The sequence below is a fragment of the Camelus bactrianus genome, chromosome 9 (assembly GCF_048773025.1).
Source record: "Camelus bactrianus isolate YW-2024 breed Bactrian camel chromosome 9, ASM4877302v1, whole genome shotgun sequence".
Classification (NCBI taxonomy): Eukaryota; Metazoa; Chordata; class Mammalia; order Artiodactyla; family Camelidae; genus Camelus; species Camelus bactrianus.
In genome coordinates this window covers 15,879,081-16,167,438 of record NC_133547.1, presented here as the reverse complement: position 1 = coordinate 16,167,438, position 288,358 = coordinate 15,879,081, and the positions used below count along the sequence as shown (strand labels likewise).

Genomic DNA, 288,358 nt, shown 5'->3' with positions numbered 1-288,358 from the left:
TTCCTTTTATTTTCAGTCCTTTTTCACTTATCACTAACCTGAATGTTGAGAGTTGGCAGAATGTGCATATATAAATAAGTGAAACAAAAATATTTTGGTTAGTTTTATGCAGCCTTTCCACTGCTGTAAGAACAAAATACACATGCATGGACAAGCTATGATATATGAATTGTATAATTTTGGCAATTCCACATTAAATGTTAATATATTTGTATTTAAAACTAGCATTGCATGATATAAAGATGAACAGTAAAAGGAATGTTAATAATTTCAGTTTTTAATTTTCTTTACTAATATGAAATTAAATATCTAACAAAAAAACTCCATGACAAGTCAAGAGAGACCATGAAAGGACAAAGCATTATATTTTAGTACCTTTAATGGTACTTTTATCCTGCTTTTTTTTTTTCAGTTTTCAGTTTTATTAGGTAGAATTGCTATGATTTGACTGCACATATACAATATATTGCATGTAAATACATATATACAATATATTGTACATTTTTTTAGTTCACATATATGTACTGTTCATTATTTCTAAGAACAGTTTAGAGCTTTAGCTTAAACTTACACAGTTATCAAAGGAATAAAGCCAACCACAAAATAAGAATCAACAGAATATCCTGCTTTCTTTGAACACAGATCTCCATATTTTCATTTTGTACTGGGCCCTATAAATCATATGGCCAATCCTGGCTGTCACAGCCTATAAAGTACCCTTAATACTTCCAGTAACTATTGCATCAATAAAAATATCTGTATCAAAATTTTAAATTATCAAAAATAAGGACACCAAAAATATTATTTTTTGCAATTCATAAGTTTATATTGTCACTCATGCACCACTATAACCCCTATTGGGTTCGGTAAGTAATCAAAATTTTTTTAAAGGAAAAAACTAAGTTTTGCTACCTTCAGTGGCACTTTTTTCCTGCCTTTAGAGTAAGGCCCCATGTCTTCATTTTGTACTGGGCCCCAGAAATTATGTAGCTGGACTTGTTTACAGATCAAACGCTCGACTGAGCAGTCCCTCTAACTCATACCTCTACACTACCCTTATTGGCCACCATTTCAGGGCACAGAAAAATGGACAGCATGGGAAATATCCAGACCTCACTCTGCAGTTCCCAAAGGAAAACAGATTGCCCAGATACTGTAGAAAGTCTGTCGAGAAGTCACCCCATTGAGTCAACTCACTGAGCAGAGAAGCGGGCCTACACACAGAGCCACCCAAGCAGGAGCAGGTTCAAAGGAAACGCATGCAATATGCAAACACCTCCCAGGAGCTTAGCACACAAAAGTAACCCTGAAGAAAATTAACTCAAAGAACACAGGAACACTTCCCCACAACTGCTTCTCATGATAGCAAGTCAAAAAGAACACGAATTCAATAAAGCTTAAGGCAAGATGGGAACAACAAAATGGCATGAAAAGGAAGAGTGCAGACTTAATGAAACTGAGGACCAAGATATCACACAACAAATCAATACATTAGAAATGGTACAAAACAGACTCCACCACAGCTGATGAATAAATTAAAGCCAGATGAGAAAAAAGGGTTTACAGAAGTGGCAGTGAACAACGATTCAAAAGTCAAAATAAATTAAAGCAATTAGAGGAAACTTATAGCTATGGCAGTCAGGTGAACATGATCCTGTATTAGGATGACTGGTGTCTTGCAGTAAAAAACCCAACAAATGGAACAGAAAGTTTCCAAGATGAAACACAAGATGATTTCTCGGAATTAGATTTAAAAAAAAATAAAGTCTGGACGTTAAAAGGGCATATTATTGTCAAAAATATGAAAAAAAAGGTACAACCTAAAAGTTGAGAATTATGTTTTATTCAGGGATACTACTGAGGACTACCCAGGAATCAGCCTCTCAGACAGCTCTGAGGAACTGTTTCAAAGAGGTTAAGGGAGGAGCCAGGATATATACAAGTTTATGCTGAAAAAAAAAATCCTTAAAAAACTAAAAATAGAGTTACCATGTGATCTTGCAATCCCACTCCTGGGCATAAATCTGGAAAAGATGAAAAATCTAAGTGGAAAAGATACATGCACCCCAATGTTTATAGCAGCATTATTTACAATAGCCAAGACATGGAAGTAACCAAAATGTCCATCAGCATTGACTGGAAAAAGAAAATGTGATATATAACACAATGGAATACTACTCAGCCATAAAAAAAGAATGAAATAATGCTATATGCAGCAACACGGATGGACCTAGAGATTATCATACTAAGTGAAGTAATCAGATAAAGACAAATATATGATATCACTTATATGTGGAATCTAAAAAAATGATACAAATTAACTTATTTACAAACCAGAAATAGATTCACAGACAGTGAAAACAAATTTATGGTTACCAAAGGGGAAAGGCGAGAGGGAGAAATTAGGAGTTTAGGATTAACAGATACACACTATTATATATACAATAGATAACTAATAAAGACCTACTATATAGCCCAGGGAACTATATTCAATATCTTGCAATAACCTATAATGGAAAAGAATCTAAAAATAATAGCTGTGTGTATGTATGTGTGTGTGTGTCTGCGTGTGTATCTGAATCACTTTGCTGTCCACCTGAAACTAATACAGCATTATAAACCAACTATATTTCAACCAAAAAAAAGTTAAATAATAATTAAACAAAAAAATCATGTAGTCAGAACATCAAAAGATTACTGCTAATCACAAAAAAAAAAAAAAAACAGATATCTCAAGTTAATGATTTGAGTGCTTTTCTGTACTTGGGAAGCTGCAAGAGTGTGGGCTCACTGAAATTATTCCTTTGACATGCCCTTTAACTATCTAGAGCCAGTATCCTGTTTTTCCTCCCTCCTGAATTCCCCTGAAGATGTACCATCAGGGCTGCTACAGCAGCTGGCAGTGGGCAACATTTGTTGCTTACTGGAATGGCAGGCAACAATTTCTGGTCCACACCACATACAAGAAATTTGATACAAAGAGCTCAACTTTCCACCGAAGCCACTGAACTTCAAACATAAGGACTTGTTCAGGTACCAGGCAGAAGAATCTAGATGGCTTCAGACTTCCCCATAGCAATATTCAAAGCCAGAAGACCACACAGAAACGTGTGCTGAAGCAAATAAGGAGTGCACATGTGTGTGTGTGTCTGCTATGATGCTCATTTAATGTTAATGATGGTTGTTTCTGGGTGGTGGGATTTAAGGAGGGTTATGTATTTTTTTTACATTTTATCATTGCAGTTTTCTGCATTATTTGAACTCTTTAGAATGAACAAATATCACTGTTATCAAACTAAAAGGGTTCTAGGTCCCAATTTCCATAGTGGTACAGGGCGTTTTGGGGGAAGGTTCCTCACAGCAACAATTCTCAGGACACCAGCAAAGTGTCCTGCAAATCAACTCAATTCTGACACTCTCTACCTACAGATAGCACAAGATCCACAGGTTACACGTTCAATCCTATAAGACTTTGTCTCCCTGCCCCCACTTCAGACACCAGCCACAAGGCCAGATTATCACCTGGGCTTCTGACCAACCCACCATAAACTGGAGGTTTCAATGACCCCTACCTTGGGTTGGATAAATGTGATAGAACAGCTCACAGAACTTAGAGAAACATTTTACTTACTAGATTACCAGTCTATTGTAAAAAGATATAACTCAGGGATAGTCAGACAGAAGAGATGCACAGAGCAAGGTCTGAGGAAAGGGCACAGAGTTTCCATGCCCTCTCCAGGTGCACCACTCTCCCAAATCTACACAGGTTCACCAATCTGGAAGCTCTCCAAACCCCATCCTTTTGGATTCTTATGGAGGATCAACCACCTAGGCATGATTGATTAACTTCTTGGCCATTAGCTATTGATTCAACCTCCAGCCTCTCTCCCCTCCCAGGACGTCTGAGGGTGGGACTGAAAGTTCCAACCTGCTATCACACTTGGTCCTCCTAGCAACCAAACCCTATCCATAGGTGCATTCCAAAAGTCACTTTACTAACGTAAGAAATACCTTTAAGTTCTCATCACTTCCAAGGGTTTGGGAAGCTATGAGACAGGAACCTTGGATGAAGACCAAATATATGAGAAATCTATATATGATCATCTGTATGACAAAATATATATTTCTTCTAAATCATAACATTACAAAACTGATAGTGATATTTCTTTTAAAAAATATTAACAGCAAATATGCAAAGATGTTAGCAGTGGCTGGTCTAAAGTGGTAAGAATGTGGATGATTTTGTTTTCTTTTTTGACTGCTGTGCATTTTCAATTTCCAAAAGTTAACAAATAAGAGCAGTAAAGTAAATAAATAAGAGCAGAGGGAAGAAGGTTCCTGGCAAAAGAAACAGCATGTACACAGAACCTACAGGGAGAAGGCGATTGCTATCACCCAGGAACTAAGACAAACAGCGTGGAAAAGAAAGTCACACAAGGTGAGGCAGAGGGGTGGGAAAACCACTTCCAGAGCTTCCAGGCCACACTGGAAACCTGGAATGTCATATAAAAGCTTGCCCCCGATCAAAGTTTAATCCACCCCAAATACCTTACTTGCCACCTTCAGCCTATAACTAAAATATTTTTTCAACACTTAAAAATTGACAATGTTCAGAGTTGCCTGCACACCTCCATGGCCAAAGCGATGCACTTCACAGACAACTCTATATCAATCCACTAGAGTACCTTTCCGTCCTCAACTAGCCTTTCTATTTTCTAGAATATTTTCCAGAAAAAGCCTTTCTGTGTTCTAGATAGTTTGAGTAAAAAGGTTATACTACAGATATCAAACATGTCACGGAATCAAAATAATGTTAAACCAACTCCAATAAGCTGCAAATGAAAAATCAGTTTGGTTCTATGTGTAAAGCTCTGTTTAGCATTTCAGAATTTCTCCAGAAACTTCATCTCAAATGTCAGCAAAGACAGCAATCAAACATAACAAAACTAAAAAAAAAAAAAAAATCAAAAAAAAAAAAAAACCAAAAAAAAAAAAAATACAAAACTAAATGGCAGCACCTGCCTGCCTAAAAAGGCCACAAATAGAAGTCACACTGCTGTCATCTTTCAAGCATCAAAAATAATCAGGAATCAAAAGAGAAAGTTCTACAAGTCAAATAAACAGTTTCATTTTGTTTATAAATTCCAAAGAGTGTAAACATTCATACACACTTTTTTTTTTTACTATTCAGTTTGCCTAAGTTAAGTATCAGTTTGTGAGCTCTTAACAGCTATACTTGTTTAGATATGAGAGAAGGAAAAGATCCACAAAGTCAAAAGGATTTTTTTTTAAAAAACCATTAGTGACCCCATAAGGACGCAGGACAGGATACAGAGACTTAATGAAGAATTGGTGGTTTCTCTGCTCCCACCTTGGAAGTCCCCCTAGCCTGACCTCTGTTTTCCTGCAGCCAAGCAGGCAGCCACCTTCTCAGGAGCAGACACCCAGTGCTCCCCTGAGAACACCAGTGGTCCAGAAGCTCAGATGGCCCAGGTCTCTGCTTCGCAGCCCCACAAAAGGCTTCATCCACAATCATCATCACCGCATGAAATCCAACCAGTCAACTGAGAAATAGAATAACATCATATTTTTATCACTCTTTTTAGTTACCAAGCATTTCTTTTCATATGTGTCATCTCATTTAATTTTCACAACACTGTAAGGTAATTATCAATATCTTCATTTTAGGAATGAGCTACTGAAGTTCAGAGATATTGAGCGTCTTACCTGAGATAAAACTGGCAGAGCTGGATAGAGTCCAGGTCTTGTCAGCTCTAAATTCAGGGGCTCCTCACTTCACAACATTGGGCAAAAGCAGTTGACCACCCTAACTCGAAAGTAGACTCACAGCCACTCTCTCTACTCTACCCCACCCAGTTACTATCCAATCACCCCATTATTTCCTTCCAAAATTATTTTATACGTTGTCTATCTCCTTCTTCCTCCCTCAATACCCAACAAAATGAACATGTGTTCATTAGATGGACAAAGTCCATCTTGTCCACTGCTGAACCACCAACACCTGCAGCAGAGTCTGAAACATAGCAGGCATGTAATGAAAATGAAGTGAATGAATCAATGAATCAATGAAGGATTTCTGGGCAAAAGAATTGTCCAAAGGTCTTAAAACCTATAGCATGCCTAGGACTTACAGTCATGTGGGGCATTATAACGCAATATACTCTTGAGACTCCCAGTTGGATCAAGAATTCAACGCAAAGTTACTGTCTTCCAGTAAGACTGGTCTTCCGGAGGACATGGAATCCTCAGTTCTATGTGTCATCACGTCTGACTCTAGGAAAATCCAGTTCTCATTTTCTTATCTGGTTTTGCAAGATATCCTTCATGCTTTCTGGCATATAGTTTTACTTATCTTCATTTTTATTGTTAGCACACACACCCTTATTAAGGGTCTATTACTTGTGAATCACTGCCTTGACATAATGAAACAGAAAAAGTAACTTGATTTTTTTTTAAATAGTTATTTGATAGCAGGGACTTTGGTTTAAGGAGTTCACAAATTGGTTGGAGGAAAAAAAACAATTAAGAAGTAAGCAAAGAGAAAAAGATATAAATAATAACAAAATATCATGATACAGTGGCAAAAGATTAGTCACCAAATTAAATATGAACAAATTACTTGCTATAGAAATTCACAGGAAGGATACCTGAAGCTGGACTGCAAAGAAAAAACTTCAAGAAAGACAGAAAATGAATTTGAGTTAGCCCTTGAAGAACAAGTAGGATTTATAAAAGCACAAAGAATGAAAAAGTCGTGAAAGCTCAAGTAAACTCCCTTTGCTAAAGAAGAGAGTATGATTTAGTGGGTAGTCACAAAGAAGGCTCACGATAGAATGAAGCCAATTCAAGTAAAGACCGTTAACACCAGGATGAGAAGTCTGAAATTTATTTACAGGCAGTGAGAGCTACTTAAAGGTTTAATGTAGGGCTGTCCCATAGTCAATGTGGTCTTTTAAGAAGATTATTCTGGCATAGGATGAGACTGAAGGATGAGAGGGAGTTGTCAGTTATCTGGTCTGCCTCCTTGTAGGGAGCTTTCCTTTTTTTTTTTTTTTTTTTTTTAATTCTTTTTTAACACAAGCTTTGAAAATAGAGTTATTCTCTAACAACAGTTTCTGGATGAACACTTCCAGGACGTTCACTGCTACACATACCTTGTTTAATTGGAAGAGACCACAGACAACCAAATCACAGGCTGACACCTTCAAGCTCTGTTTCACGATGAGGCTAAAGAAGACAAGTCTTCACCTAGCCTGTATCCAGTGGGCAAGCAGGCTCTGCTCTCTCCTCCCCAATATCCAGACAACACGCCAGCATCTCTAGGCTACCACATTTTGTTCCAGCCAGGTCCATTTGTTAATTTTTTAATGAGACCTGGGAGTATAATGTGAAGATCTTGATGCTGTTCCTTACCCCCTCCTTGTACCAGATGTCAGTGCTCACGCTACTAGGTCCTAAGACTCTGGGGCCTCAGATCCTTTTGCTCTGCCTTTCTTTGACTGTAACAGCAATGGTTATCTCTTTATAGCTGAGACTGTAACCGAGCAGGACCTTATTGTCATCGGTGACCATCTGGTATCTGTAATGATGCTTGTAACTGCTTAACTGTATAATGGCTTAGGATTCTTCTCATGCTCTTGCTGACCAGGGTTAGGCTGGAAAGGAGGGGGCTTGGGTGATCCACTCATCCCCCTTGTGGTGCTGCGTGCAGGGATCATGCTCAGTGCCCTGCTTTTGCCCCCAGTGCCCTCACCTTGACCCCAACATCTCAGGAGCAGCATTTGGGTTTTGTGCATCTTGTTGTTCATAACTCAGGAACACATGTCTGCAGTTGTTTTTGGTCCCTTGTGGTTTCTTTGTATCCTGTTGTTTGAGGTGCAGGCCTTAGCCTGCTTAAAAGGCTAAAAGCATTTATCACCCTAACTTTAAACTGCACAAGTTTTTCTCTAGAGCTCTTTTCCAGGGATCCCTTTCCTATACACCCTTTGTTCTAAGTACAAGAATATTAGAAAAGTCCCAAAGCTGGAGATGAACTTCATACCCAGCAAAGGGAAAGGGGTCACTACATCTGCAAAAACAAGAATGACTTTGCAACAATTTGTTCTCCTGGATGCAGTCTCTATGGAAACTAGCTCCACACCTTGAACTCTTGAACTTTTACTATAAAACCCTCTGCCTTCTCTCCCCAGCAGGCTCACAGTCTTAAAAGCATTAGCCCACTGTGACCTCCTTTGCCTGGCAAAGAAATAAAGCTGCCTTTCCTACTTCATCCAAAACATCTGAAGTCTCAGTTTGGTAAGTGGGGTATGGAGGCCGTGTTTAGGCAACAAGACAAAGACCAGTTATTTGCATCTTGGTCTCTCCTCGCTAACCTTTTAGGGCCTCATCCTCTGGGGCAAATGATACAGGAAGAAGAATGCTGAAAGGCTATTGCTATGTAATGACAATAAGTTGTTTCTACTCTTCAAAGCATTGTAATAATGGGAGTGAGTCTGTGCATTTTGCAAAACAGCATCTTGGGAAAGAAGCTTAAAATGCACCCACTTCCATTCTGTGCTTGGCATAAAAAACACACCGACCAGCAGAAAACTAGGAGATTGCAATTCTAATACTTCAGTCTCAGAGTTACCTTTATTTTATTAAACATTTTAAAGGATATAATAATTAATGATATATTTTCCTGCTCAAATATTATCAATATCTCCTACATTCCCCAAATAAAATCCTTTGGAAGAAACTAATATTTGGGGGAGTGTCTTAGGTATCAGGTCCTCTTCTAAGCAGTTTTCATATATTATTTATACAATCTCCAAACAATCCTTTTAGGTGAGTACTACCCCATTTTACAGATGAGGAAACTAAGGTTGAGGAATGTAAAGCAGCTTGGCCAAGGTAACACAATGTAAGTAGTGGACGTGAGATTCAACCTAGCCCCATCTTCATCGTACTACCCAGCCCATGCTGCCTTCATATGGCATTCAGGCTCTGAACAGTGTAGCCCCCAACTGCCTCTCCAATCTAATACAAAATTTTTACATCTTTTATTTTGTTATGTGTACAGTCAGTCCTCAATCCATGGGTTCCACATCCACAGATTAAACCAACTGTGGACTGAAAATATTCAGAAACAAACAAACAAAAAATCACAGAAAGTTTCAAAAAGCAAAACTTGAATTTGCTACATGCTGGTGCTACTTACATAGTATTTACATTATGTTTATAACTATTTACATAGCATTTATACTCTATTAGGTATTTTAAGTAAGCTAGAGATGATCTAAAGTACACAGGAGGATGTACATAGGCTATATGCAAATACTACACCATTTTATATAAGGGACTTGAGCATCCACAGATTTGGGTATCAGCAGGGGGTCCTGGAACCAATCCCCAGGGATACAGAGGGAAGATTATAAATCAAAGTTGTTTCTCCACTCTAATTTCATTATTTCAAAAAAATCATAGAAAATCAACAAGCAGTAGTTGCTAAAACTGAATATACACATACTTCACAACTGTGAAAATTAATAAAGGGAAACTCATTTAAAATGAAGCCAGGAGCCCTGAAGGGGGAGCTCTCACGCACTATCTTTCCTTGCTGTCTGCACATCCCAAACTGGTAGAGAGGTAACTTGGATCTCCAACAGGAAGAAGGTTACTCACTTTACTTCTCCAAAAGAGAAAGAAAGGAAGGTTTTCTCCTTGCACAGCAGTAACCTCAGGCTGAGAACCTACCACCACTCCCCCAAAGAAACCAGCCATCCCCACCCTGAACTCTCCCTTTCCTCCAGTGGACTTTCTTTCAAAGCTGTCCCTCCCAATTTCCTCCTTTTTCTCTCTGTAAGGTAACATTCCTCTCCTTTGTTTGCTAGACTTGCCTATGGTTTTGCCTTAGCTTGTATGTCCTGAAAATTCCCAGATAAACCCATTTTGCTCGTAAAGTAACTGGCTGTTTTATTTTAAAGGTTAACACAACCTAGAAATTCTACTCCTAGGTAAATGCCAGTAGAAACACGTATACATGTTCATCAAAAGACAGGTGTAATACTTATAACAGCACTACTTATAAGAGCCAAAAAAAAAGGGGGGGGGGTCATAACCCAAATGTCTATCTACCACAGAAGGGATAAACAGTTATACAAGGAAGATATAAAATTGCAATGAGAATGAACAAACTGCAACAACACACACACAAACACACACACACACACATGAATCTCACAAACAATGTTCAGTGAAAGAAGCTGGATACAAAAAAGTACAGATTTGGTGATTGCATTTATATGAAGTTCAAAAATAGGTACAACGTATCTATCATATTACAAGTTAGGATAGGGGTTATCTGCCCCCAGGTAAGGGGGGAGCAGATGTGACTGGCAGGATGTTGATGCCTTAGCACAAATCAAGGCAGTGGCATCAAACTATTAGAGTCATTGTATTCTTCACAGCCAGGTCCTCACACTGGGGGAAGAAAAAGCCAGCTTCACTGAAGAATGTTCTTGATGAACAGTAAATATCATTAACTTTATTCGATCTTGCCCTTGAAGATACATCTTTTTAATATTTTAATAAAAATATGTAATATGTGATGAACTGGGCAGTGTGCATAAAGCACTTGTTACATACTGAAGTACAATGGTGGTCTTGAGGAAAGGCACTTGCATGAAAATTTGAGTTATAAAACCAGTGGAGCCACTCTTTTGACAGAATGTCATTTCTATTTAAAAGAATGATTGACAAACTGAGTTATTCAGTCTTGGGTATTGGGCACACATTTTCTCAGAAATGAACTAAGTGACCCTATCACTTCAAGGAAAACAACTGACAGTATTTGTTGGCAGTGAAAAAACTCAAGTTTTTGGCAAAAGTTATTTTGAAAAAATTACACCTGACACAAAGAGTTTGACAGCTTCCCACCCACACTCACCTCAACAGGGGTGCCCTTCCTGCCTACCAGGATTCTAATCCTAAACCTGTGATTTAATCATAAAATTGTGATTAAGTCACAACAAAACCCACTGATCCTGATACAAGAAGAAAGGGACTATACCTCAACGGAGCTATAACACCCATGCACTATGTACCAGCAAAGACTAGGAGAGCAAAAGTGAGGCCGGATTTCAGAGCTCTTGATCCAGAGAACTGGAACATAAGTTGACAAAGGGAGAGTTTATCCATCTGCAAGCACTTTCCCAGGATACAGTTAGCAAAAGACACATGAATGCCAGAGAGCACATGAAAAAGTTCTCAACATCACAAATCATCAGCAAAATGCAAATTAACTTCAATGAGATACCTCTCTACCCCCATTAGAATACTTAAAACGAAAAAGACCGACAACATCAAGCATTGGTAAAGATGAGAAACAACTGGAACTCTTATATTTTGCTGGTAGAGTGTAAAATGGTACAAACACTGAAAAACTGCTAGGCAGTTTCTTAGCTTAAACTCAGCAGTCCCACTCTTAGGTATTTTATCCAAGAGAAATAAAAATGTATGTTCACAAAAAGCCTTATACAAGAATATTCATAGGAGTTTTCTCTATATTAGTGCCAAATTGAAAAAAGCCCAGGTGTCCACAGGTGAAGAGATAAACTGGGGTATAGTTATATAAGAGAAAACTACTCAGGGAATAAAATGGAATGAATGAGTTGATACACATACCAACATTGATTAATCTCAACAACGTTAGGCTGAGTAAGAAACGCCACACAGAATAGTATATAGCACATATTTCCATTCAGAAAATCTAACACAAGCAAAACTAATCTGTGGTGATAGAAACCAGTAATGGTTGCTTCTGGAGGGGGGAAATGACTGCAAAGGCGCATAAGAGACCTCTCTGAGAGTTACAGAAATGCTCTCTATCTTGATCAGGCTGTGAGTTACATGGGTATATGCATTTGTCAAAACTGATCGAACCGTACACTTAAGATCTATGTGTTTCACTGCATGTGAATTATACCCTGATTAAGTTAAAGAATCAAACTCATCATTCTTCTTTCCAAACATTTTCCTCCTACTTTTTATCTGTTAACACATCACCATCTATTTCGTATTCTTCAAGCCTAACTCATTTCTCTTTCCCTCTTCCTGCCACCTTCAGTCACTCTGTCACCAAATCCTTTAGAGTCCATTCCCCTAAACAACTCTCATATCTGCCCCCTCATACCCGTTATTAATGACCCAAGCTTAGTTCTTATCCCTAGACTAATGAAATAGACCTACGACTGGACTTTGCCTTTCCTAATTAACTCTCTACAATGCCAACAAATTGATCTTCCTAAAATCCTTAATTTGTTATATCAAAACTTCTTCAACGATTTACACTACCTGTAAAAAGAATATCTAAACTCCTGGGAGAACAACTAGCCAAGAGCTTCCGGGTTGAGTCTATGAATATTTCCAAGGCAATTGATGCCTGAAGTCATCTCATTCCCAATTAGAGACTTGGTAGTCCTCATTTTCCATCTGGTAAACTATGTGTTTATGTTTCAGGTTCACTTGTGATAACCTGGATTTAATAATCATCTCAGTCCAATTAACAAATGCTCATCTTCCTCCGTACCTGCATCAGTGAAAGAAGTCTCCATCTCCAGCCACCAGGAGTCAAAGCCTAGAGAAACCACTCTTCCCACTCGCCTCCTCTCTCACCCCCAGGCACAAAAATCCTGCCCATTCAGCCTCAACAGCATCCATTGTGGCTGAATGACTGCCTTCTTCTAATGTCAGGACCATGTCACCTCTCTTTAAGATTATGGCTATTGGAAAGGGAGGGTGTAGCTCAAGTGGTAGAGTGCATGCTTAGCATGCTTGGGGTCCTGGGTTCAATTCCCAGTAACTCCTCTAAAAATAAGTAAACCTAATTATCTTCCTCCTCCCACCAAGAAAAAAAATTTTTAAAAATTACAGCTGTTGCTTTTTAACAGTTTTCTCCACTTTAAATCAACTAAGAGGATTTACATCCAAGAACTCTGCATGCTTCAGATTTTCAGCATCCCAAAGAGTCCCACCATCCCTGGGTATCACCAAATCGGAGTTTTGGATTTTAAACTTCAGAAAGATTAGCTAAAAAATGAGGACTCTTAGTGATCAACTGTCCATTTTTGTTTCCTTCTATCTCAAAGTTGACATCAGAGGCTGATCTAACACCAAACTCAAGGCTTACTTTTACCTCATTGAAAATGTTCAAGCAAAAATTGAAACACTTTTGTTGGTGATGTTATTTATAAAAGAAATGTCCAGAGCATGGCAGGTTAGAAGATATTACCTTTGAGATGCCTTCTTACTAAGATATTTTTCTAATATTCTATATGGCAGATTCAAGATGGTCATAAATTGACATTCCTCCCATTAAAGGTGCGGTCTATGTCATGTCCCCTTAAATTTGGGTAGGTTCTATAACAGCTTTGACCAATAGAAGAGTCAGCAAGAAAGATGCCATGCCAGTTTCTGGGCCCCGCCCTTAAGAGACAAGCAGCTTCCATTTGCTGTGTCTCAAAAGAGTAGCTCTTAGAGCCCTCAGCCGCCGTGTAAGAATTCCAACTATCCTAAGGCCACCATGCTGGAGACACTTGCAGAAATGGTATGAAACCACATGAGTAGACAGAGATGCCCAATCAGCTCCAAGCTGAGGTCTCAGACATCATGGATTATAAATGAGTATATAAATGAGTATAAATGAACCTTTCTCACCGTGTTCTGTCTGAATCCCTGTCCCACAAAACTGCGAGGGAAATAATTACAAAATGATTGTTAACTCACTAAGTTGTGGGGTAGTTTGTTATCCAGAAATTGATAGCCGGTACAATAAAAAACCTGATAGAATTAGAAGTTTTAAACAGAATTCTCCATTCTACAGAAATATATTGCTAATAAAAAGAATTTGATTATACTTTGCAGATATATTTATGAAATTATAAAGTAAATCTATTAGACATGAAACAAAGATAGGAGTGGAAAGTTTGTATGTGGTTTTCAAAAAGAGAATTAATTAGAGGTTAATACTGGAATACTAATATATTTTGCTCTTCCGGGAGAACATGCCAAATTCTGCTTCTGGATGGGTCCTAATTTCACACTTTTTCCAAACAAAGCATTTCATTCATTTATTTATCCAATGACTATTTATTGGATACCTACTATGTGTCAGGTTCCATTCTGAATGCTAGAAATAAAGTGATGAACAAAACTGACAGTTCCTGTCCTCTGGGAGCTTACAATGAGTGATAAAATATAAACAGAGAAAATCAATAAGCCACAGTTGGGCTCAAGAATAAAGAAAGCATCTCAGCAGACAGGGTACAGATATACGTACACAGTAATGGCAGGAGGGCAGCCCCAGGCCTACTGGGGCCTAGGGATGGAGCCCAGCACTAGCAGCCGGGCACTCAATTCCTTTGGGGGAAAGAAGTCATGCTCTCTGCAAGACTATAGTCCCAAGCCAAGCTCGAGGCTTGAGGCTCTTCCTCTTAAAAAGAAGCTGAAAAAGACAGCTGCCACCTGGGACTAGGTGTCCTGACTTCACATGTAGCTGTGGGCCTGGGGAGGTGAGGGACAGAGAATCCGAGCCAAGCTGGATCTGAGATTCTCAAATATGATCACAGAACAAAAGCAGCAAAATGTCATAAGAAAATCTGGTTCTGGGCTGGGGGCAGGTGGGGTGAGAGCAGATGACAACATGTGATGGCAATTATAAATCCATAAAATCACCAAGCAGGCAGGAAAGAGAAAACACATCCATAAAAATGTGTTATCTATTCCTGACAACATACAAAACATATACCACTGAAACTGAACATATCCAGTACCTCAAAAGTTCACCTAAAATGCTTTGCCTACATAGAAAAAAAAGCGGTAGTGTGCTGTTTTGTAAGAGAAGTTTATGCTTTGGTTTGTCACCCATTAAGAGTTTTTTTTTTTTCTTGTTCCTAAAGTGTTCAACAAGTACTACAGTGGAGTAAAAAAATTTAGCAGCCTGCCAAGCATCAAGATGGTCATGGCTACTTATGAGTCTATTCAGCAAGCTAGCAGCCACAGTGCAGCCCTGGAGAGGACTGTGGGGCCATCCTGAAGTGAAGATGGATCCCCTTTTTAAGGGGAGCTGCTGTAACTTTAACGAATGGACAAAAATAACCATAAAATCTCAAGTATTCTCACATATGTATTTGACTACTTTAAGACAAAAAAATGAAACGAGGATTGTTTTGAGTCATGAGTAAGTTTTTCATAACTTTATTGCAAGTAAAATAACAATTTCCTAATCCATGTCTTTTACATTCAAGTATGAATGCAACACATCAGGTTACCCTGGTAACTTTTGCCTCATCTACTAGTGAAGCAAATTAGTACCCAGGATCCAGTCATTTTATTCTCTTTTTTTTTTTTTTAAACAATTGAAGTAAATATCTAACCACAGTTTGACAGGAACAAGCCTGGAGGCAATAGTGAATAGTCAAGGGCACAAGCTCTGAAGCCAGACTGTTGAGATTTCGACCTTGAGTGACTCGGCCACTAATAGGTGTAAAACCTATGGGGGCAACTTTGCTTCTCTGTGCCTCAGTTTCCTCATGTACTCACATACTACATTGGCGCGGGAAGGAACAACTGTGTTTAAACCGAAAACTCCCCACCAGGGAGGAGGCAAACCATGCAAGCGCTAGGTCTGTTTTGCAGCAGTGCCTGAAGCCGGAGCCAGGACGCGGAGAGCACCTCCTGGAGAGTTGTCCCACTCTAGGCGAGACTCTGGGGCCCAGTCCTAAGTGAGCAGAAGGAACCGAGGAAGAGCATCCCACTCAGCACCAGCAACGCCCCCCTTTCCCATTAGCAAACCAGCTGGTGCAAGCAACCCGGAGCGTCCATTGCCGCCCTGCCTAACTCACCTGCGGGCAGATTGCCTCCTAAAGCCCTGCAGCTGCGCCTCCCGCCGCGGCACAGACCAAGAGGCGGGGCGAGGGGTGTGGCCTCGGCCGAGGCGGGGCGAGGGATCAGGCCACGCCTACTGAACACCCCGGGACTGGATCCCCCTTCCCCAATCCCCCGTTTACCTCACTGCGCCTGCGCCCGGAGGCGCGGGGCAGTCTGGGAGGTAACCGTGGTTTGGTGTTTGGTCGTGAGCCTGGTTCCCTGTTGTGCAGTCAGGGCATTTGCCGCGGCTTCTGGGTGTCGCTTTTGCCGCCCTCCTGGTCCCAGCTCTCTGAGCCTCCCAGCCTTACCCGCCCCCAATCCAGGACATTCCTGTCGCGGCCCTCCGCCGGATCCCAGCAACCAGCCAAGATCTAACGCTATTAACGCCTCCTCTTGTTTACCTGGCACTACGCTAGTTGCATCTATTGTGTCATTTTAATACCTTTTGCACCTGAGACAGTGAAAGAGAGAAGTTAAAGAACTTGGGTAAAGTCGCAGATCCAAAATGCACTAGAGCTTGAAGTTGATTGCAACCTGCCTGTCACCCTTCCACTGTGAATGGCGCCCCAACAGAATGCCTAGCCAAGTGCCATATGCTTTACATAAATTCTCACTGTCTCCTAAGCCCTACGAGGGCGGTATTATCTCTACAGCTGAGGATTCTAAGCAGCTTGCCCAAGCACACCGGCCCAACTTTGGTGGCAAAACCTGGGTCATTTACAACACTACACGTGGACTCTGCTTCTCCACACTTTAAAAAAAAAAAAACAAAAAAAAACCTTTATTCAGGTGACTTTTAAAATCTGCACATATCTGAAGGGTACAGTTTGATTTTTACGTATGTATATATACACCCCTGAAACCATCACCACAATCTAGACAGTGAACATATACATCATCCCCAAAAGTTTCCTTCTGTCCACTTGTAATCCCTACTCCCAGTAACAACCTACCATATCTATTTCTCAGAGAACCATAGATCTGCTTTTGGTCACTATAGATCAGTTTGCATTTTATAGAATTGTATATAAATGGACTCATATGCTATGTACTTTTAGGGGTGTTGGGGGAAGTCAGTCCTAATTATTTTCAGATTTATCCATGTTGCTGAGTGTATTAATAGTTCATTCCTTTTTATTACTGAGTAGTAGTCTATTATGTGGATATTTATGATGTTTTCAGTTTCTAGCTATCACAAACAAAGTTGTCAACATTGATGTACAAGTCTTTGTATGGAAGTATGCTTTTATTTGGATTAAAAACTAGGAGTGTTGGGAGTTCAAGATTTGCAGATATTAATATATGTAAAATAGATACACAAGCTCATACTGTATAGCACAGGGAACTATATTCAATCTTATAGTAACTTATGATGAGGAGGAATATGACCACGAATATATGTATGTTCATGTATGACTGAAGCATTGTGCTGTACACTAGAAATTGACACAACATTGTAAACTAACTATACTTCAATAAAAATATAGAGAGACAGAAAAAAAAAAACCTAGGAGTGAAATGGCTATCATATGGTAGGTGTGTGTTTGACCTTTTAAGAAACTGCCAAACTATTTTTCAAAGTGGGTGTTCATTTTACATTTCCACCAGCAGTGAATGAGTACTAGATTTTCCATATTTTCACTAACACTTGTTAGACATTCTAATACTTGTGTAGTGATACCTCATCATAGGTTTGATTTGCATTTATCTAATGACTAGTGATGCTGCACATCACCTTTCATGAGCTTATTTTTCATTCATATGTCTCTTTTAATGAAATGTTAATTAAACCTTTTGCCCATTTTTAAAAATTAGGTTCTTCATTCTCTTATTATTCAGTTTTGAAAGTACATCATCTGGATATGTCTTTTCAGATAATGATTTGTGAATGTTTTCTCCCAGTCTTGTGGCTTGTCCTTTCATTCTCTTAAAAGTATGTTTCAGAAGCAGACATTTTTAACTTTGATAAAGTTTAACTTATCAATTTTTATTTATAGATTTTTTTTTTTTGGTGTCTAAGAAGTCTTTGCCTAACTCAGGGCCCCCAAAATTTTGTCTGTTTTTTCTCTAGAAGTTTTATGGTTCTAAGTGTTAAGTGTTAAGTTTATGACCATGCTGTATTATATGCTATGCAATACTATATATATATATATATATGTTATATATTATATGACCTGCTATGCTATATTAATTTTTATGTACAAGATATGGGTTGAAGTTAATTTTTTTTTGCATATAGCAATGCAGTTGTTTAACCATTTGTTCTAATTGTTTAACCATTTGTTGAAAAAATTATCTTTTCTCTACTGAATTGTCTTTGCCTCTTAGTTAAAAATCAATTGATTGTATAAATGTGGGTTTATTTATGGAATCTATTCTGTTCATTGATTTATTTTTCTGTCTTGACATTGATACCACATGGTCGTGATTATCATAGCTTTATAATAAATGTTAAATCATGTCGTTTAAATGTTACAACTTTGTTCTTTGGTCTCAAAGTTGTCTTGACTATTCTACATCTTTTGCAATCCCAAATGAATCAGTTTGTCAATTTCAATAACCAAAAAAAGAACCTGCTGGGATTTTGATTAGGATTTCAATGAATCTGTAGATCAATCTATGGCAAATTGACACCTTAAAAATATTGAATCTTCTAATCTATGAATATGGTATATATCTCCATTCATTTAGCTATTCTATAATTTCTCTCAAAATTGTTTTGTAGTTTTCAGTGTACAGACCTTGCACATCTTTTGTCAGATTTATGCCCAAGTATTTCATACTTTTTATGCTATTGTAAATAGTATTGTTTCTAAATTTTTAATAGTTTATTGCTAATATATAGAAATACAACTGATTTTTTTGTATATACATCTTACATCCTAAAAATTTGCTAAACTCAATAGTTTGATTAGCTTTTTATAAATTCTGTAAATTTCCTATAGAGACAACCCTATTATCAGTAACCAGTAAATAGAGACCAATTTCTTCTTCCTTTTTAATCTGAATGACTTTTATTTCTTTTTCTTACCTATTGCACTAACTTAGAACCTCTAGTACAATTCAGTGAGGAATGAATGGTATTTTCAATAAATGAGGCTAGGCCAATTGGATATTCATTTAAGAAAACATGAACCTTGACCTCTACCTCCCACCATATACAAAAATCAATTTGAGAAGTATTATAGACATAAATGTGAAAGGCAAGACAATAATACAATTAAATCATAGGAGGCTATGTTATTTTAAGGGTAGGGAAAGATTTCTTAAATGGGACACAAATAGCAGTAACCATAGAAGATTAGTAAATTAATCCAATTTTTAAGTTATATATTAATTTTATTAATGAAACTTCCATTCATCACGATGCCATGAAGAAAGACAAAAGGTAAGCGACAAGCCAGGAAAAGATATTTTTAAAACATATCTGACAGAGGACTCCTATAAATTGATAAGAAAACATCTGAATCAACTTTAGGGGAGTGGAGGGACAAAATATTTACACAAAAGAGGAGATCCAAACAGCCAAAAAGCATATGAAAAAGCATTCAACATCATTAGTCATACAAGAAAATGCAAATTAAAACAACAATTGAGATATCACTATAAACCAACATCCCAACCCCCACCATGGTATAACTACTTCGGAAAACCAGCAGTATCTACAAAAGCTAAGCATACATACTCATCCTGTGACCCAGCAATTCCATTTCTGGGTATACCCAACATAAATGACGCTTATGTCCACCAAAAAACATGGACAAGAATGTTCCTAGCAGTTTTATTTGTAATGACCAAAATCTGGAAACAACCCAAGTGTCCATCAGCAATAAGATGGATAACTGTATGATGTTATATTTATATCACGAAATGCTATTGTATGGAATGGAATACTACAATAATGAAAAAGAACAAATTACTGCCACATGCAAGCACATGGATGAATATCATAAATACAATGTTGCCCAAAATAAGCCAGGCACAAAAGATTACATCTGTATGATTCTATCCATATGAAGCTTGTAAACAGGCAAAAATAACCCATGATTACTTTTGGTGGAGGGAGTAATGACTGGGGGAGAGTACCAGCAAAGCTATTGGGGTACCAGAAATGATCTATATCTTGATCTGAGTGTTGGCTAAGCTGATACATACACATGTAAAAATTCACTCTTCTCTACTTGTAAGATGTATGTATTTTATATATGTAAGTTATATGAACATAAAAGAAAACTAAAGTGACTCTGAACATAATTATTCAAGTTCTACTGATACATATGCCTATATCTGAGCCAAAATTGAACTCTTTTGATCACTATAATTTTATAATAGGTTTGCTTTCTACAAAATAAGTCCATCTCTTTTCTTTCAAATTTTTTCCATATGTCTGTTTCCAGGTGAATGTTAGGATCAATTTTTCAAATTCCTTAGAAAAATTCTATTGTGATTTTTTATTGGGACTATGCCATATTTTTAGTTTATTCGTAAAGCAATTATGTCACTACAATATTGACTCTTTCCAACCAATTAACCTGGTTCACTTATTCAGGAATTTTCACTCAAATTTTACCTATTCTTTATGTAGAGCTTGAACATTTTGGGTATATTATAAATAAATATTACATAATTATGGTTTCTGTTGCTATTATAAAGGAAATATTTATCCCACTACATTCCCTAATCATTGCTAGTATATAAAAAGGCTTTTTTCTTTTTTAAATATCTAGCCACCTTACTGAACTCCTTCATTCATTTTAGTAGTTTTTCATTTGATTCTTTTCATTTCTAGGTTGTGGGTAAAGTGTTAAAACTTTTTCTCCTTTGTGTGAGAATCTGACTTTGGGTTAATTTTCTGTTTTCCTGGAAACAGATAAAGATGGTTTGTGTCAACTATGTTACTAGGCAACATTGTTTATAATAACAGAGACTCCTGGCTTGTAACTTTTATCTGGACTGGGAGTCACCATAGCCTTGGGTTCCTTTTCTAAACTGCAAGTCCCTCTGGGGACCTTGGAAGCCATGCCTGTGGAGATATTGCTTGCTTGGGGGCATAAGGGGTTTGCTTGGGGGCTTGAAGGGTGCACCAGCCCATTGTAGACCTTGTCTTCTTGCTGCAAAGAGCCCCACTGCTAGGAATATCTGACACTGCTTTGCTGGCATGTGTGTGTGGTTCCTGTCCTATGTCTGAATAGTCCGGTGTCATGTGTGGCCTGTGATAGTCTTGTGAATCTGAATATATAGTCAAATATAAGTCCCCGCCCAACCCCACCTCCAAGGACACTGCAGAGTGGTGGCAGCGGTAGGCTAGACTTTCGGACCCCTGATTCAGTTTGACCAATGGACTATGAGATAAGGAAGAAGGAAGGACAGGCTGACAAGGCACAGAATGCTGGGGTGGGAGAAGCAATCTACCCATTCTCTGATGCTGAAAGCTCTGCAGTATACGACGGGATAAATCATCCCCTGGGAAGAGGCAGATGTGGTTGAAGCAAAACCAAATTCACACTGAGAGGAGAAACTGCTCACTGCCCTTGAAAGGGACCCACTGCAGCTGGGCCACAGGAACAGATTAATAGACATCGGCTGGGTGGATGTTGTGGGGACAAAGACAAGAGAATGAACCAGAAGATGCCATGTTGTGGTGGGACTCTACCTGATAAAGCAGGTGGAACTGCCAAGTAGACCCTGACTCCATACAAATTTTGATCTACATGGAAAGCACCCAAGACAGTAGAGGGCAAAAGCAGACAGCAGGCAGTGTGGTGGCCATCAGGTCCAAGCAGGGCTACATGACAACCGTGTAATAGTTTTCGGGGTCACCAATAAAAGGTTAAAGAAAGTGCTCCATGCTCGATAAGGGATAAGCCCAGGCCAACCTAAACAGCATCCATGAGTATGATAAAAGCTATGGACTGAGAATGCTGAAGTTATCTAAGACTACACTGGAGCCTGACTAGTGTCCTCTGCTGCCATCTAGTGAAAATTGACGGGGATGCAAACACTTTCCAAAGTGACAAATTTTTAAAAAGCAAGAATGGTTATTTTTAAACGCCTAAACTGTACTCTCAGACTGGAAAAAAACCTTGATTTACCAATGGCACATAGATGGAAGAGATTCTTTTCCAAAAAAAGTTAATAAATATCAATGCAGTATGTTCTGTTTGCTAAAAATTATCATATACTATTGTAAGATGTAAAACACCTGGAATTCCAAGAATAAAAGCAAGTATTGTAGGCACTATAAAGAAGACTGTTCCAGTGTCATAGGCTATGGACGGGCCATCCTTACCTCACTGAATAATGCAAATCCTGGTGATGGCAAAATGTGCTAATTGGTCCTTGTGCTAAAAGTTAGCCAAAGCCTCGGGGATGGACTATAGGCAAAGATGCAGCAAAACACTTCTGCCTGTGAATCTGACCTTGGGTTTATTTCCCTGAAAGTATGTCAAGTATGTTGCTAGGCAACACAGCTTATAATAAAAACAATCATTGATAACTTGCCTCTGAACTGATAGACCTGGAACTACCCGATGGGGAAACAATTGTTGGGCTTCCAGAGTGTGGAACTATTATAAGAAGGCACATTCCTTGCAGAAACCATGGAAACTATGCCTACAGAATTGAGAGACTGTCTCTTGTGAGGCATCAACTTTTAAATCAAAACAGCTCTCATTAAGGCCCAATGTGGACCTAGCATCTTTGCACCTACAGAGTGAACTGTGGCAAGGACAATCACTGCAGCCACAAAGAGCATCTGAAGCAACCCTGCCCTATCTCCTTCTAAACAGACTGAGTGTGGCCTGTGGTCATCTTGTGACTCTAAATAAGCCTAAGAAGATCGCTAGTGGGCTTTGTATAGGTAATTATATCAGCTGCCAAAAATGACCTTTTTTTCCTTTTCTTTTCCATAACTATACCCATTTCTGTTTCATTTGTTATTCGCTATAATTTGTTGAATTACAGTGAGTGTATTGGGAAAGGGAGAGAGAGGGGTACTGTGGTGAAGAAGGGAAAGGGAATGGCTTACCCCCACATTTTATTGTTTCAGTTTTTATTATGAAATAATTTAGAACATACAGAAAAGTTGCAAAAAGAATATAAAGAACTCCTAGAAAGATTTCACAGACATTGACCAATTGTTGACATTTTGCCACATTTGCTTTGTCATTTTTTCCTCTCTCTACATCTATATGTATTTTTATTATCATTGTTATTATTTGAGAGTAAATTGCAGCCATCATATCCCTTTATCCCTAAATAGTTTATTGTGTATTTCCTAAAAACATCTACTTACACAATCACAGTATAATTCTCAGATTGGGAATTAACATCAATAAAATGCTATTAATAGACCTATGAAAATTTCACTACTGTTCTTTATCATACGGTTTCCTGGTCCCACGTCCAATCTTTTAGTCTTGCTTTTTGTTGAAATGTTTCTTTAGTTTCCTTTAATTGGGAATAGTTCCTTAGCCCTTTTATGTCTTTTATAATGTGGGCATTTTGAAGAATACAGGCCTACCATTTTGGCAGGATTTGTATTTGTCTGCTGTTTCCTCATGATCAAATTCAGGTTTGGGCTCCCCGCACCCCACAGCACAGGGTGGAAGTTAGGGAACTACACTCTGGCCCTCCTGTAACTGCATCTCTGGAGCCAAGGAGGCTCCACTGGAGCCTGGCCACTCCCCCTTCTAGACCAAAAGTTGGCAAACCCTCTCTTTAAAGGGCCAGAGAGTAAATATTTTAGGCTTTGCAGGCCATATAATCTTTGTCACAGCTACTTAACCCTGCCATTGTAGCAAGAAAGCAGCCAGAGATAATACATAAATGAATAATCATAGCTATATTCCAATATAACTGTATTTATAAAAACAGGCAGAGAGCCCAGATTTAGCCTAGGACCCGTCGTTTGCTGACCCCTAATCTAATTGATGCCCCAGTGGCCAAGGACTCCAGATTTCCATGCCCAAACAGCCTCGAGCCCATTTCCAGGCGGGCCTCTTGTGGGCTTCTCTTCCCATGTCCACCATCCTGAGGCATGGCACATTGCCACATAGGGTGTGCGCTTCCCGAGGCTTGAGTATGACCTAGAGGTGGCTGTTTTGAGGAACGTGGACAAATGTGAACACATCAGTGGGGCCTGCGCAATGTCAGAAAGAGCCAAGATGGGACCAGGCTGTAGCTGGGGTTGGTTCTCCCCCTTCACCACGTTCTGGTGTGACCCTCCAAGGAGTCTGAGAAGTCTCCATGTGACCTGGCCTTCCTGGTTGGTTTGAAGGCACAGTTTATCCAGAGAAAAAGGAAATAACACATTTTATTTAACTACTTATTGCTTGAATTATAGTTTTTCAACATTTAGACATACAGTTCATGGTCTCCGTTTGTAATTTGCCCCTACTGCATAATTCAAGGGAAAGCCTGTGTAAAAGCACAAAAACCTCTCAGAGCAGCCTCAGTCAGGGTGAACTGGGCTCTACAGGTATTCATTCACCTGCTGAAGGGAATCTGCAAGCTGGCTCCCATCACCTCATCGCCCCTGGGAGAACCAGGAGCAATCTGCGGCAATGCCTCCCAGCCTCCCTTGCCTACTGCCACTCAGCTTGGCAACAAGCCCAAGGCTAGTGTTCAGACTTTCAACAATATAGGGCAGATCCCTAACTGGCTAGTGCCAGATTCTTCCCACCCTCTGCCTCTGGAATGTCTTTTCTTTCTAGTTCATCTGGCTGATTTCTTTGAACCTCTTGATATTTGAACAACAAAATTCCCAGTAATAGACTTAAGACCTCTGGAGGTATCTTTGTCTCCTTCTCATTCATTTAACACACAACCTCCACTGCCACCCCACCACCATGAATACCACCATCCACATTGCCACCATTGCCTCTGGTCAACACAGGGCCTTAAGGCACATTCCCTTACTCTGAACACTCCAAAGCCAGGAGATATTGTAAGGAGTTGCCATCTTACCCACACTAGTGTATACTCATATCCAAGACACTTTGAAATTCCAGCTAACTAAGTAACACCAATATGGTATGGTGACCAGATCTTAGAAGCAGTGAGGTGTATCTGGAAAGATTGTTGCTGAAACTCAGCCTCTGTACCTCATTTACCAAAATGAGACTCCAGGAAAGAGTTTTGGATGAAGTAGAAAAGGCAGCTTTCTTTGCCAGGCAAAGGAGGTCATAGTGGGCTAATGCCTCCAAGAGTATGAGACCCCTGGGGAAAGTAGGAAGAGAGTTTTATAGTAAAAGTTTAAGAGTTCAAGGGGTGGAGCTAGTTTCCACAGAGATTGCATATAGGGTAACAAGTTGTTGCAGAATTATTCTTGTTTTTGCAGATGTAGTGACGCCTTTCCCTCTGCTGGGTATGAAGTTCAGTTCCGGCTTTGGGACTCTTCTAATACTCTTGTACCTAGAACAAAGGGTGTATAGGAAAGGGGTCCCTGGAAAAGAGCTCTAGAGAAAAACTTGTGTGGTTTAAAGTCAGGTTAATAAATGCTTTTTAGCAGGCTGAGGCCTGCACCTCGAACAACAGAATACAAGGAAACCACAACGGGCCAAACACAACTGCAGACATGAGCAGTTGGGGTGAGTTATGAACAACAAGATGCACAAAACACCCAACTGAGTTATTGAGATCAAGAGGAGGGTACTGGGGTCAAGAGGAGGGCACTAGGGTCGAGAAGAAGGCACTGAGCATGATGACCCCATGCAACACCACAAGGGGATTGGACAGACCACTCAAGCCTCCTTTCTCTCCAACCTAACCTTGGTCAGTAAGAGCATGAGAAAAAACCCTTTAAACAATTCACAGTTAAGCAGTTACAAACAGCATTACAAATACCAGATGGTCACTGATGATGACAATAGGGTCCTTCTCAGTTATAAGATGAGCAATTCTTTAAAATATTACCTATGAAGTATCTCTAACTTTTAATACTCTTAGATGTAAGTGATGGGTATTAGCCTAAAAATCACTTTCAATAATGGAAAACTCTTGGTAAGGCATCTGATACCATCCAAATTTAAGAATCACTGCTACATGATTTATGTAATTACTATAATATAGCAGCATATAATTTACTGTTCTTTTCATTATTTTGCTCAATTTTTATACTTTTGTCCTAAAATTGTTTTCTATAAACTCTAAAAGTTGTTCCATTGTAATTTGTTTCTTTTTATAATGCTTTGAATTTCTAGAAAAAGGCAATTTTTATGAAAGTGTTTTGCAATAACACATTGATTAGTTACCCTATCATTTTTATTTGCTAGTGAGTATGCCTATGACTCATCATAATTTACTTGTCTATATCTTCAATGACTTAGGTCAGCTATCAGAACACAAAATTAGTCAAGATATTTGGTAGGGCAAAAATGGGAATTTTTGCACACAGAGAAGTAGAGCTGAATCAGTTATTGAGCAGACTGCTTTCTCTTCTAGCTGGCTGTTGTACTAGAAAGAGCTGAGGTTTGGGCTGAAAAGAGTTGAGTGAAATCCTGGCTAAACCATTGTCTGCCTGAGGTCAGAACCATCACCTTCTCTGGCCCTTGGTTTTCCCAGTATAAAGAGAGGAACATGACAATACTGAGTCTCTGCTCTACTATTCATGAAGATCAAATCATAAAATGCTTTATTAACAATACATTAATGTGCTGTTTGTTATCATCCCACAGCTTGAAAAGTGTGTTCACTGGATTCTGATTCCTAATGCTGCAGTGGTGTGGCTATGTGCCAGAGCACCTCTCTCTCTATTGGAATTGTACATTGAGAATGAGTATCTCCTTAAATTTTGCACCCCAGATGCCTACCTTTCCTCACCCTAGCCCCAGACCTGATACCTTGGAAGAAAAGGCTTACAAAGCCTACAAATGCAGGAATAAACCATTGTTCTTTTTTCCTGGTCTGTTGTGCTCTGGTTACTGAACTTCCATAGAGGGACAGACCCTCTGCATTCCTTAGCATTAGACTGACAGTTGGCCTCGAAGTCATTGGATTTTAACTTCGTGTCCCATCTTGTGGCTGCCCACTGAGACAAAGTCTCTGCTCTTTGCAAACTTTACATCTACACATTCACTTCAGAAAAAAAGTACAAGGGCTATTATTGTACTTTTGTATCGAGTCACTATTTTTTTTTAATTTTTATTTTGTATTGAAGTGTAGTAGATTTACAATGTATGTTTCAGGGATACAGCAAAGTGTTTCAGTTATACAGATACGTATATATACATGTTTTCTTTTCATATTCCTTTCCATTGTGTGTTACTACAAGAAATGAGTATAGTTCCCTGTGCTATACAGTAGGTCCTTCTTGTTGCTGTAGATTTTCTTTTGATTCTTGGACCTGTGGGTTCATGTATCTCACCAAATTTGGGGACTTCTGGACCACTGGTCTTTGATATTTTTTTCCACCCTATTCTTTTCCCCCTTCTCCTTTTGACGGACTCCAAATACACGTATATTAGACAACTTGATCATCTTTTTCAATCATTTTAAATAATTTGAATAATTTCTACTGACCTGTCTTCAGGTTGACTCTCCTGTGTTCTGCATTTCCAGTCTGCTATTAAGTTGATCTCATGAATGTTTTTGATAACCCTTAATCCTGGGCTTACTTGTAAGACATGGCCTTTTGGGGTTTCAGTAGAAAGTTTTAGGAATTCAACAACCCCCTCCTATTTGTCAGGACTTGAACTTCAAACTAGTATAGAAATTTCTGCCTACAATTTTAGCTAAAACTTTCAACTGGGGTCCTTGAGGTCTTGCCCCTGTGCATGTTCCTGTTAAAAGTCAACCAGGGATTTGAGAGGAATTTATATGCAGATTTTGTAGTTTCTCCCTCTAACTCCCTCCTTTTTGGGATGTCCCCCATCAATTTCCAGCCGTTTTGGCAGCCCTAAAATCTAACTTCAGTCTCTCCAGTTAGTAAGACCTCCCCTTTCTTTTTCAGTTCTAGTCCACTATGTGTCATGTGTTGCTGAAAAAATGGAAGTGCCCTCAGAGGAAAAGCCTGATAAATTGGAACTAACCCAGTTTCCCTCTCTACTTATGAGAGTCATGTTCCCTTCAATTCCTGCCTGCTTTAGACTGCTTGCCAGTGCCTTCAAGCATAGCATTTAAAAGAATTTTTTGGTCTAGGGTTAATAATTGTTACCAAGACTTAAGTCAACTCAATACAAGATACTGTCATTTCCAAAATTAAAACCCCACTTCTACAGCATTTTAAAGGAGCTGCTTTTCCTTAGACACTTAATTGTAGTAAAATCATATACCATGGAGATAAACCCTTTCTTTTAAAAATTTGTATCATGGTAAAACATACACAACACAAAATTTATACCATTTTCACCATTTTTAAGTGGAATTAAGTATACTCACACTGCTGTACAACCATCACTACCATCCATCTCCAGCACATTTTCGCTTTCCAAACTGAAACTCCATACTCATGAAACAACAAAACTTCCAACTAACCCCTGCCTGCCCTCCACCCCTAGTAACCACTATTCTACTTTCTATCTCTATGAATTTGGTTATTCTAGGTACCTCATTTAAATGGAATAATACGATATTTGTCCTTTTGTTAGAACATTCCCTTTTCAAAATGAATGAACTCCTGGTTAAAGATGGCTGTTTAATTGCACACTCTAGTCCCCATGCCCTCCCAATACCCTACAAAAATAACAGTAAAGGAGGTAAAGGATGCAAATCCACAACAAGAGATGAGAAACCACCAAGAGATAAGAAATTTCAACAGACTTATTGAAGTTATAAAATAGAGGGTGGACACTGAGAACAAACACTATGTGATTCCACGCATGTGAGATATTTATAGTCAAAATCACAGAGATAGAAAGTAGAATGACAACTGCCAGGGGCTGTGGGGAGTGGGGAATAAGGAGTTATTGCTTAATAGGTACAGAGTTTCAGTTTGAGTAGATGGAAAAGTTCTGCAGGTAGACAGTAGTGATGGCTGCACAACACTGTGAGTGTGGTTAATGCCACTGAACTGTACCCTTGAAAATGGTGGAAATGGTACATTTTATGTTTACCACATATACACAAAAATAGAGCATGGAGGTAACTGAGGAAGCCAAGTACAGGAGGCCAAGGACTAAATGCACGTGGTAGAGAGTCAGAAGGAGAATAGCAGCCAAGCAGGGAGTAAATCTTCCCTTGGACCCCCAAGAGGTTTGTGTGTTGTGCCCAGAACAGCAAAGGGTAAGAGTAAGACACAGGGCTGAATCCTACTCCCCTCCCCGCCGCTCTCACCTTGCAGCCATGTGGTGGCCTGACATGCACCCCCTAGAAAAACTGCAGGAGTTCTTCTCTAAAAAGGAATTAATGCCTCAAAACCTCCACAGTCTGTCATTTAGAGGCGCACCAGTTAAACATCTAGAGAGTGGCTTTCCATCTGATCACCCTAAGTGAAGTGCTTCAACCAGAGGGTGGTTGAAGGCCCCATCACAGAGATGATTTATGGTCTCATTCTTATATATGCTCCAGTGGTCTCCAGACTTTGATGAAAGCCTGCAACATGACTCACTCTAAGACAAGCAAACAAAATTATAGCCAAGAGGCAAGGGGCATCTTCACACTATGAAACTGTTAGTGCAGCAAAGTACACAGTCAGAATGAGCACTACCTGGACATAACGGGTCCATCTTACAACGCATACGGCCTGGATCTTTGTCCTGCACGGAAGAAATAAAAGCAACTCAGGAGTGGAAAAGAACTTTAAAATGCCTCTAAGTACTTGCTCTGTGAGATAAATCTTTATTTGTCATAGCTGGAAAGTAATAAATAATGTCTACAATGGATGAATCAAGAACTGATGATATAAGCATATTACTCAGAGACTAAAATAATCACCAGGTTGCAGCCACTATGAAGGACAGTATGGAGGCTCCTTAAAAACCTAAAAATAGATGTACCACATGATCCAGCAATCCCACTCCTGAGCATACAATCAGAGAAAACCATTTGAAATTTGAAAAGACATATGCACCCCAATGTTCATAGCAGCACTATTTAAAATAGCCAAGACATTGAAACAACAAAATGCCCATCAATAGATGAGTGGATAAAGAAGATATGGGATATATAAACAACGTACTATTACTAAACCATAGAAAAAGAATGAAATAATGCCATTTGCCACAACATGGATGGACCTAGAGATTATCATATTAAGTGAAATAACTCAGAGAAAGACAAGTATCACATGATATCACTCATATGTGGAATCTAAAAAAAAAAAAAATTTATTTACAAACCAGAAATAGATTCACAGACACAGAAAACAAACTGTAGTCACCAAGAGGGAAAGGGGAGGGAGGGATAGATTAGGATTTGGGGATTAATAGATACACATTATTATATACAAAACAGATAAACAGCAACAATCTACTGTATAGCACAGGGAACTATATACAATTTTTTGTGATGAGCTGTAATTGAAAGACTCTGGAAATATGTGTGTATAGGTAGAACTGAATTGCTTTGCTGTACACTTGAAACTAACATTGTAAATCAACTACACGTCAATAAAACATAAGAATAAAAAAAAAAACCACCAGGAGAAACAGCTGAAAGGGTTAAAAGTGGCTGCCTTCATAGGTCCGTGGCTGGGGAGAGGTAGGGTGGGAATAATTGCCATGCATCATAAGCCCTTCTGCATGTTTTGGCGGTTTAACCTTATGCAAGTATTAGTGGTTCTTTGATTTGAAACAATTTTTTTTCAAAGAAAATGACTGGGAGGTTTTTTTCTCATGTAGCATTGTTTCATTCTGGAATTTTCCAATTAAGCTTTTGGCTAAACACATACATATGATAATGATAATTATTCAGGAAATCCGGAGATTTGTAAAAACATTGCGTGCCATTAGAGTAATCAAGCTCAGCTCTAACACATCTCGGCTTTTCAGGATAATTAGACCACACTGGAGGCCCAGATGGGGTGAATGAGAAAGCCATGGGTGTCTGCCATATAGAACTACTCAACTGGCAATTGAAATTTGCATGTTAACTTAGTACACAACAAGAAATGAATAAAAATGCTTGGATTTGGGGCAAAACATTTTACTCTAAAAAAAAAAAATAAAACCAAACATAGAACACAGGTGCAATAATTGATGTCCTAAACAACTCATTTTAAGCCTTTATATATTAAAATCTGTAAAACTAGAAGTAATCCCTTCTATATTTTGTATTTAAAAAAAACAAAAGTCACCCCTTCCCTTACTGTGATATATTTGCTGTAAATTCACAAAACAAAAAAATTATAATTTATCTATTAATTCATCTGACAGAGATGTTTTGCATGTCTACTCTGTGCAAGGCCCTGAGTTGGCGCTAAGAATGCAGTAGTGGAAAGGCTCATAGCACAACTTAGAGATTACTGTATGATATGCATAAATTGGTAATTTCACCACTAGTGATTAGCACAATGGCTTTAGTACAGGCTGGATAAGATGTGGGAGTGATCAACCATCTCAGAAGGCTCCTGGACTGAAGTGATATCTAGGTTGAGAGCTGCAGTGGGAAGGCTCAAGGGGAAGCATCTGATAGAAGTTTAATATGGCTTCTGGAATGGAGGACAAAGGCTGGGAGTGGAAAGAACAGGGGACAGTGAGATGGGAGAGTTAAGAAGGAGCCGATTCACACAGGGTTTTGTAGACAACATACTCAAGGCTATTCTAAGAATATTAAGCAAAGAGAAGTCATTGAAGGTTTGGTTTTGGGGGGGGGGGCTTGTGGGCCAGGTCTGACATCATCAGATTTGCATTTTAGAAGGATTTTCCTAAGATAAATTCATTATAGATTAATTTCCATTATTTTGCTTACTTTGCAATCGGACTCACTTCTTACCCATTTCTATTGTTTGTCATTAAGGTCATTGGAAAAGTTTCTAAGTAATGATAATAAAAACATAACTAACTATAGAGTGCTATTTTTAATTTTTAAAAATTTTTTTCTGGGAGTAATTTGGTATTTATTTATTTATTCATTCATTCATTCATACATTCAGGGGTACTGGGGATTGAACCCAGGACCTTGTGCATGCTAAGCATGCACTCTACCATTAAGCTATATCCTCCCCACTTAGAGTGCTGTTAAGTCTACAAAGTGCTTTACCACAGGTACTCTCACTGCATACACTTAGGAGGCAAATGGTTATAGACAGAGATTTGGACCCGATTTCACCATTCTTCCACCCTGTGTCCATGGAAGATACAAAACTCAGAGGGTTACTGTTAATTAAACAATGCAATTATGTCATCTGTGCTTTTAACTATGTAAATTCAACAACCATGCTCTGAAAAGAGAGAAAGACAGAAATCAGTAACAATTCCACTCAATATGTATGCACCCAGAGCAAATATGGGACAGAAGACATCCTCTGTAGCACCATTAATTAGTCTTAGTTTCAGTGCATTGCTCATAGAATAAGCATCTCACTGCACCGAGTGGTTCTGGTGTTTGAACGGATTTTTTCCAAAAAACACAGCCCTTAAATGAAAGCCAAAAATGTCACATGTTATTTAACTGAAAGACTAACAGTCTATCACAACTCTGGAGGAAGAACTGGCTGTGAGGGTATAATGGGCATATTCCTAGTGGATATAAATATGGCCCCTAAATCTTCCAAATTCCACTTGCAGTTGGGCTGTAAAAGTCACAACAGACCACCACTTCTGCTATAAAGACAGGGGAAAAAAATGGATAAAGTACAAGATGATATTTATTATAACAGAATCAGAAGTTAGTCTAAAAGAATTAAACTTTAAAGAAAGAAGACAAGATTTCATAGGTAAGAAGAGATTGGTGGCTACGAGGGGCATTTGCCAAGTCTGGGAATGGGCAGGCAGATGATGGGAACTGCCACAGTCTCTGCCTGGCTAAGAAAAAACTACCGATAGATTAAACATCTCTATGGGCTAGAGCAACAGATGAGAATATATATAAGAACTCAAAACACAGAGCTAGTCCTCCTCTATAGTTAAAAGGGTAGCAGTACAGGAGGCTGGTCCTGGACTGAAAGAGACAGATCTCCATCAGCTCCCAATGCTTGGGTCTAAGCCCCACTAGAAGGAGGAGCCTGAGAGATACACAGATCACATCTTGCCCTTAAGACACTTGAAGCCCAAGTAAACTGAAACTAATTAAAGCTGCAATCCAGCCCTAATTCAGCTCAACTCTTGATTGAGTCTGAATGATCAGCCCTTCATCCCAGTAGACTGACAGAGGAAAAGGCTTGTCCTCTCTGGGGAAAAAAAATGTTTTTGCACCAGTCACTTTGGTTCTTTTAAATACAATGTCCAAACTTGTATGTTATACATAATGTAAAAAATTATGAGATGCAAGTTGGGGAGGGTATAGCTCAACTGGTAGAGTGCATGCTTAGCATGCAGAGGTCCTGGGTTCAATCCCCAGTACCTCCACTAAGAATAAATAAATAAATAAACCTAACTATCCTCCTCAAAAAATTATGAGATGCAAAGACTCAGAGCCCATAGTCAAGAAGCAGAGTGATCCATAGTCAAGAGAAAAAATAATCAATACATGCAGATCCCAATATGACCCAGATGCTAAAATTAGCAGAAAAGAATTTTAAAATAATTATTACCATTATGTTAAAGACTTCAGAGCATAAGATGAACAGAGTGGATAAGGACAATAAAATGCAAGTTTTCAATAGTAAGATAGACTTTCTTGAGAAGATACAAATGGACACTCAAGAACTGAAAAAGACAACACTGGATGGGATGAATAATTTGATTGCAACCAGCAGAAGAAAGGATCTGTGAACTGAGAAAGCCAAAATTACCCAAAATGAAGCAAAGAGGAAAGAAAAAGAAAAAGAAAATAGAACAGAGTGTGAGAGACATGCAGAACAATATTAAAAGGTCTAACATATGTATAATTAGAAACTCACAAAAAAAAAAAAAAAAGACAGAATGGGGCAAAAGAAATATAACAAAAAGTGTTAGTTATTGGAAATTTTCCAAAATTGATGAAAGATCTAATAAATGCAGCAAACCTCAAGCTAGCAAGAAAAACATAAGGAATACCACACATAAAGACATCACAGGCAAACTTCTGAAAACCATAAAAAGAAAATCTTAATCCATCCATAGAAAAAGACTCATCACATTCAGGGAATAACAGAAAAACTGGCTAGTCACTGAAATGATAACTATGTGGATAAACATAAAAGGCTATTTTAAAAATTATATTTAGAAATATATTGACTCTTTAAATCAAAAGCAATAATGTTTTGTGGGAGCTTATATGTAGAAGTAAAACATATGACAATAATAACACAAAGAGAGAATGTAAATAGAATCAAATTGTTTTAAGGCCCTTCATTGTTTATAAAGCAGTAAAAAGCTAATTCAGTCTAGACTACAATGAGTTATAGATGTAATTTATAATCTTTAGGGCAGTCACTAATATAAATGCAAAAAGATAGAGCTAAATTTCCAATAGAGGAGGAAAAAAATGGACTAATAAAAATTTTTTGATTAATACAAAAGAAAGCAGAAAATAAAAACCAAATAAAAAGTAGAACTACAACAAATTGCCAAATGGTAAACTTAAATCTAAACATATCAGTAATTATATTAAATATAAATGAACTAAATGCTCCAGGTAAAAGCTAGAACTTGTCAAACTGAATATAAATACCACATTTAGTTATACACATTATAAAAAAAGGGATAGGTGAAAATAAAAGGATAAAAGAGATATACCAAGCAACACTAGTCATGAGAAAGCAGTTATAGCTCTATTAGTATCATGTAAAGGACCTGACAAAAAGCTGTTTCATAATGATAAAAGTGTTGATTCACTAGGAGAGAGTAACAATCCAAACTACGTGCACCTAGCACTATTTACAATAGCCAAGACATGGAAACAATCTAAATGCCCATCAATAGATGAATGAATAAAGAAGATGTGGTGTGTATGTACATGTATGTGTGTGTGTGTGTGTGTGTGCGTGTCTGTGTGTGTGCGTAATGGAATATTACTCAGCCATAAAAAAGAATGAAATAATGCCATTTACAACAACATGGATGGACTTAGAGATTATCATAAGTGAAGCAAGTCAGACAGAAGACAAATATTGTATGATATTGCTCTTATGTGGAATCTAAAAAAATGATACAAATGAACTTATTTACAAAACAGAAACAGTCTCACAGACATAGAAAACAAACTTATGGTTACCAGAATAGAAAGATGGGTGGATAAATTGGGAGTTTAGAATTGACATATGTAAAATAGATAACCAACAAGGACCTACTGTACAGCACAGGGAACTGTATTCAGTATCTTGTAATAACCATAATGGAAAAGAATCTGAAAAAGAATAGATTTATATATGTATATATGTGTAACTTTGCTATATATCAGAAACATTGTAAATCAACCATACTTCAATTAAAAAAGAAAAGATGGTTGAAAACAAATTACATGCGTCTAATAACATATGAAGCAAAATTGATATATATATATATAAAAAGAAAAATAGATGAATCTACCATCATAGAGATTTTTAACATATCTCTCCAGTAACTATTAGAACAGACCAAAAAAATCAGAAGATTTGAAGAACATGATCAACCAATTTGACTCAACATTTACAGAATAATACACCCAATAACTGCAGAATGCACATTCTTTTTAAGTGCATATGGAACATTCATCAATTCATCAGTCTATAAAACAAGTCTCAATAATTTCAAAGGATTTCATGCAGAGCATACTCTCTGACCATGATGGATATATATATAAGGAATTATTAACAAAAGACAAGTAGAAAATTCTCCAAAATCTGGAAATTATGCCACACTGTTTGAAATAATTTATGGGTCAAAGAAGAAATCACAGTAGGAAATTAGAAAATGTTTCTAGCTGAATAATAATAAAAAAAATACATATTAAATTATGTGGGATGCAGCTAAAGTATTGTTAGAAGGAAATTTACAGGTTTAAATGCTTATATTAGAAAAGAAGAATGGTTTAACATCTACAATTTAAGCTTCTACCTTAAAGAAGCTAAAAAAAAGAAGAGCAAATTAAACCCAAAATAAGTAGAAGGAAGGAAATAATGAAGATAATAGCAGAAGTCAATGAAATGGAAAACAAACAATAGATAAAAGTAACAAAACCAAATCGAGTTCCTTGAATAGATGAATAAAAGTGATAAACCCCTAGCAAGACATAAGGGGCAGGGGTTGGGGGGAAGAAGACCCTAATTATAGGGGAAACATCACTACAGAGCCTACAGGTGTTAAAAGGACACTAACAGGGACAGTTGCTTGGGGCAACAGTTGAGCTGTCTCGGAAGACATGCATCTGTAAGAAGGCACAAAAACGAACCAAAGGTGACCCAGACATCCCATACTAAACAAGTTAGTTCATATTCCGGACTACCTGCCCGGGTTGAGGTATTGAGCGAGCAAGTTTCCTCGCTCTTATTTTGTTGGGACATCTAGTCCACTTACCTAGGTAGACAAGAGTTGAGGGCTCCAAAAATCCCTGTCCTGTCCGAAAGTTGCATTTGACAATTTAGATTGGGGTCATGATGGAAAGATGGGGATAACTTGGCCCCCGGTTGCCCCAGGGAGTATCCATTCCAACTGGAGTCGCCAAGCAAGTTCCTTCTGTAGGTTTCAGTCAACACCTGTCAGTCATCTTGGTAATATCCGGTTGGATGCCTAAAGCTGCGGGGAGAAAGAACAGTAGAACTTTCAGCAAGAAACCATATCAGATATGGCAGAAGTGAAGTCAATGTTCTGGGAAGTTCTTCCAAAACAAGGGCAGTTGTCTGTGGAAGATATAACCAAGTGGTGCTGTGTAAACCCCAACTTTTATCCTTAAAATCTGACTGGAAAAACTGGAGAAAATGCAACAAGCAGCACAGGATACAATTCCCTAACAAGAAATGGCCAAAAAAGAACAATAGCAAATAACTCACTGAATAATAACGTAGCACTTCTACAGAACACCCTACCTTACTTTTTTTTTCTTACTTTTAATAATAGCTAGAAAATAATCTGCATCTGTATGCTGAGAGCAATATGTGTTAATAAAACAGACAATATTCATATAAAGAATACAAAAATACCCAAGACTAATAAAACTTGTGCCATGAATTTGAACACTCTGGTTTGCACTGAACATAAGCAATTTTAAAATTTTGAACCCAGAAAAAAAAAAGGATATTAACAGGATATTATGAATAAGTTTATAACAATACATTTCACAACTTAGATCAAATTCTTTAAAAAAATTAATGAAACAGATAAGAAAAAAATAGAAAAATCTCAAAAGTTCTACTCTATGAATATAAAGTTTTATAGAAGAGAAACTTATTAAATTGGACATCTAATTCATTAACTCTTGCTAAAGTAAGATGCAATCACAGGAAAAGACTTAGGGAACTGTTGACTACCTAATTTTTACTTGCTTCAAGAAAGGACTTGTGCGAGGAGGGTATAGCTCCGTGGTAGAGTGCTTGCCTAGCATGCAAGAGGTCCTGGAACCAATCCCCAGTACTTCCATTAAACAAACAAACCTAATTTACTCCTCCAAAAAAAAGGAAAACAAACAAATGAACAAAGAAAGAAATTAAAAACAACAAAATATTTTTTAAAAAGAAAAAGAAAATTTAGAAAGAGAAAGAAAGAAAGAGAAAGAAAAAAGAAAGGAAGGAAAGAAGGAAGAAAGAAATAATGAAAGGAACTGTGATGCTGTTACCAAGGAATGCAGTTAGCAGAGAGCTTTCAATCCAAGTCCATGTTCTTCCTGGGCAGCCCCAGCCAATAACAGAGAACAGCAGGGGTACTAGGCCTCATAATTTCTGCATGATGTGGGTCTATTCTAAAGAGTAATCTTTGCTCCAGGAGCCCTGTTAGGTTGGCTGAGATTTTCTCAGATCTGCAAACTCTCCCTGCTCAATCCTGCTTCCTCTCCCTTTTACTTTTCACAGTCATTACTTCCAATAAACCTCTCACTCCTGTCTCAGTAGCTACTTCTGAGAAGAACCAACTGACACACATACTGAGTTCAGAATTCAACCCTGTGTAAGATGTGGTTCCTCCTCCAGTCAGTAAAATGACTGACCCAATCATTTGTCTTCCTTTTTGCAACACTTGGGAAATGTATTTGACTGCTATTTAAGAAAGACTCAAAAAAAAAAAAAAAAAAAAGAAAGAAGGAAAGAAAAGAAAACAGAAAGACTCAAAATAACACTAGCACAAATAAGAAAGCTGACAGTCCAAGCTGGTAAGGTGGTTTCACAGTGTCATAAGAGTCCCAGCCTTCTAGCTGTTCCTGCCAGTCATGTTAATGAAGACATCTAGGACCTTCTAGACCAGGCAAGTGGCCACCAAATGACCACAGATGGTGCTATTTTAAAACAGAATTACTTAGTCATGCCCTGCTCTAAAAACTGTGAGATGTAATAAAATGGTAATTGTTTTAAATTATTGAATTTTACAGTGGTTTGTTATACAGCAATAGATAACCAGAACACATCTCCTTACTAATACAGAGAGAAAATTTACCACAAAACATTATATCTAATACCTTGACACAATAGCATTTACTTTACTGCTTTATTTTCATATGCTGTCTTTTTTCAAAATAAGTCTTTATACTCATATAATTTTGTATCCAGGTTTTTTATTTAAATATTATAAGCATGTGCCCATGTTGCTATGAAACCTTAGTTTAATAGAGTCATAATATGAAGAGGCATATTTTTATTGTGATACAATTCACATATTATAAAATTCACTTTTTAAAGTGTATAATTTAGTGGGTATTGAGAATATTAATAATATAGTTTAACAATCACCACTGTCTAATTCCAGACATTTTCATCACCCCAGAGAGAAACCTCCATCCATTAGCAGTCACTCCCCAGCCCTGGCAACCACTAATCCACTAATCTATTTTATGTATCTATGGATTTTCCTATTCTGGACACTTCATACCAATGGAATCATATAATATATGACATTTCATGTCTGATTTCTTTCACTTAGCATACTTTTAAGATTCATCCATGTTGGAGCATGTATCAGTACTTCATTTGTTTTTATGGCTAAATAATATCTCATCATATGGACGTGCCATATTTTATTTATCCATTCACCAGTTGATGGATATTTGGGTTGTTTCCACTCTATTATGAATAATGCTGCTATGAACATCTGTGTACAAGGTTTTTGCAGGCACATATGTTTTTAGCTATCATGGGTACATAAGAACGGAACAGTTGTGTAATATGGTAACTCTATGTTCAACTTTTTGAGAAACTGCCCAACTGTTTTCCGAACAGGCTGCACTATTTTATGTTCCCATCAGCAATGTATAAGGGCTCCAATTTCTCTACATCCTCAATAACACTTGTTATTGTCTATCTTTTTAAACACAATCATCCTGCTAGGTATGAAGTGATATCTCATTGTGGTTTTGATTTGCATTTCCCTAATGATTAACGATGTTAAGCATCTTTTTCTGTGCTTATTTGGCCACTTGTATATTTCTTTGGAGGGATGTCTATACAAATCCTTTACACATTTTTTAAATGGGCAATTTAATTTGTGTTTTTATTGTTGGTTTTAAGAGTTCTTTATATATTCTGGACAACAAGTCTCATTTGATCTACAATTTGCAAATATTTTCTCCCATTCTGCGGGTTTTCTCTTCACTTTCCTGATAATGTCCTTTGAAATGCAAAAGTTTTTAATTTTTATGAAATTCAACTTACGTATTTTTTCTTTGGTTGTTTGAGCTTTTTGTGGTACATCTAAGAAACCATTGTGTAATCCAGGTCAAGAAGATTTACCATAATGTTTTCTTCTAAGAGCTTTATAGTTTTAGCTCTTACATTTAGGTCTTTGATCTATTCTGAGGTAATTTTTATCTATACTGTGAGGGTGACTTTGAATCTTGCCTACCAAGTGGAGATGGGATAGAGAGCCTTTCATATCAAACAGGAGACGAAGGAATGATTAGAGGAAGGAGAGTGATACATACGTTTTGAGAAGTACATGAATTTAGTGTGGCCAGAGCCTAAGGCACACAGAATGTTGGGAGTTACAATGAATAACCGTGGCCACACCAAAGACAGTGAGAGGCAGAAGCCTTGTTTCCCCCTTATTCTCCATCAGCCACTCCTCAGCCTTACCAAGAAAACACAAATGTAAGTTAAAAACAGTATTCTAGCTAGAAACATTGCTTTGGACCTATCTTCCTCATTTCCTCTTCCAACACAATTGCTTTTCCATTCCAGAGCTTCTGTTGCTGAAAACATTCAGCGGAGAGGGGGTTTTTTTGGTTTGGTTGGGTTTGGTTTTTGTAGGCTACCAGAAGTCATCAATGGTCCTTAAGCAGGGGAGTAACATGGAATTTGAATCCTCAGAAGCTGTGGTGGTGAAATGCGTCACAGTTCTCAAACTTTTACTAGCATATATATGTTAGAGATTTACATGTATAATAAATATACTATGGCAACCACACTAATCAGCTGCACTGATCAACTGCATTTATGCATAGTTCCTGGTGCCCCAGGGTGCAGGAAGCCATGAATTGCAAAACATAAAGTAGAATCAGCAAGACTGGTTATGTGCTGCCTAAGCGAGCACAGAATCCGCAAGATTGGTGACTGATTGGGTATACCCAGGTAAGGACTCTGGCTTCAAGACTGGACACCTTAGTGAGTCCTGGGGCCAGTGATAGGACAGGGAGCGTGAATAAAAGCCAGGTTTATTTTGGGGAAGGGAACAGATTCAGATAATTTTGAACATTCTGAGCTGGAAGTACCCATGGGACACCTAAAGAACTGCATCTAGTAAGTACATAGCTAGTGTGACCCTGGAAGTCAGGAGAGCTGGAATGAAGAAGTAAATCTGGGAATCGTTAGCTTATATATGGAAGAGGATGAGCTCACTCAGGAAGCATGAGAAGACAAGCTGTGTTGTAGGCCTGGAAGGGAGAGGAAAGAACAGAAATAAGAGTTCAACTCCCTGGCAGGAACCTTGTACTGAAGAAGGTATTTCATAGCCTTCCTTGGAAGCCATTATGCACCAGACTCAACATAGCCTCTAGTCTTTGTTCCTGCTTCCCCATCTGCATGTTGCCAGGCTTCTTACCATTTGTTCACTCAGCTCACCAGACATCCTGCCTGTGCTCTGCTTTCATCCAACTTCATCCAATTTACTGAAGAGCTGCTCTGTTTCATACACTCTACTAAGTACCTAATCATACAGCAGTGACCAAAAAAAAGTCCGTCTCAAAACATTTACATTTTAGTGAAGGAGACAGACGCACACAAATAACTAAATAGACATACTGGAGAGAGATTAAATGCTCTGAAGAAAAAGCAAGGAGAGTAAGGGTCTGTAGAATGATGCAAGTGGTATTATTTTAAACAGAACAGTAAGGAGGTGACTCCGGAGGTGACTTTGAGTAGAGATCTGAATGAAGTGCAAAAGTTCTGGGTGAAAGAGGTGGCTAGAACAGAACAGTATAGTGAGGTAACAAGGTGCTAAATCACTTATGTCTTCATAAGCCAAAGTAAGGAGTCTGGCTTTCACTCTGTGTGACATAAAATCACTGGGGAGAGAAGTAATACGATCTGACTTAGATTTTAACAAGGTCTTTCGGGTTACTAGGTTGAGAATAAACTACTGGGGACAAATGCAGAGGTAGAGGGACCTACCCCCAACTGTGTGCCCTGAGGGGATTCAGGATGGCGAAAAACAGTTTACTAGCTCTAGTTAAGGTGCATCTCAACAGGGTGGCTTGTTATAGGGTGGGGGCGGAGACGGTGAGAAGTGACCAGATTCAGGATATATTCTATAGGTGAAAAGGACAGGATTTTGCAGTCAGAACAGATGTGGGGGCGAGAAAGGAGTCCCATCGTTAAGTATGAACTGTTGAGTAAGTTGTACCTCAATGGTGAACAGTGGGAAAAGATTAGGTTTAGAGGAGAAATCAGGAGCATGGCGGATTAAACGTTCACCTGGAGATGCTGAGGAGGTGGTAATGAAGAATGCTGCCTGCCATGTAAGCAAACAAAGGATTCTGCAGCCATCAAGCTATCAACCACTGTAGCCACCCTCAACTGTGCGCCCTGAGGGGATTCAGGATGGAGAAAAACAGTTTACTAGCTCTAGTTAAGGTGCATATCAAAGGAATGATTTCAGTGAGCCCAGACTCTTGCATCTTCCCATACATAGAAAAGTGCTAAATTCATTAACTTGAGATGTCTGGTTTTTCTTTAATTAAGAGTAATCTTTTGATGTTAGACTACCTAGGGTTTTGTTTGTTTTGTTTTTGGAAGAACTCCTATATATCCTGGCTCCTCCCTTACCTCCCACGGTCCCTCGGAGACCTGAGGGAGCTTAAGTTTTCATCAAGTCTGCAAAATAAAATATAATTCTTAACCATTAGATTGTAGGTGGGTTTTTTTTTTTTCAGTTGACAAGGTTACGCTTTATGTGAATCCAGAGTTCACAGAATTGATCAAAACTGCAAACACTTGAGATTGGCCTGTGTGCAATGGCACTGAATGTCATGAGCCTGGATGAGACCATTGGAAAGTGGACAGAATCCCTCCTCCAAGAGCAGGGAAGGGAAGGAGTGGGAGTGGGTGGGGGTGGGGCGGGCTTGTTGGGTGACAGGTAATGTAATGGGTCCTCAGAGCTCCTGGAGGGGTGCAGCTGCCTCAAAGGGGAAGTAACCAGGTCCTAAAGGGGCTCACCAGGAGCTTGGAGGCAGGTGGGCAACTTTCCAGGCAGACGGATCCGTATTTGCAAAGACACAGGACTTAGGACAAGATACAATGGGTCTGGAAATGGCGGAGGCCGCAGCTTAAGTCCAGAGAACCCCTCGCGCCTCCACTCCAGCCCGCAGTGTCCTGGCGTCTGGAGGCACCTCGCCACTCCCAGAATCTCCTCTCAGGCCCCTCGGGCACAGAGGACCTAAATTAGGCTAAGGTGCGCGGCTGCGACTACGGAGGTCGCGGAGGAGTTCGGAGCCACTGGCAGCCAGCGGCGTCTCGCGATAGAGCGGCCTCCACGGCCCAGCATGCCCCGCGCCGCCGCCGCTGCCGCCGCCGCCGCCGCCGCGCCGCGGCTTGAGGGCGGGAGGCTGGGGGAGGGTAGCGGAGCCGGCGCCACCGCCATGTTGAGTCTGAGGCGGCTGCTGTAGGCGCCGACGGAGCAGGCGGGCGTGCGGAGCGGCCACAGCGGCGTGGGATCTGCCTCTCTGCGAGCGGCCCAGAGAGGCGGCGGCGGCAGCGCCATGAGCGGGGGCACCCCTTACATCGGCAGCAAGATCAGCCTTATCTCTAAGGCGGAGATCCGCTACGAGGGCATCCTCTACACTATCGACACCGAGAACTCTACCGTAGCTCTCGCCAAAGGTACGCTGGGGCGGGCCTCGGGGTGGGGTGCCGGACCGGGCGCTTGGGGCTGCGCCTGCCTCTCGACCCACAACCCACCCCACCTCCCCCCGCCGCTCCCTCCCTGCTCCCTCCGTCGTCCTCGGGGAGGCCGCTCCCTTCCCTCCCTCCGGGCCCCGGCGTCGCGGGCCGAGCCGGGCCGCGGCCTCCCCCGGGCTCCCAGGCTTCCGCCCGAAGGTCGGCGCCTTCAATCCGGGAACTACAGGGCTGAGAGCCGGCCGGGCGGGGCGGTCCTGAAGTCCGAGAACAGGCTGGAGAACACGGAGATACGTGTCTTCCAACTCCGAAATTCGGTGGTTCTGTTGTTTTACCACCAAACAAAGCCTGAGCATTCAAAGAATTTTTCCGCCTAGCCTGAGTTTAAAGTGCTGATTTGTTGATTCTCCAGCACCCATTTTCTCACGTTCTTACTTTCAATTCGTTGCATATTCCTCAGGTGAACTGTTAAGTAATGTGCCCAAACTTTGGGTTTCCTCTGCGACGCAGACGGTCCCGAAATGCCTTTGGCACCATCGAGCAGATCACATCCCACTTGTCTCGTGTGTGGTATTTACCTGTTAAACCGGAATCCTTCTCAAAGCCTGTTGTGCAACCGTCTCTTTAAAAATGTTTACTGCTTTCGCTTCGGCCTTGTTTCCGGAATCCCGGGGGCGAGGGGGGGGGAAGGGTTCAACTTGATGCAGGACCCTTGTTGAGAAAGCAGATCTCAGTGGTCAGTGGGCGCTGACCTACCCCGGTGGAGGCTTCCTCGGGCAGGGAGTTCTGGGTGTCAGAAGGAAATTGTCCTCCTCGAAATATTTAGCATCGCCACAGTTGGAGTGGGTTTTGTTTCTGTTCACACGTGCTGGGCCTTTGCTCGGCCAGGAAACCAAGAAAAAAATAAACTTTAGCTCCTGATCATAAAAGAAACTTCACAGGTCTTTGGAACACTGGGGAGAGGGAAGCAAGATAACTAAGGTAATTTTCCCAGCACATCTTGAAGGGTTATAGAGTGAATAGCATTGTTAGGGACAGTTGCAAGGATAGGAAGACAATTTTCTAAATCTGTAAAAGAAAAAAAATTAACCTTTGATTGATAGGAGAGTCATTTCTCGGTATCAGGCAAATATTTAATGACATTTTGGGGGGATGCTGTGGTAGATCCTTTTTAATAGCACTCGTGTTGGGACAAATTTTATATCTAGGTAGAGAGTCTTAAATTATTTTATCTTAATTTCCTTTCCTCTCCTCCTCCCCAGCTGGATATTTAGCTTTGTAGTGTTTTAATTTTTTTGACTTTATGAAATTATGAAAAAGGCTCTCAAGTTCTTGGTGAGAGCCACATACAAGTTGAAAACAATTTTTCTCATTAAAGAGGTTTAATAGCTTTTTGAAAAGCGTTGTTTTACCTAATCTGAATTTTAAGGTGTCTTACAAGTTTAGTGCTTTACCGATGAGTTGGCTGTGGTATCATTACTCCTCACAAGGGAAAAGTTTTTAAGATTTCTAATGTATTTATTTCAGTCTTTTTAAAAAAATCTATGAATACACTCTTTTGCAAGAACCTGAAAAAGTCTGTATTTTAATAAAGATCCACATTTTTTAAAATTGTCTTTTCAACAGCTTCTAGAGTCAGTAAACATTTTATTAATCTGTAATAGTTAAATTCATATGCCAAACATAATTTGTCCTGTTTATCATGATTTGATGTGTTATATGACTACAGCAATGAAAAGGGGTTTTTTTTAATCATTGATTTTATGTCTGTACTTAATGGCTTTGGTATTTAATCCCACATATATAAAAATTCTTTTTTCTTAAGCAGTATAGGTTATTTAATGTGTAACAGAGGTTTGGGAATCTAATTGTGTTTGCAAAAAGGAGTCATCGAATCTTGATATTCTATGTAGCAGTGTCTAATCTGAAACTACTCTATATTTTTCCAGTCAACAACTGGGCACTTCAAATTTCAAAATTAGAAGTGGAATGTTTGGTCGTAAAATTTTAGAATTTACATGACTTGTTGAAAATTTATTTGAAATTACACCTTTTTCAAAATTTGTACAAAGAATGGCAGTCTAACAGATTAAAGCCAAAAGTTTATTCATCGATTTTAGAATACAGTATGTTTTGCACACCGCACTTATTTGGATTTAGAGATCCCTGTTAACTCTTTATAAATGTGGATTGAGTTAATCTCTTTGACATTCTTAGAATTCTTTTTAGAATGTTAGTATTTTCCCCCTCTGGGGAGAATTTTCTTTTTCTTATTGTGAAATATAACCAGACATGTTGAAAAGATACACAGATAAAAATAAAATATTTTTAAACAAAGATCCTTGTATCTATCACCCAGGGCAAGACAGACATTGCCAACATCTCAGAAGCCTCCCACCCGCTACATCCACCCATCAACAACTACTGCCCTCCTAAGCTAGTTACAAACGTTATTCTGACATTCTGTCACTCGGGCTTACATCTCTAAACAATAGAATTTAGTTTTGTCTCTTTGAACATTATATAAATGGAATCATCTTGTATATATTTTATTTTGGCTTTTGTTGTGGCATAGTATTCCGTCATGCATGTAACATGTTTTAACTATTTCTGCAGTCTTGTTTTGGGGGGTTTGGGGAGGTTTTGGTCCTCCTGCAGTTTTGGATATTCTGCAGTTGTTTAAATTGTTTACTAAGTATCAGTTATTTTAGTTCTATCCAGTCTGGTAGATATGTAGTTGTACCTGGTTTTAATCTCCCTGATTACTAAAGAGGTGAGCACTTTTTCATATCGTGGTCATTTGGATTTCATCTTTCATGAAGTGCCTTTGAAATCTTTTGCTCATTTTCCTGTATGTCTTTTTCTAGAGTTTGGTGTTCAGAATATGAATCCTTTGCTGGATGTATCTTCTGCAAGTATCTTTTCCCATTTAACGGTTTCTTTTGATGAACAGAAGTTCTTTGTTTTAATGTAGACATATTTATCACTCTTTTCCTTTATGGCTAGTGTTTCTTTTCTTTTCCTTTCTTTCTTTCTTTTTTTTTAAGAGATTTTTCCCTACCACAAAATAATGGAGCTGCTTTGATTACCTTTTCAAAACTTTTCATTGTACCTTTTTGCATTTAAGTCTAATGTGCCTGAAATTGATTTTGTGTATAGTGTGAGGTATTTAAATCTTTACGTTTTGGTAAGGGAGTCACTTGGTTTATATGATCTAAATTATAATTTAGTTTCTTTACTTGGGTTTTACTTACAATTTAAATCCATCTGGAACTATAAAATACTCTTGAAAACTTGGAATAGTTCTGTTTGATGTAATTTGTAATCAGGGTGGCCATATGGTGGCCCTGGTGGAAAGTCCTTGTTTGTGCCTGTTATTCTGGCTCAATTATTAAAACATCCCTTTTCTCTCTTGAAAATGTTCCAGTTTGGATAGTAAATTGTATGACCACACTATACATAATCAAAAGCCCAGTCAATCCCAAAGGTACTGCCGAGTGGGTGATATCCTTTATTTTCTGCCAGAGATTTCACAGACTGCCTCTAGTTCCGTAAAAGTGAAATTGAGGTAAGTTTGATGAACTTTGATGTTTGGAATCTTCTAAATCAATGTCAAGAAGATTTAAAGGCAACTTTAGTGGCAGTCTGAGTATGTTAATAGATAATCTGGCTTGTAGTTTGTTTCTTCTTTCTTTTTTTTTTTTAATGGAGGTATGGGGAATTGAACCCAGGACTTCGTGCACGTACCCACCCCCTCCCACCAAATTTGTTTCTTGTAGTCTTTGTCACAGCTCTGAGTTACTTTCTTCCTAGTACTGATCATGACCTATCCATAGTCTTTTTTGCTTATTTGCATGTGTTTTGTTATCTCTCTTCACTTTCCCTCCCCACATAGAGCCTGAGCTCCTGGGGCAGATGAATGTTTATTAAGTGAATGAGTAAATGGAAATGATTTAGCATTTTAGTTTATTAATTTTGTAGAAATCTCTTGAGGTTATCTCCAAATAATGCTTTTCCACAATTGTATCTTTCTTTAAAATTAAAACACGTAAGATATGTTGCTCCTCCCCAACAGTAAAAAGTTGCAGAGAATAGGGATACAAGAGTATAAAATCTTATGACATTATTTAAATGACATTGTTGGGGAGGGAGAGTTTTACCTTATGACTCAAGCTCAATTATAATTTTCATTTAAAATTTAAGAGAAGACTCAATTCAGGACATTTGAGGGAGTTGTAAAATGGTGACATGCAAGTTTGTGGAATACTTCCAGTTGTATATGCACCTGTATCTGTGACTATGACGCCCAAAGCACATACTAGATCCTGATTACCAAGAGATTCTCCACAAATTGGAAGGTCTGTGAAGGTGGGGTTTTGTCTCAGTCATTGCTCTATCCTCAGTACCTGGAACAGTGCCTGGCACATAGCAGGCTCTTGGCAAATATTTGAAAGGACACTTGTAGTTATTGCAGGTTTGTAATTACTGGAATCTCAAAGTTGGAGGAAGTTCACATTTCCTATAAGCATTATATACATAGATTTTAACACTAAATAAGATAGGCTAAAATGAGTAAAATCCTTATCTAGCGTATATTTAGTTAGCTGTACCTGGAAAATATACCCCTCAAATGAAAATCAGGTTGCCATTGCATTAGGAAAAGAGACTTTGTGAAAAAGAATGATTATATAAGCCAGCTGCTTTTAAAATTATTTGTCCTTAAAATCAAGTGATTGGTGGAGGAATATGAAAGCAGGTAAATTAGTAATGGGTTATTTCCTTAATAATCTGTTAAGTCTTGTCCATTGGCATAGCTTACCCATGTCTTGATTGTTAATTAGCCACATAATCATAAACTCCAGTGAGAGGAAGAGCTTTGTATGATGGATGAAATGCCTATGAAGTGCTTTATTGATTTTTTGCATTCTCACATGAGCTGGGGATCTGAATCTAGCAATTCACAAAATCACTACCTAGAACGCAAATATCTGATAAAACTTAATGCTGCAGTTTCTTTCGGTTGCCCTATTTAGTGAGGTTGCCAGAACTTGGAGCCTTGGAAACAGTTTGTTGTTGCTGCTGCGTAGTCTGCAGAAATTCTTGGTAAGTCTGGGAGTCTCAAGTCAGGTGCCAAAAACTGCATTTTCCAGTAAGATAGGCCATGACGTTCTGAATCAGAAGTAAAGAAAACAGCATAAAACCTGAAGGAAATAATAGTAGAAGGAATGAAATAGTAAGAGTGAAGAAATCTTATCTGTGCATGACACATAGCAAGAGTTTTGTGTTTAGCTGAATGCCAAAGTAGTAAGAGTAGTAACTGTAGATGGTTTAACTTTAATTTATTAGTTTGTGATAGAAGGTCCTCTCTGTAGGAACAGTTTACCTTTTATTTTCTATGTGTTGCTTTGAAATAAGTTTTTAAATGGATAAAGTGTTTTAGTCTGTAAAATATTTCATTCACAAGAATTTTATTCTGGTTTTATGGGGTGTTTATTTCTGTAAGAAAATGTGACCCAAAAGGCCAGTTGGAATACTTAGTAGGTCTTTGACCTGAGACAAGTTATTTAATCTTAGCTTTAACTTCTTCATCTTTTAAGTAAGGATAATAATGCCCATCTTTCAGAATAATTCTGAGAATGAAATGAGATAATACTAAAAGTAATTAGTTTATTGTAGATACTTAATAGATAGTAGCTCTGTCATTGTTATTTCCAGCTATCCAGCATCTGGATTATTTCTAGCATCTTTGTGTAGGTGTTCAATCTGTAGTACCCCAACTCCATCAGTCATTCATATCTTTTGTAGTCTAGAGTCTGTTGATCTTACTATCTTTCACTGTCCCACACTCATAAATTTACTTCCTGATTTAATTCCACTAGCAGTTGTTACCATCAGTACAGAGCATATAGTGTTGAACCCCCTTCCCCTCCTGCTTTCTTGGCGCAAGCTTGGAGAAACCACAGCCTTGTTTATATCAACACAGACACGCTGACCAGTTTCACTGTAAATTTATATTCACTAAGCCCAGCAGTCATGGTTACTTCCCATGTATTATCTGTGCTATATTCCCATGGTCCTTTCATTCCATTTTTCTGCCTCTTCCATTCTTTGTTTTCCTCAGAACTCGAACACCTCCTCGCCCATCTTCACTTTTAGTCTGTGAACCCTGCTTCTTACTTAGTTGAGATTAATTCTTCCCACCTGTAACCTGTTACTTACATCTGTGCCCCAAATCTCTGCTTTTCTCTGATCAATATAGATAAACTGTTCTCTCTAAAGCTACCCTTCCACTTGTACAGTAGATGTCATCCCGTCTTGATGACTCAAGGACATTGCTCCAGCAATTCTCTATTCTTTCTCTCCTGTGTATTCAGTTTTTTCTTCTCTACCAGATCCTCCCTGTCTGCTCACAGATAATGTTATTATTTCACCTATCTGAAAAACAGCAACAACCAAAAAAAAAAAAAAAACCACTTTTATTCTTAACTGCAGTTCCTCTTTTCTATGTACTATCCCATTTCTAGCCTTCTGTTTACACCAAAACTCCTTGAAGGAGTTGTCTACATCAAGGTTACCAAAAACTTGCATGTTGCTAAATCTAGTGGTTGGTTTTTATCTTCAGTGTACTCTACTGATCAGCAGTATTTGGCACAATTGATCTGTTCTTCTTATAATACTTTCTTCACCTGATGTTATGCTGGTTTTCTCTCATACCTCACTGCTTGCATCTTAGTTTTTGTTGATTCTTCAACTCCTAAACCTTTAAATGTTGGAGAGCTCCAGGGCTCATATCTTCTCTTTCTTGTTCTCTCTCTCCCCTCTTTTTTTCTTTGCTATTTTTTACAAATTATTTCCTTATTTATTTTATCATCTGTACTCTTTTGATAATTTCATCCAGTTCATGGCTTCAAATGCTATCTATAGATTACTGACTCTTATCTCCAATCTGAACTTCTCTTCTGAACTCCTTACTTGTATATCCATCTGCCTCCTTCGCCTCTCCACCTGGAGTGATGTCTGGTAGGCATCTGTCATTCAGCATGTCCCAAACTTGTTTCTCCATCTAGCCTTCTCCATCTAATTGAATGACAACTTATTCTTTTAGTTGGTAAGACAAAAACCTTTGAGTCATCCTTAATTTTTCTTACTACTCATATGTATTTCTGATCCTGTCAGCTCTACTTTAATAATAAATCCAGAATTTGACTTCTTACCACTTCTACCTGCTGCTATTCCATTATCTCTCACCAGTTTATTCAGAGACACATAGAGCTTCTTGTTTCTTGTTAACAATGTTGACCTTTTAGTTGATTCTCTGTTTCCCTCCGCAATATTGCTTCACTGCATCCTTGTCATTTAAAAACAAAACAAAGCGAAAACATGGGATGTGTGGGTGGCAGATTTTCTTAGTGAACTTGTGTTTTTCTTGATGACTTGATTAGCTAGCTATTTTATTACAAATTCAGAATCTTTTTTTCTATGGAACTTTGAAGTTACTGAATTGTTGTCTTCTAACATTCTTGTGTTGCTGATGCCAATCTGATTCCAGTTACTTTTCTTTCTGGAAGCTTTATTCTTGGTGTTCAGAAATGTTGCCACACTGGTATGTTTTTTTTTTTTTTTCCTCAGTGGTTCTCTGTGGATCTTGTAAATCTGAAGACTTCAAGTCTCTTTAATAAATTTACTCTCTCTCTCTCTATGACCCTTATATTAGTTTGTGTTCCTCTCCTGTTTTCTTTTGTTTTTTCTTCCAATTGGATGAATTTATTTTAAATTAAGCAATGAATTTGCTCTTATAGTTTGGGAGATTAAAATATAAGACCACAAGGAAGAATGCTCAACAGAAAGCAGCTTAGAGTCAGGATTATATTTAGACTACAGATTGCACTTTTACTTTTTCTTCCTGTTGATTAATTCTAAAGCTACGTGAGAAGGACTTTTTTTTTAAGGCATAAACCCATAAAAGGACAAAGATTTGGAAAGGAGACAACAGCAACAAATTTTTGGAGGCTAAAAAACAAATGGATTAGGTTAAATGACTTCTTAGCAGAATTTAGAAAGCTGCAAACTAAGTAGACATTGGGTAAAGCCAAGAAGTAAACCTGATTTGCATCCAAACTCCTAAGAGACTCAGGAATTTGGCATCATCATGTGTAACAGAAAGAAGGACTATAAAGTAATCGGGTGAAGATGGGGGTAAAAACTGGATGATTAACTTGCAATTTATTCCAACAGTGGCTAGATTTCTAAATACCCCTTTTGCATTTCACATTACTCCTCTCCAACCCTGGTACTCTCTGTTGAGGGTAAATTAGAGGTTCTGGAGAAACGTAGGCACATTTGGGAGCAGAGGTACCTACCACAATAAAGACTTCATGGAGCAAATGGGGCATAGGCGAAGCTTATATCTGCCTGGAGCTTTTTATATCCATTCAGGAGAATTACTGAGTGCCTACTATGACTAAGTGCTAGACACTGTGCTAGGTGCTAGGAAACAAAAGGGAGCAACAGAGACAAGGTTATCGAGGACCTAACATCTAAGCTAGGGCCTGACAGGTAGTCACAATTAGCCATATGAAGAGGACATCTGGGAGGAAATGTCCAGACTACAGGAAGTTTGTAGTCTTGTCAGGGAAGTGAACGCACAGACAACTAACAAAGTCCAAGACTCTTACACTGATCCGCAACACCTTGCAACTCACTTAAGGTAGGTCAACACTAGTTGCCATTTAGGTCTTCAGATCGGTCAGGTTCCTTCAGACCTGGGGCCTTTTCACAAGATTCCCTTGAAGTAGAATGCCTTTCACTTACTCCTTTCATGGTTGTTGTGGAAGAAATGGACAATGCAACAGATTGAGAACGAAGTCACAAAGGAAAGAAAAGAACTAACAGCTCTGGAAGACTCAAGCACCCCCACCCTCTTTATTTTGCTTCCACTGCTAAATTTATCTTAATTTATTCAGTTTGTCATTTGAATGGCATGTTAACAAGTCTGAGTTTTCTTGATGGATTGTAGAGGACCACTGAAAGTTTTTAGCCAATAAAGTCATATGTCAGAGTCCAGCTTTAGGAAGTTTATGCTGACAGCAGTGTGCAAAAATTGGGGTTGAGGGAAGAAGTTGACAATATTGAGGTCAGTTGGAATATTTTAAGAGTTTGGGAAAGAAGAAATGTAGGCCTAAACTAGTTAAAGTGGAGGTTTGTGGAGACAGGCTTTGGTATGATTCAAAGAGCAGGCCTGTGGAATCTTATTTTTTAAAATTCCCTGCCCAAGTGAAAGAGCCTACTTACTACCATCCTGTCATCAAGGTCTGTGCAAGGGTACCAAATTGTAGAAGACTGGTAAATGATAAACAGAGATCTTTTAATATTTAAGTAATTAAGACATATTAAACCCATATTATATAGCAGCTTATTCTAAATATGTAGTATCTCAGATAGTTTCAGCAAGAGTTTGTATATGATACTGGATATGCTACAAGAGCTTAAAGATAAATATCAGAAGAAGAAAAATACCAAGTGCAGCTTTTCACCATTTTTTCTTTTCCTGGTTTGATGCTTGTGCATATATACTGTTTTGTTTTGTTTTGTTTTTTAATTCTGCGTGTTATTTTTTCTGTCTTCCCATCCTATTGATGTCCAGCTGCTAATTCTTTTTGCTGTAAGTAGTCATTTTCCCATTTTATTCTAAGTAGGTTTATTGGATAATTTAATTCAATTCCCTTGATACTAAACAGTACTTAGTAATTTTGGAAATAGCTTACTTAATAGCTTTTTCCACTGTGGAATTTATTTATTCAAGAAATACTCAAATGTCAGCAATATGTAGGGCACTATATTAGATACTGTGGGATTACAGATCTTTCTTCTGAAGATCTTTCAACTCTAGAAAGGGTAGGTATAGACAGTGATAGAATGCTGTGTGATTTTTAGAGGAAGAATGTATTACTTCCACCTGGAAATATTACTGATGGAGTTGTGTGATGGCTAGTGTTGTGTCAGTTTAGCTGGGCCACCGTACCCAGATATTTGGTGAGATACTCTGGATGTTTCAGATGTTTTTTAAATGAGATTAATATTTAAATCAGTGGACTTTGAGTAAAACAGTTTACCCTCCATGATGTGGGATGTGGGTGGGCCTCATCCAGTCAGTTGAAGGCTTTAATAGAGCAAAGATAGACCTCTTCTGAACAAGAAGGAATTCTGCCAGCAAACCACCTTTGGACTCAAATTGTAACTTATCTCAAGCCTTCTGGCCTACTCTTAATATATCTGTGTGTGTGTGTGTGTGTGTGTGTGTGTAAAAAACAATTTATCTATTCATCTGTTGATGGGCATATGTGTTGTTTCCAACTTTTGGCTGTTAATGAATAATACTACTTGAAACATTTCATGTGTAAGTTTCTGTGCGGACATAGGTTTTCACACATGTGAGTGAAATTGCTGAGTCATGTGGTTATTATATGTTTAATTTTTTGAAGAACCAGTAAGCTATTTTTCACAGCAGCCGCACCATTTTACTTTCCACCAGCAATGTGCAAGGATTCCTATTTCTCCACATCCTCATCAATATCTGTTATTTTCTGATTTTATTATCATTTCTCTAAAGTCGTGGCCATTTGTTAAAACATGGAGGAGCTTGAGCACAGTGATTTTATTATTAAAACCGTATTAGTAATTATGAAGTGATATTTCAAGATGGTTTTTATTTCATTTCCATAATAACCAATGATATTAAACATTTTTCCATAAACTTGTTGGCTATTTGTATATCTCTTTTTGAGAAGTATCTCCAGGTTTTTGCTCATTTTTAATTGGATTGTTTGTCTTTTTGTTAAGAATTCTTTATATATTCTACATATTAAACACTTAAATAAGACTTGCAGATATCACCCTTATTCCATAGTTTGTCTTCTGATATTCTCCATATTCTCTGATGCACAGAAGGGTTTGATTTCTACGGAGTCCGATTTATCTATTTTTTCTTTGTTGCTTGGACTTTTAGTGTCAAATCTAAGAATCCATTGTCAAATTCAGGGTCCTAAAGATTTTCTCCTGTGTTCTCTTTTAATAGTTTCATACTTTTGGCTCTTGTAGTTAGGTCATTGACCCACTAAAAGTAAAACTGTGTTTCTCCTCTACTCTGGCCACCAAATGTATGGGGGATTTTCCGCATATCAGTCAGTTCTCCAATTCCCTGGACGTGAAGTGGTGTCCTGCAATTTAATTCAATTCTGACACTGTCTATCTGAAGTTAGTGTCAGATCCCACAGGTTAAGGGCTCAATCGCACAAGATTCTCCTCCACTCCACACATTGGTCTCAGGTCCCAGGTTGTGACCTCTGTTTTCAACCAACTGACTGTAAATTGGGGATTCCCACAACCCCCTCTTTGGTTTGCTATTTTCTACAACAGCTCACAAAACTCAATAAAACAGTTTACTTATTAGACTCAGTACAGCCAGATAGAAGAGATGCATAGGGCAAAATATGTGGGAAGACCTACAGAGCTTTACAGGCACATCACCCTCCCAGCACCTTTACATGTTTACCAACCAGGAAGCTCTCCAAACCCCATAGCTGATGCATTTTTATGGAGGCTTCATCACATAGACATGTTCAACTATTAACTCAATCTCAGGCCGCTCTCCCCTCCTCAGAAGTTGGGAGGTCAGACTGATAGTTCCAAGCTTCTAATCATAGCTTGGTCTTTCGGATGACCAGCCCTTTTCCTGAAGCTATCCAGGAGCCCACCAAGAGTCTTCTCATTAGAACAAAAGATGCTTTGATAATCATCCAGAAAATTCTAAGAGATTTAGGAGCTCTATGTCAGAAACCAGGGTTCAGAGATGAAATGTTAGAATAAAAGATGCTCTTTATACCTTTATCTCTTAGGAAATTACAAAAGTTTTAGGAGTTCTGGCCAAGAGCTAGAGATAAAGACATACATACATGTATGTGTGTGTGTATATATAAAATGTTATATTTCAATATCACATTCTCTTTGAGTTAATTTTTATGTATAGAATAAGGTGTGATTTCAACCTCATTTCGTATGTGGTTATCCAGTTGTTCCAGAACCATTTTTGGAAGAGGCTACTCAGTTATCCCTATTGAATTATATTGGATCCTTGTCTAAAATCAATTAGCCACAGATGTTTGGGTTTATTTCTGGATTCTGTATTCCATTCCATAAATCTATATGTCTACCATTATGGAAGTACCACACTATTTTGACTACTGTAGCTTTGTAGTAGGTTTTGAAATCAGAAAGTATGAATCCTCCAATGTTTTCAAAATTCTTTTGTCTATTTGGGCTCCCTTGAAGTTGCATATGAATTTGAGAGTTAGCTTTTCCATTTCTGAAGGGGGAAAAGCCATTGTAATTTTGATAGAGATTGCACTGAATCTTAGATCACTCTGGGGACCATTGTGATCTTAAGTCTTCCATCCCATGAACATGGGATGGCTTTCCATTTATTTAGGTCTTCTTTAATTTCTTTCAGCAAGAGTTGGTAGTTGTTGTTTTACCTCCTTGGTTAAGTTTATTCTTAGATCTTTTATTCTTTTGGATGCTATTGTAAGTGGGATTGTTTTCTTAGTTTCCTTTTTGGATTTATTATTGTTGGTAGGTAGAAACACAGCTGATTTCTGTGTTGATGTTGTACCTATAATTTTGCTGAATTCATTTATTAGCTCTGGTAGGTTTTTAAACATAGATTTTATGGGCTCTTCTATATGTGGAATCATCTCATCTACAAAAAGTTTTATTTCTTTCCTACTTGTATGCCTCTTATTTCCTTTTCTTGCCTAATCGTGCTGGCTAGGACTTCTAGTACATTGTTTAATAGCAGTGGTGAAAGTAAACATCCTTGTCTTGTTTCCATTCTTAGGGAAATGGTTGTCTTTCACCATTGAATATGATGTTAGCTGTGGGTTTTTCATATATGCCTTTACCGTGTTAAGTAAGTTCCCTTTGATTCCTAGTTTGCTAAGTGTTTTTATCATTAAAGGGTATTAAATTTTGTCAGATTTTTTTCTGCATCTATTGCAATATGCTCAGGGTTTCTTACCCGCCTTGGTCTATTAATGTGGTATATTATAACATTGAATTTTTTTTCATGTTAAACCACTTTTGCATTCTTAGAATAAAATCCCAATTGGTCATGGTGTATAATCCTTTTAATGTACTTTGGGATTCAGTTTGTCAGTATTTTGTTGAAGGGTTTTACATCTCCATTCATAAGAGATGTTGACCCAGCTTTCTTATAGTATCTTTGTTTGACCTTGGTGTCAGGGTAATGCTGGGCTCATAAAATATGTTAAGAAGTGTTCCCCTTTGTTCTGTTTTTTTGGAGGAGTTTGAGTAGGATTGATGTTGGTTCTTAAAATGTTTTGGTAAAATTCACCAGTGAAATCATCTGGTCCTGGTTCTTTGGAGATTTTTGATGACTGGTCCAATCTCTACTTGTTATAGCTCTGTTGAGATTGTCTATTTCTTCTTGAGTTAGTTTTGGTAATTTGTAGTTTCTGGAAATTTTTCTTTTCCATCTAGATTATCTAGTTTGTTGGCATACAATTGTTTGTAGTATTCTCTTAGAAGCCTTTAAATTTCTATAAGGTTGGTAGTAATGTCCTTGCTTTCACCAGGTTTTAGTTTTTTACATTTTTCTGACCTTTTTCTTTGGAAAGTCTATTTAGTCTTGCTAAAGTTTTGTCTAAAATAGTTGATCTTTTCAAAGAATCAATTTTTTGTTTTGTTGATTCTGTTTTTGTGTTCTTTATGTTGTTTATCTCTGCTCTATTATTATTTCCTTCCTTCTGGATTTGGGCTTAGTTTGCTCTTTTTCTAGTTTTTTAATAAAGTTGATGTGAGTTTTTTTTTTTAATATAGCATTTACAATTATAAATTTCCCTCTTGAGTACGGCATTCTCCACATCCCATAATTTTGGCATGTGGGTTGTTTTGTTTGTTTGTTTGTTTTTGTCTTCAAGTGTTTTCTTAATTTTCCTAGTGATTTCTTCTTTTACTTATTGATTATTTAAGAGTGAGTTGTTTCCACATACTTGTGAATTTCCCACATGTGAATTTTCCAGTTTCCCTTCTATTATTAATTTCTAGCTTCAAAGTGGTCAGAGAAGATAACTTTGTAAAATTTCCATCTTCAGTTTATTGAGCATTAGTTTTGGCCTAACATTTGGTTTGTCCTGAAAAATGTTCCATGTACGTGTGCAATTTATAATAACATACATTACGCTTTTGTTGAAGGAAAAAAGGTTATTCTAGCTCTTTTTAATGCCTTCACCAACACTACGAGGGAAGCTACCTTTTCACACTTGAGGATTGAAACAATGGCCATCCTTCAGTGAATTTCTAGGCAGATCATATCATACAACCCCAATTTTTTGGAGGACAGAATCTGTGTTGCCCACCTGGCACCAGCAAGCAGCACAGGGAATACAGGCCACTGTCCCCATAGCTGCCTTTTACAGAGATGGGAGATGATGAATGGTAATAGCCAGCCACTGTAAAATGACAAAAATCACTGAAAGTCACCAGCCTCTTTCTTCACTAGGAGCTCCTTTGAATGCTACAAGCATTTGACTAGACTCTGTAGTTCCAAAAAGGTCTATTCAGACTGTGTTTGCCAGCCCGATAGTTGTTTGGGTGTAGAAACCAATTCCTGGATCTTCCTACTCTGCCATCTTCCATGATGTCCCTCCCATCTTTGTTTTTATTTTAGATAGTTTTAATCTTTTGAAAATAACGGTTTTATAATCTGCTTCAGTCATAACATGTTTAATGTTATTGTATATTTACCTAATTTTTAGATATAACAAATAATATAGCAGTCTATTTTGGAAAAAAAAATGGCCAGAGTTATAGAATTCTAAGTAAGAAACTGCATTTGATAAATCAAGTTATTTTGACCTCTTTAATATCTTTTCACTATCACTTGCCCAGGAACTTCCAAACTGGTCCTCTGCTTTCTTTTTCATTTTATTTTCTAAGTTGTAGAAGGACAAATAATGGAGAATGGTGGTTTCCAGGGCCTAGGGGTAGGGGGAAATGATGAGTTGCAATTCAGCCGGCATAAAGTTTTGGTTAAGCAAGGTGATAAAATTGTAGAGCTCTGCTGTAACATTTTGCTGCCTCCTTTCTTTCTATTCTCAGTGTCCAGGTTTCAACCTTCAGCACCTCTCATTTGTTCTGTTATCATTCAGACATGAGTACCCTTCCGATCTCTCTTCTTATTAACTTATTCTTTATAATGCTATAAGAACTGTCAAAAACTTTAAATCTGGTCAGCCAGTCTCCATCGTTAGACTTGTTTCTCAGACTTTTTTTTAATTGAAGTATAGTCAGTTTACAGTGTGTCATTTTCTGGTGTACAGCATAATGTTTCAGTCATATATCTACATACATATATTTGTTCTCATATTCTTTTTCATTACAGGTACAAGATATTGAATATAATTCCCTGTGCTACATAGAAGAAACTTATTTATCTATTTTATATATACTAGTTAATATTTGCAAATCTCAAGCTCCCACTTTATCCCTTCCCACCCCCTTCCCCCCGCCCCAGGAACCATAAGTTTGTTTACTATGTCTGTGAGTCTGTCTCTGTTTTATAGATAAGTTCATTAGTGTCTTCTTTTTTTTCTTTTTTTAGACTCCACATATAAGTGATATCATACGATATTTTTCTTTCTCTTTCTGGCTTACTTCACTTAGAATGACAATCTCTAGGTCCATCCATGTTGCTGCAAATGGCATTATTTTATTCTTTTTTATGGCTGAGTAGTATTCCATTGTATAGACATACCACAGCGTCTTTATCCAGCCATCTGTTGATGGACATTTTAAAAAGCTTGCTTCCAGAGAAGCAAGGTGGCAGAATAGAAGGACACTTGTAGCTCACCCTCTCCCACAAATACACCAAAACTCACATCTATGGACCCACTCAGCCAACCAGAGCACCTGCCAAACTCCGACTCTCTTTGAAAGACAAAGACGCCAAAAATCTGGTAGGAGAAAAGGGAAAAAGAAAGAAGAAAAAGCAAAACAGTGCGGACAAATCCCGTGGAGAGGGAGCGACAAAGGAGGAATAGCACTCGTTGGCTGGGTCTCCCCTCTCCAACAGAGAGGCCAACAGGACGGAGGGGGAGCCTCTGAGGCTCAGATCTGCCCCAAGCACCCCTTGACCAACAGAACTAAGTTAAACGGGTACAGAGGGTCCCTGCGACACCCAGCCCAAGACATGAGCCGGCAGCTGGAGGCCGGGACTGGCCGCCTGAGCTGGGCGGAGGACCGGGGAGGCTGCACTGACAGAGCCCTGGGAGACTGCAGGGTGCTGCACGCTGTGGCTGGGAGGGGAAACAGAGCAGAACAACCTCAGTCCCCCATAAATTGCGAAAAAAGCAAAGCAACAGGGCTGGTGTGCCTTGGAGGGAGGGGCGTAGCCTTTGTCTCTCAGACCCGCGCCGCCATTACTGGCACTTCTCACCAGAAGAGAGGTGGGGTGCAGCCACAGCTGCCATCTCCTGTGCACAGCGCTTGGGCAGGGGTGGGGCCGAGACCTGAATCCGCCCGGGGACTCCACAGCCTCCTGGGCAGGACTGAGACTTGTTTACAGCCCAAGGCATATAGGATCTTTCTGCCCTGGTCCCTCAGAGAACTCACGCCAAGACAAACAAGGAGCTGAGATTTGGGACAGAGCAGGGGTCGGGCTGTTCCCGCGGTCTTCCTCAAGCCTGCCTATGGAGCAGGCAGCTGCACAGAGCAGCAGCGACCAGTGCTGGGAGAGGGCAGGCAGCAACCCATGTTCTTGGCAGGCGGCATCAGGGGTAGTGACACGCCCACTCACTGGTTTTATTCCTGCATAGGCTTTAGATAGATAAATACATAAACTCCTTAAGGACCACAGTAGATAACTGATACTCCTTAAGCCACAGTGCCAGAGAGATATGAGCAATATGAAACAGCAGAGGAACCACTCCCAATTAAAAGATCAAGAGAAATCCCCTGAAAGCACGATCAAGGAAATAGACACTGATAGCCTACTAGATTAAGATTTCAAAAAAGGAGTGATCAAAGTACTGAAGGAACTAAAAGTAATAGTGTTTAGAGATATAAAATGTCAAAAATGAAATAGAAGCTATAAAGAAGAACCAAGTAGAATTAGTAAACTCATTTGCTGAGATGAGATCTGACCTAAAGGCTGTACAAAGCAGGCTAGATAACGCAGAGGAACGAATAAGTGACCTAGAAGACAGGACAACAGAGAGCACCCAATCAGAACAGCTGAGAGAAAAACAAATAAAAACCAATGAAAACAATATAAGGGACCTATGGGATAATATAAAGCATGCCAATCTACGCATGATTGGGGCTCCAGAAGGGGAAGAAAGAACAAAGGGGATTGAAAAGGTATTTGAAGAAATCATGACTGAAAACTTCCCAAACCTAAAGGAATCAGATATCCAAGTACAGGAGGCTCAGCGGGTCCCAAACAAGAAGAACCCAAACCAAGACATATAATCAAGATGGCCAAAGTCAAGGATAAAGAAATGATCCTAAAGGCAGCAAGAGAAAAACAAAGAGTGAATTACAAGGGAACCCCCGTAAGACTTTCAGCTGATTTCTCTACACAAACACTACAGGCCAGAAGGGAGTGGCAAGATATATTCAAAGGCCTGAATGAAAAAACAATGCAGCCTAGGACACTCTATCCAGCAAGGCTATCCTTTAGAATAGACGGAGAGATAAAGAAATTCACAGACGAGCAAAAACTACAAGAGTTTAGCAACACTAAACCCATGCTAAAAGAGATAGTGACAGTTCTACTCTAAATAGAAAAGAAGCAGGATGCTACAAAAATGAGAAGCTCTGAACTGGAAAGGTGATAACTGCCATGAATTACAAAAAGAATAAACACAAAATTGTGAAAGAAGACATCTAAATCATTAAGAGTGGGAGAGGGAAGCAAGGAAAGCCACTGTGGAAAACAGTATGGAAATTCCTCAAAAGACTAGGAATAGACTTACCATATGACCCAGGAATCCTGCTCCTGGGCATATATCCAGAAGGAACCCTACTTCAAAATGATACCTGCACCCCAATGTTCATAGCAGCACTATTTATAATAGCCAAGACACAGAAGCAGCCTAGATGTCCATCAACAGATGGCTGGATAAAGACACTGTAGTATGTTTATACAATGGAATACTACTCAGCCATAAAAAAGAATAAAATAATGCCATTTGCAGCAACATGGATGTTCCTGGAGAATGTCATTCTAAGTGAAGTAAACCAGAAAGAGAAAGAAAAATACCATATGAGATCACTCATATGTGGAATCTAAAAAAAAAACCATAAATACAAAACAGAAACAGACTCATAGACATAGAATACAAACTTGTGATTGCCAAGGGGGTGGGGGTTGGGAAGGGACAGACTGGGATTTTAAAATGTAGTATAGATAAACAAGATTATACTGTATAGCATAGGGAAGTATGTACAAGATCTTGTGGTAGCTTACAGTGAAAAAAGTGGCAATGAATATATGTATGTTCATGTATAACTGAAAAATTGTGCTCTACACTGGAATTTGACACAACATTGTAAAATGACTATTACTCAATTAAAAAAATGTTAAAAATAAATAAATAAAATAAAAAGGTTGCTTCCATATCTTGGTTGGCTATTGTAAATAGGGATTAATCAATTTATTGTATGTAGTGGTGCTGTGAACATTGGAGTGCATGCATCTTTTCAAATTAGAGTTCCCTCTAGATATATGTCGAGCAGTGGGGTTGCTGTATCATATGATAAGACTATTTTCAGTTTTTTGAGAAATCTCCATACTGTTTTCCATAATGGCTGCACCAAACTGTGTTCCCACCAATAGTACGTTTCTCAAACTCTTAGTGTGTGTAAATCATTCTTCATGATCTCTGTTTTCATGCTTTTTCATTTTGCCTCTTTTGCTGTATGGTAGAGGTTTTCTACACAGAATATTTTGGAAAATATGCCTTTAGTTTTGAACTCTATTGTTGATTATCTTTAGGACCACAAACAACAGATTTTTAAGCCTAGTTGTATTAATTTACCAACTTCCCCCAAATTTTATCGTGACTCCTTACTGTAAAAGATGAGAGTATTAGTTTATTTCCTTTTGTGTTTCCTTCTGCTCATTTTCATCTCCCAGTTTTTGTTAGAGTACTGTGTGAAGTGATTACCATCCTGACATGTGTAACACTTTGTAACTTTATAGCCTTTTACAGAACTATTAAATTTACATTCTATTCTAGGGCCTTAGTAAATTGGCACATACATTTATGTGGTTAAATGAATTTATTGTCCATTTAGTGTTATTTTGATACAGCAAAGGATGAGTCTCTGTATTGCTTATAGTGCACTAAATTTTCTTCCAGAAATGCAGTAAAACCTTGATCAAATTTAGGTCTTCATGTCAGGAAATTTCTGTTACGTCTTTAGTTTTATTTTCTCTTACATTTTCTGTTATCTTCTCTGAGACTGTTCTGCTTGTTGTTTATGTATTTATTAGTTCTGCTGTTATATTTGTCTTATCTAGTTTTCCTCTCTTCTCAACTCAGTGCTACCTTTTCTTTTCAGTGTCATTTTGATTACAGGATTTTAATTTTTCTCGAGAATTGAAGCACTTATTTCTGAGTTTTCTTCTATTTCCTGTGGTAAATACTAACCCTGAGTGGATTTTTTTCATGTATCTTTTGACTATGTGGTGTAGTTTGAATGGTTTCAAGAACTTAATGGAGTTTATCTTTTTATAGATGCAGGGCTTTTAACCCCATCCCACTTGCCTCCAGCTGCAGGATGAGCTAATCTGTTACTTCGGAGGTCTGGGACTTTATAAAACATTGTAGGGCAGTGGTTGTGCTAAGGTTAGAAGTGAGATTGTTTTATTTGTAATTTTCTTAGTCTTGCTTTTTTTTTTTTTTTTTAAACTCTTTTTACCCTTCCTTTTGGATAAAGCACAAGATGCAGGACTTTGTCACTTACTCTTGCCCTGACAAAGTATTTTTTAGCCATCAGAGAAAGGGAGCTTCAACTAGGGCATTCTGCATCTTTTCGCTTACCACATGTGTATCCCCATCCCCATCCACCAAGTTGAAGGGTCCCTGGGAAAGTTTCTCAGCATGCTAAATATAGACTCTGATATTGGTCTTCCAGTTTGGACTAACTCATTCAATATCTGAATGATATTTTTTGATAAAACTTTATGTATGTGTTCTAGGTATTTTCCCAGTTTAAGGATATTTTAACTTTCTTACATTTGTGAGTTTTAGGGAGGAATGTTTTTCTGCAAACCTATACATAGCTATGCCATCATTCTTCCTAGAAATCTCATAATTACTAGAAAGAGTTTTTAAGATTTAGGAAAAAGCATTATTTAAACTGAAATTTTACCTTCAGTCTAGCTCTGGATCAATTCTGCAGAAAAATGCATATATTCAAAACTGCACAATGTTACGGGGTTTACTTCCTCTAGAACACTCTTTAAATGGATAATATTTGATCTTTCAAACTTTCTTATTTGGAACTTCTATAGGGATTTCAACATTTTCAGAGGTCTCCTAAGATAGTGAACCTGAAACTGTAGTATTCATAAGAAACTCTTGAGGAATTGGTTTAAAATGCAGATTTCTGGACCCTTTTCCTAGAAAGTCTGAAACAGTGAATTTTAACAGGATCCCAGAAGTCTTTTTAGCTAGCTTATTACCATGATGCAGGTAGTCTACAGTTCAACTTTGAGTAATGCTAAGTGTTAAAATAATCAGACTTAATTATGAGATAAGATATTTTAGGTAACTGGGGCATTTTATGCTATCCCATAGGGCTGAATAGCTGACAACTGCTTTCCTTGGCTTCTAGAAGACATACTACTCACCAGGATAGATGTTCTTTCCATTGTCTTGTCTTAAACCTGAAGCTGAGTTTCCCAAACTTTGGAGATTTTTGTGTCCTGGGAAAATCTTCACTTACTCCCCACCCCTCCAACACACACCCAGAATATCACACAGGTTGCCAGTTCTTTATTTTGCTGAATGAGGATATTAAAAATAAATCAACAATGAAAGGACATTTTTGACACCTCCTCTCACCACAATCACCAAAGACATAAGTAAATAAAAATATAGAAAGAACAAAACTTCGTATTACAGATAGTCTTTTAAACTGAACACATTTAGCTCTATGCAAAACCTCCTGTGTTTTTCCTCTTTTAAAAAAAAGTATTTATCTACAGATTAATGAATACTTTCCCTTGGATGACATTTAAGAACTGCTTAGTTTTTGAAACAGTTCACTTAAAAGAGGCACTACCTGAATATAGTGAGTAGACATGTATCTCACTCATATCCTGTTTTCTCACCAGTTCGGTCCTTTGGTACAGAAGACAGACCAACAGATCGTCCAATACCACCTCGAGATGAAGTCTTTGAATACATTATATTCCGTGGGAGTGATATTAAAGACCTCACTGTTTGTGAGCCACCAAAACCACAATGTTCTTTGCCTCAGGACCCAGCTATTGTTCAGGTAACATAGTAAATTTGTCTTGGAGTACAAATAAACTTCAGGCACATAGCTAGCCTTGGCTTTTGTCTCACCTGGTTTTTGTTTTTTAAGTTTTCTCAATCAAATTTTCATGTAGCTGATAACCATTTTCTAGTTACCTAAAATAACTGGATAACGTTCTTTGCCAGGTTTTTCTCTTTAGATCATAAGTTGGAACTAAATGAGTAAGAAATAGCTGAGGAATTAATTTTTATCATAAGATATTTTCTAATTTAAACAACAGTTAAAATAGCTCACATTTATTGAGGTCTAACTTTATAAGAAACACTGTTCAAAGCACTACACATATAATAAGACAATCCTCACAACACCCTTTGGTACTGTAGTTATTCTCATTTTTACAAGTGAGGAAATTGAGGTAGGGCCATAATTTGAACAGACTGAGGCAGTCTCTCTCCAGAATCCAGGATCCCTGCCACTATATTATTTGCATGTGGTTCTTATGACAAACTAGGGTGGTGATGACTATGAGGTAAGATTACTAGGTTTAATGAAAAAAATGCTAAATCACATTATATATTATATGTATGTTATGCAGTATATGTACTATGTTATATTAGCACAAACAAAAGAATTTTAACGTACTTGTGTATTTTATTAAAAACAGAAACACATGCTGTCTAAAAGATTGTAGATTATGGATTGAAGAGGATGTTCATTATAATACCTGTTTACATGTTGATTGGAAGCATATAGAAACTCTGAATTTCTACTGTAACAGCAGAGGAAGAAGATTAACAAGAATATTTTTAACTTGAGGGCTTAGCTGATTAAAAGCTTTATGGCCCCTGTGGTTTTCCTCCTGAATCCATTTTCTTCTCAGTCTTTTTTCTTGTCAGGAGTCTTTGGTCATTTTCTGAAATATGCTTCTTGTTTATTTTTAACTTTCCCTTTTTTATGCTGTGGGTGATAAAAATCTTAGTTTTTCACAAAACTGATAGTTAAAATATACATTACCTTGCATAGAATTTGCCTTACTTCCAGCCATTAAAAGAAAATACCTAATGACTCTTCTAAAGAAAATATTAAGTGGTATATAAAATTTAAGTGGAAAAAAGAGAAAGGACCTTTTAACATTTATTTACTGTTTTTTCTGGAATAAGATCAACTTTTTAATAAGAAATGGTAAATTTGGTTCTTGCAACATAAACTGGAAAAATTCTCTATTCATCTATCCCCTTCTTTGGGGTTTTTTTGTTTTTGTTTTTGTTTCTTGTGTTTCATTATTTATGTAAATAATTTACTGAGGTGAAATTCACAATTTAGAAATTAACCATTTTAAAATGAACAATTCAGTGACATTTAGTGCATTCACAATGTTGTGCAAACTCTGCTTCTATCCAGTTCCAAAACACTTGCATCACCCAAAATAAAACCTCTTACACATTAAGCACTTTCCCTCTGTTGGCACCCTCCTCCCAGCTTCTGGTAACCACCAGTGTGCATTCTCTCTTTGGATTTATCTAGTCTGGATATTTTTTTAAATTTACATATATTTACTGTTCATTGTTTCTAAGAACAATTTAGAGCTTTAGCTTTTTAAACTTACATAGTTATCAAAGGAATAAAGCCAACCACAAAATAAGAATCAATGGAATGCAGTAATCCAGTCATAAAGGATAGTCAAATGTGCTTACACATATTCAAGAAATCAGTCATCTAAGTTATAAATAATAATTAGTTCATTAGTGTCCTTTTTTTTCAAGATTCCACGGATAAACGATTATCCCCTGCTTTTTAAGTCTTACTTTTAAGGAATTAAGTCTGAAAAGAATCCTGAGAAAATGTGAACTTCTTAAATGGAGGGAGAAGAGACACATTCTAGTAGAAATAGCTGCCTACACCAAGGAGTGATATTACCTGACTCATATATATTTTGATAACTCCAGGGAACAAGCAGTCATGGAATGAGGAAAGCCAAGAGAGCACAATTTAAAATGATGTTAAAATACTTCCAATCACCATAAGTTTTTGCTTTTGATCTTTTTTTTTTAATGGAGGTACTGGGGGTTGAACCCAGGATCTCACCCATGCGAAGCACGCACTCTACCACTGGGCTATATCCACTCCCCACCACTTTTGATCTTTTGACTCATTCGTTAAATAGTCTTTATCAAGTACTTGCCATGTGCCTGACATTAGCAGCAAGCATACAGACAGGATCCTGCCATCAGTGAGCTTATAACCTAGTGGCTGTTAGTATACTTCATATTGATATTATGAAACATTTTATGTTAAATTAATGTATAAAGTGTACATGTATACATATTAAAATATATTTTAGGTTTAATAAATTAAGGTTTTTATAAAGTACCCTTTAACATGATAACAACTATGTTTTAAAATGTAAATGGTTTTGTATAGGGTAATTTGTTTCTGTCTGTTTTTCCTATAAATTTAATAGTATTCTTCAGGTAATCAAAAATAAGAGTAAAATCAAAAGTGAGATGTCATATTTGTGTCAGCATGAGACTGAAACTTAGTACTGTAACCAAATGTGATTTTTCTCATGTTTTTTATTTAAGCAAAATTACTTTACTTATTCAGGAACTTTTTTTCAGTTCTTTTCCTAAATCTTTTATAAAACTCTGAACTCAAAGGATAAGTTCATTGTAGAAAAAAGCATTTATAAATCACATTGAGTATAACTGGCACACATGTACAAATGTTGAAATTAGAAAGTTATTCAGCTGTTTTAATATTAAATGCATGTTGCAAGTTATAATTGCTTTTGTGTTGAGAAGTTATAATTTAATAGTTTTCTTAAAAATGTAATATCTGACTTTCTTTTTGTTGTGTACATGTTGTTTAGAACCTGGAAAAATAACTCATGACCTTTCTTCAGTCTTCACTAGGCTCATCTACTTCTTCATTCCAGTCAGTGGGCTCCTATGGACCTTTTGGCAGGATGCCCACATACAGTCAGTTCAGTGCAAGTTCATTAGTGGGGCAGCAGTTTGGTGCTGTTGGTGTTGGTATGTTATGCTTTTTTTCTTTTTTCTTTTTTTCTTTTTTGTAATTTCCTTGTCTGTACCACAAAGATATATAAAACTTATCATAAATTTTTAGACTAATTGTTTGGTGTTGCTTTTATAATCTATTATTTTAAAGACTTTATTTTAATGTCCTTAATGATTAGTGGTTCAATAAATGCCATCTCTTAGAATAGTAACTTTTTTTTAAATCTAGGTATATCCAATTACCAAATTTTATTGAATGTTATTTTTAATCTATGTAAGATGTATCCATTTAAAATAAGCATTTTTCCAAACAGGATGGATCTTTAAAAAGGGAAATTGAGATAATGCCATTATTAGGAAATAATGCCATTAAGGAATATTTATGTGGAATGTGGATAATTTAACACCACCTAGGAGAGATACTCAAATATAGTATGTTTGAGGGTGTTTATTGTAATAATGGTTTAGAAACACGGCACTATAAGGAGAAAGTGTAGGAGGGCTAGGCTATTTATAGTCCTTCTTATGATTGGAGGACAAAGGCTGTTGTGTGCAAAAGCTGGATACGATCAGATCAGATTTTTGTTTGTTTTTATAGCTATGCTTTTTAGCTCTTAAGTACACCTTTATTGAAATTCCTGCAGTAAAGAATAACTTTTTAAATGTCAAACTTTTAACCCTCAACCTTTTTCCCCGTTGATTTAATCACTTATCAGCTTTATTTCACTGAATCACAAATCCAGTTTCAAATGTTTTGAAACTCATTAGTATGTTAATTAATTATATTAAAATTAATTCCTTTCTATGAATATTTTTAATACAGTTGTGACTTTTTGGATATGTAATGTTTTACTTATTCACAAAAAACAATGGGAAAAAAAGTAAGCCCTAAAATTGAATGAATACAAACAGAAACAGCTGGTGTTAAGTATATATCAGATAACATAACCATACAGAAATAAGAATTCAAGTAACTTTTACACTCTTAGTAGGATATATTGTAAGAACAGATACAACTTTAAAAAAAAAACTTGATTTAGGGTTTATAATTGGTAGTGGTATTGGTGTTGCTAATTTTGAAACTATTTTGTATGTATTATGGGATAGGACAAATGAATAACATATTGATGTTGTTGAGAAATGGTATTCTTACCTTGGAGAAGGGAGATACAAATAGGGAAGGGGGAAAGGTAAGGAAGAACCCTATGGATTTGAATATGAATTGGAAGTATGAGTGTGAATTCATTTTTTTAAGTAGATTTACAATGTTATGTTGGTTTCAGGTGTACAGCAAAATGATTCAGTTTACAATATATAAATCTATTCTTTCTCAGATTCTTTTCCATTATAGGTTATTACAAGATAATTGAATATAGTTCCTTTGTGCTGTATAGTAGTTCTTTGTTGGTTATCTATTTTATATATAGTAGTGCATATATGTTACTCCCAAGCTCCTAATTTATATCTCCTCCCCACTTTTACCCTTTGATGACCATAAGTTTGTTTTCTATGTCTGTGAGTCAGTTTATGTTCTGTAAATAAGTTCATTTGTATCATCTTTTTAGATTCCACATATAAGTGATATCATATGATATTTGTCTTTCTCTGACTTACTTCCCTTAGTGTGATCATCTGGGTCCATTCCTGTTGCTGCAAATGGCATCATTTCGTTCTTTTTTATGGCTGAGTAATATTCTATCATGTGTACACTGTGTGTGTGTGTGTGTGTATTGCTTGTATCCTCAAAACTAGATTTTATGTATATATGACCTCTTTATCCATTCATCTATTGATGGACATTTGGGTTGCTCCCATGTCTTGGCTATTGTACATAGTGCTACTGTGAACCCTGAGGTGCATAAATCTTTTTGAACTAATAGTTTTCTCTGGATATATGCCCAGGAGTTGGATTGATGGATCATATGATAACTCTATTTTTAGTTTTTTAAGGAACCTCTGTACTGTTCATATTGGCTGCACCGATTTTCATTCCCACCAACAGTACAGGAGGCTTCCTTTTTCTTCGTATCCTCTCCAGCATTTATTATTTGTAGACTGTTTGATGATGGCCATTCTGACCAGTGTGGGGTGATATTTCATTGTATTTTTGATTTGCATTTTTCTAATAATTAGTGATGAGCATCTTTTCATGTGCCTGCTGGTCATCTGGATGTCTTCTTTGGAGAAATGTCTATTTAGATCTGCCTTTTTTTTTTTTTTTAATCTTCTGCCCATTTTTTAATTGGGTTGTTTGTTTTTTGATATTGAGCTGTATGAGCTCTTTGTATATTTTGGAAATTAATCCCTTGTCAGTCGCATCACTTGCAAATATTTTCTCCCATTGTCTTTTCATTTTGCCAGTGGTTTCCTTTGCTGTGCAGAAGCTCTAAAGTTTAATTAAGTCCCATTTGTTTATTTTTGTTTTTATTTCCATTACTCTAGGAAACAGATCCAAAAAATATTGCTGCAATTTATGTGAAAGAGTTGAATTCATTTTTTAAAGACTGGTTATTTCCTGTCTCTCTTCATAGTAGGGGCCTAGAAGCAATGATACCCAGTAGCAAAGAACACATATAGACCTAATTCTTGCTTTTTAAATGTCTTTTCCCACTAAAAGGAATCTAGGCCACTTTTTAAAAGAAGAGGAAACAAAGCTTTTTTTTTAAACAGAAAAATGCTAGCTAATAAATAGAAGGAATGGTGGATATAGGAAATCACCATTTTGGAATCTCCAGTGAAACAGCAAGAATTATCAGTGGATGCTAAAATCATTGGGTAAATGATGTTGAAACAGGATATTAAAATGGTCTTAAAGTATCATCTCACAGTTTACTTATTAATTACAAAGGGAGAAAATGTGCCTTTATAATGGAGAGATCTGATGGTTACCATCTTAAGTTGTCAAGTTTGAGTTTGCCATAGTTAATGATTATATGTCTCCTTATATATTGCTGTAGCAGAAGGGGAGTAGACAGCTGTGGTATTCTTGTTGAAATGCAGATTCTAATCATGAGGAAATGAACATATATATTCAGAAGGCCAAACTCTTCAAAGGATTCAGTGCTGTGAAGAACAGAGAGGCAGCAGGACTGTTTTAGACTTTAGGAGACTGAAGAGATATACTATATCCAAATAAAATATGTGATTGGATCCCAAGTTTTAGGAAAAGTTGGTAAAGAATGTTTTAGGAACTACAGAGGAACTTTGAGTAAGGATGATGTTATTGTTGATTTTCTTAGATGTGGTGGTGATGTGTGGTTAACCAAATAGGAGGATGTCTTTGTTTTGGGGAGATGATTTTGAAGTATTTAAGGGTGAAGAGTCAAATTGATTGTAGCCTATGCAGGCAAAAGAGAAGTGTGTGTACCACAATATGAAGAAATGAAGAAACAGAATAGGCATGGGCGAGATGTTAGTTGGTGAGCCAGATGAGGAATATATTGTAATTCAGTGTACTTCTTTTAATTTTGACACTGGTTTGACATTTTTCAAAAAAAATTTTTTAGTTCTTTTTATCTGGGGACCAGTAACCCAGACATTCATCCCTAATCAAAATTTAATTAATTTAATTCCTTTTAGATTTATTCTTGGATAGGAGGAATCAGGTAGTTTTGGTCCATGTACCTTATAATCCTATTCCAGTGGTATGGTCAATGTTACTTACACATGTTAAATCAAGATATACCCTCTGTTAGTTTTAGGTGGTAGAATCCTATTCTGATGGTTCAAATTAAGGACTGTTGTGAATAATTTTATCCTTTTGCAACTCCTTTCACTAAATTGAGTAGTTTGCTAACATTGGGACTATTGTGTGCTTTACCTCCTACGTTACTGTGAAGTTTGCATGACTTAATGCGTATAAAGCTTTTAAACAGGGTCTAGCATACAGTGTCTACACAGTAAATGCTGCTTCTGCTAGTCTTCACAGCCTGCTCCTCTAATCAGAGTATTTTGTGGTGATAATGTTTATATTCCTTATAAATGCTTTTATCTAATTTTAATATTGGGGGTTGCTGGTTTAGTGTTCTTTGGGTGTCAGAAAGGTGGGAAGTTTTACTTGTGTTTTCAATGCCAGTAGACTAATTTTTGCAGTGGCAGACTATTTTTGATTTTGATTTCCATATTGATAGAATATTGTGGAGTGGCTAATTAGGGAACTATATATAGTATTTAGAAGCTGTTAAATGAGGAGGAGGAAAACATTAAGGTGGCAGATGTTTTTTAGAAAAGGAATTAACTCAGACATAGTTTGTGTTGGCACAAATTAAAGAAGACTTTTAAGTGTCTTGTTTTCATTTTCTGTCCGTAATATCCTGATGTTTACAACAGGAATGTTTTAGTAAATCAGGTTATACTATTGTTATTTGATTGGGGGAAATCTTTTCCATTTTAGTTTTTATATATTATTATAGTCTTTTATAGTTTTATTTGCAGTTTATATCATGAAGGTCTTGTATCTATAGAATTTCTGAAAATAAAGATCTATAACTCAACAGAAAAAATTGTAAGGGTTAGGAACTAACTTTGTCTTTTTCAGAAAAAAAGAAATACAAATGGCCCTTAAACATGGAAAGATGCTTAAATTTTGCTTATAATAAGAAATATACAAATTAAATCAGCACCAAGACACCATTTCTCACTATCAATTTGACAAAACCTAAAAGTTTGAGTGTATACTGTTTTGGCAAGATTGTGAGGAAACATATTCTCGTACATAGAAAGGAATGGTGCACCGTAGTATTAAAGCACTTTGGTTGATGTTGTATTTTTAAGCTGATGCTAAAATAATTGTTATGTGCAAAGTTTAGGTTATTAATGACTTTAATTTATGGACCCTTAGAAAAAACTAATTATCTCACAATAAATTGAAGCAGCAAAATAGCCATGGCATGCTAAGTCTCATAATACTGTTGTGGTCAAGATGGAAGAATATTGGCTGAACAGACAGACGGACAAATGGGTACATTTTAGCTAGTTAAACATAGCCAAACCATATTGGTCAGTGATTCTCTCAGGTCTCCAGTGTTTTGTACAGATCAATTTTTAATCATTGAATTTAATGAACACTTAACATGCTTACGAACTTTAAAGTTAGCATAAACCAAATGAGTGTTTCATGCATTAAGTGTGACAGACTAAAGATTTTAAAGATCTACTTTGGTGAAGTATAAAGGAATTAAACATTCCAGTTAAAAGGCAGAGATCATACAAGAGATGAATTAAAAGGCAAAAAGTAAAAAAATAGGAAAGGGCATGACATACAATACAAACACTAATAACAAGAAAACAATGTTAGGAAAATTAACATTAGACAAAAAAGCAACTTAAAAATCAGAAATACTGCTAGAGATAAAGCAGAATTCTTTATAATGGTACAGAGGGCAGTTCATCAGAAAGCTATAACAATCCTAAATGTGTATGTAACTTTTGTAAAATAGTACACCCAACACTTGCAGAATGTAGATTCTTTTAAAGTAAACATGGATCACTCAATGGGATAAATCAAATTCTGGGCTATAATACAAGTTATATTAAATTCAGAAGGATTGAAATAATATCTGCTCAACCACAAAGAAATTAAATTTGGAATTAAAAATAACTTGAAAAATATTCAAATAATTGGAATTTGAGCAAACTTGTAAAATCACTAGTAAATTAAAGAGGAAATCATAAGGGAAATTAGAATATATTTTTAAATTTAATGATCATAAAATGCAACATATCAAAATTTGTGAGTGGAGTTTTAAGCATTACTTAGGAGAAATTTCATACCTTTAAATACACATATAAGAAAATAAGAATTTTTTAAAATCAGTTCTCTAAGCTGCCACTTAAGAAACTTAAAAAAAAAAGAAAGAAAATTAGCCCAAAAGTACTAGAAGGAAGAGAAATTTTAGATCAACAAAATAAAAACAAGCCAAATTGTATATAATGTCAACAAAGCCAGGAGGAGTTGGTTCTTTGAAACATTTCATAAAATTAGTAAGTCCCTAACAAGAGTGAACAAGGAACAAAAGAAGACTCAAATCATCACTATCAAGAATGAAAGGGTAGACATCACTGTAGATCCTAAAAGGATGTTATGAAGATATTGTGAACAACTTTATGTCAACAAATTCAACATTTTAGATGAAACATAAATTCCTTGAAAATAAAACTTCCTAAACTAACACAAGAGGAAATAGAATCTCCCTATCATTCTATTTGTTAAAGAAGTTGAAACTGTAATTTAAAATCTCCCATAAAGACAATTCTAGACTATTTACTGATAAATTCTACCATTTAGGGAAGAAATAATTTTACCAATCTTTTATTTATATATATATAGTTTTTTGAGGGGAGGGGTAATTAGGTTTATTTATTTATTTTAGAGGCAGTACTGGGGATTAAATCTAGGACTTTCTACCACTTGAGCTATAGCCTCCCCCGTAATTTTACAATCTTACACAAACTCTTTGAAAATAAAGGAAGAAGACTCTTCCTAATCAGATAATCAAGGCAAGCTAACTGAGATACCAAAATCTAATGAAGTCATTCGACGAGAATAAAATTAAAGCTAATTTCCATGAACATATATGTAAAAATCCTGAACACAGTACAAGCAGTGGATGCCAGCAATCCATAAAAAGAATAGTACTTAATGACAAAGTAAGGTTTATCTCAAGAGTGCAAGGATATTTTAACATTTGAAAATCATTAGTAATTTACCACATTAACAGAATAAAGGAGAAGAACTGCAGTCCCAATAGATACAGAACAGGCATTTGATAAAATTCAACATCAGCGTATCAACAACTAAGGAATAGGAGGGAATTTCCTAATTTGGATCAATGAATGCTTTTCCCTTGATGCAAAGAATAAAGCAAAAGCCAAATCTCTTACCATTTCATGTAGTGTTGTTCTTGAGGCCCTAGTCATTTCATTACGGCAAGAAAGAAAGAAGGAAGGAAAGAAAAGAAAAGAAAGAATGATTGATTTAAATATTGGGAAGGCAGAACTAAAAATATCTTTATTTGAAGGTGACATGATTGTGTACCTAGAAAACACGAAAGAATATTCAAACCACTAGAATGAAAAAGTACATTTAGCATAGTAAGGGGATACATGGTAAATATACAAAACTCAACTGTATTTTTGTATTGTAGAACAGACAGGTCGGCAAACTATGTCCTGTGGACCAAATCCCACCAGCCTCCTGTTTTTTGCAAATAGTTTTATTGGAATGCAGCCGTACCCATTTATTTACATGTTGTCTGTGGCTGCTTTTACACTGTAAGGGCAGAGTTGTATAGTTATAACAGAGATCATCCAGCCACTTACAGTTAAAGTTTGCTCACCTAGAACAGATTATTGGTAAATTAAATATAAAATGCAACACAACTTGCAGTAGCATCAGTAACATCAGATACCCAAGAATGAATATAACAAAAGATATTTTAAAACTTTTATAACTGAGTGGTTCTCAGTGGCAAAGGGAATCATTTTTACCTCCCCCCCCCTTCCCTCAGGGAACATTTGGTAATGTCTGGTGACATTTTTGGTTGTCACAACTGGAAGATACTACTAGTAACTAGTGGGTGGAGGCCAGAGATGCTACTTAACATTCTACAATGCAGAGGATAACCCCTCCCAACAAACAATTATCTGGCCCAAAATGTCAGTACCGTTTGGGAAACTCTGCTGTACAATAAAAAACACAAAACATTGCTGAGAGAAATTAAAGATCTAAATAAGAGTGTTAATCCATGCTTATGGGTTAAAAGATTCAGTGTTATTTTTATGATGACACTGTCCCCAAAACTGATTTACAGATTGACCATAATCCTGATCAAAATCCTATCAGACACTTTAAAAATAGAAACTGACATGCTGATTCAAATATTCGTATGGAATACAAAACCTAGAATAGTCAAAACAATCTTGAAGGAGGAAATTTGAGATTTACATCCAGTTTCAAGACTTACTATAAAGTTACAGTAATCAGAACAAGAAATTATTGATGTAAGAATAGACAAATACACCTGGGTATAAAGAACAGAGAGTGCAGAAATAGACCTTCTTAAATACTGATTTAAAACAGAGATGCCAGTGCAGTTCAGTGGAGAGGGGAAAATCTTTTTTTAACAAGTGATGTTGCAGAGGGGAAGGTATAGATCAGTAGTAGAGTGCTTGCTTAGCATGCACAAAGTCCTGGGGTCAATCCCCAGTACCTCCATTAAATAAATAAATCAATGAACCTAATTACCTGCCCCTACTAAAAAAAGAACATTGGGGGAAAAAGATCTTTTAAAAAAGGTGATGCTTCAGCAGCTGGATATCTATTTGGAAAAAATTAACCTTGATCCCTGCCTCACACTACACATAAAAAATGATTTGAGATAAATCAATAGCAGAATCGGGGTGAAGGAGGTGAGTAGTATGACCAGGAACTCAGAAAAGAGATGGAGGACATAGAAGAGTTTGCTAACCACGGGGACAAGCAGTGGGAGGTTGACTAAGAAAACACAGCAGCATGGAGGTTGAATACGTATCATCAGAGTGGTTTATGTCTTGGTCATTGCCCAGAAATACTAGGGATAATGGGGTAGAATCAGCATTCCACAGAATTATTGAAAGCACTAGTCCCAACATTTTGGGGGTTTTGGGAAGTTACGTTAGGGGTCTTCTGAGCTGGCTGGGACTGCAGCCTGACTGGATGGCACCTCTAAAGGAGTCCCATTGATTCTTATTGTCTCAGGTACTGTACTGGGTTCTGATGCCTCATGTTAAGAGGGATATGAACAACTAGAATTTATTAAATTAGGAGAAGTCAAAAGCAGGAAGGCTTAAAGAACATGTAAAGGTGAGTAATGGTTGAAGGAACTGGAGTTGCTTAGCTTGGATATGAGAAGATTGCAAGGAGCATGATCGTAACCTTCAAATACTTTAAAAGCAGATGGGTAGACTTCTTTTGTGAAGTAGACTGGTGAAAGTAAGGAAACTAATGAGAGAAGAAATAGGCAGATAAGGGGAGGGACTTATAAACTGAGATAAATAGTTTGAACTTTTTATTACAGGCAGTGGAAAGTCAGAGGGTACTGGGCTCTGTAGTAATGTGATTATGTTTCTGTTTTGTAAAAGATTATTCTGATTCCATTTTTAGATTGGATTTAGAGGTGGGGTGAAGAAAAGCTATTGAAACAGTTCCTGCTAGAGGAATCCTACATAGATTAAATATTAAGTAAGAAGAGAACACAGCATATGGAAAGTGAATGATCCGTAAACAGTGAAGAAATGTAGAGAAGATTGACATAACCTAGTATAGCAAAGAATTGGGTCTTTTCTAGGGTTTTGTTACTCATATTACCAGAACTTTTTGTGGTTGCTTTAGGCAGAAGGCAGCCGTACAATAACTGTCCTGATGGAAAGCATTAAAATAGACTCTCCATTGTCCATTGCCTTGACGAGTCTGCTGATTTGACTATTTGTACAGATGGTGTAAAATGTACTATTTCTGCTACTTCTCTATCTGATGTGTGTCCTTGCTGTCCCATCTGCATAACTGCCTAGGACAGCATATTACAGAAAATTGTTGCATCCAAGGGTGCTGGTCAAAGATTGCTCTATGTTTAATTCAGTTTCATTAATTTCCGTTACTAAGTTGCACAAGTGTTACAAGGGGGTGACAGTTAACCATTATTTAAAAAGTATATTACTTTGTATAACTGAAAGGTTTAAAATTTAAAACCTTTTTTTTTTCTGTCATTAAAAAAAATTCTTAAAGCTGGAAGCTCTTTGACATCCTTTGGAACAGAAGCACCAAACAGCGGTACCCTATCCCAAAGTAGTGCAGTTGGTTCTGCCTTTACACAGGACACAAGATCTCTAAAAACACAGTTATCTCAAGGTAAGCTGTTTTTTTCCTTCAAATATTTCTGTTCTAAATTTCTATAGTGGTTTTTATCTTTCTCTGAATGTAACAGCTTTTGCAGCTTGTAAATCTCATGGATAATTTCTGTTTAGTTCTGTTCTAATTTTTCTAATTGTCATTAGCAGTAAGTACATTATTGAATGACTTCCACTATTTAGACTTTTTATAATTCTTAGATCATAAAACTGAAACAGTGAACATTGACTTATTTTTTACAGACTTATTTTTTACAGAGCAATGTTATTATATTGTATGTAATATTTGTATATAATACTTACATATTACAAGTCAATCCCAGGCTCACCACTGAGGATGAATTATCTTTGATGATTTTGATGAGGAAACAAACTATTCATTATGCTGTTGCTTTCCTAGCATCCTCATAGAATCTAGAGCAGTGACTCTCAGTGTAGACCACCCAGAACCAAACCATCTGATCTGGAGTGTTCCTTAAAACTATAGATCCTGAGAATTGCTACATCAGAATCCCTGAAACTTGGGGATTGGCATTTTAATAAGCTTCTTAAAGGATCCTGTTTGTTTTTTCTTTTTTTTTTTTTTTTTTAAATTCTGGGTTTTTTTACCAGCCAGTCACATAACCTTCAGTGGTCCCGAGATTCCTGATCTATTTTTATCTGCTGCTAAAGTGAATATTACTGGCTCATTGCTTTATATGGATGTTTACTTTTAAATAAAACAGCATGAAGTCATTTTAGAAAGATACCATAATCACAGGACAATATTTTTTAAAGCTTTTGAAGGTAAAATCAAGCCAATGCTAAACATAATCCTGTGTATCTCACTTTAGATATTTTGAAATAATTGTAGTTACTTTTATTCATACTGATTTGGAATAACTTAATTTTTAATTTTGTAACATTCTAAAGATTTGTTGTAGGTGAATTGGAAGTACACAAAGCATAAGAAAAAAGTAAAAATACCCGTAATCTCACTATCCAGAATATACTTAACATCCAGCCTTTTCTCTAAGTTAACATAAGTGTATACTTGTGTATATGTGTATTGTTTTGTTTTTTTCAATAAGAATTCATTCTTTAAAAAAAAAATTCTTAGAGAAAAAATCTTTTTAAGCATTCATTTTCTAAACTATAAAGTGGAGCTTTAGTTTAAATGGGACTTTACTGATAAACTAACAAACTTATTGTTGGAGTTAAATTTTTTTAAATGCATGCAGTGCCTGTAGCACAGTGCATGACACAGAACCTGCTAGGTAGATGTTAGCTATATTAATTAATAACCACCATTAACCTTAATATTGAAGCACAAGGAGAATTCTTATTAAAATAATAAAGATGCTCCTCAGTATTGTTCTGGAATTTTTAGCTATATCAGGAATATGTGAAAAAGAAGTAAGAGGTATAAATATTAAAATTAACATTATTATTTTTTTAATTAGTATTATTTGCTAGTGATGACTTTCTACTTGCAATTGAGAATTCACTGAAAAACCCAGACTAAATTGGGACTTAAATTAGAGGTAAAATGTAGAGAATATGAATAAAAATTGATAGTTGTCCTAAGACCTAACCCACTGATTATTAATGGGGATAAAGGAGATATTCACAATGATGAGAAATTCAAATTATGTATAAAATACATAACAAGAAATATGACCAACCTCTCTGATGAAAGATACAAAATGTAATAGAGGGACATAAAAGAAGTCACGTATCACTGGAGAAACGTATCTTATTCCTCGTTACAAAGATTTAGTATTAGGAAGACTTTACTTCTCATAATAATTGAATTTACTATACTTCCATTAAATTCAAATGGAATAGTAAGAACCTGGTAAAACAGATTACATAGACTGTCTTAAAAGTAAGCATGGAAGTATAGCTAGACATATTTTAAAAATAAAGTAATGAGGTAGGGCTTATCTCCTTAATAAAGTATACATAAAATAAAGCAATACAAGAATTAATTTAGAGATGAATGGAACAAAAGTCAGAAACAGATCCAAGTATAAAGAAGTAATTAGTATATGATAAAGATATCTTTAAACTAGTAGAGAAAGACTAGCTATTGAATAAATGCTGTTGGGACAGACAACTGCCTGATCATTTGGAAAAATAACTATAGAATCTTTCCCTGGTACTTAGGTCTAAAATAAGTTTTAAATAGTTTTAAATGTTTTTTTAAATTACATATTTATTAGAAGAAGAGGTGTGGTTATATAAAGCAGTGGGAGAGAAGACCTGGGATCTGTGTTTTAATTTTACCAACTAAAATTTCTAAATTTTACAAAATTTAAACACCTAGAGTTTTCTTGATTTTCTTGTAACTGTGATGATAAAAATGTGAAGCCAGCTTGAGGGAGTATTTTTATTATGCTAAAAGAGTTTCTGAGTTTATGTATGTATAGTATGTCCAGTATCAGCTATATTTCACTATTTACAACAAAATTGACATCATGATGTAATACTAGACTTTTTTTTTATAGTACTAGACTTTAATTATGAAAGTTTTCAAGTTATGCAACAAATGAGTTATTACCTGCTGTGATTGCCCTATCACTTGCAGTTCTGTAATACTTTGAGTCACAGGCTTAAAGAAAAGCCTTAATGAAGTAAAGTTTTATAAATTTATAAAGTCATTTAATATACTATTGTAAAATTACTTAAACAATACGCTTTTCAAAACCTTAATGTTTGTTTTATAAATAAATCCTTTCACAAGATGATAAACGATTACAAAATGTTTTCTCATAGGCCAAAACTTAAACTACCATGATTTCCCATTATAATCAATAGGAAAATTACAGTGTTTCTATTACTGGCAGAGTAAACTTTGGCATTACTGGCTGGAAATGGTGACACATATTTGTAATTGCATACTTTAGATAACCATGTCCTTGGGGAGTATTACTAATAAACAGTCCATGAAGCACCTGTTGCACACCCAGTGTGCTGTCATTACTCACCAGTTTACCAGTTTGGAGCCTGTGCAGATATGCACAGGTGGGTAGTAAGTTTGCAGCATATTTGGGATTTTTTTTAACATAAAATGAGCATTAAAAACCTATTTTGGTGCAATATCATGGGTTGTGAGAGCACCTTGAGCAGAGCTTTACAGCAAGCATTAGGGACAAAAAGCATGATGGGAGCACCCAATGTTAAAAATTTTCTGTTTGTACTGTGACCAGACTCTGACCTCATAAAAGGAAAAATAGAATTTGTAAGTACAAAACCCATATTAAGCAAAAATTTGCCGAGAGATCATTCCGATAGCAAAGAATGAGAATGACTACTGTGTGTTTATCTGAAAGGTTTATTGCTGGCCTTTTAATATTGATGTTTAATTACCCAAGCCCCTAAGGTATTGAAGAACTTCACCTGACTTTCTAGTTCTTTACTTCCTTTATAATGGAAATTTAATGAAGATAATACTTACAGGTATAAAGGTATCGCTTTAGACATATCTTTGGAAAATACTAAAAAAGTTAAAGCCTCTGGAAATAATGGTTAAAATGCCAGTATGATCTTGTGGTTGTGGTTATTGGGGAAAGCCTGCATCTGACCTACCATCTTTATAATATTCCTGGGGAATCTTTTATCAGCAGCAGTTTTTGAAAAACTTTTTTAAACCTTATTCCACTAGGTAGAAATACAGATAAAGTTCCAGAATTTTTTTGTTTGGTGGGTGTGGGGGTGGTTAAAAAAAATTTTTTTTAACCAATCTTGTGACCAGCCTGCTAAAGATAAACAGTTTTAAGCTCTGATCTAATGAGTAGATGAACTCAGATTTGTGCTGAGGATTTGATTGGTAGAAATAAAACTCTACACCTTTTTTTTAGGGTCTAGATTATTTTGAAATCCCCAAAGGATAGGGTAGTTTCTTATCTTTTGGTTACGTTTTAGGTCGTTCAAGCCCTCAGTTAGACCCTTTGAGAAAAAGCCCAACCATGGAACAAGCAGTACAGACCGCCTCGGCCCACTTACCTGCTCCGGCACCTGTTGGGAGGAGGAGCCCTGTATCAACCAGGCCTTTACCATCTACCAGCCAAAAAGCAATAGAGAATCAAGAGCACAGGCGAGGTAGAACTTTAGCTGTTTACTGTTTCTTAATTGACTGGTTGACATCTTCCAACCTTATTTTCATTTAAAAAAAAAAAGTTTTATTTTATGTGAATGAGCCTAGAAAGTTTAAACTGAACTTGATAGAATGTTCAGTCTTTCAAATTTGACTCAAAGTAGTGATGGTGGTGGGGGTATAGATTTTTGATTTTGTGTTTGATTTGTTTGTTTTTCCATTTAAACTTAACAAAAAGTTTATTATGTGTCCTGAGTTGATTGTCACTTTTTATGTGTTCTATAGCTGAAGTACACAAAGTTTCAAGACCAGAAAATGAGCAACTCAGAAATGATAGCAAGAGACAAATAGGTAAGTTGTTACTTGTATCTGAAAGCCATATCCTATGCTTCTCAATAGAGAGAACATTTGAACATATGATACATAATTACTATTAAAAAAATGAATGGCAAGAGTTGACGATATAAAGGATAAGCACAAGGGCGTTTCATTGTGGTAACCAAATAGTTGTTTATCTTGATTTTGCTGGTAGTTGTGTGGATCTGTATATGTAGCAAAAGGTCATAGAACTATACATAAAGACGTATCCCAAAATGAGTACATGCAAAACTTGAAATCTGAATGAGCTCTATAATGTAGTTTATTATATTATGCCAGCGTCCTGGTTTTTTCCTGATTTTTGATAATAAATAATAGTTAAATAAGATGTTACTATTGGAGGGGAAACTGGATAATGGGCGCACAGGACCATTCGTTTGTTTTGCAGTGGGGGAGTGGTTTGGTTTTGGTTTTGGTCTGATTATTTTTAAATGAAAGGTTTTTTTTTAATTATCATTACATGTCTGGAATAAACCCTATTTGATGGTAGGCAATTGCCTTTTAACATATTCTTGAATGTAATATGCTAGTAGGATCCGTGCACGTACATGTACATTGTTGTGTGGCTTTCTCTTTTATGCTACCTTTTGTATTTTTTTGTTGTTTTGTCATTTCATGTTAACGTTATAAAATTGTTTTCATGGTTTTCTATGCTTTTAAGAACGGAATTAGCTGTACCATAAAAGTTTGAAAAGTTTTACTAAAATTAAGCCTTGAGCCCCTTTTTTGGAAGTAATTGTTCAAGTACTTTAGCTTTCTTTCATAGTTACTGATTTAATATGGTTGAGTACTTTCTTTTGTAATCTATAACATTTATCCTAAATCCATCCATTTTATTATTTTTAAATTTATTAGCAGAGAATAAATTATAATTTAAAACTCTTCCAAATTAAAAACTAAAGGTGTGTAATCACCTCAATTATGTAATAATTGGAAGATGATCTTTTACTCAATTTTAGAAAACTAGATATATTTTTAAATGTGTATAAACACTGCTTCTTCTGTACATTTTTATGTGTGTTTTTGTATGTACCGTAGAACATAGAGTTTCTGGTTTGTTTACTATATTTCACTTTTTTTAATTTGGAAAAAGAAAGAACTCCTCCCTCAAGATAAAACAATTGCCATGCTTTCATCATTCAGAAATCATGTGAAGTAGTAAATAAAAGTACCTTTTCACTGCCCTTCAAAATTTAAGACAGAAGTATCATGCTGTACTTTATGGCTTGTGGCCAAGACATTTTCAGTAGTAAAGTTAAATATTTAAACATCCTGCTTGTCTAGATTTAAGTGTCTGGATATACTGCTGTAGGTTTTTGTGATTTGTTTTCTCAAACTTGGATAATTTGCCAAATGTTCAGTGAACAGTGAGCCCAAACCTGTCTATTAGTCTATAGTCACTTCTCATCTTTATCGGTATGTGTTAAACACTTCGCATAATTATAATCTTTAAGTTCATGCTGCTTTGTGCTCTGTGTTTTTCTGTTAACTCACATCAAATACCATTCCATATTTCTCTTTTATTTTTTTCCACTTAACTATTCCTCTTGTGTTGGATATTTGGGTTCTCGAGTGTTCACTGTAATTTATGCTATTTTGGTATTGCTTCATCATACCTCATAAGTCTTATGGTTGTATTAAATTGTAAAGAAAGACTTGACTAATATAGAGCCATTTAGAGGGAGACAGTGAAAGTGAAGCAGGAAGTGGTTGGAGTGGTTGAGCCTGGTGCTTCTTGTCTTTTGTGCTACCTGTGAGGTGGAAATAACACCTCCTGTCTTGCAGTTTGTGCTGATAAGTGTTCATTTATTTTTCTTACCTTAAATTTTGGTTTCTATGATCCTTTCCATAAAAAGCTTCCTAAATTTTGAGAACCCTTCAGATGTTTGACACTCTGTAGGTATTAGGGATTATAAGCAGAACAAAACCCCTGCCCTCAAGGAGTACACAGTAATTTAGTACAGAAGTCTCCCAAATTGTTTGGTTGTACACTCGTCAGCATTTATGAGTATAGACCCCATAGATATAAAGTTCATGTGTGCCATTTATAAATTTCAAGTTTATAAATATGTGTGCTGTTCCCAGTCTGTTATGTATTAAATGTTTGTGAAACTTTCTTTTTTATTTAAAAAAATACAAATATAGTAATGTATATAGAGACTTGTAAGCATTTCTGTTGTTGACTCTTTAATATAAAGATCACAATAATAGCTTCTGCTCTAATCCAGCTAATTCTTTATTTGCTTATTAATATAGTTCCAGGTGCTCCTTCAGCTCCAAGGAGAGGGCGTGGGGGTCATCGAGGTGGCAGGGGAAGATTTGGTATTCGACGAGATGGTCCGATGAAATTTGAGAAAGACTTTGACTTTGAAAGTGCAAATGCACAATTTAACAAGGAGGAAATTGACAGAGAGTTTCATAATAAACTTAAATTGAAAGGTATGTTTTCATTTTTCTATTCAGAAAATACTCTTATTTGACTTGTGAATTATGGGTGTTTGGTACAAGCCTTGACTTTTATTGTATGTACTTATTTTTCAATAGAAGATAAACTTGAGAAACAGGAGAAGCCTGTAAATGGTGAAGATAAAGGAGACTCAGGAGTTGATACCCAAAACAGTGAAGGAAATGCAGATGAAGAAGATCCACTTGGACCTAATTGCTATTATGACAAAACTAAATCCTTCTTTGATAATATTTCTTGTGATGATAATAGGTACAGTTTTTAAGTTGCTCTTAAGATGTTGAAGTGTGAAATGATTTCTTATAAATTCACAAAGTTTACTGAATACTTAAAAATATGCAATGACTGCAGTTTTTCAGTGTTTTTGCTAAAAGAAAATAATTTATAAAAAATTTTATATAATGCTATTCTTTTTTTACTTTTTTTTTACATTTTTTATAGAGTTGTAGTCATTTTACAATGTTGTGTCAAATGCCAGTGTAGAGCACAATTTTTCAGTTATACATGAACTTATATATTCATTGTCACATTTTTTTTCGCTGTGAGTTACCATAAGATCTTATATATATTTCCCTGTGCTATACAGTATAATATATGATACTGCTCTTTGAAAAGAAAAAATAATATACTTTGGTTTGGGGATGCATTGACAGTTGAAAATTAGTAATTAAAATAGAAACATTCAGCTAACATCTAAACACTTTACCCCTTTACGAAGTAGTTCAGATGAAGTTTACTAATATAGTAAACCTCTGCCATATTGTAGTAAATACAGATCCAGAAAATTGGTTAATGAAAGGACCCAGTATAACAAACTAAAAGTTCAAGAGTTTCTGCTCCCTATCCAAATTGTCGTTCTCCTAGTTGCAGTTTAGTGCCACCTGGTGGCAGTCGTCTACTAAAATTTCAGCAAGGATGGGGATGATTCTGAGTCCTGTCTGGACTTTACGGCGGCGGCAGCAACAATTCAGACACTTGCTTGAGGCATCAGGTCCAGAGATTTGGCCAGGAGCATACTAGGAGATCTGCCTTCCTTCTCATCACTTCCTGAGACAGGGTTTCCTTTCCTGTCTTTGCCCTTTCTTCCTTTGGGGCTGATTGGAGGGAGTAGTCAATTGCCAGTCCTATTACATATGAGTTCCCACTACATCAGGGCTGCTGTCAGTTTCTTTGTATTATCAACTACATTTACGAGAAACTTAATACCAGTCATATTATAGCACCAACCAACCAACATGAAGTTGAACAGAATATTATAGGGACATATTGCCATGGACAGTCTGTGATGATTTAGATAAGGTGCTTATTTTTATTTGATCTTTAGGAATTACTTAGCTTTAATTTGGGAATTAGTGCTACATAGTTTGGCTGGAAAATGTTCTTTAAAACTTGATACACTAAAGATTATTTGTTCTCATAATAGAGAACGGAGACCAACCTGGGCTGAAGAAAGAAGATTAAATGCAGAAACATTTGGAATACCACTTCGTCCAAACCGTGGCCGTGGAGGGTACAGAGGCAGAGGAGGTCTTGGTTTCCGTGGTGGCCGAGGGCGTGGTGGTGGCCGAGGTGGTACGTTCACCACCCCTCGAGGATTTCGTGGTGGATTCAGAGGAGGTCGTGGGGGCAGGGAGTTTGCAGATTTTGAATATAGGGTAAGTATTGTATGCTTTGGGGTTGGCTTGCAGTTCTGTGAAACTCAAAATGTTTTTAATTTTTATCTATTTTGAGTAAATATTTTTAGGGCATTTATATAACTTCCATTTTGATTTTTCAGAGGAGGGTGTACCTGCAGAATACTTATGTAATTTTAAGGAGCAATAACTTCTTGGCTAATGAATCCAATTTTTTTTTAACTATTTCCTTTTCAGTGGGAGGAAGTAAGAAATAGAAATATGATACCCTATTTTGTCTTTTTATTATAGAACCATGGTTTCAGATTTCATGGACTGTTACAAAAATTTCTTCCAAAAAAACTATTAGACTGACCTGGGGTTCTTTCTTTTTTTAATTTCTTCTCCTTCGAAAACTTTTGTTGTTGGAAGCACAGGGAATCACTAAAGACATTATACAGTATAAAAAGGACCATATTATGTCACCTTTATTTCACATTATAGAGTATGCCTTAGCATCAAAAGAATCTAGGAAGAACATACTCCCAAATGGGAAGCAAACCTGTACACTTAATAGCAGCTAACATTTATATAGTGTTTCATGTGTACAAATGAGGAAATAGGTACAGAGATACTAAAATACTTGCCCAAGATCAACTAGTAAGTGATGATGCTGAGTCAACTTTTTATCATGTACGTGTTTTTATTGAAGTCTAGTCAGTTTACAATGTTGTGTCAGTTTCTGGTGTACAGCATAATGCTTCAGTCACACATGAACATACACAGGCTGAGTCTTGAACCTAGTGATTTTGTTCCTGAGTCAGTGCTCTTAATTTAGTTTTGCGGAAACCTCAACTACATTTTCCCTGGGTTTTTTTGGGTTTTTTGCTTTTTTTTTTTTTTTTTTTTTTTTTTAACTGTTGTCTTGAAAATATATTGGCATTTGGGAACTGCTGCTAAAAAAACTAGCTCTGAATAGTAAGTTTATATATAAAATTTATTTAAAAGGATCTGTCAATTAAGTCAATGTTACTGTGCTAGTTTATTGATTTTAGGGATAGTGTGGAGGAAGGTATATAATCAAAGAAAGAATGAAAATCACTTCGTAAAGAGATCTACTAGGAATTGCAAAGAACAGCGAGAAACAGAAAGACCTGCTAGCAGGAATTTCATTATTCAATATTTAAAACTGACCATTGTTGAGATCCCTCTTAAAGGATCAGTGTTAGTGGCTTTTGGGTCTGTTCTGTTAATTTTGATGCCTTTGGTATTGTGTCATCATAGCCAGGACTGCTGAAAATAAGCCTCAGGTCATTAGCTCAGGCTATCCAGCCATGGTGGATGCAACCTGATGGAGCTGCAGGATTTCTAACTTGCAAAATGGCCATTCCAGCTCAGAAACTATGTCTTGGGAACTACAAAACACCTCTTACTTGCCACTATTCCTCCTCTTGAAGTTGCCAGTGACCTATTGCTTATAGAATTCAGTAGCCTTTTCACAAATATTTGCCCTTAACTCCTCTGCAATGGCATTGATATACACCTACCCAACTTGGGGTCTTCCTGATTTTTTAAACACTTTTGATATTATTTTCTTTATAAAAATAACACATGTTCTATTAACTACTATGTATAAAATAGATAAACACAAGTTTCTTCACAGGGAACTGTATTCGGTATCTTAGAGTAACCTATAATGAAAAAGAATATGAAAACAAATACATGTATGACTGAAACATGCTGTACACCAGAAATTGACACCTTGTAAACTAACTATACTTCAATTAAAAAAAAAAAAATGTTCCTCAACACAGCGTATAAGGGCACGTCATGATCTGGCTGCTCTCCAGGTCAGAAGTCTAGGGCTTGCTCTAGGCCTTGTTGCCAGTGGGACTGCCCTGTTCTTCATTCCTTCTGCTACAGACCTGCGGGCCTTCTAGCTCTTGTTTAGTGCCAAGCTTATTCCTATCTCAGGACCTTTTTACCTATTCCTTCTGCCTGTAGTGTTCAGTTTGCTCCATCTTTCGAGTGTTCATGTTCACGTTTGCACTCTTGTGTATACTTGAGCTTTCTCTCTCTCTCTCCCTCCCTCACCTGCCAGTTTCCCCTTCCCTGTTCTGAGCTTATCTATTCTTAGCTTTTAATCAATTTTTCAGCTTAGATCTTGTATGCTTTCATCTGCATTTCTCTGTGTTTGTTTGCATTGTGTCCTGTGATCAACTTAAACTTAACCTTCTTCAGAATGACCTCATCATCTTCCTGCCTTTGCATCATCTCAGTCTGACATTCTTTTTGTATCCTGGGCAGTGGCGGTATCCGTGATCATGGCCCATTATCAGGTCCCACATCCATTCCTTCGAGATGTTTCTCAGCTGCCATACTAACCCACTGATTGGTCTTCAGACCTTCAGTCTCTCTTTACCTCACTTCAGGCATGTCAGCTACCTGCTAAAGAGCCAATGGCAACTCCTTGTTGAAGACCACATTGAGTCAGCTTGGTTTGAGAAAAAGTATGTTTAAATTAGACTTGAAACTTATTGGAATTTTAATAATTATTGCTAGCGTGCCCTCTGTTGAGTTGTTAAACCTTTCAGGCCATCAGTTTTGATATTTGTGGATAGAGAGTTGCACAGTTTTATCTCAAATGCACCTTATTTTAAAGTTCATTGAAGTCTCAGAGTTGGAAAACATCTGAGATGTATAACCTCCTGGCCAAACTAACCTCTTCCCTTGGTATCTCTTATAGCGGTTGGGAGCTTACTCCTCCTGAGAGCATCCATTCCCACCCCATGGATGCTCTAATTATTAGGAATTCACAGACATACACATAATTTGAATGAAAACCCTTCCCCTTCTATTTTCAACCTAATCGTTTAACTACCTTTCCAACAAACAGAATATACTCTTCTTCATGTTTTTCAGATAATTTGGAAAAAACAGCTGTCATATTCTCTGTGTAAGACCAGACCATTACTCCCCTTTATCTGAACAGTCATCAGTAAACCTTTGCAGAACCACTGTGTACATAGTACATGCACTTATTAATGCCATGTCTCACTGTCCAGCCATTTTAAGCCTTTAGTTAAAACTCCTATCATATATACTGCAGAATTAGAATGCATTATAGAGGTTGTCTACATGAATCTTTATCTGCACTGCTGTTTCCCTGGCAGATAGATCAACATCTACTTCGATATTTTAAGGAGTGATAGATTCACTGGACCTCAGGCATTACCCTGATGGTTTGAAGGTTCTAATGTGATATTGCACTGCCTGCTCTTTTCACTCTGTGAGGGTCCCACTATGATACATTCTGCCCCATTTCTTATTACCCTTTAGCCTATTTGATTCAAGCAGGTTGGCTCATGGTCATCTCTTATACATACTGCTTGATTCCAGCTTTAACCTCATTTATTGACCAAGTATATCAGATGCATCACACATGCCAGGCTCTGTGCTGGACATTTGTGGTAACAAAGCATGCAGCCCCAGGCTTCTTGGTGTTTATAGTCTAGTGGGGAGACAGGAGCAGTAAAAGTCAGGACCTCCTTTCAGTCTTGCCCAAGATTTGCTCTATCCTTAGAAACTTCTCTTCCTTCCTCCACTGATTTCTTCCTTTTCTGACCTCCTGTGGTATCTGCTTTCATCAGTACATATTTTAAATATATTCCCTATTTCATGTGTTTTACTTTGTTCTGCATCGCCAACTAGATGGGAGCCTCTTGGCATTAGTGAATATGTATTTTACTTTTCTTTCCACCAGAACACCTATCTCAGCACGGAGCCATAATGGGCTTGAAGTAAGTACTGGGCATGTTGATTAAAAATACGTTTCTTCCACATTCAGTGAGGCTGAAGTTCCATCAGTGTGGCTAGCCGTTGATTGTCCATTCCATAGCTGAATGATCCTTCTGTCTGCCGCTAGATCCCTGACATTCTCAACAGCCTATGCCTTCTAAATCATATCATCTGCTGCCTTTACATACGAAAATAGTGAGTGACCACTGTTACATAAAGGAGATTTCTCTCAGGGATTAAACTCGTTTCTGAAATATCTTCTTAGAGATGGAGTGCAATGGCATTTGCAGCAGGCTTCATGTAACGGGTTAGCTTTGTTCTTTATGCTCCCTTGGCATGAACTTACAGGTTTATCTGGTTATTTAATGAAACGTGGGTAAAGAAGGGATTGTGGATTTTTTTTTTTAACTCCTTAGAGATAACAGCCTAGAACCTCTCTCCCACCGTACTCCCAATAGTTAGGAAACCAAGGACTCAGAGAAATTAACTCTCTTGATCTAAGTACAAGCTAATAAAGCCAAAACTCATACTCTTTGACTTCCAGCCCAGTTTTGCTTAAGAATAGTGTTAGAAACATAAACTTGTGGTGAGTATGGTCCTGTAGTGTTTTTCTTTTCTCTCTTTCTTTGGGGGGTGGGAGATCAGGCTGGGGATAATAAGAATGTATAGCCCACTCCTATTTTAAATGCTGCTAAGGAGGTTAAGCCACTATGATGAGTGAGACAGATCGCTTTCCATTTGAATCTGTGTTCCTTCAGAGAGGGTCCAGGGACAGTGAGGTATTTGAAATGACTCAGCATGGTACTGTCTCTCTCTTTCCCCCTTTTATTTTCTCTTCTTCCTGCTACCTCTGTCTCCCCCTTCTCCTGCCTTCACTCTACTTCTTTTCTTCTTTGTTTTGCTTTCTTTTTTTTTAACCTTTCAGAAAACCACAGCTTTTGGACCCTAAAAGGTCTGGATTGACCATACAGCTTTCTGAAAGGTTAAAAAAAAAAAAAAAAAACGGGGCATGTGAAGGTTGGCATAGGTGGGGGACAGTGGGATTATCCTCAGCTTATTTCTCTCTGTACCAGTTTACACCATGCCATATATATTCTAACTTAATAACATTGTACAAATGATTTTGTGTTGTATACACAGATACAGTTAAGTCTTTAACATAGGAACTGTGTATTTCTAACCAACTAAGAATCAGCAGTAAAAATCCGGTATATGGTAGCAACTAATCTTGTGGAAAATAGAAGCCCTTGACTATGATGGCTGAGTACAAGCCTTTAGTTTAGAGTTAATCTCACTGGAGAACTAGAGACCCCTTGAGATTTTTATTGCTTTTTCCCTGGTTACTTTTATAAAAATTTCCCAGTCAACAGTCTGATATTTAGAACTTACTTTAGATTTAAGTTGTCTTTTTAAAATGAATTTCCAAATCACTGCTTTCTCCTGGCATGAAACTTTGGAGAGGAATGTTGTTTTACTCTCTGGATATTTTGTTGCTTAGTAAAACCATCAAAGACTTGGGGATTTTATTAGTCTCACAGTATGTTGTCAGTTGTATCTGATGAGTTTGACCTACTATGTTCAAGGCTTGATTAAGTTCTATCATTATTTTAAAAAATTATTAGGACAGCAACCAAAGTGGAGTATGCCTTTATCTTAGCGAGGGTGGGGGAAGCCGCCTTGCTAGGACAAGCCCACACCACCACTGCTGTAACCTCTGCTAACTGGAAAATACAGTTAACAAATTATGAGCTACTGCTGGGTGTGTAAGTGACGAAAGGTGTGTCCTGGAAATCAGTAAAATGGATTTATACATGAAAGCAAGAGGAGGGTATATTTAAAGGAAATATACTTACACAAATTAAAAATACTTACTAATAAACCAATACTTTGAAACTTGAGCTAATTTCTTTTTCCTTTTTAGAAAGACAACAAAGTTGCTGCATAGTCTACAAACAAGTCTTTGAAAGTAGTTGGATTTCTAGCTCTTCATGTTCCTGAGAATTGGTTTCAATCTATGCGAAGAATGAAGAAGTGATTTTGCTGTATATTTGTCACCAGCACTGGGTTTTTGTTTGTTTTCCTGCTTAATTTCAAAGATACAATGCAGTTACTTTTCGGGGGGGTGGGGGGACGCTCATCTTAAAAAATGAGCATTAAATATATTTGGAATAGCAGAAGGCTAAGTAATTTCTTATGTATAGTTAAACTAAAGCAGTACTCCAGTGGGACTTAATAAGTATTTTTTCATCACTGAAAGGGTTTTTCTTATCACTAAATTGTATTTGGCAATTATTGCAAGTTTCCTGCAGATAGGGCCGTGATACTGTGTTTTGAGCCAGAGGAGGATGTGTGTGTGGGTGTGAGTGTGTGTGTGTGTGTGTGTTTATTTCTTTCTTTTTGGAAATCCTGTAATATCCCTTTTGAGGTAGCTTATTTTGTCAATTAATTAGGGTGCTGGATGGTAGAGAATTTTGTCAGTAAACGATGTATACACAGTAAATACTGTTTCTTAGGCAAAGGTAACTTTTTTATATAGTTGTAAAATTCCATTATATTCCATTGCCAAAGAAACATTAAGAACTTTGTATAGCTGTATAAAAAGCAACTAATTTTTTAAAGAATAAACATTTTAAAGTCAGCAAACATACTGTGTTCTTTCAGAAGTTGATGTGCTGAGGAAGAGCTATGGGTGGGTCTTTTCTTCATAGCTTTCCAGGCTTAACGATTTTTGATTTTTTTTTTTTTAATGTTTGGAACATAAATGAAGATTTGATACATTCTTCCATTATCTAAAAAGGATAAATTACTCACGCTCATTGTAAGAACTTTATTTTGTAGCAAATGGCATATCACAGGATTTATCCAAATAACAGATATTTTCAGTATACAAATGTAAATAATCATAGATAAGAATGTACTTAACTGTATTTTCAAATAAGTACCTCCCCTCCTTTTTTAAGACAATAAAACTGAGTGTCAACTAACCTGTTCTTCCTGATATGCCTGGAAGTTTGTTGTGATACCCTGACTTACTCCATTATATTTCAGGATTCAGAGCATTAGAAATTATTTTGGCAACCTACAGGATAATGTAACACTGGTCCTTCGGCCTCTGACCCACAAATGACTCAGTATAGAGTTCATTGCTAATTATAAATTACCGGTAAATCTTTTTGTCATTTTAGGCTATAGTGGGAAAAATCTGGCCATTTTTGTGTTTTTCTGAAGGCCATGGAATAAAAGAATCCAAAGATTTAAATATTTTTATCTATTTTGATTTTTGTTAACTTTCTCCTTAAAATATTCAGTAGTGATAAAGATAAGAAAAACTGCATTGTAGGAGGATTGGAATATTTAACGGTGGTTGATATTTTTAATTTTAATTTTATGTCTTTTGTATAGCTCTACAAGAAGATGTTTTGTAGTTTGGTTTCATTATTAAGGTTCAATACTTGGCAGCCATAGTTTAGATAATTTGTTTAACACTGTTTGCTTGCATGTTAAGAACAAAGTCTTTTGGAGGACCCACAAGTCATGATACTGAACACATTTCTGAGGCATTCTGAATATCAAAGCAAGTGCTATGGCAATACCTGTGTAGACTGTTTGAGATGTCCCAGGCTGATTTGAAGAAGGAAAACTGTAAATACCAGTTCTGCCTACTTTGAAAGTATGAATTCATGCATTTCCCAAGCCTTCTGGGTCACTGATAGGGCATTTGGTGTCCCAGTAATAACTGGCAGCATGGCATACCTGCAGTGCACCTTACAATATTAAAGCAAGGTTTTTATTCTAAGACAGAATAAAACTGTTCAATAAAAAATGTTCGTCAAAGTTCTTTCTCTTTAAACAGTGATACTCTCTTAACAATAGAAAAACATAGTGGAAGGTATCTTTAACATCCAAGAGTGGAATTGTGATCATATTTATATCCCTAAAATAACTAAATTCTTACTTTTTTCCCCTAGGATTTTTTTTTTCCCTAGGTTTTTAGGTAAAACTCAAAGCCCTTTCTCCCCCTCCTAGAGTGTAGACAGCTCCTGAGTTACAATCCATGACATGAGGAGACTAAACCAAGCAGGCACAAGCCAACCTCAGGTTAAGAGTGTACCCTCTGTGGACACGCAGGTGGAAACAGGGAAGGGCTGATTCCTCCTAAACTCATCTTTGGATAGACCATTTCTCCCTCCAAAAGCACAACTTAATGTGAAGGCTAGGGGAAGAGGTCAGGAATATTAATTCAGCTCAATGGCTCTTAATCAGGGGTGAACTGACATCCGTGGAGCATTCAAGAGTGTGAAAACAGATGTTTTGGGGGACCACACTGGCATTTAAGAGTAAGGGCCCGGATAGTTAATGTCCTGTGCTATGCTGGACAGTGCTGTATCCAGTTATCCAGCCTAAAGTGCATCAGTGGCCCTTCCACTTTGAGAAATGCTGGAAGGACAATGATTTGGGAAATAATCCCCTCTCCCACCCCCCAACAAATTTTTAAAAACTTCACTGAGGAGTCTTTACATGGTATATGAAAAGAAAAGGACCATACTTACAGGAGCACTGGCAGCATCTTGGCAACTCATTTATCACGTAGAAATTACCACTTCTTCCTGTTCTCTCTCAGTAGTTCATAAATCTCTTACCAGAATCAGCTGAGGAGCACATTTTTATTTTTACTTTTATTTAACTGAAGTGTAGTTGATTTACAAAGTACAAATTCCCATGCTTCACACCTGAAGAGTTCGGTTCTGAAATTCTGTAGTGGAACCTGGGAATTGGTCTGTCTCACAGGTAGTTCTGATCAGGCAGGTTTAGAAAGACAAATTTAAAACTTCACAGCTGGCTCATCGAATCTAGCCCCTTCCTCGTAGGGGCCTTGGTGGTGTTTCCACGTAGGATTATTTTATCATTTCTCCATCCTTCCAAATCTCATGTCCAGGTTGTGACTGGAGCATGAAGAGTGGGAAAGGACTAAGTGGAAGATGGGGCACATTTCTGCAGGACAGTGTAGGGGGAAATGGGGAGATTGAGTCTCAGTTCCTGGCATATAAGAAACGGGTGTATGTTGTTTCTGTCTCACTTTTATGTGACTTGTCCCTGTCTCTGGTTGTCTGCCTGAAAGAGAAGGTGCTCCTTCTGTGAAGCCCTGTAGTAATAGTTCAGATCTAATTCTGTCTGGATTCAGTGGTTCAGTGTGACAGGATCCCCCTGCCCTATTAGTTCAGATACTATAAACTGGTTTAAACAGTGGCAGTCGGGAGAGTGTCACAGTATAAGGTAATGAAGGTGAATGATTTCTTAGGAGCTCAGATGTCACCAGTTTACTTAGTTTACCTGTTTTGACTGTGGTTTTAAAAGATGACAAGTATTAGTACAATGGGAATCAAACTTAGGAAAGTAAAGTAGCATCATTAATCTCTGGATCTCAGGATGCCTAGCGGGGATTAGCTCAGAGCAGGCCACTTTAGTTCTCCGAAGGTAGAGGCACTGGGACAACTTCGTGGAAGAGGTATCCCCTGAGTAGGAGCTGGTCACGTGAGGGAAGTAAGAGAGGGTGTTAACTTTGAGCAGCAGAGACGTAGAGGCCAGCAGAGCGTTCAGCCAGCTGGTGCGTACACGGGGAAGCTAAAGATTCAGGTCCCAGGCACTGCTCTTGTTGGGTAATAGCCTCCTGAGGAGCAGAGGTTATCCTGCTTTTCAGTCAGGGCTAGTAAAAAGCGAGCTTGTGGTTTGAGACATTTATAAATGTGGCTCCAAGAGCACGTGGTGCATCTGAATCTAATGTGGTTTCTGTTCTCAGTGATGGTACTGAGCTGTGAGTCAGTGGTATGGGTGTCCTTTATGTTCCAGCTCGGTTCATATTTAACAAACTTGGCTGACTAAAAAAAATGTTTTTGGGTTTAGCTCACAGACATATCAAAATCAACCCAAATCTGATTCTGGTTCACCGTGAATGTTGATCTTAGGGAAATGCTTTAAAATGCAGTGATGTTCGTATTGTGGTTTATAAAGAAACAAAGCAGCTCTGTGAGGCCAAAGCATATTTCAGTTCAATAATAAGGCTTTCTTAGGGTGACTCATAGTTTAGGTGCACAGAAACAACTGAGAGCGGCCAGCAAGGAGCTCATGACCCAGAAAGTCTTGCCTTTGCCTCCAAACTCGAAGAACAGTCTGCAAGTGGAAGGGGAGAGAGTAAAGAACGCCAATTTTGAGAAAGTGTGAGAAGCCTGGGCCAGGGCGAGACTGTAATGAATTCCAGTGAATGGTTTACAGTCATCCCAGTACAGGGGACAGGAACATGTTTACTAGATGTCTGGAGTGTGCTTCTATAATCCTGGTGCTCACTTAATCCTGATAATCCTCCGCTGCTGGCCTCACACAGGATTGTTGATGAGAATGCAAATCCCAACATTGCAATTCAGGATTTTCCTTGTGCTGAAATTGTTTCGTGAATTTTTTTTAATGGATTAGTTGGATGATGGTTATCCCTTTGTCCATTCCAGTATTTAATGGCATTTCAGTGAGTATTGGAACCTTGCAGTTTGCAGTTTACAAAATGGAATTAGGTATGGTTTTGTTTTTGTACAAGTAATACATTGTAAAAAGGATATGGGCAGTATGGAAGGTGGTTTTTAAAAATAAATAAGGGAAAAGAAGAAAGAAAAGAAAATCTACAGCCCCTCTACCCAGAGCTAACCACAGTCAAAACCATTTGGCTATATATTTTGCCTGGCATTGTTCTGTACAGACATGTGCTTTTCGACAAAAATGGATTCATAGTACATATACTATTGTGAAACTTGCTTTTTTCACTTAGTATATTGAGTAGCACTGTTTTATTTTAAAGTATAATGTGCACACAGAAAAGCACGCATATCATAATTACCTATGTAAAGAGTACCCAGAAGCCCCTCTACAACTCCCAGTAGCCCCCACCCCCTCAAGGGTAACCACTATCCTGACTTCTAACAGCATAGATTGCTTTTCCTTGTTTTTGTTCTTAAATGGAATTACGCAGTATGTACTTTTTTGTGCTTAGCTTCTTTGCTCAACATTGTGTTTGTGAGATTCATCCACATTGTTGCATTTGACTGTGGAGTGTTCATTTTTGTTGCAGTATAATATTCCATTGTATTAATAGGCCACTGTTTATCCATTCTACTGCATTTGGGTAGTTTCTAGCTTTTGGCTGTTAAAATAATGCGGACACTTTTTTCCTCAGCAAGAGAAGCTGAAGTTAGAGTGGGTGAAAGGAATACTGACTTAAACCTCTTAAGGACTTTGAGTACTATGAAAGATAGTCGTGCACAGCTATGGTGCTACTCCACACCACTGTGCTACTGCTAGTTATTTGTTACTAGAAATAAAGTATCAGAAAACCCTGGGGTGCTATAGATGTAGGCATAGATGTATGTGTTAGAGCAGATGCAGGGTTAATCCTCTCTGTGCCTAGCCTTTGTCCCCTAAAGGCACTGCTCCACATAGCACCCTTCCCAGTGGCAGAACTGAAGTATTCCTCGTCCTACAAACCTACGTTCAGGATGTAGGCTTGGTGTCCATGCTCCCCCCCCCCTCTCGGTAAAACCCCTACTTACTCTTTTAAGGCTTTTGTAATCCCCTCACTTACCTGGTTATGATCTTGTAATGACCTGATTACTACCCATCTCCTTAAAAAAAGTATACCTGCCTTTCCCTTCCTCTATACTTACATTATTCCAAATGACTTCAACATCTGTGTGGTTTACCCACCTGTGTTGGAAGTCCCCAGGACAATCATACTCATGGTTACGATTTCTTACAGCAAAAAATGCAAAGCAAAATTATCAAAGGAAAAGACACTTGGGCAAAGTCTAGAGTAAGCCAGGCTCACACGTCCAGAAGGGACTTTGAAAGTGGAGTCATGAAAGATGTACTTCATTCCCCAGCAATGAGATGTTTCAACATGTGTGGAATGTTGTCTACCAGGGAAGCTCATTAGAGGCTGAGTGCCCAGGGTTTTGATCGGGGGCTGGTAACGTAGGCAGCCTCTGCTTGGCACATACCAAAATCCCAGACTCCCAGAAGTAAAGCACAAGTAAACCACATTGTTCGTACAAACAATTTAGGTATAGTGAGGATGATGGAAATCCTTCTCAAGTCTAGATTTCCAGATGTCAGTCAAAGGCCAAACTTGTAAGCAGTCTTTATAAAGGACAGCATTCGGGACTGCTTTGTTAACTCTTCTAGATCCATCCCACACCCTGGTTCCTGTTCCTTGCCCTGTGACCGTTTCTTCTCATCTCCCACCCAAACCTGTGGACACACCTGGACCTTGTCCATCAACCTCAGCTGCATCACCTCTGAATCACGGGTATTAGACACCTCACACGTTGATCTTCCAAATGGCTTGCTCAAGAAATAAATACACGTATATGCAGTGACCTAACCACTCCCTTGCTCAGTAACTGCTTTTAGCTTCCAGGTCAGGAATCTTTCTACTTTTGATTTCGTTAGCTCCCTTTTTTTGCTTTCCCTACCGCCATCTCCAACCAGCCTAGACTCCATGATCCAATCATTTATCTCACAAATACCTTAATCTCCCTTGCTCCTCTTTTGATCTTCTTGTGCTCCTTCCTAGAGAAACCCCGACCATAAAAGCATCTACCCGCCCCCACATTGTCAGTATTCACCCAGAGGGTTATGTCCTGCAGAAGAGATCACAGAAGAGAATTAGTACCACTGTAAATCCGGTGACTGCTCTCTACTGGGTCCTCAACATTGCCAGCAAAACTTAGTACTTTTCTGTAATCACCTCTGTAGTCAGCAAACAGCCCTGCCATCTATTTCAAAGAGAACCAGAAGCCATTGGATGGAAACTGCTTCAGGCACGCACCACAGCGTCTAAACCAACCTCATCTGCATCCGGCCTTTTCCTGGTTGTCCTATAAAAATTGAGAAAAGACGTCCTGTCAAAAACTTCCCCATTTCCAGACTTACATTATTGAGTTATTTCTGCCTATAGCTTCAACTTCTTTGATAAAGGATCCTTTGCGTTTGCATTTAGTTATTCTGCTAGTGTATTATGTAGTGTATTAGTATGTTAGTACTCACATTGACATATACAGGCACAACTTGGAGATACTGTGGATTCAGTTCCAGACTAGGATAAAACATAGCACAATAAAGCAAGTCGTGTCAACTTTTTTATTTCCTAGGTATGTAAAAGTTAGGTTTACAGTGTACTGTAGTCTGTTAAATATACAATAATAACGTCTTAAAGACAACATACATACCTTAATTTTAAAATAATGCTGTTGGGAAAATGGCGCCAATAGACTCACTAGATGCAGGGTTGCCACAGACCTTCAGTTTGTCAAAGCAGCGTCTGCAAAGCAGAAGAAGATGAAGTATGCCGGTAGTTGTAATTATGTAGCATTTATTATATCAAAGACTTCTTTTTTTTTTTAAGAAAATTATGACAAATCCTACATCCTACCATTTCCTACTTAACTCTTTAACTGTCTAGACGCCTGATCTCCCTTCCACTTCCTAACCCACTTGATCTACTCTGTATACCACTGAAGCAGTTCTTGGTGACGTCCCCAGTGAGCTCCAGCAAACCTTTCACAGTTTTCCTCTCTTACTTGCTTTACAGAAGCATTTCATACGGTCGACTTCTTCCTTCTTAAAATACTCTTGTTTTCCTGGCTGCCATACTCATCTGGCTTTCCTCCCACCCTCTCTACTTGCTGCTTCTGTCTGCCTAATTCTAATTTTTCAATCACCCCATTTTGAAAGGATAGTGTTCCTCAAGGTTCTACTTTAACTTTTTTCTCCACCTCCCACCACCACAAATTATGCAGTCAAGTGTCCCACATTTGGGGAAATCTCAGGGGTCAGCACATCCGGAGTGCAATGGAATAAGCCTCACTCTGGGAAAACCACCTTCGTGACCATGTTATCTCCCCTGCCAGGTAAATTTGCTTTTTTTCTCTTTTTAAACTGCATACTGTCTATGGCATCAACCCCTAGGGCCTTAACTACCTGGAGTTATTCTCACATTCACTTTTTATCCAGCACAGATCTCTTCTGAGTCTAGATCTGACTTCTTGATGCCTGTAAAGGTCTTAAAGTAGCTTTTCTAACATAGTATTCCCCAAACTGAAGTGATGATCTTGCTTCTGCTTTTCTTCCAGTGTTCTTTTTTTTTCAATTTCAAAATGCTTTTTTATTATGATACTTAATAGTCGGTTTTAAAAAAATAGTTGTTTTTTATTAAAGGATAGTTGATTTACAATGTGTTTCAGGTGTACAGAAGCATCATTCTGTTATACATAAATATATATATATATTTCTTTTCAGATTCTTTTCCATTATAGGTTATTATAAGAAAGATATTGAATATAGTTCCCTGTGCTATACAGTAGGTTTTTGTTGGTTATGTTTTATATATAGTGGCGTGAACATTCTAATCCCAAACTCCTAATTTATCCCTCCCCCACCTTTCCCCTTTGGTAGCCATAAGCTTGTTTTCTATCTGTGAGTCTGCTGCTGTTTTGTAAATAAATTCATTTGTATCATTTTTTTTATATTCTATACATAAGCAATATTATATTTGTGTTACTCTGACTTACTTCCCTTAGTGTAATCATCCCTAGGTCCATCCACATTGCTGCAAATGGCATTATTTCATTCTTTTTATGGCTGAGTAATATTCCATTTTATACATATATACATACCACATCTTCTTTATCCATTCATCTGTTGATGGCTGTTTAGGTTGTTTCCATGTCTTGGCTGTTATAAATACTGCTGCTGTGAACATTGGGGTGCATGCATCTTTTCAAATTAGAGTTTTGCCCAGATATATGCCCAGGAGTGGGATAGCTGGATTATATGGTTAACTCTAGTTTTAGCTTTTTAGGGAACCTCCGTACTGTTCTCCATAGTAGCTGCATCAATTTACATTCCCACCAACAGTGTAGAACGGTTCCTTTTCTCTGCACCCTCTCCAGCATTCCAATTTGTAGGATCCAGTATTTCCATTATTTGTAGACTTTTTGGTGATAGCCATTCTGACCAGTGTGAGGTGATACCTCATTGTAGTTTTCATTTGCATTTTTCTAATAATTAATGATGTTTAGCATCTTTTCATGTGTCTTTTTAGATCTGCCTGGTTTTGATTGGGTTTGGTTTTTTTTTTTTTTTTTTTTTTTTTTTGATATTGAGCTATATGAGCCCTTTGTATATTTTGGAAATTAATCCTTTGTCAGTCACATCATTTGCAAATCCAGAAAATAGTCTTTTTTGCTTTGTCAATGATTTCCTTGACTTTGCGAAAGCTTTTTAAGTTTAATTAGGTCCCATTTGTTTATTTTTGTTTTTATTTCCATTACTCTAGGAGACAGGTCCAAAAAAGTTTATATTTTTAGTTAAATAATATCTGTACATAGTTAGCACAAATGGAAACAAATACCATAGTTAGTTGACTTCTCTTCCTTAAAGGCAAATACTATGAACAGTTTATCTGTATTCTTTCACATGTCCCTCTCCAGATGGTGTGTATGCACATGATATCCACATCCCCCCTTTTGTTAATATGTCAATAGGAAGAGTCTGTATAAACTGTTTTTTACTTTGTTTTTGCCATGTGTTTATCAACCATGGGCCTCTTTTTATGTAGATTTACTGTCTTAACCCCGCACACACAGAGATTCACACATCCTTACTCTGTATCCTCCTCACATACTTAATCATAACACTTAATTACAGCTACATAATACTTACTACAACTAAGTAAATTTCATTTATGGATGAGCCAAATTGTCTATATTTCCTTTTTTTACACAATGTTTTATTCTTCCTGCCAATAAACATTGTCTTACTTTCACATATTGGTTGACTTTAAAAGCTGAAAACTCATAAACAATATTTTGGTGTGATTTTATAAGAATTCTTCAGCCCAGAGCCCAGTGATGTGCCTTCTCTACAGTTCTAGTATCATAAATACTGTACCTTTCAAAAAATATATATTACTATGATCAAGATTAAGTGGATTGTCTTTTCTTGGATTCCATCAGGTTTTTAAAATCATCTACATTGTAATTTGCCTCATGATTTGACCTTGCCTTCCTTGTCTGATTTTTAAACTGTTTTTCCTCTTTCACATTAAATATAAACAGAAGAATATGGGACCCACAATATGCGTAACTGAACCTATAACAACTCAAGAACTAGAACGTTACCAACAACCTGTATGTATTATGGCTCCCCTATTGCATTTCTGCTTCACCCAAAAGGAAATGACTATCCTGAAGTTTGTATGTATTATTATCTTGGTTTTGTTTTTGTCTGCAATAGTTTCCCTAGAATTTCTGACTGGCTCTTGCACATGTGTGTTCATGTTCTCTCTCTCTCTCCCCGCTCCCTTCTTTCTCATTCTGTATTACTTGGAATCTATTCCATTCTTCTTGAGCTCACCAATTTTCAAATCTCATTAAGATCATTTTTCCCTCGAACCATTATTTTCCCCACAGCTTTTCATTCTTCCTGGAGTTTCTGAATTCTCTGCTTGTATTTATTGCCTTTATCATATAATAAAATTTTTCCAAACCCTTAACCATGCTATCTGATTAGTTTATGAAATCTTTTTCTCTAGAGACTACTGTCCTGTAACCTTCTGCTATCCTGCTAAAGATCAAACATGCTGTTTTTGAGATCTTCATCAGTTATGATCCTGGGATTTCTCATTATTGCCCTCCTGGGTTAGATCACAGTTTCCCGGATGCCCTGTATTCCATTTTCTCATTTGCTAGAATTCTTACTTAGGGAGTTTTCTTTAAAAGTATACAGGGCTAGGGGAGGGTATAGCTCAGCGGTTAAGTGCATGCCTAGCACGCATGAGGTCCCAGGTTCAGTCCCTGGTACCTCCATTAAAATAAATAAGTAAATAAACCAATTACCCCCCAAAATAAATAAAAATAGTAATAAAGAAAGATACTTGAAAATATACAGAGCCAGATAGTAAGGTCTTTATCACATCTTCCTCTTTTTCAAATTTGACACTTTAAAAAATGTAAAAGTCATTTTGGGAGGAGGGTATAGATCAGTGATAGAGTGCATGCTTAGCAAGCACTGACATCATAGGTTTGATCCCCAGTACCTCTGTTAAATAATGAAAAATAATAATAAATAAATAAACCTAATTACCCCCCAAAAAAACAAATTTAAAAAATTATATATATATGTAAAATTCTTAGTTCAGTTGTGACCTTTTATCTATCTAACATGCAGTGATAACTCTGATGCCAGTTTGATTCTTTTTCATTATAGATGATGGTTTTTCTCTTTGGAAGCTTTGCATTTTCCTTTGTGTTAAGGAATTTTAAGGATTTCTCTAGGTATGGGTCTTTTTGTTTTAACCCAGTGTTATTCTGGGCAGTTTGTAGACCCTTTGATTTAAAGATCTGTATGTTTCCTTTAGTTCTTTCTCCTATTACTTCTTAGATAATTTCTTTGATGCTACCCACCCAGTTCTTTCACTAGATCTCCCTCTTACTCAGATGTAAGAGCTGTCAAATGAAACTTTTGTGTTTCTTAGGTTTGTTTCTCAGATTTTCTTTCTTAATCCTGTTAATCTTGGTCATAAACTTCCTGCAGTAGACTTTATTCAAATACCTGAGAATTCTCGATTAGCTTTCATGGGAGTTGCCCTGGAGCTCTGGGTTTGGCTGGAATTTGTCACCTGGCAGATGCTTTAAGGTGTGATCTTTATCCTTGAGGTCTCTGAATTCCAGAGGGCTTGTTCAAAGGTGTCAGTATTTCCAGATCCCACAGATACCTCCAGAGAAGAATCTTCCTTTGCTTGTTTTTCCTAGGAGTGTGTTGCCTGATTATAGGTCATTCTAATTGCAGCAGTGAGAAACAAGATTGTTCACGGCTTGTTGCGGAGACAGACTGTACAATTAGTTTTCCTGTTTTCAAGCCTCCTTGCTCTTGCCCTCTGTTGTATCAGCTGCTTCAGAGTCTGAAGCATTTCCAAGTTTCAGACACATGGCTCCTTCTGCACAGTAGCACCCCTGGGTATGGTATCCTCTGTTCTGCCCTGGGGTCGCCATACTTCCATCTGTTCTAATCAGTCTAGAAATTTGTTGGAAAAAAAATTTTTTTAAAGAATAAAAAATAAATAAATAAAAGAATTTTTTTAAAGATTAAAAAGAAAAAGACCAAAAAAAATAGAATTTGTTGAAAAATACTTCACACATTCCTCCCTGCACAATTCCATTTATATTATAAATATCATTTTAGTCATTTATTGACATTTTAATGTCGTCTTCTAGGAAAAGAAGGTAAACGTTTGTAGCTGGTTTACCGTCTTGAGCCAGAAATCTGTTTGCCTCTTTTCTAGTGTGAAGCACCTTCAGCTCTTGCCAGTGCTACCGTAACAGCCTCCTCATTGGTCACCGCCTGTCCATACTGCACGTTTCTGGTTCATTTTCTGTGCAGTAAGCAGAATGAGCTTTTAGGAACATAATTTGTATCACATGTCTTAGAGGAGGCATCTAATACGGAAGCGTCAAGAGATTGTGTCCTACCGGAAATTCTATCACGGCAACTGTGTTCTGAAATGGATGTGATCATGGTGTCAAACAGCCAGGCCCGTGCTACTCTCAAGAGCCAACCCCTGGGGGACGGGGGGGGGGGGGGGGAGCTCAAGTGGTAGAGCGCATGCTTAGCATGCATGAAGTTCTGGGTTCAATCCTCAATACCTCCTCTAAGAATAAATAAATAAACCTAATTACCTAATTACCTACCCCACCAAAAAGAAAAAAAAAAAAAAAGCCAACCCCTAACCAAGGCTTCTTTCTCTCCAAGGCCTCCGTCCTGGTCTAGGCCTCTGAGTCACAGATCTAAAAATAAGTCTCGGGACTGTGAGCTAGCAGGGCAGTTGCACACCTCTGGTTCTGTGGCGAGCTGGTGTTCAGCAGCGAGTCGCCATGTCCAGCACTGCTGCTGCTCCAGACAGCCCGGAGATCCGACTTGACTCCCAGAGGGACGAGGCCTTGGAGCCAGCTGCCTAGTCACCTGGCACTGGGCTTATCTGTAGTCGTAAATGATCAGAACCTCAGGCCTGTTCTCTGCAAGTATCTAAAGGGCTTCTTGGCAAAGCAAAAAATGCTAAGCCTGTCCATACTTACTATAACCTCTCTCTGGATGTGTGCCTGGGTCAGATGTCTGGTTTCCAGACTGTCAGTGGGTTTGCTCTGCAACTTTCATCATCCTGGATCACGACTTAGGCTCCAAACATACCTATAAGTGTCTCAGCCAGCTTCCTTTTTCCTTCCAGCTGCTACTTGGTTTAAATCTGGAAATCCCAGAGTCTTCACACTTCAGACCACTCTCCTGGTGTCTATCCCTAGCACCGTCAGGAGATGGCTGCTTTTTCTTTTCCCAGGAATAGAAAGGAGCTGTCAGACATGCTCATTTTTGCCTTATCCCAGCTTGAACTTACCTTGTTCTCACTTAAGGAAGCAGGGAAGTACAGAACCAAGTATTAGTGAACACATGTAACGTCTGTGACCGCCAGCTACAGATGACCCAGCAATGATGAGCCCACAGAGAAGGCTGGTGGAAAGGCTGGCAATATCCCAACAGTTGCTGGCATGAGCCCCAGGGTACCTTCTGGAGCAGGCTGACATCTTTTCACATTTGATCCTCTCCACCCTGCCATGAACAAACTGGGTGTGCACACAGTCTTCAGCCCTTCAAAAGAAAGAAGAGATTTTCAAAACTCAGGAAATTAGGAATAGATGGAAACTTCCTAATCTAGTAAAAGATATTTACAAAAAATATACACCAGCATTACATGTAATGGTGAAATACTGACAGCTCCCCTTGTGACTGGTGTCAGTCATCACCACTTCTATTCAGCATTGTGTTGGCTATCCTACTTAGTGCAATAAGATATGAAAAAGAAATACAGGTGTAAAGACTGGGGAAAAGAAAACTATTGTTTTTTAACATGACACAGTGGGATATGTATAAAAACCAAACCTATCTACAAACTGCTGCAATTAATAAGTGAATCATCAGCATCTACAAAAATCACTTGTTTCTTTGTATAAGCAACAAGTCAGAAAGTGAAGGTTAAAATGTTACCATTTATAATAGTACCCACCAGACACAACATTGTAAACTGACGATAACTCAATAATAAATGAATGAATGAATGAATGAATGAATAAATAAATAAATAAATAAATAAAATAGTACCCACCAAAAAAATCAGACACCCAGCAATCTAATGAAAGGTGTATAAGACCTCTACACTGGAAACTACAAAGCATTTCTGAGAAAAAATAAGGGCATATTTTCAAGACCTTGGAGTAGGCAAAGACGACACAAAAAGTGACAATTATGAAAGAGAAAAAATACTGATAAACTGGACTTCACTAAGACTAAAAATTTGTTTCATCAAAAGATATCAAGAGAGCAAAACTGCGAGCCACAGACTGGGAGAAGATATTTGCATTAGGTAATATTAGCCATCAAAGGGCTCATAATCCAGGATATATAAAGAACTACAAATCAGTTTTTTAAAATTTTTTAAATCTTGAACAGACAATAAGTTCAAATATCTAATAAACTTATGGAAAGGTTCTTAACACTTTGTCATCAAAAAATGCAAATTAAAACCACGCGATGCCATCCTGCCCCCACAAAAAATGACTGCAACTTTTTTTAAAAGACCATAATGTCAAGTGTTGGTGAGGACGTACAAGAAATGAGTCTTACACACTTCAATGGTGGGAGTGTAAACTGGTGCAACCATTTTGGAAAACAAATGGGCAGGATCCACTAAAGTTAAATACATGTATTTATGACCCAGCAGTTTCATTGTTGGATATATACCCAGTAGAAGTGATTGGCTTATGTCCACAAAAGACAACGTACAAGAATGTTCATGGTGTAAGTCATCATTGCCAAAGCCTGGAAATAAATGTCCGACAAGAGTAGAATGAATAAATAGTGGTATATTTATCAAAGGAATACAGTGAAAAAAAAATTGCTCTACACAACATAAATAAGTATCTCAGACATAATGAGTGAAAAAAGCCAGACACAAAAGAATATATATTATATGATTACATTTACATAAAACTCAAAGACAGTCAAAACTAACCAGTGGTGATGGAGATTAGTAGTTATATTTGGAGGAGGCAGGGCCTGCTAAAGTATTTTATATCTTGTTTGGGGTGGTGGATACAGTACGTATACATAAGTGAAAATTTGAACTGTGTACTTAAGATCTGTGTGTTTTATGTGAATGAAGTATTAATATAAAAGCTACGTGGCAGGAGATCTTGGATTCTCTCCATTGCTCTGCCCCTCTGAGACCACACAGAGACCCCTGAGTGCCTTGCAAACTCTCTCCGCCTCTGCCCTGCTTACCCCAGTGCTATGAGAACAGATTTTTGCATCAGACTCTCCAGTGATTTCCCATTTCTTTTAAGAGAGAGTTCCATCCTTCTCAGCCAGCCTTATATGACCTAGTCCCTGGGGAACCACCCTTAACTTTCCTTCTGTTCCAAATTCCAAAACAAGCCAAATTCCAAAGGCCTTTGCAGTTCCTTTCACCTGGAGGTCTCTCCCCCAGCTAGTGGCTTCTCATTCTTCAAATGTCAGTTTAAACACTGCCTTTTCAAAGATGCCTTCCACGACCTTCCAGAATGTGTTCAGTTCTCCTTGCAATCATCATCTTCTAGTGCTCAAATCTTTTCTTCGCTGCAACATGTCCTCGTTGGGCTTGCATGTTTATACTGTGGTTATCTTTGTCATTTATGTTTGGGGAAGGATCACTTTTATCTTGCTCACCACTCCATCCCCAGTGCCTGGTACTGCGTCTGGCCCATGTAGGTGCTTAGAAACTCGTTGAATAAATGAGCAAGTTACTTCGAGAATGCCTGCTGTGTGCTATATGCAGTGCCAAGCGCTGGAGGAACAGTTGAGTATGAGATGAATATCATCCAAGCTCACAGTCCAGAAGGGGCAAAACTTAACAGTCTTGTGAGATAAATACTATGACTGGGAAAAGTATAGAGTTGGGGATTTCAGAGAAGGCTTCCTGGAGGAGGAGGTTCATGAGGTCATGCTTTCACACAACTTAAAGAGCCCCACACCAGAGACCCATTCTGGGAGGAGGCCAAGCCTCTGGCATCTTCCAGACTTAACGGTTCTCTTGGTTTTGCCTCTGACTGTGCCTGTGCAGATGCGGAAACAGCTCAGATTGCTAATTTGATGAGATCACAGGATTTTTGAGAAGTAATCTCATTACTTCTTACGGATCTGATGGGCTTTATGGGAGGTAAGAGTTGTACTTCCATTCAATAAGCTCAATCTCCTTTGCGCTTCTCATAAGTGTTGGCTTATAAATCAAAGGTGGCTTTTAGTTTCATCAGCTCCTTCCGAGAGCCTCACTGTAATCTCAGGACTGGGTGGTGCTGCCCAGGCACATTTGTTGCAGTGGAGAGTTAGCATAGTTCATTTTTTGCACTTTAACAGCAATGTTTCATGGTAGTGAAATCATTGTAGGTTAAGAGCCAAATTTTAGTTTATAAACTCAGCCTTTTCCCAAATATTTCCAGTAACTTGGCTTTAAAATGTTATTTGGTTCTGCCCAGCTTTGCCCCTAAAAGGAAAGCATGAATATTTGGCAGCTGTGTGGGTTAGGGTTAAGGTCAGGTACAACATTGCCGAGCAGTGAGAAGGCTAGGGGTCTGGGCCCTGAGCCCAACTCTTCCTGTGGAGTGAATGGGGAGAAACCCCTTTTACTGTTCACACTGCTCCCACACACTGCTCTCTGACCTGGCTGGAACACCTGGTTCCCTGAATTCCATGTGGAGGCAGCCAGCTGTCTGGGAAGAGGAGTCTCTTATGTGTAGTCCTACCATCCAGCACCTACACTGAACATGAAATTGAGTATCCCAAATCTCTTTGGGAGGGAGTCCAGGCTCTGTGGCCACTGCCCAAGGTTGCACAAGTCACCACTGACACCAGAAACCCAGCCAGTGGCAGCTTTACTGTCCCTGCTTGCTAGGAATTGAAGACCCAATTGAGATGCCCTAAGTGAACTGTAACTAGGGGCAACCATGGGTAAAAATCTCTGATTGGAAGCCTGAACAAGGCTGTTGGCTGGAGGACTCAGGGATTATGTGTGGAAGAAATGAAGACTGAGGCCCTGAGGCGCCCTCCCCCCCACCCCCACCAACCACCACGCCCAGAGGGAGCAGACAGAAGCTGCAGGGCGGCAGTAAGTTCCTCCCAGGCATCAGGACTGCTGCCAAGGACAGCCATTCTAGTGGCCACAGTGCTCTTTTTGTTTGGGCTAATAAATCCCCTCTTGTTTCAGTGGCAAGGAGTTGGGGTTATTACATTTTGATAACCAAAAGGAGAATCCACCCATACTCAGGAACGGAGATAGAGTTCTGGTTTCTTCAACCAGATGGACCCAAGAAGGTTTCTCATGCCCCTCAGTCTTGGCTCCCTGGTAGGTTTGCAAATCTGAGGGGATGCTTATAAATTTAATTGTTCAGACCACCAACAAGGGTTCAAGTCCAACTCTTTACAAGGCCACAGAATCGACTCGGCAAACTACCCTCTCGCAATTCTTGCTGGACCAAGACAATCGCCTAGACCTTCTGAGCTAGGGTGGTGCCCGGGGCCAGGTCTACATACTGGAACCTGAGGAGAGCTGGGCCTTGGTTCTGTCTGCTGTGGAATGGACTGGAGCTGCCTCTGGCTTTAAGGGTAACTTGACTTCAAGGCTGCAGCCCTTCTGGCTCCACCAGCACCAGAACCTTGCCTGTCTCCCTCCCCAGCACACCTTTCCTTCCTTTACTGGCTCTGGCAGCCTGTGGGGCCTGGAAAACATCCCTCTCCACTGTGCAGACCTTCACAGCTGATAACTGTGGTGATCATAGCCTCGAGGGTGGTCCATCCAGCAGCCCCCCGCCCCTCCTCCACCCCACATACATCCAGACACGTCTGTTTCACCAAGCCCTGAGCCCTCAGGGAGCTCCCCGGCAGCTCCTCCTGCCTACACGAATGTTACATGTTTCATAAGATGGTACCAGGCATCCTGTCCTGGCTGCAGAGGAAGAGTCCTGGACTCCTGGGGTCCAGTTCACCCATCAAGGGTCTTCCAGGCCCCTGGCCAGCCCCAGCTCCTCAGAAAGATCAAAGGCAAGCTGGGATCTTTGAGGTGGGGGTGTAATAGAAGCAGATGGTTCTGCCTGGCAAGGGCCTCTTGGCCACAAGCACAGCCATTGCCAGCCTGTGGAGGGTGGAGTGGAGAAAGAACAACAGGATGCTCAGATGGTTACAGGGGAAAGGGAGGGGTGAGGAGCGACTTCCTCAGGGAGACAGTCTGGAGACTGGGGGAGAAGTTTCCCCTTTGGCACGTGACCCATGCTGCCCTCACCCCCCTTTCCTGTGTGGGCCACGCCACCGGACAGACTGGACTGGCCTCTCCCCAGCATCTCTCCATACCCAGCAGACAGCCAGTTGCTCTGTGCCCAGAATGTCTGGCCAGCCCTCTCCAGACTGGCTCCCAGATCCTGTGGATTCAGGAATGCAGCTACTCTTAGGGGCACTCACAGTCCATCTTGTAGGTTTCGCATTCTGCGCAAGGGAGATCAATAAGGTGAAGGAGAAAAGTTACTCTCCAAACTCAACCCCATTGCCCCTACCCACCCCTCCAACCACCACCACCAAGAACGCTTGGCTGTGAAAACTCCTTCCCTGAAGGCTCTTCTTTCAGACACGCCCTCTGAAACTAACATGTAAAAGCCCAGCCTGGAAGCCCTGGCTTTTGCTACACAGCATGCAGAAGCCAACAGTAATAACTTTGGCTGCCTAAGCAAATCAGTTCTCTAATCCCTTATGAACCCCTCTGTATGGGATGCTCATATTCTGCAGCTCTTCTGATGTTAGGAATGTGAAGTCCTCATAAAAGCTCGACCTAGCAAATTAGCTTTTTTTCCTTAACAAAGGGAGCCATCTCAGGCCGAGGTCAAGGTTCATCTGTGGCCCATCCACTAATGCAGGGCTCTTCAGTCACCGAGGAGCTCCTGAAACTCTGTTCTGCTCACTTGTCACAGGGAATAACCTCCGAGGCTCCCATTCCTTCCACAGGATCTGGCTCCAACTCTGCCTCAAACCAATACACAGGAGGTCGGGTGGATTCAGGAGAGACCATGTTTCCTGTCTTGGGCCTTCTTGGCCTCCTAAGTGGCAAATTGAAGTGTTTGTCTGATGGTCTCTGAGGCACCATCCCATCCCCATGTGCATGTTGAGGCTCCATCTGTAGACCTCCCCTGCTGAGCTGGAGGAAGGCAGCTTCCTTTCCTGAGGATGTGGGGGCTCCAGGAGGGCCAGCCCCTGTCTCTAGACCCTGTGGGCTGCATCTTCTTCTCGGCCCTCTGCTGCAAGGGAGTTTGGAATAAAGAGTTGACACGAAGTGACAAATGTCTCACACCTGTGTGGTGGGTACATGGGTGTTCTTTCCCTTCCTCTCCATATGTATGTGTTTGATGAATGAAAATAAAAAATTCAAACCTCTAGGAAGTGAGTATAGTATGATAGCTATAGATGTGCTCACAAAGCCGACTTGATCCAGCCACAATACAAAATGTCCTCAAGTAAGCTTGAGAGGTCCAAGTCAGCCTGGTGCTGAGAGCACCACAGAGACCACCGAAGGGGCCTCAAGTTCATGCTGAGTCCCACTAAGAAGTGCATGCATGGCTGAATGGGTCTCCGGAACCTCCTGGCCCTGCCTGGATTGAAGTCTATACAAGGGACCCAGGTGGTGCCAGGCACGAGTGGTTTCCAGTACATTACTCTGGGGCCATGAGGCTTGGAGTGAAGTAAGCAACAGTGGTTGGGTGTGTGGGTCAGAGCCTGCCAGGGGGCCTCTTTAAAGTTCCATCCCAGTGTTTACCAGGTGCCTCCAGGCCTGATTTAGACCAAAACCTCTGAATAAGAGATGGGCTTGTCCTGAGACTTCACGAGACACCTGACTCACTCAAAAAGCCGAGCACATCATCTCTGGTCCCTTTTACAGCCTATATACTTCAGATGACACTAGCACCCAGGGACACCTCCTCCATCCCAGCTGTTCTCTTTCACATCCCTTCTCCTGGAGTTTGGATTCCATAGCCCATTATATTGGTAACATATAATGTTCTCCGTTATTCAGCCCCCAGGTGACTCCTTGCTTCATCTTCTTCGCTTTCACCTGAAAGCTGCAGGGGCAAGTCACTTAACAGGAAAGATGGTTCTATGAACCTGAAATAGATCCTCACTACAATTTGGAAATTCTACCACATTTCTCCTTTCTGCTTTCAGAACTTTTTCACTTTCCTCGTGTCTCTGTCCCCAAGCTTTCCTCCCTCTTTACTGCAACCTGAGGCAAACCCATGGCCAAGCATCTGAGACCCCCTTCAGCCTTTTCAGAACCTCGCAAGATGAACACATCTTTTCACCTGTATCCTCAGCCTCTTTCTGTCACCCGGCTCTTCCTGACACTGAAACATGTTTAAGTCTCTTCCACCTTCAAAAACCAACCACCAAAAAGTCTTCCTTCAACCTATACCCACCTTCAGCTCCTACCCACAATGTCAGTGGCCCTCTAAGCCCCAGTGACACGTCCAGCTCCCTCCTAAGCTCCAGACCTCCATCCCCAACTGCCTACTTGGTGCTTCCTCTTTGATGTCATGTTCACGTGGTCTTCTTCTTATCTTCCTCCCTTCCAAAGGTGGTCTTCAGGAGCTTCTCAGCACTGTGACTGTCACCAGTACCATGGCTTGTCTCAGAGACCCAGGAGAGATTTAGGATTTCCTCCTCTTCCTGACCCTCCATGTCTAGTTCATCACTGACTTTATTCCCCATTGCCACTACCATAGTCTGTGAATGGCTTTCAAAGCGAGGTTCACATACTCACTAGTATAAGAAGGCAATCTATTGGGGTAGAGGAAGAAAATATTCATATATATATAAATATATATATATATACACACACATATATAGTTTATCTTTTAAAATTCTTTTTATGTATGTTTCATAATGTAAATAGTATATTGGTAGTGCATATATATAATTTATAAGTATAATAAACTGGATGATATTTAAACTTTTTTTTTTGATAGATGTTCAAATCTAAATCCTGGTCTAAATCAGGACCACCTCTTGCTTGGACAACTGAAAGAGCCTCCTACTTGATCTCTATATCTATCTATCATCATTGTAAAATATACATACAATTTACCATTTTAACCATTTTCAAGCATATAGTTTTGTGGCCTTAAGTACATTCACACCGCTGTGTAACCATTACCACATCCATCTCCAGAGCTTTTCCATCTTCCCAACCTGAAAATTCGTACCTATTAATTACAAATTCCCTATGCTCCCCTCCTCCCAGTCCCTGTCAATTACCATCCTACTTTCTACCCCTATAACCTTGACTACTCTAGGTACCTAATTTAAGTGGAATTACAGGATATCTGTCCTTTTGTGACTGGCTTATTTCACTTAGTATAACGTCTTCATGATTCATCCACTTGTAGCATGTGTCTGAATTTCCTTCCCTTTTTTTTTTTTAATTCCCTTCCTTTTTAAAGCTGAATAATATTCCATTGTACGGATATACTACATTTGGTTTATCCATTCACACATCTATGGACACCTAGGTTGTGTCCAGCTTTTTGACTATTATGAATAATGCTGCTCGGAACATGGGCATACAAATCTACATCCACTCTTGCCTCTCCTCTCTAGTCCTTCTCCACAATTTAGCCCAAGTAATCCCGTTAAGCCCACAAGTACAGTAAAATTACCCCTTACTCTCAGGTAAGACGTTCTTACCGCCCTAGTTTCTTGAACACAAAGCCATAGAAGACACCAGCTGTTAGCTCAGCGGTAAAGTCCTTTCCTCACTGCTACGCCAAGGTTTTGTTGTTGTTATTATTGTTGTTGTTTTTCCTTCTCCATTTTAGGATCTCAACTCCTGCTCTTTTCCTGAGCGAAGAATTCCCTCATCACCCTCCTTCACTAGGTTGGAGGACTCTCCCTCCTTCTTCCACTTTCCCCTCCTACCACTTGTCGCAATTGGCACTATATCATCAAACCTATTTCTGACAATTTTATTGTGTTTCCACTATTAAGGAATAAATGTATGAGGGTGAGGGCATTATCTCGTTCCTACAGTGCCTGTCAGAACCTGGCATCTAGTAAGAGCTCAATTTTCAGTAATCAATTTTAATAATAAACCTCTGAGGACGCAGCTGACCCCTCCTGCCCCGAGGCCAAGCTATAGTGGAGGACCAGGGAGGCCCTGCAGGCTCTGGCCGCCGGTCCTCAACCCCCTCCCTGGTTGTCCCACTTGGAGGTCCTCGGTCCCTAGATTAGGAAGTGCACGGCCGCCCCCTCCCCGCTCGCGCAGGGGGCGGTCCGCTCCCAGTAGCTGGGTCCGCAGCCACCCGGCGTCCGCCTGGGGCGGGGGCGGGGCCGGTCGGGAGACGTCACTTCCGGTGTACACAGCCGGTCCGGGCGGTGCGCTGGGGGCCGAGGCGCGTCGCAGGTGAGGAGCGGGCGCGAGCTGGCGCTGCCTGGCGCCGGCCGGCGGGCTCGGTGGGTGGCGGGTGGGCGGTGGGTGGTGGGCGGTGGGCTGCGGCCCGGGCTGGCGACTACATGACCTCGCCGGGTGCCGCTCCGCTTGTAGCCGCGGGGCGCAGGGCCATCCGCCCCGGCCCCTTGCCCGTCCGCTGTGGAGGACGCCGGGCTCTGGGGGCGCTGGCCAGGCGGACGGAAGCCTGGAGGGGCCTCCTGGCTCGTGCCTGGAACCGGGGACGCGGCGGGGACCCCGCGGGCGCGGGACAGGAGGGGAGGAGGGCTCTCCCACTGTCCGCCAGGGTTGGGGAGGTCGGGCTGGCGCCGGGACCGGCTCCCGGAAGCCCGCCGAGCCGTCCGCTGAGGGACGGCGGCCTGTGGGGCTCGGGGTCCGCTGGGACTGCCTGGGGACGCGGCCCTCACGCCGCCCCGCGGCTGCCGGCCGGCTGCGCTCACCTTCCCCTCCGGGCCGGGCCGGGCCGGGCCGGGCCCGGAGGAACAAGATCTTCCGGCCCTGCCGAGCTCGCTGGCGCAGTCGGGCCGGGGAAGGTTCCGCGGGTACCCCGAGAGGGCCGAGGTGAGGATGAAGGACCAGCGTCCGAGGGGCGAGCGCAGCGTCAGGGGTGTGTCTTCCTACTCCGCGCGGTGCGAAGAAAGAAGCATGTCTGGTTGGCATGATAAGAATTTTGTTTATATTCCTTACAAATTTTGCCAGTTAAATACTCAGCTTTAGGGGGGCTCCAGTTTGAAAATAGCTTGTTAACACCTCGCACCCCCATTATAAAAGCAATGTGTTCTTTACATTCAAGACAACACAAAAAAGTACTGAGATAATACTTTTTAAAGTGACAGTCACCCGTCAGCCTACCACTCAGTGACAGCCATTGCTAACATTTTGGTGACATCAATAAATATAGGTATATATTACCACTTTTATGGATGTTTTAGTATACCATGTCATCATTTAACCAAGCCTTCCTTACTGACGGACATGTAGATTGTTTCCAGTTCGTCACAAGATAGTTCTGCCAAAAGGATTTGTCTGATTGTTGTTTTAGGATAAATTTACAAATGAGGTCAAAGGTAATAACGTTCATTTAAAAAAAAACCATAGTATTATTTTTCCTTTGACATTTCAAAAATTATTCTCCATTGCGGTATTTATAACCTCCCTATTTGCTTGTCATTCCATGGTTTTGTTTTGTTTTGTTTTACTTTTAGTTATTTAATTTACTTAAAATTTGGTTTTGGTTTAAGATATGAAATATTTTCCAAATGGGTTAGTTTTCCCCATGCTATTGAATGATCTATAAATGCCATTTTATCGTATTTTATACCTGCAGTTCTAAACCTGTGTTTGTAAAGGACTACTTACAAATTTGATATTTAGACTTTGTTCATGCTGTTTTAAAATTCCATTCACAATATCCTTTTAAAAATCGTTTTCCTTTACAGGTCTAGGAAGTATTTCATATTTGAGATTTTTTTCATTTTCTCTTTTAAAGTAAAAAGTTTAGTTATTGCTGTTTCATTTGCTTTCTTGCTGACTAAATAACAGACTCCATATGAAGAGTTGAGGTTTGTTGTGGCAACTTTTCAGTCTGGCATTTGAGATTCTAATCTTCCTCTATTTTTGCACACGAATACGTAGGTTAGCATTGGAGACCAAGATAGAAAAGTTCTCAGATTCCCTTGGCAAGCCTAGATTTTTCAATCTAAAATTATCTCTGGATTTTTGGAAGACAGCATGTTTTAAGCATCCTCTTTAAAATTTTTTGAACAAGTTGCACATGATTCTTCTGAAAATTTTACTAAATGTTTATTCTGCTGAAAACCCAAAGCTCAGTACCCCAGAAGTTTTATGTCAAGGGGGACTAATAACCCTATAGGAAAACGATTGTGTCTGAGAGCTAGTGGACTGGGGAATCACATGAGTTGAGTGTCCACTGTCTCCTTTTCCAGACTCTTTTGACTTTGTGCTTAGTGGTAAGTGACCATCCAACGTGAACAAAGAATGTTGGTTTGAGTAAGTTTTTGGAGTTACAGAAAAAGGATGTCGTTTTCTCTTTGTGTAGGTTCACCGAGAACCTGAATGTGTCGGGGTTGTGCTTTATCCATACTGAAACTGTCATCCTGAGGGCCCCCCAATTGACGGATGCAGTGGCTGTTGCTTACTCATTTCCCTTGACCTTGACCGTAAATATTTGGCAAGATGAGCAATACTTTCTTGCTGTTGTGAATCTCCTTTTGGTTGGCCTTTTAAGAAAATTACTCTCATTATTTTTAATGGAGGTACTGGGGATTGAACCCAGGACCTCGTGCATGCTGAGCATGTGCTCTACCTCTGAGCTACACCCACCCCCTTGGTTGCCCTTCTTGACTTGGAGCTATGGTGGTCCTTATCTTAACTTTGTGACTCTGCTTATTCTCTCGCCTTTGCTGCTTCTCTTCTTCCCATATCTTCCTGGGAGCATTTTCTAAGGCCTAATTTAATACCTCTACCTCTTTCCCCCAGTGCATGCTCCTTCCCACTCATCCAGTATGTGACTTCTAGGTAGAGACTCATTTCACCCCCACAGCCTGTTTCCACTCAGTGACCCCCAACTCAAGATTTTGCTGCAAGTCATTTCTTTCTCCCCAACTAACTCACCCTTATTCATGTTCCTGAGGCCGTACTTTCTCCAGGTGATGGGGCCCTTCATTGCTTTTTTCTTACCAGCTGACATACCACATCTCTTCCTTCTTTATTTGGGTTGCATTTGCCGTTTGCTTTCTATCCCTATGATATGATTTAAACTTTCTACCTGTGCTCTAACGGACTTCGGACATAATCTGATTCAACCCTGGATGAGAAAAATGAGACCCAGTGAATTTAGTCATGAATTGAGTTAGCTCACATTTATGGAGTATTTACAGTACAGGCCAGTTCTTGGAATACAGAGCTGGAAGGCGCAGCCTAGGGAAGAAAACCAAATAAGCAGTTGCCATAAAGTATGGCAAGTGGCTAAAAGTCGGAGGCACATAATAAGCTCCACCAGGTTCAAAGATCTTACCTATCTTGTTCACTGGTGCTGTCTCCAGGACCTATAACACAGTGTTCTAGGAACAATTAAGTCTTTTTTGAATGAATCAATGATCATCTGAGAATCAAACCAGAATAATGTTAAATCAGCAATCTATAGAAAAGATACATGCCAAGAGACATTTAGTAAATGTAATTTTGAGAATTTCAGGGAAAACTTTTAAGCTCAACCAAAATGACCCAGCTATAACCCTAGGAAGGCATGATTGGAATGTGTTTGTAGCCAGATGCTGAAATTTAATTTTGTATCCTCAAAAGAAAGACTGTGATTACAGAAGGAAAGGGTTGGGATGTCTATGGAAATTGGGGTGGTGGGTCCCAGAGAGGAATTGGGTGATGTGTCTGTAGCACTGTCTGGGGGCCCAGGCCAGGGGAGCTGCGTGTGGTCCTCCACGGGGCCTTTGTACTACCAGGCAGATGGGCGTTGATGCCCCTAGTGGGGAGAATCAATCGTTCCCTTGCTTTGCTTCCATGATCCTAATAGCCTTTGATTAGAACATGGCTTCACATGGAGATTTCCTGCCAAGGAGAGAATGTGAGTGGTTGAGAGTGGTCTGCATCCAGACTGCTTGATCAGATCCTGGTCTTGGGATGCTGGCTAAGCTCCCTGTTTTCCCATCTATAGATTGGGAATAATAGCTGCATCTTCATCTTTGCTGCCTACCTGCTAGTAAATGCTCAATAGGTATTAGCTCTCATCAGTGTTTGTAAACTTAGTAACTGGCCTTCTGGTTAATACACCAGTCATCTTCGAGCTTAGATAGCCTGAGTCAGTCCCTCTGAACCTGCTTGCTCCTGGATGCACTGACAATGCTGAGAACCAGAAGGTGGGAAGTCCTGACAGATAGGCTCTTCCCAAACTGCTTGTTCAGAGAATCCAGCTGCAGTTGTTAGGGAACATTTCCAGGAGAGGGCTGTGCTTGAGCTGAGTACTGTGGGGAATAGTTAATGAGTCCAGAACCACAGTAAGGGGAGAGGCCTTAGCAGCAGGGCCACAATGACTACACAAAGGTGCAGAGGTGAGCAAGCGTGAGGATGTGAGTTACAGGAGACTCAGGGTGAAGGGTGGACAGATAAAAATAGGGGAGCAGAGGGAAATGAGATGGGAAAGGAAAGTGGGCCAGCTTTTGAAGAAATATATATTAATAATATCTAACTTATTGGGCACTAACAGCGTGTCAGGTGCTGTGGTTGTCCCTTAGACTCTCTGTGCTAGCCAGATTTGGTGCAGAGTGCTTTGTGTATATACCTCATTTGGTCCTCATAACAGTCCTCTGATGTAGGTATTTACTATTACAGGAGAAGCCACAAGTCGAATGTCACCTTCTAGGTCTGTGCTTCTTGATTCAGCCTACACATTCCTACAAGGCTAACTCTTGGTAGCTTTTGTGCATTTAAAAAAGCCTTTTGTGACTCCTGTTTCCTGATGAAGTCCAAGTCCACCAAGATTCTCTGACTTCGTGAAGTCATCTTGGGTTAAAGTGTGAAAATATTTATGTCTTCAGATTGAATAAAAATAGCAAATAAAAATAAAAATAGCAGATATGCATCAAGGTCAGAGAAATATTCAGTGAAAAAGGCAAAATCCAGGACAATGGGTATATGTGCCCATTTGTGTGAAAAAGAGAAAGGAATACACATGAAATAGGTTTCTAAGCACAGAAAAAAATTCTGGAATGATGAAAAAGAAACAGTAATTGCCTTTGGGATGAGGCCCCAGAAATCTAGGCTGTTAGACTGACCTAGCTTTTTCTTGCATACTCTTTTGTACAGTATGAATTTTTCCTACTGTGTATATGCATTATATTTTCAATTAAAAATGAATACAAATGAAAATTTGAATGTCTGCTATGTACATAGCAGTCATTTAGAGAGGGAGTGTAGTATAGAGGTTAAGAGCAAGGACTCAATCCAGACTGCTTGGGTTCGAGTCCTGCCTCTACTACTTACTCATCACTAACCTCTAAGTCATACAACCTCTCTTTGCCTCAGTTTACCCTGTCTGAAAATGGGGGAAGTAATAGTACATACCTTCTGGGGTTACAGTGAGGCATAAAGGAGTTAATATTTGTGAAGTCCTTAGAACAGTTCCTGACAGATGTGGGTTTGTGGTGGTGGTGTTAGGGCCCTGCGTTGTGCTCTGCCAGGAATGTGAAGATGTGTCCAGCCTCTGTCTCCGTGTCCTCACAGTTCATCTGGAAAGGGAAGTCACACAAAGCTAACAAGGAGCAGTTGCAGAGGGGGCTGCTAGAGGTCAGGAAAGGCTCTCTGGGAACTGAAGGGGCCTGAGATGGTTTCATCAAAACAGTGGATCTTAAATATGGGTAACTACTAGAAAAAGTGACAGGAGAGAAAAGGGCACAAAGAGGCTTGTTCCAAGGAGGATGTGTGTCCTAGATGGAATGAGGCAGAGGAATGTGACAGGGAAGAGCCTCGAGGGAGCCTGAAACTGCGATGTGTCGTGAGATGGCAGGTCATCGTTAGATGGCAGAGTTTTTCTTAGCATGTATAAATTTGATGATAGGATTTATAAGGCAGTTTAGGTTTGATGAAACAAGGTAGCTCTGCCTTGATCTTTCAAATGGTTGTGAGATGTTCCTGTGTAATTTTGTTAATGAACCCCTTAATGCAGGACATGTGGGTTACTTTCAGGTTGGCACTTCTAGACAGACAGTTCTGCCAATGAGGGTCCTGGATGCAGACCTCTACATTTACTGAGTCTATTTCTAGAATTCATTCTTAGATGGTGTTGCCTTTTTTTTTTTAACCATTTTGACTATGTTCCTTGTTTTGGATATGTGCTTTTTCAAATTGGTAGTTGTAAAGAATCATAATGTGGAAGTTTTTGAATGTGGAATTAGAGCTACATGTTCCCTGAAAAAAATCTAATTTTCTTACTAAAGATGATTTTGGGCTTAGATACTAGCAAGTTGATAATTATGACTGTGGAACCTAGGAATACCTGAGTCTTTCCTCGGTCGCAGAGGTGGATATGTGTGCCTGAGAACAGAGGCACAGGAAAGCTGGCTTAGCTCCCCAGCTTGAGTGCTGCAGGCTGGTAACCTAGGCAGGGAGAGGTGAAAGTGGTCCCTCTCACCAGCTCACGAGGACCTATCTCATCCCTTTGTCTCAGGGTAGGAGGATGCACCACATCCTTGGCTTAAGTCCCTTTGTAATGTACTTTGTGATGCGAGGTGATCCCTTCTTAGCAGTGTCCACGTACTTGTAGTTTGAGGCTGAAAGAGGAGGGAGTGGTAGGCAGGGAAATGGGTGGAGCCATGACCTCCTTCCCCTCTGGAGAACACAGGGCAGCACAGTTTTAGTTTGTTTCCAGGACTTTGGAAGTTGGGGCCAGAGCTGGAAGAAGGTAAATAATGTTTTTGAAAGTTGTTGTGACTTTGCAGTGTTGGTGGGGGTGGGGAGGGGAAGTTTGTATTTTTATAAATAGTAGACCAGGGTGAAGAATTTCAAAAAAGATAAAATTCTGCCCTCTAACTGGTCCCTGGCATCTTTCAGAGCAGGAGCTTCTATTTACTGAGTAAGACTCAGAATGTGCCAAGTGCTGTCCTTTATGGATTTAATCCTCACCATAGTACTGAAGAAACTGAGGCACAAGAGTTCAAGTAATTTGCCTCAGGTCATAGAGTGAGCAAGTGCTTTCATTCAGCTGATAGTTACTGAGAGTGGAATTTCATTTGTAGGTGAGTCTGTCTTCCCAAACCCTTACCCATAGCTACTGTCCTTTGACAATACCTGTTTCCCTAGTATCTCAGCATCGGAACATCTTACCTACAAAGTAAGAGCATAAGCTACCGCAGGCCTGCCTCTCTTCCCTGCCTCGGGAAGGGGTGGGGGAGAGTGGGGATAGGATGGGGAGGAGGCTCTTTGAATGTCCTCATGGCTAAATATTTGACCTGCTGGAATGTTTGTGGAGAAAAATGGGCTCCCTAGCTGTAACTCTGACTTGCTGTTCTTTTTTAGCGATGGGAAGGAAGGCTTGCTGGGTGTGCAAAATTGGAGTCAATGTTTTCCTGCCTGGAGGAGGGAGCTTTTATAATATCCACTGATAAAATTTATGGATATTATAAAAAGAGTACCTTAAAATTTCAGAAATGATCCTGAATCTGAAGTGTATTTATCTAAAGGTTATGTAATTCCTCTCTGTAATAAGTGAAATAATTTCCATATTACAGTTTGATTTACCCATTTGTATATAAGCTTCTTGATAAATACTCGCTTTTCCCCATTCGAGGTTAATTTTGGTTATGTGCCACAGTGCAAGTTGTTAAGAATGAGTAGCAGTAGCACTATAGAATTTTAAATTTCCTTAAATAACCTTCTAATAGATACATTAGTTTTCACTAGTTCAGTTTGCTTTTACAAGTTTGGAAACTTTGGATAACTGAGCTAAAACTAGACTTAAACAGAGCTGAGTGGATCAAGGCCTTTTCATGCTGTAACACACTGGAATAAAAATCACCTGCAGGTTTTTTCCATAGATGTAGATTTTTTTTAAGTTTTTTTTTAACAAATTGGATTTGAAAAAGTACATCAATGTTTTGTGATTTTTTAAAGATGATTTAAAGTTATTCTCACTTGTTGATTTACACTTGAATTTCCATAAGCAGCACAATTTGTTGTTGTAAAACTTTTCATAGTGCTTGGGGTGCATTTTGATGTGCAGATATTTATTGGCCCAAGACCATTTCAATTTATAGATAAAAACTTAGTTTCACCTGAGCACTTTTTCAGGCGTTTAGAAGCCAACTTTGTTCACCCTTTGGTGATGTGTGGTAATTATTTGTAGATAAACCTTTTTTTGGTAAGGCTTTGCCCCCCACCTATTTGCCCCTCTTTTGACTATTTCTGTTTAACAAAGTTTTTTTTTTTGGCTTAGAGTGTTCCTCTAATAAAATTCTTTCAAAAGTTCTAATACTTCATTTATTTTAATGGCAGCAGATTTGAGAGTTTGCCTTTGACTTCATAAAAAGACTACACATGAGTCTTAGGATAGAGTAAATTCATTTATTACCAGAGAATCAGACAGATAGCTGGATTTGTCCTCAGCAGGACCAAGTAATAATGGATTTTTTTCATTTAATGTTCACCATTTTTCTTTGTATGAAACTGAATATATGGTGATTATCATCCATTTAATTGACTTTTCTGCTTGTTTATACAATGACTATTTAAAAAACTAACCTTTGATGTTTCCTTTTTCTACCCCCCACCCACTCCATACCCTCAATTTAAACAAAATTAAACCTGTCATTTATCTATATGACTGTTTAACACATTTGTCCTATTTTGTTTTTAACCTGTGTTATTTTGAAACTAAATTTCAACTCTATTGGCTTTGTGGTTAGAAAATTTCTTTCTTCTGCTTAAATGAAATTACCAGTAATTTGTAGATTACCAAATATAAAAGCTCTTCAAATCCACTAATGATAACTTGCTTTATTTTTGTAAAGGAATGTCATATTTTGTGGTGATAAATTGTTTCAGAGCAAGTGTCAGCACAAGGGCAATCAGGTGTCACCACATGGAGGCAGTTTGTGCCCCCATTAGACTAGAAGCTCTTTGACATCGGCACTGACCTCTGCATCCTGGGTACCTGGAGCATTCAGGCACAGCCTGCAGGTTGAGCCGTGTTGGTGGGCACAAGTGTAGAGGCATCTTTGTTCAACTCTGATAGATGACAGATTCTAACTATGATTAGAATTTTTTAGAATTCTGTGAATAGAATTTTTGTTTAGTAGGGTTCTTTTCTATCTATGTGCATTTTCATAGCTCAGTGTGGAAAAGCATGGGTTTCATAAACCACTCAGTTATTTAGTAACCTTCTGGTTTGTTTTGTTTTAACAGTTCTACTAGCCTCTTCTTGACTAGGACAAATACAGTTTAATCCTGACTTTCTTAAAACTTTTTCATTGACATTTTTTACTCTGATAGGACTTTAATGTTTCAGGAGTTGTTGCTTGATTCTTTAAATTAACATGCTTTAGTATTAATTCCTTGGAAACTTTCTTTATAAACTCTTGTCCAGTTTTGCACATACTATACTAGTCTCCCCAGCAGAGTTAGTCTGGGCTTGGTGGACCCAGAAGTGTCACTTCCTTTCCTCTGGCCTTGGCTCTGCATGCCTCCCTTTCCGTTTCAGTGTTTTAATGATACCCTCCCTGCTCAGTGATTTATGTTCAGGAAGCTAAGCAGTGATTACATTTGTTTCTGCTTTGTGAGCTTCCTCCCCCACTTCCTATTTTTACCCAGCAACTGCAGGAAGTGTGGGGGCTCCTGGCTGGCTGCTCCTAAGCCCTGATTTTAGGTGGCAGAGGGCAAGGCCTTAGGGCCTGAGCCATTTAAAGCATTTTCCACCTAAGTCTTTGTACTACCTCCTTCCTGTAGGAATCTAGGAACTGGCTTTTGTGATTGGTGATTGAGATAAGGACATGTCCTCCTCCCCTGGGGTTGAGGGGAGTTAAGTGCTGCTGAGCTGGAGGACAGAGCTTTGGTGAAATAGGTGAGGGTTTTTTCCAGCGGGAACAGCAGGATGTCGTGGTGCTGTGGAGAAGCTGTTGTAGGTGGGCAGTGTGGCAGGAGCAGAGGGTGGGTGAAGGGGCCTTTTGCAAGTAAGGCTAGAGAGGTAGGTTCTGGATTCATGGGGGCCTTGACTCCCAGGCTTGGGGTGAAGTGAGGAGCCTCACCTGCTCTCTTGAGATCGCTGACCAGGCCTCAGCCTCTGTGGTGCTCTCCTTCCTCCCACTCAGTATTTGTTTTCTAAACCACACACATAGCATTTACCTGCCTCTTTTCCACTGATACCTCTTATGGACCTGGTATAGCTTAATTTATGGGGGAAGTTTGTATTGTCTTCCCAGAAAGAAGTAACTTTTTATCCATTAGGTACTTGAATATGGAAGGAATTTGTTAAGCAGAGCTGCTGAATTGCTACACTCTGGACCTTTGAGTGGGTAAGTCTTTGTCTTCAGGTGAATAGGGGTCTGTCCTGGGCATTGCAGGATATTTAGGAGCATTTCCAGCCTTACCCACTAGCGCTTTTTCAGTTGTGACAACCAAAAAATGTTTCCAGACATTGCTAAATGTCCCCTGGGCAGTGTGTGTGTATGTGTGTGTGTGTGTGTATATGTAGCATCATCTTCCCCACTTGTTGAGAACCACTGTGTTAAAAGATTGAATGCTGACTTACTAATTTTGTGAAATGGAATAAAATAGAATGTCTGGTTCCTTGGGATTGGAGCTATTTGTTAGCTTCTATTCTGGCATGTGACATTCTCATACATTTTTAGTTGTTGCTTAGATTTTGCTATTGTCTCCTTTGCTTTCATTGAAAGAGCTGGAGCGTGAGCATCTAGCTAGCAGCCTAGCTTCTGGTCCTCATAAAAGGTATTCTCTCTCAGCCTTAAATGCTTGCTCCTGAAGGCTGGTTCCTTGGAAGCTGAACAGTGCTGGTGTGAAGGAGGGGGAGAGGCATTTAGGATGTAACAGTAACAGTAGGTAACAGTTCTGGATTGGTTGCAGTAGACCAGGTGAACGGGATTGAACTGTGAACTGTGGTGAACAGGACTGGCTGGATTGAATGTAAAGCACTTGCCAGAAAAGGGAACAGGACAGGGACCATCTGTGATGATACCTTAGGTTTAGGTGCAGGGTAGGTAGTGCCTTTAACCAAGGCAGTAAATACAGCAGGAGGAGCAGGGAATGGAAGGATGACTTGGTATCATTTGAAGGACCTCAGGAGATGTCTTGTGAGTCTAGTACCAGGAGAGAGGGATCTTGATTGGAGAGTTGAATTTAGGTCATCAGCAATGGATATGGGTTTGATCTCCTATACAGAAGTCACTTTCTTTTCATTGCTCCAGCCCAACTTCCTGTCAATTCCAAGAAACCTATGGCTTGAAACCATCTCCTAAGGGTGATAAGCAGACTATCCTGGTCTGGATAGTTGACAGGTGGAATAATGCAGTGATGGAGAGCTCAGCCGCTGGTGGCAGACTCCCAGGCCTCAACCCCAGCACTGTCAGTAACCTTGGCCGTGTGGCAAGAACGTGGAGAACTCACTTAGCTTCCTTACATACTTCACCTACCTGGCAGGGTCCTTTTGAGCATTAAATTAGATAACAAATGAAAAATGCATAGCACAGTGCCTGGCACTTAGTACCCATTCAGTTAATGTCCGTTTTTATTTTACAGCTCCACTGAACATTAAGTGTTACGTATTTAAAGCTCCAGGTATAATGCTTGACGCATTGTAGTCACTTAATGAATGATCAGTTTTGTTGAGGAGTACTTGTGTGAATGCGGCATGTCATCAGCTTTTTTTTTTTTAGTCTAGCACTGCACTACTTGCCTCTGTGGATAGCAAGGCTGAACGTATGAATGCTGCATAGAAATAACCATTAAATAAATACTGAGGATGAACTAATCATTCAGCAAATATCTGTTGAATGTTTATAGTGTGCTTGACACACTCGGATATCTCGAATGAGCTGGGTGATGTTGGCAGTTGGAGATGCGGGGAAACACAGAGGAAACTGGCAGTTGTGATGCAGTACTAGACAATACAGCAAAGATAATGCAGGATGTCACGGTTGCACACAGAGGTGCTCCTAACTCAGTCTTTGTCAAGGTGGCTTCCCAGAGCAGGTGATGTCTCAGACATCCAGGAGGAGTGAGAGTAAGCCAGGAGAGCTTTCCAGGCAGAGGGAGCTGAATGTGTAGACGGTGAGAGGAAAGATGGCATAAGCAAGAACTGAGCAGAATTGGGGGGCGGAGGAGGTGGGGGAAAGGTGGGGTAGTGGAGAGCCATAATGGATTGTAAGTGGAACAGTGGCATGGTTAGTCTAGTCACACAGCAACCAGAGAGGAGCAGTCCCAGCATTTGGAAGATCACTCAGGAAGCTCCTCTGTAATTCAGGCAGTAGGTGAGGATGGTTTGAACTTGGATTGGCAGTGAAGACAGAAGGGTAAAGACTTGTGAGATATTAAGGAAGCAGAAAGGATACGACTAAATGAGTAATTGGATATAAAGGAGAGAGAGGGGCAGAGGATAACTCCAGGTTTCTGGCTTGTTTGAGTAGGTAGAGGGTGATGCCATTCACCACGACAGGGAGGAATACAGAAAGACTGGGAGATGTGGTTTTGGACATTTGATTTGGGGACCTATCCAGTAGGCCGTTGAATATTTGGAATCTGGAGCACAGGAAAAAGATCTGGGCTAGAAAGATGGATTTGGGGATCCTCCCAGTGAGAGTATGTTGATCTTAGAGAGAAACAGCCCAGCATAGAGTTCTGAGGAAGGACAGCACTCCAGGTCTCTCAGAGGGGGAGTGGCTCAAAGAGGCAACTAAGAAGGGCCAGGGGGCAGGAGGAGGTAGCATCTTTTTATATCACTCCTTTTCACGTGGTAACATATCAGGGGAGCCAAAAAAGTAGAGTTCTAAGAAGAGAGAGCACTAAGAACTGAATCTTTCAGGCATTTTCTCTTGTTTAGATAGATATTTTAAATTTGTGAATGTTGAGAATAAAATTCTTCAAAGCATTTTTCTGGAGTGCATTTCTAAATATGGCTCGTGTCATTCTGAACTGACCCCCAAAAAAAAACAAAACCCCAAAACATAGAAATGGTTGGGCTTTGAATTTCATGGACAATAGCTTCACTAATCTCCCTAGTTTCCTGTAGTGTCCCCGCACTATCAAGGGTGAATATTTAAATTTACATTGTTGTGGACTGGAGAAGACAGAGCATTTTCTGTATTTTTTTTCTTTGAAGAGGGAATTGTTTGTGGAATGGTTCATCTTTATTTTTTTAAATAACAGTTTTATTAAAATATAACTCATATACCATACGGTGCACCCATTTAAAGTGTATAATTCAGTGATTTTTAGTATGTTCATAGAGTTACACAACTGCCACCATAGTTTCAGAACGTTTCCATCACTCCAAAAAGAAACCCTGTACCCATTAGCAGTCCTCATTCTTCCTATTCCCCCCAGCCCTAGGCAACCATTCATCTACTTTCTGTTTCATGGATTTGCCTATTTTGGACATTGTGTATTAATGGAATCATACAATATGTGACCTTTTATGTCTGGCTTCTTTCACTTAGCATAATGTTTTCAAGCCTCATCCATGTACTAGTGTGTATCAGTACTTCATTCCTTTTCTTTTTTCATTTTTTAAAACTTTATTAATTTATGTACTTATTCTACAATATCATAATTTTTAAGTTGAAGTATAGTTGATGTACAATATTATGTGTAACAGGTATACAAGGTAGTAATCCACAATTTTTAAAGATTATACCTCATTTATAGTTATTATAAAATACTGGCTGTATTCCCCAAGTTGTACAGTACATCCTTGTAGCTTATTTCATACCTGATAGTTTGCAGTGCTTCATTCCTTCTATGCCTGAAGAATATTATTCCATTGTATGGCTGCGCTACGAAGTTGTTAGACATTTGGGTTGTTTCACTTTTTTACTGTTACGAATAGTATTGCTCTGAACTTTCATATGCAGGTTTTTGTGCAGACATATGTTTTTTATTTTTCTTGCGTATGTGCATAATTGTGGAATTGCTTGGTTATATGGTAATTCTATGTTTAACCTTTTGAGGCACCGCCGGACTATTTTCCAAAATATCTGCACCATTTTACATTCCCACAACTCCAGTTTCTCCACATCCTGTCAACACTTGTTATTGTCTTTTTTTATTTTAGTCATCCTAGTGGCTGTGAAGTGGTATCTCACGGTTTTGATTCGCATTTCCCTGATAGCTAATGATGTTGAGCATCTTTTCACGTGCTTATTGGCCATTTGTACATCTTCTTCAAAGGGCTTATTTATATTTGATCATCAATTTGGGCAAGGTTGCAAAACCTAACACTGTAAAAGAACAGGTGAACATATTTGACTAGAGAAATGAGGGTAAAGCATGTGTGTGTGTGTGTGTGTGTGTGTGGTGGGGGTGAAAGATGCTGTAAACAGATTGTAAAAGGTAAAGGTCCAGCTCCCCAGAGAAATAGCCCGCACTCTTCACCCATATCAAGCCTGAACTTGACAAACAGGATGCTTGCTGATCCTGTTATTTAGTTCTGACTTTGAAAGCAGAGACCATGATTTCCACCTTCTTCCCCACAGCACCTATCTTAAGGCCACAGATATTGCAACCAGGTTTCTGCAGACCAGTGGCCTCACAAGTAGAGTGGTATCTTGCCACATGGGTGAACATAAGTTCATCTATATTGAGGCGTGTATTAGAATTTCCGTCCTTTTTAGGCTGAATAATATTCCATCGTATGGTTATACCACATTTTGTTTATCCATTCATCAAATGTTGGTGGACATCTGGCTTGTGGCCTTTTTGCTATTATGAATAATGTTGCTATGCACATTGGAGTACAACTATTTGTTTGAGTCCTGCTTTCAGTTCTTTTGGGTATATGCCCAGGAGTGGAATTACTAGGTAACATAATAACATGTTAATTAATTTTACGTTAAATTTTTTGAGGAACTAACATACTGTTTTCCACAGTGGCTGTACCATTTCACCTTTCCACCCGCAATGAACAGTTTTCTAATTTCTCCATGTCCTTGCCAACATGTTATTTTCTGTGTGTGTTTTTTTCCTAACAGCCACCCTAATGCATATGAAGTGTTACCTTATTGTGGTTTTGCTTTGCATTTCCCTAATCGTTAGTGATGTTGTACATCCTCTCATGTGTTTATTGGCCATTTGTCTATTTCTTTGGACAAATGTCTAGTCAAATCCTTTACCCATTTGACAAATGGATTGTTTGGTTTTATATTTTTGAGTTATAGGAGTTCTTTATATATTCTGGATATTAATCCCTTTTCAGATATGTATATAATTTACAGATATTTTCTTTCATTCTGTGGGTTGTCTTTTCATCCTATCAGTAGTGTTCTTTGACAAACAAAAGTTTTGATGTTGGTGAGGTAAAATTTGTCTGTTTTTTCTTTTGTTGCTTGTGCTTTTGGTGTCATAGCCAAGAAATCATTTCCGACTCCAAACTCATTACTTTTTATGTATTTAATGAATTTTGCTCCAGAATTATTCTTTTTGATGCTTAAGTTCTCCTATTACTGGCCATTAATAGAGCTTATTCCTTAGGTTGACTCTGGGTCCTTTGAAATGAGCTGGGTAGTGTTAGATAGATTCCCTGATTTCTGGCCTGATTAGAATTCCTGGGCTTATCTTTTTGTTTCTGACCCCAGATCTAGAATCAGTCATTTCTATAAGGAGTTCTGATTCCATTTGTTGGGAGGAAATAGTATTAAGGACATTAACAGAAATTGGGATGTGAATTCTTCTAGGTCAGGATAAAAGTATACTTTCTGGAAAGATAAAGATAAATAATGATTTAAATTCAAAAGAAAAATGAAAGGATTTTTATTTCTTTGATTTTTATATTTGTATCTCTTCTCCTTTGTTGACAGTAACACAAGAGAGGTACAATCAAACCACTGTTTTAATTTGAAACACTCTTTCTCTGTGTGATTATTCCACCCATATGATAATTTAGGTTCACTTGTCTTTTTTTTTTTAATTGAAGTATAGTTGATTGACCGTATTGTATTTGTTTCAGGTTTATAGCAAAGTGATTTGGTTATATATATACTTAAAATTTTTTTTCATTATAGATCATTACAAGATATTGAACATAGTTTCCTGTGCTATATAGTAAATCATTGTTGTTTATCTATTTTATATATGGTAGTGTGTATCTGTTAATTCCATACTCCTAATTTATCTCTCCTGCCCTTGTCTTTTTTATTTTTAGGGATTGTTTTCTTTTTTATTTACTTTCATTTCATAATTTTATTAAGTATTTACATGGTTCTGAAGATAAAACTCTAAAGCAAGGTAGATTGAGAGATGTATGGCTTCCTTCCTTGCCTTTGCTCTTTCTTCTTTGTACTTCATAGATAAACATTTTTATTGGTTTTTGGTTTATTCCCTTATTTTTAAAAATGTAAGCAAGTGGTGTGTGTGTGTGTGTATGTATGTGTGTGTGTATCAATTCCCTACACACTACTCCACTCCCATCTTATTTCTTACTTTGTTTTTCATCTTGGTGATCATATTTCTTATTTTCAGTAATTTCTTTCTTGAATCTGCTTCCTTTATAGTTTGCTTGCTTTTGTTTTAAGGGTGCATTATCTTCCCAAATCTCCCTGAGGATACCAGTTAGACTTTCTTTTCAGGTCTTTCTGTGGGACCTAAAATAAATGTTTCTTCTGGGGTCTGATCTACTTTTCATTTTCATCTTAGTTTTCCTTTTTGTCCAGTTAGTTTTCTTTCACTATCTGATGATTCTTATCAGTGAAGAACTGGATTGATTATATATGTTATTGAAAAGAAGTTTCTGTTTTTCCGGCAGCCCTCTTGCCTTCATAGGAGTTGGCTGATACACTGACCAGGAGTGAGAAGTAGGAGGAAATCAGATAGATGAACCTGTTTCCCACTCGTGAGTTCTGTACCTGCCGACTCAAAGCCAGGCATTTATCCAGCTCCTCCAGGAAAAAGGCTCTGCTTCTCCACCCGCTATTGACTTTACATGTTCTGCAAAGTGTCTAACTCTGCTCTGGTCTGTGTTCTCAGAGGCTCTGCTTCCTCTCTGTCTTCTAGAAAGTGGCCGGCATTTAAACAGACTATATCCCTCAGCTGTTCTCATTACTATTATGTGATTCCCTTGTGAATATCTTTACTGTTACGTCTCTAGGATTTGGGGAAGGTGGGGAGGTAAGTACACGTGCCTGTTTATTTAGCGTGTCATCTTGAAATGAAGCTACTTTGTGCCATACCATTGGCGACAATAGGACTGCTTTTCATTCCTTTTTCTCTATTGGCTTAATGACTGAAATGAATTTAAAATTGTTCTCTTTGTTCACAAAAAACAACTATCACATCACTGAAACATGTGATGCCACCCGCCCAAGAATACATAGATTTCTACTCAGTTCAGAGGTTTAGTGACTTTTCTTTTTTTTTTTTTTTTGTCAGTAACTTTTTTCCAGACAGTCAAGATAATAAGACCTGCTTACTTTCACCTATTGGAATGGTAATAACAACAAGATCATCAAACATTTCATGCTTAATATGTGCCAGACATTAGTCTACACGCTTTATATGTATAAGCTCATTCAACTCTGTAACATTAGTTACTATTATTATCCCTATTTTGCAGGCGATGAAACTGAGGCACAGAGAGGTTAAAGAACTTGCCCAAATTCACATAGCTGGTAAGTGGCAGAGCCAGGATCTCACCCAGTTAGTTGGCTCCCAACACCATTCTCTTTTCCACTGCACTCTCTAAAGGGAAGCTCTTCATATTTTCTCAGGATGACCACTTTTTTTAATCTTACCAGTTGTGGGGGGAAAAAGACCCTTTTATACCTTACTTTTGTCTAGTTTCAAGCATGTTCTTTGTTATTGTTTGAAGTACAAATTGCTGATGACTGATTACAGAAAGGAATGTTTTAAATGATGTAATCCAATCTGAGTTCAATTGTAATCTATTGAGAACGTTTGCAAATTATTGTAGTATTGAAAAGATGTGACATCTACCAAAAAGTCCTTTTCTGCTATGTGTTTGAGAATCTTAGGCAGCATTAAAACTTATGAATGTGGTACTTAAATCTCACAAATCTTGGCTACAACTAACTTCTGAGGTCTTTCACAATGCATATTTATTTCCATGTCTCATGAATAGTGGATTCATAAATGGTGAATATTTTCCCAGTGGAAATTCTTTTTCAGAAAATACAGAACAGAAATGTCCTTAAATGGAGTGAACATATTTTAGCCCTTCAGGCAGATAAATATGGGGGGAAAGCATTAAAAAAAGCAGTAAGACAAGCAGTGAGAAGAATTTTATTAAAACAATAATAAAAAGGATATATCCTGGTGCTTATATACACATTTGTGTGCAATTTAAACTTTTTATCACAGAAATGTTCAGTTGTATATAACAGTAGAGCAAATAATATGATGAACCTCATGAACCCATCACCCAGCTTCCCACAATATTTTGTCAGGGGGTATTGTGATCACTGCCATGGAGACGACTCCTTAGTGGGATGTCACCACCTTCTCTGCGTGCTGTTTCTTGGCAAAGTCCCATTTGAAAATGATAGAAATTGAATGGTGTTTCAATTCCATGTTATTTCCTTGAATTCAACACTATCTAGTTTTGATTACAAAGATCAGCACAGGAACACCAGATCTGTTAAGAATAAGTAAAAACCAATTTTAATTTTCTTCAAGGGCTTGTTCTCTCTGCCTGGAGAAGAACCCCAGGCCTGACTGTGAGATTTAAGTGGTCTTATTAGAAGCAATTATGATTCAAACAGAAGTTTTCATTGAATTGTCCAACCAGCCCCTTGGTTCTAAGAAATAGAGTCATTTATCACATGGAGATGGAGGTCTCTTTCTGGATTCTTGAATGAACAGGAATTTTTGTGAAATAACCTGAGTTGCATTAAGTGGTGTTTATATAGTCAGCATCTTCAGATGTCCTTGCTCAGGTCTCCTCATCCTTGTGGCTTTCAGCAGGTTTTCAGCTGATTGTTTTGGTTCTCAAATTATAACATGCATCTAGAATCACCTGAGGAGCTTGTAAAACATGCATATTCTCTGCTCCTGCCCCCAAAGATTGATTCATTAGGTTTGGATTGTATCCCAGGAATCAGTATTTTAATAGTCATTCCATTAATAGGGATGTTCTGATTCTAATGTCAGGGAAGGAAGCCCTTAAGCCATAATTAGCTTCTTTCTTTTCATCCCAGTCTTAACAAGGTTAATGTTAATATGGCATCTTGTAAAAAAAAATTGCTTAGGAAGTTTCCATTCTTAATAACATGGTCAGTGGGCATTATGACTGCCCCCTGTACACTGATATGATTTATAGACAGACATACTAATACAGGTGCACCTTTGGTCCTGGGCAATTCAGTTCTGATGCTCACAGTCTGAGGCCACACCTTGAGAATATAGGTGCATAGGTATTAAGTGGTGTGGGTACAAAGGGTTCAATATATATTTCTCTTTGTTCCCTCCTGAATGTGTTAGCTTGAACCTTAGGCCTCCCCTGCCTGGTTATCTGCTGGGCCAACACTAAATGCAGAAAGTGAGGCTCAGCTTTGATGAAGTCACCTGCTGCCTCCAGCTCTATGTAGCCTTCCTCTGCAGGGAAGGGAAGTATGGGGAGTGTGGAGGGCAGGTCGTTCTTCACCTGGGGCTCCAAATCCAAAACTGAGTGGAAACGTCAGTGTTTTGGATATATGCTTTTCTATGGAGGGTTCTTTCATCAGTTTCTCAAAGTAGTCTGTGACCTTTCTCTCCCCACCACCTTCCACTCCCCTACTCTGCATATATCCACACAACAAGGAACCATGTCCTGGAGCAGCCTATGTAAGAATCACCTGGCCTCTGGAAAGCAACTGTGGGGACTCCGCATTACAGAATAGCCTCTCCTGTGTGGAATCAGAATTGTTTTCACCATCTGGTATAAACTAAGCAACACACAGCTGGGTTGGGTGGACAGCTGTGGCTATCTGTAGTGCATACCCAGTATTCCATATGTCCCTACATTCCCCAATTTCTCTTGTAGTTACATTAGCACCATGTGACTCATTCTACCCAGAGGGCTGTGATGGGAAATGATGTGTGTCACTCACAGTTGGAAGCAGTGAAGAGTGTGTGTGAGTTTCTCTTCTCATGCTAAGGTGACTGTGGAAAACACAAGTTCCCAAGATGTCGCTACAAGTTGAAGGGTTGCCAGACCCTCATTGAACTTTACGTGAGCAAGAAATAAACCTTCTTGGGTTAGGCCACTCCTTTCAGGATTTGTTACTGCAGCAAAGTTTAATGTATGTGCCAGTCTGGATAGTTCTGAACAGAACATTTCTGAGAGTCAAGATACTGGCACTATGCAACCTAGTGCAACACAGTATCCTGGTATTTTTTTCCCCTCATCTGTAAATTGAAGGGCTTAAATTAGGTGATCTTTAAGGGCCTTTTGGCACATTCCCAGATTCGGGGTAGCATTTAAATAGATTTCTAGTTGAAGTATGAAAAGGAAACCAAGTCTGGCATTAGAAGTGTCCCTGGAAAACTTTTTAAAAATTATGTACCTTTTGCTGTTAGAAGTTATGTAAGGGAGATAGAAATGAAACATGAAATATTTTTTTCAACAGTGCTATTGAAATATAATTGATATATAGTATATTCAGAGTTATGCAACCATCACCACTAACTTCAGAATCTTGCCATCACTCCAAAAAGAAATGCTATACCCATTAGCAGTAACTCTCCATTCCACAAGCCTGCTTTCTATTTCTGTGGAGTTACCTATTCTGAGCATTTCCTATCAATGGGATCGCATAATATGTGGCTTCTTGTGTCTGGCATCTTTCACACTTAGAATGTTTTCAAAGTTCCTGTTTTAGCACGTAACCATACTTCATTCCTTTATATGTATATAATGCATATATAATATTCTGTTGTATAGCTATACCACATTTTGTTTATTCATTCATCAGTTGATATATATTTGGGTTGTTTCTGGTTTCTGACTTATGAATAATGCTGCTGTGAGTTTTGATGTAAAGGTTTTTGTGTGGATATGTTTTTCATTTCTCTTGAATATGTACATTGGGGTGAAATTTCTGGGTCATGTAGTAACACTATACTTATTTTGAGGAGCTTCCAAACTGTTTTCCGAAGTGTTATCCCATTTTATAATCCTACTAGCAATGTATGAAGATTCCAGTTTGTCCACATTCTCACCAACACTTGTTATTTGTTTGTCTTTTTGATTGACGTAATCAGTAATTATCTTTGATGAAGCAGCAATGTGCAAACCAAACAGTGAAGAGATTTTAATATATATTTTACCTTGTTGTTTAAGCAGTTGTAATGTTCGTTGGCATTTTTATACAAATTTTCACCATGAGCTTAGCATTAAATTAAAAAGTTTAATGAATAATAATGTAATTCCTCAACTTGTTTAGCTTTTAGAAATTTTATTTTTTAATTTTTAAAATGATGCATTATTGAAGGGGAAAAAAAGGAGTAAATGATCCACTAGATGTAATTGTTCTCTTAAAGCATAACTTTGTCCTTATAAATTATATACTTCTAAATTGTCAGATAGATTGTACCTTAAATATATATAGACTTGAGCCTTTAAAAATCATAGTGAAATCCTGAAAGGTTGTGCATCATGGAATTGCTGAATTGTTACATTAAATATATCCTTGGGGTAGGGGGTGTATAGTTCAGTGGTAGAGTGCATGCTTAGTATGCATGAAGTTCTGGGTTCTACCCCCAGTACCTACATTAAAAATAATCCATCAATCAATCCTGGGTTCACTACTTAAAGGAACCTCTGTGTATCTTTTCAGATGATCTGATTATTTGTTTCACAGTTTGATGTTTTATATTTTTAAGTCGAGGAGTACCCCATTGTGTTGGGAATGTAAGTGTTTCAAGTAGTGTTATAGTTGATCCTCATAACTCTCAGATTCTGTATTTGCAGATTGGCTTACTGAATAAATTTATTTGCAACACAAAATCAATACTTGTGGAGCTCTTGTGGTCAGTTGTAGACATGTACAAAGTAGCAAAAAATTTGAATTGCCCAACATGCACACCTCCCCCTCCTCCTACCAGTTGAGGTCGAACAACTGCCTTCTCATTTCAGCTTAGACTATAAAGTGTTCTTTTCTTAGTCTATTTAGTGCCACATGTTTTTTGCATTTTTATGCTTTTTGTTGGCAATTTCACTGTTTAAAATGGCCCCTAAGCATAGTGCTGAAGTGCTGTCTAGTGTTCCTAAGCCCAAGAAGGCTATAATGTACCTTACAGAGAAAATAGATGTGTTAGATGAGCTTCATTCAGACGTAAGTTTTAGTGTTCCTGGCTGTGAGTTCAATGTTAATGAATCAACAGTATATATTAAGTAAGGTATGTTTAAACAGAAACACACAGAAAACAAGGTTATGTATTGATTGGTTGGTAAAAATGTTTTGACCTGAGGCTCGCAGGAACTTTACACGTCATCCAGGAGTACTGGTTCAGTATTTGCTAATTCAGTGTTCAAGACACGACTTTATATAACTGCCTATAAATAAAGAGAATCAACTATATGTGATGAGTTGCTTTTCTCTTGTTGCTTTCAAGATTCTCTCTTTGGTTTTGCCTTTAGGCAATTTGATTATAATATATCTAGGTTGATTTCTTTTGAGTTTATCCTACTTAGAGTTTGTTGAGCTTTATGGATGTGTAGATTCATGTGTTTTTCATGAGATTTGAGAAATTTGGGACCTTCATTTCTTCAAGTATTTTTTCTGTGCCTTTCTCTCTCTCTCCTGAAATTCTATTATATAATACTGGTATGCTTGATGGTGTCCCACAGGTCACTGAGGCTCTTTTCTTTTTTTCTTCCTGTTCCTCATACTGGATAATCTCAGTTGATTAATCTTTAGTTTCACTGAGTCCTGTTCAAATTTGCTGTTGGATTGCTTAGTGAATTTTTTTAATGTTAGTTTTGTATATTTCAACTCCAGAATTTCTGTTTGTTTCTGTTTTTAAGATATAATTTCTCTTTTATTAGTATTCTGGATTTACTGAGACGTTTTCCTCCCATCCAAGTACTAACCAGGCCCGACCCTGCTAAGCTTCTGAGATCAGATGAGATCAGGCGCGTTCAGGGTGGTATGGCTGTAGACTGAGACTTATTCTCATAATTTTTAGTTTTTTTTTTTCATGATTTCATTTTTTGAAAAGTTGAAGTATAGTTGACTTCCTTTAGTTCTGTAGAAATGATTTCCTTTAGTTCTTTTAACGTGTTTATTTATTTCTATTGAAGTACAGTCAATTACAATGTGTCAGTCTCTGGTGTACAGCACAATATGAACATAATTAAAATAGCTGATTTAAATCTTTGTCTGGTAAATTCAACATCTAGGCTTCCTCATCAGTTGTTTGTCTTGTATATTTTCCTTTATATGGGCCATACTTTCTTGTTTCTTTGTATACCTTGTAAGTTTTAATTGAGAACTGAACATTTTATATGATACAGTGTGGCAACTGGAAATCAGATTCTCTTCCTTCTCCAAATGAGTTCCAAGTCAGGTCAAATTATAGACCTTTAAACGTGGGATCTCTCAGGGAGCCACCAGATAGGTCAGATAATGATAATTTCCTGGGAATGAAACTTTGAAAGAGCTCTAGCCCAGTTCTACTCCCTCCAGTGGCTGCTGACTTCTGGTTTTCACTGCAAATGCAGCTGTTAGTTTTCAAGGTTACCACAGAGTTGGAGAGCAGAGAATGGAATTAGATCAAGTTAAAATACCCCAGAACTGGCTACAGTAGTCTCCCTTATCCACATTTTCACTTTTAGTAATTTCAGTTACCTGCAGTTAACTGCAGTCTGAAAATATTAAGTAGAAAATTTCGGAAATAAGTTTTAATTGCATGCCATTCTGAGTTGCATGATGAAATCTTGTGCTGTTCCATTCCATCCTTCCTGGAACAGCATATCCATGCTGTATATGCTACCTGTCTGTTAGTGTAGGGAAAGACGTAGTATATATAGAGTTCAGTACTGTTCATGGTTTCTGGCATCCACTGGGGGTCTTGGAACATATCCCCCGTGGATAAGGGGCTACTACTGTATTCTTACTGAGATTCAGCTGTTTTTCTTGAATAAATGCTTCCCATTTTGCTGCAAACCTGTTAATTTCTAGAGTTGTTTTTTTTAAGTTGATTCTGACCATTTTGGCCAGTTTTCTCATTATTTATATAGGGGAGAGAATTTTGGGAGGTTCTTACTCTGCCATTTTTATGACATCACTTCCCTCCCCTTTCTTTTTAGATTTTTATTTTCATGAATCTGCTGCTCTCCTCTTAATAGTGAAGTTGTAGTTTGGATTAGATCTGAATCTTAAAGTTTGCCAAAGCTTTTCATCTAGGACTTTTTCTTATACCCCAAGTTAGTCATGTAAGCATATACATTTCAAAGTAGTGTGATGGTACACATGTTCTTGGCCCCACTGGTTTATACTAAAGGAGGAAGATTTGATTGAGACCAGCCATGTGGTAGTCTCTGCCATATTACCTTCTAGGTTTTCCCTCCCTCATGCTGTTCCCCTTGGAAGATAAGTTTCCCTCCTTTCTGTGCTAGTTAACCCTTTGTTTCTTCCTTAAACTTTTATTGAAGAGTAACACATAAGAAAGTACACAAATTACAGCAACATGCTTAATTTATTTTCTCCAAGTAAACAGCCAGGTGATTACTATCCTCATTAGTTGGTATCCACTCACAGAGCTGACCATCTACCCAGTAAATCACTTTTCAGATGTATCTTATGAGTCCTTTGTTAATCTATTCTAAATAAACATTGCTGGAGACCAGTAGTATATATTTCCCCCTATTTCTCTCTTTTTTAATTGATATATAATTCTCATACCATAAATTCACCATTTTGGGGGGGGTTGGGAAGGGATAGTCTGGGAGTTCAAAATTTGTAGATACTGACAGGCATGTGTAGACTAGATAAACAAGATTATACTGTATATAGCACAGGGGAAATACAGCACGGTTTTAGTCTATTAACAGAATTGTCTGACCATCACCACTGTCTAATTCCAGAACCTCTTCATCACCTCAAAAAGAAACTCTGTTAATTAATAGTCACTCCCCATTCCCTTCCTCTCCTCAACTCCTGGCAGTCACTAATCTACTTCTTCCTGTTGCTGTGTATTTACCTTATCTGGACGTTTCATGCCAGTGGAATCTCACAGTACACAGCTTTCTGTTTCTGGCTTCTTTCTCTTACCATAATGTTTTCAAATTTCAGCTATGCTGCTGCATTTATCAATACTTCATTCTTTTTATAGCTCAGTAATATTCCATTGTATGGCTATACCACATTTTGTTTACTCATTCATCATTTGATAGACTTGTGTTGTTCCATTTCGGGGCTCTTGTGAGTAATGATGCTATGGACATTCATGTGCAAGTTTTTATATAAACTTATATTTTCAGTTTTCTCAGATATATGCTTAAGAGTGGAATTGCTTGGTCTTACAGCCACTCTCATTTAATGTTTTGAGGAACTGCCAGACTGCTTTCCACAGTAGAAGAATTTTTCCACATTCTCACCAGCAGTTTATGAGGGTTCCAGTCTCTCCACATTCTCGCCCACACTTTTTTCTGTTTTGTTTTTTGTTTGTTTTTACTGTAGCCATGCTAGAATGTGTGAAATGGTATCTCACTATGGTTTATTTGTATTTCCCTAGTGACTGTCCATGTTGAGCATCATTTCATTTGGTTACTGACCAGTTGTGTATCTTTGGAGAAATATCTATTCATATCATTTACCCATCTTTTAAGAGATTATTTATCATTTTATTATTGAATTTTGAGAATTCTTTTTATATTCTGGATACTATACCCTTATATGATTTTCCAGTATTTTTGTCTATACTGTGAGTTGCCTTTTTACCATCATAGTGACTTTGATGTACATTTTTAATGTTGATGAAGTTCAGTTCAGAACCTATTTGTTCTTTTATTGTTTGTACTTTAAGAGGTCATGTCTAAGAAACCATTGCCTAATCTAAGATCATAAAGATTTACACCAATATTTTCTTCTAAGAGTTTTATAGTTTTAGCTCTTACATTAAGATTTTTGATCCATTTTGAGTTAATTTTTGTTTATAAGACATGGGTTCATACTGATTTTTTTTTTTTTTTGCATGTGAATATCTAGTTGTCCCAGCACCATTTATTGAAGACTGTTCTTTTCCAAACTGAATGGTTTTGGCATTCTTGTCTAAAATCTATTTATAATAGATGTATGGGTCATTCTAAACTCTCAGTTACATTCCATTGGTATGTATGTCTTTACTTACGCCAGTAGTTCACTGTCTTGATTACTATATACCTTTACAGCAGGTTTTCAAATCAGGAAATGTGAATCTTCCAATGTACTTTTTTCAGTATTTGTTTGGTCATCTTGGGTCCCTTGTATTTCCACATGCATTTTAGGGTCAGCTTGCCTGTTTCTGTTAAAAGGGTAGTTCAAATTTTGAGAGATTGCATTGAATTTGTAATTGAATTTGGTGAAGCAGTATGTTATTAAACAGTAGATTTCATTTAAATAAACTTTGAAAGTATGTAAAGTGAAAAAAAACTTAATATTTATGATACTTTTTTAAAAATTAGGTAAGTGTGTAGACCTTACTTGACCTTCTAGGGTCATCTGGCAGAGGAATGAGGGTGGACTCTCAGAGCCAGAGGCACCAGTTTGCAGCACAGAACAAAGAATGATGCTCCTCAGGGCTACTCAAGACACTCCCTGTGGCCAGCTCAAGGTGATGATTTTCCTTCACAGACACACACAGTTCCATCCTTCAAGACTCCTGTTGAGAGCTTCTGTTGTACTTCGGAATTTATAAAGCCACATTGATTATAATGGAGCACTTGGGTAGGGATTGATATGATTGCCTTATTGTAATGAATTTGAAAAAAGAACATTTAAGAACAGATTTCTTTTTTTTTTTACTTTTAAGAAAATGTTATTGAAGTATAGTTGATTTACGTTTTGTTAGTTTCAGGTATACAGCAAAGTGATTCTGTTTTCAGAATATGTGTGTGTGTATATATATATTCTTTTCAGATTCTTCTCCAGTATAGATTATTACAAGATATTGAATGTAGTTCTCCGTGCTGTACAATAGGTCCTTGTTATTTATCTATTTTATATATAGTAGTGCGTATCTGTTAATCCCAAACTCCTAATTGATCCCTCCCACACTCCCAGATTTCTTACAAATAACTGATATCTTGTTTCTTGAAAAGTTTATGAGAGTTTTTAAGAGTCAAGATTCTCTTGAACATGGAGCTACAAATGGTGGCCAGTTTAGTTGAATTTATATGCTAGCTAGGTTAGTGTTGCTACATTTAGTGTATGTGTTTGTACACACAGCACTTTTCTCATCTCTTGCTCTTGTAACCTGCCTGCCTTCCTGGATTCTTTATGCAATTGTAGAACCATAAAGGAAGCATAGTAGTTGGCCATGATGAGTGTCAAGGTATGCCTTGTATTTATTTTTATCTACCAAAAAAGGAAAATGAAAAGAAAGAAAATCTTGTTATCAATAAGTAGACCAAACTGTATACAGACATGATATAGTTTGAAGTTTACATGTAAACTCAATAAAATATATTTGAACTATTGTTATCTTTGAGAGAACAGATAGTTCAGGCAAGTGTGAACCTGATGTCAGCTTTGTGAGAAGAAGCACACGACTTCACTGTTGTAGGTTCAGAAACTACAACCAGAGATGTCCAGACCTTGCTGTTTGAAACTGTCCAGAGCCAGGGATTCTATAGAAGCTGCCTCAGGGTGTAACTGGCACACTGTGCCAGGCTTCCCTTTGAATGTCTGGAGGGGAAACTGGTACCTACCTGGGTGAGGATGCGAAGAATCCTGTCTGCAGACCTGCCAGCCACTCTCCTCTTCAGGCTCTGTCTTTCTGTATTCTTCACTCCAGCCCAGCTGGGTGTCCTGAACAGACCTTAAGCCACCTTGCTTCAGGGCCTTTGCTGTGGTGGTCCTTTCATCTGGTGAGCCCCAGCTATCCCTTTTGCACTTATCAAAACCTATCCTACAGTCAAGGACTATCTCAGAGTAGCATTTTCCTTATAACAATCCTGATTTCTCTCAGTCTTTGCTCATCGCTCCGTTTTCCAGTCCCCCTTAAGGTTTTGTGAGTGCCGTACTTGTCGACGACCCTCACCATAATCTGAGTACCCCTCCAATTCTCTTGTGGGTTTGTGAGCTCTTTGAGAAGGAAACAAGGGAATGCCAAACACAGACACAAGTCCAGGCCCCGCTGGATGTGTCACTTGTCAGCCTGAGCTTTGGAGTGGTTAGTGGGGAATCAAAATTTTTTTATTGCATTATTTTTGTATCACAACTTGAGGAATTTTCTAACAGTTATCGTATCATAGTTCCATTCTCACTGTTGTGCTTGCTTTTATAAAGTTTTAATATGGTTTCTTATTCATTTGTAGCCCATCTTTGTGGATAATAGCATTTCAGGAGTTAATGTTTCAGAATTACTCACTGTCCTGTAACTTTCCTAACTTTATCTTATTTTTCCCCCTTGCAGGAAATGACTTAGAGGCCTTACAAATACATCTGTGCATTCTTGCTTCAGACTTTACAATTGAGGGCCAGCCCAGTCTGGAAGCACCTCTTATTAATGTTACAAGGAAACCGCTACCTCAGCAAACAAAAGGAAAGGAGAAGACTTACAATAACAGATGCCATTTTTTGCAAAAAAAACTTGTTTTCAGAAAATATTAAAGGAAACTTGGAAATTTTTTGCATTGAGAAGAAGCTTTACAGGTAAATGGATTTGGCAGGCAGGCTCTGTCAAAATTCTGCAGAGATTTGATCTTCCTTCCTAAGGACTTAGTGTGAAGTTATTCTGTACTGCTTTTTAAATTGCTGTTGATCAGCTTGTGGGTTTTGGGTTCTAACTTTTCTGGTATATTGAAGATACATTATATTACATTTTTTAAAGTTAAGTTATTTTTCTGCCATTGTAAATACAGTATCAAAATATTCTTGCAAAGCAATTATAGGTAAACATTTTTCTCAGCAAGCGTATCTTTTTATTAAGAGAGTGGAGCGCTAACAGTTCTTATATAGCATTTTGGACACACTTTTATTTTTTGTCAGAGGTCCTGCCTACACTGAAAATATTAATTATATAAACCCGTTGTCCTTTTCACATCTACGTTGGATCACATGGTCACCTGCCTCATGGAAATGCCTTTTTTAAAACTTAGATTTGCAGAACTCCATTATTTTTATACCTAGCCACAGTATTAGGTAAAAAGGAAAAGGAGGACTCAGAACCCTGACCCTCTGGCGGTCACTGGGACAGTCGGCCTTCCCGCATGTATTGCTGCAGCGCCCAGGACAGTAAAATGGACTACAAGCGGCGCTTCCTGCTTGGCGGGTCCAAGCAGAAGGGGCAGCAGCACCAGCAGTACACGATGCCCGAGCTGGGCCGCGCGCTGAGTGCCCCGCTGGCGTCCACGGCCGCCACCGCCCCCCTGGGCGGCCTGGCCGCTGCCGGCAGCTGCCACCACGCCGTGCCCCACTCCACCCCCATCGCTGACATCCAGCAGGGCATTTCCAAGTACCTGGATGCCCTCAACGTCTTCTGCCGTGCTAGCACTTTCCTCACAGATCTCTTCAGCACCGTGTTCAGGAACTCTCACTACTCCAAGGCAGCCATGCAGCTCAAAGACGTGCAAGAGCACGTCATGGAAGCCGCCAGCCGGCTGACGTCAGCCATAAAGCCCGAGATCGCCAAAATGCTGATGGAACTCAGTGCCGGGGCTGCAAACTTTACGGATCAGAAGGAATTCAGTCTCCAGGACATTGAGGTAGAGTATCTTCTGTGTCACACTCGGGTAGGAAAATGTATTACAGAGGTAAGTGAGAATGTTATCTTAGTTTTTCCCTAATCACCGAAATGATGGCCTTTGTCCTCTTTTTTCTATTGATGCTCTGTCCTTGTAAAAACAAAATTTTTGAGTGAGTCATATATTTCTTATTTGAGCACTTGCATTTCTTTAAAAAAATTTTTTTTAATTTTTAGACAATTTTTAAAGGTTGCTTCCCATGGCTGTATACTCTGTGTTGGACAGTACAATCTTGAGCCTGTCTTACACCCAGCAGTTCGAACCTCCCACTCCCCTACCCTTAAATTGCCCCTCCCTCACCTTGTAAAAATTTTTGCATGCCAGATTCTGAATTGCTTTCATTTCAAATTAAGTAGGATAAAAAATTATTAAACAAAAAGCCAAATCAGCCTATATTTTGTGTTTTTTTTTTTTAATTTTCAAATTGGAACTTAATTTCCAAATAACATACTGTTCAAATAAAGTACACAGAGGGAACTGAGGTTTCTAAATATTATAAATGAAGATTTATTTGTGAATTGTCTTTATATAGAACCATTGGTTTAATGTAGAAAGTTCCACACATGTTTACAGGATAAATCATCTTTCCAGTTCTAAATTTTCAGCTGTTCACATTTGGATGCATTTGATTCTTACTCAGTACATTTCTTAGGGTCTTTGAGAGTCAAAATGAAATATTCTCCCTTTTTCAGGGCTCTAGATTAGAGTGTAAGATTGGATACAGATTTCATTCAGAATAAAGATGACATTGTTCTTTCCTTGGTTTAGGAAATAGCTATTAAACTGTCATCTGTTAAATTAGTTTCACTGAGAGATTTAAAAAATTATTTTTAGCTACTCAGAGAGCTTTTCTGAGTTTGATTTTTCCATGTGTCCATGTACATTTTAGAAGCACATCAGAGGTTAAGTGTCTGGATGCTAGGCGGGAGAATGTTCCTTTCCCCATCCCAGGGTTGTATTTGATCTTAGGAAATCACCAGCATTCTGAGCCAAATCTGATGATTGAGGTGGCTGAATGAGTAACTTATACTGTTGTGGGTTTAAGGGGGAAAAAGTAGACTATTAAGTATTATGATTCATTTTTATTGTGTTTAAAAGTGATTTTGAAGGCATTTCTAAGAGGAATTTAGAACTGTTTTTGAAATGACAACAGTAGTCTTGGTGTAAATTAGGCATCATCAAACTTTCTATAGAGGGCAAATAATAAATTTTAAGCTTCATGGGCCACACATGTCTCTGTCACATTTTCTTCTTTTTTTTAAAGTATCCCTTTAAGAATGTAAAAACCAGTTTTACCTTGTAGACCTGTCTTTTGGACTGGATTTGGCCCATGGACTATCATTTGCTGAACCTGCTGGTATAAATGTATAATATCTTCTTGGGTCATTCTGTTTTGAACATATTGAAGTATGTTTATAATTTTTGATTTTTCTATGATCATATTATATTCAGAGATATCATGATTTTGAAGTGTTTTTAAAATGGCTTGTCATAGTTTAAAGTATTTTCAAAATTACACATAAAAGCATATTTTGTAAAAATGTACTTCTCAAAAGAAATTCAAGCAGTGAATCTGAAAACTACTGCTCTACTCTCCCATCCCATTCCTTTTCCCAGAAGAGACCTGTTAACTGGTTGGCGTGTGCCATTCCAGACTATTGTCTACACGTGCACAGATACATATTTGTGCACGTGCAGATGTACAGCTTTGGCTTTTGTTTGTTTTACATAAAGAACCATGTTGTTCAGCCCCCAGTGTGCCTGGTCACTGCTCTACAGAGATGTGACAAGAGAGCAGTTAGGGACTCTGCCCTCCCAGGAGTGTTGAACAGTGTCAGACCCAGACTGTTACAGCTGCCATCCTATAATGACAGAAGTACTTGTAGCTTTAACTAGAATTTCAGGCAAGAATGGTTTCAAAAATGAGGCCAAAGGCTCTTATTTTAACCTGTAGGTTATTGAGCTCTTCTTCAGGCTGTGCCACCAGGTCCTGGAGGAGACGGAGGTAGATCTTCAGAGCCACTTGCCCTCCAGCCCCGTAGGGCAAGTTCCCTTCTTCCCTGGGTCAGGACAGCTAGAAAAGGATGAAACAGCCCTGAGGAGCTGGGAGTTAGTGTTAGTAAGCCACTGGGGCGCACCGCAGTAGCACCTATCTTGTCCCTTCTGTTTTCCTGGGACTAGCATAGACCACTTGAGCTGAGAATGGGAAATATTTCTTATTATTGTGGTCTGGAATTTTGGCTTGGCTTTCCCCATTGAAATGCGATTAGGTTAGTTGGAATACTACCATGTTTTTCTAAGTAATGGGCTAAACTGGCTTTCAGAGGCTAGACTGGAAACTAAGTGCTGTTGATGGGTTTTAGAATCTATGGGTGTATTCTGCTGACTTGAAAGTAAAGCCTAAAATGCGATTGCCAAATGTAGGTTTGCAGATGTAACATTTCGCTTTTTCCACAGAGCGGTATTTGTTGTTTCTGGATTTTCTGTACTGCCATGGGCCTATAAGGGTCTCTGTCTCAGAGTATTCACCAACTCAGCTGGAATGGCTAGGCTTTTTTTTTTTTTTCCCATTGGTCTTTTTAAACTTTATCAGCAAGGCCCTAAAAGGCTCTTTAACATTCACTCCTAGGGAAAGAAGTCTGTGGCCTGACATTGCTGAACTTGACTGGCTAGGCAAGGAGCTCTGTTCAGGAGTTAGTCCAGTGTGAGTGAGGAAGGCCTTGACTTCGGTATAGAAATGCTTGACCATTTTAAATCTAAGACAAAGTACCAATTCCATTGTCCCACCCTGGAAGGTGGCCAAAATCTGCTTCTAATTTTCCCTTACTTACAGGCAGGTTTGAGATACGCTCGTTGGTTGACAGATCCTGGTGCCTGTGTCTGGGAACTGCAGGTGCTGACTGTGTGCTCTGGGGCAGGCAGGGTGTACATGAGTCCTGTCCTGTCTGTACTCATCAGTGACTTTCCCTCTTATCCCAGTGGTTCACCTTTGTAATCTCACTGTTAGAGACATAAGTTGTGACTGTGGTGATTCATTAGTTAACCAGTGCTTGTGACACTGTTTATTATGGGGCATGGAGTCAGAAGATGTGGATTTAGAAAATGACTTTGCTTCCTCTCTGTATGGCCTTAGGCAAATCTAACATGTCTAAACCTCAGTTTGCTCATCTACAAAATGGAATTACCACCCACCTTCCAAGTTCTTGTGAAGATCAGAAGCCACTAGTGTATGTGAAACACTGTACCCAGCTAGTTGTCATCATCATCACATATTATTATTGCTTCCAACATGGCTTGAAAGGTGCTATTAGCCCTACTCTGAAGTACAGAGCACAATTATGTACAAAACCAACATCAGCGAGAAATGTACAGCAGGTTATTCTTCTCACTGGAACCCTTTTAGATGGAAAAATGCATTTTTCTCCTAGAACATTTGCTCTGCTCATTTCTTTCCTGGTTCTTGAGGTAGGCGCCTCCCTTTCCCCTGTGTGTGATCTTCTCTTTCGGTGTTGTAAGGTGCCAGCAGTATTACCTTGCCTGATGTAGGAACTGCCAGGATCTTTTCAGCATAAAAGCCCTAGGGGACCTCCTCTCCTGGTAGTTACTGCTCCATTTGCCTTTCACCTAGAATGGGGGTACATAGGGCAGGAAGTGGGGCAGGGGATGGGGGATGTCTTAAAATATACTAGGAGTAGGTAGGAACCTTTGAACAAGCCAATTGGCAGTTTAGGTAGGATTTTTCTCCCTCTGGGTATGCAGAAAATGTATAAGTTACATTGTATATGAACTGGAATGTTGTCTAAAGTGAGAAATATGATCTTAATCAAGTGCTTCATGGGGATTCCTTTGTGTAAGTCTCGAACTGCCTGGCTAGCCAAAACGTGAACTCGGGAAAAATACAGTTTCCCATATTGAATTTGTTCTTTGTACAAAGCTTTGACATTCCACAACACTTTTTAGGGGTAGACCACATGGGACTTGCTGTCTATATCTTTTCTTTTTGAGTCTAGGGGGCATCTCCACTGGTGTTTTTTATGATTGTGTTAATTCCAGTGTTTCTATAAAATGCCAGGCTAGCTGAATTGAGTGGCTGTGAGTTTTCTTTGATTTTATCTTCCTCAATTTCATTTGTCCTAGAAATCGTTACTCTAACTAAGGGTCATTTACAATTAAAATATGTAGTTCATATTAAAGAAAGATAGACAAAGATAGACTGTGGTTTTCTATTTATTAGAAAGCCATAGATGTCAGCCTCTTTTTACAAATGTCTATCACTTGTCTTAAATAAAATTACTTTTTCAGTGCTAATGTAAGTAAAAGAATCAAATTGACTTGTTCATGTGGTCATTCCACAGATACTTTGCACATTTTGTTGGTGCCAGGGTCTGTTCCAGGCACAGAGGATACATCAGAGAACAAGACAGAAATTCCTTCCCTTCAGTAGATAGACAAGGGTGTGATCTTTGATAAGATGGTTAGAAAAGGCATCACTGAGAATGTGATTATGTGAAGGAGATGAAGGAGTAAGCCCTGGTGATAACCAGAAAAAGAGAATTCCAGGCAGAGGGAACAGCTAGTGCAGAGTTCCTGAGGCAGAAGCAAATTTGAGTGTTTGAAGGGCAGTGAGGACCTGTTGTGGCTGAAGCAGCGAGCGAAAGTGAGACACTAGGGGTGAGGTCAGAAAGATAAAGAGGTCAGCCTCTGAAGGGAAGGTGCAGGGAGGGCAGCAAGACAAAGTGATGCCACTTGTCCCTTTGCTTTTTTCACCCCTTGACAGCTCTGGGGCTCTGGTTTCACCTTGGGGCCTCAGTGTTGGTACAGGTTTCCTGGGAGTTACAGGTCTTTAAAGGGACTCTCTTTTTTATCTTCCAGTATTGTTAATAACTGTCTAAGAACAGTCCTATCTGCAGGAAATTGGTTCTTTGACCCCCTCAGGATACCAAAATTTGAAGATGCTCAAGTCCCTTATATAAAATGACATAGTATTTGCATATAACATATGCACATCCCACTGTATAATTTGAATCATCTCTAGATTATTTTTAATACCTAATACAGTGTAAATGTACGTAAATAGTTATAAATACAATGTAGATGCCATGTCAATAGTTGCCTGCATGGCAAATTCAAGTTTTGCTTTTGAAACTTCCTGGAGTATTTCCCCCCCTGAACATTTTTGATCCGTAGTTGGTTGAATCTGCCACTGTGGAACCTGCAGATACAGAGCGCCCGCTGTATTACCACCTTGTCAGTAGGCAGGCAGACATTAAATCAAGTCTTTATATAATTGAACCTTGGCTTTCAAAAGTTTGGTGCACTGACAAATGTCTTTTGTATACTGTATACCTGTGAATCTGTTTGAAATAATTTTTTGTGAGCACTGACTCTTAGGGACCTTAATTCATCAGGCATATTAACATTCATTTTGGATAAATATACGCCAAAAATACTGTAGAGCAACAGTAATGGAAAATATTAGAAGCTGGTTTCAAAATGTGACTTTTGTTAACCCTAATGGAGTTAAATCTGCTTTTTTTTTTCCCTTGCCTAAAGGTAAAATTCAGTGTTGCCTCTTTCTTGTTTTGGTTAGTTGATCTTCCGTAACAGATTATGGAGTAAATATTTCCTAACTATATGTGCCGAATGAAAACCCAAATTGCTACTGTGAATCAGAAACTGAAGTTCACTTCATAAAACACTTATGTAAATAAGTTTTCAGGCTGTTGCAAATTTCTAATCACTCTTTTTGGTTTATTCTTTTATTAAGGTGAATCTTCTATTATCTAAATTGTCTTTGGAGTTTAGCCTTCAGAAGAAGCTATAATTAAGTAGTTGGAACTTGGATGATTCTGCAAAACTTCATTGTGAACAACAAATAAGATTTACTTTCTGCCTAGCCCACTCTACGTGGGTGGAAGCCACTGGGATCAGGGGGCATCTGCCACTTTGGAGAGACTGGATCCTTTGATTTGTTAAGAAGTACTGTACAACCAACTCATTCTGAAAATTACTAATTAAAAGGAGAAAAATGAGGAATGAAGCAAATTTCCTGTTTCTCCAGTACATACTTTTTTTTCAGGGTAACCAAATGACCCTAGTGGATTAGGGAAGCTTCTATTTAGAAGCATCTCAGTGTTCTTCCTTGTAGAAGGGGTGATACAATTAGGAAAATCACCGTTTTGTAGACTACAATGAACTGACTTAGGTGGCGGACAACAGTGGAGGATAAAAGCATTTGTGAAAAGCTGTTGGGGAACTTCGTAAGAGAAGAATTAGGCCTTTCCCACCCAAATCCATTGGTCAACTTCAGCATCACTGAATATGAGACAACCATATGATCATGACTCAATATAGTCTTGCACTATAGAATGAATTCCCAAGTCTACAAGGAACATGGGATACGGTGGAACAAGTTACACAACACCACAAGGGAGCAATCAGACAAATCTAGAATGTGGCATGTTCTACAGACAGTTGACCTGATCTGTTCAGTAAAGTCTAGTAGCATGAAGAAAAATTAGGTAGTTAAGAGAAAAAACAACCAAATAAAATGAGCTTTTTGGGGTTGAGATTCAAACCAAAAAAAAAAAAAAGACATTTTTAAATATAAGATAATTTGAACATGTACAGGTACTTGGTTGATTGGCATTTGCTTCAGAACTTTCCAGCAGAAAAAAGTGGAGTCGGGGAGGATGAAAAAGATATGGCAAAATGTTGATGGTTATTGAAGCTTTTTGATAGGTACATGGTGGTTTGTTATACTCTGTTTTTGTGTATGTTTAGATATTTTCCAAGTTTAAAAAAAGGAAGAGAGAAATTTATGACCACATGAAACAAGTAATGTATCAGGGAAACCCCGTAATGGATTCCATTTCATGGAGGAAGTTGTGCATGTGAAGTGGTCTTCTAACAGCAAGGAGAGTATTTAGGAAAACTCCTCTGTTCTCTGTGTCAACTGGAAAAAAAAAAAAAAAGCACAACCGTAAAATTGAGAATTATGTTTTATTTGGTGGGTTTTCTGAGGACTTAAGCCCGGAAGACAGCTTCTCACATAGCTCTAAGGAATTGCTCCAGAGAGGCAGAGGAGGAGCCAGGATATACAGGAGTTTTGCAACAGAAATCAGGTAGTTGGAACATCAAAAGATTACTGTTAAAGAAAACCTGACATCTCAAGTTAATGAACTTAGCATGCTTTTCTAAGTATGGGAAGATGCAAGAGTCTGGGCTCATGGAAATCATCCCTTTGATATTCGCTTTAGCTATCTAGGGCCAGTATCTGGCTTTTCTCCAATCCCCTCAGGGTGCACAGCTGGGGGTGGCTGCAGTGGCTGTTGGCTTGATATAGGCAACGTCCTTTGTTCACTGATGTGGCAGACAACATTCTTCCTCCACAAGGTTATTAACAGAATTCAGTGAGTTAGTGTGTAGAATCTCAGAGCAATAGAGTACATAGTAGTATATAACTGTAACACTCTTCGTCCACATCTGTCTATTCACAGGATACTCTACTTCACTTTTGGTGCTGTGGTCGTCAGTTGTTGCTGGGGGCTTTCCCACCCCAAGCAATTTTGGATCAATTCTGACACTATTTACCTGGAGTTAGCATCAGATCCCATAGTTAAGGGCTCAGTCCCACAAAACTGCCCCTTTCCCCTTTAGACACCAGTCGCAAGTCCAGGGTGTTACCTGTGTGTCTTACCAACTGGCTATAAATCAGAAATTCCTGTGATGACCCGCCCCCCTTCCCCCAACAGGTCCAGTTAATTTGCTAGAGCAGCTCACAGAACTCAGAAAAACATTCTACTTACTAGATTATAAAAGGATATAACTCAGAAACAGCCAGATGAAAGATATGCATAGGGCAAGGTATGTGAGCATCCATGCCTTCTCCAGCTGTGCCACCTTCCCGTCACCTCCACGTGTTCTTTAACCCAGAAGCTCCACACTACAGGCTTTTTCAAGGCTTCATTGCACAGGTGTGGTTGATTAAATCTTTAGCCATTGAAGATTGAGTCTATCTCCAGCCTCTCCCCCTCTCCAGAAGGATTGGGCTGAAAGTTTCAAACTTGGTTCCCCTGGCAACCAGTCCCCATCCTTAGGGGTTTTCCAAAAGTTACCTCATTAACATAAACTCAGTTATGGTTGAAAGAGGGTTGTTGTGAACAACAAAAGATACTTCATCTTTCTTATCCCCTGGAAAATTCCAAGGGTTTTAGGAGCTGTGTGCCAGGAACCTTAGAAGAAGTCCAAAATACATGTTTCTTATTGTAAATCACAATATCACAGAGTATTATTGAGTACACTATAACGATGAGAAGAAAGGCAGGTGCTTTTCAAAACATGAAGAAAATAAAAGTGAATCAAGGAAGAAAATGAGATCAGAGAGCAGACACCTCTGAAGGTAGGACCCCAGCAGTAGGGAGGAGTCAAGGAAAGAATAATGTGTTTGTAGTTTTGGTGACTAAAATTACAGTGTTGCTTTCTTTTAGGAGAATGTGATTTAACGTTTCATAGTTGGTAAAAAGGCTTGAGTGAACATAAGGGAAAAATGAGATTTTGTGGACAAATTAGAAGGAAACAAATGATTTCATGAAATGTAATTTTACATAGAACTAACTTTTCTGAATTACTTTCTATTCTAAATGTTTATGGTTACTGGTCAGTTTCTGAGATTTCACGAAACTGGATAATAGCCTGTTTTGGCAGCCTCCTTCATCCTTACAAATCAGGAAATTGAGCATCTATCTGTAAAAACTACATTTACCTAAAATCCTTCTGGGGCCAGCATACACAGGGGTTGTGTCCGGTACCTCTCTGCTGCCTCAGGCCAGTACAGTCTTTGTGCAGAGGGACTTGCTTGCAGTGTCCATCCTTCCATGAGACTGGGCTTTCTGATCCAGCTAACACTGTCCAGAGACAGGAAAGTGAAGGAACCCCTGTGAGTCCTTGGTCACTCCTGACCCCTTCTGAGGCCCCATTAGCTCCTGGCCCCAGTCACCTGGCCTGCTTTCTTCTTCACCTGGCTGCTACCACCCACTCTCCAAGATAAAAGACAGATGAGCTGGCTGCAAGCTGGTAAAGATGAGTGAGGACTATTGAAAGTGCTCCAGGCCTGGTGGGCAACAGATAAATAAGTGAACTGTGACACTAGGTGTAAAGAGTGCAGTGGTGCAGTTGGAGGGCAGCCTCAAGCCTGACTGTTGACTGGCTCAGGGTCCCCCCACCCGGCTCACTTTGACAGGACCCAGCCCCCATACCAGCACCTCCCACCTAACCTGGGCAAGAACCTTGGAGGCCCTCGTAAGAGTTTAGATTTTGTATAGAATGAGATGGGATTTTTTTAGAGGGGTATTTTGAGCAAGAGAGTGATATGATTCGATGTGTTTTTTTTTTTAATGCTATGACTTAAAGTGACAGAAACCAAACTCAGAATAGCTTAAACAACAATAAAAGCAAAAAAGCAGCTAGTAGTCATATAGTACTATGTACTGTATTGCTCTGAGGTTCTGCACATTAACTCACTGAATTCTGTTAATGATCTTGTGGAGGAATAATGTCACCTGCCATATCAGTAAACAAAGGATGTTGTTTACTGACGACATACAAAGGGTATCAGGCCAGCAGCCTCTGCACCCTGAGGGGACTGGAGAAAAGCCGGATACTGGCCCTAGATAGCTAAGGTGTGTATCAAAGGGATGATTTCCATGAGCCCAGACTCTTGGATCTTTCCATACTTAGAAAACCTTGCTAAGTTCGTTAACTTGAGATGTCTGGTTTTCCTTAATTAACAGTAATCTTCTGATGTTCCGACTACCTGATTTTTGTTGCAAAACTCCTGATTCTTCTCTTACATCTTCAGAGCAATCCCTCAGAGGTATCTTGAGAAGCTGTCTTCTGGGCTTAAGTCCTCAGAAAATCCACTGAATAAAACATAATACTCAACTTTTTAGGTTGAGCTTTTTTTTTCCCAGTGGACAACCTTGTGAGTTAGGTACGACTCATATTCCCATTTTATTGACAAGTGTGGAGAGGTTGAACAACTTACCAGAAGTCTCATGGCAGATCCAGTCTTTAGACCAGGCAGTCTGACTCTACAAACTCTTGACGGTAGCACTGTACTTCCGGTCAAGAAAATTGACCCCATGAAACTGAAGAAAGGTAGCTTTGGGGCATGGCTGGATCCAGGGACTCACAAGTGCTGAACAGAAGCAGACTGTCTCTATGGCAGAGTCGCCAACCACTCAGCAGAAAGAGCACCTCTGTTTGCCCCGGGTTCTGACAAAAGTTCTAGAACTCAGTTTGGTTGGCTTGGGTTGGGTCACTTGCCTATCCTTGGACCCTGTGACTGGAAAGATTAAACTAATGAACTCACTGGCCAGGCCTGACTTGTGTGCCTACTCCCGGGGGTGGGGTTCAGGCAGAGTCACCCCCACCCATGCCACAAGACTGTGGTGCCTGAGGTGGTTCCCTGAGGGCTGCTTCCAAGAAAGCACATGCCAGCGGAAGAGGGGCGAGGATGTGATGGGAAACATATTTATGACCCGGGATACACCTGCTGAATTGTTTTGTTTTATTTTCGGTTTAGCAGTTTATTATGTCTTCTCTGAAGCTTTCTGTTATGTCTCTCAGTAAATTTTCTTTCTAGTGGCTGTGTATCTTCTTAAAATTCTTAACTAATTTTAATTTTAGTTGCTTTCATGAATGAAATAATATTTAAAAGTCTTTTCTATAACATAGGAGCACCACTGATTTTTATACTTTCATCTTGTCTCCTGCCATGTGGCTAAACTCAATAATTCTGTTTCAGTTGGTTTATTTGGGGTTTTGGGTACATGTGGTCATGTCATTTGCATGTATCTCCTCCCTTCCAGTGGTTGTATAGCTTGTTGCGTTGACCATAGGTTTTAATGTATAAAACAATCAGCTTTAAGAATGAGCATCTTTGTGTTAGTACTCATTTTAATGGGAATGTTTTGGATGTATTACTGTTGGTTAGATTTGTTTTTCTTGTATATGATGCAGGCTAATGGTAAAAAATTCAAACATTTCTGAATAGCATAATTCCCCTTCTCTGTGTCTCCCTTCCGACTCCATCGCAGTCCCAGATAAAACCACTGTTAATTGTTTTATGTATCTGACAGATGGCAGCAAACAGATATGCATATACAAACACATGGAAAATACATCTTTTTTATTCCCTTATATTTACCCTTTATTCTGTCAGCAGTGTATCCATTGATTACAATACTCGTTCTCGATTTGAAAGAATAAGCATGCAGTTCCAAGGCATAACATATGTTATACCCGATTCTTCATTCACGATGAGCGTCTCACTTGCAGAAAGCCTTACATGGTATGTGGACATTCTTTCTCCAGGAGAGGAGAGTCATGGTCTCCCCCATGCCTGTTGACGATGTCATCCTCAGAGTAAGCTCAAGGTTGCAGCTGGTCTCTGTGGGTTGGCTGCAGAAGAGCTGTCCAGGGAAAGAGAGCTGAAGAGTTTTGGGGGAAGAATCAGTTATCATCTGCATATAGATGCTGACTTCCTGATATGCTGCAGTCACCATGCTGCCCTTGGCCTAGTTTGGTGCTTTTATGTGAAGGGTAGTCATTGCTTTCTGTTCTTCTTTCAACAAAAATGTATGGAAGGATTGTCTGCTATGTGCCAGGGCCATGAGAACATAACCGAGAGCAAAGCAAAGACCCCATCCACATCCAGCTCAACTCCTAGATGGGGAAACAGGTAAAAAGTGCATAGCACAGACAAACGGAATGTCAGGTGTTGAGAGGTGCTGTGAAGAGAAATGAAGAATGACGAGGAGAGAGAGGTAGAGGAAAGGCCTCTCCGAGGATGGGGCTTTTGAGCACTGCCTCTCAGAGCAACAGCCAAACGATTGGATGCTCCAGGTGGAGTAGTGGCTCATTTGCAAATGGGGTTAGGGTGTGCTCTCCCCCAGGGTGCACTTGGCAAGGTCTAGAAGTATTTTTGTTTGTCATAAAAAAGACATCTCCTCCCACTCCTCTTATTATTTTTATTTATTTGTTTATTTATTTTGGTGCTAGGGTTGAGTGAGAGGAATTTTAGTCATTTAGAAGAGCTTATCTGTCATACCAGAGGACCCAGAATGGTTTGATGGAGGAGGTATGACAGAGTGACAGATACTGTACTTGCATGTTAGGAAATCAGAAATTTACTGACTCGCTATGTATTAAGGGGACAATTTTTGTCATCCTTTGGGATCTCAGTTTCTTTCTGCCTTTGACGAGTATCCCACCCTCTGCCCCACACATACACACCCATGGTCAGATGGTGTTTCTGCATGAAGTATGGAACATTAGGTGACAGGACTCAGGTCCCAGATCATTAAAAGCAAAAGTTTGCAGGAGCACAAAGCTCTTCATTTTCTGATTTTTAATTCAAATTTATTTGGAGGAGGTGGAGTCTTGATATATCTCCTCCTTGTAGTCCCTCAGGTTATGTTTTAGTCTTGCAGCAAAACAGATGCCTGGATACTCAGAAGGTCCCCTCCACTGCCGTATCTGAGCTCTGTTGCAGCTCTTGGTGTCTCAAGTTACCCTAGGAAGAAGGGATTTTTCTCTTTGATTTTTTTTTTTAATAGTAAGAAATTGAAAATTTATTCGAAACAGTATGATCTGAAGGGTTATAGTGGCTGCATCTCCCAACCAGGGCTGCTGGCATCTGGTGAGTGGAGACCAGGGATGCTGCTAACACCCTACGCTGCATAGGACGGCCCCCCACAACAGAGACTTCTCTGGCCCCAAATGTCAGTAGTGGTGATGTTTTGAAAATCTGAGGTAGTGGGAACTGGCTTGTGCAAAAACTGGAGATAGGAGCTGTGCTCAAAATTCTTGAGGAACCCCAAGAAAGCTGGTGTGGCAAGAGGAGAGAGAGAGAGGTGGGGTAGGAAATAATAAGTTCAGAGAATAGTTGGGGGCCAGATGATGCAGGGTTTTGTAAGACAGAATGAGGAGTTAAGATTTTTTTTCTCATTGTGATGGAAAGCCACTGGAAGACCTTGAGAAGGGGAGGGAAATAATCTGATTTTTGTTTTCAGAAAGCTTTCTGTGTGGACAGTAGCCTCTCAGGGATAGAAGAGACTGCTAGTTGCCGCTCAAATCCAGTCTCCCCCTTCTGCCTTAATAATAAAACTCTTGAGGCTTTTTTGTTTATTTTTGGGTTTTTTTTTTTTCAGGATTAAAAAAAAATTAGAAACCATGAACTTGTATTGACACCAACTACATGACTTTTCTCAACAGCCTTATGGGAATGGATGAAGTGGTTTGACCCAAGATGACACTGAATATGATTAGACTTAGCAATGTTACTTTTAAATAAAACCAACCATATTTTCCCCTCTAATTGGCTTAGAGAGTTCATAATTGCCACAAACTAATACTACAGATAATACATTTAAAATCTTAAAATCTAAGGTTTTTCTATCCTCCCAGACTTGAAAGGTGATGAATACCAATTTCCCAATCCTAGCATTACTAGCTTACAAACTTTAAGGCTAGTAAGTCCCTTCTCACCTAATCTTCAGTTTCCATCAATTTCAATACATGGCGGTGTAAATACCAGAAACTCAGTATTCTGCGGATCCCTGTCATGGGATTGAACCGGTGCTGCTACCTGTTATGTGTACTTCTGTGGAACCACAGAGGCCAAGGCAGTTTAATTTAGGTTAACCAAGGAAAAAGGACTGTACTTCCTAGCCTCTCTTACAGCTAGGAGTGATCACTTGAGTAAATTCTGATCCGTGAAGACCTAACTAGAGGCTTTAGATGAGTCTGCTGGGATTTGGGAAGCTTTTAGAGGAAAAAAGGGTGTCGTCCCCCCCCCCGCCATTTTCTACTACCTAGAATGCAGGCCAAATGCCTGGAGGTCATTTAACCATTTAGAACTTTGAGGTAATTTAAGAATGTGAGCCTTGTGTGAGGATGAAGAGCAGAGAGATGGGAGCTGGGCTCCGTCCAGCTCTGGATTGCCTAAGCCTAGATTTGTTTTCACTTTAGAAAGAAGTAAACATCACTCTTATTTAAGCCACTGCATTTGTTGTTGTTGTTCTGTGAAGATAAAACTAATCCTGATTGAAAGGAAGCAGGAAGATGAGTTGAGAGGCTGTGTTGCAATCCTAGCAAGAGAGATTGTGGCTTGTAATAGAATGGAGCAGGCCAGGTGGTGAGAAGCAGTTGTGCTTTTTTTTAAATTGCATTAAATTATACATAATATAAAATTTGCCATCTTAACAGTTTTTAAGTGTATAGTTCAGTGCCAGTAAGCACATTCATATTTTTGTGCAGCCGTCTCCAGAACCTTTTCATCTTCCCAAACTGAAATTCTGTGCCCATTGAACAGTAACTCCCCTTCCTCCCTCCCCCCAGCCTCTGGGAACCACCATTCTTCCTTCTGTCTCCGTGCATTTGACTACTGTAGGTACCTCATATAAGTGGGGTCATATTTATCTTTTTGTGGCTGGCTTACTTCACTTAGCACAGTGTCTTTAAGGCTCATCCATATTGTAGCATGTGTCAGAACTTCCATTCTTTTAAAGACTGGTTAATATTCTAGCCATTGTATCTTGAATGTAGCCCTGTGGGGGGGGGGGTGTGAGAGAGAGAGAAAAGGAGAGGAGGGGAAGGAGGAGAAGAAGCAGAGAGGGAGACAAAGGTCAGAGTTGACTCCAGGGTTTCTGCCATGAGGAACTGTAGTGCTGTTTGCTGAGGTGGGGACCGTGGGGGAAGAGTGCGCCAGAATAATAGGTCTGCAGCGCCTTTTAGACATCCAGGGGGCGGCGTCAAGTTGATAGATGGATGTACAAACCTGAAGTTCAGTGTTGAGGTCTAGACTGGAGACATGAATGTGGGAACTAGCAGTCAGTAGGTGGTATTTAAAGCCGTAAAACTGGACAGGATTCCCAAGAAAGTGAATGTAGCTAGAGAACCAAAGCGGGAAATGCCAGGAATAGTGAGCCCTAGGGCACTCTGCGGTTTGGAGGTCAGGAGATGATAAGAAGCAGCCAAGGAGTACACAAGAGGAGCATCCAGAGAGGGAGGAGGACAGTGGAGTAAGTGCAGTGACTTGGAAGCCAAGGGAAGCAGGTGTTTCAGGAAGGAGGGAGGGGCCCACCATCTTAGCTGCTGCTGAGAGGACGTGTGAGACCCCCTTCCTCACCTCAGCCCGGCTAGCCACAGTTACCACCAGTTGGAATACCATGTGAACAAAGTGGCAGGCAGCGTCCCTGTCTGTCAAATGGGGATGGTGATCCCTATCTCAGTGAGGTAACATTGTGAGGCCAGTACCGTATCACCTAGGATGCAGAGGGCCCCTCCCAAAGTGGTGTGTGATGACCATCATGTTCATGGAGTCAGAATTTCCACTCATGTATCCTCTTGTTTGTCTTTTTAATCATTTTATCATTTGAGATAGTTTAGTATTTGCTTCTTGATTGAAGTGACAACTTTTAATTTAAAAAGTTATACGACATCAACAAAAAGGATTTACTGAACTAGGGGGAGGGTATAGCCCAAAGTGGTAGAGCACATGCTTAGCATGCATGAGGTCCTGGGTTCATTCCCCAGTACCTCCACTAAGAGGAAAAAAAAAAAGAATTTACTAAACTCTAATAGGTTTCTGGGCCATATGCTGTCTGCTGGGTGACTTATATATATTTTTATCTCTGCTCAGTATAAACTCACAGCGTTAATTTGCTTGTTTATGGAGGAAACTCGCATTTTGAATGGGAGAAATTACTCTTAAGAGTACAGCCCTTTTTCTACCATAAATGACGTGGACTTAGTTACCCTGAGTGGCCTTTCACTTTTTCATGTCCTAGATGATATTTTCTAATTATCCTTGTTAGTTACATTAAGATTTATAGCAGTGTAGCTGAAATATAAAACTTCCTATGTGTGTTGCATGGTAAGACATTTTTGACATGTTTTAGTTTGGAAAGCAGGCTATGAGGTAGTTTAAATCTGCAGGTACAAATGTACACTGTATAGGAAACATGTAATCAGTGGTTGTGTCTAGTTAGTAATGTTTGATGATACTCTTTATTTCTTTATTTAGCTGATCTTTCCCCCCTAATTTATTTGCAGTGAATATGTATTACCAGTGTAAAAGGTTTTGTGCACCACAGTGCTTGACCAACAAAGTAGGAGTTCAGAAACAGTCGCTGTTGGTATTTTTACCAGCAGTAAAGCAGCGTGTCCAGGGGCAGAATGTCATCTTGTCTGAATGATTAGCGTTTGCCATTGGCTCATCCACCTTGGGGCATGTTTGCCTTCTTTCCTTCACTAGTGCGTCACTAATTCTCTCTTCTGTATGTAGCATGGCAGCTTCTCTGTGCTCTAGGTTATTACTGACTGCAAAGAGATTTTTGTTTTTGTTAGTTGCTTTCTTATTTTTAAATATTTAAACACTCACTGTTACCAGCTTTTAGATCAGACTATACATGTTAGTTTCAGTAAGCTTGTTTTCTTCATTTTTATACTGTAATTTTATCTCCATAAAGCACTTTCCATAGTCCAGGCATGGTCTACTGCATTCTCTATTTCTCTGGAGACACATTTAGGTCTTTGTATCACATTCTGGTCTGTTGGTTAGGTCATTATGTAATAACTCTGGAATTATCATAAGAACAGAGGAGCAAGATTGAGAACACTTGGAACCATCTGTAATGTTTAAGGTATAAGTAAGTATTGAAGAGAAATAAATGATTGAATGACTTTGGAATTTCTAATAAAAGCAGCCAATCCCAGTCAACTTCATTTCATTCACTCTAGACTTTTAAACTGGTCAGAAATAAGTGGTAGAACCCCTGGAAATGTTCAACAGTATGGTATACGTGAGTTTTACTTGTTCTTCACTCTGTAGGGATGTGAGAAACACGAATTGTTCAGCGAAGTTGAGCAGAAAATGAACTTAGTGAGACATTGTGTATATTGATACGAAAATCACAAGGTGTGAGGGAGACGCGGTGGACTTGGGCACTCCATAATTTGAATACGTGCAGCTGTATTAAGGGCTGAGTCAGGCCCTGGCCCTAGAAGAGGAGTAACTAAGATTTTGAAAATATTCTAGGAAGGTAGAATTGAGTTGATCCCCCATAGCTATGGTGGTGTCTAAAGGGTGTTCTTTTGGGGCTCAAAGCAGGGTGACCTTAAACTAAAATCTGTTTTAATAGAATATAAAAATCGAGAAAGAAAAAATGTCCTGGTTCTATCCATGGACATAATAGCCTTAGCAGTGCATGTGGTATGTTTACAGAGAAATGGGAGAGTAAACATGTGCCCTTTTCCTCCACCATCAGAGGTTCCCAGGAAACAAGGGTTCATTTCAGTAGATCTTCAATGGCTGAACAATCCAGAATGTTGCATGGACATTTGGAGCTAGAAGTGGCAAGGTCACTGATCGTCTGTATTCAGGAATTGGTCCTTTATGAGGAATTTAAGTCACAGCAAAAGGCTTCTCTTAAGGCAAAAGTCTGATAATAGCCTCATGTTTCCCCCAAATTCCATCAACTTGGGATGCCTTGGTGTGAATGGATTTTTTTAATGCAAATGCCAAAGGTAAGATTAAATCTGATTGCTTTCTTCATAATTCTTAAATGAGACTGACGTGCTGAAGGACTGAACAGATGTTTGGGGTTTGGAATTCCTCAGCGGTAAGAGAAGCTGCTCTTTTTCCCAGGCCCCGCGTGCCCTCTCGCGGTTTATCGTTGCTGTTTCCAGCCAATCTTAGCAGCTGCTCTCTGCTTGCTGTCCAGATCATAAACTTTGAGACTCATGCCACACTTAAGTGCCATGGGCACTTAACTACCCTTGTCCCAATCCCTTTCCCACTGTCAGAGAAAACTGAGCCATGCGTCTCAGTCTCCGTTCCCACTCCAGGGCCTGACGCCGTATGGGAGACATTGGGATTCCTGCACAGAATTCCTCTCCCCTTCTTGGTATCCTTAACCACTATTGTGACTACGTCTTGGATGTTGTCATATGAAGATAGAGCAGCCTGGTGGTTAGAACACAGTTTTTGGAGTCAAACAGACATGGCATCAGATCTCTACTGCACTACTTATTACCTGCTTGACATTGGAACAAGTTTCTTTCTCTCTCTAAGCCTCAGTGTTGTCATCTGTAAAATGGCTGAACTACCCTCACCCCACAGAGTCGCTTCACTGCATGTAAAGTGCTTGGTATGGGTTAAGCACTCAGTACATAACGGTAGCTGTCGATAGACTTGGAACTATATAGCTCCATTGACATTTTAAACTCACTGACATTTAAAATGTCTCTCTCTTTGACCACTCCACTCATTTGTCCCCCAGCTTGCCACATCTGTTCTGCAGCCTCACTGAATCCCACAGTCCAGGAGTTCTCCCTGTGAAGGAGGAAATAGCTGTCCTCGGCCCTTGGGTCACATGCTTCCAAATTCATGACTTTAGAGTCTATGTTTCTTCCCAGGTTTCTCAGGAAGACCGCAAGGACTGGTCCATCCCTGTGTCAGGGAGGTTGGGGTCTGTTACAGAAGGGGAACTGGGCTAAGCCAGGAGATACTGTAGAGAAAAGATGGGCCCAGGCGGGCTGGAAGCTGAGTTCTGTCCTCCCTCCAAAAAGGTGGTGTTTAACATATGTATAGATACTCTTTAGACAGCTTTTCCAAGATCCAGGGTAACCATTGGTTTGATTGGCTTTTAATGAATTGTTTACAGCAGAAATATTTTGTCACAACCATAATTTGTACTCCATGCTTCATGGGTAGGAGAGGGGAGATGGTGAGCTCTTGTTCTCATCATTTCTTATACCTAGGGAAGAAGTTTAGATTAAATGACTCGCCCAAGGTCAAACGTGTAATAAGTGGTGGAGGCAACATTCCACATGTCCGCCTTTTAAAACTGTCCATCATCTCTTCCCCTATTTATTCCTGCAGTAGCAGCATCCTCCTTCCATCATTCTACCCCTCAGGAAGAGGACCCTCCCCAACCCCCACCTACCCCCACCTACCCCCAGCCATCTTTATCAGAGAATGTCCCATTCTGGGCCCAGGAGCCTGCATCATGCCTTTAGAGGCCTTTCCCAGAACTTTCCTTTAGAAGGGGGAGGGGTTGCTCCCTTTATTCCCTTGGTCTGTTTCTCAGAGGGCCTCTTCCTTCCCACCTTGCCCCTTAGTGTTCCTTCTCCAGTAGCCTCTGACTTTGCATATCTACTTACTGGTTTGTTCCCCGCCATTGGAAGGTAACCCTCCTGAGGACAGTGACTTGTAGTATCCTCTGGTGTTTGTGCTTTGTACATATCAGGCATTCACATACTACAACATTTGTTGAAAGAGTGAATGACTCAGTTTTATCTGTCAGAAGCTGTAAGGATGTGAGCCCAGAGCAAATGGTGCATGGCATCTCCACTTCTCCCTCCTCTCTCTCTGCCGCAGCCTGCCAAGTGACTAAGGGAGGAGGAGGAGGGAGAGTTTGTGTGCCTGGGGACCCAGCCGCACGCCTCCCCCTGGGTTTGCATTGTGTAGAGTTTCAGGACACCATGTCACTCTGACCTAAGTCAGTCAAGGTTGAGTTTCTGTCATGTGCCTGGTCTCAGTGCTGGCAGCCCACAGCTGGATCTAGGTGTGTAGAGCCTGTTGAAGGCAGCAGAGCACAGTGGCTAAGGGCACAGACACTTGAGTCAAGTGACTATTCTACCGCATCCAGTTTGTGTCCCCTTGACAAAGTTTCATAACCTTTCTGTGCCTTACTTCTTACTGCTTGTGAAATGTGAATGACTTTATATGCTTGCTCCTAGGATTAAATGAGATAATACATGTGAAATCTTTAGCATAGCATTTAGTGTTCAATTCAGGCTGGCTGTTATGTATAGTACTAAATAAATACAGTTTTTTTCTATTCATGTCACAAATCTCTGGGTTGCTAGGTCTGCTTCCTGTGTGTGGCTCACTCTGCCCCATCTGGCACAGATCATTGATGGGGAGGAGCTTTGAGGGAGGTATGAGTGGAAACCCAGGAGGTTTGGGTGAGAGTTCAGCTGTAATTCTGTGTTCACTATCGAGGGAGGGTGCTTTGGGGTGAGATTTGTGTGTTTGTGTTTGTTTTAGCTTTGTCCTGGTGATTTCCACAGGGGAAAATAATTTAGACGGAATAAGTGTCATCACTGGGAACTTGCCTGACAACTCTTTCTCCAGGAAGAAGAGCTCTGACCAGTAGGATGGAAAAGGGCAGCATCTGAAATGTGTACTGGGAGGGAGAGGTTCAAGGTTGAGTCTTACTTTTGGCTGTTCCAAGGAACAGGACTGGGCCAAAGTGTGGGCACTGGGGTCAGGTTTTAGTTCCTTGTAAAAGACAATGGAAACCGTCACCTCCTCCCCAACCTTCACCACCTCCCTAAGGCTGTGCACTGAATGCTGGCAGCAAGTGGGGCCTCTCAGTGTAAATTATAAACTCAGTAAATGAGTAATTTTTGGTAAATAATCCACTTTGTAAGCTGATGAAATATGAAATACCTTCTGTTAAAATTTTTTTTTAATGTTATGGAACATGATAAAAGAGTTACCAAAAGTTTTTGTTGTTATTGTAAAATTCGGTGTGGGCAGAACAACTGTAAAAGATTTGGGGGAAATGTCAATAACTGCTCAGGTTGCTTTGCAAGTGGCAAATTCTTGCTCCCCTTTAAAGAAAAAAAAAGTAGGAAGTCATAGAGAACACGTTGTAGCTGACGCAGAGAACAACAAATAATGTCAGAGAACAGCCTTAGCCAGTGCCAGAGATTGGCAGATAAATGCATATTTGTATCTTAAAATGTTTATGGTAAGTAGTACTTTTAGTATATATTGTTATTATTACATATTAATAGTATATATTAACATGGTGTTATGTGTATAGTTTTTTCAAATGAATTTTCTACTTTAATAGACTACTGTATCAACCAGTCAACTCTTATGTATCAGGTGAGTGGATTTCTACTGTTCTGATGAATGGACTTAACCAGTATGTTTGTTGACTCTGAGGAGACTGGTCTGTCAGCTTTGTTTCGTAAGACTGAAAATAGGGCATACAGCTGTGTTAATAAACTGGGGTAATAGCTATGTTAATAACACTGTTCCCAAAATAACCTGCATCTTTAGATTCCATTTCCAGTGGAACGTCTTCTTATAGTCAAACTGACCTTTTGGATTTTTTAATCACACAGCCTTCTGAATATGATGTGGCTCTGACTGGGATTGTGGGCTGCTCTGGTTCAGCAGGAGTTCATAGACACCCGGGGTTGTTGTGAGCCAGAGTTCAGATGAGGGGAGTGGAGCACAGGAGGAGGGGGCTCGGTGGGACATGGGAAGATTCGTCTGAATCTGGGGGCTTCTATTTGGGTGAAACATTTTGACTTCCAGGCATGAGGCCACCAGGTCCAAACATGAGAACAAAGGCAGATTCTTCTAAAAGCATGGTGACTTTTTAACTTCAGATGATTTCAGGTTTCTAGTTGTTACCTCACTCAAATCGATAGTTAAGAATCTGTTGCAGTAATTCAGTAGCACCCCACAACCTAAAAATCCCTGGCTCCCTTGTTTTCACAGGTGCTGGGGCGATGTTTCCTGACAGTGGTGCAGGTCCATTTCCAGTTTTTGACCCAGGCGTTACAGAAGGTCCAGCCAGTGGCTCACTCTTGCTTTGCCGAGGTGGTTGTGCCAGAAAAAAAGAGCAGCGGTGGCGGTGGCAGCTTATCTGGCATGGGCCACACCCCGGAGCTGGAGGAGGCGGTGCGATCCTGGCGGGGTGCTGCTGAGGTAACCCTGACTTTGGGGAGATGGGTGCCCTCTGTTCAAATAGGAGAGGCTGCAGAGGGCCTTTGCCTGTTGGTTCTTAAAAGAGCTTTTTTATTTAGAAGTGTGAGTCTTAAGCTGCTGTCATTAGCTTGTTCATTCATTTAGCAGTGAATGTCTTTGTAAATGCCCACTTCGGGCCAGCCATGCGCCAGGCACTGGGGTGGCAGCCTTTGCTCACAGCCTCCTAGGAGAAAGGGCTGACAGACACAGGGCTGAGGAGCTCTGGTGGAGTTGTGCAGGAGCCCAGGGGAAGGGCCTTGCCTCCAGCAAGTGCCGGGGAGGAGAGGCTGGAGCCTGTCGGGAAGGACCAGCTGCGGGGGGTGAGTGCTCAGCCAGGCAGCTCAGTGGGCATGTAGCTGGTGATGGCACGTTTCTTGTTGGCCTTTTAATGTTTACTTTGAATCATTCATTCCTTAATGAAATTGGCAAACTATTTCACTCTATGATTTAAAAGTCTTCTTTAATCAAATTTTTAAATATGATCTTTCAACATTTTACCATTGTACATTCTCTGATTTTCTTATTACAGTTTTATGCTGTTCTCCTGCATTGTTATTTCTTCTGAATTTCTTTTCCCTTTTTGCTTGCTTGTTTGGGCCTGTTTTTGGTGTTTATCAGAGCAGCCCTGAAATGCTGATTGGGGGTTGAAGGTGGCAGTGGGACCTGTTGACTTCGTTGCAGGGGGCTGGGCGGTGGGGTCCACACCTCTGTGCTCTCAGCTCACAACCGTCTGTGCCCTCCTGGCTGCCAGGCTCCCACCTCCTGATCACACAGCTCACATTCACACCCTTCCTACCTGACTCAGGGTCTTCTCCACTCTACCTGTTGGCATCATTCACACTGAGAAGCCAGCCCAAGCGAGGCCTCCTGGCGCTCCCTTGACCTCCTCACTTTGACCTTTACCCTCACCTGCTTCAGTCTGCCCAGGCCTTTCTGCCTGCCTTACTGTGCTTCCAGCCAGAGACCCTACCCCACACACACCGAGAAAAGAGAATCAACCTGGCAGCATCCCCTCTCCATGGCCGCCAAAATAACGCGCCCTACCCCCCATTCAGACCCTCTTCTCTTCCTTCCTCTTCATTACAGGGGACGAGGTCTCCTCTCGTGTGCAGAGTCTGCCCTGTCCCCACCCTGCCCTAACTCAGGGCTTCTGTGGTGGGACCCTGTATTTTCTTTCTGTCCTTGCATGCTCCCAACCAGTACACGGGTATGCTTACAAACAAAAATCCACCCTGTCCTGCCCTGTTTCTCTGCTCTTTTCTTTCTTAACTTCTTGAAAGAATTGTTCACCTCACCCTTGATCCACTCTAAAAAAGATTATTAGTATGAAACATTTCAAGCATATAGGAAATGTCATACATACCCATATGTCTTCCTTATTTAGCTTTGTCAAAATGAATCACCACTTTTGCCACATATGCTTCATACCTTTTATTTTTAACAGAAAAATATTACAAATGCAGTTGAATTCCCTTTGAACCTCTCCACTATTTTATTCATATTCCTTTCTCTCTAGAGAGCACCTTTTTTGATTTTGGAGTTTGTGACTCCTATGCACATTTTAATATTTTTATTCTATATGCATGTATCCATTAATGATGGATAATATTATTTTGCACAATATGAAATTTATATGAGTGGCATCATTCAGCTCACTAACATCTGGCTTCCACTCCTATGCAGAAACACGCCTTCTCTTGTCAAGGTCAGTACTGCCTTCCATGTAATTTGGCAGAAATCCAAGGAACCTTTGACTCCATTCAGCAGCTCACAGCAACATAGGCCCTGGAAATCCTCTCCTTGTGGAGAACCAGGTGTTCTTAGTTACCCTCTTACCTCTTGGGCTGTCCTCTCCATCCACTTTGCTATCTTCCCTTCAGCACAACTTATGAATGTGAGTTTCTCAAGGCTCAGGTGTAGGTGTCCTTTTCCCTTGGGGGTCTCCATCTAGGGTTTTTTGGGGGTTTTTTGTTTGTTTTTGGTAAAGTGAAAGCAAGTTTATTTAGAGAGATACACACTCCGTGGACAGAGTGGGGTCTGTCTCACTCAGAGAGGAAAATGGCTTAGGAGATATACACTCCATAGGCAGAATGTGGGCCATCTCAGAAAGGTGAGAGGGAGAAAGACTGCAAGGTGTGGGGGTATTTAATTTAAAGTGAAAGCAGATACACACTCCATAGACAGTGTGGGCCATCTCAGAAGGCAAGAGAGAGAGTGACCTCCATCTAGTCTTGGAGCTTTAAAAACTGCTTGTGTGCTGGGGGCCATCAAATATGTGTGCCCAGTCCACTTCCTTGTGGGCTCCAGGCCCCTGGATTCAGCTGCTGTCTTCCTCGGGTGGCTCAGGCCTCAGCTTTTCCACATGCACCTGTTTCTCCCCAAATCTTGCCAAAGGCAAGCAAGTACTAGGGGTGCCATCCCCCATTCTTCATTCAAGAAATCAGAGATTTATCACTCCAATCTGTCTTTCACATCTGCATCTGGTCCATAAGAAAGCCCTGCAGGTTTCACCCCCAAAATACTACAAATCTGTCCCTTTTTTTTTTCCTGTGTCCACTGTCACTACCTTAGTTCAGGGAATCATTACCTCCCCTGATGGCTGCAGTGGCTGGACTCGCTTCTCCCCTTCCTGTGTTGCCATCCTTCATCTCTCTCCATTTCCTTAGGGTGAAGTGTGGACCCGTCCCCCTGACCTGCCTAGGCCCACACAGTCTGGCTCCTGCCTCCTCACCAGCCTCATCTGAGGCCACTCTCACCCCTGCTCACTGAGTTCTAGTTCCTTTGCCGACGTTTCTGCCTGTCCCACCCCGACCCCTAACCCCTACTTCCGCTGACTGCCTCCTCCTTCTTAAACTCTCAGCCTAAATGGTGAGTTTTCAGTGTCTCGGGCGCTCCCTGTTACACTTCTTTATTTCCCCTGGGGCATTTTTCTCCATTTAAAAAATTTTTTAATGTTTTATTTGTTTGCCTTTTCAACTCATGAGGCTGTCAGCTCCCAGGTGGTAGGGACCAGGCTTTGTGCTCCACTGTCTATCCAGTGACACCTTACACAAGACCTTGTGGGGTACATCCTTAAATTCCTAGAAAGGGAGTCAAATGGTCTTAAACTGTGAGACTGTGAAGGCTCAGGCAGTGGTTGGTATTCATATAGAATTTGTGAAGTTTGGGCATTTATAGCATTATAGCTGCTAGTTATTTTTCTGTAGTCCTAGTCCTGCAGTTTTGGTAAATATTACAACTTCTACTTTGGCTTGAAGAACAAAAATTAACTGTTAAAAAGTGATATTTGTTTTACAAATATTATTGCAACAAACATATACATTGAAAAATTGAAAGACAGTTCATCCTGAATCCCTCCTTCACTCTAATAGATCAAATATATATTTTTCTGTATTCTCTAGTCCTGGCCCATATGTATAGACGGCTTACATTTCATCACAAGACATAGATTAATTCCTTCTTGTTTTTCTGTCTTACGTGCTCTTCATAAACATATTTAATGACTAAACAATAAGTATTTCATTTTTCTGCGCAGATATCAAAAGCTCTGTTTCTCCTTTAATGTTCCAATGTACGTTTTTTCCTATTCTTTTCCTGATGATGAAGTTTTTTACTTTGATATACAGAACCACCCAACCATATATAATTTTTTCAATCCTGGGAACTCCCAAGTGCCAATATTCTAGGGTATCTATCTTTTTAAAGCAGAGAAATTTGAAATGTGACTGTTTTATTTACATATATGTTATATATATAATATGACAGGTAGGTAAGTCTTTTTTTCCAGGGTTTCTTTAATAAGGTAGTGCTATACAGATTTGCTTTCCCTCTAGTGCTTGATTTAGGCTTTTAGAATTTCTGGCTGCTCACTTCATAATACAAACAATCCAGAATGTCTGGTTCATATCTGACGCTTAGTTTCTTGCTATATTTTAGTTGGGCTTTTTTTTGTTTGTTTTTTAATTTTACTAGTATCTGTAACATCTTCTTGTACCTACCAGTCACTTTTTCTGTTGCAGGCAACATCTAGACTAAGAGAAAGAGGCTGTGATGGCCGCCTGGCAGGAATTGAAGTTCAGCAGCTCTTCTGTTCTCAAAGTGCAGCAATTCCTGAACACCAGCTAAAAGAACTGAACATAAAAATTGACAGTGCTCTGCAAGTAAGTTTTCCAGAACTGGCACATTAATATCTGAGGGATTGAAACAAGGAAAGGAATTAAAGATGTGATGTTGAACAAATTAGAAAGAATAATAAGATAGTAGTTGGCCTCATGTCTTTTAATAACTGTAGAAATTTAACATTTCTATTTTTGTTGGACCTTGCCAGTTTATAATCTGCTATGAAATCTTGACTCTTGAAAACAATTTCTTTGCAGGCATATAAAATAGCGCTGGAAAGTTTAGGTCACTGTGAATACGCAATGAAAGCTGGTTTCCACCTGAATCCAAAGGCAATTGAAGCCAGTTTGCAGGTACGCTTTTCTTTCTGGTGGCTCCTGGGAGCTGTGGTGTGGCAGTCGCTCCACCACATGAGCCAGGTGTCTTGAGAGATGAGCTGTGGGTCACCTGCCTCTCCCATCCCACCCTCTCCAGGGCTGCTGCAGCGAGGCGGAAGCGCAGCAGACGGGGCGGAGGCAGACCCCCCCGCAGCCCATGCAGTGCGAGCTTCCCACTGTCCCCGTGCAGATAGGATCCAGCTTCCTGAAGGGTGTCTCCTTCAACGAGTCGGCCGCTGACAATCTGAAACTTAAGACGGTAGCTTTCCATGGGGTTCCAGCAACCTGGCTGTGAACTTGAAAATAGAGTTCTTAAGGAAACCTGAGGGCTTGTAAGGAATCTAGATTAAAAAGCCAAACTGAAGTGAAGACAGGAGGCACTGACCTTCCTTAGTAAACTGTCAAAAAGCAGACTAGGGTGATGTTTTTAATGAGACATTCGCCAAGTTAGTTTTATTTATAATTCTGTTCAAAGTTAACATAACGGTTTTGAAAGTACACTATAAAATACTACTTATGAGGAATGTTTCAGTAGACTTTCTTGAATTAAATAAGAGGAGAAATCTTGTCATAATGCAGTAATTTTGACCAACTGTGGAGCATCATGTGTGCCAGACAGTGTCAAGTGCTTCGCATGCAGTCTCAGTTAATGCTCACCCACCAGGTGGGCACTGCCCTTTCCCCCATTTGACAGACAGAGGAACTGAGGCCCAAGGTCACACAGCTAGAAAGTAGCAGACTGGAATTTAAGCTTTTGCAGTCTGTTTCCAGAGCCTGCATACCTGACCACTTGGTCATCTAAAACAAAGATGAGGTTTTCATTAGTATTACATCTACCAGATGATTTGTTTCCCTGTTCAAAGGGATTCAGAATTTCAAAATTCCTCAGCCAATTTGCATCCACAGATTGCTAAATATTGCTGTATTTTGTGCTATTATAGAAATCATATGTCTCTTAATGCATGTGTGTCCATATCTAGCCATTCACTCTACAGGATTGAGAGTCTTCCAAGGTATCTAAGGATAATTACTTAAGAAATTAAGATGACATGATCTGGGAGTAGTGCATAAATTGATTTTCTCTTGAGGTCTATTGTGTACTTGTAAATGCATTTCTACAAGTTTTAGAACTTTGTATGGCTTTATTCGGAGGCGTGAACTCTCTTTTTATCAATCGGTAGCACACGATGTTACAGCTAATCAAGGAGGCAGGCTGCTACAATGGAATCACGCCCAGGGACGATTTTCCTGTGACTGAAGTCCTGAACCAGGTGTGCCCGTCCACATGGCGGGGTGCCTGCAAGACGGCCGTGCAGCTGCTGTTTGGCCAAGCTGGGCTGGTGAGTGACTATGTGTGATGGATGAAAGAGAGAGTAGAGAAAGACTTTTTAAGCATGTGAGGTTGTGTTATGGGCACATGTATGAGAATAGTGGATAATTTAAAAAGCTCTTTGGTGCTACAAAGTTTAGACCAGATAGAAAAGGTAAAGGAAGAGCATTATAAAAAGTCATTTTGTTTCTTTTATAGATAGATAATATGTATTTGCAGGGAACCTAGTTGCAAAATGATGTCACAGGCTTTCCTTATTTTAAGGAACCCATTCCATTAGTAATGATTTGCTAGAGCCCCTTGACCTGGCCTGACTGCTCTGGAGCTACAGTGGATGTCTTCCTGTTGCTCAAACACACCAAGCTTCTTCCTGTCGCAGGCCCTTGCCCTTGGTGCTCCTTTTACCTGAGAATACTCCTCTGAGATCTTCGTGTGACTTGCTCTTCATCTGCCCGATGTCAGCTCAAATGTCACCTCCTTTATGGTATAAGTAGTACCCCTGTCCAGTCACTTGTTATCCCAGCTCTCTGTTTGTCTGCTTCTTAGCAGTAAAATAACATCGACTCAGAAATAGGTTTGGTCTTTTCACCTTTGGTGAGAAGAATAACTTTTGCCAAAGTTGGGTGGAGTCAGGAAATCAACATCTAGTTTTTTTGTTAGGCACCTTTGACCTATATCACCTTCTGTACTTAATCCTACTTTCTAGAGTTAAATGACTGCTTTTTGAAAAATTGCAGCATTTCAGAGATTAAAGGAACCTAATTAGAGGCTAAGAAAAGTAAAGAACTGTTTCTTAACCTAATTCCTACTTTATTTATAAAAGGAACTGTTGGGAGGAAGCTGTCGTTTTGTTCGGTGTGAGTGAGGGCTCAGGTGGCCCAGCTCAGGGTGGTGCTGCCTTGTAGAGGACCAGGTGGGGTGAGTTACACTTCCCTTAGGATCTGTTCCTTAGTATAGGAACCCCTAAGAAAAGGAGTAAACTGGAGATCCCTGCTGAAGTGTGGAAGAGCCCACTGCCTTTAGAAGATTGATCCATATGCCCAAAGACCATTTTAGCTGAAACTAGGAGAACCTTGGCAATAAGTTCTCCAGAGTGGAATGTGTAAAATAAAGCAGGAGGACCCACAGGCTGCTTTGAGAAAACTTAGCTTAAAAAAAACCACAAAAGTCCCATGTTATACAGAAAGCATAAACTTCTTCCTAGTTCCCAGAGCACCTTTGTGTGTAACTGATGAAAAACTTTTTGATTATGATTCTGGGGGTGGGAGGGGAGAGGAAACACCTGCCTGTTCCAACAATGGCTGTTACTTGGACAGGAAGCCCTTTCCAAAAGACATTGCAAACCAGCTGTGGGAACTCTGTAGCAGTAGAAATCAGCTCCATTAGAGGCTGAAGTTGGAATCATAATAAGCAACTCTGCATGGCTTTGCCTCTTCTGAAATATTACAGATTTGGTTTTAAAGTGTTTTATAATCATTTTCTTAAAATTATTTTAGTTATTTGAAAATACATTCATCACTTTCTCACACTCTTTATTCTATAGCGTCCATGTAATAATATTAAAGACTTCTCTAAATAAGAGGAAATCATGGAGAAAAGGGTTGGTTCTTCATTTTTCCTGAAGTAACCATTTTGTTGATGGTTGAGGATAAAATGATCTTTACAAAAAGCTTCATCCACTTCCGGCTTGTTTTCAGTCATTACAGATAGGCTTTTCTGAAGCATTGGTTTGATTTTTCACGACATTTTTACTTCTTTCAAGTGCATAAAATAAAAAAATACTAAGATAAAGGAAACAAAGTAATCCCTAATTAACATATTTATAATTTGGAAGAAGTACAAAAAGTGATTGCGAAGTTCAGTACATCCTACACCACGAATTTGGTTTCTGTTTATTAAAGTGTTACTGTTTTCAGTCATCTTTATTACTTGCTGTTGTCTCCACTGGGGATTCTGACTGGGCCCTGCGTAACTGTCTTGCCGGGGGAATGGTTTTCACCAGAGTTACTCAGCATTGATAGGCTTGTGTATTAGATTTATTTATGATCCATTTTCCTCTCTGAAAGCTGATTATTGTTGTTGTTTCTCTCTTAGGTGGTAGTTGACACGGCACAAATAGAAAATAAAGAAGCCTATGCCCCCCAGATCAGTTTAGAAGGCTCCAGAATCGTGGTTCAAGTCCCGTCCACATGGTAATGTGACTCTTACGTTAACACAAGCCTAAGCTCTAATTGAAGTGTGGACATCTTTGAAGATTGCATTATTTTGGACAAACCCCACACTAGCTCACATGACAGGTCTTAACTACCTGTGCGGGTTTGTGGTCAGTGGTGGTGTGTTAATCTCATGTGTCATGATTATCAGCACCTGATAAGGAAGTCAAGGTGCCTGAAAAATGTCTCATTGACCAATAAATTTAACTAAAATGTTACATACTCATGGATCATAATGAGCAATATTCACCTTTTTTGTGTTATCTGAGTCCACAGCTTTTGAACAGAGTGTATTATTTTCCCTAAATCACCTAGCATTTCTCCAAAGCTGAGTACAGAAACTAGGGTTCCTCTTCCTCCTTTGTTCCCACAACAGCCCTGATGAGCTGTAGCTCGTGTCTTCATATGCCCAGTGTCATTGCGAGTCCGGAGGCAGACTGAGCTGTTTTTGTTTTTTAATTATTTGATTATATTTGTGAACTTATAATAAAATATTCTTCTTAGCCTATTAAAACAAAAGCTCCTACAAATCAATAAGAAATGGGCAAGGCACACAGACAGGAAAATCAGAAGAGATGTGGTCAACAAAGAGATGAAGAACATGTGCAGACTCACCAACAAAGAAAGGAAAGGAAAGCAGAGAAACAGCACGACGTCATTTTGCCCATCGTGTTGTCAGATCGTTTTAGAATAACAATGCTAGATCTGGACCAGACTGTACAACAGCAGTCATAGATGTTGTTGAATAAATCACACAGCCTTTCTGGGGGGCAATTTCCTTTATCAGAAGCCTAAGTTAAGGGCTGTGACCTCAGCAGTTCGACCTCTAGGGATTTATCCTTGTGATGTGCGTACAGATTCAGCTCACGGATCGGCATCACAGCTTTATTAATAAAAAATCAACCATTATCAGAAGACGTTTGCTATTAAAATTATCAGAATGAATATTTCTATAGAAAATGTTTAAAGCATCTAGGTGGGAAGAGATAGAGATAGTAACAGTGGCACTGTTGGTGCCTGTGTGGGCTGAAGTGGTAGCTGGGTAATGCATTCAGATTATATTGAAACATCTCTTTTTGAAATGTGAGAGTCCAGTAGTAGATTCTGCCAAAAGTTTTAGAACTTGTTGATGTCTCAAGTAAGGGTTGGCAGTTCACTTCATGCCCCCAAACCTCCCCTCAATGAGTTTCCTCCCCAAATTTTGAAATTTGATTATAGAGATGGTATAATGTTAATATAGGTACATATCTTCATTCCTATCAAACAATAAATTAGAAGGTCACTTTTTTGTAACATTTTTGTGTTCCAGAATTCTTAATTTATTTGCTAATTCAAGTTCTTATTGAAAAATATTAAGGTTAACCAGGATTCTCCTTTTAAAGGAAGAATTTTGAGCTCTTGATGATTGGGTGAATATAAATAGTGAGTGCTAAAATGATTAACACTGCAGTTTGCTTCCAAAACTCTCCCTTTATGATTCATTTCCTTTGTCATTCATTTTACCTCCGTTTAAGACCTCATAGGCTGTGATTATATGGAGGGGCTCCCTCTACTGGCTACTTTTGGTAAAAATACAGTTTTCATGTTTTTGTTTCTTGAAGAATTACAAAATGTGTGCTTGTTGAGAAGAAGAAAAGAAGTGATTGCTTTACTCCATCTTTGGAAAAAATGAAATTCTTAGCAAAGCTAGTCAAGAATTTATTATATGCTTTGCTTTTAATAAAATGAAGTGTCTAGCTGCCAGATACTTTTTTTCCCCAAAGTAATACCTTACTTAGATTTTTAAACTGTCCTATTTAAGCTATTCACTCATTCTTTCTTTCAGCAAATATTTATTGAGTACCTACTGTGTGACAGACACTGTTCTAGGCTCTGGGAATTTAATCATGAGCAAGACAGACAGGGTCCCTGCCCCTAATAGAGCTGGCTTTGTAATGGAGTGGCGGTCGGGGAGGGGACAGCTAATAAGCATAGGTGTTAAGTTCAAACACTGGCCAGTACACAAGGGGAATAAGAGTAGAGTGACGTCATCTGATAGAGAATAGCCAGGGTAGAGGTGGGGGGAGGCTATTTTGGATGAGGAGGTCAGACATGAAGGGTCTCTTTGAGCATATGACATTTGAGAGGAGCAGGACATGCAGAGAGCAGATAAGGAGAGCATTCCAGGCAGAAGAAACAGCAAATGCAAAGGCCTGAGGCGTGAACTGGCCTAGCTGGAGATGTGCCCAGTGATGAGGAAGACAGGAAGTCACAGAACCTCCCAGGGTTCTCACACAGGACCCAGGACTTGCAGGGTCCCTGAGGCACTTGGATTTTATCTAAGAACAGGTAGGGGGTTTTAAGCCAGTCTGGGTGATTTATCAAAAGAATGAGTTTAGTCTCTTAAAGGGATTTTATTGTCAGCTCTCAAGACTGATGAATAAAATAAAAATGCCAATTTGTTGATTTTCAGAAAGAGAAAGTATTGCTGCCAGGAACTGTAGCACTTCTTTCCGCATGACCAGAAAATGCTCTCCCAGTGGGCACACGTGTGGCCAGGCAGATCACAAGCAGAAGTTGGCTTGGGAGCAAAGAGCAAGTATATCCTGGTAATCAGGATTCCAGGCTGAGAGAACCGGGTGCCTGAGCTTCAGCGAGGTCCGCTGGCCAGGATTCTCTCCCAGGATTCCAGGATCTTGTTGGGCACTGGCAGAGCTTGCCCTGATGCTTGCTTTTTCCAGTGTTTCTGAGGCTAACCAGCTCACATGCTCACAGATAGGTTTCTTCTCAAGCCAGAGTATCATTGTAGAGGGCTGCTGCCTCCTTAGGACGGCTTCGCAAGTGCTGACTTCATCGTGTAACTCCCAGAGTGCCCAGGCACAGACATAGCATCTTCCTGGTTCTCCCTCTCAGAAAAGGCCTCTTGGTAAACGTGCCCTGGATGGGCAGTGGGGACCTGAATGGTGGGAATCGGCTTTCATGCGGGAGCAGTTCGGGAGAAGGTGAAGGTCCTGTGATGTGGGCAAACCCAACATATTCAGGGCACATGAGAAGGACTTGTAGCTGGAACAAAGTGAACAGGGGTGACAGTGAAGAGAGGTGTGGCCAGAGAGGTAGGAGGGCCAGGTCATAAAGAGCTTTCAGGGCTTTGGTGTGAGGGGGGTGGATTTTATTTCAGTCATGATGGGTTGCCACTAGAGGGTGTTAAATAAACAGGGGAGTGTTATATTCCAATTCACGCTGCAGGAGGCTCAGTCTGCTGCTGTGCGGAGGATGGGCCCTGGAGGTACAGGAGTGGAGGAAAGGAGACCAGGTGGGAGGCTGGTCCTGAGACGCAGGTGGTGGTGGTTTCCTGGAGTAGAGTAGGAATGAGAGAGGCCTGGATTTGGATTATGTTTTAGAAGAAAGGCTGTCAGGGTTTGCCGATAGATTGAATGAGGAAGCTGGAGATGACTTGTAGGTAGACAGCTGTGTTGTGTCCTTACTGAGGAAGTCATAGGAATCAGAATGGCTTTGGTGGGGAGGAGAGGGATCAAGAGTTGTGGCTCCCTTTGAGCTGCCCAGTAGGTGTGTGGGGAGCGCTGTTGAGTGTGCAGTTAGATATGTGAGGGTGGAGATCAGGAAGAAGGTCTAGACTGGTGAAGACAATTTGAGTCTCCAGTGTAGGGAACTCAAAAGCCACAGGATCAAATGCAGTCCTCTAGGAAGAAAGAGCGAAGCCTGGAGTGCGCCATCATACAGAGGGAGGGGAAGGAGGGGCACGAGACCAGGAGGGAGCTGCCAGACAGGTAGGAGGAAAATTGAGCAAGTCGGGTCACCAAGGCTGCAGAAGACAGTGATCCAGGGGGAAAGAGACATTGCATGACGTTGCTGAGAGATTGAATACAGTGGAGACAGGTAACTGACCCTGACTTTGGCAAGATCTCAGTTGTCTGATAAAAGCTATTTTCGTGGAGTTAGGGGGATGAAAGCCTGGTCAGAGTGGGTGAGAGGAGTATAGGGGGTAAGGAAGAGGAGGAGACAGTGTGTTAAAATGGGGAGCATTTAACAGAAGTGGGGCCGTATCTGGAGCAGAATATGGGGCTGAGAGAAGGTGGTTGGTGAGGCTGGTTTGTTTGCCAAAAGGAATATCACAGGGGAGAAATGGAGTGATTACTCGAAGAGGTCCTTTGGAAAGCAAGAGGCTACATAGCATGCAGTACCCGGGTGGAGGGTCGGCCTGTGGTAAAAGTGGGGCGTGTCTTCTGCTGTGACAGCGGGGGAAGGCAGGGCGAGTGGGCAGACACTGGTGAGCTGTGGAGTTAGTGGTGAGGGTAGTTGAAATAGATCTCATCTGCTTATGTGTTTTCTCAATTAAGTGAGAGTTGAGCTAGGACAGAAGGGAAGATGGCAGCAATAGCAGAGCTCTGAGGAGACAGGGAGGGGTGAAATAGTTATCTTGGAAAGGGAAAAAATTAATTTATGGGAAGACCATGTTTGTTGCTTATATGAAATTTGCCATGAGTCCAGGTTGGCAAATTTTTTTTTTCCCTCCCCTGACCTTTGGTTTCTCAGGTACAGGTGTGCTGTAGAGGAAGGGAGGGGTAGGGTGTTATGGAAAAAGTTTGTGAAGAAGTAGGTACTGTGCCAGACCACAGGATCTCAGCAGCATGGAGAGGAAAGTCAGGACCGAAGCCTGTTGGACAGTGAGAGGGCATTAGGGCCCCTGCAAAGCAGCGCCTCCACCAAACTCTCCTCTTCCTACTAAGCAGACTCTGGACAATTAGAATCTCTAGAGACCCCAGACCCGATTGCTTCCTCCTCCTCTCGCAGAGCAGCAAGTTAACTGTCAGCCCTGTCATCCTCCAAATGTTCTTAAAATTGCTAAACTTTTATTTTTTGCCAAAAGTGCATAAAAGTTGTGGCCTTTTTGTACAAGACCTGCTTGAAATACCTTTGCAGAGAAGGGCAGCCCAGACTAACACAGCCTGGCTTGTGCCTAGGTGCCTGAAAGAAGACCCTGCTACCATGTCCCTGCTGCAGAGAAGCCTCGATCCTGAGAAGACCCTGGGTCTGGTGGACGTGCTGTACACAGCTGTGCTGGACCTCACCCGCTGGAGGGCAGGGAGGTTGGTATCCCCACCCATCACTCGAATTGGTTTACATTCAGGTCCATACCTAGGGACAGTGTGACCATATGGATATACATGGTCATGTGAGCTCAGGTCACTGATAGGATGTGAGTAATTAAGGCAAGAAAAGGAACTTTGGGGCAACTTTTTATTTTGGAATAATTTCAAACTTACAGAAAAGTTGCAAAAGTTACAAAGAATTACTCTATGCCCTTTACCCAGATACCCCAGTTTGTTAACATTTTTGCCTTCGTTTGTTTTATCATTTCAGAGTTAAATTCATCAAGAAGATTTTAACCCAACCCACATTCTCCTTATGAACTAAGAGTAGAGAAATGTTTAGAAAATTTACTTATATCTTACATGAAATTTATTTATATCTGAAAGTAGCTGACAGCTGCAAGATTACCTCTTTGTGAATTAGCTTTAGAACCAGTCAGAACCTTAATGATCTAGCCATGCCCTCCCCCTTTCTTCACTCATGAGCATGCAGAGGCCCTGAACTCTGTCAGGTGACTTACCTAGGGTCACACCGGCCATCGGCTACCCAGCTCCCACCCCAGGCCCTTTGTATCTCTAGGACTTTCTTTCTTTCAGTACTAGAAAAAAGTGCTCAGGAAACTTTGAAAGTAACAACCATCTGTTTCTGGCACTGTCTGTAAATTACTTCTGAAGACAACAGTGCTGCATGGTGTCCCTGAGTCCTGCCCACTCACCCCCTCTACTGTGAGGATTTGTCCATGGTTTCTCTGCTGGATCTGCCAGACTCTCTGTCACCATGATCCGGGTGCACAACTGGCCTCTACCAGTTGCGTCTCCCACCCCAGCCACACTTTGCTTTCTTGTGCTGCAGTCAGACGGTTTCACTTAAATTCCTCAGGCTAGAAACGTAATGTAGTTTTCACAGCCTTGTGTTAGACACGGTGGATTTTTTTGTGATAAATATAGATAGTAAATGCTTAAATTATGTACTTTTAAAACTCTTGGGTATCTGTTTAGCTATAAAATTAGTGAACCTGGTGCCAACAGAGATCTTTTTATTCTTAAAGTCTTTCTTAAATACCAAAGAGGTCCATTTCATTGTCCACTTTGTGTATCTGTCTTTTTAAAAAATACATTCCTGTTTAAACAGGGAACAAGCTTTACCCTGCATACAAATCCAGCTTCAAAGAGAGATCTGTGATTTTGGGAATCAGACTGACCTGCCTTCTGGGAATGGAAACAAATCTTCAGGTGGCCTGCAGAAGACATTCTCCAAACTGACGTCCCGGTTCACCAAGAAAGCTTCATGTACCAGCTCCAGCAGCAGCACCAATTACTCCATTCCAAATACCCCTTCCAAAAATATCTTCATAACTGGGTGTTCAGAAGAGAAGGCCAAAATGCCCAGTAATATTGACTCAAGATTACAAAGCATTTTGAACATTGGCAGTTTCCCTAGGACTACAGACCCTTCACATTCAGCTCAGAATTCCAGTAATCAAATGGCCAATGGTTTTCTCATGGAAAGACGTGACAACTTCCTGCAAGCGGATGATGGCAAGGATGAGAAGGGAATGAACTTACCAACTGATCAGGAAATGCAGGAGGTGATAGATTTTCTCTCGGGCTTTAACATGGGCCAGTCACATCAGGGCTCCCCACTGGTGACAAGACGTAATTCTGCCGCCACAGCCATGGTGACTGAGCCGAAGGCAGGAGCCATGCAGCCGCAGCAGCCGTCACTGCCAGTGCCCCCTCCACCGCGGCCACCCCAGGCTGGGGCACATACACCCCTGACACCCCAGCCAGGCCTGGCACCTCAGCAGCAGTCCCCAAAGCAGCAACAACCCCAGGTCCAGTACTACCAACACCTGCTCCAACCCGTTGGACCACAGCCGCCCCCACCCCAGCCTCGGGCCCCTGGGAAATGGGTACACGGCTCATCCCAGCAGCCAGCACAGCCCGTTGGAGCGGGTCTGTCTCCTCTCGGCCAGTGGCCTGGCATGTCTGATCTCAGTTCTGACTTGTACAGCTTGGGTCTGGTGAGCAGCTATATGGATAATGTGATGTCAGAGGTTTTGGGGCAGAAGCCACAGGGACCTAGAAATAACACCTGGCCAAACCGTGACCAAAGCGATGGAGTCTTTGGGATGTTGGGAGAGATTCTGCCTTTTGATCCTGCAGGTATGTGAGCCTCCGTCCCCACCCTGGAGTTTTAACATAAATGTAATCACCACGGACTTCATAGAGCCCATCTGCCACGGTCTTACTTGTGGGAGGCCGTGACTTAATCTCCCTTTAAAGACCTTTCTCACTATCTGGTGGCAGGTGTGGGGCAGATCCATCAAAGGTAGGGAGCAGTGGTGAGAATGAGTCTGAGAAAGTAAATGGAATTTTCTCACTTTACAGAGGACAAGCTGGAGGCTAAGAGAAGCTACTTAAATGGCTCAAGGTCCCATAGTTCAAGTGCACTCCAATCTGGTCCTCCCATTTGTGGGAGCCATGGTGGCTGACCCTTTGTTGACTGCTTTTTCCTGGTTACATAACCTATTCTGTGATTTTTTTTTTTTATTATTTTTTAACCTTAACTCTAGGACCTGTGAAAGGTGGTAAGGCACCCTCCTGCCTTCATAGACTATGGCTTCTCCTGGCCCAGACAGTGTGAAAATACCACCAGAGTTGTCTTAAGAAATTAGAAAAAGAATTTAAAAGCAAAACAAAAATAAACTAGGAGGAGGAGTTAATTAAGGATAAAAGTTGTCATTTACCTGAAACTAACACAATATTGTAAATCAACTATACTTCAATTTTTTAAAAAAAGATAAAAGCCAGAATTAAAATATAGTAGACATTTAATCTAAAAGAAGGATCTTTAGAAGACCAATAAAATGGAGAAACCAATTTATTGTAAGCCCAATTAAGAGAGAGCAAAAAGAAACAAAATTAGGAAAAAAAGGAGACATAACTGCAGATACAGGGGCGATTAAAAGGACTTAAAGACATTACTACATATGACTTAATGACAACGTATTTGAAAACTGAATGGAAAATGGATTCTTTGCTAAGAAAGCACACGTTACCAAAAACTGCACCAGGAAGTGTAAAACCTGCCTGGATCTATTCCAGGATGAGAGATTGGAAAGGGAAAGCAAACATGATTTTACCATAAACACTTTTTATGAGTGTAGGTAGATGCGAGAAAATCTAACTGCGTGGAAAAAGTTAGACCTGGTTTACTTCAGGAGTGTAAGGTAGTTCAGGATAAAGGGCTCTGCCATTGTATCTGTCACTTCAACCAGTAAGTGAGAAACACTCATGCAGCAGTAGATGCTGTAAAGATGGTAGGTAAAAGACACCAGCAATTCTTACATAAACCCCCAGAAGTAAAACATGAATAGAAGGAAATATCTTGAATGTAAAAGAGACTTATCTACCAAAAGCCAGGAGCAGGTAGTACTTTGTACAGTGAAACAGAATCATTCCAGCTAAAATCAAGACCCAGACAGGGTGACAGTTGCTTCTACCAATAGCATGTAACTTGGTCTTGAACTTTCTAGCAAATGTAGCAAGACAAAAACAAAGGGAAAAAGTGGAATTAAAATTGATTATTCTAAAAAAAGAATAGGTTAAAAAGCACATCTCTTTGCTCACAATAAAATTGAAAAAAACAAGATTCCTCAAAAAATTTCTAGAATTTAGTAAATGAATCTGATAAAGTGGGTAGATGCCAGATAAATATGTAGAAATTGATTACTTTTTCCCTCTAATTTAGCAAAGGATATATGGAAGTGGAAAATATACTTCAGTCACAAGGGGAGCGCTGTGAAATATTGTAAATAAGTATAGCAAATACTTATATAAATAACTACCAGAAGAGGAGATTCCCTGCTTGACTATTAACCCAACATTAACTATTAAAGGAAATAAATGCTTTCGTACGTCATGTCAAAATTCCTCACATGCTCTCTTGTTCCTGCTCTCCTTGGCTGGGTGCATGTGGGGAGCCTTGTCCCCTGGGGCGCGGGAGGGGCACACAGATGATAAACAGTCTGTACGTTTTCTAGCAGTCATGTAATTAAATCCAGAGTATAAATGGTGTTTGGCAGAACTTTACCACCTCTGATCTCTATCCGAGTCCCAGACAGCCTTTACATCTTTAGCCTAGGAATCCTCCCAGCTGCTCGTTCTGGATGCTCCTTTCTGACCTTCAAGTCCCTAATGGAGCTTCCTGCAGACACCACCCCAGGGGCATAAGGTGTATGTAGTCCTTTTTTTTGCAAACTAAGGAAGGGCACTTTGGATGGGTGACTTAGGGAAGACACCCTCAGGCAGGGTCGAGCAGAACCGAGTAACCCCACCCCCACCCTGGCCCACACAGCCCCAGCTCTCCCCCGTGTGGACGTCTTTGTGCAGTGCACCAATGGCTCAGGCTCATGCAGTGGTCCTGAGGCAGCGCCCTGAGAGAACAAGCGGAGGGTGGGATTGTGCCCTAGTATTTGTGACATGGATGTTTTCCTACCACATCTTTCTGTTTGACTTTCTCTAAATGCTTCCTGTGCCTTTTTCTCCTGCTTGTACTGCCCTGCACATCCTTCCTCAGTTCTGTCCAGTTCATTTCCATCCACCTCTTAAAGCATTCTTAAATTTCATCCTATTCATTGCCGTCCTTATTATCTTCAGACTGAGTGAGCAGGTCTGCCATTAATATCCAGGAAAATACTGGATCAGAGTTGGGCCTAAGGGGGAAGGGCAGGTATTCTTTGTCCGCTGATCCTGATGCTTTAGTAACGTTCCGGGGCTGAAGTCATCATCTGATTTTCTAAGTTGTTAAGCACGTAGCACTAGACACTGAAAAATTTTAAAGTAACTAGTTTTTGTCTTTAAAATGTAGTCATGGCTAAAGCAAGCCTTTTGTGTACTCTTTCTTTGTTCAAATTCAGCCTGCCCCTATCCTAGGCATAATCCTTTCTTACAGTCCCTGTGCGCACACGCACCATAGCCCATCTTCAGACCCACGTGCTGAGAACCGCATCTCACCTGCAGCCCGCTCTGGGCCACAACCCTGGCAGCCCTTCACCATTTTCTACTGTGTGTGTGACCAGCACATCCTCAGAAGTTAGGGAAGGAAACAAGAGTCCAATTTGGCTCCAAACCCTATGTATCCCTTTGTCTTAACACAGTGGGTTCGGACCCCGAGTTTGCACGCTATGTGGCAGGAGTGAGCCAGGCAATGCAGCAGAAGCGGCAGGTCCAGCATGGTCGCCGCCCAGGCAACCCCCGGGGCCACTGGCCGCCCATGGATGATGCCCATCGGACCTGGCCTTTCCCAGAGTTCTTCGCAGAAGGGTGAGTCTCAGTGTGGGAGGGAAGCTGAGTGCGGGACCTGGGTGTTCCTTATGGGGACTTTGTGCGCTCTTATGAGGCAGCCCATTTTAAGTCCCCGTGTGAGAGAGTGGCACATGGTCAAATCTTCAGGGGGTCAGAGTTTGTGACTGGCTAGGCTGCCGAGTGACATGTTGTGTCCCTGTGAACACACCATTAGTATAAATTGATGATTTTTGAGACTCTCTTCTGCCCTGACTAGGATCTTATTTGATGGTGTCTGTGAAGTAATTCCGTGTTTAATGTAGTCTATATCTGAAATGCCCATGGCTGTGACATGTGTGTGATTTACAGAATGTGATCCCTGAGCCTGCAAAAGGCACAGGTGTACAGTTCAGATTCCAGAATATTGTGCGAATGTGGATTTTCATCATAAACAGCTGGGGATCGATTTTTTTTAGCTCTCTTAATGCTACCTGGTTAAAAATCTGGACAGCTAAAGACCATCTCAACTTTTTGTTTGCTCTAAGATAAATTTCACATATAAACCACAGGCTTCTGAGGAGTTTTTAGAGGAAGGAGAGACACAAGAGACCACTGTTTGGTTGTGAGATGAATGTAGGGCAAAGACTGTTCTTTTAGATCTTGGGTGAGGGTGGGGGTGGCCTCGGGCTGTCCAGACAGTGTCCAAGCTGGCCACAGGAGGCTGGAGACCAGCTTCTCTTTTTGGCTTTCAGGGATGGCCTGCACAGCGGCTGGTCAGGTGCTCAGGGAGACTCGGCCAGCTCGAGTGATGAGACATCCTCTGCCAACGGGGACAGCCTGTTCTCCATGTTTTCAGGGCCTGACCTCGTTGCTGCTGTGAAGCAGAGAAGGTACGAAGCAATTTTTAAACCAAAGGACAGCGGGGCACCTGAATGTGATCCAGAGCTCATTCCTCTAGAAAGCTCAGGAGCCCCGTCACTCCCCATCAGCATGTGTTAGAGGCAGAGGGCCTCTTCCAGTACTGTTTTGAGGAGGCCTGTGTGGGGCTGCCATGCAGACTTGTAGCCCAGGGGACTTAATGTTGGGTTGAGTTTTTGCTGACAGAACAGTCTCATGCAAGTGGCAGCCAAAAATACCAGTCTGACAGGCAAGGAAGTATTCTGGAGAACAGGGTCTGCTGATGCTAGTCTGTGCCTTGCAGGAGGCAGCCCTTTCCCTGGGAGGAGCAGGACCAGGACAACTGAGTTCTAATCAGGACTCACCAACAGGCTTTGCAACTCCAGACATGGGCCTGGTCCTCTCTGACACTCAAGTTTCTTTTTCAAAGGAGGAACTGGATAAAATGACCTCTGAATGGCCATTCAGTGCTTCAAAGTTGAAAAAAAGAGTTATATAGTATATTCACATCTAAGAAGTTTTCAAAAGTAGTCACAAAAGTTAAGCTAGGCCCTGAAATAAGAAGAATTTGTTCAGAAAGCAATGCAGAGACTGTTATGGGTGTGAGGAAGTGGAGGCCCAGAGGTGGGTGTGAGGAAGTGGAGGCCCGAAAGTTCACGGGCAGGATGGAGAGGGTGCAGGCCACCTGGGCACCAGAAGTCATGCTGTGGAGTGGGAAGGGAGGGAGGCCAGGTCACAATGGCCCCGTGTGACGGGGTCAGGCTTCATTGGATATGCAGCGGAGAGCAGGTAGATGAAGACAGAAGGGTACCCAAGTCAGGATGCACAGGGGAGCCATGGTGGTGATGCCGATGACTGCGCATACAGGCTAGGGTGCCAGGCCCTGGGCTCAGTGTTCACGTACATTTTCTCACATAATTCTCACAAACACTCTGTTTGCTAGGGCTAACACATCAAAGAACCACAGACTAGGGGACTTAACAAAAATTTATTTTCTCACAGTTCTGGAGGCTAGAAGTCTAAGATCCAGGTGTCAGCAGGGTTGGTTTCTTCCAAGGCCTCTCTCCCGTGCTTGCAGACAGCCGTCTTCACATGGTCTTCCTTCTGTGTGCGTCTGTGTCCTCATCTTCTCTTCTTATAAGGATGCCAGTCATGTTGGATTGGAGCCCACCCTAATGACTCCATTTTAACTTAATTAATCGTTTAAACATCTCATCTCTAAGTACAGTCACATTCTGAGGCACTGGGAGTTAAGACTTCAACATAGGCCTTTGGGCAGGGGGGGACACATTCATTTATTCAGTAGCACTGATCACGTACCAGGCACTGGTGATATAGCAGCAAGCAAGAGTCCCCTTCCTCATAGAACTTATATTCTTTTTGAAGAAAGACTGATTAAAAAAACAAACCTAAATATGCCAGTTTGGGTTAGGTGCTAGGAAGAAAAATAGAGCAGAGGGCAGAGAATGCAGGCGACAGGTGGATTTTCTGTGTTCCAAATGGGAGTCAGGGAGGCCTCTGGGAGGAGAAAGCTGAGCAAAAAGATGGATCAGCTGGTGAGGAACTGGTAATGGGATATGTGAGAGAGAAGAATCAAGGGTGAGACTCAGGGTTTTGGCCTGAGCATCTGTGTGGGACAGGGTGCCGTGGACCGAGACGGGGAGGATAGCGGGGGAGCAGGACTGAGCCTCAGGAGGGTGGAAGTCTTCTATTCAGACACGGGAAATGAGAGTGGCCAACTAGACATCTAGGAAGTCACCTGTAGCACCATTTTGCAGAGACTGCTGTTTGCATGCGGGAGCACCACTCCGCAGACTCACCAAGCTCTGTGCCTGCTGCGTCCTGCCTTTTTCATTCAACATTATAACGGAAATTTTTTCATGTTAGTAGTAAAACTAACAGCCTTTTGTTTTTGAGTCACACATCCTCAGTGCATGGTAAACAGTCATCTGTATCTGTTGAATAAATGAAAAGGCCAGAGCTGGTGGACTCAGAGAGCAGCTGAAACGGCCAGTGCCCGTTCTCCTGCCCCACCCCCAGCCCAGCCCGTGACGGCCCTGGCAGCGCAGCATCCCATGGAGACCCACCTTAGTCCCCTCCCCGCTGAGAACAAGCGCCTGGAGGCACCCGAGCCAAGCAGCTAGGGTGTCCCTGCAGGGAAGCTGGGCGGGAGGCCAGGCCGGCCTGCAGTGAGCTCTCGGTTCTTTCAGGAAGCACAGCAGTGGAGAGCAGGAGACCAGCACGCTGCCCTCGCCGCCTCTTCTCACCACAGTGGAGGATGTGAACCAGGTACTGGGGCCCTGTTCTGGCCAAGGAGGGCTGGCTTTATGGGTACAGACCTTGAGCAGGGTTCCACAGCTTATGTTTGAAGAGGGCCTCAAAGCAATGAGGCGTTCTTTGCGATGAAGTTTTTTTTCCTTTGTCTAAATGATTAGCCGTCTCAGCTGACTTAGAGCCACTTGCAGAGGAAGCTCTGGGGCTGTGCTGTCCAGTATGACAGCCATTAGCCGCATGTGGCTGTTTAAATTGAAACTAATTAAATATAAATGAAGAGTAAATATAATTTAAATATAAATAAATCAGTTGCACTAGCCACATGCAGCGAGCAGCTACTGTACTGGGTGGTGCAGAGAACATTTCTGTGGCCACAAGTTCTGCTGGATGGTGCTGCTCCAGGACTATGGGGAAGGCTGGGCTCTCACCCTGTTTCCTCAGTGAGAGTAAGGACCAGAGATCTGGGGAGGTGGGAAAAGATGATAAATCTCCAGAAATGCCATTAAGAACCCTCTTCTGTCTCTCAGGATAACAAAACCAAAACGTGGCCGCCCAAAGCCCCCTGGCAACACCCTTCCCCGCTGCCTGGCACCCTTCCTGGCCCGAGCTCACCACTCTATGCAGTCGCCAGCCCCGGGAGCCAGTGGAACGACACCATGCAGATGCTGCAGTCCCCGGTGTGGGCTGCCACCAGCGACTGCAGCGCCGCCTCCTTCACCTACGTGCAGACCCCGCCGCAGCCCCCTCCCCCACCAGCACACAAGGCAGCACCCAAGGGCTTCAAGGCCTTCCCTGGGAAGGCTGAGCGAAGGCCGGCCTACTTGCCCCAGTACTGACCCAGAGCTGTTGGGGCCAGTGTCCCCGCCCTAGGGCTGACTAGCTGGCACAGCCCCCCAGAGGACCAGTGCACCCCTGTCCCAGGCAGGGATCCTTGGGGATGGGGGTGGTTGGCAGCTCTCCAAATCTTTAAGGCCTGGCTTCTCAAAACTTTGGAGGCATCAGACCCCTGAAGGGCCAGCTGAAGATGGAGGTTTCTGGCCCTCCTCAGGGAGATGCTGGGGGATCTTCGAGCTTAATAAGCACCTCTGGTGATTCTGATGCAGGTGGGCCACAGGCCACACTTTGAGAAACACAGCTCTCAAGTTTGTAGTCCCACTGTGTGTGTTGGGAAGGCATCAGGCCTGAATGCTGAGAGCAAAACTGACCATTCTTCTGACACCCTCCTCTTCCCCTCAACATGTTGAGTGATGACCACACCAATCACTGTATTTTATAGCTATTTTTCATGTAGGTTTTTAGTTAAAACATCTCCTGCCTAAAATGCATTGAATATTTTAAGATAACATACAGTGGCTGGAGGTCTGTTCAACACTATCTTTATTTAAGCTTACACAAACTGGGTGAAGTATAGGATATTTGTGATCAGAAGCAATTATCTGAGTTTTCTATAGGGGGACAGCCCCTCGCCATCCCAGCAGCACCCAAGGGGTGCAACCTTTACCGGATTGACGCAAGCAGGATGATAAAACTGACGTCAGAGACGTATTCCTGGTGGTGTGTGGAGATGCGCCCGCTGGCTGCTGTCTGAGTACGGGATAAAGCTACACCTTCCGCCCTCAGGTCCTTCCACACGTGGCCAGAGGCTTCAACACAGTCTCCAAATGTGGGGGTGTGGTCAGGGGGCTGCAGAGAGACACCTGCATTTGAAACTGCAGTAACATTGTGAGCTGGCTCAAGACAAACCAATTAAGATGTAGATAGGAACTAATTTAAAAGGCTTTTCTTTAAAAAAAGAAACAAAGACAAAAAACCACCTCATTTTCAGTTAACATGTGCTATTAAATAGATAACATCCTGTGGATTTAGGGGTATCTTCCAGCCAGAATGGATCCAGAAGAATTGAATGGTGCTTAAATTGAGAAATAATAAATATATCTATATAGAATAGACATATCCCACTGTATATTAATTGAAGTTACAGAAGTTCTTTATATAAAACTTATTTAAATTTTTCATATTTCATCTTTGAAAAGTCTAATTGAGAAAAATCCATAATATTTTCTGGTATGAAAGTTTGACAGTATTAATATTTTTTTTATATTTTCTTAAATCATTAAACCATTTTAATATATGTTAACTACTAATAAATGGTTTATTCTTTCTAACTCCATAAAGCTTTTCCAGCAGAGATTGTAATAACACAGTTACGTTCTCATTTTTCTACGGATATAAGTAAATTTATATTTAAAAAAACCAAAAAGAATATATATATATATATGTATGTATACACACTAATTATAGAGGACCCTTAGTGTCTGAGCCCAGCCATCTAAAGTTTTAGTACTGTGTTGCCAGGCTGTTTCCAGGCCTCGGGTGTTGTCTTTTGTGCTGTGTGGGGATGCCATTGCTGCCTGTACTCATGATTCTTTCCCCGTGGGTTCTGAACATTCACCTCACCATGTTTACAGAAAACTGTTTTGTACATAGACTCTTTCAGGCACGTGCTTTGCACCAACCCTGCGTGGCTCTTGTCCGTGTTAGCTGTCACAGTGTGTGCACTAATCTCTGTTGAAGTTGTCCGTGGCTGTTTTACTTGTAAGATAGTTTTCTACTTCCTTCAGTAATGTGTCTGCAGTCCCCTGTATTTCGAGTTCTATTATCCGGAAGTACCCTTGTTTTAATAGTGCCTCCCCAAAGACCTCACCCTGGACAGAGGTCGGTCCTTGATGCTCCAGCACAGGTGACATCGACATTGCTAATTGCCACTTTGCAGTCTGTTTTTCTCGATTAAGGAAGACATTTTGTAATTGCATCTCCATGGGCTGTGAGACTGGGTGAAGCTGTGTGGTCTCTTTGTAGGTGCTGTGTTCTCAGCACCGCCTTGCTCTGAACACTGGTTATTCCAGGTGCTGCGCTCGGCAGAGGGGTCTCGCCAAAGCGCATGTGTGTGCATGTGTGAGCGTGTGTGTCCTTTGCATGGCCGGGCGTGGCTGCCTTGCTCGGACATCAGCAGGACATCGTGTGACTAGTTACAACGCTTCCAAACTGGAACTCTACATTTTGTATCTTACTTTTAAAGCTCCTATAAGTAAAATAACTATTGGCTTTATTAAAAATATACATTTAATAATTTTTTGTATCTCTGTTTAAAATGAACTGCAGCAGATACCATGTCAGAAGCCTTATCTGATTCCTCACTTTGAAAAGCTGCACCCGAGTTGGTTTTTAGGTCAGCCTGTCCTCTGCTTCTGAGCCCTTGCAAGGGTAACACCACTGAGGGTATTGAGATGAGCTGGGGTGGGTGGGCAGGAAGCATGGCAACCTGTCACACCTCTCCTGCTGGCTTTCCTAAGGCCAGAGCTGGAGGGGGCATCTGTGTGGGCAGAGCCAGTGTCGTGAAGGAGGCCACCTGGAAGGATACACGCTTTCCCCTTGGGTTGTGGTCTGCTAGCAAGCACATTCTACCAAGCATGGGCACTTGTGAGCTGCCCAGCAGCCTTTCCAAGGAGCATACCCAGGAATGAGGTCTCCCCCAACTCTGCCAGGAACCCACTTTGTGGCAGAGAGACCCTGCCTCACAGGGACAGGAAGGCCCAGTCTCACTGGATGATGGCACCCTGCTATGCAAAAGGAAAGATTGTAAAATAGGAACCACAAAAGTAGGGGTGCGGGTTACAGGGGAATTTCAGCTCATTTTCATTTACATCAAGACAGTACTTGATTGAAACTTTTTTCATGAACTTAGGAAAATGGAGTAAGGGGGCATTAATGTATAACCTACCAGTATAAGTACTACTCAGGCTTCTTTCTGCTGAGACACCCAGAAGCTGAGCTAAGTCCCAGCACCTTCTAAGTGCACCTCAGGATAATGTTGCTTAAAACAGCCATGGTGCATGAGTATACTAAGGAATACACTGGAAGTTCATATTAAAATGCTAGACAGAAAAACACATTTTATTCAGATGTGTTCCTGTGTAACACCACTACCTGGTTGCTGTTCACTGACTTGATTCACAACAGTGGTAGAGACAGAAGAGTCCTGCAGCCCCTGCTCCGTGCTGAATGGGTGGGAATGGAAACAGAATGGATGTTCACCTGAGCCCCAAGATGGTCCTTGGAGTCTCCGGCCCAGCTGAGAAGTGGAGGACATACAGGCAGATGAGGTCCTTATGAAGCCGGTGACCCTCTTTTCCGCCTAGGGGATCCCGGGAGAGTGGGGCATCCAGCTCTAGGGGTGTAGCTGTAACACTGCATCCCAACCATGATGCCGCAGAAGGATGGCTCTGTGCACTGTGACCCCTCCTGTGATCTGCTTCCTGATCTGGAGACAAGAAATAAACCCTTCGAAAGGCCAGCTCGTTGACTGCCAAAAAGCCATGTAAGTGGACAGTCTGACAGTCAGGCTCCCAATCATGTGCCTGGGAGTCTGAGGAATCTCCAGGGGCAGAATCCTGGAAGTAACACACACAGCTAGCCTTATGATTCCACAAGGGCATGCTGGCTGGGCCCAGGCCTCTGCTTGTCTGTGAGGGGGACTGGATGAGGGCCTACGTAAGGAGGAAGGATTGTTTCAGGAGTGTCATGTTCACTTCAACATTCACTGTTGTCACCTAGGGGCAAGGCCCTTGCCAGGACTACAAAGATGCAATCTCTGCCCGTAAAACACAGTCTTTTTAGAGAACACAACCCCCTCTTTCCTATTCTTGGTAAGAAGTACCACAATCCATTCACCCAGTTGCTCACGCAGAAATCCTAGAAGACATTCTTAATTTTCTTTACTCTCTTCATTCACTTAAGTCCTCCAAGTGTATCTCCAAGCACATTTAAATCCCACCGTGATTTTACATCTCCATTGCCATCAATTTGGTCCTCACATTGTCTCCTGCCTTTCCTTGTCAGGCCTCAGGGTTTCCTGCACACCTCTGCTACCTCGGGGAAGCCTCACCTGATGCCCACCTGGCCTTGGCCTCTCCATCAGTTCTCTTGGGCCAGAGCCCAGCCTCTTCCCAGCTTTTGTTTTTCACTACAGCACTTAAGACTCCACTGAAATCATGTTTGCATATGTCCCTCTCATCAGAACCAAGCCTCAGGAGAGGAAGAAGCTAGTCTTGCTCGCGGCCATATGTGCAGGGTGCAGAACGGCGTGAAGCAACTCCAAATAAGCCAGACAAAACGAGGTGTTTCTGGGGCCAAAGGAAAATTCTAATACAGAGCAAAAAATAGAATTAGACTCAAGGCAATCGGTTCTCCCAGCGTACTAAAAGAATACATGATGACCAGAGTTTCTACTAAGGCTGCAAGGAGGGACTGACATTAGGAGCTGCCGGAAGGACTACGCAGCTCTTCACTAGTATAGTTTTCTATACTGGTGGGAACCCACACCCATGTGCGGTGGGGAAATTTTTTTAAAGACCTAACGGTGGATTTACAGGAAAAATCTGGGCAACATCCCAAAGCCACAAAGGGGCTGCGCGGGCTAACACCACGACATAGCACGAATTCGGAGCCTCCTGGAGGCGCTGATTCCTCCTTCCGCGACCCCTCGTATGCGCACGCGCAGTCCGCCCCCACTCGGAGTATGCGCACACGCGCACACTACTCCATCCCAGACGTGCGGGCAGAGGCGTCTGCGAATTCCCTCTGCCTCTTGCTCGAGTCCGGGAGCGGGGACATGCGCACACGTGCTCCCCCAGACGTGCGCGCCCACACGCAGACGTGTGCGTATCCCCGCCCCCCCCTCACTACCTGCGCTGGTCCCGCCTTCCCTGCGCGTAGACACGTGCGCACCGCCCCTCCGGCGATTGGGGCGAGTGCCGGGAGGGCTCCCAAGTTCCCGCGAGCCGCGATTTCTTGCCCTTTCCTGGTCACCGTGACTCAGCACCTTCTGTGGGGTTCGCGAAAATCCATCGCGTGTACCACCCCACACAAATTTCCTTCAACTCAGGCCCCAGAACTGCCGCCACCCTCTCCCCGAACTTCCCTCCGCCCTTGTCGAGGTCATCCTCTGGTTTCCAGGTCCTGCCTTGACCCCTGGCCGGCGGCCCGAATTAAGGCCTGGCTTAAGTCCACACTTAAGTCCACTTGGGGTCAAACCATATTGCTGAAGGCACTTGAAGTTGCGCGGCACTGGGGCAGAGTCTTTTGGACTTTCTGAGCCAGTTTTCTTTGGATAGTGTTTGTCAGCCCCTGGTCTGGTTGCTTATGAGCCTGAGAACTTCACTGCCCCCAGGATCCCCAGGATTCTGAACCCCATACTCTGAGGTTTGCAGACAGAGCTTGGCACATCATGTGTTAATGATCCTGATGATAATGATAGGAAACAGGTTTAACTTGTCAGAATATAAAATTACCTCGTTCGCGGGGAGGGAAATGGTTCAGTGGTAAAGCACATGCTTAGCACGCAGATGTCCTAGGTTCCATTCCCAGAACCTCCATTTAAAAAGTGAATAAATAAAATAAAATTACCTTGTTAATATTTTTCCAAGCTACAGATCCCACTCCACTCCCCAAAATTTGATCAGAGAGGCTGGCCTCCTCCCCCACCCACCCCTACTACACCTTTCCTGGTGGGTTTCTCCCTACTGCCCTACACAGATCCTTAGATGCGTTCCAGGGGGACCAGTGTTAATGCAGCGGGTGGATTTTCCTGCCTTTGCCCATGCTGCTCTCCGTTCCACTTGAGATGCCATTCTTGGCTACTACCGCTTGTAAAATTCTACCCTGTCAACCAGACTTAATATCATAAAGGCCTAACTGATGTTAAAACAGAACTGGTATGGTAGGGAAGAAAGGAGGGGATTGCCTGCTCCCCGACTTCCTATGCATCTGTTTTCCTAAGTCAGGATCTCCCCTTGTCCCGGTTGTGGTTGTGATTAAGAACAGAGTTTGGGAATGGGGTAACCTTGAGTTGATTCTCTATTTAGTAGCCAAGTGGCTATTTTCAGATTCCTTAATCTGTCTTAAGTGGGGAGGACAACAGGATAGTCCTCATAGAGCTGCTCTGAGGATTACATAGGAGAGAATTTAGCACAGAGCTCCACTCCACATAGAGTAAACTGTAGGGAATAGCAAAGTAACCATGTTCGTAGTTGGATGATGAGTGGTTTTCGATTAATGATAATATTCCTCTGTGCTACTTCTTTTTGCCACTGTGAGTTATGGTTCTCCAGATAGGAATCTAGTTTTCTGCTAATATAGAAAATGCATGTAACTTTGGAATTTCAAAGTACAGTGTTAAACTTAAAATATTGTGCAGAAAGCTGGGAATACCTGGGAAATCTGGAATAAGTGAAGGTGCTAGGACTCACAGAGGTCTAAGAGAAATCACTGATTCATGTTCCAGCTGCAGGCAGAGGTGGCCTGGCCCCAGGAACTTGGGCCCTGTGAGGTTTGCTCTGACATCTCTCTGGAGATCAATCTCTCCATGCTTTTCCCTGAGACTAGGGGCTGAACCTCAGGTCTGTCCTTTCAGAAAGGCAGCTTAGCTGTACAAAACACTGAGTTAACACCGCAAAAAAGTAAAATAAAAAACACAACTGAATTTCTCTTGCTAGGGTCAGGTCCCAGAAAAGGACCCTGTTTGGCTGGCTTAGGTCATGTGTTCACCTCTGATGCAATAAGGGAGGCGGGGGGAGGAGGGGAGGGAACTCGAGCGTGGGAGGGACTGGTTTTGGACAAAGACAACGGACATCCACTGTGATCACCAAAAAGAGCCCACTAGAAAAAGGGAGTCAGTGGTTACTGTTGGGCTAGAGTCATCTGAAGAATCATACAGCAAGTGGATGATGGGGCAATGGCTGCTGAGACCAGCTTTCCTATTGGATGCAGGTCTGTTCTGAAACACAGGATTGAAGAGTGGAAGTTCTGTTCTAGGTGGAGAAGTAACTGGCTTGGACGGGAAGCTCTAGTTGGAGTGTTTCTCAGGAACTCTAGGAGAACAGATGTTGTTCAGCACTGTCAGGATGCTGCCAGGTATGGGAAGACCAGTTAAATCTCAGAGTTGATAGTTGACCCAAAATTCTGGGTAAATAACGGCCATGTGGACATGGCTGTTCCCTGCAAAGTCCTGTGACCATTCATTTCTTCAGCCTTTGGCCAGTCTCTTTTTTCCTTCTTTATCTTTAGGAACTCAAATAATTCTGGGCAGAGAGAGAAAAGCCATTTGCAGAGGCCAAAGGTGACAGTGAACTCATGACGCTGGGAGGTGAACCAAAGGAAGATCTAGGCCTAAGACTGCAGCAGGACAGGGTACACTCCCAGAGGGATGGCCTTTCTGGGGGAACCAGATGATGCAGAAGCTCAGTTTGGTGCCTGGTTCTTGGACGTCTTCTCCTCTCTGACTGTGTTTACTCTCTCTCACCCAGACTCTCATCTAGGCTCATGACTTCAAATGCTATCTATTCACTCATGACTCCCAAGGTTTTCTTCCTGCTCGAACCGTCTTTCCTTATACTCCAGACATGAATACTCAGTGCTTCCGCTTAAATGTCTAATAGGTTTTGAGAACTTAACATGTCAAAAAATGAGATCATGATCTTACCTCTGAAATTTGCATTTCTCCTAAATGCAGTGACAATCCCATTTTTCCTGGAACTCAGGTAAAAAACTGGATGTCATCATTGATGGTTCTTTTTCTTTACTATTATTTCTTTGCTCAATATATTAGATCACCGTGTCCAACTCCTGCTACCTTGACATCTTCATTCTCAGCCTGCGTTATTGCTGTAGCCTCCTATCTGTTCTTACTTCCATTCCTACAGAATTATTGGTCCAATCAATTGTAAAAACATGTCAGATGATGACCCTCCTTTGCTTATAACCCTTCAACAGTTTTCCATCTCTCTTGGAATAAAAACCAAAGTTCTCACAGTGACTTACAAGGTCCATGTGATCTTGTTGCCTTCCTTCCCTCTCTGACCGCCTTTCTCACTCTCCCCTCATTCACTGCTCTCCAGCCACACTTGCCTCCTTCTGTTGGTGAAACAGCTAAGCATGCTCTTCTCAGCAATTTTGCAGCTGCTCTTCCTTTTGGCTGGCATCCTCAACCTTCTTCAGATTTTTGCTCAAATGTCACTTCATGAGTGAGTTTTGACTTGACCATTCTATTCAAAATTGCAACCCCTATTCCCAGCAACCTTTCCGGCTTTCCTTTTCTCGGCTGCACTGACCAGCATCGGGCATGCCATGTGTGTTACTTGTCACTTACGTATACGCCCGCACCAGCTCGGACACCACCTGTAACACAGAAGGTGTTCTAAGAAATTGTGTTAAATGAATGAATGAACGAACTAATGAAGCAGGCCGGGGCCTGGGGAGCTCGGCCTCTGTTCCCCAGTCACTCCTAGGCAGAGGTCGGCAGAGCCGCAGAGTAAGTAGCCGCCGAGTGGCAAGAAGAGGCGAGCTGGGGCCCCCAGCCATGGCTGGCTGCTTGGCCAGGTGGCCCCGCGGGCGCTGTCTGCCGGGCTGGGGGCGGGGCGGGGCTGGGGGCGGGGCCGGGCGCCTGCGCCATAAATTCCGCTGCGCGCCCCCGACCTCTGCCTGTCGCGCGCCGCCCGCCGCGTTTCCTCTTCGGCGCCAGTACCAGTCCGTGTTCCCAGCCGCCCTCGCCATGGCCGCGCTCACCCAGAGCCCGCAGTTCAAGAAGCTGCAGGCGTGGTACCACGAGCACGGGTCTGGCCTCAACTTGCGCCGCCTTTTCGAAGGGGACAAGGACCGCTTCAACCACTTCAGGTGCGCGCGCGGGGCCAGATGCGGGGCGCGGACCTGAGGGACCGGAATGCGGCGAGCGGGGTCCCACTCTGCAGGGCCAGGGCCAGGAGGGCGGGGCTCCGGTCCCCGCGGGGTCCCCCGGCCACGGATCCGGGCCCAGCCCCAGGCCGCGCTTCGTCCTTGACGCCTCCTTGAAGCAGGTTTCCGGGTGCTCGCCGGAGCTCTCGGGGCCCCTGCTGCTTAGTCATGAGGAGTGAGCCCCTCCGTCGCTTTCTCTCCACGGGGACATCTCTCTCCTCGCCTGTCCCCAGCCACCAGTCCCTGCTGTATGAGCAGGGCCTCCTTCCGCGGTTGTGAGCAGGGGCCCTGGCTGACGCAGCAGGCACGGAAGGGTTGTCCCCTTCCACTCAGTCCTGGCCCAGAATGGGCTTGGGACCGTCTGCAGGGTGCGGTCAGGGTGGTACAGGCCCGGGAGATTTGCGGGGATCCGCGGTGGAGAGGTGGAACCGTGATTCCTGCCCAGGATGCTGGGTCCGGAGACCCATGAATGACCAGGAAAGAAGGAAATCTTGGGAGGCGGGAATGGTCACTCGTGCAGGTATTGGGGAGGGGAGGTCTGCAGCTCCAGCCTGGAAGTCCCTGATGGCCAGCCGTGCCATCTGAGTCCTTTCCTGAGTAAGTTGAGTCGCAGAATTGGAAGCTTTGGAAGGGAATGATCACTACCTAGCCTTAGGCAGAGGCAGAGCATCCAGCTCTGTCTTCCCATCCCCCAAGCTCAGTTGTAGCAGAGGAAAGGCTCCTCTCCCACGGTCTACATCTCATTCTGTGAGGCTGGCCCATTGCACCGTGCTGCTGCTGCTGCTGCAGGTCAGCCTGGTGGGTGGGCAACTGACAGACGACACCACTGTTCTGGCCTGCTAAGGCTTGTTTGGATTTGGCACAGGGAGCATGTGTTTTGGAAGCATCTCTGATCAGGAAGCAGGCTGGGGTGTGGTCAGTAGCTTCTGCCATTTTTCTGCAGCTTGAATCTCAACACCAACCATGGGCATATACTGGTGGATTACTCCAAGAACCTTGTGACGGAGGCTGTGATGCAGATGCTGGTGGACCTGGTAATGTTCTGCCTCGGGAGACGTGACCTGTGACCCACATTGTGGTAGGCAGGCTGGGCTTCTGGAGCCCCTGGGTCCTTGAGCATCTTTTCATCCTTCTCTTAGTGGACCTCAGTAACTGCCTCTGTGCCCCAGCCCCGGGTTCTGAACAGCATCCCAGGGAACCAGTGCCTGGTGTCCCAGCAGACCCTGCCCAGGCAGTGGGGGAAGGCGCCAGGCTCTAGCCATCTGTCAGCCCCACTGGGGGCTGCACCAAGCCTTGTACTTGGGAGCTTGGACTCTTGGTGGCCAGCATGGGTGGGATCAGGCCTCAGTGTTTTCTCTTCTCAGGCCAAGTCCAGGGGTGTGGAGGCTGCCCGGGAACGCATGTTCAATGGCGAGAAGATTAACTTCACGGAGGTAAGCGGGCCAGTGGACAGACACTACATTTGCTCCACAGACTCTTCCTTTCTTTGGGGTTCATCTGTTAGCAGCATCACCCTGTGTCTACACCCCTCCTCTTAGGCAATGCTTTTGCTTAATGTGGGGCCTGAAGGTCTGTTTCTTCAGATGAGTTGCAGGGTCTTGAGATGTGTCTCCTCCAAGACTGCAGTCTAGCTCTGGTGAGCGTGAAATGGTTTCTGGTATCTGCCTGCAGACAGCACAGCTCAGGCCTGCAGGGAGAGGGCTTCTCAAAGCATACTCAGAGAACTAAAACTTGCTGCAAGTTTTACTAGTGAGAAGAAGACTCAGGTCAAAAGATCAACAGGAAGCTGTCGTAATGCCAGGCCTTGGTGGCCCTGTTCCTGAATCTCTGTGGAAGCCTGGAGGCATAAGGATCCCTGAGCACTCAAGGTGTCATCTTCGTGATGTCATTATTCTTCTTTTACACATGAGGAACCTGAGACTCAGGGGTCAAGTCACTTCTCCAATGTCATTCTGTAAGAGACAGAGCTAGAATTCAAACTCACCCTGTCTTCCACTGTTAGGCAAGGCTGAGGAAGGGAGGCTGCAATCAAGGAGGGCTTCTTGGAGGAGTGCATTTGCCTCTGGAATGTAGCACAAGAGTGAACTTGGGCAGGGTGAGGGCAGTGTGGCATGAAGCCCTCTACCTCACAGCCTCACCCTGGGTTAGAGTCCTGAGACCATCCCTTTCCTGCCCACCTGGAGTCTTAGACCTGATTCTTTCAAGGGCTTCTCTGCTGTCTCAGCTTGATGGGACCGTTGCTTTTGCGTGACAAGGCCAGCAGCCTGGCACTAATCACAGACTTAGGGTCTGGTTTGTTTCCAGTGGTGGGTGTGGTAGGGCTCTTGGTAAAGGAAGCTTGAGTTGCCTGCTTTGCCCCACTTCCAAGGGGCTGGGGACACCTTTCAAAAAGGTGTGACCAGACACCATGCATTTTCTTCAGGAAAATGAGTCTGGGCTTCATGAGCTTTGGTCCTCTGTAGCCATTTGTTGCTTGTCTCTGACCTGTGTCAGAGCTTTTGCTCACTCTGTTCAGCCTTCCTTGACTTTTCACGCCTTGAACATCTGCGGGTCCTCAGGGCCTGTCCTAGGCATGTTCCAGTCTCCCTCTCTTTGCGACTGTCTGCAGCGCATAAGGGAGTGGTCTATGCCTTGCCCTCCCCCGAGATCCTGGGGCGGCCCCGGCTTCCATAAGCACACAGTGGGTTCTTAGTATGAGACCGTGGTACCAACAGAGAACTTAGGACCTGCGTGTCCAGAGGATAAAGGGCTGAGTGGACTCTTGGGGCATGCTGCACCATGCCCAGCTGGGAGAGCGGCTGCCCTGGGGTGGGAGCCTTCACACGCTGACTCTCACCCCCAGAATCGGGCAGTGCTGCACGTGGCCCTGCGGAACCGATCAAACACGCCCATCCTGGTGGATGGCAAGGATGTGATGCCAGAGGTCAACAGGGTCCTGGAGAAGATGAAGTCTTTCTGCCAGGTATGCAGCTGCTGGCTGGACTTCCCCTTGGCCGTGTGCGTGCATGTGTTTGGCAACCTAGGGGCCCCAATAGGCTGCCCCTCCCTCTCCTTAGAGAGGACTCAAGCCCTCGCTGCAGCCTGAGGTGGAGGCGGTCTGCGTGATTGCTGGCTGTGGGGGGTCTGCTGAGGCACGAATTTCCCTGACCCTGTTGTGAGGGAATGAACCCACCACTGCCAGCGGTGGGGCAGCCTCCTTCCTGAACTGTCACACCTGTGGGCCCATGGTGACAGTCTGGCCGGGATGAGATCTGAAAAGAAAAATGAGGTCCCTGAGGGGATGCGATAGTGGGGGAGGGACTTGCTTTTTTTAACTTCTTTAGTCATTTGCCCTATTTCCTAGTCCAGAACTAGACAAAATTTAAAACTTAAAATTTTCTTGACCACACCCCAGCCACTCTCTAGAGGCAGCTTTTATAACGTTTACTGTGAAATCTTGCAAAAGCTTTCCGTGCGAGTACTAGCACGTGTATATATCTGTCTTCTCTTCTTTGAAACACCTACACACACGTGCACACACGGGATCATTTTTACCTGCTCTTCTGCAGTTTGTACTTATAAATATGTAAGAGCTGTCCCTGTATCAGTTTTAATGCACATAACTGTGCCTCCTTTTCCTCGGAGAGGTTGCCTCAGAGACCAGCTAGATTTCCCCACATCGAGCACTGTTGCCCCAGGGGTAATTCTGCAAGAGTTGGTAAATGTGTTCAAGCCTGGAGTGCAAGGGTGATGTGTGTGGGCTGGACTGTCTGCATGGATGTGTGCATACACAGACATATGTATGGGTTATGTGTGTTCTGCGAGTGATAATCTAGGCTCTGGTCAGCTTGTCCCTGGGAGTAGTGACCCCCACGTGTAGCTGGCCAGAGTCCAGTTGCTTTGGCCAAGAGCCATCTTCAGATCGGAAACACCAAGAGGCGATCTGGGTATCAGTCCTAGAGGCTTGGCAGCCAAGTGAGTGGGAATTCCCAGGGTGAGGAAGGCTTGGGATCCTGATGGGTATCTGGATTCCATAGTGTCCCTTAGCAGTGGTTGGTACCTGGGATGGGCTTTGGGTGTAGGGAAGGACATTTCTGGCCATCTGCTGTGAGTGGCAGAGCTGATGTGCCTCGGAAGTCCAGTGCTCTGTTTGATCAGCCCTTGTGTGCCCAAGCATGCTGTGTGGAGAGTGTATGGCACCGGCTGACTGGGAAGCTGTTCCCAGGAAAGCCCTCCCTTACAGCTGACGGCTGGAGTACCTGACTCAGACTGATGGGGTATTTATAGTTCAGAAAAGCTGCTGAATAGCAGCAATTCCATAGTGAAGAACACTCCCCACGACTTTGCTCTCAAAAGTTCACCAAGATTGGATGAGGATGTTCACTGTGACCTTGATTGTAGTGGCAAAAACCAAAAACAGCCTGAGCTCACTTATCAGAGGACTGGTCAGTAAAATCAGTGTATGTTCATGCACTGCAGTTCAGGCACCATTGGGAATTAGGGAGCTACAGGTGCATTGACCTGCTGTGCTGTTCAGGATATACTATGAAGTTGAAAAAGGAAGTTACAGAACTGGTGTGTGTCATAAGACCCCATCTGGTCAGTTAAAGGATGTGTGTGGTTATAGTAAGATAAACAGAATTTCCCCTCCAGGATGCTTTCTAACAAAACTGATGGTAAGACTGAGGGTTGAGAAGCTGAGCAATTTCTTTTCTTTCTGTATTGGTGGAAAATTGCTCATGGCAGTTGATTATTATTATTTAAACAAAATAAAGTTACTGGGTCTTACTGGTTTTGGGAAAGCCATGTAGACTAGTTTTCTATTGATATGTAACAAATTATTCCGAAATTCAGCAGCTGAAAATAACAGTCAACGTTTCTGTTGACTGGTTCTGGCTCAGGTCTCATGAGATTGTAGTCAAGATGCTGGCCCGAGGTTACCATCATCTGAAGGCTTGATGGGGCTGGAGGATCTCCTTCCAAGATGGCTTGCTAGCAATTAGTGCTGGCTTCGGGAGGCTTTAGTTCCTCACCCTGCAGACCTCTCCCGATCTCAGACAGCATCTTCATGACAAGGTGGCCGATTTCTCCCCAAGTGATTGATCCAAGAGACAGCAAGGCAGAGGTCTTTTATTACCTTGAGCTAGCATCAGAAGTTACTCTTCCATTTCTGTAATTCCCTGTTGCTTGTACAGGTCAACTCTGGTCAGAGTGGGAAGGAACTACCCAAGGACGTGAATGCAGTGCCAGGAGGTGAGGATCATTGGGAACCATCCTGGAAGGTGGATATCATAGTCTACCTTCTGGCTCCCAGTGATTCATCACGTTCCTTCCACATGCAAAATACCCCAGTCACCTTCTTTTAGGGCCATATCCCATTACAATATCAGCTAGAAGTCAAGAACCTCATAATCTAAATTAGGTACAGATATAATAATATCTGTACTTTCTTTAATACAATTCAAATGCAGTTCCTTTTGATCTGACAGTATGTGAATCAAGTAGACAAGTTATTTACCCCTCACACTCCCAACATACAGTGGTGAAACAGGCATAGGATAACTGATATAATTCCTTTTCTAAAAGTAGGGGAAATGGGAGGCACACAGGAGTCATTGGTCTGAAGCAATTCTGAAATCCAGCAGGACACATGTGGGCAGTTGCTTGGTTAGAACTCAAGGCCTAGGAATCATTCGCAAGGCTTTTGGCTTTGCCCTTATTCATCCTTTTCACATGAAAGATAATCATGTTTGTAACTGCATAGTTTTTTCAGTCTGCTTACTGCCTGTAGAAATATGAGTTTTTAACAGCCTCTTTTCCTTTTGTACTATCTCTGTCCCTTTCAGTCCAAGCTGGTTGTGTTTCTGACAATTCAGTTATCTCAAAAACTTTGTGGGTCTCCTGTGAAGCTTACAGGGGTGGGGTAGAGGGTACACTCCATTAGACAAGAGCCATACCCATACATTTCTTTAAGATAAATCCTTTTCTACCATTACTTCTGAAACCACAGAGACAATACCCTTAAGCTTCTTTAGAAGCCATATCTTTGGCCAAAACGTTCTCTGTGTTACCACCTTAGCTCTTTCTGAGGTCTTAACAAAGGGTTTTACAACTGTACTGCCTGCTTCATTTTTATATTATGCTTTTTGTCACAGTGCCCTGGATTTGAACCTTGCCAAGGAACCATCTCTTATTAGCATCACTTGTTTCCTAGAGAGGCTGGGAATTTTCAAACCCAACAATTGCTGGCTTCTTTTTATTCCAAAGTTCTCTATTCAGCTTATTTCTCTCCTCTCACATTTTGTTGTAAGCACCAAGAAGCCAGGCAGTTCCCATAACACAGACTGAAAACCTCTGTAACTAAATCACCTAGATCATAATAGATACATCTTTTACTCTCTGCATTAATGCAGACAACAGCAGTTAAACTTTCTGTCCTTGCACAACAAGGATTCTCTTTGCTCCAATTTGCAATAATGTTTTCCTCCCTTTTTTAAAAAAAAAATCCACACCAGCAGGCCCCTTGAGGACTATCAAGCTTCTGCCAACAATCTCTTCTACTGTATTTCAGGCTTTCACTAACCCTCTCCTCAAGGTCCTTTTAGCTTTTGCCCACATTTTAAAGTTTTTGTTACAGTAATACCCTTCTGGTACCAAAATCTACATTAGTTATTTATTATTTTATAACAAATTGCACCAAAACTTGGCTTAAAATAGCAGTAAGCATTTACTACCTTGCACAATTTCTGTGGGTCAGAAATTCAGAGGTTGTTTAACTGCTTGGTTTTGGTTTGGGGGTGGAGGGGATCTCTCAAGATGTTGGCCAGGGCTTTAGTTACCTGAAGGTTTGACGGGTTCTGGAGGCGTTTCTTCCAAGGCTGTTCCTATTCGTGGGTGGCGAGTTGGCATGGCTGTTGGAAGAAGTCCTCCATTCCACACCTCGTTGGCTCCTCATACAAATGAGTGTCCTTACAACGTAGTAGATGGCTTCTCCAAAAGTGAGCGAGCCAGGAGAGCAAAGCAGAAGCTGCACGGTCTTTGATACCCAGGTTCTGAAGTCACGCTCCATCGTTTTCACAGTATCCGAATGGGTGCACAGGTCAGCCCTGTACAGCACGGGGGGCTCCACTGGGGTGTGAATAGCAGGAGGCAAGAATCACGGGGGTCCATGTGGAGGTTGGCTGCCTGTCTGTCATTCGTGTCCCTGGCACAGACCAGTCACAGTACTTGGCGTTTCACATCTCTTGGTCTCTGTCATGTTAGGTTTTGCTGAAAGTTCACTTTCTTTCTTTCTTTCTTTTTTTTTTTTTTTCATGAAAGTACTGAGGATTGAACCCAGGACCTTGTGCATGCTGAGCATGTGCTCTACCACTAAGCTATTTCCCTCATGCCTTGAAAGTTCACTCCTGTTTTGCAAATTCTGACAATGTTGCTGGGAGTTGGGGATGTCACCCCACTTTGCTAATGATGAAAAAGGATCTAGCTGGGGCTGAGTATGGCAGGGATCTGACACCGTGGTCTCAAAAGGCCCCTGCGAGGGCCTGGAAGTGGGCCTGAGGCGGAAGGATGCAGAAGTAACGATGTTTTTGAGCAGCAGTTTATACTCAGGGGTTTGGGCTGATTGCATCTCCCCTTTCTGTGCCAGCGTGTCCGGAGTGGTGAATGGAAGGGGTACTCGGGCAAGTCCATCACGGACGTTATCAACATCGGCATCGGCGGCTCTGACCTGGTAAGGAGAGGGCTGCCTTGGGGTGGGGTGTGGGGTCCCATCCAGGGCCTTGGTTTTTCCAGCGATGGGACCTGGCTATCCCATCTGGCACCTCTTGTGGGCCCTGGAATCTTGTTTTCTGATGCTGCGTCTCCCCACAGGGACCCCTCATGGTGACTGAAGCCCTCAAGCCGTACTCTTCACAAGGTCCCCGGGTCTGGTTTGTCTCCAACATTGATGGGACCCACATTGCCAAAACGCTGGCCACCCTGAACCCTGAGACCTCCCTGTTCATCATTGCCTCCAAGGTACGGGCCTCAGATCCGGCCTGGCTCCCAGCCCTCTGTCTGTTGAGGTGGGGGCGGGGGCGGAGTAGATGGAGATTTTGCTGCTGTCCTGGGTACTAGACCCTCCTGACTGCTCTGAGTGAGCAAGGCTTTGTGGATCAGGTCGGCACAGCTGCCCTCAGACTGTTCTCATCTGGTGGCAAAACAGTTTGCCTGATGAAAGCCCCAGCTGGTCCATATAAGCCTTCATCTCAAGGCCACACCTGCCCACTTGGCGGGTCTGTGCTCAGCCTGGGGCTCTTCCCATCTTTCTCAGAAATCTGTCCATAATGTCTGCTCCTTTCTGATCCCAGAGCCATGTCCAGATCATGTAAGCCTTTTATTTGTTGTCATTTGTGCCCTATTTACACGTATCCATGCACATCAGATGTTAAGAATTCCATTTGAAGTCTGAGATACAGCCCAGTCTGGGCTGAAGGGAGCCCCAGATGTGGCTGCAGCCCCTCTCCTGGAAGATGCTCTGGCCGTTGATCTGTGATGGAGGTTGGGGAGCAGGTGGGGGTTGTGGCTCTTACTGCTGTTCCTCTGCCTCTGGTTGTGAAGTCCTGGAGTCACAGGATGACGCTGCTACTTCCAGGCCCCTGCACCAGGCACAGCTGCCGATTGTGGCTTTGTGGACACGTGGGTGGAGGTGATGCAGAATAACTCACTGACCTGCACGCACTGTTCCGTGTGATAACTGGTCACCCACGTGGCCTTGCTGCCGAGCTCTAGCTCAAGGCTGCACTGAGCTTGGCTGGGGACCAACTGCTGTACTCTGTGCCTGCAGACCTTCACCACCCAGGAGACCATCACCAATGCAGAGACGGCGAAGGAGTGGTTTCTCCTGTCGGCCAAGGATGTGAGTTCTGGGTGGGTGGTGGGCAGTGTGGGGGCTGGGAAGGACAGAGTGGGTCTGCTCACGTCGTTCCCTATAGCCTTGTTTCAACTGAAGTTGGCAGCAGGGGGCAGAAGTTGGTGCCTGGTTAGGATATTTGGCTTTGCTAGCCTGGACAGGCCAAACGTGGCAGAACTTGCTCTAACTGTGAGGGCCCTTTCCTTAAGCCCCCAGCCCTGCAGGAGCCTCTCTACCCCTGGCCACACCAGCTTTACGGGGAGGCACCCTGGGCCTTGTGTGCCTGTGAGGTAGGATGGGCCAGCTGGTCTCTCACCCCTCAGCCCTCTCCACCTGGCTGTGAGGCTCCTCCAGCAGCCTCAGAACCAAGGACTGGGAGCAGTGGGAACCAATGACTGGGAGCAGTGGGTCCCACCCGGGGCCTTGGCTTCTCCAGAGACGGGAGGGTCCCTGCCCCAGGGGCCCGTGGGTTGGGTGTGGGTGTGACTTGGTTCATCTCTTGCAGCCCTCGGCAGTCGCGAAGCACTTTGTTGCCCTGTCTACCAACACTGTAAGTGCCCGTGGGGGTTCCCATGCTACCTCCCTGGGGTCCCAGGCCAGGTCGGGTCACGGCTTTTCACAATACAGAGCTGAGGTGTGCTTCACAGGTTCAGGGACCTTGGCTCGGCTGATGAGGTAGAAGGGCTAGTTGTTAGTGAGGGAGGTGAACTGTAAGCCTTTCTGCAAGGCAGACAAAGCTCTGCTGCTCCAGCAAGGGGCTTGCAGACTGTGGGATCACGTTAACCCCACCTGGCTGATCGCTAGAACGCTCCACACAGGGAACCGCCCTTGGCCTCTGCCACCCTGCCATTGGCCTCTCCCTAAATGGGATATGCTGGGTAGGGGTAGGGGGTGCATTCCATTTCTTGCAGGCTGTTAAACCGCAGTGAAAGGATGTGACTTTTTGCCCGGTGATGGCATGAGTTAGTGATGACAGAATTAGAACCCAGGATTAGAATGTGGTTACCTACCTGCCAGTTCCTCCTGGCTCCAGGTTGTACAGGGTGGGGTGGAGTGGGTCAGCGGGGCAGCATGGGGCTGTGTCCAGGAGTCAACAACCAAGGCAGACCTTGCTGAGCGCTTGCTGTGTGGTGGGCTTTGTGCTGGGCTGTGTGAACTGGACCTACACCCCAGTCTTCCTGACTCCCACCCCTTCCGTGCCACCCTCCACCCCCAGCCATTGCCTCCAGTGCTGCCCTGCCTATCGGGGGAGATGGGAGGACGTCTTAAGGCATTCCAGCCACAGCACCCCTGGCTGCCTCCTGCAGGTAGAGCTCAGACTGGTCAGCAGGGCGTCTCCTGTGGGGTCTAGGGAAGGGGTTGCTGACCCTGTCTGCCCAGGGGGTGCAACACCTGAAGAATAGGGCCAGTCATCCCCTGAAGGCTTCCCAGGGTGGAGTCACCAATCCCCATATTGGCAGGGCTGGGCAGGTGTCCAGGCTGTGTGGTGCCTGGCCTGGGAGGTGGCCCCAGCCTGTGCTCGGGTTCCAGCTCTAGGCTGTTTCCCAGACGTCCTAGGGGGTCGAGCCCGGGAAGTTGCTCTTGCAGAGCAGTGTGCAGGCCGGGCCCTCACGCTGGGTGTGCAGTCCACCTCAGCAGAAGGGGGTCACAGGTGCCAGGCTACTGGTGTGCGGGATGCAAGCTAGCCTGGTGTCCAGCTCTGGGGGTGGGTGGCTCCTGTTCCCACCCCGGACTCACTGGCAGCTCCAGCCCAGTCCCTGGCTCTGTGGAAGGTGGAGGTGCTCCCACAGCTCAGGCAGCACAACTCTTTCACACCCTGGAGCCCCTGTTCTTGTGCAGCTAACCCAGTCTTCCTTCTTTCTCTCTCCCATTGCCCTTTTTAGGCCAAAGTGAAGGAGTTTGGAATTGACCCTCAAAACATGTTCGAGTTCTGGGATGTAAGTAAAGGCACTGCCTTGTGCTGGCTGAACTCTGTCCTTTGCCAAGTTGAGCCGCAGATGAGGGGCCCATGAGGTCAACGTTTATTGAGCACCTGCTGCATGCCTGGCTTTGGGAAAGGCCGGGAGGCCCTCAGAGAGGCTTGTGGGGGCAGAACAGCTCAGTCAGGATGAGGGCACCACTCCCACCAAGGGCGGGCCGAGCTTGCCAAGCCAGGATGAGACTCCCTTGGGTGTCTGCCAGCAGCACCCACTGTGGGGTAACTGGAGCCACCCCTGTCCCCCTTGCTAAGCTGAGGTTGTGAGTTATTCTCAGTAATGACCTTTCTCTGCACTGCAGCCACAGTCTGTAAAGGTCAAGGGGCAGAGGGAGGCAGGAGGTGTGACTGGGCAGGCCTGGAAAGGAGCTGCAGGAGCAGCTGGAGGGTGACAGAGAGGAGGGGCCAGGCCAGGGACCAGGGCGGGGCCGTGCCGGCAGCTTGCAGAGAGCACTTTGCCTGAGTGGCAGCACTGCAGGCTATTCTAGTGGCAGGTGGCCACGTGGACTCATCCCTGCTAGAGCCATGGCTGCTGCCAAGCCACGAGTGGGAGCTTTCCTTGCAGCTTGCCTGAGTGTGGCCGTGGTGTGAGAAGGGCTCTGGCCGAGGCAGGCAGGGAAGGCTTGGGGTGCAGAGATGCAGTGCAGGGTGTGGCATCGGGGCTGTGAATGCAGTGGGTGTGGCTCTAACACGTGACCTGGGCAGGTGTACTTAACAGACCATCATCCAATTAGGAATTTTTCCATTGGGGCTATTTCCAGGCCTTTATACTGGAAGCGCTTTGGTGGAAGCATCTGAAAATGTCACCTTCGAAAGCTCTAAAGGCCTTGGAGTCTGGGAGAGAATGAAGCCCTAACATCCTAAGGCATCTATTGTGTGTAATGAGTTAACTTCTTTCTAGAATGGGGCTAGTTAATGTACCATCCTTGGAAGAATTGAGAAGAGTCACTCAAATCCTTTTCTGCATCCTGTGGCTCAGATGAGGAACCCTGGTCGAGAGAAACTGTGCAGCTTCTAACAGATGTTGCATGCCTTATAAAGAAGGGAGGCACTTTCCGCCTCCTCCCTGGGATCTGGAGCCCGAACAGGTGGTGGTCAGGGACATGTGGGTGCTCCAGCTAGCCAAGGAGCCCAGCAGAGCAGGGCTGTGTTCTAGTCTGAGTTTTCATTACCTGTAACCACCCAGCCTGCAGAGATGAGTTTGGGAGTGGCTGAGGGACAGACCTGGGTCTCCCAGGTAAGGCCTAGGGATGACAGTTGGGCACAGGAACAGGGGGCTGGGCCTGGCTAGTGAGGCCAGAGTGGCCAGGGTGGGCACAGTGGAGGCCATGGTGGCTGGAGGAGGGACCTGCCTGGATCACTAAGGGCAAATATTTAGAAGGTGATGTCTAAGGAGCCAGGGACAGGAACAGGTTAAATTTCTGATCTAGGGTCTCTCAGGTGAGATAGAGGAGTCAGGATAGACATAGGGCTAGTGCTCTGGCTCTGAGGGAAGACTGGAAGGGTCCAGTCTGACATAGGTAAGTATAAGTGGTAAGGCCTGGTCAGCTGGGGTCGGACACGGAGCAGCCTCGTGTCTCGGGATCAGGCAGAGGTATGGTGGTAAATTGTGGGGTCTCGCAGGGCTCTGCCAGAGTCAGCGCACATTGGTGAGCTAATTTTGGCTGGTGAACTCTGAGGAGGAGCCAGGACAAGTATAGGTGAGTTCTGGGGAGGCACCAGGTCAGGTAAAGTTATGGGTGAGGTCTGTGAGTTCTGGAGGAATTCAGATATTTAGAGATGGTTCTATCGAGTGGAGTCTGAGGAGCCAAAGTCAAGTACAGGTACTTAAACCTGTATCTGTGAATGCAGGTTTAAGATGTATACGGGGGGGTCTCTCTGGTTCTGAAAAGTGAGCATCAGGGAGTGGTGGCTGATTACTCAAGGGGAGTGACTAATACTCAGGATCAGGCAAACAGGTAAGTCCCCTGAACCAGGTCAGCCACCAGGTTCTCAGCATCCTGACCGGGTGTGATGGGCAGCGCTCAGGGTGTTCTAGTGAACTGTTGGGGTCTGGCTGGGGTGGGGTTGGAGGAGCCCAGATGAGGGAAGGGTAGAAATGCACCTGGTTATAAGAGGTGAGGATGGGGGTCAGGACAGGTAAAGGACACAGTTGGAACCGACTGAGGAGCCGTATCAGTAAGGTGCCGTCTGGACAAAGGTCCAGAGACCTGTGTCCCTAGAAGTGTTGGAGGCCCAAGTCGCTCAGCTACTGGGTGGCACCAGTGGGCTCTCGCCAGGCTTCCCTCAGGCCAGGGTAAGCAGCCAGGGATCTGTCAGTTCTGAGGGAAGAGCCTGTTGAGGTTAGGTTTGTACGGTGGGGTCTGCCAGGGGTGGTCTGTAGAGTCACATCTGTCTGAGGTGTCAGGAGCTGGAATCACACAAAGTATGTATAACTGGGTGTCTTAGGGGAGGCCTGAGGAGCCAAGATGAGGCACATCTAGGCAGAGGTGGGTTGGCTGGAGTGGACACTAGAGACAAAGGTAGGCAGAGACAGAGCTGAGTGTGACAAGTGGAGACGCAGAATCCACGGTCAGATCTAGGTCTGGACTGTGCCCTCAGGTGATGTCTTAGCAGTTCTGGTGATGCTCAGGTCTGTGGTCCTGGACATGGTCTTGGGTTCCCTGGGAAAAGACTGAAAATCTAGGGTCAGGCAAAGATTGGGGGCACTGCATCTATCTGGAAGGCTCGTGAATTCTGAGTCCGTCTCAGGTATGCAGAATTGGGTCTGTCAGGTGAGGTTTGAGGAGTTGAGGTGAGATCCAGGTTTGTACTTTTGGTTCTTAAAACAGATAAGGTCTGAGCTGCTAAGGTCAGACCCTGGTTTTTATTCTGAATCTGAGGAGCCAGGGTCGAATACAGGTGGACAGAACTGTGTTTTCCAGGTAACGTCTGTAAAACCAAAGGCAAGCCAGAGGTAGTGTGAAAAGCCATGTTTAGGTTTATTGAACTCTGTCCCACAGTTGAGGTCAGGCATAGGTAGGTAGAACAGATCTGTTAGGTGAGGCCTGAGGAGCTAAGGTTAGGCTTACCTAGAAAGAACTGGATCTCTTAGGTGACTTCTGGGGATATGACTTGAAGACAGGTGGTTAGAGGTAGGTGTTTAAGGTGAGGTCCCAGGAACTGGGACTGGGCACAGGTGAGTGACCTAGGTCTACCAGGTGAGGTCAAGATAGATAGAACTGCATCTCTGCCTTTCTTGTAAAGATGTCTTGCAAGTTTGAGGAGTTGTGGCCAGGCACGGGTGTATGGAATTGAGTTTTTCAGGTAAGGTCTGTGGAGCCAGAATTAGGGCAAGTTCACAAAACTGGGTCTATCTAGTGAAATCTCAAAGTCACAGCCAAATTCAAGTAAGAAGAACCAAATGTCTCAGATGAACTGTGACCAGCTGGAAAGAGGAAAAGGTAGGCAGAGCCAGCCTTCCAGGGACAGCCTCAGAAACCAGGAGAAGCACAGATAGGTAGAACTAGCCTGCCACATTTGGCCTGAGGAGCCAGAGTCAAGCACAGGTAGGCAGAGCTGGTTTGCTCGGTACAATGTAAAGAGCCAAGGTCATGTACAGGAACAGGTCTGCTGGATATGGTCCAAGGAGCTAGGGTTAAGACACACAGGTAGGTGGAGCTGGCCCATCAAGTATGGTTGGAGGAGTCCGGGTCAGAGACAGGTATGTAGAGCTGGCCCAGTAAGTATGCCCTGAGGACCTAGGATCATGTATAGGTAGGCTCACCTGGCCCATCAGGTATGGTTGGAGGAGCAGGAGCAGGAGTCAGAGACAGGTATGCAGAAAGGGTCTGCAGAGTATAACGTAAAAAGCAGGATCATTTACAGGTGGGCGGAACTGGCCATCTGTGTACAGTGGAAGGATGCAGACTCATGTACAGGTAGATAGACTTGACCATGAGGTGTGGCTGGAGGAGCCAGGGTCAGAGACAGGTAGGTAGAACTGGTCCACTAAGTCCAGCGTGAGGATGCAGGATCATGTACGGTAAGGCAGAGCTGGTCCAGTAGGTATGATCTGAAGACCTAGGGTCGAGTACAAGTAGGCAGAGCTGGTCTAGTAATTATGGTGTAAGCAGTCAGGGTTATGAACAGGTAGGCAGAGCTGGTCCAGTGTATATGGTCTGAAGACGGGGGTCATGTACAGGTAGTTAGAGTTGGTCCAGTAGGATTGATCTGAGGAGCCAAAGTCATGAGCAGGTAGGCTGTGCTGGTCTGCCAGTTATAATCTGAGGAGCCAGGGTCATGAACAAGTTGGCAGAGCCGGTCCAGTAGATATGGTCTGAGAAGCCAAGATCATCTACAGGTAGGCAAAGCTGGTGTGCTAGGTATGGTCTAAGGAGCCAGGGTCATGAAAAGGTAGGCAGAGCTGGTACATTAGGTATGGTCTGAGGACCCAAGGTCATGTACAGGTTGGCAGAGCTGGTCCAGTAGGTATGGTCTGAGGAGCCAAGGTCATGAACAGGTAGGCAGAGCTGGTCTAGTAGGTATGGTCTGAGGAGCCAAGGTCATGTACAGGTAGGCATAGCTGGTCTAGAAGGATTGGTCTGAGGAACCAGGGACATGAACAGGTAGGCAGAGCTGGTCTAGTAGGTATGGTCTGAGGAGCCAGGGTCATGAACAGGTTGGCAGGCTGGTCCATTAGGTATGGTCTGAGGAGCCAAGATCATGAACAGGTAGGCAAAGCTGGTCCAGTAGGTATGGTCTGAGGACCAGGGTCATGAACAGGTTGGCAGAGCTGGTCCAGTAGGTACGGTCTGAGGACCAGAGTCATGAACAGGTAGGCAAAGCTGGTCCAGTAAGTGTGGTCTGAGGAGCCAAGGTCATTAGCAGGTAGGCAGAGTTCATTCAGTAGATATGGTCTGAGGAGCCAAGGTCACGTACAGGTAGGCATAGCTGGTCTGCCAGTTATGGTTTGAGGAGCCAGGGTCATGAACAGGTAGGCAGAGCTGGTCCAGTAGGTATGGTCTGAGGAGCCAAGGTCATGTACAGGTAGGCACAGCTGGTTCATTATGTATGATCTCAACCCACGGTCATGTCCAGGTAGGTAGAGTTGGTCCAGTAGGATTGGTCTGAGGAACCAGGTCATGAACAGGTAGGCAGAGCTGGTCTGGTGGGTATGGTCTCAGGACCAGAGTCATGTACAAGTAGGCAGAGCTGGTCCAGTAAGTATGGTCTGAGGAGCCAAGGTCATGAGCAGGTAGGCAGAGCTCATTCAGTAGATATGGTCTGAGGAGCCAAGGTCACGGAAAGGTAAGCAAAGCTGGTCAAGTGTCTATAGTCTGTAGATGAGGGTCATGTGCAGGTAGGCAGAGCTGGTCCAGTAGAATTGGTCTGAGGACCAGGGTCATGTGTAGGTCAACAGAGCTAGTCCAGCAGGTATGGTCTGAGGAGCCAAGGTCATGTACAAGTAGGCAGAGCTGGTCCAATAAGCATGGTCTGAGGAGCCAAGGTCATGAGCAGGTAGGCAGAGCTGGTTCAGTGTATATGGTGTGGAAACGAGGGTCATGTACAGGTAGGTTAGTCCAGTAGAATTGGTCTGAGGAGCCAAGGTCATGAACAGGTACGCAAAGCTGGTCCATTAGGTGTGGTCTGAGGACCCAAGGTTATATACAGGTAGGCATAGCTGGTCTAGTAGGTATGGTCTGAACCCAGGGTCATGTACAGGTAGGCAGAGCTGGTCCAGCAGGTATGCTCTGAGGAGCCAGGGTCATGAACAGGTAAGCAGAGCTGGTCTAGTAGGTATGGTCTGAGGACCAGAGTCATATACAGGTAGGCAGAGCTAGTTCAGTAAGTATGGTCTGAGGAGCCAAGGTCATGAGCAAGTAGGCAGAACTGATCTGTTAGGTATGATATGAGGACCAGGAGCATATTCACGTAGGTAACGCTGGTCCAGTAAGTATGGTCTGAGGAGCTAGGATCACATACAGGTAAGCAGAGGTGGTCCAGTATATGTAGTCTATAGATGAGGGTCATGTACAGGTAGGTGGTTGGTCCTGTAGAATTGGTCTGAGGACCAGGGTCATGTATAGGTAAGCAGAGCTGGTCCAGTAGGTATGGTCTGAGGAGCCAAGGTGATGAACAGGTAGGGAGAGCTAGTCCAGCAGCTATGATCTGAGAAGCCAAGGTCATGGACATGTAGGCAGAGCTGGTCCAGTAGGTATGGTCTGAGGAGCCAAGGTCATGAGCAGGTAGGCAGATTGGTCTGAGGATCAGGTTCATATCCAGGTAGGCAGAGCTCGTCCTGTAATATGGTTTGAGAGGCAAGCATCAAGCGCAGGTGGCAGACCTCTGCACTAGGTATGTCTGAAGAGCCATGGTCAAGCCACACAGGTAGGTAGCGTTGGCCCATCAGGTGTGCTGTGAGGACTCAAGGTCACGTACAGGTAGGTTGGACTGCTCCACCAGTGTGGTCTGAGGAGCCAGGGCCAAGGTAGTTAGGCAAAGACTTTCTGCCTGTTGTAGTATTGAAGAGGCCTTGGGGTTCAGGACAAACACAGGTGGCAGAGTTGGCTCTTTCAGGTGTTGGCCTCAGGCAGTAGCGTGTACCCTGGTCTTTTAGCGAGGCCTGAGGAACGTTAAGCCTGAGTGGGTAGAGCAGCCTCAGGTCAGACCTGTGGCACTGGGGTTTTTTGCAGATAGGCAGAGCACTGTGGGGCTCAGCAGATCCGGGGAACCCAAGTTAGATGTGAGTAGGTGGATATGTCTCTCAGGCAAGGACTTCACGGCCAAACTGTACACTTGGTCTTGCAGGTCAAGTCCTTGGAGCATGGTTCTGACTCAGGTGTGTTGACCAAGGTCCTAGATGTTAGGTCTGAGAATAGTGGGTTAATCACAGGTCTGCTGAGCACAGATATGTAGAGATGTTTGTGTCTGATGAAGTCTGAGGCTCCTTAGTGAGGTTTGGATGCCGAGGTTAGACAGAGATTGGTAGTGTTGGATCTGTTCGCAAGGCGTGAAAAGCCAAGTCAGACACAGAAGTTAGACCTGGGCCTCTCAGGTTAGGCCTGGGAGCTGAGATCAGACCCACAGAGCTAGATCTCTCTGGAAGGTGTGAGGAGCCTGAGTTGGCATTGGGGAGGTGGACCTGGGTCTGTTGGTTGAGAAGTGATGGGTCAGGGTTAGGCATAGACAGGTGTGTGAAGCGTGGTTCATTGGTTGAGCTGTCTGGAACCTGCCTCTGATGGGTGTATAACCCTGTCATGTGAGGTACTGGAGTAGGACACAGGTAGTAGGGCTAGCCTCCCAGGTGAAGCCATTGTCTCCGTACCCAGCGCTGCTGTGTTGACCTGGCTTTGTTAGGAGTCCGTGGATCGAGGGTCACGTGGGCAGAGGTATACAGATGTGATCTCGGGTGGGTTCTTGCCACCTGAGTTCAGTTACAAGTTGGCATCCCTGGGCTTGTTAGATGAAATGAGTGGGGCAAGATTAGCCCAGAAATATGTAATTGGTGTGGCTGATGAAGGCTGAGAAGGTGGGTCAGACACAGGTGGGACCCTCGGTGGTAGGATCAGGCATAGTTAGGTGGGTAGCATGGACTCTTAATGGAGAGAAAGCCAGAGTCGTCATAGGAATGCGTACCTGGGTCAGCCTGGGGAGGTCTGGGGAGCCCTTGGGTGCAGGTAGGCGAGCCTGAGTCATGTCCACCCCTCGTTCTTAGCACCCTGGTCAGGTGTGATGGTCAAAGCTCAGAGTGTTGCAGAAGCTGCCCTCCACAATACTGAGGATCTGTAACCAGTCCCAGGTGTGGTCTGTTGCACTGGGGTCTGGTCAGCAGGGTCTGAACTAGCCAAGTGAGGACAGAAGATTGGATTATAGCTGGTATAAGATAAGGTGAGATCTGAGGCTCTGGAGCAGGTGAGGCACAGAACATGGAACTGGCTGAGGAGCTGCATGTCTAAGGTGTGGTCTGAGAGACCCACTGCAGGTAAAAGTGAGGTCTAGACTTGTGTACGCTGCTTGAGGTCTCGGAGGCTCAATCAGACACTGGCTTTGCTGGGCTCTCTCAGAACAAAAGTGAGGTCTGAGAACCTGACCTCAGTCAAGGTCAGCAGCCTGAAATCTGTGGGGCAGAGGGCTGGCTGTCTGCTCAGTCTGTTAGGTGAGATCTGAGAGTCTTTATCAGGCGTGGTATGGTCTGTGGAACTGTGACTGTCAGGTAAGGTTCCCCCAAACCTAGACCCTTTGCTGGTAGAGAACCCCATCACTCATCTCATTACCCAAGCCAGAACCCCCTCAGCCACACATGACTCTCTCGTTCTTCCAATTCATCCTGTTTAATTGAACCTCCTGAATCAGTGCTCTGCATCCCCCCATCCAGTGTAGCATCATTCTTTGGATGACCATGGGGGCTCCTACATGGATTCCTGCTTCCACTCTCACCTCACCCACAGACTTCCTGGTTCTCCAGCCTTGCCTCTCAGCTTGTACCCTCCAGTTCTCACTCCTTCCTTCATCTTCTAGATTGTGCTGTGCTTCTTCCTGCCCTGTCTGTCTCAATGGGGTTTCAGAAGAGAATCAAACCCTAATGCCCCAATGAGGCATCCACTGGATGTAATGAATTAGCATCTCTCCTTTGCACCTAGAAAGGTACTACCCTTGGACCAACCTTGAGAGTATTGAGAAATTAAGTCACTCAAAGCATTTTCTGTGGGACTTAATTCTCTCCCTATTGAGAAAGGCTGCTCTTGCCACAGGACCTTTGCATATGCTATTCTGGCTGCTGGAATGCTTCTCCTCCCTCTGTGCTTCCCTGGGTTGTACTTGCTCATTCTCCAGTTCCAGGCTCAAGCACTGTCAGAGTCCTTTTGTAATTGGTTTCAGTACTGTGTTTCCTTTCTTCCAAGCACTTGTACCTCATTTTCACATTCATTGGCATCATTGTTTTATTTATGCCTTCCTCCCCCATGGATTATTTCTATTGCCTATGCTAGGAACATGGTAGGTGCTCTATAACTAGTTGTTAGGAATATGTGAATGGAGTGCTAAGGATTCTGATGACACAGAGTGGAGTCTGCAGTGTGGCATGAGAAGGCACAGTGTGAATGGTCGGGCCCGGTGTGTCCTAGACTGAGGCTGAAGATCAGTCAAGTCCCAGGTATGAGCCACTGGGCCTGTCAGTGTCCCAGGAGACAGGGCTAGGCACAGGTATGAGGCACTGGATCTGTCATTGTCGGAAGGGGCAAGGCCAGGCTCAGGTATGAGGCACCGGATCTACTAGTATCTGAGGAGAGGGCTCCAAGGCCAGGTAGGAGATGCTGGATCTTTCATTGTTCAAAGAAGTGTGCCTGGGCACAAGCATGGAGCGCTGGATCTGTCGGTGTTTAAAGAGGCTGGACACAGGTGTGAGTCATTGGGTCTGTCAGTGTCCCAGGAGGCACGACCAGATACAGGTATGGGATTCTGATTTGTCAGTGTCCAAGAAGATGGGCTAGGCACGTGTCTGTTGGTGTCTGAGGAGGCAGACCTGGCACAGGTATGAGGCGCTGGGGCTCTTGGTGTCTGAGGATGTCGGACTGAGCACAGGTATGAGGCGTTGAGTCTGTCGGTGTCTGAGGAGGTGGACTTGGCACAGGTATGAGGCGTTGGGTCTGTCGGTGTCTGAGGAGGCCGGACTTGGCACAGGTATGAGGCGTTGGGTCTGTCGGTGTCTGAGGAGGTGGACTTGGCACAGGTATGAGGCGTTGGGTCTGTCGGTGTCTGAGGAGGCCGGACTTGGCACAGGTATGAGGCGTTGGGTCTGTCGGTGTCTGAGGAGGTGGACTTGGCACAGGTATGAGGCGTTGGGTCTGTCGGTGTCTGAGGAGGTGGACTTGGCACAGGTATGAGGCATGGGGTCTCTTAGTGTCTGAAGAGGCTGGACCTGGCATGTATGAGGCGCTGGGTCTGTTGGCGTTCAGACGTGGGGCCAGCCACGGTAAGGTCTTCGGTTGAGTCCTGTGGCTCTGATGCGTCCACGTGTAGTCTGCCTGTCGGTCAGCCTGAACAGTTGCCAGCGCCTGGCCTGCTGTCTTGCTTCCCACAGGTGGGTTGGGCCCAGGCCCTCTGAGCTGCACCTATAGAAGAACCTTGTTCTCGGGACAAGATTCATGGCAGGAGGGAGGGGGGCGGGGTGTGCCAACCCTTCCTCAGCACCTTTTCCTGTCTCTCCTAGTGGGTGGGAGGCCGCTACTCGCTGTGGTCAGCCATCGGACTCTCCATTGCCCTGCATGTGGGTGAGTGTGTGTTTCTGTCTTGGGAGACAGTGCTGCAGGTCATGGGCGGGGTCTCATGTCTCTGAATACCTTCCTGTCCCCGCGGCCGCTAGCCTCTCTGCCCTTGGCTAGAACATTTCTTTCAGGTCAGGAGGGAAGGGCTAAGTTCTCATGTGGTGGCCTTTCTCTGGACCCCTTTTTCTGCAGTCTTGTTTGTTTCCTATGCCAGGCAGACTCAGAGCTGCCCTTGTGCTCAGGGCTGACTCTGACTAGAGAGGCTTTCTGCAGGCCCAAGTCCTCCCAGATCCTGTGTCTTCTGGCTCCCCATCCAGCCTTTCCCTGGTTCCAGAAGAAGCTGTGTCCACGGCCAGGAGGCACAGGGCACGACTGTATCTGTTGACGCTGCTTTTGTGTCGCAGGATTTGACAACTTCGAGCAGCTGCTCTCAGGGGCTCACTGGATGGTAAGTGCTGAGGCTTATGTTCTCTGCCAAGTGCCGGCCAGAGACATGTGGTTGGTCCAGCTCCTTCCCCCTCGCCCTCCCTCCTTCTCTCCCCCACCCACCCTGTTTTCATTTCAGGACCAGCACTTCCGCACAACGCCCCTGGAGAAGAATGCCCCCGTCCTGCTGGCTCTGCTGGGCATCTGGTATATCAACTTCTTCGGGTGCGAGACGCAGGCCTTGCTGCCGTATGACCAGTACATGCACCGCTTTGCTGCCTACTTCCAGCAGGTATCAGCTGGGCCAGTGGGGGTCCAGGGGGGCCCAGGTACCCAGGTTCCTGCTCCTCCAGGGGCTTTCTCCCCCATCACCCTTGGGCATGTCCAAGGCCCACCTGTGTTCCCCTCTTGGTGAATCTTTGTAATCAATGTCAGTGTTGGTGTCAGTTGAGTTTGGCTGCCATGGGACGGGGGTGACTGGTTATCATGGTGTCTCAGCCAGTCAGGCCCTGGCCTGGCTCAGGACATGTGCCTCAGGTCACTTCTTTCTTGGACATCACTCGATAGGGTAGGGCCGTATGGCTTGCACTGCCTTTGTCTCTCCAGAAGAGCAAGTTCACACCCAGTCTGTGCTGCCTCTTTGGGCCACTCACAGCCCTCTGCCCTGGCATCTCCAGAGGCCCCTGGAGCAGCCCCTTTCTTAGTCCAGATTCTGCTGCGGGCAGCCCTCCCACATCTGTCCCTGCTTTTGTTTAGCACAGCCCTTGGGCAGGGACAGCAGACTCGCCAATACCCGAAGGTGAATTCTGTGATTGGAGGAGGGGCCGAGGACCCCCAACACCCAGAGTCTAGCTGAAGTGACAGCCCTCAGTGGCTGTACACTCTGGACTGCAGCCTGCCTCTCCCTTAAGAAACCAGTTGAAGTTTTTGTGAGCAATTTCTGCCGTTGGGGAGGTCCTCTCTGGACTGCCGTACCCACCTTCTCCTGGTCATGGGTCCTTTAGAGAGATCTAAGCCAGAAAGCTTGTGAGCTCTGCCCTCTCAGGTGAGGGGAGATAAAAAGGATCATGCCTGCAGACATCTCACAGGGCCAGGGCAGGGCAGGTGTGCCTGCTGCATCCCGGGCAGGTTTTGGGCTTGGTGCATGAAGGAACAAGACTTGCAGATCGAGGGCTGGGTTTCTGGCCCTGTTCCAGGGTGACATGGAGTCCAATGGGAAGTACATCACCAAGTCCGGCACCCGTGTGGACCATCAAACGGGCCCCATTTTGTGGGGGGAGCCAGGGACCAATGGCCAGCATGCCTTCTACCAGCTCATCCACCAAGGTAGGGCCCATGTGGCCTGGGCAGGAGTGCTGGGGACGGGGAGGGCACACCAGCAGAGACTCCGCCATGAGGTCAGCATTCTCCTGTAGGCCATATGGGTGGTTCCCATGGGCAGGGGTAGGCGCCTGGGTGACCACAGTGCCCTTCACAGGTACCAAGATGATACCCTGTGACTTCCTCATCCCGGTCCAGACCCAGCACCCGATTAGGAAGGGTTTGCATCACAAGGTAAGAGCCCTCATCCAGACGCTCTTCATACTTTCTTAGGCTCACGTTACACCCAGACCTCTTAAGATAGATGCATTAGTTACCCTAGCTTTCTATTCCTGCCACCACAGACCCATTTCTTACCTCAGTTTCTGTGGGTCCAAAGTCCAGCAGGCTCTGTTGGGTCTCTGCTCAGGTTCTCACAGGCTGAAGTCAAAGTGTCAGCAAGACTGTGTTCCTTTCTGGAGACTCTAGGGGGACGTCATTTTTCCTTGTTCATTCAGATTGTTGGCAGAATTCATTTCCATATGGCTGTAGGACTGAGGTCCAGTTTCCTTGCTGGCAGCTGGGGGTCATTCTCAGCTTCTAGAAGTCCCCCTGGCTCTTGGTCTCAGAACCAGCAAGGATAGTTTGAGTCCCTCTGAAGCTTCAGTTCTCTCCTGCCTCTTCTGTTGCATCTCCTGCTGACTCTCTTGTCTTCCTCTTCTGTTACTTCTTTTTTTTCTTTTTTTCTTTTATAATGGGGAGGTAGTTGGGTTTATTTATTTATTTATATTTGGAGGAGGTACTGGGGATTGAACCCAGGACCTCGTGCATGCTAAGCATAAGCTCTATCCTCCCCCCCACCTTCTGTTACTTTTAAGGGCCATGTGATTACATTGGGCCCACCTGGATAATCTCCCTATCTTAAAGTCTGTAACCTTAACTCCCTCTGCAAAATCCCTTTTGCCGTGCACTGTAATATACACAGGCGTTAGCAGCAGAGGGCAAAGATCTTGGAGCCAAGATTTTGCCTACCACAGCAGCAAACAGGAAAGCCACCTAGCTCCTAACCTGATAAAGTCCTTGAAGAGGACTGACCGTGCCTTATCTCTGGTGTGCAGAGTAGCTTGAGTTACTGTGGGTACGAGGTTTGGACTCAGAGTGCCGGGTTTGAATTCTGATTCTTTCCCTCTGTACTTCTGGGATTCAGTGCTGTTGACTTAACGAAACGGAGGCTCACCTAGAAAAGGGAGGTAATGCCTCTCTCCCTCAGGATATTGAAAGATAAATGTCTGTAAAGTTCTTAACTGGGCCATCGGCAAGTAGTGCGTAGTCCTTAAGGGGTAGTTATCGTTGTTACCTGCTTTCCGGTGTCATCGGATGTGCCCTGTCCCACCTTGCTCCAAATAAGCCCTAGAGTGGAGGCAAGCAGCCTGCTCTAGACTGAGACTAACCTTCACTGGGAAGTGCCAGGCAACCTTGTCCCTCTGCCTGAAGCTCAGACGGTGCTTCAAACTGGTACTAAATGTTTCTCTTGTCAGATCCTCCTGGCCAACTTCCTGGCCCAGACGGAGGCCCTGATGAGGGGGAAGTCAACAGAGGAGGCCCGGAAGGAGCTCCAGGCTGCGGGAAAGAGTCCGGAGGACATTGAGAAGCTGTTGCCGCACAAGGTCAGCATTTCCCTTGAAGTGGGCTTTGGGTGGCGTCCTGGAGTTGGAAGGACGAGGTTGGGTGGCCGGGGTAGGGGTTTATGTGCCTGGCTTATCCTACAGAGTAGGAGAGGCTGTCCTCACAAATCTTTCTTTCCCAGCCTCTGGGCTAGGGTGTGCTTCCCTTCTGAGGATTTGGGGATCATGACTAACTGAGGGACATTTCTGGGTGTTTTCTGAAGGTGTTTGAAGGAAATCGCCCAACCAACTCTATTGTGTTCACCAAGCTCACGCCATTCATTCTTGGAGCCTTGATTGGTGAGTGAGTGGGGAAGGTCCCGGCTTGGGGTAGACCGGACTGGGCTGAGACAGCCCTAACGTGCACCATCTGCCCCCTCTGCAGCCATGTACGAGCACAAGATCTTCGTTCAGGGCATCATCTGGGACATCAACAGCTTTGACCAGTGGGGGTGAGTTGTTGACTTACGAGCAGGGTGGGGAGTGCCTGAGAGTTGGCTTGTGGATTTCACTAGCAATGCTGGAACCTTCCTCACACCATTCTTTCTCCTCTTTCTGGCAGAGTGGAGCTGGGAAAGCAGCTGGCTAAGAAAATTGAGCCTGAGCTTGACGGCAGCAGCCCAGTGACTTCTCACGATGCCTCCACCAATGGGCTGATCAACTTCATCAAGCAGGAGCGTGAGGCCAAAAGCCAGTAAACTCATGCCCGGCTGCAGTCCCTTTTGTGACTAGTCCTTCTTGTCCCTCCTGCCCAGAGTCTGCATTGCATGGTCCCACCCAGAGCACCCTCTGGTTTCAGGCTTGGACCACAGCCCTTTGGGGAAGCTAGTCTGGAATTACCACCCCAGCCCTCTCCATGTCCACGCCCCTTCTGTTTTACAACTGGCTGATGTGTTTCAGTGCAGCTGCTTTTCCTGACCCATGTTCATCGTTCATATACCAGGCAGAAAAATAAAGATGCCACAAAGGAGGTCGGAGACTTAGCCTCTTTGTTCTGAGATGGGGCTCTCTGCAGGAGTTGGGGTGCCTAGAAGGAAGAGTGGTGTGCACTGAGTCTTGACTGTAATTGGTGAGCAGATCCAGAGTGGAGGGTGGTCCCTTGAGGAGGGAGTGGGTGAGGTGCTGCACAAAGTTAACGGGGCAACTTGGCCTCTATAATCAAATCTCTTCTCCATCTTCTTCCATTCCTGACCCCTGTGACCTTGGAGGGATTGTATACTTTTGTTCACTGGATAGTTTTTAAAACCACATTAAGATTGTCTCTTTTGGGTGAATTCTTGGCCTAGATCAAGGGTGACTATTCACTCCTGGCCGGATGCTTGGGTAATTCTTTTTATAAAGTAGGCATTGAAAGAAAGGACTTTTGAACAAACTTATTTTTTCATTTTCTATTCAAGATATTAAATAATATTTCTGGCCACTTAAGTAGAAAAGGAATTTTATTTAAAGAGTCGATGGGCTGAACGGATGGGCAGGCTAGAGACTGAGCTTTCCAGACCTACACCGTAGACCATGATGCAGAAGGATCGGGACTGGGAAACTGCTGCCCTTTTCACAAGGCCCTGTTGCCCTCAACCCTGTCAAGGCTGCCTTTCACCCCGTCCTCTCCTGGGTCTCCTACTTTTGCGTTGTACTCTGGCTTGATCACCTGCCTTCCTCAAGACAGGGAAAGACAGGATTTGTATTTTTTGCTCCTATAAAGAGAAGGCAAACTGCACCCACGAAGTCTCAAAGTAAGAAATGCCCTAATTGTAGAAAGTGACCGTCCAGGTGCAAATCTCTGCTTAAAGTAAATCATACTCAGAAATCGTCGGCATTTCTCATCTTTCTGTTGGTGCAGTGAGGTTTTATTTTTTTAATTTCAGAAGTGAATGCCCACTTCTCTCCTTACTTTTGTAGAGGTGATAGAAAGATGCTCTTTGACAGTCAAGCTCTGTTGAAGCCCTTAATGACTCACCTCCTTTGTTTTTTGTTTTGTTTTAATTTGAATTCTTTTCATAGATTAGATACTTTTTTATTGAAGTATAGTTATAATGTGTCAATTTCCAGTGTACAACATGTTTCAGTTATACATATATATGTATGTTCGTATTCTTTTTCATCATGTTACTACAAGATATTAAATATAGTTCCCTGTGCTAATAGTAGGAACTTGTTCTTTATCTAGTTTATGTATAGTAGTTAGTATCTGCAAATCTCAAACACCCAATTTATCCCTTCCCACCCCTTTTACCCCCTAGTAACCATAAGTTTGTTTTCTATGTCTGTGAGTCTGTTTCTGTTTTGTAAATAAGTTCATATGTGTCTTTTTTTTTTTTTAAGATTCCTCATATAAGTGGTATTATATTTTTTTTTCTCTTTCTGGCTTACTTCACTTAGTATGACAATTTCCAGGTTCACCCATGTTACTGCAAATGGCATTATTTTATTTTTCATGGCTGAGTAGTATTCCATTGTATAAATATACGACATCTTTATCCAATCATCTGTCAATGGACATTCAGGTTGCTTCCATGTCTTGGCTATTGTATATAGTGCTGATATGAATATTGGGAAGCATGTATCTTTTCAAATTAGAGTTTCCTCCAGAATTATGCCCAGGAGTGGGATTGCTGGATCATAGATTAAGTCTATTTTTAGTTTTTTAAGGAATCTCCATACTATTTTCCATAGTGGCTGCACTGGACTACATTCCTACCAACAGTGTAGGAGGGTTCCCTTTTTTCCACACCGTCTCCAGAATTTTTCATTTGTGGATTTTTTGATGATGGCCATTCTAACTAGTAGACTCACCTCCTTTCTTAACTTAGCTGATGAAAAGTGAAGGCCTTTTTTCACTAGAGGAACTTCCTCTGTTACGAAAGAGCAAGCACACAAAAAACTCTGTAGAGAGGAAAATTCTAGGTGGCAGACCCTCTCAGGCTAACTTGGCTTCACCTGAAGGATTTCTTAGCAGTGGGACCACCGGGTTTCTCTAGGCCAGCTGCCAAGTCTCATGTTTTCCCTTAGGTGGGAGAGACTGGTGCATGTCAGTTGACCACATGTCCCTTGGCCCTGTCTTGTTCTCCTGCTCATCACTGCCTCTGACCTCACGTGCAGCTTCCACTTACCCTATGGCTGCCCGTTGTTGCGGGGTCTTGACTAGTGTAGGAGAGTTCTCCAGGGGAACAAAACCAGTAGGATATGTCTATATATCTCTATATAGATGTGTCAGGATATTTATTATGGGAACTGGCTCCCATAAATGGAGGCTGAGAAACCCCACAAAATGCCAGCTGCAAGCTGGAGACCCAGGAAAGCTGGGGATATAATTCAGTCTGAGTCTGAAAACCAGAAAGCCTCTGGTGTAAGCCCCAGAGTCAGAAGGCCTGATTGCCAGGAGCTCCAATGACTAAGGACATGAGAAAATGGATGCCCCAGCCCAAGAAGAGAGAGAGAGAATTCGCCCTTTCTCCACTTTTTTGTTCTCTTAGGGCCCTCAACTGATTGGAAGATGACCATCCGTGCTGTTAAGGGCAGATCTTTACTCAGTCTACTGATTCAAATGCTATTCTCTTTTGGAAACACTGTCACAGAATCCTAGGAGTAATGTTTTACCAGCTATCTGGGCATCCCTGAACCCAGACACATAAAATTAACCATCACAAACAGCTCTTCAGGGTGAGACTGAAGCAGCTCTCAACATCTTCATTCTGTACTTCTTCAGATACAAACTGTATCACAATTAGGGAGGTCCAAACCCTACAGAATTATGAATGAAGTCTCACACATGCAAGCACTTGATACATCGTTCCACAGACTCCGCAATAATGTCAGTGTCAACTTTGCTATTAAATTGTCTCTGGAATTCCAGAATGTGGCAGCAATTAACATCTTGAAAATTCATCTAAGTGAATGAGATAAGCATTCATGCTGCAATCACACTAATTAAAAGGCTATGATAGGTAGTGTTATGATGTAAACCAACGACATGTTGGAGAGAGCTCAGTAACTGTTGGAGGAGGTCTTGCAAGAATAATAAGAATTTTGAAATTTGTTTCTTGGTCAGATTTAGTCCTAAGTATTTTATTGTTTTGGATGCGATTTTAAAAGGGATTGTTTCTTTACTCTCTTTTTCTGATATTTCATTGTTAATGTAAGGAAATACAACTGATTTCTGTATGTTAATCTTGCATCCTGCTACCTTATCGGATTCTTCTATCAGCTTTAGTAGTTTTTCTGTTGAAATTTGTTTCTTCTTGCAATAATTTGGAAATGTATCCTGGGAAACATTAGCTAAAATAAAAATTATCTACTAAGTCATCCAGCCTCTTTGGCTAGACCTGAAATGAACAGCAAAGTTGGACTTAACAGCATTTTTAAAACCATCAGATTAAACCAGGAATAAACTGGTTTCATCGCCAGGCCCTTGCTGGGGCTGGAGCCAAACATCACCAGGTACATGTGTCCTCCTATGAGGTGTTGGTCCTTGGAAAAAAAAAAAAAGAAGTATTTTTTGCTCACCGTGGTATGAAGCCAGAAATAGTGCTTTTGCAACACTTTAAGTCTGGTTTATTGAGGTATAATTTACATATAGTAAACGTCACCTTCCTTTGGTGTACAGTTCTAAGTTTTGACTAATGTATACAGTCATATAACCAGCACAGGTGAGAATTTTCATCATCCCAACGTTCCTGGCACCCTTTTGTCGTCAGTCTCAACACCCTAGACTCAAACCCTGGCATCAATGGATCTGATTTTTTAAAAAAAGTTTATCTTTTCCAGAATGTGGCCTTTTGTGGTCTGGCTTCTTTTACTCAGCATGATGTTTTTGAGATTCACCTATGTTGTGCCACGGGCATTTAAAAACTTTATTATGGAAAATTTCGAACATATAAAAATCGAAGAGCATAATAGATGGCGTTGTGTCTGACACCAAATTTCAATGATCAACCCAGAGCCCGTCTTATTTCACCTACGCCCCTCCCATCAAGTAGCAAATCCCAGTTATATCATTTCATCTATAGGCATTTCGAAGCGTCTTCACTAAAAATTTAGGATTTTCTTGTGGGTTTTTAAATTTCTTTTTGGTTGTTGTTAACGATGGTACTATTATCCCACTTATTTCAGATTAAACTTTTTTGCAAGACCATTTCATAGTAGATGGTGCATATTTCCTTTTGCGGCACACTAGGAGGCACAAAATTTCTGGGACTCCTGGATTTTGACCATAAGGCTCGGAACCGCATTCCCGGAAACCACCTGAAGGGGGCGGGGCCGCCTCGCATGTGTAGCGGTGCTCGTGCGCAGAAAGGCGCACCATCTCGGCTGCCATAGTTCGCTTCGTCACGTGGGTGTCCCGTCGTTATGGCGGCCGTCGGGAAGACAGTGCTACTCGGGCTTCGAGACGCCGCAGTGCGCGGCCGCCCTAAGGGGCCCGGCGCCTGGACCGCGAGCAAGCTGGGCGGCGTTCCGGTGAGGTGGGGCGCCGGAGCTGGGGGTCGTCGGGTGCTGATGGGCTACGGGGTGAGGGAGTGGGCGAGGTGCCGGGACAGAGTCAGGGTCCGAGCGCCTCCTCTGCCCTCAGGACGCCCTGCCCGCCGTGGCAGCGCCGAGGCCAGTGTGTGAACTTTGCCGGCAGCCGCTGGTGCTGGTCGTGCAGGTGTACTGCCCGCTGGAAGGCTCCCCGTTTCATCGGCTTGTGCACGTGTTCGCTTGCCCCCGCCCCGGGTGCGGTAGCGGCGGGGCGCGCAGGTAGGCGGGGAAGTCCTGGAGCAGCCCTGGAGGGTTTGTGCCCAGTGGGCAGGGCGCACCGGGAGGGGCTGGCCAGCGGGGTGGCAGTCGGGGATGGAGCCCTCACCGCAGCTTTTCTTTACTGTGAAGTTGGAAGGTGTTCCGCTCCCAGTGCCTGCAGATGCGGGAGACAGAGACGCAGGACGCTCAGGTAAAGTGGTTGTGACTGTCACATTATGATTTGTTGTAATTTGAGGGTACCTTCCAGAATCTCGTTTAAGACAAACTTTAGGCTTTGTTCTTTGAAGTACGTTGGAATGATTTTTGCTCTTTTTTAACCAAAAAATACTATTTCCTTAAAGTCTTGTTAGATGTTTTAATATACACTGAAGATATGGTTGTACATAGCTTACTGATTTTTCTGTTTTGGAAAAAGTATGGGTGTGCAAACATACATGGTTATGTATGTGTGTGTTTATAGTAAATATAATATGTATATAACGTGCATTTAATAAGGCAAAACTTGAATTTATTGAATTAAAAAAATCGGCAAGTTGGTAGCTACAAAACAAAATTCAGCCTCCCTTTGCTAGTAAATGTCTCTTTATGTATACAGAGTTCTTAATGTGTGCCAAGCATAGTACTAGTAATATTATAGAGTCCAAACTCGTTCTGCTCGCTGCAGGACTGGCCAGTAAATCGGGAGATGAGGTGTTGGGGCAAGGAATAGCGACTTTATTCAGAAAGCCGGCAGACGGAGAAGGTGGCAGATGAGTGTCCTGGAGAACCATCTTACTCAAGTCAGAATTAAGGCTCCTTTAGTACTAAAAAGGTTGGTTGTTGCAAACTTCTTGGTGTAGGAATTCTTTGTTCTTAGCAGCTGTCCACTTGGGTCAGGTCATGGCGCCCCTGCAACAAAACAAATGTTATTTTCCATTCTGCAACTTGTTATCTTTATATAAGTGCAAAAGTGTTAATATTCTTAAAGGTCAGAGCCTTGAGAATAGGCTCTCCTGTATATTTCAAGCTATAGGCAACATTCTTTTACAGAAGGTACAGAGCTAGCAAGACTAAGCCTAGAAAACAGGGCACAGGGTTAAAGCCAAAGAAACAGATCTAATATGGAGTCAGATCTGTTCTTTTCTATTACAGTAGTACTGGTAATAAAAAGATGAAGAGGGTAGTGTCTGCCTGTTTTGTCAGTGTTCAACTGCAGATATTAGAAAAACACACTTGACTTTTTTTGGGGGGGGGTAATTAGGTTTATTTATTTATTTATTTTAATGGAAGTACTGGTGGTTGAACCCAGGACCACATGCATGCTAAGCACACTCTCTACCACTGAGCTACACCCTCCCCCACTCCCCTGCACTTTGACTTTTTAAAGCTGAGACAGACTTAAAAATTGGGTTTTTACTAACTTACTGAATAGGCTAGAGGTGGTGACTCCAGGAATAACCTCCAGAACCACATGTTACCTCTCTTGCAGTCAGGAAACTGAGATGTGTTCTGGTGAACTGAAGCTGCCCTTGTCAGAACTGTTGATTTTAGAACCTTGCTGTGTCTCCATCTACAGACGGGCTGCCTTTTGCTTCATAGCCCCTCTTTCCAGTTCACTCTGTCTCAAGTTTGTGTCTCTCTCTAGTGGACCGGGTTAGTGGACTCCTTGATCATATCTAGAACCCTAGCTGCTTAGGAGTCTGGGAAATGTAGTTCTTCCCTACCAGCTTCTGTGGTCCATGAAGCACAACTGAAAGAGGCGTTGAAGAAACCACCGTGCTACATCTGCCACAGCGTCCCTGAAAAGGAAACACAATATTTTTCTCCTCCAATGTGCTTTTGAGTAAATGGGGTCCAGGAAGTTGAATCAGAGTGTGCCAGAAGGGGAGGGGCTGGTGTCAAGCTCCTGCCCCCCCTCCCCCCAGAAGGTGAAGGGATGGGTGGCTGAAGCCAAGGGAATAGGTGAGATCACCCAAGTGTGTTTGAATCTCATTCACTGGATATTTTTCCAGAAAGAGGAAAATGGCCTCACAGCTGAGAACTGGTGTGAAGGTGCAGATGACTGGGGAAGTGACAGTGAGGAGGCACCTTCATCGCAGCTTACCTTGGATTTTGGAAATGATTCCAGCAGCGCCAAAGAGAAAGACTGGACTGCTCAGCTCCAAGACCTCTGCCTGCAGGATGCTGTCCGCGGTGCTGCTCCTCCTGTGCCCCCTGGGGAAGGGGTGGCCTTGCCTCCTGGGCTGCCGCAGTTCCCGCCCTACTACATCTGTGTGGTAGATGAGGATGATTACAGGGACTCTTTCAGTCTGGATCATGCTCACAGCCTTCTGAGGGACTATCAGCAGAGGGAAGGAATTGATATGAAACAGTTGCTTTCCCCAAGGTGAGAGGTTCAGAGGTGACTTGATCAGGAACCCACCACAGTAGGTACCCTTTGGTTTTACCTAGTACTTGGGGAAACTTTTTCAGGCTGAACTTGTGTGTGTAGGTCCTTTCTGCTTCACTCGTCTTGGATGAGAACGGGAGACAGAGACAAGGGGGTCTTATCAGCCACCCTTGAGTTAGCTTGGAAACACTTTATTTAGAAGGACCCTCAAGAAAATGAACAAACGGAAGTTAGGGATGCCAAGTACTTACAGAAGATGTGTTTACTATCCAACTTTTCTGTTTTTAAATGTATAGCAGAGACAAGTGAGTTGCAAAAAGGCCATTTGTTTGTTGACTCTTGGACGTGGCTCAAGAACTGGCCTAGGACTTTGGAGACCCTCCTAGAGCCTGAATTCTCCCCTGTAAAATGGGAGTGATACTGATAACTGTGTCATGTATCTCTTCAGGTGGTTTTTGGAGTCAAGTGAGAATAGGTCTTGAAAGGCTTTATAAACCAAAGCCCTCTAAAGAAGTAAGAGTAATCCCTTTGCTATTAAAATAGATTTACAACAGGGTATTTGGAGAGATGACCTGAGCTGTTTCACTTGTAAGCTTTTTCAGAATAGTGTTGGAGTGCATGAAGACATGTTGGTGTTTGAAAATAATCAATAATGGAGAAAGAAATGGAGAGGGTCAGTGGGCATAATGACTTTTAAAATTGCAAGTAATTATCCAGAGTTGAAAATGGCTAGGAAGCAGGGCTTGGAAGAAGGGTTGACAGGGGGTTACTGTTTTATATTATAAAGTATTACATTTTTAATATTTTTGATATTTGAATTGTGTGCATGTATTACTTTGGTAAAGTTTTTAGAAATCATCATTTCTTCTAAATACTGTAATTCTCTTGGATATAGACACTCAGGTGTTTTCTGCTTCTCTTCTTAGTCTTTCTGGTGATGGTGATGAAAAATACGAGAAGACCGTAATTAAAAGTGGAGATAAGGTGTTTTACAAATTCATGAAGAGAATTGCTGTTTGTCAGGAGCAGATTTTGAGGTAAAGGCACATTTTCTTTAAATACTAATGTATGTCAGTTTAGAAAATACAGGATAATATAATGAACAAACCAAAATCTACAATATTCCCCAAACTGAAAAGCTAAGATTTTAGTGTATTAAGTGTATTTTTTTATGCATTTGGATGCATGTGTGAAGTAGGTATTGTGTATTTTTAAAAAACATAGTTGGGGTCATAGAATACTTAAATTATAAAAAAAAAGTTCAGTAAAAATTTATTGGTATTGAGGGTTTTCCTGTATATTAAAATTTTTTCATAATGTTTTTCTGCTTTTTTTAATTTAAATTTTCAGTAAGTAATACATTCATAAGGCTCAAAAACAAATATATTCATATGCATATATGTATAAATACAGTGAAATAATTCCTTCCCTACTGTTCAGATTTACCCAGGTAACCGCTGTTGTTAGTTTCCTATGTGTGCGTACAGTTTCTTTATGCATGTCGAAGCAAATATGATTACCTTTCTTTTTTTTACACAAAAGGGGGCATTCTAGAAACATTCTGTGTCTTGCTTTTTTAACTACACTATATCTAGGGGTACATTGAGAACTTTGTTTTAAAAAAAAAAAGCTTTATAGTACTGTGATCTCTTGTCCATTTTACTTGTTGAGGAATTTTTTTTTCCGGGGAGGGGCAGAAAATTAGGTTTATCTCTTTTTTTATTTTCAGAGGAGGTACTGGGGATTGAACCCAGGACCTCATGCATGCTAAGCATGCTCGCTACTACTTGAGCTATATCCTCTCCCCTTGTTGATGAATATTTAATGTTTCCAGACTTTTGCTGTTATAAGTTATGCTACCCAGCAGCCTTGTACCCATGTCATTTTGCACGTGTGCAGGTACATCTGTAGGACACATTTCCTGAAGTGGCAGTTAAGCAAGTGGGTGCCAGGGGAGTGATACGATCACGCTGAGATTAGAGAACAGGAATCCAGGTGAGAGATGGTGAAAGGGTTTGGATCAAGGCAGAGGATATAGGAAGGAGGGGACACATGTGTGAGATATTTGTATAATGGCAGGTCTTGGTGACCCTTGCATATGAGAGTAAAAGATTGGGAGGAAACAAAAGTGGTTTTGAGGTTCTGGCCTGTAACGTTGAAGGAGTGTTGATGCTACTCTGGAGATGGGGGTTTAGGAGGCTGTTATCCAGAGTGTGGGGGGGTCTTGATTTTTTTTGGACTACAGAGTGTGTCCTTGTCAGTTTGATTTACCTTTGTAATTAATCTTTGTTATAATAGTTTTGATTTTATTTCCCCTGTGCATTTTACTTTACAAGTTTTGTATACTGAAGGCATAAAACTTTGTAATAACAAGTGCCTATAGGGTATTGAATCAGAGATCTTGGAAGTTCAAGACCTGGGTCTTCCATTTCTAGTTGTGGTCTGTGGGCGAGTCACCTTTGTTAATCTCAGTGCCTCACCCCTACAATGAACATGATGATACAATTATTTATTTTGTAGGATCCCTATGAGAATTAAATGAGGTGGTGATGAAAATACTCTGTAAAGCATACATAAATACTCACTGTTTGAAATCCACTTTGCTACATCGTGGGGAAGCAGAGATCTGTCAGGATCTCTTAGTATTGGCATATTTATGGATTCTTCATATGATCTTAGGACAGTGTATAACTCTCTTACAAAGCACTGTGCTCATATATAGTAAGTACTTCACTGAGTATTTGGCGGAGCTGGCATCTTTCCGCACAAGGGAGAGATGAAAAGAACCTTAGTTTTGGCCTTAGAAGACTGGGCTTTGAGCAGATGACTTTACCTTTATTTCTTTTCTGTAAAACGGGCCAAGGGCTTAATACCTACAGAATGTTTGGGAAGATTTACAGAATGTTTGGGAGGATTCAGTGAGCATATTCATTCATCCAACAAATATTTATTGAGTCTATCTGGATGCCAGGCAGTGTTACAGATGTGCAGATACAGCAGGAAGTGACACAAAGTTTGTGTTTTTATAGATTTTACCTTCTAATGAGGGAGGTTAAAAATAAACAGATGTATTGTATGAGTTCTACAAGTGATAAATGAAGAATAAAACAGAGCTATTTTAAGTAAGATGTCAGGGAGGCCTCAGAGGAAATGACATACCCAGCAGATTACAGTGTATAAAAATAGTGACATAGGGAAAACTTGGAAAAATGGGTCCACATAAAGTGGGCATAGTAAAATCAAATGGTCTTTCTCCCCTAAAACCTGGCTCAATGAATATAAAAGGTAAAAGTCAGCCAAAAATAAAACTAAAAAAAAAAAACAGATATTAAAAAGAAAATCCCTTCCATTAGCATGAAATTATTACAGGGGCTTAATACCCTAAAACTCAAAAAGTGGCAGCCCAGGATGTAATATCACTAAATGTCTAATACAATTCTGGGTGCCTCACGTATCTTTATTTATTCATGTAATTAATTTACTCTTCACAGAGAAAGGTACAAAAATTTCTGGTATGGTTTAGTTTGAGTTCTAACAATACAGCTTTCTTCTCTCACCTCTTCAAAATGTACTGCTTAGTCCACAAAATCCTGAGAATTGTAGTAATAATCTTGAATCTAGAAAGAAGCAAATAGAATAATCTGCATCTTCTGATATCAGGATGTTGGCCAAAGAACTGGGCGTGAGGGGGTGATGTTGTGCAGGGAATTGGGAATTGCCTCTCTGAAGCAAAAGTTGCTGGGTTCCGTGATGAGTTACATAATGATAAGAAAGTCAAGGGCAGTTTCTCCCCCGTTAGAATGGAATCTCTCCCAACATGTAAGACATTTCATGCTATCTCAGAAATAAAAGCAAAGACTAGGTGTTTCAGTAGATTGCATCTAGCCTTAGCAGAACTGTATCCCTACCTCAGTTCCCTGTCTTTTACCACCTACAGAAAAGTAGAGACAATGAAAAATAGGCTTGGAGAAGGGGAAAGGAACAGACGTTGGGTATGAGATTGATAGGAAATCGATAAGAAACCCCACACACCGTTTTGGAGCAAATAGGTGGTCTAAACAGAGTTGCCCCCTTTAGGCATGAGCTAGATGAAAAGTGGCACGTCACCCACGTAGTCATACTGTGGGCAGTAAAAATAAAGAAATGAATAGTGCATGCAAAAATGAGCCGAAAACACAATCTGAGGAACACATAATTCACGGCAGATTTTTTAAGATACAGAAGAACTTCGTAAGAAAATTCATTCAGGAAAATCCAAGAGCTCAAAGGTGAGAAAAATAAAGTAGTTATGAGAAGACAAGGGAAACTGATTTCCTGAAGAAGCTAAGCCACACATTACATACCTAATAAACTTAGAAATAAGGAACATACTAGACTTGGCTAAAAATCACAGTACTGATGTAGTGAAAAGAGTTGCAGTGATTTAGTGAATGCAGAAAAAAAGACAGTGCAATCAGAGAGAAGGTAATGTGAAAGAAGGTGGTATCTTTGGAAGCTTGATAAACATAGTTACTATAAGGATAATTGGTGTCCAAAATAGAGATTCCCAACAAATGAATCAAAAATAGTACTCAAAGATGAAATGGGAGATTTCTCCCCAAATAAATAAGAACTAAATCTAAATATTAAAGCACGTTGTGTGTAAGAGTGGTTGAAGTGAGAAACCTAGGTTGGTGATGGTTTTAAAAATATTGTCAGTCTTTTAAATTTTTGCTGTCATTTTGGTAGGTAGTTGTGGTATTTCATCGTGGTTTCCGTTTTCATTTTCCTCATAACTAATGATGTTGGGCATCTTATATCTGCTTATTCAGCATCTGTGTATCTTCTGTAGTGAAGTGTGGGTTCTTAAACAGCTTTATTTTGGTACAGTTTACATACAAAAAACTGCCCGTATTTAAAGTGTACACTTTGCTAAGTTTTGACATATGTGTTCACCCATGAAACCATTGCCACAATCAAGGTAATAAACATCTGTCACCCCCTAGAAGTTTTCTCATACTACTTCGTCTCTCTCTTGCCCTGTCCCAAGTCTCTCACTCAACCCCATGCAACGGCTGATCTTTTTGTCATTACATCTTAGTACATTTTCTATAAATTTATATAAATGAATTCACGCAGGATAATAGTTTTTTGTAGGGGCAGGTGCCTGGTTTCTTTCACTCAGCATAATTTCAAGATTCATCCTTGTTGCTTGTATCATGTATTTTTACTGTTGTGTAATACTCTCTTGTATGGATATACCACAGTTTGTTTATCCTTTTAATGGATATTTGTGTTATTGCCTGTTCTGGGCTATTGTAAATAAGCTTCTATAAACATTAATTTGTTGTGTATATTAGTATAAGTCTTTGTATGGACATATACTTTCATTTCTCTCAGGTAAATATCTAGGACTGAAATGGTTGGATCTTACGCTATATGTATATTTAACTTTTTAAAAAACAGCCAAAGTTTTTTCCAGAGTGGTTATACCATTTACATTCCTTTCAGCAGTGTGTAAGAATTCTGGTTCCTCCACATCCTTGCCAATACTTGGTATGGTCAGTGTTTTCATTTCAGCCATTCTAGAAGATGTATAGTAATAGCATTTCCTTGTGGTTTTAATTCGTTTTTTTCCCTAATGACTAGTGATGTTGAACATCTTGTTTTCCATCTATATTCTCTAAACTTTGGGAAAGTGTCAGTTCACATCTTTTGCCCATATTTTTGTTGTTGCTTATCTTTTTGTTATTGAGTTACAGGAATTCTTCATATGTTCAGGATATGAGTCCTTTTTGAGATATATACATTTCACATATTTTCTCCCTGTTTGTGGCTCTCCTTTCATTTTATTCATAGGGTCTTTTGAAGAGAGTTTTAAATTTTGATCAAGTCCAGCTTGACAGTTTTGGGGTTTTTTTTGATGGTTTACACTTTTTATTTCCTAAGAAATTTCTACTTGACCCAAGGTAACAAGGGATTTTTCCTGTGCTTTCCTGGAGAAGATTTTTGTTTTATTTCTTACATTTAGGTCTGTGATCCAATTTGAGTTAATTTTTGTACATATCATTTTTTTTCCATGTGAATATCCGATTGTTGCACCAGTTTTTATTTTTTAAGACTGATGACTTTTGTCTTATTTCGTATCAAGTACTGACTGAAGAGTGTTAAAACCTCTGACTGTGATTATGGATATATCATTTTTCTCTTTTCAGTTCTATCAAATTTTGTCTCGTGCATTTTGATGATGTTTTAAGATGTATGCATTTGTAGGATTCTTATATTTATCTGATGAATTGATGCTATTATAACACATTCTATTTCTGATGATATTCCTTCCTTGTCTTTTGTCTGATATTAATATAGTCACACTAGCTTTCTATTTTTTGTGTATATGTAAGGCATCTGTATGTCTTTGTATGTTTGATTTTTTTACCCTTTTACTTTCAACCTTTTCTTACTTTCAATATAAAGTGTTGGTTTTTTTTTTAATAATCAACTTATTTAAACAAAACAAAAAGTTCACCCATTTCTCCCAACCCCGCCCCCCAGCCCCCATCTCTGGTAACCATGGAATTGTTCTCTGTGTGTATGAGCTTGGGGGTTTTTTTGTTTGTTTTTGTTTTTTTAAGATCCCATATATAAGAGAGATCACACTGTATTTGTCTTTCTTTGTCTGACTTACTTCATTTAGCATAGTGCCCTTGAGATCCATCAATGTTGCCACAAATTATGAAATTTCACTCTTTTAATGGCTGAGTAATATTCCTGTGTGTGTGTGTGTGTGTGTGTGTGTGTGTGTGTGTGTGTGTATACACATCTACATCTCACAATTTCTTTTCCTATTTACCCATCAGTGGACACTTAGGTTGTTTCCATATTTTGGCTACTGTAAATAATCCTGCTGTGAACCTGGAAGTACATATATCTTTTTGAGTTAGTGTTTTCATTTCCTTTGGTAAATACCCAGAAATGGAATTGCTGGATCATTTTTAATTCTTTGAGAATGCTACATACCACTTTCCGTAGTGGCTGCACTGTTTATGTTCCCACCGACAGTGCACAAGGGTCACCTTTTTTCCACATCCTCAACGACACTTATCTTTTTGATAATAGCCATTCTCACAGGTGTGAAGTGATATCTAAAGTGTGTTTCTTAAACAACTTGATATATACAGTCATCCTCAGTATCCACAAGAGCTTGGTTCCAGAAGTCCCCACATACCAAAATACACGGAAGCTCGAGTTTTATATAAAGTGGTGTGTAGTGTAGTGAATACAGTTGGCTTGCTCTTGGTATCAGGGTTTTGTGTCTGTGAATTCAACTAACTGTGGATCTATCCAAGGAATGTTTGTATCCATGGAAGCGAAATCCACAGATATGGAGGGCCAACTGTACAGGTCTTGCCCCCACCTTTTTTCTTTTCTTTTTTTAATCCAGGCTGTTTGCTTTTTACGTGTAGTGTTTTGTTCATTTAATGTAGTTATTGGTGGTGTTAGGTTAATTTTATCATTCCAGCATTCTTCTCTCTCTCTCTTTTTTTAATTTTGTTCCTTTTTTCTGTTTTGGTTAACCTTCTTTTCAGTGAATTGAGTATTTTTAGTTTACAGTTTTAGCTCCTTTCTTGACTTTCAGTTATAGCTCTGTTGCCTTTTTAGTGTTTGTGCCTTAGTGACTGTAATGTGCATCTCTGACTTACCTGCAATGTCAGAGATGTACATTCACATATAGTTGTCTACTTTATGAATTAAGAACTATGGCACAGATTCCCATTTACCTTCCCCCTGCCCTTTTTTTTATTATCCTGTTTTTGTTTATTTTACCTACATATATTCTTTATAGTCCATAATATACTATTATTTTTGCTCAGTAGTTTTTAAGGAAAAGAAATATATGTTGATCCTTGAACAGTGTGGGAGTTAGGGGCATCAACATTCCCCGTGGCACATTAGAAAATCCACTTATAACTTTATAACTTTTTTTTCCTGCATATAACCTTTGACTCCCCCAGAACCTAACTGCTAATAGCCCACTGTTGACCAGAAGCCTTACCAATAACACAAGCAATTGATTAACACATATTTTGTATATTATATATATTATATACTTTATTCTTACAATAAAGTAAATTAGAGAAAAGAAAATGTTACTGAGAAAATTATAAAAATATACATTTACTGTATTGTACTGTATTTATCGATACCTGCAAGATGAATTGTTTACAAGATGAATTGTCAGTACCTACATCAATATTGTCTTAGATGATGAGTCAAAACACTGTAGTTTGTTATACTTATTACCAACGCTAGACATCAAAAGTGAAGAGAGAATGTGAAAAAGAAACTCATGTTTATTTACAGGTATAATGATTATGTGCATTGATAATGAAGAAGCAGCAATATGATTGCTTTATGATAGCCTATTGTAATAGATTGCTTCATGGTAGCCCGGCCTATGCACTAATGAATGAAGATTCTTTATGGCACATATCATTACAGTCACATTCATTCATAATATAGTATTGGAAACATTGTTACATTTTTTTTAAAAAACCCACTTACCTTGATGATAGGCTTACTTCAAGAGACAGAGCCATACTGTATGGTAATGTGATTCTTTGAAAGCAAAGTTATAAAACAGTAAAAAAAAAAAAAAAACACTAACATTATTAATTTTATATTAAATATTACTCACGTTATGCCTGTGTAAGGATAGGCCATCCACTTCAGTACAAACCTTGCACATGATGGTCTACGTAATAAAATACTTAGGCGATGATGATGATAATGATGCAAAGACATCTCATACAGTCTTGCTGTACAGTTACTAGATTTTCACGTGAAGACATACACATACAGCTAATATGTTTATTATTATTTATTCATTAATAAGTTTACTATTAATCATAAGTTTGTAAACTAAGTAAGTTTGTTAACTGTATGGCATGATGACTGTTTCTGTTCATTAAGTGGAAGTGGATCATCATAGAGGTCTTCATCCTCGTCTTGGTGCTGAGTAGCCCGAGGAGGAAGTGGGGTCGGTCTTGCTGCCTCAGGAGTGGCAGAGGCTGAAGAGGTAGAGGAGAGGGAAGGGGAGCAGGAAAGCCAGGCACACTCACTGTAACTTTATGGAAATACATAATAATTTCTGTCTGACTTTTTTGCTTTTTTATTTCTCTAAAAATGTTTCTGTATGGTACCAATCCTTCTTCCACCCTTTGCTTCAGTTTCAGTGCCCATATCATAGAAGGGTCCATGTCGCAGAAGAAGTCAAAAGCAGTCTTGAATAATCAGAACCCTTCTGCCAGATTGTCTGATGCCAGTTTATTTTCAGGCACTGCTTCTTCTGCATCTTCATCGTCTGGCACTGGCTCTTGAATTTCTCCATGATCCATATCTTGAAACCCTTCACCCCCGACATTTTTTCTGTTTCCACAATCTCTTTTATGATGTCCTTGTTTGGCTCTGTCATAAATCCTTTGAAGTCATGCGCAACTTCTGGACAGCTTCTTCAGCAGGAATTTATAATTTTGAACTTAATGGCTTTCACGTCCTTTCCTATAACACTGGTGTTATTGTCAATGCTGTAATATTCCAGACTTTTATGATGTTCGCTCCATTACGGTTTCCTTCCACAGCCTTGACAATCCTTTTCATAAGGTGCTGTGTGTAATGAGCCTAAAAGGCCCTCCTGACCCCCCTGATCTAGAGGCTGAATAGAGATGACATATTTGGAGACAAGAGGACCACTGTAACACTTTGGTGGTGAACTTTATAGGGTTCAAGGTGGCTCAGGGATTTTCCAATGCCAAAAGAACTTAAAAAGGCAGTCCCTTACTGGAAAGGTGCTTCTGACTTCAGGGACAAAGCAGTGATGGAACCAATCCAGAAAAAGGATTCTCATTGTCCAGGCCTTTCTGTACAACCTGAAGACTGGCAGCTGGTGTTTATCTTTTCCCTTCGAGGCTTGGGGGTTAGCAGCTTTATGGATAAAGAGCAGTCCTGATCATAAACCTGACTGCATTTGCACACAACAGTAGTGTTAGCCTGTTCCTTTCTGCCTCAAATCCTGGTGCTCACATCTCTTCCTTACTAATAAATGTTTCATATTACATTAATATGTAATGTTTCATATAATATTAATATTACATATTAATACGTAATAATTAATTATTAATAAGAAATGTCCTCTGTGGCATTTTTCCTTCCAGAATAGGGCATTTTCATCTGCATTAAAAAGCCTGTTGGGGCAGGTATACTTTCTCTGCAGTGATTTTCTTAATAGCATCTGGGAGTCATCTGCTGCCTCTTGGTCAGGAGAAGCTGCTTCTCCTATTATCTTGACGTTTTTAAAGCCGAACCTCTTTCTAAAATTATCAAACTGCCCTTTACTGGCATTACATTTTCCAGCTTTAGATCCTTCACTTTCCTTTTGCTTTAAGTTGTTATGTAATGACTTTGCTTTTTCTTAAATCGTACTGAGTGTATAAAAACGCCTTTCTTAAAGCAGTCCTGCACTCACATAAAAGCTGCATTTTCAATATGACATAAAAAGGTATTTCACAACAAGTACAAGGTTTTCATGCCTGCTGGTGTCGCTGCAGCAATGACTTCATAAACAACCTTTTTGTTTTTTTTTCATAATGGTCCTTAGACTGAATTCATTTATCTTGAAATGGTGGGCAACTGCAGCTCCAGACCTCAGTCTATGGCACATACCCAGTAATTCAACGTTTTCTTGTAATGTCATGACTTTTCTCTGTTCTTGGGAGCACTTTAAGCATTACTAGCGGCATTTCGTATGGATCCCATGGTGTTTTTCAGGGTTTACGGTATTGCACTAAACATGATGAAAATTATGCTAGATCCTCAAGAGATCACTTTTTACTGCGATACGCAGTTTACTAGAGAGATGAACTGCTCCTGCGGGTATGATTAGCACCACATGGTGCTCTAGGCTGATGCCAGGAATACTTGAGCTCACCACTTAGCAGCAGGAGGTAGCTACAGAATTATTACAGTAGTATAGTGCAGTACGATTTAACATTGCATCTTTGTTTACATTTCTCTCGGCTGTGAGTAGTGCTATGTACAGTGTAAGTTTTTGTAAATTTTAACTTTATAGTAGATACGTATTTTTTATTTTAGTAAATGATAAAATAGACTAGTAGCTACATATATTTTATGCATTCATGTCATACTTGTTCTTAATTTTTAAAATATTTCTAAGCTACACGGTTTGCGAGGTTTTTCAAATCATTGCAAATCTCCAAAATATTTTCCAATTTTTTTTATTATTTTGGGGAAAGGTAATTAGGTTTTTGGGGGGATTTTTTTTGGTGGAGGTACTGGGGATTGAACCCAGGACCTATGTGTATGCTAGGTATACACTATACCACTGAGCTATATACCCTCCCCACAATTTTTTGTAATTGAAAAAAAAAAATCCACACGTAAATGGATCTGTGCAGTTCAAATCTGTGTTAAGGGGCAACAGTATATAAAATAAAGTAAAAATGATTTTCAGGAGTCCTTTTATATTTATCTACTTGTTTTCCATTTTAGTACTCATTTCATGCAGATCTGAGCTTCTGTCTTGTATTTCCCTTAGCCTGAAGAGCTTTTAATTTTATTTTTGAAGTGATTTGTTGGAGACAATCTCTCAGGTTTTGTCCATTTAAAAATGTGTTTATTGATATTTCTGTTAATAGATATTTTCATTGGATATAAAATTTATTTTTTACTTTTTTTCTTTCAATACTAAAAAGATTTGGTCCATTGTCTTCTTGCCTTTACTGTTTCTGTTTGCAGTTAGACGTAATTCGTATTGTTCTTCTGTCTGTAATATGTGTGCGGTGTGTGTGTGTGTGTTTTTTTTCTTTTTTTTTTTTTTTTTTACTATTATATACTTTAGCATGTGTGTTTTAATTTTCCTGCTTGGAATGTGCTTAGCTTTTGGATTTGTGGGGTTTTTCTTTTAGTTTTCATTTTTTTTTGTTTTGTTTAGGATGTTTGTTTTCCTCAAATTCATAACTTTTTTGTTGTCATTGCCAGCTTGCTATTAGTTTTACTGAAGTTCTTTATTTCAGCTAAACCTTTTTCATTTGTAGCATTTCTGTTTTGTTCTCTTTTAGTTTCCACTTCTGTGCTAAATTCCTCATCTGTTTGTACTTGTCTGCTTTTCCACTTGATTCTTTCACGTGTTTCTTATTGGTGTTTTGAAGTCTGTCTGATAATTCCATCGTCTTGTCTGTGGATCTCCTTGTATTCACTTTTTTTATGGGTCAGTTTTTTCTGGTTTTTGCATATCTAATAATTTGCTGTGATTACAGCCTTGCTGCTAGTTTCCGGGCCTTTAGAATTTCTTTGCTCACCAGTTTTGCTCCAGATACTATGCAAGAAAGAAACAAAGTTTGCAAAGCGTGATCTTAGATGTTGGAATGTAACTTGTATGTGGCCCTGATTCAGGATTCTTTGTTTTCTTGCCCTAGGTATTCCTGGAGTGGAGAACCACTTTTTTTGACCTGCCCTACATCAGAAGTCACTGAGCCCCCAGCCTGTAGCCACTGTGGCGTCCGAAGGATATTTGAGTTTCAGCTTATGCCAGCACTGGTCAGCATGCTTAGAAGTGCTAATTTAGGTAATAAGCTCTTTATTAATTTGAGTTTGTGGGTTTCTGGCAGGAATATAAATTTTTTTTAGTATGAAAGACTTATTTCATTTTTGTTTACTTATAAAGTATAAGCATATTACAGAAAATCTGGGAAATTATAAAATTATTTTATGAAAATTTATAATCCAGCCAATCTAATACAAACAGGATACTTTTGGTTGAATGAAGGCCAGGCTATTTTCTGTCCTTAATTTTAATTTTCATCACAGTATTATGTAATCAAAAATTATTATTCTTTAAAAAGTAGCTTTTCATTATTCTAATTATCATTTTATTATAATTATATCATCTTTGTTTTTAGAGTTTTTTAAAGAAAAGTAAAAAGTTTTTATAAGAAAAGTAATACGTGTTGTGGTGTAAGATTCAAGGAGTACAGAAGTATATGCAGTGAGAAGTAAAGGCCTTCCCAATGTCATTTACTAGAGGGAACTTTTTTTTTCCATGGTGAGTTTCTTCTTCTGTACTTTCCTCTAAACATATTCTGTGCATACACATGCACATGAATATGTATGTAAAACATTTTTTGGGCAAAGAATTTGCATACTGTTCTATAGCCTTTATTTTTCCTTTTTCATATAATGGGGAACTTTTTCCATGTTAATAATATATTAGAATTTTTTGCAAACAGCTTTACTGAGATGTAATTGACATATAACAAAGTATATTTAAATTGTACAGACTCCTAAGTATTGACAAATGAATACACATGAAATAATCACTACCAGAAAGTAATGAATATGTCCATCACTCTTGGACATTTCCTCAAGTCCCTTTGCACCCTTTTTTTCCCCTCCTTTGGGTCCTGTTTTCCCCCCTTCTACTAACCCCTGATCTACTTTGTCATTATAGATTAGTTTTCATTTTCTAGAAATTTTATAAATTTTTTCATTTTTATTTTTTGAAGTTTTCTTTTTTGGTATATATATATTTTGTTGAAGTAGTTTACAATGTGTCGATTTCTGGTGTACAGCATAATGCTTCAGTTATACATGAACATGCATATATTTGTTTTCATATTCTTTTTCACAAGTTACTACAAGATATGGAATATAGTTCCCTGCAGTATTCTTTTAATGTCTTAGTCTGGCTTTGGTGTCAGGATAACGCTAGCCTTATAAAATGAATTAGTAAGTATTTCCTTCTCTTCAATTTTTGGGGAGACTTTAAGAAGAATTTGTGTTTATTCTTTAAGTGTTTTGTAACATTGACTATTTAAACCATCTGGTCCTTGGCTTTTTTTTATTGGGAGGTTTTTGATTATTGATTCGATCTCCTTACTATAGGTCTGTTGAAATTTTCTGTTTCTTTTTGAGTCAGTTTTGGTAGATTCTGTGTTTGTAGGAGTTGGTCCGTTTCATTTAGGTTGTTCAGCTTGTTGGTATACAACTGTTCACAGCATTCACTTACAGTCTTTTTTATTTCCATAAAATTAGTCGTAATGTTCCTACTTTCATTTCTGGTTTTAGTAATTTGAGTCTTCTCTGTTTTTTCCTTAGTCATTCTAGCTCAGAATTTGTCAATTTTGTTGATTTTTATAAAGAACAAACTTCTTGTTTTGTGGATTTTTCTCTATTTTTTTATTCTCCATCTAAAAAAATCTCTGTTCTAGCCTTTATTTTTTCCTTTCTTTTGCGTTCTTTAGGGGTTGGTCTTCTCTTTCTGGTTCCTTAAAGTATAACTGTTAAGGTCATTGATTTGACATCTTTGTTTGTTTTTAATGTATGTGTTTACATCTGTCAGTTTTCTTCTTGGCACTGCTTCCACTGTGTCTCATATAAGGTTTGGGGTTTTTTGTTTTGTTTTGTTTTGTTTTTTTCATTTGTCTCAAGCTACTGTCTAATTTCCCTTGTGATACCTTTTTTGATCCGTTGGTTGTTTAAAAATGTTTTAATTTCCACCTATTTGTGAATTTTCCAGTTTTCCTCCTGTTACTGATTTCTAATTTAGTTTCATTGTGAAAAGAAAAGATACTTTGTATAAGTCAGTCTTTTTTCAATGTATCAAGGCTTTTTTGCCTACCATATGGCTATCCTAGAGATGTTCCATGTGCATTGAAACGCATGTGTTAAGTGGAGTGTTCTCTGTGTGTCTGTGTCTGTTAGTTCTAATTGATAGATAGCATTGTAAAACCCTCCTTTTCCTTACTGACAACTTCTGGGTTTATTTATTATTATAAGTGTGTTATTGAAGTCAACTATTATTGTAGCACTATTTTTCCCTTTAAGTCTGTCAATTTTTGCTTCATATATTTTGGATCTCTGCAGGTAGAAGTTTATATGTTTATAATTGTATCTTCTTGCCCTATTGACCTTTTATCAACATGTAATGTCCCTGTTTGTCTCTTGTTACCATTTTCTAAAATTTGAAGTATATTTTATCTACTGATAAGCTAGCCACCCCAGCTCTCTTTTGGTTACTGTTTACCCGAAATATCTTTTTCTATCCTTTTGCTTTCATCCTCTTTATATCCCAGTATCTAAAGAGAGTTTCTAATAGTGTATAGATGAATCTTTGTTTTGCTTTGTTTTGTTTTATTTTTTAAGAGCCTATTTTTTTAGAGCAGTTTCAGGTTTACAACAGAATTAAGCAGAAAATACAGAGTCCCCATAGCCCTCCCCACCCACACTAATATACTCCCCTACCCTCAACATCCCTCATCAGTGTGGCATATTTGGTACAATTGATGAACCAACGTGGGCATGTTATTATCAACCAAAGTCTATAGTTTACATTAGGGTTCACTCTTGATATACATTCTGAGTTTTGACAAATGCATAATGACATGTAGCCACCACTATAGTATCATATAGAATAATTTCATTGCCCTAAAAATCCCTTGTGCTCCATCTTTTCATCCCTCCCTCCCTCCCTTTCCCCAAACACCTGGAACCATGACATTTTTATTGTTACTGTAGCTGTGCCTTTTCCAGGATGTCATTTGGTTGGAATTGTAGTTTGTAGTCTTTTCAGACTGGCTTCTTTTATTTAGTAATACGTCTTTTAAGTTTCTTCCATGTCTTTCATTGTTTGATAGCTTTTTTTTTTTCACTGCACATATATTTTTAATTTACATATATGTACTGTTCATTGTTTCTAAGAACATTTAGTGCTTTACCTTTTTAAATTTACATAGTTATCAAAGGAATAAAGCCAACCACAAAATAAAAATTAACTCAAGAGTATACATACACCTTGCTGTTATCAGCAACATTATTTATAATTGCCAAGATACGGAAGCATCCTAAGGGCACATCAGTAGTTGGATAGATAATGAAGATGCAGCATGCATATATGTAATGGAATACAACTCACCCTGAAAAATCAGCTGATAACCTTATGGGAGCTCCCTTGTATGTTATTTGTTGCTTTTCTCTTGCTAATTTTAATATTTTCTCCTTATCATTAATTGTTGTCAATTTGATGACTGTGTGCCTTGGTGTGTTCCGCTTTGGGTTGATCCTGTGTGGTACTCTCTGCGCTTCCTGGACTTGGGTGTCCCAGTGCTTTTTTTTTTTTGATAGGAAAGTTTGATCCACTTACATTTAATGTCATTACTGATAAAGGATTGACTTCTGCCATTTAGCTATTTTCTATATTTCTTAGAATATTTTTGTTCCTCACTTCCTCCATTACTGGCTTTTTTTTGTATTTAGGTAATTTTTGGTAGTATACCATTTAGGTTCCCTTCTTTCAATTTTTGTTTATTTTTTAGTTACTCACTTAGTGGTTACTTTGGAGATTACAATTAACATCTTAAAATTTTAGCAATCTAGTTTAAATAATACCAACTTTCTTTCAATAGTATACAAACACTTCTGCTTCTATATACATCTCTCTTCTTCCTTTATATTGTTATCACAGATTTTATCTTTATACCTTATCTGTCTATTGACATAGTCATAATTATTAGTTTATGCATTTACTTTTTAAATCATATAGGAGAAAAGATACAAACTAAGCCAGAAGTACAGTAAAGCTGTCTTTATGAAATTACCTTTACTAGTGTTTTTTATTTTTTTTCTTGTCTTTGAGTTACTACGTGGGGTCCTCTAATTTCAACTTGGAGAACTCCTTTTAGCATTTCTTATAGGGCGCATCTACTGGTAATAAACTTCCTCGGAATTTAAAAAAAATCTGGTAATACCTTTTGTTTTTAATCTGATAATACCTTAATTCTTCTTCATTTTTGAAGGATCATCTTGACAGATACACAATTCTTGATTTACAGTCATTCTTTAAGGACTTCACATGTGTCATCCCACTACCTCCTAGCTTTCATGGTTTCTGAGAAATCAGCTGTTAAATCTTATTGAAGATATCTTGTACATAACTAGTTCTATCTTGCTGCTTTCAAAATTACCTTTTTGTCTTTGGAATTTAATAGTTTGTCAGTTTAACATTTGACTGTAATGTGTCTGGTACGGATCCCTTTGAGTTTTTCCTGCTTGAAGTTTGTTGCGCTTCTTGGATATGGGGGTGGGAGCTAGTTGCTAACTGAACAAGGAAAATCTCTAAAATTTACCAGTGCCTTAATCAAGCTCTTACCTGGATGATGAAGTGTTTGATTAGACTCCAGAGTTCTAAAATGGATCGTTTCAGATAGTTCTGCCAGCTCAGTAGTTGCTTTAGCGGAAGGTCAGTTTCCTGGAGCTTCCCACTCTGCCATCTTCCTTGACGTTACTCCCACAACTGATGTTTTCATACCCATCTTTGCCTTGCGACTGCTCTGTTGGCTATTTTATTGCTTGTATCGGGTTTCAGACATAGGCAGTCGTATCACGTGGGAATGAAGACAGTTTTATTTCTTCTTTTCCTTAGCTGACTGTCTTTTATTTTTTTATATTTTTGCCTTATTGCACTGACTAAAACCTCTAACACAGTATTGAATATAAATATGAGCGCAAACATCCTTGTCATATTTCTGATCGTAGAAGTAATCAGTCTTTAATGATTAAGTTGTTTTAAAATGTTCTTAAACATTATGAAGAAGTTCCTATCTATTCCTTTTTTCTTTTTGCATTCTTTTTAATAGGGTATATAAGTATTATTATCTAAGTCATGTTAGCAGATTACTAAAGTACTGCCTGGTAGGTCTCTACCAGTTTATGTTGCCATCAGCCACATAGGAGAGTGGTGATTTCTCAGCATCTTTGGCAGTCCCCGGTATAAAATTTTGGAAGAGCTTTGCAAATATTATTGTTAAAAATGTTATTTTGTAACCTAGCAGTTCTACCCAAGAGAACTGAACACATATGTACACCAAAACCTGTACATAAGTGCTCGTATCGGAATTATTCGTAATACCCAAGAAGTAGAAATAACTCAAATGTTCATCAGCTAATCAGTGCACAGAAAAAATGTGGTATCTCCATGGAGTGTTATTCTGCCATAAAAAGTAATGAAGTGCTACATGATACACACCACAACATGGTTGTACCTTGAAAACATACTAAGTGAAAGAAGTCAGACACAACAAGCTATAAACTACTATGATTCCATTTATGTGAAATACCCAAGATAGGCAAATCCATTGAAACAGAAAGTAGATTAGTGTTTGCCAGGGTCTGGAGTCAGGGGACAATGGGGAGTGACTGCTAATGGGTATAGGCTTGAGGTATCTTTTTGGAGTGACCAAAATGTTCTGGAATTAGGTAGTGAGATGTTTGTATAACTATGTGAATAAACTAAAAACCACTGAATTGTGTACTTTAAAATGGTAAATTTTATGGCATGTGAATTATTTGTCAATTAAGAAAAACACCGTGTAAGCAGTTGCACAAACTCATAATGCCTTCGGTGATCCTTTTATAAGAACAACAGGAGTCACAATTATGACAACAAAGCAATAATTATAACAGTTTGGTTCAATGGAGGTAATTAAGCCAACTTAAATGAACATTCATACTTTAAGGAAAAACCGTTAGTTTTGTTTTGCCCTCTTACTGTATTAATTAACCTGCAATTTTTCCTGTTGCATATATTTTTTAAACCAGAATTTCTACTAGTAATATTCACATGAATCCTATGAGCCCTTACTTTTTGAGACCTTCATATTTTCCTTGCTGATTTATTTATTCTACATCTTCCTTGTTTGTTGCTTTTTTTTAAACTATCTTTGTTTTGTGTTAGGTTTTCACAATTCAAAACTTTATGGGGTTCTCTCAGTCTTTATTGTTGTTAATTTTCTTTTTATTAATTTTTTTAATTAATGGAGGTACCGAGGATTGAACCCAGGACTCTCCTGCATGCTAAGCATGCACTCTACCACTGAGCTATACCCTCCCCACTCCTTTCTTTTTAAAATTCTAAGTTAAAAAGTCCATCTTCTAGAAGTCCATCTTCTAGAAGTCCATCTTCTATGATATGCCTTTTTTTAACATATAAATCTTTACTCCGTGTAAATTCCGTACCTGGCAAGCAGCTCCCCACAACCTCTAGTAACTACTACTTTACTTCTGGTTTCTATAAATTTGATGACTCCAGGTACTTCATATAAATAGGATCACAGTGTCTGTCCTTTTTTTACTGTCTTGTTTCATTTAGCGTAGTGTCCTTAGGATTAATCCATGGTAGCAGGTGTTAGAATTTCCTTCCTTTGTAAGGCTGTTTATCCATTCATTTGTTGATGGACACTTGGGTTGCTTCTACCTCTTGGCTATTGTGAATGGTACTGCTCTAAACATGATGTGCAAATATCTCTCTAAGATCCTGCTTTCACTTCTTGGCTACCCAGAAGTAGAATTCCTGGGTCATACGGTAATTCTATTTTTAATTTTTTGAAAAACCACCAAACTGTTTGCCATAGTGGCTGCACCATTTTATATTCCCAATCAACAGTGCTCAAGGGTTCCAATTTCTCCATATCCTCCCCAACACTCATTTTCTATTTTTTTTAATAGTACCCATCCTAATGGGTGTGAGATGGTATCTCGTGGTTTTGATTTGCATTTCTCTAATGATTAGTTGTGTTGAGCGTCTTTTCATATAAATGGCTTGTTAACCACTTACGTATCATTTTAGGAGAAATGTCTACTCAAGTCCTTTGTTTATTTCTTAATCAGGTTGTTTGGGGATTTTTTGTTGAGTTGTAGGAGCTCTTTATATATTGTAGACACTGATCCTTTATCAGATATGATTTGCAAATATTTTCTCCCATTCCATAGATTAACTTTTCACTGTTGATTGTGTGCTGTGATGCACATAAGTTTTTAATTTTGATATAGTCTATTTTGTCCATTTTTACTTTTGTTGCCTGTGCTTTTGGTGTCATATCCAGAAAATCCTTACCATGTACTTCTTTTAAAAAAAGAAATCATCCAGTAATGTGCACTGATCTTAAGTGTACAGTTTGATGAATTTATGTATATACATATACATATATATATGTGTGTGTATATATATATACACACACACACACACACACACACATACACACTCTTGTAATCACCTCCCAGATTAAGACAGGGAGTGTTTCCAGTGTCCCAGTGGCCCCTTGTGCCCTCTTCCTAGTCAGTAGGCCCCTCCCTCTCCAAGGTCATCACTTTTCTCGTCTCTGTTCCCATATGAATTTTGCCTGTTCTGGAACTTCACACAAATGCAGTCATACAGCGTGTGACTGCTGGATCCTTCTGTTTATCATTGTGTCTTTGTCAATTTTATCTTTTAACCGCTAGCTTAAATTTTAGTTTGGCTGTTACGTTTTTATTTTTCAAAAGCTCTACCTTGTTATTTGAAGTTTTTTCATACCACCTTTTTTTTGTCTTATGAGTTCAGTATCTTCTTTTATATACTTTTATAACACTTTTGAGAAGTGTTCTATTTTTTAAGTTTTCACTTGGTACCTGCATTGTCTAATTCCTGCAATTTACCTTTTTTTCTCTGCTTGTTTTGATCCCTGAATTTTCTGTTGGAGATTTTCTGTAAATATCGGGTAAACCTTGGAAATCACGGTTATTAACACATTGGTAAGGATGATTCCAGTTATCATTCTTGACATAAATCAGAAAGTTGTATATAGAGATGGATGACTAGGAAAAAAAATTTTTTTAAAGGGAAAATTTTAATAATACTAATTAAAATATTAGAACAAATGTATGCAAATTTAACATGAGGAAAATTAAGCGTAAGTGAAGCAGTTGCTAGACTTTGTGTAACGGGTTCTTCATGCAAGGAGCCTTAGTTTCTAAAAGATCCTGTGAAATTAAGAGAATTATATTCATTCCATATTTCAATTTTAGTTAGTATGCATTTGGCTCCTTACTATGCTAGACGAGGAAATGTATACCCTACTCCACCTCCAAATAGTTTAGTATCATTTCTGCTTTATCACAGTTTATAAGTCTGTATTCTGTAACCATGATTCTGTTTAGCCTGTGAATTCTTTATTTTGATTATTTCTCTACTAGCTGGATTCTATCAAATAACAGCCTCAAGGTGGGCTCAGAGGTGCTGTTCTTGCTTCAGAATGAGTGTGCTAGTCTGCCTTTAAATTTGAAGGACAACTTAAGTATTAAGTTCTTAAGCCCCACTTTCTTTCTTCAGAACCTTGTAGACCCCTGTGCTGTCATCTTCTGGCAGTGAGAGCCCCGCTGTCCCTTTTATTTGACTGTTTTCTGTCATCTCCTGTGGCCAGGTCTTCCTGGGAAGTACATTTTTGTGAAAATCTCTGAGATCTTTCATTATTATATAGATACCTTTTGGCATTGACCGTGCTTTGTAGAAGTCTGAGCGTGAACTGATTTCCCCTCTTTGTAATTAACCATTTGTGTTAAGATGCTGGTAGGATTTTCTTTATTCATGAAGTCTAGTCACTGAACTAACATGTGTTTTGCTGCTCCATTGCTCTATAATCCTTTTATCATGGGACAAGATGGGTCTTTGAACCTGCATGTCTAGTTTTTCTTCCTTTTTGTTTCTGAATATATCTTTTCTACTGAATTTGTAGCTTTTCTACACTAGTTGCTTTGGTCCTCTTTCGCCTCTCAAATCCAAGCTAATAACATCTCCCTTCCCCTCTGCATTCACTGAGATTCTCTCAAGCCTTTCCTTCTACAATTAGGTTTCAACTAGGTTTCACCTGTTTTTCTGTTTCTTGTTTTTTATTAGCTGTATAATGGGGCTGTTTTGACCTCCGTACGTCTTCCCCTCCTCACGCCCCCAGCAGTGGTGGGTCTCCAGGCTCACGTGGCGCTGGAGATAATACGCAGCTACGTGGTATCTTCTTCCATCTGTTCCCTTGCACCTCCTTTCCTCTCATGCTGGTTACTGGTACTGAGTTCCATGCCCTCTGCAAACTGCCCATTGCACAGTCTAGTTGGGAATTACCTCAAATTCACCAGGTTATTTCTCCCAAATCAGCTCTGTTTTGGCTTTTTTGTATTGTCTTTGATGATTTTCTTCCCATTATCTGTGCTGCATTTTTTTAAAAGTATTTTTCCTTTGCTGCTCTAAACCAGTTGCCCAGCTCATCCTGCTGACTTGTTTTCCTGTTGTGATATCAACTGGCATTCTTGTTGCTCATGTTCTTTTGCTGCCTTTCTTCCTGGCTCCATCCACTGATAAATTTCTATAAATTCTTAGGATGTATTTTCTACTTTCTGTATCCTTTCTTAGAGATAGTGTGTTCTGTTAGTGCAACATGTTTTAAAATAATCTTCAATATCAGATAGTCTAGACAATTGTAATGAAGGCTTATTGAGATTTTTGTTTATTTTTAAAGTATGTGTGCCTGATAAATCTGTTTTTCGCCATCAGTGGTCACTTACTGTAGGAAATACTGCAACTGTATTGTGACTGAAAACTAGTGAGCACTGTCTTTGCTCTAAGTAATTATTTTTTAAACTTGTAAGGTACAAATCACTCCCTGTAGCGATACCAGTGATTCTAATATTGAGCCATCTTTCTCCTTCCTTTTTATTGTCTCTTTTTTTATTTTTTGGAGGGGTGGGTAATTAGTTTGGTTGATCAGTTGATTTGATTATTTGTTAATGGAGGTACTGGGGATTGAACCCAGCACCTTGTGCTTGATAATAAGCATGTGCTCTACCACTGAGCTCTACCCTCCCCTCCTTTTCTATTATCTTCTAATTGCTTAACCTCTTTCTTTAACAGTGAACACTTAAGATGTGCCAGGCTCTGTTCTAAGTATCTTACATCTATTAGCCTTTTTACTCCTCCTTGCAACAGTCTTTATCATCATGAGCAATTAAGTCATTATTACATAGTGGTAAAATCACTTGCTCAAGGGGTAGAGCTGGGATTTGAACTCAAGCAGTCTAGTTCCAGACTGTGGGCTCTACCCACTAAGCAAACTTTAAATATTGAGTATCTCTCATAATACTTTCTCATTGCTGAAATCCTGAATATGTTGTATTTTTCAGGCCTTTCTGTGGAATTTGGAACCATTCTAATATACACATGTGAGAAGAGTTGCTGGCCTCAAAATCATCAGACTCCCATGGAAGAATTTTGTATCATACAAGAAGATCCAGATGAATTATTATTTAAGTAGCATATTTCCTTTTATTTATAGAAATTAAAACACATTTTAATGTTTAAATTGTGTTTTTACATTGTTTTGACTCACACTTTATTAGCTCTTATTTCTAAGTGTTGCCCTTTTTGCTTTTGGGCACCCATGATGGGTCTGGAGCCAGGACTTAGAACCTTCTGACTGTGGCCTGTCTCCACAGTGGCAGCTCGGAACGTGGCTGCTCTGTAACCCAGAGGGCAGGTCATCCTACGTGAGCAGCCTGGTGGGCCTTCTAGGAGGGAGAGCAGCTGGAGAGCCCAGAGCAGCAGCCAGTCACCTATTACCCCTGCTGCCTCTGCATTCACAGCACCTTTGCTGTCCCTGGATGCTGTTGGAGCAAACTACTGGACCTGCTCCAGCTGCTTGAGGCTCCTGCCCTGTGACATGAGCTGTTCAGACCTGCCTCATGTTCTCCTGCCCCGAGCTTCCCACCCTCATCCACTCCCATCTTCTGCCCCTAGTGCATCACAGGAAGGGGGCCCTTTCTCTGTTCTGGACATTGTTCCTCCTGTCTACCTCTCCAGTGTCCCCTTTCTCCATTTAGTTTTTGTGTTATCAGCTGCTTCCTTTCTGCTACCCTTTGACAGCAGCGTGAATGTGCTCCCACCAGCTGTGTACACACCTGCTGTTTGCCTCATCGATGAGGAAACTGGGTATTAACATGAACAATTTGATTTGTTTATGTTAATAAACATAAACTCTAGTAAATAACACCTAGGACCATATTATCATGAGATTTGGTTCCCCTGGGCAGTGTGTGACTGGGAGAACCCTATGTGATGCTGCCTTGCCCCCTCCCCCCTTCCAGGGATAGGAGGGGGCACCCGAGCGAAGGTGACTGGCTGTGTAGAAGAAGGTGAAGGTGTTGGTCAGTGCCATTTCAGGAATGCTGGATCGGCAGGGCCAAGGCTGAGCATGGACCTACAGAGAGAGGCTTTGATTCCTCCTCTGTCATGCTGGAGAAGCGGCCACCAGCTTCCCCGTGGCACTTCTGTTGTGGACAGAGAATCCCTCAGATGGGCGGACCGCTCACTCCAACTGGAGAAGACGACAGACTGCTCGGATTTGCAGGTGCATCACTTTGGATTTATTTAAATGGCCGGAGAGTAGCCTCCTTTGATGAGAGGATGGGGTAGAATGGTTGCTGTAGACTGTTGGCAGAGACATTTTCAGATATCTGAGCTAGGCGTTACATTTCTGCCTTTAAGGTGGAGACACCTTCTTGTACTTCCAACCGGACATGTTCTTGAGCCTGTTATACACGTTTGTATCAGCTCTTAATCTAATTGGAGTACAGATTAGCAGGTGCATTCCTGTGATCCAATAAAAATATGTTTTGGACATATTGTTAAGGAAGCAAGGTAGAAAATAAGTCCAGTGTGAACCCATTTAAATGTAAAACTGAATAGTGCTGTGTAAAAAAAATCTGGATTTAGAAATACACGAGCAAGACCCTGAGGAACAGGATTAGGTGTGCAGCGTGGGTGGGGCTTTTCAGTTTTTCTTCCTGCACTTGGATCCTGTTTAAGTTTGTTAAAGTGGGAAAGCATTTTACACTTCATATGTACTGTTAAAAGATACACTGAGGTATAAGAGTTTATATGAGCAAAAATCATTTGGAACCAGGCCGCAACCAATCTAGCAGATAGAAAGGACCTCCAAGGAGCTGAACAAAATGACTTTTACACACAGAATGGGGCAGAAACAAAGTTACAGTAGCAAAAAGGGGGGTTGGTAATTGCAAGGTTACTTTCCTTTAGGGGATGGCAGGGATCATATCAGATTTCCTAACTAGTGCAGATCAGGTGATTCCTGATTGATGGTTTAAGATTGCATTTCTGGGAGAGCCAGAACCGTAATTAAGTCTCAACTTGGTGACATGGGGCTTAGCTTAAGAGACTCCATTTTGAGCTTGTTTGTTGTTTTTAACAACACATACAAATCAACAAAGAAAAGCAAAGCCTGAGTTGGGTGCCCAGGGCAGCCCAGGCAAAAGGCAGAGGAGAGGGAGGCCGGAGAGAAGCAAAGGAAGGTGGCTCCTATTCACAGCGTGTCTAGAGGAAGAAGGAAGGTCAGCTTCCAGTAGAGGGCCTCTGTTAGCTTTGGCTGCCAGGGGAGACTTTATGAGAGCCAGGCCAATAGTAGGGAAGGAACATTAGCAGCTTACTATGCCAGGGTACCCCTCACTCCGACCATGGTTGGGCACTCGCTCTGGCCCTTCCTTCACATCATGGATCAGGGCAGCAGCCTGAGTACTCCTCAGACCAGGCTTGATGCATGGTTGGTGACCCAAGCAACTGATGAGAAAGACCACAGAAGTCAGAAGCATTTCCCTATTTTCCATCGTCAGCCAGAAAAACACAGAAGGCTGCAAATAAAAAAACAGTATATTTGAGGACTTGAGAATTGCAATTCAGGGGAGACATAGATTTGAGTAAAATGGAAGGAGTGTTCTAGGGAAGAGGAAGTGTCAGGCTTGTGGACTGAAATAAACACGCAGCCTAAAAGTTGAGTTATGTTTTATTTGGCAGGAGGACTCAAGCTGGGATGATAGCCTCTCAGATCGCTCCGAGGGACTTCTCAGACGTAGGGGAGGAGCTAGGATATATAGGAGCTTTACAACAAAGAACAGGTAGTTGGAACAATAAAAGACTACTTGTTATCTAAAGAAAACCAGGCATCTCAAGTTAAAGAATTTAGTGCTTTTCTATGTATGGGAGGAAGGAAATATTGGGGCTCATTGAATTCATTCCTTTGACAAGCATCTAGCTATCTAGGGCCAGTATCCTGTCCTTTCTTATTCTGAGTCCCCTCAGAGGGCACAGTTGTGAATGGCTGCAGAGGCTGGGCTGCAGGCTTGTCTTCGCTGGGGGGTGGTAGCAGCCGCTGATGTCTTGATGGCTTCAGCATTCTTTGTTTACTGATACGGTTTGCAGTATTTTTCATCCACAGGCTTATAAAGGCAAAAGCTATGAGGCTGTACTCTGACACAAGAAAGGAAATATTTGTCCTTAAGGGATGGCTGTCACGAGTTGTTTTAGGGTAAGGGTCTAATAAATAGATAGGTGTCATGAGTTATATTAAGAGTAAGGGCAATAAGTATCTTGAGTTTCTGGCAAATGTTCTGGATGCCTTCATTAGGACAGTAAGTGGTCAAAAGGTCAGATTTCATCCAGGCTGTGCTGTGCATTAATCACACTTCCTAATGGCCTCCAAGCTCCATCTTAGAAATCTCTCTTAGCAATACCAACTCTCTTTAGATATGCTTTTCACACCATCTTTTCCTTTTTTCTTCTAATTTTTTTCTCATCTTAAAATTCATATTTTCTTTGAGGAGCATGAGCATCTGGAAAATACAGTAAAATTAAGTAAAGAAATAAAAATTGTCCACAATTCCACCACACACAGAAACCCAAAAATATTAACCGTGGTTATTTTCTTCCTTCTTTTTTAAAATTATTTATTTATTTATTTACAAATTTTAATTACATATATGGTTTTGCATCTTTTTCATTTAATGTTACATTGTGAGTACTTCCCCATCAATATTTTCCTAGGACATACTTTGAAACTGAGTCCCTCTAAACCCAAATTCTCTTAGCATGTTTATGATAAATCTCTCCAAAACCTTGTTTCCTTTCTTGTCCCCTGTGACCTCCATTCTGTGTTCACTGAATGCTAATCAACCAGAGTCAGATGACTGAAAACTGCTGTTATCCATCACATCATTAGTGTACTAAAATTGCTACTATAGATATCATTAACATACAAACTCAGGTTGTTTCTTGAGAGCAAAATGAGCTAACATGTTACTGAGGCTGTTGCCCCCAGAATCATACCCCTGCCCCTCCCGCTAATAGAAATCAATAACTCTTACCCAAGTTTCAAGAGGAAGCTACAAAGAGAAAAAGAACAAGAACCAGTTAGAACCAACCAGGCCCAAGATGGCACAGTATCTGACTTCCAGTAGACCTTGAGCCTCATTACACACTTACTGTAATACATCAGAATGCTAAATGACACACCCACCAGCACCATGACAGTCGACAACTGCCATGACAACAACCAGCAAAGCCTTTACAAGGACTGGAAAGGAGAGTTGCGTCAGTTCCAAGTCCAAACCACAGGCCTGTTCTCAGATAACTCATGAAATTTCCTCCCACTCTTAACAGTTCCCTCCCTTTTACCTCAACCCTCCTATCTATATATTTCGTGTCTCCACCCCAACTGGGTTGAGAAGTTGATTTGCAAACTAGTTCCCTGCTGCTCCATTCCTTGGTCATTGGATAAAGCCTGTGCTGTTCCAGTCTCAGCATACGTTTTGTTACTGGCTGCACGAATCCAGTCAGAAAAAGAACCTCCCTGGTCGAGGTGGGGGTCTTGGCCCAGGCTAGGAGCCAGCACTGGTTCAATGCACCAATTTAGTAACAAACAGCACCTGAGCCATGCATGGACCAGAGAATCCTAAACCAGAGACAATTTGACTCTCAAAATTACCATTAAGAAATGTCACAAGATGATGATTAATCTTAGCTTCTTTATTCTTCCTCTTTGAAAAACCCCCTAACTCAAAGACCAAGTTGGAGTGGAACTGAGGCTTGTTTCCCACTCCCTTGCTTGGTGCCCTGCAATAAATCCTTACCTTGCTGCAAACTCCCCCTGTCAAGAGTTTGGTTTTCTTTGCTATGGGCACAAGAGCCCTTTGCTTGGTTACATAAATGCTGCGAAGTAGTTTTTTAAAATATGCATCAAAAATCTAATATATTTGTTGCATTTTTTTCCATTTTTTAATTCTTGAGATAAACACCTCCATGGCTAATCTATTTTTTTTAAACCAGGAATAACTCCATAGGATAAATTCTTAGAATTGGAATGAATGAGTCAAAAACTATGCACAATTTTTGGGCTTTTCAAATCGTATTGCCAACTTACCCTCCAGAAAGCTTTGCTTTAGTATCCTTACCTGCAGTGTACAGGAGTGCTTGACAATGGTGTTACACTTTTTCTTTTTGCTGGTTTAATACGTGAAAATAATTTGAATACTATTTTGCATGCCTTTGATTAAATTTCAGTATGCTTACTGATCGCATTGTCCGTTTTCTTTAGGAGCGCTTGTTCACATCTTTGTTTATATTTTTTATTTGGGTGACATCTTTTTTCTTCTTAATTTGTAAGAGCTCTTTACATAGACGGATATCTGTTTTCTAACCTGTAAGGAAGTCCTGGCGGGGAGTTCAAACCGTAGGCTAAATAACGACCCTTCAACTTCTTAAAGCAAACAGAGATGCTATGCGCGCTCTTAAAATACAGCCGGAGTTGTGAAGGATCTTCTACTCAGAGCCCAGCGGGGGCCGGGACCGCGGGCCGAATTGCTTGGTCCCTGGGCACCGCCTACTCGGTTCCGACTGGCGGCCACAGTGCGCAGGACCGGAAGTTGGGCCGCCCTTCCCCCACCCGCTTCCGGCCGCCGCTCAGTTCTCCCGCCTCCGCCTCCGCCGCGGCTCGTGGTCATCCCGCCATGGCACTGTCGCGGGGGCTGCCCCGGGAACTGGCCGAGGCCGTGGCCGGGGGCCGGGTCCTGGTGGTGGGCGCGGGGGGCATCGGCTGCGAGCTCCTCAAGAACCTCGTGCTCACTGGTTTCTCCCACATCGACCTGGTGAGGGCCAGGCGTGCGCACAGGCTGAATGGCGGGCCGCGGAGCGGGGCCGGGGGCTCGGGGACCGGAGTTGGGGGCTCGAGGGCGGGCCGAGAGGTCCTGGGGTCTTGGCTGTCCGCGGAGAGGGAGCTCTTCGGCGGGGACCGGGCGAGCCTCGCCGTCCGCTGGGCCAGGTTTGCACGCCAAGGAGGCCGAGGGCCCGGGTCTTCCGGGCGTCCCGCGGTGGGCCGCCCCCGCCTCCCCGGCAGTGCCAATTTGTGGCGGTTCTAGGATGTGAAAGCGGCCTCGTGTCTTCGCTTCACAGCAGTTCCCCAGCATCAGCAGGAGGCAGGAGATGATTGTCTTGAGTCTCTTGTAGATGTTGTGAGTGTTCAATTCGGAAGTCCCCCTTAACTCAAAAATAATGATCCAGAGCAGAGTATGGCGGTAATAGCAACCAGGACCTACTTGCTGAGCGCTTGTCCCGAGCCGCGCGCTGTCCTGAGTAGCTTACTCGCCTTAACGCGTGTAATCTTAAGTGCCGCCGTAGGCTTGTAAACGCTGTTTTCATCCCAGTTTATTTTTTAACAGATAAGAGGGGAAGTGAGATGCAGTGGGGTTTAATAACTTACCTTGGGTAGCTAAGCAAGTGGTAGGACTCCTTTGGGGCTTGCGCTCCTCTTTTCTGGGTACATTTTGCTTGGCTGTCATTGTTACCACCATAGATGGTACACTCGCTTATTTCGTTAAAAGGTGTTGGATGCTAGGATTTTAACTTTTACATACTTTACACTGGTGTACAATGGCTGGAAGCTACTGTAATTTTGAATCAAGTTATTTCTGTTAATGTAAACTTTTTAGAGATTGGAGTTGTAACTTGGGATTTGGGTGTGAGATTATAGTGTCTTAAGGTGTAGTGGAAACGGAATTAAAAAGAAGTAGATTTAGCCGACTGAACTAAGAAATTAGTGACTAGAGGGAAGAGGATTCACACATTTTTCCTTTGTTTTTTTGTAGAGTTAGTCTTTACATCCAGTTCTGTACCACAAATTCCAAATATGATTGTGGCTTATCTGATAACTACTGATACTTCTTTAAAAGGACCATTTGAAATAGACAAGACAGTGAATTTGGGCGCCTGAAAAATAAATACTGATCTTTTTTAATTTGGTTTAATTTTTGTAGTAAATTTAGAAAGCACAAATAAAAAATGTTAGGTGAGTATATGTTTTGGTGATTTTCACAAATTATAACCAAAACCATTATGATGTTTCACAGTTGGAACATCGAAATAGAATAAAAATTGTTTGTTACAATTACTTTCTTCCCTTACATTTACTTCTAGTCAGCAATTAGATAAGGCTTAAAACATGACACATTTTTAATCTTGTGTAGAAGTTTCCCTTCACAGCTCTCAGGTAATAATTGTAAATGAAATTGTGTATGGGTAAAGACTTCTGAATTAAAGAAAGCAGCAAAAAATTCAATAAATCTGTCAGCTGTCATTTAAGAAAAAGAACAGGGCACAGTGTAATATATTGGATTTGAAAGAGTAACTAATTAGATTGATAGAGAAATGAAGCACTGCGTTTTCAACATAATTTTATGCCATCAAAGGAATTTCCTAACGTATTTGCCAAGGTGACTAAACAGACAAAAATATTTCTAAAATATTTTTGAGAATGTTATCTCTGAAATTAAATCTTGGGTTTTGTTTTTTTTTAAATGTGTATTAAATTCCTTTTACCAGTTTAACAACTTTGGTATCATTGGTCAAAAAACATTTTCTCTGCTAATGTAGCAAATACCAAAAGTTCTGGGTTATGGATGCTGACGATAGTGATATTTATTGTTCAGATATACCAGGAAATTTGTGATTTATCTGAGGCTTATGCATTTGTAGATTGATCTGGATACTATTGATGTCAGCAACCTCAACAGGCAGTTTTTGTTTCAAAAGAAACATGTTGGAAGATCAAAGGCCCAGGTAACTATTTCTCATACCATTTCTGTTTATCTATTCATTTATATTTTTATCCTATGGTGGATCTTCTATTTATGGCATCAGATTAATTTGGACTCTAGTAGGAGGAGAATATGGGAGAAGCCGTTTCTTTTTAGCTGAGGGATTGTAAAGAGATAAAAGACCTCTTTGGTAAGGGACTGAAGACTACACCCTCCTTTTTCAGTCTACAGAGGAAATAAAAGTGCTCTACCCAGTCTTTTAAATGGTGTCCCCTTCTTAGATTTCTGATTGTTTACTTGAAATGAGGCTTGTGTCCCTGCATTCCCTAGAGATTGGCTGCTCCTGTATTTGGGGGCAAGAGAAGCTACAATTTATGCTGTTGTTGCTTTTAGAAGACATCCCTTCTCTTGAGGTTCTAGCCACCCTGACCTTTCTTTAGTTCACTGAATGTTCCATCTTGAGTCAGGGTTCTGTTTTGTTTTGTTTTAATGGAGAAATGCCTTTATTGAACATCTGCAGTGTTCCAGGTTCCTTAACTGAATTGAGGTAGTTTGAGCTTTGCTTCATAGACAGAGAAGTTAAAGCTTGGAAAGTGTAAATAACACACCCTAGGTCACTAGACAAATAAGTAAGCAGGATTGTGATGAGGAGGCTGCTGTATCTGACCATCATGCACGCTTCCTCCCCTCATCTGAAGTGCAAAACAGGCAGATAAGGCTCAAATGCAGCCTCGTGAGAACTTGCAACCCATCGGAGGGCCTCTGGCTGTCCTTGGCCCAGCCTGTGAGCTGAGCCCTCTTTCCTGGGGGTCTCCTGGGTCTGGGAAGCTGTGGCCATTCCTGCAAGGGGTGTACTGAGGCCTTTCATTCATTGGCTATGGCGACCCGCTTCTCCCAGGCTTACTCACTCTCTTCGGCCACAGACAGATGGCCCAATGTGCGTGTTTTTTCCCTCTGGTCCCCAGGTCAGAGAAACAGAGCACGCCTGAGATGACCCTGTCTGTCACTGAAAGCATCCTCTGCCAAGCCTCCAAGACCTAAAAACATCCACCGACCATTACAGCAGCCTCAGTAGCAGCAAGAATGAAATCAGGGATCCATAAACCAGGCAGAATAATCTTTCAATTCTAAAAGAGAACCCAGGCAGCGGGCAGGAGGAGTAGTGGGCAGACTTCTGGAAGGCTTATGGTTCTGCTTGTAAGATTCCATACCCCAGAGGCTAGCAAGGGGACTTTTGGAGACACTTAACGAAGTCACTGTGCCTCCGCCATTGGGCTCATCCTGTGAAGGGCAACTCTAGCTGGCAGGTGGCCTGCTTCCCTCTTCCTAGGCTGGGTTAAAGATGCCAGCTCTGCAGCTCAGACTGGCCCCGAGCACTGTTTATCACTGCTGGATCCCTAGTTCCCAAACTTGATCAAACACTCACACTTCCAACCCCTTGATTCAGGGTTTTAAAACATCTTTTTCTTTTCCCAGCCTTTTGGGCCAACTTTCACTCTTTTCTCCTTTGCATTTTTCAAATTTTCCCTGGGGGTACTTTCCTAAGTCAGATCTTCCTCTCCTAACAACCTCTACTTTTTCTGTGTGTCATTTATCATAGCTTGTAGTTACAGTTACCTAGATGGTTATTTGATTAATGGCACTTTGGCTCACCAAGTGCATCATACAGATCTGACATGTGGAAAATGCTTAGTAAATATTTGTTGAATGGATGAATGACACTTGGTTACTGCATTTGATAAATTTGCTGAAGCTTGCCATTCATGTACAAGTGTATTTCAGAGGGGACAGTCACCTGTTACTTTATAAACATGTATACAGCTTAATCTTAAATGAAATTTTGTTTTTATATTTCTTTCATTTTTAATATAAGGTATTATGTAAGTAGGTGAAACACCTATTGTCTGCCATAAATAGATTTCATGTACAGATAGAAAGGTTAATCATAATTTAGTAAATTAGTAATTTAGTGTTGTTTGTTTTTCCAGGTTGCCAAAGAAAGTGTACTGCAGTTTTATCCGAAAGCTAATATCATAGCCTACCATGACAGCATCATGAAGTATGCTCTTAATTATTATGTTGCAAGATTGTGTTTGCTGGGAATGTTTAATTGAATTTTTAAAGTATAAGATATTTTTATTAGCTAAATGTATGAACTGTCATTCTACTTTTTTTATAATTATTTTTCTAGAATAATTACAATGTGGTAGGTTGTACCCACATAAGTTAAGTGGCATTCTTTTAACAGTTAATATATGTTTAATTTGAATGATTTAGATAAGAGGCGTGTTACTTTAATACTTGAAATAAGTTACTTAGAAACTTAAAAGGACTTTATATTCTTGTTTTAAATAAAAAGATATTCTAAACTATGAGAAATCCTTATATGTGATGATTCAGACTTATCTAAATATATTGCTCTCATTCTGATTGATTACAGCTATGGCCTTTTTCAGTGTAAAAGATTCCCTCCCAAAATAATTTGTTAGGATTTCAACTTCTGTAATATAAAACTGGGGATTGTGATGGGGCAGTAGTTTTGACGGTACATAAATAAACTCTGATCTCAGTAAAGATAAATAGAGTAAATACATAATTTTAGAGGCATCGGGGCAAAGGAACCCCGGGCTTAAAATATCCTTTATCTATAGTTGTCCAACCCACAAGTAAATGGGTTTAAAAATAATGAATTCTTATTTGAGGCCTGGAACTAGAGAGTCTTGTGCTTTCTCGGGGAATTTGTGTCTCCAGCTTCCTTTTTATTTTCTGGATGTTTGCTCTACAAGCTTGCCTATAGCCCTACAGCGTCCTTACCCTGTGTTGCTTTCCCAGTGCTGCTAAAAGCAGGGACCCTAGGGGCCTGAACCCTGCCTGATCCTGACCATGTGAGGTGAAGCCAGAGGCCAGCCAGATCCTGGGAATGTATCCTTTGTATGTTCCCAGGCACTTGCTGCCCAAGAAGGCCTGGTGGGACTAGTGAAGTCATGCCAGTTTGAGACTGCTCTTGTGCCCTAGATAGCTGGCCAAAAAGGATGTATAGTCACTCAAAGGAATTAGGGGGAAATAGTTTTTTTCAATTTGTTTATGATGTTTGGGAAAAGTCAAACCTATCTATATGGTAGAGACCCCTAATATCAGTTATTTTTGTACTTTTATTTAATATGCTTTTTAGGACCCTGTGTTATACTGTGAAGCTCATGTGTAAGGCCAGTTGTTTTGGTGACCTTTTGTTTTGTTTTGTTTTACTTTGTAGCCCTGACTATAATGTGGAATTTTTTCGACAATTTATATTGGTTATGAATGCTTTAGATAACAGAGGTGAGATTATTTTAATACTTCTCATTCTAAGTATTTCCCTTTCTTCATAACAAGGTTGTTTACACATTCAGTATTAATTTAGATATTTCCTTATGAGTTAGAACTTAAAAGACCTAAAAAGGGAAGTAAGACCAGGTTTAAAGCTTGTCAGTTGATTGTAATTTTAACTAGAACGAGTGTGAATATAGGGGAAGTTAAAATCATTAAAGAAGATGAATGCACAGCCTTGTACATGCATGTTTGTTGCAGATGGTCCCAGCGCTTAAACATAGTGTAACCTCCTTTGTCTACGTGGAGATCTAAGAAACGTTGGTGGCCAGACACCACCTAAGGCTCATTAAATCAGACCCTGTGCATGAGACCTGAAGGTCTTATTTTTCCAGAGTGACCCAGATGATCTAAAGTGCAGTTGGGGCTGAAAACCACTGTTTTAAGAATGAGGCAACAGGATAGCAAAGTTAGCATAGAAGTCATGGCTCTGTAATTATTTTAGGTATATCTGGTGTTGTAAGATATCAGGCTGGATTCTATTACAGTGCAGAGTTAGGTCATTTAAACTTTCTACAATATGGGTGATATTTCATACAATCAAGTATTGTATAGCCAGTTGTTGTTAACAAATCTGTGTGTCTGGAATGTAAATACTTAAATGAGAATACTTGATAATTCTCTGTAATTTCTTCAACATGATAAAGTATATCTGTCAAGTGAGTTTGTAACAATTTGGAGCCAGAAATATCAAAAGAAAAAATAAACAAAGTAACATGAGAAAGAGTCAGGATGACTTTTTTAACTGGATTCATCTTTTTCCCCCAACCTTAAACTGCCTTAATAGTTCCAAATTGATATCCATATTGTCTGTTCACTTCCATGTATTACCTGATATTTATATTAGAATACGAGCAAGTGAAGGACTTGGGGAGCATGGAAACAGTGTTGTAGCCAAGGTTAATGGAAGTAGGCACAGCAGTAGAAGAGGAAGATGGCACTTTGGAATTAAAAAATAATATATAGGGGGTGCTTTTCCTGGAGTAAATTTGTGGTATAAATTTCTTATGTTTGAAATTTTGCTGGTGAATGTCTCTTAAATGTCTGCAGCAGTTATATTATTCTGATCATAGCTATAAGAAAATGGTACATGAAATAAAAACAAAAGATATTTTGGGTAAATTTCATCCTAATTAAAGGTAACTACATAATTTCCTTCTGTTTTTTTCCATAAACTCCTGCTAACTGGTGTTTTTCTTGCAGCTGCCCGCAACCACGTTAATAGAATGTGTCTAGCCGCTGATGTCCCTCTTATTGAGAGTGGAACTGCTGGTTATCTTGGGCAGGTAACCACTATCAAAAAGGTAAAGAAGTTTTGGGCTTTTTTTTTTTTTAACTTCCTAGATATTTATTTGGGACATTAAAGAGAGAAATAAACTTTGGATTCATATAACAGGATGCGAGAATTTTTTTGTGCCCATTTAAACTTAGGATGCTGTAAAGGCACCCAAAAAGAGTATAGGCAGAGATCTTTAAGCTCCATGCTGCTTTGTTTCATGAGGCTTGTGTGTTAAAATCCTTAGGCTGGCAAGCGTACTAAGCTTGCCTTAAAATTCTTGGTAGCCATGAGACTATATGTCATGCTATAGTTCATATATGGTAAACCAGCTTTCTAGAAAGTTACTTACTGTCTAAAGTGGATTTAAAGATTTAGAAAGAGCTGAAGAGTATTTTGAAGACTTTTTTTTGGTGTATTTGTGAAATATTTCAAACGTATAGATAAAACTAGAGAATAAGAACAAATACCTGTGTGCTTATAATCCTGTTTTACACAATCTCAGCATTGTTACTCATTTGCTGTTCAGGTCTTTTTTCATTTAGTTCTTTCAAGAAATTAAACAGACACATTTGAAGAATCATTTCGCAGGTTTTAAACTAAAAGAATTTATACTCAAAGTTTGTTATTTTTGTCTTCTATTTGGCAGTTTACCCATGCTAAAAATTTTTGCTCTATTTCAGTTATTTTTACTGTTTAATATTATTCTTTGGAAGCTTATTTCATGTCATTCCACAAAGACTCGTAAATATCAGTCTGTATTAAATGTGGTTAAATCACTGGAGGCCTTCAGGATCTGTTGCTAGGTCAAGGCACTAGTTCTCTTCTTTATCCACTGTGATGTGAGGGATCCACCGCCATATGGCTGCCCCCAAGAAAACATATTGGAAGCAGAAATGGCATTATGGAGAAAACCCTGAATCTGCTGCAATTTTTATTAAAATGATATTTGCAGGTTTGGGGTTTTTAACCATTATTAGAAGAACATTACTATGATCTTGAGACACGTGTATTAAGACTGAGACTGAGAATTGCTCAAATGAAGAATATTCGTTTGATAGTTTGGAAAATTGTCTCAGGTGCTGTAGACTTCTTTGAGGGATTCCTTACAGTGTAACTTTAAACATAACCCTTTAGCAACAAAATGAAGAGTATTTGGTTTGGCAGTACCTGAGATTTTTCCATGTGTCTCAGTAGCTCTAGAAATTAATGCTTTTAAGTTCACTTAATCTTTAGGAGCTTGTAAGGTAAAGCTATAAATAATACTTAAATAACTGAGTTTCACAACTTTGAGAGATAACTGGTTGGAAAGCTGGTGTTTGTCTTTCTAGTAGTTTTCCTGTCTGTTGAGTGTGATCAAGGTAAACTGCTTGTGTTTGGTGTTCAGGTGCAGTCGTTTTTCTTTGGCTTGTTGTGAGTAGTGGTCCCTGGGCCAGGAGTCAGAGGAGTCCTGGCTTAGCCTTAGCTGTGACTGTGTTAGATTCAGTTAACTTTTGTGTGCCTTATCTGTAAAGTAAGGATTTTGGAGTCGCTAATACTTTAAATTTTTCTTGACAGTTGGAATGTAGATGAATGAATGAAATGTTTATGATTATTATATTGCCTTACAATATTGAGAAACCACTATCAAGGGATAAATATTTTTCTCATATCCTGACTTTGCAGGGTGTGACTGAATGTTATGAATGTCATCCCAAACCAACCCAGAGAACTTTTCCTGGCTGTACAATTCGTAACACACCTTCAGAACCTATTCATTGCATCGTTTGGGCAAAATATTTGTTCAAGTAAGAGTATATATATTTCTGGGCATATTTTTAGTACTGATGTTGGAAGATGGAGTCATTTTTATTTAAATGCCTTGGAGAAATTGTAGTTACGATGAAGCTTGGTCTGTTTGGAGACAGGCATGTAACTAAATGAATACAAATGTATGTATTTAGAAACATAAAAACATAAGTAACTCATTGGTTAAAAAATGTAATGAAAATTTTAAAAAATACTTTGTAATAACACTGAAAATACTACATGTGAAACTTGTAGGGTGCATTGAATGTGGTGGTTGGAAGAAAAGTTACAGGCTTACACGTGAGGGAGGGTGAACATTAGTGAGTGAAGGGTGCAACTATGTTAGAAAAAGAACAACATAATAAACTCAAAAAAATTAGAAGGTGATGCAACATTGTTAACTGACTATACTTCAATAAAAAATATACCAAAAAAAAATTAGAAGGAAGGGTATAATTGAGGTAAGGACAAAAATATAATTGGTAAGTTTGATCATGAAAAGGAGAGGAGATAGATAACTAAATGGGGAATGTAATCTCAGCACAGATTAGAATAATAAAGAAAAATAGGGATGTTGATAAAAGAAAAACAGGCCAGTACATTTAAAAACTTCATGATTGGATAGATTCATTAAAAAAAACAACTTACAGAACTGACTAGAAAAGAAATCAAATAGTTCTATGCCTTTGGGAAATTTAATCAATGGTTTAAATTCCTCTGAAAAATACGCCAAACCTATGTGAGTTTACAGGTGATTTCCACTGAATTTGTAAGAAGTATATTGTTCTAAGCTTATATAAACTCTCCCAGAGAAATTTTTTTAAAAACTGAATACTTATTTCATGTCTTTGAGAGCAAGACCACTTACGGCTATTATGGGAAAAAGGAAAATTGCAAGACATTGTCATTCCTAAATGTAGGTGAAAAAAATCCTATACAAAACATTAGCATAGGAATCTAGAATGGTATAAAACAGTAAGTGTACCATGACCAAGTTGTATTTATTCCAGGAGTGCAAGCATGGTTTAACAGTAGAAAAATCTATAAATATCATTTACTTGATTAAGAAATTAAAGAGAAACTGTGTAATCTTAGTCGATGTAGGAGAAGCATTTGGTAAAATTCAGCAAACACTCTTTCATGACAAAAATTCTTAGTAAATTATGAGGAGAACTTTATCAGCCTGGTAAGACAGCTCCTAGGAACCTACAGCAAACTTTGGTTTATTTTCGATTAAGGTATATTTACTCAGTAAAATACACATATAACAGTATGACAAAATTTCACAGGAAATATATTTGTGAGCTTTATTTGGCAAACATTTTTTTTCTTCTTAATAACCTTTACTTTTTAGAACAGTTTCAGATTTGTAGAATAATTGAGAAGATAGTGCAGAGCTCCCACACCCAGGTTCCTCTGTTGTTAACATCTTATGTTAGTATGATACATACATATAAATGAACCAGTATTGATTGATACATTATTAGTTAACTGATGTCCATAGTTTATTTAAATCCCCTTAGTGTTTTTTTTTTTTTTCCCTTATGTCCAGAGAGGTAATTGTTTATTTTTTAGTGACCATACTGGGGGTTGAACCTGGGACCTTGTGCATGCTAAACAGGCACTCTGCCACTGAGCTGTAACCACCCCACCCCCACCCCCACCCCCGGCAAATCTTCTTAGTTTTTACCCACTATCTTTTTCTGTTCCGGGGTGTCACATTATAATTAGTTGTCATGTCTCGTTAGGCCCCCCTTAAGGGGGCTGTGACAATTTCTCAGAGTTTCCTTGTTCTTGATGACCTTGTTAGTTTTGAGTACTGCTCAGGTATTTTGTAGGATGCCCCACTACTGGAATTTGTGTGATGTTTTTCTCATGATAATACTGTGGTTATGGGTTATTGGGAGGAAAACCACAGAGGTAAAGTGCCATTTTCATCATATGTGAAGGGTACATGGGATTATTAATGTAGCCTTAATCACTTAGGGTGGTGTTTGTCTGGTTTCTCTGCTGTAAAGTTACTCCCTCCTCCCCTTTCTATATTGTCCTGTCCCTTCTCACTCATTAATGTCAGTGTGGATTCACTGATATTGAATATATTTTGTAGTTTGAATTATAATCTAATACTACTTTATTTTATTGCTCAGATTGTTCCAGCTTTGGCCTTTGGGAGCTTTTCAGTTGGCTTTGTGCTCTTTGGCATACCACCATCAGTGTGTGTTTTTTTTGGAACAATTCCTTACTTTCTGGTACTACAAGGTGCTTCAGGCTCATCTTCTGTATTTCCTGCCCCAGTCCTAGAATCAGACATTTCTCCGAGGAGCCCTGACACTTTCATTGAAGAATGACTTTAGAAACCAAGATAGGAGTATTTAGGCATGCTACTGGGGTATCATTTCTTTCAGGCCCTCTTAACTGTCTGAGCAAAAAATACATTTATACTAATTTGTGTAAATATAATATCAATTTGATTCAGTGCAATTCTAATTAAAACCTTGGGGATTTTATTGGAACTTGTTCAGTTGATTCTAAAATTTATATGGAAGAATAAAGCCTAAGAGGAACCAAAACATCCCTGGAGAAGAGTATGTTGAGATGACTTGCTTTAACAGATGTCAAGATTTAATATAAGCCAAAAATAATTCAGTGGTTTGCTGGTACAGGGACAGAAAAACTGACATGACTGAGGTTGCATAGTAGATCCCAGATGGAACAGGGGACTAAATAAAAGGGAAAGCAGTTCATTGTCAATGTGGGAAAAAATTATATTCTGTGCTTCAGTCAATATGTATAAATAATATATAGAAATTAAGACCAAGGGTATTAATTATCTAGATGTGAAAGGCAAAACTTCAGAGTGTTCTAATATAGGAGAAAATCTTTATCCTTGGGGTTAAGGAACAATTTTCTAAAGATACAAGTGCTAACCTTAAAAAAAAGGATTAATACGTTCAAATTTATTAACTGTCTCATCAGGAGACATTAAATGTTTCGTAAATAATAAGCTATTTTATGGGATACAATATCTGCAACGTATAAGCAACTAAAAATTGTGATCTGGAGTATATTTCAGTTATCAGTAAGAAAAAGATAGCCTGACAAAATAATACTAGCAGGCATTTTTTTTTTTTTTTTTTTTACCTAAGGGGAAACCCAAATAAGCAATAAGCAAATGAAGATATGTTTATGAGGACTAATACATGTATGTTACTATATGACTGAAGTATTATTGTGTTGTACAACAGAAGTTGACACAACATTGTAAACTAACTACACTTCAATAAAAATATGTTAAGAATTTTAAAAAATGAAGATATGTTTAACTTTGTAATTAACTTGCAAAATTAAGAATAAAACCACAATAACAACTATTTTATACTCACTACTTGGGCAAAACCTGTAAATGTGGAGAGGAAGTGAGTTGATAGGAGCTCGTATATGCTGTTGTGGGGTGTATATTGTGGTACAGCCACTTTGGAAAACAAATGGCCATCTTCTTGTATCAGGATCTTTGAAATTTTAACTGGACAAGGGATTTCTTTAAGATAGCTTTATTATTAAAAAAAAAAGATAGCTTTATTGTAAATCACGTGCTTGAGTTAAGATTGGCAAGTTACATTTCCTAAGTGTTTAATAACAGTTTTTAGGATAACTTGATTAACAAAAGAGAATTTCACCTTAATACTTTTCTATTATTTCATTAGACTCTTAGGTAGTAAGATACATAATATGAGAAAAATGTCTTATTCACTGAGTTTCCTATACCTGAAGCAGTGCCTGGCACAAAATAGGTGTGTCAGTGTTTGTTGAACAGCTAGCTGCAGGTATACTTTGCAAACATTATACTGGCAATAGAATGTTATCTACGTTGGAATGTAAAAACTGCTTATCTGTCTCTTAATCAAAGATTTTAACATAGGAATTTGCAGAGCCTCGCTGACAGAAGTGAATATAGGTCTACTAAAATTTAGCCTTGTTTATGTTGTTGAAATGAGGACACAAGTTGTTTTAAACAGATTGCTTTAGTACATTTAGGTTTACAGAGTATAATGTATCAGTTGTTTCTTTTTTATCCCTACTGAAGATTTGAGATATTCTAAATTAGTTATTTGTGAGGAAAGTAGGAAAAGTCAACATTTGTTCAGAATACTTTGTTGTACTTAAATATCTACTACTCTTAAATTATAGCCAGTTGTTTGGGGAAGAAGATGCTGATCAAGAAGTGTCTCCTGACAGAGCTGACCCTGAAGCTTCCTGTGAGTAAACTACTTGGGATATGTTTTCTTATTAATAAGCACTATCTTTATGTTGCTGATTTAATATTGACAGCTTACAAAAAAGCATAACTGCTGTTATGTGCTAGATAATATGTGCTTAAGATGTATTATTTCATCTTTAAATCAATATTTTAAAAAAATGGGTGGTGCCACTTTACTGGTGAGGAATCAAGATGCAGAGAAATTTCACAGATCTAGTAAATAGAGCTGGGAGTTGTTCCCAGATCTGACTATGGGTCTGTACTTGGAATTGCTCTGCATATGGCCTTCAGAAACTGGGATAGAAAAAGATGCTGATGAGCATGTTACAATCCTTTCTCCTCGAACTCAGACTGTGTCACACACATCCTGGTGACTTTCGTGAGTTACCCTTTTTTTCCCCAAGAGGTGGATGAGAATTTAGTTCTCCATTTCCTACAGTTGAAAGTAAAATGGTGTTTGTTTTGTAGGGGAACCAATGGAAGCTGAAGCCAGAGCCAGAGCATCTAATGAAGATGGTGACATTAAGCGTATTTCCACTAAAGAATGGGCTAAATCAACTGGATATGATCCAGTTAAACTTTTTACCAAGGTTGGTACTTTCTTTATAATTGTGGGTGGATTTTTGTTATTCTGTTTGTTTTAAACTAGTCCATGAATTACACTCCTTTTTATGTCTAGTGCTGTTTTAGTAAATTCATTGATGTAGTTGGGATAAACAGGTTTTGAAATTTTAGCATCAATACTAAATCAGCATAGCATCATTATGGAAGGTAAAATACAGAGACTTGCTTATACACTCGTGGTTGTCTTTCCTTACCTCACTTTTACTGAAATTCTTGGTTTTCCTTATAACTGACCTTTGATTCCTGCCTGCTGTTTCTTGTCTGTTATCCCTTTTCCACTCAGATCTTCTATTGACAGTTTGACGTGCACAGGTCCCATTGGCCTAAGCAAATGGCCTACTGCTACCTCCAGCTTCTATTTCATCCATTGTCATAGACTGATTCTCTTAAACCTATTGATTTATTTCCTCACTGCAGCCTTTTCCTTAGAAAATTGTTTTTATTTTGATGATACTTAAAATACACTTAACTCTGATACGAATAGTGACAGTATTTTCCAAACCAGTGTCCATGTACCAGTTTCCATTCCAGTCTGAGCAACAGCTGAATGCCTGAATAATCTGAAGTACATCTTCAGTCTGTTGTTCAGCTGGTAACTTTAAACATCTGCTGTGTTCCAGGCACCACAAGTACAGAACATTTAGTGGTGAACAAGACAGAAAATAGGGTCCCTGCTCTTTGTGAGGAACTCATAGTCTAGAGGGCAAGTTAAACATTGAACAAGGAATTTCAGATTCAGAGTGTTAAGCCGTTAAATTTGAATGCGTTGGAACCCTCTAATAATAAGTTGACTTAACCCACTTACTAAATATTATTAGACCTAGTATGAGGGTTCAGAAGAGGCTGTCCAGAGAAAGTGATATTTCAACCCAAAACTTTAAAGAATAAGGTGGAGATGAGAGGGCAGAATATCCAAAGAAAGTTGGGTTGGAGAACTGAAAAAATTCCCATTAAAGGGGAAAGTGGAGAGAGGACTGACAAGGTAAGCTGAGGCTAGACCATGCAGGACTTCCTGGGTCATGATAAGAATGTTGTACCAAGATGGTGGGAATCCATAAAAAGGGAGTCTGTAGGATCACTGGAAGGTAGAGAGGGTCTGTAGTACACCCTTGAAGGACCTGATCTTCCTGTTGTAACCAGTATGGGACAGTGCCTTCAGAAGCTGTGCAGTACCAGAGTCATCTGAAGTACAGCCCATCTGCTTTCCCAGTGGAGTATGGAGGGCAAATAGACTCAGCAAGGCTTTGTATGTACAAAATGAGGAGCCAAACTTGGTTTCCTGCTGGGCAGCAGGTGAACAGGGGTGCCATTCTCTGAGGTAGCAGGGTGGGAAGCAGATATGTATGTAGGGGTGGGAGAAGGTGATAGAATTTTGAGATTCCTCTGGAATATTAGAGATGACAGTTCTATAGGCGAGAAGAGTGGTTTCTAGAGGTGTGGTTGGGATTTATGTGTTTATGGAAAGAAGAGTGTGAAGATGTTCAATACACAACTGAGGGACTCCTAGTGTTTAGTTTAGGTTTAAGAAGGCCGTGGAGCTTGTGTTTGGGAAACCATGCTAATTCCTCATCGCCTGACAGACTTTTCAGCCAAGTGCTAAAGGTTGTCTACAAAATGTCTAGCTGCTTTTGTTACCCGAGTCACATGGGCCTCCTCATTGTTGCCTGTGTACCCATCTCAGATGCTGCCAACTCTGTCCTTGTTCCTTAGAAAGAAGAAAATAACACATAGTGCTCCAAGCTGTGTGATTTTCACACTAAATTGCATTCTAATTATTGGTATATTTGGCTGGTTTTCTAAAGATTAAGAATGCTTAATAAATATTTATTGAATTGAGTATATTTTGATAGAAATAGCTCTAAGTCTTAATTTAACCCAATCTAAATTCATACCCGATACATACAATAAATGTGCAGATTAAATCAACTGGAAAATACAGCTAAGAGAAAAATAAAAATACTAAAATCATATATCATGGAAGAAGTGTGATTCATGTGATAGTCTCTCAGTCTACATGTGGTAATGTTTATGTTTTTGAAGTAGTGGTTTTGTGTGTTTGAGGTTACTTGTAGGGGGACACGTTTCAAAGACGTTGCAGATGGTTGAGGATTCTGTTTTTGAGCACTTTACTTTTAAGCTGTGTGTGTGTTACTGGTATGTGTCCACAAACTTGGAGACACTGCTAACTGGTCTCTACCCTCAGTGATTGTACTCAGCTCTTGTGGAGTTGGTGTGTGTTTATTTAGTCCCTTGGTTGGTGTGATTATGCTTCCGACTGATCTTGGGAGCTTTAGGGGAGGTGACTTGGGAGGGTGGGGTCAGTCAGCACAATTTCAAGTTCCCTTACTTTGCTTTCTTCAGCATCTGATTTTAACTGTTTCAAATGCAGGGGTTGTGTGTAAAATTTCCTTTTACAGAAGGTTTAAGCTTTTTTTCTTTCTCCCTTTTGAAAAATTGTTAATCTACTAGTATATAACATGTGTCTTTAAATCAGAAGATTTAATAGTGTAATGTTTATAATAAATCAGCAGTGTAATTTTGTTATATTTTATCATCGTAGGAACTATAAGGTTCATGGATTTTTTTTTTTTTTTAAGCTTTTTAAAGATGATATCAGGTATCTGTTGACAATGGACAAACTATGGCGGAAAAGGAAACCTCCAGTTCCATTGGACTGGGCTGAAGTTCAGAGTCAAGGTAAAGGATGTGTTTTCATCTTAGGATACCTAAATTGGAAATTCTCTCATCTGAAGCCTTTAAGTAGTTATGTTGTTTCTTGACAGTAGTGCACATCCATGGTAAGACATTCGAACAGGTCAGGAAAATACGAAGCAGGAAAATCACTGGAAATCTTTTCACCTAGAGAAATAGTTAACTGTTAACATTTTAGGGACTGTCTTGGTGGTAATTCCGTGCACAGAGACACAGGCAGTTGTGTGCGTACTTTACGTAAATGCAGTCATACTGTTTATATACTCTGACTTGCTCTTTTCAGTTGATATTATTTATCTAGTTCTTATTGGTTAACATTTAGTTGGGTCATTTTCTCTGAAATAAAGTGTCTAATAAGTATATATGTACCTTTGTATGATTTTCTCTTTAAGATTTAACTTAGGATCATATTTCTAATTTTAAATATAAGAAAAGCCGTTGTACGGGGAGGTATAGCTCAGGTGGTAGAGCGCATGCTTAGCATGCGTGAGGTCCTGGGTTCAGTCCCCAGTACCTCCTCTAAAAATAATAAATAAATAAATAGATCTAATTGCCTCCCCCACCAAAAAAAAAAAAAATTATCGTGACTACTTCCTTACCTTCTCCCCTTCAGTGCTTTGTGTCTCAACTTTTTTTGCACAGCATATTGGAACTTAAAAGGTCCCAGGAAGCTTGGGGTTCCAGTTCGGAGCAGTTCTCTATAGTAATAGATACTTGACTTTATGGACCAATTCAAGTATTGTTCTAATAGCTTCCACTTACTGAGTGCCAACTATGTTCTGGGCATATGCTTGTCATCTCATCTACATTATATTTTTGAGTCCTCCAACAATCCCTTATAAGGATTTCTTATATAAACCTTTCTAATATAAATTTTGGCGATATTCTAGCGCACATATTTGTATCACAGTGGTAATTAATTTAATAGTGATAACTAATTTAATGGAGTTTGTTTCACATTATTTGATTTTTTTAATTAGGCATTGGATTGTTTAAACAGAGTAGAGGAATGATGCTAATAGTGAGATTTGTAATATTTTTTTTCTTTAGGGGAAGAAACCAATGCATCAGATCAACAAAACGAGCCCCAGTTAGGTCTGAAAGACCAGCAGGTTCTAGATGTAAAGAGCTACGCACGTCTTTTTTCAAAGAGCATTGAGACTTTGAGAGTGCATTTAGCAGAAAAGGGGGATGGAGCTGAGCTCATATGGGACAAGGTTTGTTTTGAAAATGTGTGGCAATTATTTTTATATCAAATGTATATTTTAGTTCTTAAGCTGTAACAGAAGCTGGTTATTTTGGGATATTGTTTATTGTAACAGATTTTGAGGGTATGTTGATTTTGTTTCGATGGTCTCATCTGTACTACATTGAACTATGAATTTTCTATATATGAATTCAAGCAGTATCATAAAATCTCATTTTAGATTCTAGTACTCTAAAATGGTTTATAACTTGACTGGAGAAATAATGTGAATTCATTGGAGTGAAATGTTTCTATGACTTAAAATATACTTAAAACTTCCTACACAATAGGGATTTGTTAATAGAAGTTATAATATCCTTTTGGAGACAAACAGCCCATAGGCCTAATTTGGCCTTGAAAGTAATAAAATAGCCTTTCTGTTCAAATGGTTGTAACCCTTAGAGGTCTGAGAGACTTCTCAATACAAAAATGGGATGTAATTATTTTTACAAGTTAAAACAATATTTAATAACATTTTTCAGTTAAATATATTTTTAAGATTTGATGAGTTAATTTTACTTGTTTTTAATTGTAGTCAATATTTTCTACAGCTATAAGTGATTTATCAGGTGAAGTTTGTATGTTCATATGATGGTAAAAGATTTGACATGAGTTTTAAAGTAAGGGGGAAAATTTGATCAGTTTTAGAAAACTAAGATACTTCATGTGTGCAAATTTTGGAACTGGTTGATTCAGACATCTAAAATGAAGCTAGTAAATTCAGATTTCAGGGATTCTTGTAAATATTAATCTAGAGTTAATGTGCTGTAAGGAGTAACTATTAAAAAAATTTTGTTATAATAGTGATTTGGGAGATTTTCACCTGCACACAGGGGCTAAATAACAAAACCTTGAAACTGGGAATTGTTACCCTCTGTGAGTAAAATCTATACCTAACGAGTGTGAAAAGCCAGTTGCAAGATGTTTGTGAAGCTTTCCCCTATTTAACAGATTAAGGAATTTGGGGTGAAGGAGGTTGATTTGCCTGTAACCACACAGCCAGCCAAATAATTATGTAAAGAATCCACATGCTGTCAGTGTCTTTTCTTTTATATTTTGGTGTTTCTGAATTACGGGTTAGGCTAGCTTCTTTTCACTTCAAAGCAGGAAAACTTGATGAAATCTATAGAGAGACTAGGGTATAGGCTCAGGAAGAATGTAAATTGTAAAGGGAAAACTTACTGTCTTGCTACATCTGAAGAGAAAGGAAATATAGGAGAGTGGTGTACGTGAAGGGACTTCGGAGAAGGAAAGTCCAGGTGCTTCTGAGGCTTTAATGAAATAACTTTCTCAAAACAACCTATGTCTCCTTCCCTGGGTTCTGTGCTTGTCATAAAACCTTCTTCTTGTTGACTGATGGACACAGGAGAGGATTGCCGTCATCAGTGAATGGAACTGGTACTCTGGTCTGTGTACTTAGTCCCCAGTGCATTTGTTTAAGCAGGAGCAAATTCCTAGAAGCCTGGTGGCCCTTGGTCAGAGGAACTGATGATGAGCCCCTGTCTGCCCCGTCCTTGTCCAGACTGGCCTCTCCCTCAAGGCCGTATCTGGTTCTGGTTGACTTGTTATAAACATGTCAAAGTGCTGTTCTGAAAATAATACTAGCCACATTTGTGGGGAGACGTGTTAACTTGTTTAAATTATTGGCAGGATGACCCATCTGCAATGGATTTTGTCACCTCTGCTGCAAACCTCAGGATGCATATTTTCAGTATGAATATGAAGAGCAGATTTGATATCAAATGTGAGTTGTTTTGTACTTCAGTTGTATTGTATAAATTCTAAGCTATGTTTTTCTTTTTAAACAGCTAAACATGTCTTTTTTTTTTTTTCCTCCAGCAATGGCAGGGAACATTATTCCTGCTATCGCTACTACTAATGCAGTGATTGCTGGGTTGATAGTATTGGAAGGATTGAAGATTTTATCAGGAAAAATAGACCAGTGTAGAACAGTGAGTGTTTTCTATTTGCGATTTTAAAATTAAAGCAATAAAATTGGTGTAAAGTAATGGAAAAATAACTGTTCAGGTTACCTTGAGTTACATGTTTTAACTAAGCTTCATGGAAATTACAGTGAGAAGAAAGACACATTTGCTTTTCTTTTGTTTAAAATGGACACAGAAGCTGGTTTGCCTCTAACATTCCCAGTTTTACCGAATTCCTGAAACAACTCATTTAATGAGTCCTTACATTAGGTTTTCTCAGTTGTTTTTCAATTCTAAGTGTTCTCTATTTTAAAATTTTATTTGGTCATTTTATAGTCCCCTTTTCTTCAGTCATTCTTGTCAGTCTCCTTTTTCATTTTAAATTTATGTTATATTCTTTGATAGTTTTGATGTCTAAAATCTTTATGGATGAGTCTACTGTCATTTCTGCTCGATATCTCTCATAGTGTTTTGTTTGCTTATGTGATACGTGATTTTTTTTTTAACAGAATTAGTATTTGTCAAAACTTTTATCTGTGATAATTCTTTAAGGACCCATTGAAGGTGTATTTCATTTGGGTGCCTGTGGTCCTACCAACTCGGGACCAGTGTTAAAATTCTCAGCTCTAACTTTTCAACCCACATATATATTCAGACAGCAGATCTGCATGAGCCCTATCTTAATGTAATGCATTTATAAAGAAATATATTCCCCCCTCCATGAAGCTCCAAGGTCCGGATAATTTTCCGTGCTGTTTTTGTGGGGAAGATACTCTTCTCCTCTTCTTTACCCTCCTCCCCTTCCAGGTCCTTGCTTGATGTAAGCATCTCCTGTCATGAGTTCCTTCAGTAGTGAGGGCTGGACTGGGTTTCTCTCTTAAGACTAAAGCCACTTGGATATTCTCTTGTGTCCTTATCATTCTGTATTGAATTTGCATGTCTGAAGATGCTTTGCTTTCTTACAGCTTAGAATTTTAAAAACTTCCTAAAAATATTGGACTCAGTATTTTGCTGTCGTTAAGGCAGGTTCTTCTTTTTACTATAATGTTGAAATAAAAGGACCATTTACTTTCAGGATTTTCTTGAAAAAACAAAACAAAACCTAGTCTGCAATGGTACTCTTACTTTTCAGTGCCATTATTGATGCGTTCTTAAAGTATCTTTTACTGTTTTCATGAACTTTTGGGGTGAGAAGTAGAATCATCTGCCGTCTTCATTCAGTTTTCTATTTAAATTTTTATTTTGGCTGTCATGTTTTTAATTTCCAAGAACTATATGTTTTTTGATTTTTACCTTTTTATAGCAGCCTGAACTTGTTCTGTGATTACAGTACCTCTTTGAACTCTCAAGCAGTGCTAGTTGTTGAAATTGTTAAAGCATCTACTGTTTCCTATAACATCCTTCTCATTCCTTTACGTGCTCGTCTCTGTCCCTCTCTTGGGCTAATGACACTCATGTGTCTTGAGTTTCATTTGTTCACGTTTATAAATGAATGTCAGGATGGATCGATGCTGTTAGCCTGAGTGTTAGTGTTAGCAGTTGTCTTCCTCACTGTTGATTTCTCTTAGCACAGTTACCTTCCCAGTGAATCCCAAGATCAAATAAATCTGTTCCCTCATTGTACCTTGCTTCCACCCCTGCCAGTAGAAATGTATGTGACTGGAATTCACTGTAGGGGAGAGGCTCTGGGAAGGCTCTTCTAACACTTAATGCCTGTCGAGGGATTTAGTTCTTTAGGCTTGGTGGGAATTCCTCTTTAGAATTAATTCATCCCAGCAGATAATCATACTACATGGTAGTCACAAGATGAGAGCTTATGTATCAGCTTCCAGTGTTCTTCTGAGATTTGTAACTTCAGTGTGATTTTTTTTTTTTTTTTTTTTTTTTGCCTTGGTTCTTACTATTTTTTTGTTTGGGTATTAGGGAAATAGTAATAGTGCTAGAACTCATTATTTTCTCCTTTAATTATGTAAATGTTAATATCATCATCACAGAAAACTTGAAAAGAAAGGCAGCTCATTGGTTCCATACATCTGTGAAAGCATTATCATTAATTAGAAAAATGTATTGATCTTCTTAAAAGTTGGTTTAAAATTGATGAGTAACCATGAGAAAGGCATCCAAAATCTGAGAATCAGGTGATACCTGAGAAGATAGGGTTAGGCCCTTATTTTTGCTAAATTAGTTTGCAGAATAGTCTGGAGTCTTCAATACAAGGAGATTTCTTTTCAGTAAGCCCAGCCTTATTTACGTAGTAACTAATTTGGAAACAAGGTTTGAAAATCAGTCAGAAGGTCATGATTTTCCTTATCCATTTTGCCATCTGAGAGGGAGTATTTAAGTGAACGCTGTACGGTATGTAAAATTGTAACTCAAATTTCTGATTTCTGCTTGTGTTTTTTTTCTCCAAAGATTTTTTTGAATAAACAGCCAAATCCAAGAAAGAAGCTCCTTGTGCCTTGTGCACTGGATCCTCCCAACCCTAACTGTTACGTATGTGCCAGCAAGCCAGAGGTGACTGTGCGGCTGAACGTCCATAAAGTGACCGTTCTCACGTTACAAGATAAGGTAAGTGCAGGGCCTGCTTTTCTTGCACAAGGTTGTACATTTTCCTTTTTATAAGAAAAACCAAGTTCCCTTTTGCCTTTTATGGTGTTATTGTGATAACAAACTAAAAACCAGACAGTTACTCTGAAATCTGACTACTGAGGTGTGTTGATGTGATGTCCTGGGTTGCTTTACCATCTGGTTTCCTACTGGGTTTTCTGTCTGTGGTTCCAGAATATGTGCCTCACGTCCCAGAAAGGAACAGGTATATTTGGCTAAAATATAGACCACAAGTGCTACATAGGTGGCATCATATCTTAGCAAGCAAACTCATTGTTGCTCAGATAGCATGTAAATCCTGTATTTTTTGGCAGCTAGGCGGTATCCTTAAATGGTCTAGTGGTGGTCCTGATTCTGGTGTGTTAAGTTAGTCCCTGAGGAGATGCAGTGTTTGCACAACTGGATTCAGGGAAATGGAAGGTGAGGTTGTGATCTGGTCTTTCAGTTCCTCCTAGTTTTTTTATTAGGGAAGATTTTAAAGGGCCCAAATGGGTGTTACTTCCCACTCTGGGGATCACTTCAGATTGTTCCTCTGATTATGTCCCTTATGGTGTTACATATTTATATACCTCCTGACATGAAGGAGGAGACCTGCTTGATAATGAGTGGCCTTTTTCCCAAAACTGGTTACACAGGGCAGGTTGATTTGAGCTTATGTTTTGAATGGAGAAGAAGCAGAACTTGGTATACTGGCTGGCAGAGGGTGGTTGCCCCATATTTTTTCTTAGGAAATGATAATAGTAGGTATCTACTCACTCTTGAGCTAAAGGTAATGTCATTGTTTGTAGGGTACTCCTTCAGAGAGTTCCTCCATTGTTGTTGGGTTGGTTTGTTCTTTAGGATCAGGTAGGATTTAACAATATTATCACCCTTGATCTGCATTGGAATTTAAAGTGAGAACAGGAAAGGGAAGACTGTCTGAGAATCAGATTAATGAGAAATTCTCCATCTGTAAAACATCTGCCAGCGTGGGGTTGGCCTAGAAACTAAGATAAAATATGTCAGGTGTCTAGCTCAGTACCTGATCTGCTGGGAAGGACAAAATACTGAGAGCCAGTCAAGGAGTTCTCAGTCCCTGTTTGGAGGAAGTTTAATCTTTATCAGTGGTCAAACATAGAGATTGATGGGCATGAGAAAACTGAGTGAATTCCCTCTGCTTTCCTGCTTGTCCTAATGTACCTTAAAGAATAAGTTGGCCCCTGCCTAGTGGAAGGGGTCCGATAAGAGCCTTTATGGAAAAAAATTTCTAGGTCTTTTATGATCTTTAATTCCATGTGTTAATATTGTGATTTTGGTGGTTTTGTTTTGTTTTGTTTTTTTGTAGATAGTGAAAGAAAAATTTGCCATGGTAGCACCAGATGTCCAAATTGAAGATGGGAAAGGAACAATCCTAATATCTTCAGAAGAGGGAGAGACGGAAGGTATTGGACATTGCCTTGTTCAGCTCCCCTCACGGGGATGGAGACTACCTGAGGGAAGGCGTGCACAGTAGTGCATCCATTCACTGCTTACCTTACTCCGTATCTCAGCTGCGAGGGGTGATGCTTGGTCATAGAAGTGCTGTCCCGAGGTGGCATTGCCTTGGTGGGGTCGCCACAGTTCCACATTTGTGGGATTCAGTGTTGTCAGGATATTTCAGGGACTAGTTCTTAATAACCCAGTGCATAGTTACCATTTATAGTGGCCACAGTGTTCTTGTCCACTTCCAGGGAACTGCCTGTATCAAGTCTGGGTAGGAACTCTTGTTCTTCAGAGACATTCTAGGTAGACTGAAAAGGTAAAAGAAGGAAAGAAAAACTGAAGAAAAAGATTTGTTAAATTATGTTTAAAAGTTACATAAATTTAAACATGAAAAGTCAAATTTAAAATACAGTTTATTACTTAGTGTGTGCCAGGCACTGCAGGTATAGGTTGCTTACTGTCTGTAGACACAGAGCAAATACAAAGCGGACTGAGGGCTATGAGGAGAGAGAGTAAATTGGGAGCCAAATGAGAAAGCAGTATCGTAAATGAGACTTGAGTGCGTTTGCAGGTCAGGAGAGAGGAGCATTTGACCATGCGGGAGAGAAAGGACAGGGAAGGCAGGAAGCCCCAGAATGGGTAGGTCAGAGGAGGTGGTGACTCCAGAAGTTTGGTTGGAGGGATTATTCATCACTGGAGTATTCAAAATCCATGTAAGAACGGTTGACTAAGTGCTTGTGGATGCGCAGCATGGTGTGCTGCACACTGGGGACATTGAGAGGAAGCAGAAATGACATGTGAGTGGTAGGACTAGTTTGGACTGATTAGATTTTGGGGGCCCTACTGGCTCTCCATTGAGAAATGTTGAAATTTATGTTGAAAAATTCATTGAAATAAACAGTTTCCTCTTGTTTCTGAATTGTAAAATTTGCTAAAAGTAATGTGTTGACTTTGTCATAGATAACATCTTTGCAAGTAGAATATGTTTTGAACAATTCTAAAAGTTGTTATTGACTCCTCCAGGATTCCAGATTAATTTGGCTTGAGAGGAGAGGGTTCTCAGAATTTCTTACAGTTTGGTTCCCTTGAAGTAATTTTAGTACTGGTATGTTCAGGGCTGAGTTCCTGAGTGCCTAATATTTTAGTGGGCTAGTTTTAAAATAACAGACACTAATTTTCTCTTAGTTCTGGAGGCTGAAAGTCTTAAGATCAAAGTGTTGACAAGTTTAGTTTCTCCTCAGGCCTCTCTCCTTGGCTTCTTAAAAGGACACCAATTAGGTTGGGTTAGGGTCCACTCCTACAGCCTCATTTTTAACTTAATTACCACTTTAAAAACCATTCTGTCCAAGTCCTGTCATATTCTGAAGTACTGATGTTAGCGCTTCAGCATATGAATTTTAGGGAGATACAACTCAGTTTATAGCAGGGGTTTTACCTTTTAAAAACGAATGTGACTGCTCCTTGGAGATACAACTAAAGCATCTAAATTCCTTTCAAATTTCCTAGCCAATAATCACAAGAAATTATCAGAATTCGGAATTAGAAATGGGAGCCGACTTCAAGCAGATGACTTCCTTCAGGACTACACTTTATTGATCAACATCCTTCATAGGTAGGAACTGTTAATATTTTGAGTGTAAGAGATTATTTGAATATACAGACTTAAAGTAGAGAAAAAATGTTTTCTTGCCCTTAAACCCTCCTGTTCATTTGAAGCTGCACAATGTATATTGTAAGGTGTAAGTTGGCTACCAAGTTTCCTGAGGTTTGACCTACAGAAAAACTTGAGAATCCAGAAATAAAAAGGATAAAAAAATGTTTAAGGGTAACTGTCATCAGTGGTGGCTGATCAGAAAGACCTAGAGAGGGTAGAAATCCAGGTGCTTGAATGGTTATAATCAAGGGTGTGTTCATTTTGACAATTGAACTAAAATTAAAATGTTTATTATTTTTGAAGATTCATTAGAAGAGAGAAATATTTCTCCCATAAAACAAATATTTCATTGCGATCTGTAACAATAAGAGAACATTAAAGATTATCGTATTTAGATTCCTGAATCATTTTTTTTTTAATTTTTATTTTACATCCTGCACACTTTATAAAAAGCATTCAAAGTGGTTGCATCACAGGATATTTGCATATACCTATAGCACAGCTAAAATACAGATGGTCCTCCACTTCGGTATGTTTCTGTTGAACAAGGTGCATTGTGGTACATGCTTACTGATACCCCTGAACTGCACCCTGCCTTGGGACTGTTGGTAGCATCTAACAGATCTAACAGATGGAAAGGCTGCCACCTGCGTCCACTTGTTTTGCCAGTGTTGTTATCTGTATTCAAACATAGAGAGCTTGGGTAGCTGTTGTGAGAGTTTTACATTGTATATGCTTGGTTTATAAAAAGCATAAAATGACAGGAAAGACTGAATGTGGGTTATTAGTAATAGTAAAGTTTCACAGAGTTATGCAGTTGAGTCATAAATATCACTAGGGAGTGAGCTGTAGCCTCCGTTAGACACCAGTTGGATGTCAGTGGTGTGCTTGCGTTCAGCTGTGAGAGAAAAGACAATGGAAGGGCATGTACAATAAAATGGAAATTTATCAGATGGTGTCTAAAAGAGGAGGCATAATTAGGGTTTTTTTTTTTTATCGTATTTTTTAGCTCTCTGGGAACAGAACCCCCCCTTATAACATGTAAGTCTTTTGTTTGACTTTCATGCATTAAACTTTCATACATGTTTTGGGAACTCATTACAAAAGCAGGGTGCTGCCTGTAAAGATGGGGGGAAAACTGAATCCATGTAAACTCTACCCCCGAAACACTGAATTACTCTGGTCAAGATCAGAGTAGAGTGTATCGAGTCTTTTCACATAATAACTGAGGAAATAACGCCTAAGGATTTTTAGCTCTTTGACAATCGGAATCCAAATATTTGGTGTGTATGTAGTATATACATTGTTTGAGTTTTGAGAACAGTCTCCGGTGTGCCTTTGCTTTTGTAAGCAGACATAGTGGTGGTCCAGTTTTATAGTGCGTGGTTCTCTTACAGTGAAGACCTAGGAAAGGATGTTGAATTTGAAGTTGTTGGTGATGCCCCCGAAAAAGTGGGGCCCAAACAAGCTGAAGATGCTGCCAAAAGCATAACCAATGGCAGTGATGACGGAGCTCAGCCTTCCACTTCCACAGGTGAGTCACAGCCCCAGCCAGCACGTTGTTAATTACCCACCAGGCAGGACTGTGTAGAAACAAGCTGAGTATTTTATGAACGCTGACCGTAAAATAGAACTCCACAGGACTGTTAGAGGTGTGTGTTGGTTTGGCGTTGATTATTTTAATGGATCTTTGACTATACGAACTATGAAGACATGTAAGATTGGGTAAAATTCTTATGGAAGATAGACACACTGTTATTTCTTGCTAGTTTTTACAACTGGAAATGCTAGTGAGTTTTTTGGTGTATAAAGATACTTCATTCTTAGTAGTAGTAGTTTTGTATTTTGAATGCCTGTTTGTAGAGGGCAACAGGTCAGTGCACCTGACTGTTTAGAGTGAACAGATGCTTGATAAGTATAGAATTTTAGCATTTCACAGTTTTCTCAGAACCAGTATGACTTTGGTAAAGTGCATCAGAGGCTGTTTCCCTGGGTTTTCAGTGTTGGTGCTTTATTGCGCTCTAATGTCAGTGTTTACTGCCAGCCACCCCTCCCCCACCCCTTCATTCTTTAGGGTCAGAAGACTAAAAGTTACTGATTTTTAATGTCTCTTTTCATTTCTCCGACCCGGTATCTTTGGTGTTCTTTGGAATATGGTGGTTCTTGGTTCTGATGTTCTCTGAGAGATTTGAAGATGGACTTTGAGATGGTCTAGTGTGTGGGCCATGGTTCATGACCCTTTTTCCCCCCTCTGAAAGTAGAAAGATTCATCATCTCCTTTGAGGAAAGGACTGATAGTTTTTCAGAAGTCACGGTATGAAATGTGCATTTATTGATCCACTACCGTGGGTGGGTTTTGGAGGCTGTAGCAGTAAGGTAGGTAGTTGGTTCAGCAGAGTGTGGGGAGTGGGGAACACAAAACCAACTGTAGTGTAAGATTAGGAGCATGCACTGTAGAGCCCACGCTGTGAGTTTGAATCCTGACCTCATCTGCTAGTGTGTGACCTTGGGCAAGTCTCTGTACCTCAGTTTCCTTTTCTGGAAAACGGATAATGATGTTATCTTCTTTATAGGGTGGTTGTGATGATTAAATGAGTTGTTATGTGCAAAGTGCTCAGAACAGTTCCTGGCACATTGTAAGTGCTGTATGTGTTGTTATCTGTTTTTGTTGTTGTTTATTATTACTACCACTGCTATGAATATTGGGATATGCACCCTCCCTTTTTCTGTTGGAGAAATAGAAACAAGGAACTGTAGTAATTCCTTCGAATTATATAATGCTTGTTACAACTTTTTGTTTTGATTAGAAGAGAAATAGGTGCTTGTTACAGAAAACAGTAAAACAGTACAGAAATGTGTAAGGTATAAAGCAAAGGTTCCCTGCGGGTAACCACTCTCCAGTTTGATGTTATGTTAGAAGAGTTAGCTTTTCACTTGTATAAAATTTTAGTGAGCTGCTAATAACTCCCACACTTTTAACCATTTCTTTCCTTTTTTCCTGAAATAAGCACAAGAGCAAGATGATGTGCTCATAGTTGATTCAGATGAAGAAGGTCCTTCAAATAATGCTGACATCAGTGAAGAAGAAAGAAGTCGCAAGAGGAAATTAGATGAGAAAGAGAATGTCAGTGCAAAAAGGTCACGCACAGAGCAGACAGAAGAGCTTGATGATGTTATAGCATTAGATTGAGCGGAAATGCCTCTCCACAGAACCCTCTTACTGCATTAGGCCTTCTGGGCAGAACCGGGTTATTTGTTATGTCCTTTGTTCCAAAGGGAAAAAATTGACACCAGTGACTTGAAGATGATTCTGCTCCCCTTGAAAGCATTCATTTTGCTAGAACTCTTAGAAACATTGCAGTATGCTGTATTGAAAGTAGGAATATAGTTTTAAAACCCTTTGAACAAAGTGTGTGCATAACCAGTCATGAGATGGAACAACACAATGCATGTTGCCTTTTTAATGTAAATACCCTTAGGTATCATTTAACAGTTTTAAAATATTGTGGTTTAGTAAAGTTGATACCTGGTTATAAATATTATGCCTTTATTTTTGGTTAGAAGAAGAATTATTTTTAGCCTAGATCTAACCATTTTCATACTCTTAACTGACTGAAACAGATTCAAAGAAGTATCGAGTGCTATGCATTGAAATTGTTTCTACATGTTAACTGGCACTATGTATATTAATGTAAAACAATTGTTAATTTACTCAAGTTTTCAGCTTGCACTGCCTGGTATGTCTGTGTAAGAAGCCAATTTTTGTGTATTGTTACAGTTTCAGGTTATTTATATTTGATGTTTTGTAAAACTCAAATCCGACTATACTGTACTTATGGACCAAATAAATGGCATCTGCATACTTGTTAGTACAGGCCTGCACGGCTCATGTTTCTGCTGCCTTACTGGGTTTGTACGTTGTATTTACTGCAAGCATGTGAAATCCTTTCCTTTTAGAAAATTAACTAGTCCACTTAGAAAATGTGAAGGAAGAGACCTCTGCTGTTTGCCATAGATGAGACCTTTCTAAAAGAAAGCTTTTGATGGCAGTATTGCTTTTAAAATTTGGATTGTGAACAGTTGGCCTTGTATTGAGAATATGTAAGTGATCTCTGCTCATACCTAGGAACTTGGAGTCTTGGATGTGAGATTCCAGGGAGAATGTCTTTCCTCATTCTGCAGTCTTCTCTAGGTTGTCCCCCAGTTCATTCAGGTCCCTTCTTACATGCACCACTCAGGGCCCAAGTCCAGCCAGCAGATGTGGCCAGACCAGTGCTGGATGAGCAGCACTCACGTCTCTGCCCTGGACCTGGGAAGGCCTTGGCCGTTAGGCTGCTCTCCTCACATAGATGTGCTCAGAGTTTTCAGGTAACAGAAACCCATGAAG

General features: G+C 40.7%; 5 protein-coding genes, 1 long non-coding RNA gene, 1 other non-coding gene and 1 pseudogene across 19 annotated transcripts; 6 read left to right on the top strand and 2 right to left on the bottom strand.

The window, feature by feature from the left end:
* Positions 1-36,708: 36,708 nt before the first annotated feature.
* On the top strand, positions 36,709-36,916 carry LOC123615373 (BBSome-interacting protein 1-like; annotated as a pseudogene).
* Positions 36,917-43,239: 6,323 nt separating this feature from the next.
* On the top strand, positions 43,240-93,174 carry LSM14A (LSM14A mRNA processing body assembly factor). 4 transcript variants are annotated; one of them, XM_074369829.1, is made up of 11 exons: positions 43,240-43,375; positions 64,812-64,975; positions 67,860-67,989; positions 77,738-77,860; positions 81,766-81,942; positions 82,223-82,288; positions 84,572-84,754; positions 84,860-85,031; positions 86,203-86,434; positions 90,156-90,192; positions 92,112-93,174. In XM_074369829.1, the coding sequence occupies exons 1-10, from the start codon at positions 43,255-43,257 to the stop codon at positions 90,180-90,182; spliced, it is 1,395 nt and encodes a 464-aa protein (XP_074225930.1). In that variant the 5' UTR covers positions 43,240-43,254; the 3' UTR covers positions 90,183-90,192; positions 92,112-93,174. The 4 variants fall into 4 exon arrangements, with proteins under 4 accessions (XP_074225930.1, XP_074225932.1, XP_074225931.1 ...); XM_074369831.1 differs by lacking the exon at positions 81,766-81,942; XM_074369830.1 differs by lacking the exon at positions 90,156-90,192.
* A 6,803-nt stretch (positions 93,175-99,977) lies between these two features.
* LOC123615377 (U1 spliceosomal RNA) lies at positions 99,978-100,148 on the bottom strand. The gene has a single exon (XR_006722954.1). It is a non-coding gene; the product is annotated as a U1 spliceosomal RNA (small nuclear RNA).
* A 14,567-nt stretch (positions 100,149-114,715) lies between these two features.
* On the top strand, positions 114,716-191,046 carry GARRE1 (granule associated Rac and RHOG effector 1). 9 transcript variants are annotated; one of them, XM_074369821.1, is made up of 15 exons: positions 114,734-114,803; positions 132,148-132,202; positions 143,148-144,486; positions 166,070-166,279; positions 170,338-170,478; positions 170,695-170,790; positions 170,912-171,073; positions 171,996-172,154; positions 174,239-174,336; positions 179,319-179,444; positions 180,580-181,613; positions 184,610-184,775; positions 185,489-185,626; positions 187,844-187,922; positions 188,435-191,046. In XM_074369821.1, exons 3-15 carry the CDS (start codon positions 143,944-143,946, stop codon positions 188,741-188,743), a joined length of 3,261 nt encoding a protein of 1,086 aa, XP_074225922.1. In that variant the 5' UTR covers positions 114,734-114,803; positions 132,148-132,202; positions 143,148-143,943; the 3' UTR covers positions 188,744-191,046. The 9 variants fall into 9 exon arrangements, with proteins under 9 accessions (XP_074225924.1, XP_074225922.1, XP_074225925.1 ...); XM_074369824.1 differs by having other exon boundaries at positions 114,735-114,803; positions 143,148-144,438; XM_045512956.2 differs by lacking the exon at positions 114,734-114,803 and adding an exon at positions 121,195-121,281.
* A 6,386-nt stretch (positions 191,047-197,432) lies between these two features.
* On the top strand, positions 197,433-223,140 carry GPI (glucose-6-phosphate isomerase). The gene is made up of 18 exons (XM_074369828.1): positions 197,433-197,636; positions 198,637-198,727; positions 199,058-199,126; positions 200,536-200,655; positions 205,318-205,401; positions 205,542-205,688; positions 206,497-206,568; positions 207,068-207,112; positions 208,446-208,499; positions 218,727-218,787; positions 219,186-219,229; positions 219,347-219,499; positions 220,404-220,533; positions 220,685-220,761; positions 222,045-222,173; positions 222,395-222,470; positions 222,556-222,622; positions 222,733-223,140. The coding sequence occupies exons 1-18, from the start codon at positions 197,515-197,517 to the stop codon at positions 222,866-222,868; spliced, it is 1,677 nt and encodes a 558-aa protein (XP_074225929.1). The 5' UTR covers positions 197,433-197,514; the 3' UTR covers positions 222,869-223,140.
* Positions 223,141-227,466: 4,326 nt separating this feature from the next.
* On the top strand, positions 227,467-253,481 carry PDCD2L (programmed cell death 2 like). The gene is made up of 7 exons (XM_010950054.3): positions 227,467-227,624; positions 227,737-227,903; positions 228,033-228,093; positions 229,895-230,268; positions 231,198-231,308; positions 242,742-242,890; positions 253,303-253,481. The coding sequence occupies exons 1-7, from the start codon at positions 227,517-227,519 to the stop codon at positions 253,431-253,433; spliced, it is 1,101 nt and encodes a 366-aa protein (XP_010948356.2). The 5' UTR covers positions 227,467-227,516; the 3' UTR covers positions 253,434-253,481.
* Positions 253,482-254,193: 712 nt separating this feature from the next.
* UBA2 (ubiquitin like modifier activating enzyme 2) lies at positions 254,194-287,840 on the top strand. Of its 2 annotated transcripts, none has more exons than XM_074369826.1 (17): positions 254,194-254,525; positions 260,993-261,076; positions 263,043-263,113; positions 264,308-264,372; positions 265,624-265,724; positions 267,362-267,483; positions 271,673-271,740; positions 272,211-272,332; positions 274,964-275,063; positions 276,129-276,295; positions 277,975-278,068; positions 278,164-278,276; positions 280,662-280,817; positions 282,181-282,277; positions 283,824-283,929; positions 285,369-285,505; positions 286,980-287,840. In XM_074369826.1, exons 1-17 carry the CDS (start codon positions 254,370-254,372, stop codon positions 287,159-287,161), a joined length of 1,941 nt encoding a protein of 646 aa, XP_074225927.1. In that variant the 5' UTR covers positions 254,194-254,369; the 3' UTR covers positions 287,162-287,840. The 2 variants fall into 2 exon arrangements, with proteins under 2 accessions (XP_074225927.1, XP_074225926.1); XM_074369825.1 differs by lacking the exon at positions 254,194-254,525 and adding an exon at positions 258,900-259,110.
* Positions 254,545-258,727, bottom strand: LOC123615375 (uncharacterized). Its single transcript, XR_006722952.2, has 3 exons — positions 258,418-258,727; positions 257,332-257,349; positions 254,545-256,800 (listed from the first exon to the last, which is right to left on the bottom strand). It is a non-coding gene; the product is annotated as an uncharacterized LOC123615375 (long non-coding RNA).
* Positions 287,841-288,358: the final 518 nt, after the last annotated feature.

Bases quoted from the DNA above. Each gene is read 5' to 3' on its own strand.
- LSM14A (XM_074369829.1), top strand. From the start codon at position 43,255: ATGAGCGGGGGCACCCCTTACATCGGCAGCAAGATCAGCCTTATCTCT. The intron at 77,861-81,765 runs GTAAGCTGTTTT...GTTACGTTTTAG, and splicing joins AAAAACACAGTTATCTCAAG to GTCGTTCAAGCCCTCAGTTA. The intron at 86,435-90,155 runs GTAAGTATTGTA...TCTTTCCACCAG, and splicing joins TTGCAGATTTTGAATATAGG to AACACCTATCTCAGCACGGA.
- GARRE1 (XM_074369823.1), top strand. From the start codon at position 143,944: ATGTATTGCTGCAGCGCCCAGGACAGTAAAATGGACTACAAGCGGCGC. The intron at 172,155-174,238 runs GTGAGTGACTAT...TTTCTCTCTTAG, and splicing joins TGTTTGGCCAAGCTGGGCTG to GTGGTAGTTGACACGGCACA. The intron at 187,923-188,434 runs GTACTGGGGCCC...TCTGTCTCTCAG, and splicing joins CAGTGGAGGATGTGAACCAG to GATAACAAAACCAAAACGTG.
- GPI (XM_074369828.1), top strand. From the start codon at position 197,515: ATGGCCGCGCTCACCCAGAGCCCGCAGTTCAAGAAGCTGCAGGCGTGG. The intron at 200,656-205,317 runs GTATGCAGCTGC...TTTCTGTGCCAG, and splicing joins AGATGAAGTCTTTCTGCCAG to CGTGTCCGGAGTGGTGAATG. The intron at 220,762-222,044 runs GTAAGAGCCCTC...TTCTCTTGTCAG, and splicing joins GGAAGGGTTTGCATCACAAG to ATCCTCCTGGCCAACTTCCT.
- PDCD2L (XM_010950054.3), top strand. From the start codon at position 227,517: ATGGCGGCCGTCGGGAAGACAGTGCTACTCGGGCTTCGAGACGCCGCA. The intron at 227,625-227,736 runs GTGAGGTGGGGC...CTCTGCCCTCAG, and splicing joins GCAAGCTGGGCGGCGTTCCG to GACGCCCTGCCCGCCGTGGC. The intron at 242,891-253,302 runs GTAATAAGCTCT...TGTATTTTTCAG, and splicing joins GCTTAGAAGTGCTAATTTAG to GCCTTTCTGTGGAATTTGGA.
- UBA2 (XM_074369826.1), top strand. From the start codon at position 254,370: ATGGACCTACAGAGAGAGGCTTTGATTCCTCCTCTGTCATGCTGGAGA. The intron at 254,526-260,992 runs GTGCATCACTTT...ATGCATTTGTAG, and splicing joins CAGACTGCTCGGATTTGCAG to ATTGATCTGGATACTATTGA. The intron at 280,818-282,180 runs GTAAGTGCAGGG...GTTTTTTTGTAG, and splicing joins TTCTCACGTTACAAGATAAG to ATAGTGAAAGAAAAATTTGC.